At 40.0% G+C, this 258,600-nt stretch overlaps 8 protein-coding genes across 10 annotated transcripts in view; 3 read left to right on the forward strand and 5 right to left on the reverse strand.

The window, feature by feature from the left end:
- The window catches only part of LOC146991003 (diacylglycerol kinase zeta-like), an 88,520-nt gene extending 6,492 nt beyond the window's left edge, over window positions 1-82,028 (reverse strand). Inside the window, exons 1-32 of one of the 3 annotated variants that reach the window (XM_085802494.1) lie at window positions 81,912-81,964; window positions 63,934-65,231; window positions 56,421-56,529; window positions 55,309-55,404; window positions 52,681-52,758; window positions 50,711-50,773; window positions 48,969-49,025; window positions 48,749-48,817; window positions 47,667-47,738; window positions 47,458-47,574; window positions 47,268-47,339; window positions 45,971-46,069; window positions 45,788-45,870; window positions 45,648-45,708; window positions 45,276-45,389; window positions 45,050-45,187; window positions 44,761-44,839; window positions 44,615-44,670; window positions 44,161-44,223; window positions 44,002-44,075; window positions 42,573-42,684; window positions 42,354-42,440; window positions 42,133-42,245; window positions 41,269-41,369; window positions 37,394-37,473; window positions 37,171-37,200; window positions 23,580-23,646; window positions 18,617-18,657; window positions 18,394-18,527; window positions 10,063-10,152; window positions 6,169-6,225; window positions 4,800-4,852 (exon numbers count right to left, since the gene is read on the reverse strand). In XM_085802494.1, coding sequence (XP_085658620.1) covers window positions 4,800-4,852; window positions 6,169-6,225; window positions 10,063-10,152; window positions 18,394-18,527; window positions 18,617-18,657; window positions 23,580-23,646; window positions 37,171-37,200; window positions 37,394-37,473; window positions 41,269-41,369; window positions 42,133-42,245; window positions 42,354-42,440; window positions 42,573-42,684; window positions 44,002-44,075; window positions 44,161-44,223; window positions 44,615-44,670; window positions 44,761-44,839; window positions 45,050-45,187; window positions 45,276-45,389; window positions 45,648-45,708; window positions 45,788-45,870; window positions 45,971-46,069; window positions 47,268-47,339; window positions 47,458-47,574; window positions 47,667-47,738; window positions 48,749-48,817; window positions 48,969-49,025; window positions 50,711-50,773; window positions 52,681-52,758; window positions 55,309-55,404; window positions 56,421-56,529; window positions 63,934-65,030 — 3,562 coding nt within the window. In that variant the 5' untranslated portion in view covers window positions 65,031-65,231; window positions 81,912-81,964. Of the gene's footprint in view, window positions 1-4,799; window positions 4,853-6,168; window positions 6,226-10,062; window positions 10,153-18,393; window positions 18,528-18,616; window positions 18,658-23,579; window positions 23,647-37,170; window positions 37,201-37,393; window positions 37,474-41,268; window positions 41,370-42,132; window positions 42,246-42,353; window positions 42,441-42,572; window positions 42,685-44,001; window positions 44,076-44,160; window positions 44,224-44,614; window positions 44,671-44,760; window positions 44,840-45,049; window positions 45,188-45,275; window positions 45,390-45,647; window positions 45,709-45,787; window positions 45,871-45,970; window positions 46,070-47,267; window positions 47,340-47,457; window positions 47,575-47,666; window positions 47,739-48,748; window positions 48,818-48,968; window positions 49,026-50,710; window positions 50,774-52,680; window positions 52,759-55,308; window positions 55,405-56,420; window positions 56,530-63,933; window positions 65,232-81,911 lie in introns of all 3 variants that reach the window. The other 2 variants (XM_085802502.1, XM_085802511.1) reach the window with 2 other exon arrangements.
- Window positions 82,029-116,883: 34,855 nt separating this feature from the next.
- Window positions 116,884-119,796, forward strand: cryaa (crystallin, alpha A). The gene is made up of 3 exons (XM_085803607.1): window positions 116,884-117,223; window positions 117,457-117,579; window positions 119,569-119,796. The coding sequence occupies exons 1-3, from the start codon at window positions 117,026-117,028 to the stop codon at window positions 119,794-119,796; spliced, it is 549 nt and encodes a 182-aa protein (XP_085659733.1). The 5' UTR covers window positions 116,884-117,025.
- Window positions 119,797-125,724: 5,928 nt separating this feature from the next.
- hsf2bp (heat shock transcription factor 2 binding protein) lies at window positions 125,725-146,864 on the reverse strand. Its single transcript, XM_085803788.1, has 9 exons — window positions 146,787-146,864; window positions 142,266-142,428; window positions 140,545-140,648; window positions 138,445-138,594; window positions 136,813-136,957; window positions 134,344-134,461; window positions 134,138-134,241; window positions 129,266-129,480; window positions 125,725-125,751 (listed from the first exon to the last, which is right to left on the reverse strand). The coding sequence occupies exons 1-9, from the start codon at window positions 146,835-146,837 to the stop codon at window positions 125,725-125,727; spliced, it is 1,077 nt and encodes a 358-aa protein (XP_085659914.1). The 5' UTR covers window positions 146,838-146,864.
- A 1,501-nt stretch (window positions 146,865-148,365) lies between these two features.
- On the forward strand, window positions 148,366-160,807 carry ankrd10a (ankyrin repeat domain 10a). Its single transcript, XM_085803799.1, has 7 exons — window positions 148,366-148,648; window positions 150,073-150,225; window positions 151,450-151,541; window positions 158,086-158,294; window positions 158,399-158,476; window positions 159,855-159,886; window positions 160,520-160,807. Exons 1-7 carry the CDS (start codon window positions 148,376-148,378, stop codon window positions 160,805-160,807), a joined length of 1,125 nt encoding a protein of 374 aa, XP_085659925.1. The 5' UTR covers window positions 148,366-148,375.
- Window positions 160,808-166,487: 5,680 nt separating this feature from the next.
- Window positions 166,488-179,471, reverse strand: ccdc14 (coiled-coil domain containing 14). The gene is made up of 10 exons (XM_085803812.1): window positions 179,334-179,471; window positions 176,969-177,024; window positions 176,540-176,615; window positions 174,459-174,627; window positions 173,631-173,821; window positions 172,024-172,348; window positions 170,201-170,311; window positions 169,126-169,269; window positions 167,940-168,021; window positions 166,488-166,830 (listed from the first exon to the last, which is right to left on the reverse strand). Exons 1-10 carry the CDS (start codon window positions 179,355-179,357, stop codon window positions 166,488-166,490), a joined length of 1,521 nt encoding a protein of 506 aa, XP_085659938.1. The 5' UTR covers window positions 179,358-179,471.
- A 1,495-nt stretch (window positions 179,472-180,966) lies between these two features.
- ddx4 (DEAD (Asp-Glu-Ala-Asp) box polypeptide 4) lies at window positions 180,967-201,275 on the reverse strand. The gene is made up of 21 exons (XM_085802472.1): window positions 201,255-201,275; window positions 201,089-201,134; window positions 200,882-200,929; window positions 200,746-200,802; window positions 199,821-199,844; window positions 199,653-199,715; window positions 198,801-198,848; window positions 198,668-198,691; window positions 198,524-198,586; window positions 197,793-197,837; window positions 197,665-197,700; window positions 197,102-197,146; window positions 195,541-195,683; window positions 193,289-193,441; window positions 192,314-192,468; window positions 190,251-190,380; window positions 188,830-189,142; window positions 187,174-187,273; window positions 185,309-185,579; window positions 183,043-183,147; window positions 180,967-181,463 (listed from the first exon to the last, which is right to left on the reverse strand). The coding sequence occupies exons 1-21, from the start codon at window positions 201,273-201,275 to the stop codon at window positions 181,374-181,376; spliced, it is 1,980 nt and encodes a 659-aa protein (XP_085658598.1). The 3' UTR covers window positions 180,967-181,373.
- Window positions 201,276-205,704: 4,429 nt separating this feature from the next.
- LOC146991009 (ubiquitin-protein ligase E3A-like) lies at window positions 205,705-240,819 on the forward strand. Its single transcript, XM_085802522.1, has 13 exons — window positions 205,705-206,095; window positions 207,438-207,482; window positions 211,520-211,845; window positions 215,388-216,097; window positions 218,452-218,805; window positions 226,532-226,744; window positions 228,977-229,121; window positions 232,298-232,503; window positions 234,756-234,920; window positions 236,196-236,351; window positions 237,093-237,166; window positions 238,521-238,664; window positions 240,697-240,819. The coding sequence occupies exons 1-13, from the start codon at window positions 206,019-206,021 to the stop codon at window positions 240,815-240,817; spliced, it is 2,736 nt and encodes a 911-aa protein (XP_085658648.1). The 5' UTR covers window positions 205,705-206,018; the 3' UTR covers window positions 240,818-240,819.
- Window positions 240,820-251,906: 11,087 nt separating this feature from the next.
- LOC146991010 (cyclic nucleotide-gated channel alpha-3-like) lies at window positions 251,907-258,391 on the reverse strand. The gene is made up of 7 exons (XM_085802537.1): window positions 258,341-258,391; window positions 257,634-257,708; window positions 256,950-257,006; window positions 256,785-256,850; window positions 254,157-254,258; window positions 253,359-253,465; window positions 251,907-253,267 (listed from the first exon to the last, which is right to left on the reverse strand). Exons 1-7 carry the CDS (start codon window positions 258,388-258,390, stop codon window positions 251,907-251,909), a joined length of 1,818 nt encoding a protein of 605 aa, XP_085658663.1. The 5' UTR covers window position 258,391.
- Between the last annotated feature and the right edge of the window lie 209 nt (window positions 258,392-258,600).

The following is a 258,600-nucleotide window of genomic DNA, read 5'->3' on the forward strand; positions in this document are numbered from 1 at the left end:
ACAGGGCGGGACAAACGTCTGAGCTCACTGAGGTTCAACAAGACATGTGCTTCCTCTAGAAAAGTAATAATAATAGCAATAATAGCAACTGATAATATGATGACTACAAGCACAACTAATGAGAAAAACTGGATTTTATCATGGTCAAAGCATGCAGCATTCAGCAGCATTCAGCTTCCAGCTTTCAGCATTCACCCGTATTTCCTTCAGGAAATGCATTTCTCTAGTTGCATTATTATAAGAGCTAATTGACTGGATGCATTTACTGCACATATCTACAGCTTAAACAATCCACACCCATTATTAGCTGTCCAAAAAGCATAAAATGTAAACTGCAACAGGATGAAAAATGTACAAGATATCTGAAGGTTGATCAAAAATATAAAAAGCTGAAGGTTTTGTTATTTGTTTAACGTTTAAATGAATTCTCTAAGTCAAAGAATGTTGAATTTATTTAAATTCCAAGTGGGGAAGTTTTATATAAATGTATTCCATGTTCTATGGAACAAAACATATGAAAAGCTTAATATTTCTAAAGGTATAAAAGCTGAAGGTTTCGACATTTTAACCTTTTTGTTGCAAATTATATTATGAAGAAGGAGTTAGTGACTGAATGGAAGGAAAAAATGGCCGCCAAAGACAATAATAAGTACCCAGGACAGCTTTAGAGAGAAGCTTCGGTATGTAAGAACTTAGTAATCACTTTATTAGGAAAACCCAGGTGACTGAATCCTGATTCACCTCTGATATATTTGCGGAGCTTCATGTGTTGTGTTGTGAGTTGTGTCAATTAGCGGTTGTCTAAAAATACCTCTTCATAATGTCTTCATCACACTGTTCATGTCATGACACAGGCTGTGTGTATGACTGCAACAGGTTGAAGAATGTACAAGATATCTGAGGGTTGATCAAAAATATAAAAAGCTGGAGGTTTTGTTATTTGTTTAACTTTTAAATGAATTCTCTAAGTCAAAGTATGTTGAATTTATTTAAGTTCCAAGTGGGGAAGTTTTATTTAAACTTATATTGAACAAAACATATGAAAAGCTTAATATTTCTAAAGGTATAAAAGCTGAAGGTTTCGACATTTTAACCTTTTTGTTGCAAATGATATTATGAAGAAGGAGTTAGTGACTGAATGGAAGAAAAAAATGGCCGCCAAAGACAATAATAAGTACCCAGAACAGCTTTAGAGAGAAGGTTCGGTATGTAAGAACTTAGTAATCACTTTATTAAGGAAAACCCAGGTGACTGAATCCTGATTCACCTCTGTGATATTTGCGGAGCTTCATGTGTTGTGTTGTGAGTCGTGTCAATTAGCGGTTGTCTAAAAATACCTCTCGATTAAAACGCCATCTTCATAACGTCTTCATCACACTGTTCGTGTCATGACACAGGCTGTGTGTATGACTGCAGCAGGCTGAGTATGAGATGAATGTTTATTAGGCTGACCTCAATACTCGCTCTCACTCCGTCTCCCTCTAAATAGTCGAGTCCTAATCCAGTTACGTTGGGCTTAGTGTGTGTGTGTGTGTGTGTGTGTGTGTGTGTGTGTGTGTGTGTGTGTGTGTGTGCGCGCGTGTGAGAGTGAGAGTGAGAGAGTGAGAGAGAGAGAGAGAGAGAGAGGGAGAGAGGGAAGACTTCAAAAAACCTCTAAGAGCTTTTGTGGCTGCAAGACAAATCAAAAACAACACACACACGACAAAACCCAACACACACTCTCAATGTAGGAATTAAATGAATTTAGCCCAGGGAGGGAATTAAGCTAACCAGAGAAAATGAGAGGGAGTCTTAAGACATGAGAGGAGGAGGAGAGAGGAGAGGAGAGGAAAGGAAAGGAAAGGAGAGGTTTTAAAAGTCCTTTTATTAACCCTTTATGTGTTGAAAACCGGCATCATCAAAACAGGGGAAGATCAAACATGGCTAATATTCAGCAATCCTGTCAACAAAACCAAAAGTGTGTTTCTCTTATCGCAAATTTTCCACAATACAAGCTCCTCCATCCTCCCCCACAGAGCGCATGTTGCTGAAAGCCTGCAGTCTGTCCATCATCTGATAATAGGCAATGCTCCATTCTCAAGACAGTCCTTCAGTAGTGCCTCCAAAACCGGAACAACTTCAGCACTGCCAGGGTTTTTTCAGCCTGGTTCCTGGATGTCAGCCAAATGGCAAAAACTTGACCAGAAGCAGATAAAAAAAAGTTCACAAGTGGGAACTCAGTTTTCTTAGGAGAGTATTTTGAGCAAAAATATAGAAACCAATGGAGAAAGAAAACTTAAGACCAAATCCTTGGAACTACTTTAAAAAAAAACAAAGGTCAAAACAGCCAAGGACAGTCAACAAAAAGACAAAAAGGACCGGAAGGAAGTTGCCTTTCAGGGAAACGTCTTCAAAGAATTCAGCACATTGATTCCTTCGTCCTTGCCAAGAAGCAGGAGGTTCGAAACCTTGATGCAGATTCAATAGATGCCTTTTTACTGGAAGTTGAAGGGTTGTGAAAGACAGCAGCTGACCTTCTACCTCGTACAACTCCCTTTTTATCTGCTCTGTTTTGGATTGGACTGCCTTCACAACCCTTTTGATCAGCCTAATGGAAGCGTTGATCTTCTTTCAGATGTTGCTATCATCTTTATTGGGCGGTCTTTATGGGGGTGTTCAAGGTCCCTCAAATAGCCACATACCTGGAGTCTCAATAGTTTAATGTTGAATTTGAAAAATCTGGGCAGAACTCCTAAATGGTGTCAAGAAAAGTCAGAAACCTGTGGTTGTAGCTAGATGAGATGTTCCTGATCAGTTTGGACCACAGTTTAGAGTCTAGATCAGACTGGATCCTCATCAGTCCCCTCTTCAACCACAGACCCAGTTGTGGTAAGACCAGAAGAAGTCCAGGATGGCTTTTCTGAATGACTTGAGAGAGAAGAAGCTAGAAGGACCTTTCCCCTTCGACAACTGGGGTGCCAACCATTTCCATTTAAACTACCTACCGTACACTTTCTTTCAACCCATTCCCTAGGGCAGACTGGGAACTGCCTGATCCCTCTACTGTCCAACCAACAAAGCTTTCCTTTTAACCCAGCTCTTCCATGCAGATGAGGCCTTTGCATACAATAGCCGCGTTTCCACTGCAGGAGTTCCTGGTAAAAGGAGGGGGTAGGAACTTCTACAGGAACAGTTTAATTTTTACCAGGCCTGCTCTCGTCTTTTACTGAGTTATTCTTTCTTTTTTCCGGCCGTTTTTCCGTTTTAGTAACGTTGGGTTATAAAAATGCATCTTATTTTGGGGCTTTCTCTTAGCGTCACATGATCCTGCTTTGAGTCTGACCAATCAGCACAGAGTAAATCTCAAGCCCCACCACCAGGACTTCTTCAGGGCCGATCTGAGTACCGACCCCCAGGCAGGGACTCCGTTCGGCCCCGTAAAGGTTCCTGTAAACAGCCCTGGCCCCGTAAAATTACCCCCAATTTCCGGCAGTGGAAACGCGGCTAATTATAGGGAATCCTATAGCAGTCACCAACAAAAACACCAATATCGTCTGCATACAAAGAAACCAATCATATCAATCAACTGAACCCTGTGTGATCAATGTGTTTTTTTCAAACACCGGTCTTCCACACTGCGGGTGACGATGCAAACCATTTCGCCAAGAGGTCAATGACCACTTGGCGGTTGGGTTTGCACGTCTTTTATGGGTGAGTGAGTTTACCTTCAGTACCGCTAACCGCCACAAGTCGTCACTTCACCTCCGTTACACCCGGGCTTGAGGTAGGACTACCTTGAGTACTATGACCTGGACAAGTGACTACCTACACCTTGTCTAATTTGTTACCGTACAGGGATTGGCTAAACTCGACCACGCCCCCAACTTCACTATACACTGAGAACTAGAGAAAACCATCACCAAAACCAAATGCCTTAAGCACAGAGAAGGATTTGTCCTGGTCCGAAGAGACGATACAGACATTAACAAGATCAACCGATAACATCCTGAATGAGGAAAATATTGATGAACATACGGAGAGGAGATGAGAAGAGAGGAGATAAAACCGCGTCTCCATCCTTCTATCTTCCACAGACTTATAAATTAGGCCACACACACACACACACACACACCTCCCATAAGGGTCAGACAGGTTGACTGCATCAAACTGAGGAGTTCAATGGAGCAAATGACATGCGGTGCAACCGTGTGAGTGCGAGTGTGTGCGCGTGCATGTCTGGAATATAAATGATTTCTTGAATAAATCTGCTTCTTTTCAAAACAAATTATGCAAATCAATGAAAACAGTCTTATTCATTCTAAACTTCAGCGGTTATGAGCTCTGCAGTCTGTCTGCATGTGGTCACAGTGTTGCAGGCAGTTTGTACAGCACACGTACTACACGTGTTTGTTAATATCTATGTGGGTCTTTATTATTCAGTTAGTCAGGTGACAGTGTTGATGCGCGGACATCAGAGCCTTCAGAATAAGAGCGGCTGATCTAATCACCGGCAGCAGGAACTGGACTCAACGGCGACAACAAAGAGACACAAGTGAACCAGATACAAGAGAACAACACAACAAGCTGACAGAAAACAAAGCTGCCGCCCCCAGCATGCAAAGCGACGGCGAGGAGACAGGTGGAGAAAATGTGTCTGAGAGTGAAAAACACAAAAGCTGTCTTACATCTTCGTCTCAACACCCCCCTCTCTCTTTCACACACACACACACACACCTCTCAGTTTGTGTTACTATCTCCGTGAGGCCAGTTTCAGTTTTAAACTGAGGACATCAATGTCACCATCGATGTGCGCGCGTTACCTTGTTCTTTCTCTCTTTCTGCCTCACTCGTCGTCTTCTGGCTGTTTTCTCTTCTGTAGACACAACACAAAATACACAAAACACACAACCTGTTCAAATCTGGTGTTAACATCTGTCTCGTGTGATCTGATCACAGTTGGATATTGCTGTTGGAGATAAATACGTGCGTATATATATATATATAGGGTTGCAAAATTCTGGGAATTTTCAAAGTTGGAAACTTTCCATGGGAATTAACAGGAATATATGGGAATTAACAGGAATATATGGGAATTATTGGGAATAAATGGGAATAAACAGAAATATATGGGGATTAACGGGAATAAATGGGAATAAACAGGAATAAATCCGAAATTTACAAAATTGAAGGTTGGCCCGTAACAGGGAACTTGGGGGGGGGGGGGTTAATTCCCATAAATTCCCATTATTCCCATAAATTCCCATAATTCCTATGGAAAGTTTCCAATTCAGAATATTTCCAAAATTCCCCATCTTAACTTCCCATGGAAAGTTTCTGGAAAATTTCCGCACCTTTGCAACCCTAGATATGATACAGTTTGTTAAAATTACCCCCAATTTTCAGTTAATTCCCATAAATTCCCAATTATACCCATAAATTCCCAAATATACCCATAAATTCCTATAATTCCCATGGAAAGTTTCCAATTTGGAATATTTCCCAAATTCCCCAGCTTAACTTCCCATGGAAAGTTTTTGGAAATTTACCGGAAATTTACAGGAAATGTTCCACCCCTTTGCAACCCTAGATATAAATATACACACACATACACACATAAACATATATATATATATAGGCTACTGTATATAGATGTATACCAACCCTTTAAACCCTGAACAAACTGTATTTATATGTTTTATAGCTGTTTGACTTAAATGAAGATGAAGTTCTCACTGTTAACATGTGGAGATAAAACACACAGAAATACACTTATCCAAGTGGACATGTGACCTCTCACACACACACACACACACACACACACACACTCAGACTGGCCTATGTGTAGTCATTTGTCAGTGCAGCGTTTTAATGAGCAGAGAAGTGTTTTACTTTAATGAGCAGAGAACTGTGACGAGAGACCGAAACTGACAGAATCAAAAAGAACTTCACTCGTTAATGAATTAAAGTCTGAGCAGATCCACCACAGCTGAGACTCAGTGGGAACTGGACATATGAATCATCCTGGAGCTGCTCCTCATCAGCAAAACTCACTGTGTTAAGTTCATTAGCTACTTGGTTATGATATCATGTCCTGTGGTACTGATTCTACTGGTTTTAATACAGTAAAACTTCACTTCCTGGTTTTCTACACTGTAAAAATCGATATGACGTCAGGTTGTGTTTACTGACCTTAGTCTCGGTTTGAAATCAGCTGCAGTGGTGTTGGACCGATGGATACACCCGGCCCTGTAAACACAATGGCAAACGTCATTCAGTCAGAACAAATATCAAACTTAACGCTAACTCCAACAACACAAGGGAACATTTAGATTAGTGCGACTTTGCAACTCTGAAGGCCCTGACCTCAATCTATCATGAAGTTTTTATTAGTGTAGATAGTTACAGTACACATCACTGCCACCTGTATACCAAGGTGGGCGGCCTTCTCTTTCTGTAGGGCATGAAAGTTTATTCATTTATAAAGTTCTTATTGGTCTTTTTACCCCCTTTATACCCCTCAATCGTCATTGGCACCTTAATTATCGTTAAAGTTTGTACTTATTCTTAGTGACGTGGTTTTTAATGTTCTATTTTATGAATGTTTGAGTTTCCTGACACTTTATAAAAGTGCTCAACATTGGTATTTCTTGTATGTAGGACATTAAAATGTATCTTTTTCTTGGCTATATTGTTTTATAGTATTTTGGGGGCTCTTTTTTTGCCCCGTATTTGATAGGATAGGTAAGAGAGACAGGAAACAATGCCCTTCTTGGCTATATTCTAAATTAGGTCTAAACCTCAATGTATTTCCAAGTTATAACAAAGGTTTAATGAACTAATTAAGAACCTATTAGTGCTATTATTTGATTGGCTTGTTACATGAGTTCTTTAAATCTGCCTTATCACTTGTGATGCTGGCTGTCAAAGTGACAGATTTCTATTTCTTCCATCCAGTATTCCCTCTTTTTCAGCTCCATGTTGGGTCTCCTCCATGCCCAGAACAAAGACGACTGTTATAGATTTTAAAAAAAGACCAATAAAAATAGAACAATAAAAACAGAACTGGGGGAAACATTGTTTTGAATCTCATGAATTTGTAATGAGGAAATCCTCTGCAGGCTGATCACACACAGAGCTCTGGTCTACCACTACAGCAAACTGTTTTAATGCTGTAGCATCTGCCTCTGCTGGGTAATGCCCTGAATGCCCCCATCAATTGTGTTTATGTTCAAACTTGCTGTGTGAAATTTAACTCAGGAATAATACAGATGGGCTTGGATCCAGTCTGTAGCTCCATCTACTTGGTCAAAGAAGCTTCAACATACAATCTTTAAATCCAGTTTTCTATTTTTAAACCTGCACTGGTAAATGCACGAAAGAGGAAGAGGCTTCACCTTATAAAATGTCTGGAAAAAAAGAGAATGCATGTGAGCACTGTAAAAACTCAACATCTTTCCAAGAATATTTGTCTTATTTCTTGTCCAAATGTCTCATTTCTAGTCAAAACTAATCTCTTTCCATTTAAAATAAGACTCATCGCCTAAAAATTAACTTGTTTTTAGATCATTTTTACTTGTTTCAAACTAATTTTCACTTGAAATAAGTAGAAAAATCTGCCAGTGAAAGCAAGTTTTTTGTGCTTGTAATAAGGAAGAAAAACTTGTTCCACTATCGGATTTTTTCTACTTATTCCAAGTGAAAATATGCTTGAAAGGAGTAAAAAGTGTCTAAAAACAAGTTACTTTTAATATGATGTGTCTTATTTTAAGTAGAATGAGATTAGTTTTGACTAGAAATGACATTTTGACTAGAAATAAGACAAATATTCTTGGTAAGATACTTGAGTTTTTGCAGTGAGAAACAGGGTCAAACATTTCAGCAGAGTACAGCAAGGTCCGGTCTGCAAGCTGGACAAGTGAGGACTCACCTGACCCAATCCGTCTCTTGCACTTATCTCTAACTCAGTCCACACCTGACTCAACCATGCGATATGACACTCGGGGTGAGACATAATGAAATGTGAGCGCAGAGCTGCTGGACGGTAAGAGCTAATGCTCTGGATGCTGGATAGTGCAAGAGCTAATGAAAGATAAGAAGATATAAAACCCTAAAAAAAAAAAAAAAAACACTGACAGTGCAGGTTGCCTCCAACAGAAACAGCTTCTATAATTTCAGAGGATTATATTCACCCTCTCTGCTCTACTCTCTGCTGGCACTGTGGATTCCTTCATTAACTATTTAAACCTTTTGATTTAACGTTCACTGACCTCAGGCGTTTTTCTCAATAGTAACAAGCAAATATCCAAAGCCTATTTAATAATTGTTTGTTTAAAGACGGAGGGGCTGTTTAATTTTTATTTCTCCACTGGATAAATAAGGGCTGACATTTAATGTCCCGGTAACCTAATCGTTTGAACAACCCTCAGACCTCAGCCTCTCTTCATTCATTAGTGCCTTTTATAGTGGATGAAAGGAGCCCTTAATGGTCATAACTGAGGCTCCAAAGGCTCCACCTGCTGATTCTGTATTCTTGTCACTACTAATGTATTCAGCCTCTATGTCACATTGTACCAGGCTGCACCTCATTGATCCTGGTGTGTGTTGATCCTGTCTTCGTCAAAATGTCAAAAGAATTTCTAGTTGTGCCCAGGTGTGTTTGTGTCTGCACCCAGTTTCAGTAAAATACAGCCCATAGTCACGTTTTAAATAACATTGAAGACACAGTCCTTGACAAGTCTGGAGTCTCCACAAAATGCAACATTCAATTGTGAACAATGCTTAGTTTCAAAACAAACCTGGGAAGAATTCAGGGTATGATTATTAAGAACGATTAATCATAGGACTAATTTTTGGACTAAACATAGGACTACTTGTTCTCCTAATCATAGGACTTCTCATTGAACTAATCACAGGACTTCTCGTTGGACCAATCACAGGACTTCTCGTTGGATTTATGACAGGACTATAGTTTGACTAATCAGAGGACTGCTCATTGGACAAATACTAGGGCTACTCATCGGACCATTCATAGGACTACTCATTGGACCAATGATAGGACTACTCATTGGACCGATCATAGGACTACTCGTTGGACTGATCATGGGACTACGCTTTGGACAGATAATTGGACAATTCATTTGACCGATCATTGGACTACTCTTAGGACCGATCATAGCACTTCTTGTGGGATCGATCATAGGACTTCTCCTGGAACTGATCTTAGGACTACTCATCTGACGGATCAGAGGACTAAACATCAGATCAATCGTACGACTACTTGTTGAAACAATTATAAGGACTACTCGTTGGACCAATCACAGGACCTCTCGTTGGACTTATGACTATAGTTCGACTAATCAGAGGACTGCTCATTGGACTAATACCAGGGCTACTCATCGGACCATTCATAGGACTACTCATTGGACCGATCATAGGACTACTTGTTGGACCAATGATAGGACTACTCATTGGACCGATCATAGGACTACTCATTGGACCGATCATAGGACTACTCGTTGGACCAATGATAGGACTACTCGTTGGACCAATGATAGGACTACTCGTTGGACCAATGATTGGACTACTCGTTGGACTGATCATGGGACTATGCTTTGGACCAATCATTGGACAATTAATTGGACCGATCATTGGACTACTCTTAGGACCAATCATAGGACTTCTTGTGGGACCCATCATAGGACTTCTCCTGGGACTGATCTTAGGACTACTCATCTGACGGATCATTAGATCAATCGTACGACTACTTGTTGAAACAATCATGAGGACTACTCGTTGGACCAATCTTAGGACCAATCACATGGTTAGATCCTAAGACAGTGTGTAAAAGGTGAAGAGGTCCTAACACCTTCTGCATCAACCTCAAGTCATTGTGGTTGATACAACCCTCAGACACATCTTAGACTATCTCAAAACCATGCAGATCTTTGCTTACCTTTGTGCGTCATTACATGTCATAATATGTCGGTGTTGTCATACTTTTGTCTTATTCCAAAGATAAAACATAGGCTAACACATGAAGACACACCTGCAGTCCACAGTCTGACAGGCTCAGATCATACAAACCTGGTGAGTTTGCTGGTCACAGGTGTTGTGTTGTGTGTTAAGGCTTCAGCTGCAGAGCTGTCACTGTTCACTCGCTGCCTCTGGGAGATGCTGCAGCAGAACACAGAGGAAACACAAGTGAGAAAACAAACAGCAGTCAGAGCGGAGACAGCTCACAGCCAGGACTCCATGTTCCCTCCACCGAGGTCAGATAGTGACTGACAGACAGCTCTGGGGGTGAGGGGATTGAGATGTTCTGTAGAGGCTGTGAACCATGGGGGTCTGTCCGTTCACCTCATACACTTACAATGACATTCAGATTGAAAACCCTTACGACCACTGGTTAAATGTAGTGGTGTAGAACCACTGTAGCGATGCCTATCAGCCAGTACAAGTCAGAACTATCAGCCATAAGCTTTGTGTGACCTTATGTGATAAGTTTGGATTGTTGATAGATAAAGAATCAAAGAGCCGAACGCCGAGATAATGAGCTTGATGAGATAAAGGCGCTGGCAGAAAAAAGAGAGCGAAGCATTATGAAGGGTATTAATGTAGGACAGACTGAAGACAGAGCAGAGGAGGAGGGTTTGTGAAATTCTCTCTTAATCTTGAACACATGATGAAAAAAGGGTGCAGCAAGGACATCGATAAAAAGCCTCCAAAAAGAAAGAAAAAAAGACAAGCTGCAGAGGACACACTTGGATAACCTAATTGATTTATGCTACTGAATGTGAATGTTTCTCCATCACCCAGCAGCCTGTGTTCATGTTAAACTGACGAGCTAACAACTGTGGTAGTTAATTTATTGATAAATACATTTTGCTTTTATTCTTTAAACCATGACCATCTTGTGAACCAACGGCTTTCATTTCCTTATAGAGGTCAAAGGTCACAGCTGGCTGCCAAGGTAGACGCTGCAGCTTTATTTGTCATCGTGCGCTACTGTTTAAAGCAGGCATGGGCAAACTACAGCCCATAATCTGGACTGCAAACTTTAATGCACTGGGGAAAAAAAGGGTGACCAACAACACTGCTACCTCTGAAATTGGATATAATTTGAATGTAAGCCTCTTTTTACTTTAAGGCCTTTAGTTCACACAAATAATCTTCATCCATCTGATACTGTCCCGGCCCATCCGTCAAACTTAAAACTCATTGTTGCCCCAGAGACAAAAGGTTTGCCCACCCCTGGTTTAAAGTGCACCATAGCATGGTAACAACATTTTTTTTTACCTACAGTGCAGTAGTCATATGCTTGTGTTTGAGACATAATCTTGCAGTTGAAACCTCTGTGTTACTGCTTCAAAGCGTTCTATACGCACCACCAGAATAACCAAAACCATGGCGGACCGGGACGAACTTTGCATTCAAAGTGCTTCACGTTAAGGCATAAAAACATTACAAAGGGCACTAAAACAATTTAAAAAGAATACTTCAATGTATTTTGGCATTTTAATGCATTTTAATCGATGTTTCACCGTTGACAGTGTGGTTCTGCATGGGTGCAGACTGTTGTGACTCTTGGAGAATTCGTTTTTTTGTTTTTTTTCTCTCGCCAGTCCGGAGCTCCGACTTGAGGTGGCGTTCAATTGCACTTTTTCAAGTAGTAGGTCAGAAACATCAGAGTTCTGACTTGTCTTGAACACAGCAATAGTCTGTTGGCTACTCTGTTACCGTGGGTTAGCTACATGCTAGCAACAGTGTGTTAGCTAAAGTAGTAACCACAGTGTGTTAGCTAAAACTGTGTTCGCTACATGGTAGCAACAGTCTGTTAGCTATTATGTGATGATTGTGTGAACATCAGTGTGTTAACTGTAAGCTATGCTAACAGTTTGGGTAGCTACAGTGTGGTAGCCACTGCATGGTAGCAACATGTTGGCCATGTGTGTGGGTAGCAGACGTGTTAGATACAGTGTGTTATTAGCTACATATTTTCTACAGTTGCTATAGCTATATTCACTATCATTTTTATAGAGAACAAACAGGACGGTGTAGGATCATTTCATATTAATAGCCTAATAATTATAATTAATCTACTAAATGTAACATAAATACACTTTCATCATGGATTCTCTCAGAAACTTGCATTTTTCCTTTTCATTTCAAATCAAGCTTACGGACAGGGCCGTTGCGTAGGGGAGGAAGGTGATGATAATTCTAGGGGCCCAGCGCCCAGTAGTCTAATCTTTGTATGACTGAATTATTCTGCTTAATACTCATAGTAATGCTGCATTAGCATCAAAACAAAGTAGGCTAAATAAAAATTAATACGTACATAGTCTAAGAAAAAAGTGGAAAAGTCAGGGGCCCACTTCAGTAGCCTATTCTTTCAGGGGGCCCAGAATTCCTAGCAACGGCCCTGCTTACGGATTCAGAACTTTTCACCTGTGTCACATGGTATTCCTCAGCAGGATTAACTTAAGGTTAGCTGCTCCGTGCAGTGGTGGATAACAACAGACAGTGACAGCTCACCCCCATGGCACATGAATCCAAGCGCCTTGACCTTTGACCCCCACGACGCGCGAGAAAGCACTCGAGTCATTCCTTCCTTCCACACTCCTGCGACTGTGATTGTGTGACACTGGCAGGTTTTCTCTCTCAGTGATATTATTGAGTTTCAGCTGTTTGGCTGAGTGTACGCTGACTACACTGTGTGTGAGATCATCAGTGCAAACATCATTTAAAAACAAACTGTTTTGTGTGTAGGTGTGTTTTCAGTTTTCAGTGTTTGTCAGAGACACTGGGGGAGAGAGAGGCCGAGCAGAGAGAGGTAATTACAGTGGGAGGGAAAACGGTCACCTCTGGCCCTGCGTGGGCAAACCGCTGCACTGTTTGCGTGAGACGATGTGTGTGTGTGTGTGTGACTGTGTGTGTGTGTCGGTACAGTAGATTGGTGTGACTCTCGAGTGCATTTCATTTCTCTCCATCCGTCCTAAACCCAGCTCTCCCTCTCTCTGTGCCCCTGCCTCTCGGCCTCATCTCTCCTCCTCATCCTCCCACTCGCTGCACTCAGCATTGCAAATCAGCCCGCCAACACACACACACACACATATACACACGTGCGCACACAGACACACACACACAGCCAAAGGGAAGTGATATTAGGATCAGAAGGTTGAGTTGTTCTGCTGTTCTCACATTGTACCTGTTACTTTATTTATTCTATTCGCAGTGTTAATCTATGTTTACATTAGTTTACATCAGCCTCATCTAACACTGTTGTTATATTCAACATATTCATCATATTCATCACATCATTAAACCGGAGACATGAGCCTTAAAGCAAACACCCCCAGACTTTCAATACGGCTTATTTAACTCTGTATATAAAAACAAATTCTATTAATATGGGAAAATGTTAGTTAGCATCACTGTTCAGGGATCAGTAAATTATAACGTATCAGTCCAAATTCTTATTTTGGTAACACTTTACAATATAAGGGTCCCTTAATTAAGGTTAGTTAGTACTAGGGTTGCAAAATCCTGGGAATTTTCAAAGTTGGAAACTTTCAATGAGAATTAACAGGAATATATGGGAATTAATAAACGGGAATAAATCTGAAATTTACAAAATGGAAGGTTGGGGGGGGGGGGGTGTAATATTTTACTCAACAACTTTGTTGTTGAGTAAAATAATTGATTGTTCATAGAAGAATTAAAACTTGATAAGGTTATACTCACATCTGTTGAAATGTCATGTTTTTTAATTATATTATTTTGCATGGATGTCTGCTTATGACAAAACAAAATATTTATATGATACAGTTTGTTTAAATTACTCCCAATTTCAAGTTAATTCCAATAAATTCCCCAAAATTCCGATAAATTCTCATAATTCCCACAGAAAGTTTCCAATTTGGAATATTTCCAAAAATTCCCCATCTTAACTTCCCATGGAAAGTTTCTGGAAATGTTCCGCCCCTTTGCAACCCTAGATATGATACAGTTTGTTTAAATTACCCCCAATTTCCAGTTAATTCCCATAAATTCCCATAATTCCCATGGAAAGTTTCCAATTTGGAATATTTCCAAAATTCCCCAGCTTAACTTCCCATGGAAAGTTTCTGGAAATTTACTGGAAATTTTCCACCCCTTTGCAACCCTAGTTAGTACATAATTAAGCATTAATTAACTGTTTACAGACATATTAACAATCATTATTATGTAGCCTATTATTTAGGATTAGGAAACACATTAATTAATGTAGCCTATTAGTAAGCAGTTAATTAATGTTTACTACTCAAAGTTAGTTAAGTAATGATAAAAGTTGAATAATGTAATTAGTTATTATGTATGCATTACTTAGCATTAATTAACACATAAGTGCTTAATAATGTACTAACTAATGTTAATTAAGGGACACATTTATGCGCATAAGCAGCCAATCATTTTTAGAGCAGGGTCCGAGCACGCTGCTAGCCGATTGGCTCATTTCACTCATTTATTCTGGATTCAAATCCCCTCTATTTCTGAGAAACACACACATGGGGAAGTCAGACAGTGTGAAGAAGCCGCACTAACACACAGGATCAATGAGGCGAATGTAAAATAACAGCAGACTTATAGAGAGAAGAGAAGAGAGGAGAGGAGAGTCTTCCTCCTCTTCCTCTTCCTCCTCCTCCTCTTCCTCTGTGAATCAGCTTCTGAGTGTTAAAGAGCATCAACAAACAGCTGCTCTAACAGGTTCCTGTAGGTGAGGATTAATCTGTGTGAGGATGGTTAAAAGGATTTAACATGGAGGCAGAGGAAATGTGTCACACACACACACACACACATACACGCGTACACAAGCAGAGCTAATGTTATAGTAACACTTGGCTGTTTGTGAGAAGGAAAACAAACTGTGCAAAATATTATTCATGCATTTATACACCTACACACACACTAACACACACACACACGCAACAGCAGTGGATTCAGATGTGTAGCTACGGACTCAGCGGCCAATCAGGATCAGTCCCGTACTGTACATCGCTAATGGTGACGATGACCCTCAACCTCGTTATCCTGTTGTTTCTCAGTGTTTTTGTCTGTTTTCATTCTGTGATGTTGATAATAAGTCTCTGTTGTTGTGTTAAATTTAAAGTCTCAACCTCTAAACTGCTTTAAATGGCTGCTCCAGGCTCCAACACTGAGTTAATCCCCATAGACTCTCATGTTAAAGTGACCAACTTTACAGCATAGTAAATATGTTATGTTTACAGTCTAACTAAATTAAAAAAGATAATTAAAAAAAAAAAGTTTTTGAGACAACTCACAACTCGGAGCTCGAGCTCTGAATTGTAAAAAATGAATTGAACAGCATCAAACTCGGTAATTACAAGTCGGAAATCCGGATATCATCTCAGAGCTCCGAAACAGAAACATGGCGGCCTTCATCGTTAATGGTAAGAATGGAATTGTAACAAAAGTTATTTGTCGATGTTTTCATGCATCTTCATCTGCATCGCAATGCGGGGGCATGCACGATTCAGCATCGATGCAGCAATGTGCCATAATCGACACTGTTTATTTTCTGGCCTCGAATGGACAATAAAGTTGTGAAGTTTCAATTACTTCCGGGGGCATTTCCGGCAAAGATACAGGAGAGTGATAATACACACATAGCAGCCAATAAAATCTGTTGTTCAATATCTGACTGCTTGTATTGCCTCATGACTGATGGAAAATTTGCCTTGTTGTGTGCAGTAGAATTTTGATGCATCGCAATGCATCGTAGAATCGAATCGAATCGAATCGTTACCTGGTGAATCGTAATCGAATCGAATTGTGAGGGCAGTGCCAATGCACACCCTAATAAATATGCCGCGGATGGAAGATATCACAGTAAACAAAGGTCGCACACCTGACGTCAATGCATTTTCTGTCACATACGGTGACGTTCAGGAACCTAAGAGACTGTTTTCCTCAATATGGAAACCAGACTTTTTGCAAATCACGAATCTAATCTGCGTTTTGGTGTGAATGATAGGCAAAAATACATTATACTCGGTTACACGTGTACATGGCCTCTGATTTGAGTAAGTTTCTGACTATCTGGAGTCGAATGTTTGCAGTAAGGACCATTTACTATCAATAGCTATACACCTGAATCTCTCTGTGTCCAAACAAATGGTCAAAGTAGAACCAGAAGACCCTAATTGTAGAGAAATTGGTGCTTTTCTGGTTCTCCTGAGGTCCAAACGAAGCTGCCGTGTCAGAGGGAGATGGGAAATGCTGGCTAAATTTACTCTTTTCTTCCTGCCAGTATGAAGTGTGCACTCACAATCCTTTGTGTCTTCAACGGTGCACTAGCCACAGAGTATGCCTATAGCTTTGTTCTGATTTAAGGGCTGAATCCCACTCTGCTGCTGCTTGTCTGACATGAACGAGGCTCTGCAGAGAAACTTCTTTCTCGCTACTTTAACAGAGTCGGAGTGTTGACACGGAGCTGAGATGTTAAAGGGTGCGAGTGTGAGTGTGAGTGTGAGTGTGCGTGCAGCAATCGATTGAAAAGTTAAGTGACTTCTCTGTTGTGTCTGAACCGGCTACGACTTCACACTCTTCACACACACACACACTTTATCGTTTGTCTAAAGGGTGTGAAAACTGAGTCTGCTCCAGACCAGCACCTAAAACACTTCAACCAAGTCCACACATTGAGGAAAAGGATATTAAAAAAACACATACACATTGTAGTAAAAAATAAAACATCTGTCTTCAGAATGTCCATGAACATCTGTTCAAAATGTAAATCTACCATAAAAATGTAATATTTTCTGGTTTTATTCCAGATATTCTTTCATTTGTTCCAGTTTCTCGTGTGGAGAGGAGGAAAGATTGTTAAGATGAGCTGTATTTACACACCTACACACACACACTATGAATATGTAGTTCCACTTCATGCAGCTTTACCCTCTAACAGGCTCTATAGGTTCCTGTGAAGCAGAAAACTCTCATCCAATCAGAGGAAGCCCGATGATTTCACAGACATTTCTGCTATTCATGTTTAATTAACCCTCCTGTTGTCCTCCTGGGTCAAGGAAGGAAGGAAGGAAGGAAGGAAGGACGAAGGGAAGGAAGAAAAGAAATAAGGAAGGAAGGACGAAGGGAAGGAAGGAAGAAAAGAAATAAGGAAGGAAGGGCGAGGGGAAGGAAGGAAGGAAGGAAAGAAAGAAGGAAGGAAGGAAGGAAGGAAAGAAGGAAGGAAGAAAAGAAAGAAGGAAGGCAGGGCGAGGGGAAGGAAGGAAGGAGGGAAAGAAAGAAAGAAGGAAGGAAGGAAGGAAGGAAATAAGGAAGGAAGGACGAAGGGAAAGAAGGAAGAAAAGAAGGAAGGACGAAGGGAAGGAAGGAAGAAAAGAAAGAAGGAAGGAAGGACGAAGGGAAGGAAGGAAGAAAAGAAATAAGGAAGAAAGGACGAAGAGAAGGAAGGAAGGAAAGAAAGAAGGAAGGAAGGACGAAGGGAAAGAAGGAAGGAAGGAAGGAAGGAAGGAAGGAAGGACGAAGGGAAGGAAGGAAGAAAAGAAATAAGGAAGGAAGGACGAAGGGAAGAAAGGAAGAAAAGAAATAAGTAAGGAAGGACGAAGGGAAGAAAGGAAGAAAATAAATAAGGAAGGAAGGACGAAGGTGGGGAAGGAAGGAAGGAAGGAAGGACGAAGTGAAGGAAGGAAGAAAAGAAAGAAGGAAGGAAGGACGAAGGGAAGGAAAGAAGGAAGGAAAGAAAGAAAGAAGGAAGGAAGGAAGGAAGGACGAAGGGAAGGAAGGAAGGAAGGAAGGAAGGAAGGAAAGAAGGAAGGAAGGACGAAGGGAAGGAAGGAAGGAAGGAAGGAAGGAGGGAAAGAAAGAAGGAAGGAAGGAAGGAAGGAAGGAAGGACAAAGTGAAGGAAGGAAGAAAAGAAAGAGGGAAGGAAGGTCGAAGGGAAAGAAGGAAGGAAGGAAGGAAGGAAGGAAGGAAGGAAGGAAGGAAGGAAGGACGAAGTGAAGGAAGGAAGAAAAGAAGGAAGGAAGGAAGGAAGGAAGGAAGGAAGGACAAAGTGAAGGAAGGAAGAAAAGAAAGAGGGAAGGAAGGTCGAAGGGAAAGAAGGAAGGAAGGAAGGAAGGAAGGACGAAGGAAAGGAAGGAAGAAAAGAAAGAGGGAAGGAAAGACGAAGGGAAGGAAGGAAGGAAAGAAAGAGGAAAGGAAAGAAGGAAGGAAGGACAAAGTGAAGGAAGGAAGAAAAGAAAGAGGGAAGGAAGGTTGAGGGGAAAGAAGGAAGGAAGGACGAAAGGAAAGAAGGAAGGGAGGGGAAAAGGATTGTGGAAAGAAGGAAGGAAAAAAGGAAGGAAAGAAATATGGAGGGAGGGGACAGATTCGTTGAAGGGAGGAAGACTTACCGACTTCCGGGGGCGGGGTTGACCAAGTCGGGAATGGACGAGGGGGAGGTGCCTACGTTCGTCATGACAACCAGCTCCGGGTCCAGGATGAAGATCTCCTCCTGGGAGATTTCCGAGACGTAGTTGAGATGTTCCTGACAGAAGAAGCATCGAGGTTCAAGGTACAAGAATCAAGATGGCGCCGTAGGAGAAAACACTCAGAGTGGAGGTGAGTGGGACTTACCTGAGCTCTGTCTATCCTGTAGAAACGATCCGCTGTCGTAGCTGCACAGATAAACACACACAGATTTGAGTTAGCCAATGAAACGTTGCGTAGTTTTCTATTGGTTCGCCTTCAGTCTGGATCATTTCATAAAGATTCTCTTCTTGCACCTTGTGAGTTGGCATGGTGACGTAGTCCTGGAGATACAGAGGTTGTATCAAAGAGGATAACGCACTATATAGGCAGCACCTGTAGTTTGAAATGGGATGTAGCTACTTCCTGTCTCCTGAGTAGGGGCGTGGCCAGGATCACATATTGTCAAAACATGACAACACACTAGATTCAGTTTGAATTTACACCTTATGCTACGTGTTATTAGCCGACACAAGATTGTAGCTAGCTAGCTTGTTAGCTATAATCTTGCTAGATAGAAGGTAGCTAGCTAGCAAGATTATAGCTAGATAGCTAGTTAGCTATAATCTTGCTAGATAGAAGGTAGTTAGATTATAGCTAGATAGCTAGTTAGCTATAATCTTTCTAGATAGCAAGGTAGCTAGCTAGCAAGATTATTGCTCGATAGTAGCCTAATGTTGTAGTCAAGACCACCTAACCCGAGACCGAGTCAAGGCCAAGACCAAACCAATGCTAGACAATTTTCAAGACCAATACTCAGTGTATTCATATTTAGCTACATTATTCCTCAGCTAAAAAGGGAAGATAATTCTATATAAAATCTGTAGGCTACTATATTTATGGGGGCGGGACTAGATCAGCTTTTGCTTCTCCCGCTTTTCCCTTTCGGCCATGTATTGTATTATTTGATGATGAAGTGTGATGATGATGATTTAAATTGACATGCCCGAAATAAACAAATTGATTGATTGATTGATTGATTTAATTGAAACAAAGTTTGGATTGAACAGAATAAGACAAGGATGCTAAAGTCTCCCACTCCTGGCTACCAAGTTTATCAGATGGCAGAACCATTTAAATTATCTTGAAGTTACTGAATTACATTACATAAATCAAAATGAGCGTGTGACAGAGAGAAATTTCCAGTCGAGTCCAGCTCGACCAAGACCATGAAAATATGGTCTCAAGACCAGTCTTGAGCAGGGCCGTATAGGGGAGAAAGGTGATGATAATTCTAGGGGCCCAGCGCCCAGTGGGGCCCATAAAAAACCCCAGTAGTCTAATCTTTGTATGACTGAATTATTCTGCATAAGACCCTGACTAATACTCATAGTAATGCTGCATTAGCATCAAAACAAAGTAGGCTAAATAAAAAATGATAATACATACGTAGTCTAAGAAAAAAAAGTGGGAAAGTCAGGGGCCCACTTTAGTATTCTTTCAGGGGCCCCAGAATTCCTAGCAACGGCCCTGGTCTTGAGTACCACAACACTAGAGAGTTTGTTCCTGTGACAGGTTGGTGTCAAACAAACTTAAACTTTCTCGTGATCTGTGGGTTTCAAATGTGTCATTCTGATGTCAAAATGTTTGGCAGATCTGTGGCCTGTGAAATAGTGGATTCATTATTTATTTCGGTGACTGTGACATTGAAAGAATCACGATGATGTGCCATCCCATCATGTCTGCTTTTGAAATGGATACACTCAGACCTGCCGCTACCTAAACTGTCTTTGGCACTTAGAGAATGGTGGTAGATGAGGGACCAACTTATATAACTTTACTGTTGTAACTCAGATTGAAACGACCAGATATGAGATGGGATAGGTGAGAACTTGAGTCACCATGGCAACAGTGTTCATCAGATTTTAGCTAAATGAGCTGTTGAAAGAAAACATTGACAGGACGTACGATGGATACGGTTTAACCCTCCTGTTGTTCTCCTGTGTCATAAAAGGAAGGAAGGAAGGAAGGAAGGACGAAGGGAAATAAGGAAGGAAGGAAGGACAAAGGGAAAGATGGGAAAAAAGAAGGAAGGGTAAAAGGAAGGAAAGATAGAAGGAGGGAGGGAAGAGATTGGGTCAATAAGGAAGGAAGAAGTAAGGACAAAGGGAAGGAAAGAAGGAAAAAAGGATTGTGGAAAGAAGGAAGAGAAAAGGGAAGGGAAGAAGATGGAGGGAGGGAACAGATTCGTTCAAGGAAGGAAGAAGAGGGAAGGAAGGAAGGAAGGAAGGAAGGAAGCAAGGGAAAAGGGATTGTGGAAAGAAGGAAGGGAAAAGGAAGGAAAGAAAGATGGAGGGAGAAACAGATCAATTTAAGGTAGGAAGAAGAGGGAAGGAAGGAAGGAGAGGGAAGGAAGGAAGGAAGGAAGGAAGGAAGGAAGGAAGGAAGGAAGGAAGGAAGGAAGGAAGGAAGGAAGGAAGGAAGGAAGGAAGGAAGGAAGGATGGAAGGAAGGAAGGAAGGAAGGAAGGAAGGAAGGAAGGAAGGAAGGAAGGAAGGAAGGAAGGAAGGAAGGAAGGAAATATGGAGGGAGGAACAGATTAATCCAAGGAAGGAAGAAGAGGGGAGGAAGGAAGGAAGGAAGGAAGGAAGGAAGGAAGGAAGGAAGGAAGGAAGGAAGGAAGGAAGGAAGGAAGGAAGGAAGGAAGGAAGGAAGGGAAAAGGGATTGTGGAAAGAAGGAAGGGAGAAAGGAGAGAAAGAAGGAAGGATGGAGGAAGGGAACAGATTGGGTCAATTTGACTCAGAAGGAGAGCAGGAGGGTTCATATTAAACCACAGAAACAAATGGACACTGCAAATATAGAAACATGTTGTTTACATGCTGTTGTTTCATTTTGCCCTGAGCCCAACGGTCCGTTCACACACTCGCTTTCTACCTGGTGTGATGTGGCGTCATGGTAACAACAGAGCTTTTCCTGTGTGGCTGTGAATCTGAAGTCAGCCATGTTTAGAGAAGAAACACCATCTGTGCTTTAAACTAACTGAGCATTGTGCAGCAGCTGCATCTTTCCCCGATTCCACTTCTCTGCTAATTCCACCAGGACTACTGTATAATGTGTGTGCATGCATGTGTGCGTGTGTGTGTGTGTGTTTGTGTGTTTGTGTGTTTGTGTGTGACTGGAGAACTGTTTCTCTCTGTGATATTTTTGGTAAGCTGCCGTATGATATTAATATTCATGACTTTCACCGGCAAAGAGAATCTGATGAACGCTGCTTTCCTTATTCTGAAGGAAACCCCACAGCAAAACCTGTTCACCGTCGAATCCTGTGACCTTTAATTCAGCGGTCATTGTTGCTATTGGTTACAGTTACACAGCGGGTTTCGAACAAGTGTGTTTCTCAGTGTCTGGTGTTACTGAGGTTGTGTTTACACGGAGCGGTGATCTGTGTGGGTGACACACTGAACCTCATCACACCGGTAAAGTTTCAAACTCCTGTTTACTAGAAAAACTGAACAGATGTTTGTGCCGACAGTTCAAACTAATGGTATCTCTGTTTATCTAGATGTTTTAGCACAGACATGAAAACATGTAGGGGAGAGACTTTTTACATTTTTCTCAGTTCCTCTGAGACTATTTGGACTCGGCTCACCAAACCTTTATAGATTAAACATACATGTGTCAGCTAATTAGTCATGCAATTTAAAGATGGTTACATATGACAAATCAATCACAATTAGGGCTGCAAAATTCTGGTAATTTTCATAGTTGGAAACTTTCCATGGGAATTAACAGGAATATATGGGAATTAACGGGAATAAATAGGAATAAATCCGAAATTTACAAAATTGAAGGTTGGCCCTTAACAGGGAACTTGGGGTGTGGGGGGGAGTAATATTTTACTCACCATTCATGTTTTTGTTGTTTAGTAAAATAATCGATTGTTCATAGAAGAATTAAAACTTGATAAAGTTTTACTAAATAAACCTGTTGAAATGTCATGTTTTTTTTTTTATTGTATTATTTTGCATGGATGTCTGCTTATGACAAAACAAAATACTTACATTTATGTTTAGATATGATACAGTTTGTTTAAATTACCCCCAATTTCCAGTGAATTCCCATAAATTTGCATTATTCCCATAAATTCCCATAATTCCCATGGAAAGTTTCCCATTCGGAATATTTCCAAAATTCCCCAGCTTAACTTCCCATGGAAAGTTTCCGGAAAATTTCAGCCCCTTTGCAACCCTAGTTAGTACATTATTAAGCATTTGCATATGTGCTTCCACATTCAAATGGCAGTTGTTGCAACCGTGCCGCCATGACAAAACATCATGTACTAGCTAGACACAATGACACTGACACATGCTAACCGTGCCTTTTGCTAGAGATTATGATGGGAAATTTCAGAATTTTTTTAATGATATAATGATTTAGACTCTGAGCGCTCTGTAGAGCTCCGCAGGACAACCTTCAGGTAATCCATGTTGCATCATTACACAACGGACCTGTCCCGACCTCCCTGAGAGAAAACACAACTCTCAAACAAATCGTTTTAATGCGACTTGGAGTTCGCCGGGGTGGCGCTGAAAAACGTTTTTCTCTGCTACTCGTGCCAGGAATGGATCATGTCTGGCAGGACGGAGGTAAACGCCGTGTGACAGGCCTCACTGACGTTTACAGGGTCTAAACATGTGGACTCTGCAGGGCTGAGAAACTATTAGAGAGACGATGTGTGACAGGCTAAAAGATTCATGACTCAACTGAGTGCAATTGTTTAAAAAAAGACTGAGGTAGAGGGTAAATACTAGGGTCCTGGTAAAATAATATGGGAAGTTACATTGGGAGCATTAGTTAAAATTTTAACAATGTAAAGCACTTTGTGTTGCATTTTATATGTATGAAAGGTGCTATATAAATAAATAAAGTTTGAAGTTTGAAGTTTGAAATACATGTTACCCATTGCAGGTAAACGGAGGCCTCTGCTGTTTGAGGAAACTTAACACTTAATCAAAGATTCCTGCTTATTTATGTCATTATAGAGCCAGCCAATCACATAGCAGTGATGCAGCATATAAATGCAGCAGATCAATGTCAGAAAAGCAAATGAATAATGATGTGATGTACTTACAGTCAAGGAAACACCACTTTGGAGATAATCTCTGAGAAGAAAGGATCTTTGGTTTGGCTGCCTCCTCCTAAATGACAGACAGACAGAAGAGTCAGTGAAGCCCCAGTAAGGAGAAGCTACAAGAACTACCCTTTAGCTTGTTGGGCCTCCTTTTAGGATAACTGAAAGTGCATTAGGAAAACTACAAGAAATAAAAGCTAACCGTGTGGCTAACAGAAACACTTAGGGAATGGCTAAGAAAGAAGCAAAATAATGGCTAACAGAAAAGCTTAAAAATGCTAACAGAAAAGCTACCAGCATGTCTAACAGAAACACTTAGGGAATGCAGAAAAATGAAAGAATGGCTATAGAAAAGCTAAAAAATTAAAAATTAAAAATCAAACAGAAAAGCTAACAGCATGGCCAGCAAAAAGCACTTGGGGAATGGCTAACAGAAAAGTAAAAGAATGGCTAACAGAAAATTGCTTTAAAAAATGCTAACAGAAAAGCTAACAGCATGGCTAACAGAAACACTAAGGGAATGGCTAACAGAAAAGCTTAAAAAATGCTAACAGAAAAGCTAACAGCATGGCCGGCAGAAACACTTAGGGAATGGCTAACAGGAAAGTAAAAGAATGGCTAACAGAAAAGCTTTAAAAAATTGCTAACAGAAAAGCTAACAGCATGCTCTGTTAGCAATTTTTTAAGCTTTTCTGTTAGCCATTCTTTTCACGTTTCACTTGGGGAATAATGTTATTCTTTATTCATTTTTCTGTTCAGAAAAATAAAAGAATGGCTAACAGAAAAGCTAAAAAATATGAAGGCCAAACAGAATAAAAAGAAAGGCTAACAAAAACACACACCAGTCCTACATTACCATATTATTAAGCTGTAAAGTTTCAGTGTGTGTGTTTACCCCAAAGCAAATCAAGAAAAACTGCGGTACTGAAAGAACAGGGATGAAAGACATGAACTGATGTCCCGGAGCTTTCTGCATGATCTTCAGCCTGGACCTGCTGCGTGCTGGTGGTAAAGACGCCTGGACCCATTCCCTCACTGTCTATAGTAGTTTTAACTTTTTTACTTCCTCTTTCTGTACCCTGAAGGGATCATTAAAGTTTTTCTGACTCTGACTCCAAGTACGATGAGGATGATGATGATGTGGGGGTCAAATGATGTGTCGCTGTGCCAGAGTTAACGGAACAAATGATTCTCCTCTCAGCTTCCTCCATATCATAATGGTATAAAGTTGTATAAATAGATAAAAATCAGCTGTGTACTGTGTGAAAAAACCTCAGGAGCTCCACGTCTTTGACCACCGCAGTCGTCCTCGCACTCATTACTGCATGTTCTTGTGTTGTGGTTCAACCCTGATGTTTCTTTACCCAGACTCTAATTATCCCTGAACACTGCAGCTCAACTTTTTACCACATCAAACACACACACACACACACATCACATCGCTGATACTGCTGCTGTGTGCTGTGCACTGAAGCCAAAACCTTCTTGTTTGTTCACACACCACTAAATGGCCTCAGCTTTGCGAGGGTCTCTGAAGTCCTGCCCCCGGACCAACCTTCTCAGAGTGTGGTCGGTCCACAGATCAAGGACTGAGCATGGGGATGATGGAGCAGAAATCCTCCTCCTCCATCGGTTTGTTCTTTCTAATGTTTCAAACACACATGCGCCGACTATTAACAGACTTTATGTTGTTTCCTCTCTTTGAGTTATCTTTGACGTGTCCTTGTCACAGTGTGATCTACCTGTCCTGTAGAAAACCTGTATAATTGTAACTTCCGGTAAAAACTTCTCCACAGGTGAGGATGAAACTTTCTGGTCATGAAGGCTGTGGCTTGTTCAGCATTGGGGAACAGTGACGCAACATGTTATGATGCTACTTTGTGAACTTCTGAACACTCTCTGGAGGATCTGAGGACTTCATTAAGGATCTAAATATTCCCTGTAGGGTCCTTTAGAAAGGGGTTGAAGACACTTTAAAGGGTCTGGAAACTCTGAAGGGTTTGAATACTCTCTAAAGGGTATGAAGACTTTATCAAGAGTCTGAAGACTATTCCCTAAGAAGGGTCTGAATACTACAAAGGTTCTTAAGGCTTGGAATACTCTGAAGGGTATCAAGGCCTTGCCAAGAATCTGTAGACTACAATGGGTCTCAAGACTTTGTTAAGGGTCTGAAGACTCTCTAGTGGTTCTGAGTAGTCTCTGAAGTGTGTGAAGACTTCATGAAGGGTCTAAATGTGCTCTGATGGGTCTGGAGGTTTTATGAAGGGTTAGGGTTTAGGGTTAGAAGTCTGTCAGAACAGGTATAAGACTTTATGAAGGGTCTGAAGACTCTCTGAAGGGTATCAAGACCTTACCCAGAGTCAATGGGTCTCAAGACTTTGTTATGTAGGGTCTATGGAGTTTCTGAAGACTCTAGTGATTCTGAGTAGTCTCTGAAGTGTCTGAAGACTTCATGAAGGGTCGAAATGTGCTCTGATGGGTCTGGAGGTTTTATGAAGGGTTAGGGTTAGAGGTCTGAAGGGTATAAAGACTTTATGAAGGGTCTGAAGACTCTCTGAAGGTTTTGGAGATTTTATAAAAGGGTCTTAATGCTCTCTGAAGGTCTAAAGATGTTTGACGGGACTTTCCGGAAGGTATTGGGACTTCCTTGAGGGTCTGTGTGGACTTTCCGAAGGGTCAGAAGACTCTCTGGAGGTCTGAGACCCTCTGATACTCTCAAAAGGGTATGCCAGACTTTATGAGGTGCTCTGAAGACTTTACAATGGATCTGAAGACTACGTAAAAGGGTCTAAAGACTTCCTGGATGCTCCAAGTTTCAGGTCAACTCTGGAAAGGGAAAGGAGGGACTGAATGTAGAAATTCACAGTCTCATAGATGTGACAAGAAGAGAAGACGCCAGAGAAAGTGAAGTGATTCTCTTTTGATGCTCACAGTGACAGGGAGGCTGGCTGCAGTAAACACCTCTCCTGCTCTGTCTGTATTTATCTATCTGTGCTGTCGACTTCACGGCGCTCGGCAGCTCAGTCAAACGCCCCGGGCTGTTACAGCAGCTACAAACACTGAATCAAAAGCTGAACTCGTCTGACTGAATCCTTTCTTCTTCACCTTCTTTCTTCTCCTGTCTCTTCTCCATTCACTCCTGCTCGTCTCCTACACAAAAAACTTCCCACTCGGCAGCAGCCAGGAGACTCTGAGCCTTAATGCTCGTTCTTCTCCGTCCGTCTTCCTCCTCATTCTTCTTCCGCACGTGTCATTCTCCCTTCCTTCTTTCCACAATCCTTTTCCCTTGCTTCTTTCCTTCCTTCGTCCTTACTTCTTTTTCCTTCCTCTTTTGATCCAATTGACCTGGTCCGTTCCCTTCCTTCCTTTTTCCCTTCTTCCTTGAACACATCTGCTCTCTCCCCCCATCTTTCTCTCCTTCCCTTTCCCTTCCTTCTTTCCACAATCCTTTTCACCTCCCTTCCTTCCTTCCCTTCATCCTTTCTTCTTCCTTCTTTTTTGACCCAAGCTGTTCTCTCCCTCTATCTATCTTTCCTTTCTCCTTTCCTCCTATCGTTCCTTTTGTCCTTCCCTCCTTCCTTCTTTCTTTCCCTTCGTCCTTCCTGCCTTCCTTCTTTCCCTTTGTCCTTCCTTCCTTCTTTCCTTTCATTCTTTCTTCTTCCTTCTTTTTTGACCCAAGCTGTTCCCTCCCTCTATCTATCTTTCCTTCCTGCCTTCCTTCCTCCTTTCCTCCTATCGTTCCTTTTGTCCTTCCCTCCTTCCTTCTTTCTTTCCCTTCGTCCTTCCTGCCTTCCTTCTTTCCCTTTGTCCTTCCTTCCTTCTTTCCTTTCATCTATCCCTTCGTCTTTCCTTCCTTCTTTCTTTCCCTTCGTCCTTCCTGCCTTCCTTCCTTCTTTCCCTTCGTCTTTCCTTCCTTCTTAACTTCCTTCCTTCCTTCCTTTCATCCCTCCTTGACCCAGGAGGACAACAGGAGGGTTAAATATAGTTACACTTTCCCCAGCAGCTTCAGCCAACCACAACAGGTGCTAAAAACACAAAGCTTGCATCACCAACAATTAACAATTTACCTTATGTGATGGATATCATCAGAAATAATCTGAATCAGTGAGCAGATCAAACACAGAAACCGTTGTTACATCATTCCGTTGCTATGCAACACCAAGTCTGACAGCTTCGCCACGGCGTTAGTGATGTAACTGATGTTCAGAGGTAGTGTAGATCAGTTGAAGGATGTGATGATCCTTGACAACAACATTATAAAGACACACACTGAGCTTCATCTGATCCCGTTCAGTTACTCTCTCATTCACAACACTCTGCTGGATTAAAGGGATAGTTCAAAATTTTGGGAAATTGGCCCATTGCCATAATCCCTATAGTCATAGCAGTAGTTTTGTTACCTTTATTTGTCGGTGCAAGCTGTTTTTATAACGGCGGAGCAGAGCTGTGAGCTGCTCAGAGCTACGCTATGGAGGCTCATGGGATTTCTTGGTTTCCCTCATCAAACTCATCAAATACACAATCCAACAACTCCACAACGCTCTGGTGGACAAGTTGTGAGCTGCACATTCACCACGCTATGAGATAATAACACAACGTTACCAGACAGAGTTGTGTTAGAGGGAAATACAGAGACTGCTTGCTGAAAAACTGTCCCTGAAGGCAACGTGCATCAGTGGTTTTGCATGAATTTCCCTCTAAAACAACTCTGTCTGGTAACGTTGTGTTATTATCTCATAGCGTGGTGAATGTGCAGCTCACAACTTGTCCACCAGAGCGTTGTGGAGTTGTTGGATTGTGTATTTGATGTATTGAAAGCAAGAAATCCCATTAGCCTCCGTAGCATAGCTCTGAGCAGCTCGCCGCTCCGCTCTGCCATTCTAAAAATAGCTTGCACCGACAAATAAAGGTACTGCTATGACTATATGGATTATGGCAATGGGCCAATTTGCCAAAATGTTGAACTATCCCTTTAAAGATTGTTAGTTACTCTTCACCGGGTTAATTAGGAGAGGAAATATTTCTTCACAGAGGGAAACAAAAGGCAGTTGGGGCTTGAGGAGTGTAACGGCCTGTGTTTGCTCAAGTTTTGACTCTATATTCTGTCCTTTCAGAATAATAATAAAGAAATGCATCAACAGTTTGAGACAAAGTAGAGAAAACTTTACTTTAATTGGAACTTTCACTAGAGGAAAGCTGGGTCCACAAACTATACTGTCGACATCACACACTTTAACACCCAGAGACTTGACTTATCAGGCGCCTTCTTTGACTTAGTTCTGTACTCTACACCCAGGCATCAGTGTCTTCGTCCTCCTCTCCCTCTCTGTTCTGTAAATACTGTCTGAAGAAGGTTTTTCGGCCGCGTCTCTCCGGTCCCAGTGGAGTCGGTGTAGGAGTGGAGCTGACAGTTTGATCCTCGCTGCCCACACTGATTCCTCCTCACTCTGAAATCTTCAACTAAAGGCCAGCGCCGGCACCACGGCTGAACCGGTTTCTCCGTCAGCTGGGTAACACCCACAAAAACTGACCCATACGGTGACAAGAGACCAGAGAATCGCACAAACACAGACACACAACCCACACCACCGCGACCCAGTCTGATGGTTGTAGCATAGGTCCAATCGTTAAGATTTTAATGATATGGCTAATTTTAAAAGATATCGGGTATTTTATCATTTTTCTTATAAGCACTTTTTGTTATCTTGTGATAGAGGAAAATAAAACTATTTGATAAATTGTGTTTCTTCTGCAAATGGTTGTAAATCCATCTTTATCCATCTTTATGTATTAGGGCCACATTGAGAAATTAAAAAAAAAACACACACAGACTTTGAGAATGAAGTCATAAATTTCCGAGAATAAAGTCGTACATTTCCTACGAGAAAAAAGTCGTACATTTCCTACGAGGAAAAAGTCATAACATTACGAGAATAAAGTCGTAAAATTATGAGAATAAAGTCGTACATTTCCTACGAGAAAAAAAGTCATAACATTACGAGAATAAAGTTGTACATTTCCTACGAGAAAAAAAGTCATAACATACGAGAAAAAAGTCGTATATTACGAGAATGAAGTCGTACATTTCCTACAAGAAAAAAAGTCATAACATTACGAGAATAAAGTCGTAAATTACGAGAATAAAGTCGTACATTTCATACGAGAAAAAAAGTCGTAACATTACAAGAATAAAGTCGTAAATTACAAGAATAAAGTCGTACATTTCCTACGAGGAAAAAGTCATAACATTACGGCTGAACTGGTTCTCCATCAGCTGGGTAACACCCACAAAAACTGACCCATACGGTGACAGAGACCAGAGAATCGCACAAACACAGACACACAACCCACACACGGCAGTCAGAACCCAGCTGGAACACCACCGCGACCCGGTCTGATGGTTGTAGTATAGGTCCAATCGTTAAGATTTTAACGATATGGCTAATTTTAGAGATATCGGGTATTTTATCATTTTTCTTATAAGCACTTTTTGTTATCTTGTGATAGAGGAAAACAAAACTATTTGATAAATTGTGTTTCTTCTGCAAATGGTTGTAAATCCATCTTTATCCATCTTTATGTATTAGGGCCACATTGAGAAATAAAAAAAAAAAAACACACAGACTTTGAGAATGAAGTCATAAATTTCTGAGAATAAAGTCGGAAATTTCCGAGAATAAAGTCGTACATTTCCTACAAGAAAAAAGTCAAAACATTACGAGAATAAAGTCGTAAATTACGAGAATAAAGTCGTACATTTCCTACGAGGAAAAAGTCATAACATTACGAGAATAAAGTCGTAAAATTACGAGAATAAAGTCGTACATTTCCTGCAAGATAAAAGTCGTAACATTACGAGAATAAAGTCGTAAATTACGAGAATAAAGTCGTACATTTCCTACGAGAAAAAAGTCCTAACATTACGAGAATAAAGTCGTAAATTACAAGAATAAAGTCGTACATTTCCTAAGAGAAAAAAGCCATAACATTACGAGAATAAAGTCGTAAATTACGAGAATAAAGTTGTACATTTCATACGAGGAAAAAAGTCATAACATTACGAAAATAAAGTTGTAAATTACGAGAATAAAGTCGTACATTTCCTATGAGAAAAAAAGTCATAACATTACGAGAATAAAGTCGTAAATTACGAGAATAAAGTTGTACATTTCCTACGAGAAAAAAGTCGTAACATTACGAGAATAAAGTCGTAAATTACGAGAATAAAGTCGTACATTTCATACGAGAAAAAAAGTCATAACATTACGAGAATAAAGTCGTAAATTTACAACTTTATTCTCGAAGTTTGGGATTTTTTTATTGGTCAATGTGGCCCTAATACTCCATTGTAGTTTTAAATGCAGACTAAACTCTATTTATACTTTTCTCCAGTGCCAGAAATAGTGACTTTAACAAACTCAGAACTGATTTTTGTTTTTAAACACCATCCACCTGGAACTCCTCAAGGGCATTTTAGATTGTTGTTTAACTTACGTTTGTACCTACTTTAATTGATTCTTGTTTATTTGATGTCTTTTCTTTACCATTGTAAATAACCCTCGATGATCTTTGAATTTGCATAAATACACTAACGCCAAATAATATTTTCTTGAGAAACTTCAGCACCCATTAAAAAATCATGACTATGGACTGATTTTGTTGCTCTGGGTGGCTTGAAAGTGGATTTCTTAACAATTTAGATGATGCCCTATACATTTCAGATTTGGAAAAAGCAGCTAGATAACAATTCCTTTTCATCAGTAACTCATGTTTGTATAATTCAGTCCACTGTGTAATGTAGTTACCTCTGGCTGTGGGCTTCAAGTACATAAATGCATGTTTTATGCAATGCATAATAAATAATAAATATATTTTCTTAATTTCTCTAATACAGAACTGATGCCGTCTGAGCTTATCGATACACTACTACCCATTACAGTGTAAGGTGTTAATCTGCAGTGATTGGTCCATATTCAACAACTTGAAATGAGCTGTAGTTGGTAAAACAGTTACTTAGATGCATCATCTAGCATGAAACTTAATGTGTTAACTTTACAGAGCTCACAGGGACTAATTACTGTTAATCTATGAAAATCAAGTGAAAATGATGAAATAGCCTTTGTCTTGTTTTGATGGCACTGATATTATTGAACTAAGTCTGATCAATAATGAATCAGAGGAGTGCAAGAACTGGATGGTGACTTCATTTCTTTCACAATGGTTGAACAGTCAGTCTCCAAAGAAACAATAGTCTTTGAGTTTCTCTTTGTCTAGTAAGTTATAAATATTTCTGTCTCGGTGAACTTCAAACATCAGAGCTGAGTGGTCGTTGTCAGGTGTCGACTGATCCACCTGATTAACCCCGTAATTAGATAACGGGACATTAAAGCTGATCTTCTTCAGACCCATCAGCTCTGAACACAAACAGTCTCATTACAGCTTCCACAGCAGCTCACACACAGCAGCTCACACACAGCAGCTCACACACAGCAGCTCACACACAGCAGCTCACACACAGCAGCTCACACACAGCAGCTCACACACAGCACGTTACCAGCTGCAAACACACACACACTTAACCCTCCCTTCCTCCATCCTTCCTCCTTTCCTTCCTTCCTTTCTCCCTTCCTTCCCTCCATTTTTCTTTCCTTCCTTCCTTCCTTCCTTTCGTCCTTACTTCTTCTTCCTTCCACTTTTGATCTAATTGGCTCAATCTGTTGCCTACCTCCATCTTTCTTTCCTTCCTTTTCCCTTCCTTCTTTCCACAATCCTTTCGTCCTTCCTTCCTGCCTTTCTTCTTTTCCTTCATCCTTCCTTCCTTCCTTCGTGCTTCCTGCCTTCTTTCCTTCCTTCCTTCCTTCCTTCCTTCCTCCCTTCCTTCTTTCCACAATCCCTTCTTCCTTCCTTCCTGCCTTCCTTCCTTCCTTCGTGCTTCCTGCCTTCTTTCCTTCCTTTTTTCCCTTTGTCCTTCCTTCCTTCCTTCCTTCTTTCCTTCCTTCCTTCCTTCTTTCCCTTCGTCCTTCCTTCCTTCCTTCCTTCTTTCCCTTCGTCCTTCCTTCCTTCCTTCCCTTCGTCCTTCCTGCCTTCCTTCCTTTTTTCCCTTCGTCCTTCCTTCCTTCCTTCCCTTCATCCTTGCTGCCTTCCTTCCTTCCTTCCTTCCTTCCTTCCTTCCTTTTTTCCCTTTGTCCTTCCTTCATTCCTTCCTTCCTTCCCTTCGTCCTTGCTGCCTTCCTTCCTTCCTTCCTTCCTTTTTTCCTTCCTTCCTTCTTTCCCTTCGTCCTTGCTGCCTTTTTTCCCTTCGTCCTTCCTTCCTTCCTTCCTTCCTTCTTTCCTTCGTCCTTCCTTCCTTCCTTCCTTCTTTCCCTTCGTCCTTCCTGCCTTCCTTCCTTCTTTCCCTTCATCCTTCCTTCCTTCCTTCCTTCCCTTCGTCCTTCCTTCCTTCCTTCCTTTTTTCCCTTCGTCCTTCCTTCCTTCCTTCCTTCCTTCCTTCCTTCCCTTTGTCCTTGCTGCCTTCCTTCCTTTTTCCTTTCGTCCTTCCTTCCTTCCCTTCGTCCTTCCTTCCTTCCTTCCTTCCTTCCTTCCCTTCGTCCTTCCTTCCTTCCTTCCTTCCTTCATTACTTCCTTCTTTCCCTTCGTCCTCGACCCAGTTGGACAACAGGAGGGTTAAGATGCTACAAACACGCAATCAGTACAACACACACACACACACACATGCACATGAACACAACAACAACAGTCCATGCATCATGCTGTAACACCGAGACACATGAGGGAAACTAATGGGTGTGTTTGTATCTAACCCAGAGTCTAAGGTTCATGGTGAATGTGCTGGTCCCATCAGGTCTCAGGGTTTCTGTTGTGTTGTGTTGTGTTGTGTTGTGTTGTGTTGTGTTGTGTTGTGTTGTGTTGTGTTGTGTTGTGTTGTGTTGTGTTGTGTTGTGTTGTGTTGTGTTGTGTTGTGTTGTGTTGTGTTGTGTTGTGTTGTGTTGTGTTGTGTTGTGTTGTGTTGTGTTACCTCGAGTTCTTACATAAAACTTCTGGAGCAACGAGCTCATCTGACTCATCGTTCAGATGATGCTGCCAGAAATGCAGCATTGAGCTCATCCCGTATCACAGACACTACCTGGACCTTCAAAACCATGGTACCTACCTACCATCTGGACTACTTTAAAGGGATAGTTCAACATTTTGGCAAATTGGCCCATTGCCATAATCAATCAATCAATCAATCAATTTGTTTATTTCGGGCATGTCAACACATGGCCGAAAGGGAAAGCGGGAGAAGCAAAAGCTTATCTAGTCCCGCCCCCATAATCCCTATAGTCGTAGCAGTAGGTTTGTTACCTTTAATTGTCGGCGCAAGATATTTTTAGAACGGCGGAGCAGAGCCGTGAGCTGCTCAGAGCTACGCTACGGAGGCTCATGGGATTTCTTGGTTTCCCTCATCAAACTCATCAAATACACAATCCAACAACTCCACAACGCTCTGGTGGACAAGTTGTGACCTGCACATTCACCACGCTATGAGATAATAACGGGACGAAAACGTATTCGAGTTAAATACAGAGACTGCTTGCTGATGAAAAACTGTCCCTGAAGGCAACGTGCATCAGTGGTTTTGCATGAATTTCCCTCTAAAACAACTCTGTGTGGTAACGTTGTGTTATTATCTCATAGTGTGGTGAATGTGCATGTCACAACTTGTCCACCAGAGCGTTGTGGAGTTGTTGGATTGTGTATTTGATGAGTTTGATGAGGGAAACCAAAGAAATCCCATTAGCCTCCGTAGCGTAGCTCTGAGCAGCTCGCCGCTCTGCTCCGCCGGCATAAAAACAGCTTGCACCAACAAATAAAGGTAACGAACCTACTGCTATGACTATAGGGATTATGGCAATGGGCCAATTTGCCAAAATTTTGAACTATCACTTTAAGCAACACAATGTATGTTGGTGGTACTGGGGTTGAGAAGGGCAACTGCCCGCTATATCGACCAAACACAAGATCCTATGACCTCAAGGATTCAAAAGGAAGACAAATCACTTCTCCTAAGGGTGACTGGGACCACCCAAAGCCTGGACAGCATTACCTTGTCCAGGTTCTGGATCCTCTTTAGGAGTTCTTGATTACCCATGAAAGGGAGCTGCTGCAAGTAGGACCTCCTTGACCAGGCTGACCATGGCGTGTCAAAGACTTACCCTAACCCTAAAAGCAAGGCTTGGTAAGGCTCCAAGACTTCAATAAAACCCGAGACAGAGGGAAGACGGTATATTTCATGACGAAGGAACAAGAAGAAGCAGAAAAAGGTGACTATAGTGGTCTTGGCAAGATCAAGAACAAGTCCGGAATCGCAAGACAGTGTCGAGCCGATCCGGTTCTACAACCTTTTCTCTTTGCAGTAGAATAAAAACAGATCTACAGGTGCTGAGATAAACACAGTGGCATCTTATCTGCTGCAGATTATTCCCACAAATGAAGAAATGTAATTATTCGATGTGCACAAAGGAAGAAGAAACCACAGACTCCACAGATGCATTTTAATTAGAGTCGGTCTCGGTGGGTGTGCTGAATAGAGATGAAACGGTACAAGAATTTCATGTCAAGATTAGAGTGACCATTGTTATTATTAATGCATTTATTCATAAAAAATAATAACATGGATTCATTCCTCCAGACTGGAGCTGAACAAGAGGCCAAGTGGACAGGGTTCAGCTGAATATAGCCCTGTTCCGACATATGATCCATAACATTACTGGATTCATTTATCTATTAAAGTAATGACTTCTAAACATGGCTCCCCATTTAGGAGCTGCTGAACATCAAAGAAGCAGAATGGATAGAGCTGCAATGCTCATGCCATATTTAGGGTCTGACACAAAGCTCTAATGGCCTTTTCTCCTGCTCACCACCGATCCAGCTGCTGTGAGCTGCAGATTAATGACACCACCAGAGGAGAGGTCCTGCTGCAGTCACATTAAAACTTACTGTGGAGTCTGTGAACTTTCGGGCTAGGGTTTCAGAATGTTTTGTTTTCTTTAAAGTGATACGCCAACTTTTTTTTTTCGTGTCTTGCCTCACTCCCGAGTCCATGACCAGCAGATAGACACCATCCTTTCGACTGTGCGTGCAGTAACAAGGGAGATAGAGCCGTATCGCCCGTAATTAGCTTAGCTCAAACACTGGAAGTGTATGGGTAGTGTTAGCCTGCCTCCTACCTGAGCCGAAATCAGCAGTCAGAAGCTGATTTCATTTTAGCTCTAAACTCTGTAAATATATCACTTTATCAACATTTCAAACATTTTTAGGCGAGAAAGTAGCCGTTTAGATCAGCAATGTGTCAAGCTAGCTAACTCAAGCTAGCCGTTGTGACCAACGCACTTCCGGTTACTTTCACAAAATGAAACACCCGGTGCCCTTTACATACAGAAGTGCTTTTACTTTGAAACAGGAAGCTAACCTACCCTCGATGTAGCTAGCTTGAACCAAAATAAACCGTCTTTGCTTGAACCCTCCGTTTTGACCGATCTCGTCCCGTTAGCGGCATTTGACCGCTCAAGATGCCTTACCGGAGAGTTTTGTCAGCTCTGAGACCAAGATCGGTCCGTTTAGAGTTGCTGAAGAGTCTCTGATGACTTTAGGTGGAGGCAGGCTAACATTACCTATACACTTCCAGTGTTTGAGCTAAGCTAATTACAGGCGATACGGCTCTATCTCCCTTGTTACTGCACGCACAGACGAAAGGATGGTGTCTATCTGCTGGTCATGGACTAAAAAAAAATGTTGGCGTATCCCTTTTTAAAAAAAACCACACAATCCACCAACTAATCGATCACTTCCTGTTTAATGGTGTCTCTTTTGTTTACATATCTATATGAATCGGAACCATCAGCGAAGGCTTCATGGAGGGTGGAAAAAGTCAAGGGTTTCAGGAAGAATCCTTGGAAGGTAATTGGACAACTCATCAACATCAACATCTGACTTCAACCAATCAGATAGTTCCCTTCTAATGTTTTGTTTCTATTGGTTAAATCAGGCTCTTTGTGAAGAGTTAAAATACTCTGCAGCTCTCCAAAAGCGACGCTAACTTCCACCCACTACCAGTCAGTTGTAGCTCCGCCCCCAAATGTGGGAGGAGCTTACACAGTGTTTGCTATTTCTAAGGTGATTTTTTTTCTTCTTTTTCAAATTGAACTTTATTCAATAACATGCAAATGATAAATCTTATGAAGAACTTTATTTGTTATAGTTTTTTATTATTCCATCTGATTTTATATGAATGTTTTATATGTTTTTCAAGCATTTGGTGTAATTTTACTTTCGCCACTTCTCAATGCCATAGAAAAAAAGTTTATCATTGTTATCATCATCTTCTCTTATCTCTCTTTTCTCTACAATGACATTCAGGGGAGGTTTCAGTGTAGCAGAGACCTTGGTGTAAGGACAACACTGCAGCTACCGAAAGGAATAGATAATGAACAAAGGGAAGGTTGGGATTCAAATCCGCTGTAACTTTCGCTGTGTGTATGTGTGTATAGCTGTTAGTTTCCCTGGTGCCTCTGAGCCAAGCAAAAAGAACAAACATCCAGCTACCAACCTGCAGGGAGGGACGGACAGAGCAGAAGTCCTGAAGAGGAGGACGGAGCAAAGGAGAGTCCACACACACACACACACACTTCTTAATTAGCTTTGTTCAATGTTTCTAAAAAAGATTTTCTGCCTTGTCTCTTTTTCTTCCTCTTCTAGTCTTACACTGGCACAACACCATGACCTTTTCATCCCTCCCTCCCTCCCCCACTCCCCTCTTCTCCCCCACTCACCTCCTGCAGACGCTGGATCTGTTCCCTGCAGGTCTCTAAGTCGCTGTCACCGGGAACCACGATCAGACCCAGAGGAATGGCTGCAGACACAGAGGAACAGGACAAGAGTTCAGATGCTGCTGGTCCTGGTTCTTGCACATATAACAGGGGCTAACAGCTCAACATCTGGCCACAGCTGTGTCACTTTGTGTGTGTGAAGGACAGACTGTCCACATTGAGTCCAGAGCCAGATCCCAGAGCCAGGCTGAGCATCTGATCCTGACCCAGTGGCTCATCATCAGTCAGTCTGTTTCCCAGGCTGGACGCCCACGGCGCCAACACAACACAACACAACACAACGCTGCTGACTGTACATCACACAACTTACAGTGCTGGAGGAGCAGCTCCTGAACCCACACACACCTCTGATCTGCCTGATGGATTTGAACACATCTGATTTATCCAAACACCTCAAATGTATCCACCTATTAGGGACTTTGTAGGTTTTCTCACACTGTTGCTAGAATAAAAGCATTTTTTGAAAAACTGAGCCAGAAGAGATGGGAAGTATATTTCACAGTTTAAAACTCTGAATTTTCAGGTTGAAAGTCACAAATTACTGGGGAAATGTTTTGACATTATAAAGTATTACATTTGCAATAAAAAAATCGAAATATTTTGTAAAACCTCGCAAATTTGAGGAAAAACAGGAAAATCTTCTGTAAATATTTAAACACTTTTGAGTAAAAACTACAATTTTGAGGGAAAAACTTGAAGATTTTGAGGGGAAACTCACATATTTCCAGTACAAAACTGAAAAATTTGAGGAAAAAATTGAAAATTTTCATGAGAAAACTCAAACATTTGGGAAACATTTACCAAGAATGTTTTCATTCATCAAGAATGAAAGTCGGAGGTTCAAAGACGATCAGATACCGTCCTAGTTCCGACCATAAAGGGCGATTATTATAACAGCGTTATTCCCAGGAAACCGAAAGTAGGAAATGCTGGGCGAGCCGACCACTAAATGATAATAACAAAATTACTATAAAGACAAAACGATATATTCTCTTTTATAACGAAAAGCGAACTCCCTTTAACGGGGTCCCTTTAATACGTCTAATTTCATTCCTCTTCATTGAGGTAAACACTCTGGGAATTAGCTTCAGGAGCCTCACACACTAACAATCAATCAGGTTTAGGAGAAGAGACCCTCAACACACCACTTGACTGAGTCTCTGTCAAGTACCACATGATTGGCTGCTCTGCCTGGTGATGTCATGTACAGAAAATAACGACAAAATGAGAAAAACTGACATAGTATTTCCAAACACACAATATTTGAATGTCATCATGTTACATTTGATGTATCAGTGAATCAACAGTCTGGCTCTGCACATTTTTCCCCACAGCTGAATATAATTGGCTTTTAATTAATTTCCTCGCATTGTATTATTCTCAGTGGTTTCTGTATTTATTCTCATTTGCATATTTTATCATCTTTTGTCTTTCCTTTGACATCTGCAGTGAAATGCTGCACATTTTATCAGCCGATGCCTGTCTGTCTGTCTATTATTATCATCTTTCTATTCAAACTTATTGTAGTGCACTATTCCATTGCTGCTGTATAAATGAAATACATTATTATTATTATGATTATTAGACTTGCATCCATCAAATCTCCCTTTGAGAACCAGACAACACAACACAGATTCTGGTTTACTGCAGTTGAAACCAGTAAATACACCGCAAACACAGATCCAAAGTATGTAAAGGAGATTAAAAAAATAAAATAAAAAACCGTTCACTTTGAAAAACAAACTAGATGTTTAAGAGGAAATCAAAAGATAGTTCTCTCCTGTAAGACTTGAAAGTGGTAAACAACCAGAGGGGATGGAGGCATGTTTATCTTCCCTCTGTTTAAGGTGATGCTGAACTGTATGACTAACTCTGTCATATACTTTCTATTGACTTTGGCTTTGAACACTGGGGAGACGTTCGGAGACACTGTGTGTTTTCTTTTCATGCCTCCGAGGCGCGATGTTTACAGGGTTGTCCGTGAAACGTGATATCTCAGGAACTTTTTGAAACGATCGGATTGGATTATAGTGCCTTAAAGGTCAAATGTCAAGGTCGTGGTGAAAACACTATATCTACTTTGACTGAGGTATGAAATGATTAGAAATTAGAGGTCAAAGTTATTGTGATCTCACAATACATAATTCACAGATTCATACACTAACTAGAAAAAGATAGCATTTCCTGCAGAAAATGCGTGTGAATGCTGAAAGCAGAAATGCTGAATGAGCTGAAGAAATTGTTGAATCAATGCTAAATTAGTTGAAGAAACTGCTAAAGCAATGTTGAAAAGGCTAATGCCAAAGCTGAAACATATAACTTGTAGTATGAGATGAATGTCTTTTAAAGGTAAAAAGCAGTAGAAATGCTAAACAAAGGTAGAAGAAAACATTGAAATCCTGCATGTTTAAGTGACAGGAAGGACAGGAAGGAAAACTGATGAACTAGCACTAACATAGCTGAAGCAATGGCTGAGAATAGATTAAAAAGTAGAAGATTTTGTATGAAATGGCTGGAAATTACTTGAATTGTTGAAGATGGAGACACGAAAAGTTTGAAAAATTCCTGAATTTGATTTTTTTTTTTTAAAGTGAATGCCTACTGAAATACAGAACAGCAGAAGAACATTGCTTTCAGCATTCACACTAATTAATTAATAACACAATTTAACTCAAATGTCAAAGAAGGATAAACTGAAATGATGTCATTTTATATCCAAGAAGCCATTGGTCAAACCTCATTGTGACATCAGCAGAACAGTTCTTCTCATTATTCAACACTCTTAACTAAGGAAGGTGAGACTGTTATGTAAGTGTATTATCTATCTATCTATCTATGACAGCCTTTAATTCAACGTTTCCTATCTGCGTCCTAACAAACTGTTTATGAGGATCATTTATCAGTTGATTTGAATTAAGATGCACCTTCCTCATCCTCCTCATCATCGGAGACAATGACTCACACTGTGATCTCTCCGCCGCTGATGAACTAATCATCAATCGCTCGCTATCTGAGCAGCGGAATGTCACTTTGCGACGTAAACTTCTGTACTTGTGAAAAAATAAAAAATAAAAAATAAAAAAAACCACCCGTCTGTCTCGGGGAAGCGCGGAGCGACGGCGTTGAGGATGATGATGATGATGTAACCGCTGCGCCTCGGGGCGTCAGACATATTTTTACCATCTCCCCGAGTGTGACGCATCCACAAGTGGAGATGGGTGATTGATTTGCATAACGAGGAAACAAGTGAAACTTCAAGAGTGAACAAAGGAGGATGGATAGGAGATCGACTATGAAAATCATTCCAAACTTATAATAAAACACAGGATTATGAATAATTAATATGGATTAAACATGTATCTATATTTATATGTGTATTTCTATCTTTACAATTTACAATAACACATAGAAACACATAGAAAAAGGGAACAGTGCCACAGTGCCACCTTGTGCCCAAACTGAGAAATACTGAGAGAGTGTGTGTGTGTCTGTGTGTGTGTGTAGAGGATGGAAATCTTCTTGTTGACCTTCATGCCGCTGCTCATCCTCCTAATCATAGAGTATCTACTTGAGCCTGTAGATGAAGATGATGATGAGTTAATACAGATGATGCTGCTGCTGCTGCCAATCAGCTGCCTGCGCCTGTAGCCAGCAGCCAGAGGAGTGATGATGTAACTCCTCTTAGTAACAGCGTGTTGGTGGTTGTGTTGGATTCTTTCATTAAAACATTGAAACTCAAAAAAGGGCTTTTATTTTGTTAGTTCGCAATCAGAGAAGCAGCAGGTCAGAAGTGTGTGTTTATGTGTGTGTGTGCTCACATGCTTGTCGTAGTTTGTCCTTGTCGTAATGCAGAGCCTCGTAGTCCGTCATACTGATCCGGCTCACTCTGATCCGGAGTCTCTCTGGGACCGGCTGCTGACTGAGGCACAGAAAAGACCGGACCAGGACCGTGTTAGGACATGATAAGACCAGTAAGACAGGATTAGACCAGTATTAAAGGGAAAGTTCAACATTTTGGCATATTGTCCCATTGCCATAATCCCTATAGTCATAGCAGTAGGTTTGTTACCTTTAATTGTCGGTGCAAGCTGTTTTTAGAACGGCGGAGCAGAGATGTGAGCTGCTCAGAGCTACGCTACAGAGGAGGCTCATTATGGGATTTCTTGGTTTCCCTCATCAAACTCATCAAATACACAATCCAACAACTCCACAACGCTCTAGTGGACAAGTTGTGAGCTGCACATTCACCACGCTATGAGATAATAACACAACGTTACCACACAGAGTTGTTTTAGAGGGAAATTCATGCAAAACCGCTGATGCACGTTGCCTTCAGGGACAGTTTTTCATCAACAGTCTCTGTATTTCCCTCTACAACAACTCTGTGTGGTAACGTTGTGTTATTATCTCATAGCGTGGTGAATGTGCAGCTCACAACTTGTCCACCAGAGCGTTGTGGAGTTGTTGGATTGTGTATTTGATGAGTTTCATGAGGGAAACCAAGAAATCCCATTAGCCTCCATAGCGTAGCTCTGAGCAGCTCACGGCTCTGCTCCGCCGTTCTAAAAACAAATTCAAGGTAACGAACCTACTGCTATGACTATAGGGATTATTATGGCAATGGGCCAATTTGCCAAAATGTTGAACTATCCCTTTAAGAGAGGCCAGGACTTGTGACTTACTCGTTGAGGTGTGGTATCGAGGTCCGTCGTTTTGTTTTCTGGATCATGTTGGCCTGGTTTCTGAGACTGATGTGGATCACAGACGGCGCCAGTCTACACGGTTCACCATCCACCTGTCAGTGACATCATCCCATCAGACCATCAACCAACCGGCCAATCAGTGGGTGATATAACATATCGATCAACAAAACAGTGTGGTGGGATGTCGAGTCACAGTGTACCTGGACTGGTAGAGGTTTGGTGGTCGTCAGGGTAACCTCTCTGCACTGGTTCAACCTCTCACCGTGACCTCCGACCTGCAGAGTGGCCTGCACACACACAAACACACACACAAACACACTTCTGGTTATATAATATTCCATGTGTATTTTTAAGACTTCATCTGAAATTCGGTCCCTGGTTACCATGGTTACCAGGTACAAGTGAAAGCAATCGCGTACCAGAGAAGTCATAGTGAATCCGATGACCTCGATGTATCCGTCGTCGTGACGCTGCGGCTCAAAGTCGTGATGCTCGCTGGGGTTTCCCCACGGCGTGGTCCCAGCGCAGTACCTGAACACAACGTCATCGCTGTCAGTACCTGAACACAACACATCTACGGCGTCTACGGTTCCTCAGTTGCAACAGAAGCAAACTCAACTGATTTTATATATCCTCAACATGTCCTGAGTGAGGGGAAAAAAGCCCAGAAGAATCCCATTAGGGGAAAGTTTAGAAAAAGACCCAAATATAGTCGACCATTCATACGCCTATTCATTAGTTTTCTCATGTGAATAGGGTAAAATTTTTAACTTTTAGATATCTGCATGAAAATTACTGAGTTGATTACTTACATTAAGACAAACAAAAAATGTATTACAAGTTTTTTGAAAGTCTTTGTTAACATGAGCAAATTTGCATAAATTTGCATAAATTCCACCGTTTTGACGGCTCATGTATATATAAAGGTGCTGTGGTGGTACCAACATGAAAATTGGAATGAACTCCATCGGTCAACCGACAAGAAACCACTTTAAATTTCAAGATGACTGCAATTTTTCAAGATAGCCACATCCTTAGTAGAGCAGGTATCATGCTCCGCCTCCTAGCTTAAGGAGAAGGTCACTTATCCTTTGATGGTTGTTTTGATCGAACACTTATTTAAAAAAAATAAAAAAACTTTGCATTGTCTCCTTTAATGATAGATAGAGAGATATTAGTGAAAGGGGGGTGGAGAGATGGAAGGACTTGCAGCAAAGGACGTGGACTGGATTTGAATCCGTCGCTGCGGGAAGCACTCGTTTTACATGGTAGCCTCAGCGCCCTAGCTCATTAAAGCTACAGTTGGTAAATTGACGAAAGTGAAAGTAAACTCTGTGACTTGGTCCGAAATTTAAAGACAATACACAGTCCCTTTGTGAACCTCTGGAGTCAACTCATTCCAATATTTAAGCTGATACCACTACAGCACCTTTATATAGCCTATACATGGGCCGTCAAAACAGTGGACTTTATGCAAATTTATGCAGATTTGTTCATGTTAACATAGAATTTCAAAAAACTTGTAATACATTTTTTGTTTGTCTTAATGTTTGTAATCAACTCAGTAATTTTCATGGAGATATCTAGAGGTTAAAATTTTTTACCCTCTTCACATGAGAAAAATAATTAATAGGCGTATGAATGAGCTATATTTGGGTCTCTTTTTTTCCCTCACTCAGGACATGTTGAGGATACAAAATCAGTTGAGTTTGCTTCTGTTGCAATTTGTTCAACCCCTTTTTTGGCTTAAAATTACTGGACTAAACGGACCCCAGAACCTGGTTCCTCTGGGTGGGACCCAAGAGGAGGTTCCTGAGATCTTCAATCAGTGACACGAGGTCCATTTACCTGGGGATGTTGAGAAAGACCAGACACTGAAGCTTCAAGTCCTGGACCTTGGATGTTAAATCAGTCCCATCACACTGGAGACAAGAGAGACAAACAATCATTCAGAGAGAGTGACGCAGTGTTTTCATAAAAATGACAGTTTAATTGACGGCTACTCACCACCACCTTGATGTGCTTTGACAGGTCTTTGGAGCTTCCCATCAGGAAGTCTGAGAACGCTGTCTGTGTGAGGCAGACAGAGAGAAAGAGAGGTGAGCTGGAGAGCTGTAACTCTCATAAATAAGATATCTCAATGATGATTCCATTAAGCTTCTTCATTAAGTCACTAGATCTAAAGGAACAGGACAGTAGTTAGTGCTTGTCAATGATGAGTAAAACATTTTTAACTGTGTTTATAGACTACATACTAATGAGCATTCATGTGTTATAAATGATGAATTCAGTATGTGTTACCAAGAATATTTGTCTTATTTCTAGTCAAAATGTTATTTCTAGTCGGGAAAAAAATCTCATTATACCTAAAATAAGACTCATCACGTTAAAAAGTAGCTTGTTTTTAGACATTTTTTTTACTACTTTCAAGCATAATTTAATTGTAGGGGGGTGTACTCACCCCAGCATAGAACATCTTATTCCTGAAGCGACTGTTGAACTTCTCCGGGTTGGCCTCTGAAACAGACACACACACACACTGACAGTGAATAATCGCATCGTCCTCACCCATCAATAATATCCATTTCCTATCGATCTGATTGCTACCTCTTGATTCGTGGAACTCCAGAGTCACATGGGCATCGAATCCGAGACTGAAGTAATTGTTGAAAACATCTAGAGGAAGCTGAGAGAGCACACACACACACAAACACACACACAGGGAGCAGTTACATCTGTGTTAAATGTCTTATTTTGTTCTGTGCTTTGCTGACACCTGGTGGTTTGTTTGCGTTACTACAGCGTCATCACTCAATTGGTCCAAACAGGGTATATTCTTATTTTGAATGGTTAAAAATAAAGAGGATATGATGATAAAGTGTTTATGTTCACTGACCTTATCAGTCTGTTGCTCATCCACCTCAGCCCCTGCGTTGGGGTTTGGTTCAACCTGTAGATTCCACCTGTCTAGCTGGACCACAGCTCCATCCTCCACATGTGATAATATCTTTGACAGTGGTTCATCTGTGTAGCCCTGAAACAGTCCCAACACAATCCAGATTACAACCGCAGGTAACTAGCTTAAGGTGTGGACATGGGTCGTGTTGTGTTTTTGTACCCACCCCTCCCCAGTTCAGTGTCCTTGCAAGGTCATTTCCTGTCCCGAGGGGTAAGACGGCAACAGGAGGCTGAGGGTTTAACGCCTGCTCGTCAAGACAGGACAGAATCCAGCCCACCTGGGTCAACAGATACAAACAGACTTAAGACTCCCACCCTGGGGTCTTCTCCTTGACCCCAATGGAAAACATCAGGAGGTCAAGGAAGGGCAATTCATAAGGACATTGGTATGGACGATAAATCCTCCACAAGAAACCACAAAAACAAAGCGCACAGGATTGATATGTTGACGTAGAAGTAGAAAGAACTGTCCTTAGACTCAGTTGGAACCTTTTCTAAGCACTATTGAATATCTGAATGTCTGTGTTGGTCCTTACAGTGCCATCTCCTCCACAGGCCAGGATCCTCAGGTTGTGGACTTTACGATACAGCTCCAGGCTGGAAGACGTACAGGTTGTTAGTTAATGTCCAGTGTGTGTGTGTGTGTGAGGAAGTGAGATGAAGAGGAAAGACCTACCCCTCCTTTGGTCCTCCCTGGCTCAGGTCAAACACCTGTCTGGGGTTTAGATACCACATTAAGGACTGGAGGATCTTTGTTCCCTGTTAGAGACACAAACAAGTTCAAGTTCCAGTTCTGGAGCTGCTTGACTGACTGTTTTACTGACGGTTTCCCTTTGTGCCCGGTTGACCGGTTGGTTACCTGGTTTCCTCCACTCTTGGGGTTGACGAACACCAGCAGTGGTTTCATGAGCGGTGATGGAATGGGGCGGATAATGAACGGCCTCCACAGTCGACCTTCCTGTAAGAGAAGAAGAAGATCTAAGTTTATGTTGTTCATCCAGACCATCTGACCTCAGACTAGAGTCCTCTGACCTTGGACTCCCATATTCTGTCTTGCGTCTAGAGTCCTCTGACCTCAGTCTCCCATCATCTGACCTGGACTCTTATCTTCTGTCCTGAGATTAGAGTCCTCTGACCTTGGACTCCCATCATCTGACCTGTCACACCCATCGTTGGTCCTGAGACTAGAATCATCTGACCTTGGACTCTTATCTTCTGTCCTGAGACCAGAGTCCTCCAACCTGGGACTCCCTTCTGTCCTGAGACTAGAATCATCTGACCTTGGACTCTTATCTTCTGTCCTGAGACTAGAGTCCTCCAACCTGGGACTCCCATCTGTCTTGAGACTAGAATCATCTGACTTCTGACTCTTATCTTCTGTCCTGAGACTAGAGTCCTCCAACCTGGGACTCCCATCTGTCTTGAGACTAGAATCATCTGACTTCTGACTCTTATCTTTTGTCCTGAGACTAGAGTCCTCCAACCTGGGACTCCCATCTGATCTGAGATTAGAGTCCTCCAACCTGGGACTCCCATCTGTTTTGAGACTAGAGTCATCTGACCTTGGACTCCCATCTTCTGTCCTGAGACTAGAGTCCTCTCTTCTGAGACGCCCATCCTATGTCCTGACACTAAAGTCCTCCAACCCGGTACTCCCATTCTCTGACTTTAGACGCCGTTCCTTTGTAACGAGACTAAAACCCTCTGACTTGGAGTCCACACATCTGGGACCAGACCTGGAACTGGAGTCCAAATTGCTGTGGATCTTGCCCCCTAATGATCTGCATCTGTGTCTCACGATGTCCCTTCCCCTTGTGTATCTAGTCCACATGCTCCCTGTCTTCTCTTCCTACTTTGACCCAGAGTATAGTCTGATCCCTTGGCTTTGTTTGCCTGACCTGACGAAACTGAACCACAGCTTTATTTTTCATGGTGATCCGTTGTACAGATAAAACCATCCCTGCTGCCATGTGAATATAACACATTGATATCTGTGACCGTGTTAGAACAGGTGTGAGGTAAGTCGTCCTCAAATATATGAAGGTGTTAGAACGTGGTGTCACTTTTGGGAGAATATAACACATCTGTTTCGTGTATGGAACTGTAACATGTGACCACACCAGACACAGAGAGTCAGATTAAAGTGCAGCACTGACCTCTGCTCCTTTTTTACTGCTCTTCCTCTTGAACGACGTCCTCTTCTTCTTCTTACTGGACTTCATAGAAGACTGTAAGACACATCGAACACACAGAAACACTGTTTTTCTTTCTCCAAACAACTGTGGATTCATTATATGAACATAAAAACAGTGATTAAACATAAGGCCCATTAATCAGCAGCGTTACCTGATTGCGTCGGATTCGGACGATCCATGTGGGCGGGACTATGAGGGCAGCATGAGCTCCTATTGGACACGGCTCCTCAATCTGCTGCAGCATGAAGCAGGAAACCTTGTTGTGGTACTGAAGGAAAAACGAGAAACACAACTTCATAATGTAGTTCATCATCATTAGCCTGGTTGTCTTGTCCCAGAGCGTATCAGTAACAAACTTACAGCTTGTTTGCACCAGGAACAGCTGATGGCAACGATCTCTTTACTGTGGAAGGCAAACTTCTGCTGGAAGCCCTGCGTAGATAAACAAGGGAAATAAAGGGCTGGTTTGATTTCTTCTTTAAAGTGATACGCCAACATTTTTTTTTTCGTGTCTTGCCTCACTCCTGAGTCCATGACAAGCAGATAGACACCATCCTTTCGACTGTGCGTGCAGTAACAAGGGAGATAGAGCCGTATCGCCCGTAATTTGCTTAGCTCAAACACTGGAAGTGTATAGGTAGTGTTAGCCTGAGGCCGACAGCTCATTTTAGCTCTAAACTCTGTAAATATATCACTTTATCAACATTTCAAACATGTTTAGGTGAGAAAGTAGCCGTTTAGATCAGCAGTGTGTCGTTAATTTGTCTAAATACCAGCTGTTTACTATTTTGTTGGGACGAATTCGGCGCTACTCAAGCTAGCCGTTGTGACCAACGCACTTCCGGTTACTTTCACAAAATAAAACACCCGTTGCCCTTTACATACAGAAAACCATGACGATAGAATTTGTGCTTTTACTTTGAAATAGGAAGCTAACCTACCCTCCATGTAGCTAGCTTGAACCAAAATAAAGCGTCTTTGCTTGAACCCTCCGTTTTGACCGATCTGGTCCCGTTAGCGGCATTTGACCGCTCAAGATGCCTTACCGGAGAGTTTTGTCAGCTCTGAGACCAAGATCGGTCCGTTTAGAGTTGCTGAAGAGTTTCTCTGATGACTTTAGGTGGAGGCAGGCTAACACTACCCATACACTTCCAGTGTTTGAGCTAAGCTAATTAGTGACTTTAGGTGGAGGCAGGCTAACACTACCCATACACTTCCAGTGTTTGAGCTAAGCTAATTACGGGCGATACGGCTCTATCTCCCTTGTTACTGCACGCACAGTGGAAAGGATGGTGTCTATCTGCTGGTCATGGACTCTGGAGTGAGGCAAAACATGAAAAAAATGTTGTATCCCTTTAAGAGGTTTACTGTGCTTACTTCCATACATTTAGAGGATGTTTATACTGAAGGACTCTATGGTCAATATAAAAATCTCTACCCACCTTCCCACACTGTTTACATTTGCCATCTTGTCGTCTGCGATGAACCCAGTGATGACGCACGACAATGGGCTGAAAAGACACAAATACAACATATCTGTTGGTTGTTTGATTTCTGAACTCATAAAGAAGAAGAAAAAGAAGAACAAGAAGGACAGCAGCAACAAGAACAACAAAAAAAAGAAAGGACCATGGAGGATTAAGAAGAATGTCCAGAACTCACCTCTCTAATGTTCCTCGAGCCTGATTCTCTGAAAGACGGTTTACACCTGAAGTTAATCTGAGGAGAGTAAAGGACATAAGAGGTAACAACATTTGGTGACACCTGAGACCACAGCGTGCACTAGAGGAGGTTAGACAGAAACCACACCAGGAGAACCATGATCAGCAGCTTCATCTCGGTTACACCAGTGAGAAGAGATCATAGACTGTAGCAGCGACGGCGGTCTCCATCTCCAGAGGAAGAGCAGTGATTCAGTGAAGTGACAGAAAGCAACAGAGCAGGACACCAGCAGTCTTTTTAGGCTGCCACGGTTAGGCCAGAGTTTAGCCAGAGTTAAGCCGGAGTTATGCCACAGTTGGGCCACAATTAGGGATGTAGCTGTCTACAATTAGATTATAATTGGACCACAGTTATGCCGCAGTTTGGCCACATTTTGGCCACAGTTTGACCACAGTTTGTCTAAAGTTATGCCATAGTTAGGCCAGAATTAAGGATATAGCTGTCTACAATTAGATTATAATTGGACCACAGTTATGCCACAGTTTGGCCACAGTTATGCCATAGTTTGGCCACATTTTGGCCACAGTTTGACCACAGTTTGTCTAAAGTTATGCCACAGTTAGGCTAGAATTAAGGATGTACCTGTCTACAATTAGATTATAATTGTACCACAGTTTGGACGCAGTTAGGCCGCAGTTTGGCTACAGTTATGCCATAGTTAGGCCAGAATTAAGGATGTAGCTGTCTACAATTAAATTAGAATTGGACCACAGTTATGCCACAGTTTGGCCACAGTTATGCCGCAGTTTGGCCACAGTTATGCCGCAGTTTGGCCACAGTTATGCCGTAGTTAGGCCAGAATTAAGGATGTAGCTGTCTACAATTAGATTATAAAGTACCACAGTTTGGCCACAGGTTGACCACAGTTTGTCTAAAGTTATGCCATAGTTTGGCCACATTTTGGCCACAGTTTGACCACAGTTTGTCTAAAGTTATGCCACAGTTTGGCCACAGTTATGCCGCAGTTAAACCAAAGGTAACCACACCAACTACACTGATCTGTGCCTTAGACATTGCTCTGGTTCACTGTAAGCTCTATGTAGCTTCACACATCACAGACCTGATTGTTATTTTCAGCTAATACGTCTTCAGATCTGGAAGCTTCCAGCAATATCAAACACTGTACATCTGACTTTAAGACATGTGGAATATTTCCATGCAAGAGTCTTAGCCTTTAATGTTTCACTTGCTAGTTTCATCTAAACAGGAATGGGTGCATCCTGATACAAACCAAATGTTAGCTCACAGCTCAAATGTTAGTTAGTAAATTAGAGCGTCTTGATTGATTTCAGCAGGTCAGGAGGATCTGGGATCAGTATATTTGAGGTGAACATGTAAAGATCTGAACTATTTTGATCAACGAGGAAGTTAGAAGAAGAAACAGAAGATGATTGGATTGAATGAAAAGAAAAGGACCCTGTTATAATGTTGATTTTTCAGAGGGTGTCTGACCTAGATTAGATTAGATTAGAGTTGAATTCACTGGTTTAAGACAGGACCATCGCTGAAGGGTTTGTCTCTAGACGATAGCGCATTACTTCCTCCTACACCTGTTTAAATGAATGGTGGGTTTTTCATTGTGAATGATTGCAGCGATCCATCCAGACACCCCCTCTGGTCTAATATAAGGACTGTTAGATAGATGGAGAACAGAGGACAGGAAGCAGGACTGTGTATCTCACTCTAAAGGCGGGGTCATTGAGGGGCAGGGTGGTCTCCAGGAGAATGGCTCTAGAGCTGGGGAACTGGAGGACAGACAGGAGGGACATCAGCTGAGAAACAACCTTCCTCTGGTCTGAGGGTTTAGAGTAATCCTCCTCTTCACTCCTCTTTGATCTTGAACTCATCGCTGAGGACTCAAAACTTTAATCCGCCTTTATTCTTCCTCCATCATCACATCCGGAACGGTTTAACTGTCCCTTTTTAATCCGACCTACCTTTATCTCCCTCTGATCGCTGCAGATCTATACCTGAGCCTCTCTCCGTCTCCAGGGAGGTTTTTACAGAGTGAATATCAGTCCAGAGTAGGGTTGTAAAATTCCGGGAATTTTCAAAGTTGGAAACTTTCCATGGGAATTAACGGGAATATATGGGAATAAATCAGAAATTTACTAAATTGAAGGTTGGCCCTTAAAGGACAATTCCAGGCGAATTCAACTCTGGGGTGTATTTTCATATCATTTTAGGTCTAAAAGAATGAATCTGAAGATTTTCAGTTTAATCGCTCCTGTTTTGCGGTAGTTGTGTCTGTCCCTGCATCGCCACGGCAGCAATGAATGGGAGTGGATGTAAGTTCTGCTGTTTAGGCTGTTTCCAGCCCTCAAAGCCACAGACAGCGTCAGATGGAGACTCAAACATGCAGCCAGAAGTTTATTTACTTCAACAAGCCGACATGTTTGTAAAACTAGATCTAATTCAAAGTCTCCCAGAGTCTCGCGCGAGCCCGAAGTTGCAGTGCTGGTGTGTTCAGGTGCAGTGGGAAAAGCTACCGTTTGTGTCATAAACACAGGAATATCAACTCTTTACTTGCTTCAAGTAAAAAAAACTTCTCGGCGCATATTTGAGTAGCCACCTGACGCTGTCTGTGGAAAAAAATGTAGACTTGAAGCAAGTAAAGAGTTGATATTCCTGTGTTTATGACACAAGCGGTAGCTCCTACTGCACCTGAACACACCGAGCACGGCAACTGGGTCTCACGCGAGACTCCGGGAGACTTTGAATTAGATCTAGTTTTACAAACATGTCGGCTTGTTGAAGTAAATAAACTTCTGGCTGCATGTTTGAGTCTCCATCTGACGCTGTCTGTGGCTTTGAGGGATGGAAACAGCCTAAACAGCAGAACTTACATCCACTCCCATTCATTGCTGCCGTGGCGATGCAGGGACAGACACAACTACCGCAAAACAGGAGACATTAAACTGAAAATCTTCAGATTCATTCTTTTAGACCTAAAATGATATGAAAATACACCCCTGAGTTGAATTCGCCTGGAATTGTCCTTTAACAGGAAACTTAAATATAGTTGTGAAAAATATATTGTAGCATACTAAAACAACCAGATTTAATGCAAGTACACTTGAATATCTATGGAAAGCAGAAAGTGTTTTCACTACATTTCCCATGAGCCTCTGCGCGCACTGTGAAATCCTTGGACCGGCGCAAAGACGGACAAAAGCGAAAACACTTGGCAAGAATGTTTTCATTGATCAAGAATGAAAGTTGGAGGTTCGCAGATGATCAGATACTATCGTAGTAATATATATTTTAGTCAACATTCATGTTTTTGTTGTTCAGTAAAATAATTGATTGTTCATACAAGAATTAAAACTTGATAAAGTTCTACTCACAAATAAATCTGTTGAAATGTCATGTTTTTTTAATTGTATTATTTTGCATGGATGTCTGCTTATGACAAAAAAATATTACATTTATGTTTGGATATGATACAGCTTGTTTAAATTACCCCCAATTTCCAGTTAATTCCCATAAATTCCCAATAATTCCTATAAATTCCCATAAATTCCCATAATTCCCACAGAAAGTTTCCAATTTAGAATATTTCAAATATTCCCCAGCTTAACTTTCCATGGACATTTTCCGGCCCTTTGTAACCCTAGTCCAGAGGTAGAGTAGTAGATCGTGGTGACGTTACCTTCTCCAGTTGTTCTATACAGATGGTGTGAGCGACGATCTTACAGGCGGCGCATTTCCTCCTGCTGACAGACTTTTGCTGGAGACAGAAACAGAAACGATGGAGGGGGAGTTGAGTTTTACAGTTTTTCTCAGTTGCTAAAACACTAAAACCTGTTGTCTGAACTAAATTCTCAGTTGCCTGAACCCACTGATTGAATCAGTCACTCTTCTCTTTTGGCAAAACCATCAGCACTTTTCACCTGTTTAGACACAACTTAGCAACACATTTTCATTGTGATGCACCTGTGTTGCATAATGCTGAGCACAGGTGGCAAAAGTCAAACACAACTAAAGCACAGGTTGAACACAACAACTCAAAACTGATCACACTTGTGTCTAATGATGTGAGGGAACATATATATACGTAGCCTAAGCCAGTTCATTTCATGCACTTCTCATTTCTATATTTTTGTACTTTATTTTTACGTAGGCCTACTGTATACAAGTGCTAAATGCACAAGATTTCTGTTTGTTTTTGTACTGTACAAGTTTTGTACTAAAAAACCCCCCAAAAAACACAGCTTTTTGTTTTGCAAGAGGAGAAGATGAGACGACAGGGTGAAGGAAGAGAGGATGAGGGAGGGAGGGAGGGAGGGAGGAGGGTGAAAGAAAGGGAAGGAGAGAAGTGCTACAGTGTAAATGCACAGGTTTTTTGTTTTGCAACATGCATTTAGCTACAGTGAACAATAAACATTTATTTCTACAGCTTCATGTTGTGTTTTCTATTTTTCTAGGTAGTGTTTAGTGACGGCTCAGTAGTGTTTTTAATTTTGATTTGACAACATAGTTCAGTTTTGAGCACCAGATTGAACTGTTTTGAGGTGAAAGTTTGGTTTTGCAAAAAGAAGAGCCTGAGGTTTTGTGAATGTAGCTTGAAAATTGGGGTTTGTGTTCACAGTTTAGAGAAAAGGAGAGAGAGCAGCTTTAGAGAAATAATGTGTCTTAGCAATCAAGAAAAACTGTAGAGTAATTCACAGGAAGACGGAAGTGAAACAACTGGCTCTGTGATCCTCAGCAGCAGTGATGACATCTCACCACTAGGTGTCGGTATTGCACTGTGGTGAACTGACACCACAACCAGCTAGAAATCCAATCCACATGTCCCTTAGACATTATTTTCTCAGGCAAAAACACTGTTTTTTCATGCACTGATCAATTTTGAGATTTTAAGCTAGGCTATTTTTCTTCCTGAACATGTCTTCTTTCAGAAGAGTCGAAAGAAATGGTAGAAAATCCACATTAAGGTGGTTATTTTGAGTTTTTCCTCATCTGAGTCCGAAATCTCCACTTCAGCAGCACTTACAGACACCAAACCTTCCAGTTTTATTCCCGTCTATATTCTGAAGGTTTTTACAGAGGGGATTGTTGATATATCATTCAAAGCCTGATTTATACAACGTTTTATTCCTAAAAACATGGCGAAATTAGATTTTTTTTTAGGGCTCTTGTGACAGTATTTTCTCATTTACAAAGTGATAAAAAGAGATATCCAAAATCCACTCTGTAAAAACTTCTGACTCTAATATGTCAACAAAATAAAACAAGAATTTTGGAAGTGGCTTTATCCATTGTTCAGATTTTGGTTCTGAAAACGCATATTTCATTAGATATTACCTCATTTACATATTTAAACATAACATTTTACAAAACTTGTAATACAAAAAATAATGTGATAAAATTGGGAAGTTTCATGGTGATATCTGTTAGTTAAAATTTACCCCCCCTATTCACCTGTAGTGTCTCGCCTTAAGGAAGTGTGGACACTGTTAGGCCTTATATTGAATCAATGACCAGTAGGGTAAAGGTCAAGTCCTTGACCCACTGATCAGAAGACCTAATCTACATCCATCTGTTCCTGGTGGGTCCAACCAGCCTGCTTCAGCTGTTCACTGTTGTCAATCAAAAGTGTGTGAAAGTTCAACTGTTCAGTCCAGTTTGTATTAAAGGTTTTGTCTGTTGGAAACTGTTGATTGTGCGCCACTGCTGCTGAGTGCTGGTTATTTGTGTTTATTCTGACCCTTTTTTTGCCATGCGCCTATACATCAAGGTTCCTACAGCTTAAACCAACTTAAATTTAAGACTTTTTAAGACGTTTTTAATGTCACTTCAATTGAAATGTAAGACCGACTTCATAATAAACACAAATGCAAAAAAAAAAAAACCCATCACCACATCTATTACATAATAGGGTTAGCGACAATTTGACCCACTTTCCTATGTGGTCCAAGGTTAAGTGACTGCTACATGAATGATTGGGGGGAAAAAAACTGATTTGGGAGCTGGTGGCAGTGAGAAATTTATCGTTTACGGCCGCCACTAACTTCTCTATGTCAGAATGTTACCAATTATTTTGAGATTTGAGACTAATTACAACCATAAAATACCACTTACCATGTGTTAACATTTTTAAGACGTTTGAAAAATTGATTTAAGACATTTTAATGCCATTTAAGGCCTTGTTTTTAGATGAATGAATTCAATGCCTTTTAAGACTTTTTAAGGATCCGTAAGAACCCTGGACATGGACAAGGACTTGAGCTGTTTATGTGGCCTGATAAAGAGCAGGAGGAAGGAAGGAGATACTCACCAGTGCTTTGGCAATACAGTGTTGTTCTCCAACATAACAGTAATCTCCAGATGCATTGGTCTCAAACCAGATGTGGTCTCCATATACAGCTGACTCCTGCAAGAACAAGATACAGAGATATATACAGTATATGCCCTCTACCAACACAGACACGATTCTGTTGAAGAACTTAAGGCTTCCTCATTTGAAGACCTTAAAGGGATACGCCAACATTTTTTTTCGTGTCTTGCCTCACTCCCGAGTCCATGACCAGCAGATAGACACCATCCTTTCGACTGTGCGTGCAGTAACGAGGGAGATAGAGCCGTATCGCCCGTAATTAGCTTAGCTCAAACACTGGAAGTGTATAGGTAGTGTTAGCCTGCCTCCACCTAAAGTCATCAGAGAAACTCTTCAGCAACTCTAAACGGACCGATCTTGGTCTCAGAGCTGACAAAACTCTCCGGTAAGGCATCTTGAGCGGTCAAATGCCGCTAACGGGACGAGATCGGTCAAAACAGAGGGTTCAAGCAAAGACGCTTTATTTTGGTTCAAGCTAGCTACATCCAGGGTAGCTTAGCTTCCTATTTCAAAGTAAAAGTACAAATTCTATCGTCATGGTTTTCTGTATGTAAAGGGCAACGGGTGTTTTATTTTGTGAAAGTAACCGGAAGTGCGTTGGTCACAACGGCTAGCTTGAGTAGCGCCGAATTCGTCCGAACAAAATAGTAAACAGCTGGTATTTAGACAAATTAACGACACACTGCTGATCTAAACGGCTACTTTCTCACCTAAACATGTTTGAAATGTTGATAAAGTGATATATTTACAGAGTTTAGAGCTAAAATGAAATCAGCTTCTGACTGCTGATTTCAGCTCAGGTAGGAGGCAGGCTAACACTACCCATACACTTCCAGTGTTTGAGCTAAGCTAATTACGGGCGATACGGCTCTATCTCCCTTGTTACTGCACGCACAGTAGAAAGGATGGTGTCTATCTGCTGGTCATGGACTCGGGAGTGAGGCAAGACACGAAAAAAAATGTTGGCGTATCACTTTAAAGGCTTCCTCAGCTGAAAACCTCCTTTTCCTTTCCCTCAGATCCCTGTTGTGTTCCCCTGATCCCAGACTTACAGTCCAGTCCACCGTACTCCGGATCAGAGCCTCTGGGTCTGTCCTGGTCAGCGACGAGGTGCTGGGCTGGCAGGGCAGGTGGTGCAGTCCAGACTTGGCGATGGCTTTCCTGAAAACACAGACAGGTTGAATATTTAATATGAATCTAAAGCTTCCTCAGGTCAGACTGATCTTTTATCCTGATCAGAAAGTAGAACAACCATTGCAACATCTAGTGGCCATTTCCATCAATGCAACAGCATCGGTAATCAAACACACAATGTGCTATTATTATTAGGAGTCCCAAGTTCTTTTACCTTTATGACATTTGTAATTTTAAAAAGCAGTTAAAACCTTTCCACACACATTTTCTTCTTTTAAACTGTTGGGGTTTTATCTGACTTAACTTATTCAATTCTTTTTATTACCTTATAGTTTTAGTGTGAAGGGAAACCAGCAAAGCAGGAATGTCATTGTAACCTCTAAACCATTGTGTTTTACTGTGCATATGACAATAAACTTCTTGAATCAGGTTAAACATTAAACCATCAGAGCTGCTCTTCTGTCTCATTGTCAATAATGTCTGGTCTAAAACAGCTGTCATACAGGAAGTCCAGTGTTGTGTTGAAGTGTCGGGGAGGATGAGACAGAGGAACTGAACTGGAGTTACATTAAACTAGTATTACTTAAACCTGAGTTTCCATGAGTCTTTATTGAACGACTGTCATGTTAAAGACATAGATGTTTCTTTGAAGGGATGGTAACTGGGCTAGAACTCATTCATAACATCATCCTTCACTCATCATCCACCGCTTACAACTTCATTACTCCCTCACAGGGCCGTAAAGGTGATGATAATTCTAGGGGCCCAGCGCCCAGTGGGTCTTTGTATGACTGATTTATTCTGCATAAGACCCTGACTAATACTCATAGTAATGCTGCATCAGCATCAAAACAAAGTAGGCTAAATAAAAAATGATAATACATACGTAGTCTAAGAAAAAAAACTGGAAAAGTTAGGGGGGAGGGGCCCAGAATTCCTAGCAACGGCCCTGCTCCCTCGTAACCTCATCATTCACTCATTACTTCATCATTCACTTACTCATTCACTCAACATAACATCACAACAGGGAGCAAATTAGTCAATCAGATGAATGATCAAAGAAAAGCTTGTCAAGGAAGAGTCCAATAACGCAGCATCCACATAGACATGACTGTGGATGTAGGCCTAATAATGAAAAATAAGAATCAGAAGCCTCATGGTCTATTCTTAACATTGACAGACACTCTGGTTCCTCTTTCTGACAGTGTAACAGGAAGTTAAACCACCGCAAAATAAAACCATTAACCAACAGAGTGAAGAATATAACTGAATGCATCTGATAGAGAAGCAGCGTCACCTGGAGTCGGACTATCGCAGCATCTCTGATCTCCTGTCATTAACATCAGCAGATCCTCATTATCTGAGGAAACACTTAACCATCTGTGTAGACTTCCTCCTGATGATGATGATGATGCATGGTCACTTCCCGATAGAAGCTTAGAAAACGCCGGTCATTTCCCCCTTTTCTTGTTATGACATGATAATGACCTGATGATGATGAGACTGATGAGACATCACATCTATTCTCATTCTGTCAAGTCATAAATGACAAGAAGCCTTGGTAATAAATGGTGGATGTGTGGATAGACGACTATTTAGCTGAGGAGTCCATAGTAAATCCCCATAAATCACAAATAAATCAGTTGTTTTGGGTTTTTTTGGACTATTTTTGCGTGTGTTCGATAGTTGATATATCAAAATGTTACTTTATTAAACATTAGCCAAAAATGATGACAAAAACCTCACTGCTCAAAGAAAAACAAGTTGGCGCCATCCAAGTGGTAGGCTAACTGTTAGCAAAAACGGTTTGGTTGCGTTGCTAGCTTATTCATTAATTCAGCCCTGGTGGATGCTAAGTAACATCATTAAAGTCATTTCTACTGTGAGGTAAATAAAAGAGAACCATGAGTATCTCCATGTAGCTAAAAGTCTGAACGCAATCTGCTAATGTTAGCATAATTATGTGTTTTTAGCTTGTTAGCTGACTTTGTTCTCCAGGGCTAAATTAGCAAACAGGCTAAAGTTAATAGATTAAAATATTGAATTGTAAACAACCACAGAGTCCATAGTAAATCCCCATAAATCACAACTATTGTTTTGACTATTTTTGACTATATGACTATTTTTTGTGTGTGTTCGATAGTTGAAAAATATCAAAATGTTAGGCTACTTTATTAAACATTAACCAAAAACAATGACAAAAACCTCACTAATCAAAGAAGAGCAAGATGGCGCCATCCAAGTGGTAACTGTTAGCAAAAACGGTTTGGGTTGCGATTGCTAGCTTATTCATTAATTCAGCCCTGGTGGATGCTAAGTAACATCATTAAAGTCATTTCTACTGTGAAGTAAATAAAAGAGAACCATATGCGTCCTTGTCCATGTAGCTACAAGACTGAACACCTACAATCAAGACAACGCTAAATTATGCTAACATTAGCAGTTAGCATAATTTAGCCAACCTAGCCTCGTAAACCAGCCGCAATGCATTTCGGCTGGTTTACGAGGCTAAGTTCCACCTGGGTTCAGTTTATATGTAGGCTACCAGCAAAATAGCCACCGTTAACATTCATGTGCACACTCTTCTTTTAGCTAATTGTCGACCAAACTAATGCTGAAAATGTGTATAAATTTGCAGAAACACTGGCAACTGATTCAAACTATTGAGTCGAGCCAAAGGTCAATAAGGTGTTGCGTTAATTCATAATCAAAACAACAATTGTGGAATATATGACTGCCCAATTACAGCTAAAAGTACCTGTTTTTATGAGAAGGTGGACCCCAGTTACCGATTATATCGCTTAAGACTCTTATCTAAAATATCCCTTTTTTCTTTTTTTTTTGGAATATTCACCACTTTATTTTCCCATGATCCATTGCGTCACACCACCCCGGAAGTCGGTTGTTTACGTAGCAACAGCTAGCGGCTAACGTAGCAACCGGACATCCACAATAGAGGCTGACATTTTATCGGGATTCCCGCGGGAGTCAATTTATTTTGAATCACGTGATCGGGACGTGACGGGAAAAAATGTAAACGGGAGTGAACGGGACCGGGAGTCAAAGCGCGACATTCAAAGAAGCACAAGCCAGGATGGTGCGCTCAAAACGGTCCAAAAGTTTTAAGTGTGTGGACTGATGCACACTGCACACCCTCAGTGATCACTGTCCTGGCTCCGTAGAGGTGTACTGTACCTAAATCAACATACCGGTAGGGAAACGTTTTCGGCCAGTCAGACTGACTCAGAGGAGTCAGCTGATGCGGCGGCGGCGTAATCTCCACCTCGCATTAAACAGCTGATGCACACTGCACACTGCACACCCTCAGTGATCACTGTCCTGGCTCCGTAGAGGTGTGTAACCTGTGTAAATCAACATACCGGTGTTGTGGCCCTACTGGTTCCTAATTTAACTGGTTACGGTGCTGAACAGCTGCAGATGTTTTGCGCTCCCTCAGCAGATTCGTCACAAATTCACAAACATACACAACATATTACCAGCGAGTTTCAAGCCACAATTCACATCTACCGCGGCGAATATGCTGCTGTGAGTGAGCACTAACAGTTACGTACCAGCCACATGGAAAAGAAAAATAAAGTGGAGAAAAAATAATCTTCACATATTTGCGTGGGTCCGGGACTACGATCTCGCTTCAGCAAAACCAATTACACCCCTAACCACCTGTCTACCTCGGTGAGCCACTCAAGCTCACAGGTGCCAGCCGCTTCACTGGATATCAGTCAATTACGTCACTACAGGTAACGTTTTTGACTCGAGCTGATCTCAAACAACTGGTTACCATCGGATTTGCCTTTGAAATACACGGACAATGCCTCGGTGTTTATTGTTCTCTTTCCTCCAGTCTAAATCAACATATTTCAGCGCTACACTTCTCTCCGCACAACACTACACACTATGACAAAGCCTGTCGTGTTGAGAAAGTGATGAACTAGCTCGGAAATAACTGTCAAAATAACGCTCAACAATATGTAAACAAAAGCGAAACACTTGAGCCACTGCATGTGTACATGGTTGAAAAGTACGACTTGCATTTAATCACATTACTGTATTGCGAATGTTTTGTGTAGTACTTACATTTCTTTACACTTCTCTACAGATCTTATTAAACGCAAAGCGTATTTATTGGCGTGCATTAAAAGAAATGTCCATTTAAAGTCGCTGTGGTTCGAGGAAGAGAGGTGAAGTTAGCTCTCAGTCTAGCTGTTTCTGGCTGCGGTGAATATGATGCGTTCAGGGACCAGGGCAGCGTCGGACGTGAGTCGATTGTTTGAAATGTGTTTATAGAATGGTCTGATGCTTTTAGATTCGTGTGCCGACATATTTTATCATTGCCCTTTGTAAAGGTATACATTTTAATTAAAACTAGTTTGACATTCACAGAAAAAACTGACGAACTAAACAGTTTTGGGTCCATATGGCGATCTAAATGGCCGACGTCCGACGCTGCCCTGGTCCCTTGAACGCATCATAGTCACAGGCAGATCGAAACAGGTAGACTCAGGTAACATCTCTTCCGCGAACCACGGCGACTTGAAGTGAACATTTCTTTTAATGCACGCCAATAAATACGTTGTGCGTTTTATAAGATCTGTAGAGAAGTGTAAAGAAATGTAAGTACACAAAACATTCGCAATACAGTAATGTGATTAAATGCAAGTCGTACTTTTCAACCATGTACACATGCAGTGGCTCAAGTGTTTCGCTTTTGTTTACATATTGTTTAGCGTATTTCGACAGTATTTCCGAGTTAGTTCATCACTTTCTCAACACGACAGGCTTTGTCGTGGTGTGTAGTGTTGTGCGGAGAGAAGTGTAGCGCTGAATATGTTGATTAGACTGGAGGAAAGAGAACAATAAACACTGAGGCATTGTCCGTGTATTTCAAAGGCAAACCGATGGTAACCAGTTGTTTCAGATCAGCTCGAGTCAAAACGTTACCTGTAGTGACGTAATTGACTGATATCCAGTGAAGCGGCGGGCACCTGTGAGCTTGAGTGGCTCACAGAGGTAGACAGGTGGTTAGTGGTGTAATTGGTTTTGCTGAAGCGAGATCGAGTCCCGACCCACGCAAATATGTGAAGATTATTTTTTCTCCACTTTATTTTTTTTTCCATGTGGCTGGTACGTAACTGTTAGTGCTCACTCACAGCAGCATATTCGCCGCGGTAGATGTGAATTGTGGCTTGAAACTCGCTGGTAATATGTTGTGTATGTTTGTGAATTTGTGACGAATCTGCTGAGGGAGCGCAAAACATCTGCAGCTGTTCAGCACCGTAACCAGTTAAATTAGGAACCAGTAGGGCCACAACACCGGTAGGCAATTAAACGTTTTCCGCCAGTCAGAGGAGTCAGCTGATGCGGCGGCGGCGTAATCTCCACCTCGCATTAAACAGGTGATGCAGACAAGCAAAAAATAAAGAAAGAAAAAGAGAGAGAGGGAGAGAGAAAGGACGAGGAGGGCGTTCATTATCACTAATTGAAATAACAAAACAAGACGGTAGATGTGTTGACGCCACATCTACCGTCTTGTTTTGTCTGTCATTCAGCCTGCAGTGCGCTGAGGGAGAGAGAGGGGAGGGGGGATCTATGATGACTGTGTTCATAGAAAAAATCGGGAACAGGACGGGATCGGGAGTGATTTATTCGGGATTTGAACGGGACAGGATTTTTTTTTTACTTTGTCACGGGACCGGGGCGGGATTGAAAAAACACTCCCGTGTCAGCCTCTAATCCACAACTGTTGCGATTGGCTTTATGGTCGTTACAGGCTCCATTCATAAAATCTTTAACTTTCCTTGAGTTGTTTGTGCATCCAACAACAGCACATGTCGTACCGGAGGACATTCTATGAACTTGTAATAATAATAAAAACACTTCTAAGACAGACTGCTAGGCTAGCTCCATTCTGCTTGAAGTGAGACAGAAGTGCGAAACCGACTTGTCGGTGAATTGAGTGTCATGGCGACGCCCAGCGGCGTTCTACGGAAAGTGGTGAATAGAACCAGATAAAATATGTGCAATACCCTTTACAGTGCTATTTGTGTGACAAGATGTTTTGATCTGTTTTCCTTTGTGATGTTAATTGCCTGTTAATGTGCATAAAGGCAATAAAGTCAAAAAAACGACAATTGTTGGAAGGAATTTGTGTAGAATTGTCATGAGTCGTTCCAAATTTCACATAATCCCATTTTTTTCAATCCGTTTCCTCAAATCTTTTTTGGTCCGAACAATGATTTAGTCATTTACACATGACTACCTGAAACGCATCACAGACAATGACGGCTGCAGAGAAAGAAGTCTCTCAATGTTTCTCAAACTTTCCACATTTGCATACCTCTGTTCTGTCTGACCCGACAACAACACAACAGACAACACAGTGGGATCTCATCCAGAAGTTCCAGTGGTGTCACATTCTATCTATAGCACTTTAATAGACAACAGCTGACTGCTTCTGGTACTTTGAAGACTATGACCCATCTTGGTGCAGTTGGTCGGTAACACCATCATTAATTACACCATTACACTTATAGCCTATATTCCATCCTACACTGTACAATGTGTTCACTTTTTTTTTAGCCTTATCTAATTGAATTATTTCCTCTCTATTAATTAACAACAAATCATTAATTCTGTTCAATACAGAATGAAAAATCACTGCCATTGTCTCACTTTCTTACACTATTTGTTCATTTTTTGTCACTATTTTGTATAATTCTTTATTACAAAAAGGTTTTCCACCAGATAAGTATTTCAGCTCATGTAAACCTGACAGTAATATACAGGGCCGTTGTATAGGGGAGAAAGGTGATGATAATTCTAGGGGCCCAGCGCCCAGTGGGGCCCCACAAAAAAAAAAAACAGTAGTCTAATCTTTGTATGACTGAATTATTCTGCTTAGACCCTGACTAATACTCATAGTAATGCTGCATTAGCATCAAAATAAATTAGGCTAAATAAAAAATGATAATACATACGTAGTCTAAGAAAAAAAGTGGAAAAGTCAGGGGGGAGGGGCCCACTTTAGTATTCTTTCAGGGGGCCCAGAATTCCTAGCAACGGCCCTGGCCATATACACGTTTATATTATATGTCAATGATATCGCTTTCCCACGCCCACAAATGAGACAGGAAGTGACATCATATCATATCAGCACTGCTGGTAATGCATCATGTTGGATCATCTATATAATTGGAGATGACAATGGTGACAATTTTGCTTGATGGCATCGCTGCAGAAAAGGTCAGAGGTCAAAGGTCACCGAAGATACATACAGTACGACGTTAACCGGCAGGAAGAAAAACCCTGATCCAGGACCAGTCCAGATCAAATTATGCAGTAAACTCTGTTAGCAAATTAGTTTAGTCTGCAAGTACGAGCCTGTTTGTGTGTGTGTGCGTGTGTGTTACATACGACAGGAAGCTCTCCCATGTGTCCAGATAAGGATCGTAGTATATGGTTCCCTCCTCGTCCCTCCCCAGAGGTGAAGAAGTGCTTTTATGGAGCGGGGACCCAGAGGAGGACGTCCCATCTCCATCTGGGTCGTCCGCCGCCGTGGGACCAGGACTCAGACCTGCTGCCGAGCTCAGCTGAGCCAGACTGGGGCTGGTGCTGGAGGTCTGGATGGGTTTCTGTACGATCCAGTGAGCCTGACCCGAGCTGCGGCGGTGGTAGCGACCGTAGATCCCGTACCCGGCCACTCGGCTGTGGAACAACGCGTCGGACGGGAGCAGGTTGGAGGAGTTTCTCCTCAGGCAGCGAGGCGCGAGGCGGAGCAGCGGGCGTGGCTTAATGTTCTCCATGACGACGGCTTGGGTTATGTGCATCCGAGAAGGATCGATCATCCCCCGTTTGGTTCTGCTTCTGCTTCTGCTCTCCACCTCTTCTTCTTCGTCATCGTTGTCGCTCCCTTCTTCGTCTTCTGACTCGGAGAAGGAGTGCAAACCGAACTCCTCTTCGCTCCCTTCCTCCTCTCCTCCTCCTCCTTGTCCTCCCATCTGGACCACGCTGGCGAGCAGCATGGACGATCCGAGCAGATGAGGCTCGATGGACTTCACCTTAGAGGGACGGCGATGTCGCGCCGCTACGTAGGGGGCGGCGCCCGAGGCCCAGCGGCCACGGTGCGGTTTACAGTGAAACGCCCTCCTTCCTCCTCGTTTCACCGCTGCGTTCACCTCTCGCTCCGTCGTCGCCGCCCCGCCGCCGCCCGTTGCCCCGCCCGGCGCGTCTACGACCGACTGCCGCCTCGGGCCGCTGGCCACCAGTTGCCCCGCGCTGGGACGCCGCCGCTGGTCTGGAAAGGCGGTAGCCGCGGGTAGACCGACAGAGGAGCGTCTGGACTGCATCAGAGCAACGGAGGGAAGACCGGCGCTGGATCGTCTTCGGGCTTTGCTGGTCTGGACGGCGAGTCCCGGTCCCGGTCCCGGTCCAGGCGGACGCACCGTCGTCGATTGCCGCTTCTGCCGCTTGCGTCGGCGGCCGAAATGGCGCTGGAAGAAGAACTCCATCATCCTCCTCCTCCTCTTCCTCCTCTGTCACCGGGTTAAAAGGTCAAAGTTCACACATGTTTTAACGTGTTTTAATCCAAGATAACTAGGTTTTTCAATCCACCACAAAACCCAGAATCGGATGATGATGATGATGATGATGATGGTCCTTCTCCTCCTGCTGCTGGTCTCTACTAGTCCAGCTCTGGTCTTCCTTTAGAAACTCTAAAGGATGAGTAGGTGGTGTCAATCAAACCTACAACCAAATCTCTATTGACAAAGAAAAGCGTTTTCTCAAAAGTGAATAAATAACCAACTGAAATGAAATGTCATCTTTGATTCATTAACTAATCAACCAGCTCATTAACTGATGCAGTACTGCTCTCTTCATGAAACTGATATTAACTAGGGGTGGGAAAGAAAATCGATTCACATAAATATCGCGATGTCTTTTTTGACGATTTTTTAATCGATTTTTTTTTTCAAAAATCGATTTTTTTCATGCAAAAATTCATGCAAAACCGCTCATGCACGTTGCCTTCAGGGACAGTTTTTCATCAACAGTCTCTGTATTTCCCTCTAAAACAACTCTGTGTGGTAACGTTGTGTTATTATCTCATAGCGTGGTGAATGTGCAGCTCACAACTTGTCCACCAGAGCGTTGTGGAGTTGTTGGATTGTGTATTTGATGAGTTTGATGAGGGAAACCAAGAAATCCCATAATGAGCCTCTGTAGCGTAGCTCTGAGCAGCTCACGGCTCTGCTCCGCCGTTCTAAAAATAGCTTGCACCGACAATTAAAAGCAATGAACCTACTCCTAAAACTGTATGGATTATGGCAATGGGCCAATTTGCCAAAATGTTGAACTATCCCTTTAAGGACAGAAGTACAGTAGGGTTATTCAATGCAAAACCTAGGAATTTGCCTAATTAAATGCAGATGCTGGTAAGCAGAGTCAAAGTCTGAGGTGAGGACGAGTCTGGAGGTCTTTCAGAGCTGCAAGGGTTCTGGACTGCCTGTCAATCTGAATGTTTGATCTAAACTGTGTCATTACACCTTTAGTGTGTCAGTCACAATGACACAGAGCAAGGAAGGAGGTGTCTGATCAGTGAAGCTAGTGTTGTACAGTTGTCCAAAGACTGGTCTGAAGCTTTTTACCTCAAGAGTGAACGCCCAACACTTGACCTTAACCTAATGGAACAGGAAGAAGGGGAGGCAACCGCTCACAAGCACCACACTCTTAGAAATAAGGGTTCTTCTAGAAGGGCCGGGGTTCTACCTGCACACTAAAAAATGTTGGGTTATCTCCAATTTCTGAGTTATTGGTGTTGAGTAAAATTTTGGGGTTATTTTTCCAGAGGCTAGGCTATGAATTTAACCCAATTTCTGGGTTGTTCAAGTAATTGGGTTATTTTTCAGTGAGTAACCCATTTGTTGGGTTAAGGGTTGGGCAATTCTGTGTGTCTCCGCCCGCCACCACAGCTACCTGTGAATATATTGGGTCGAGCAAGCGCTTTATACACAACCCAATAGTTAAGTTAAAAATAACCCATCGTTGTAGTTAGCATAACCCAATGAATATTCAACCCAAAAGTTGGGTCAAAAAAGAATAACCCAACCTGTTGGGTTAAAATTAACCCAAAAAGGGGTTCGTCTTTATTTGAACCAGCAGTTGGGTTAAAATTGGGTTATTTTTTAACCCACCTGTTTTTAGTGTGTGAGGGTACCTTGAGGATGTTGTTATGATGCTATGTGAAGCCCTTTGAGACAAACTGTTTGTAAAAATGGGCTATACAAATAAAATTGCCTTGCCTTGCATTGCCTACCTGGAACCATTTGCTTCTGAAAAACCCTTTCCTGAATAAAAGGGTTTTTCAAGGGTTCTTGGTAACACTAAGGGTTCCAATACACTGCAAAAACTCACAATCTTACCAAGAATATTTGTCTTATTTCCAGTCAAAACAAATCTCATTATACTTAAAGTAAGACTCATCACATTAAAAGCAGCTTGTTTTTAGACACTTTTTTTTTTACCTATTTAAAGCATATTTTCACTTAAAATAATCTGATAGTGGGGCAAGTTTTTCTTTCTTATTACAAGCACAAAAAAACTTACTTTCACTGGCAGATTTTTCTACTTATTTCAAGTGAAAATTAGTTTGAAACAAGTGAAAATGATCTAAAAACAAGTACATTTTTAGGTGATGAGTCTTATTTTAACTCATTGAGTGCCGCGCTCCTTTCCAAAGTTTTAGTCAAGTGTACCGGCAAATTAGACCATATTTGACTTTTTATTTTAGAGCCATAGTGTATTCTATATTATTGCCACCAACACATACTGTGGCTCATTTGAAAGGTTTAACTTTATCCTTCAAATGGCCACAAACCGTTTGTTTCTACGTGCCTCCGTTCCTGAGAAAAGTCAAGCTAAACATGGCTGGGTTTCACCAAAATCCCTCCTTTTTTTCTAGAAAAGGAGATAGAGCATCTTTTATGAAAGGTCTGTTTGTGTCTGTCGCTCTTCTGACACTCGCATTTCTGGATCAAAGGGCTCGTATAAGATAAATATACACAACAATTGTTGTTCTATTCACAAAACCACCATCGGGGGCGGGGGGGGCGCCACTAAACAGCAATAACACAGACGCACCGTGCCGTGTCACAGCCTCTCGCCGCGGAACGTGAGGCTCTGCCGGCCACAGCGGCTCGCGAACACCGGTCCCGCCGGTGGTCGTGGTCCGTCTGTGGTACGGGTCGGTGGTGCCGGTCTGCTTTGACCCAGAGACCATCAGATTTTACCGCGGGAGGACTTTGGGGAGGACACGGTGTTGCTCCAGATGAAGACCGGGCGGGACAGTGGGCTGAGAGCTTCCTGGTTCAGCTCCGTTTGCAGAAGCTGAGTTATGATAAAAACTTCCAGATCATGAGCTGTCATGTGACTTTGATCGTCATCTATTTCAGTTCTCCTCGTCGTAGAGTCCCCAAATTTACATATAATGTGTATTAAAGTGTCTATTTTCATAATTTAAAAAAAAAGCAAAAAACGACAACAAAAAATTTCGTTTTTGGCACTCAACGCATGGGAACGAAAAACGAGAAATTACGTGGTTGGCACTCAATGAGTTAAGTGGAAAGAGATTAGTTTTGACTAGAAATGAGACATTTGGACAAGAAACAAGACAAATATTCTTGGAAAAATTTTGAGTTTTTGCAGTGTAAGAACCATTCTGATCCAGAGAACCTTTATAAAAGGTTTTACCAGGAGCCAAAAACGGTTCTCCTATGAGGACAAGCCAAAAAACCATATAGGATTCTACTTAGCACTTTTATTTCTATGAGTGTATGTGATAAGAAACATGCACAAAACGCAACATCCTCCTCCTCCTCATGACCTGTTACCGCCGACACCAGGCAGCTGCACTTCCAGGACGCTCACAAACCGGCAAAAGTTGGCTGAGTTGAGCTGAATGCCAAAACCAACAGGCTGAGGAAGTCAACACTGCACAAGGCTGTGAGGCTTTACAATGAAACTGTCTAGACATGATTTGTTCTGTCATTTTTTTTTGTATCCCCTTCTTATCTGCTTGAGGGCATCCTTCAACTTGAAATGCTTTTTTTTTGTCTTGTTTTATCTGTAAAATTCCACATTTTTTCAGTGGGTCTTTCTGGCAGCACTGCTAGCAGCAATCAATAAATCAAATGTAAATACCAGCAGACCTATAAACCTATTAAGCTATTAACCTTCAGAATAAAACCCAACAGGTCAGAATGAATGAAATTACTGAGAATCATCAGACCCGACATGTTTTCACCTTCTCCTTTACAAACACAAGAACAACAGTGAGTCATTCTGTCTCATCGATGAAGCAGTAGGTTCGTTACCTTTAATTGTCGGTGCAAGCTGTTTTTAGAACGGCGGAGCAGAGCCGTGAGCTGCTCAGAGCTACGCTACGGAGGCTCATTATGGGATTTCTTGGTTTCCCCTCATCAAACTCATCAAATACACAATCCAACAACTCCACAACGCTCTGGTGGACAAGTTGTGAGCTGCACATTCGCCACGCTATGAGATAATAACACAACGTTACCACACAGAGTTGTTTTAGAGGGAAATTCATGTAAAACCTCTGATGCACGTTGCCTTCAGGGACAGTTTTTCATCAACAGTCTCTGCATTTCCCTCTAAAACAACTTTGTCTGGTAAAGTTGTGTTATTATCTCATAGCGTGGTGAATGTGCAGGTCACAACTTGTCCACCAGAGCGTTGGGGAGTTGTTGGATTGTGTATTTTATAAGCTGGATTAGTTTGAAACCAAGAAATCCCATTAGCCTCCGTAGCCGCTCTTCTCCGCCATTCTAAAAACAGCTTGCACCGACAAATAAAGGTAATGAACCTACTGCTATGACTATAGGGGTTATGGCAATGGGCCAATTTGCCAAAATGTTGAACTATCCCTTTTAGGTCTTGATGCGGCATCAAAGCTAACATTTAATCCCCGATCGAGTTCTCAGGTGGACTTGCTTCCAGGATCTATCTGAACATGAGAATCATCTCTCCACCTGTGGCTCTGAGTCTTGAGGTATTGGGTGAAGCCGGTTCTGCTGAGTCGGCCCCGTATCACTTTTTGCTGAGAGCGGCAGAAGCCTGAACTGTCGGTAAACTGAGTCTACGTCAGAGCAGGAACACTGAAACTCTGCAGCTTCGCATTACTCAAAGATGAAACTAACAGAGCAGATGCGTCACTTTCACCCCCCAGTCCACTGATTTACATCTTGACAGTCACTTTCAATGTTGTATCGCTCAATAAGAAGCAGTTATGGCTATTAACTAGACAGAATCCAGCATCAAAACAAAGTAGGCTAAATAAAATATGATAATACATACGTAGTCTAAGAAAAAAAGTGGAAAAGTCAGGGGCCCACTTTAGTATTCTTTCAGGGGGCCCCAGAATTCCTAGCTACGGCCCTGGTCATATACACATATTATATGTCAATGATATCGCTTTCCCACGCCCACAAATGAGACAGGAAGTGTGTTAATACGTGCTTAATAATTACTAATAAGGAGCTAGTAAACTACTTAAATGCATATTAATAAGCACCTAGTTAATGGTGAATATGTGTTCCCTAATCTAAAGTGTTACATTTTCAAAAGATACATAGCTCAATCTGAAAATATATACATATACAAATAAAGTATAGTAGCCTATAAATAAAAAACTAGAGAATGCATTTCCTGAAGGAAATACGGGTGAATGCTGAAAGCTGAAGAAACTGCTGAAGCAATCTTGAAGAGATGAAACAATATAGAGTATGAAATACATACATAGTCTAAGTAAAAAAAAAAGTGGAAAAGTCAGCTAGGGGCCCACTTTAGTATTCTTTTAGGGGCCCCAGAATTCCTAGCAACGGCCCTGCTCTCACCAGGTGTCAACATGAACATGAACAAAAGCTAACATCTGCTAGCTTAACCGAAGGTGCACACGGACAGGGCCGTATAGGGGAAGAAGGTGATGATAATTCTAGGGGCCCAGCGCCCAGTGGGGCCCATAACAAACCCCAGTAGTCTAACCTTTATGACTGAATTATTCTGCATAAGACCCTGACTAATACTCATAGTAATGCTGCATTAGCATCAAAACAAAGTAGGCTAAATAAAAAATTATAATACATAGGCTACGTTTTTATTTTTTTTATTTTTGTAGTTTTCTTGAGATTTTTGGGGATTATTCTGTTATATGTATTTTAGTGATTATGTATGGTTGGTATATTTGTGTTAAATTTTTGTATGTAGTTATTTATTAGAAAATTTCATTAAAATACGTAGTCGAAAAAAAGACAAAAAAAAAAAAACTAACAAAAAAAAAACTGGACAAGTTAGGGGGTAGGGGCCCACTTTAGTATTCTTTTAGGGGCCCCAGAATTCCTAGCAACGGCCCTGCTCTCACCAGGTGTCAACATGAATATGAACATGAACAAAAGCTAACATCTGCTAGCTTAACCACAGCGTCTCTATCATCACATCTGTTATTTCCTGTTGCAGACACAGTTGAACACAGCGCCACTGACCCTCGGCTCGTCACTCACACAGCGTCATTAAAAAAACAGTGAAGACACACACATCTGCCACCTGCCTGCAGACGGTTGAATGTGTTGAGAAGCTCTGCGGTCTGCAGCCGAACGAGGCCAACGAACCCAAGTTACCAGAAACACAACGACTGAGTCAGAACCAGACCGCAGCCAGCGCTCCGGCGTGATGAGTCACGTTTCTGACATATAAAGTGTCGAAGAGGAATATCATCAATCATGTGACATCAGATGAGAACAGGATAAATGTGCGTGCAGCTTAGAGAAACCACCACAGAGTGACAGGAAGTCCCATCACACAAGCATCGGCGCTGTGAAACCTCCACTGCTCACTTTAATCCCCCGCCTAATGCCGCCGTCACAAAGGTCAGGGGTCGGCACGGTAACGGCTGGCTGGCTGGCTGTCGTATGCAGAGCCACGGTGAATTTATACACATCTGTGGGGTGTGGGGTGATCTTTATTTAGAACCAGATCACCATCTAAACTTATTTAAATGTTCTGTTCAGAGCGAACAAATGGCTGAAAATAGATCAGTAGAATCACACATGACATGTTTAAGCGATATTACCAAACATTTTGATTACTACAGATTATTTAAAAGCCCAAAAGTCGCAAAGAGAGAGAGAGAAACATCGAGGTATCTTCCGTTTTATCCAATGAAATATTATCAGGGCCGTAGCTAGGAATTCTGGGGCCCCGAAAGAATACTAAAGTGGGCCCCCGACTTTTCCACTTTTTTTCTTAGACTACGTACGTATTATCATTTTTTATTTAGCCTACTTTGTTTTGATGCTAATGCAGCATTACTATGAGTATTAGTCAGGGTCTTATGCAGAATAATTCAGTCATACAAAGATTAGACTGCTACACATACAGAAGGGAACAGCCTCTGGGCTAAAACGGGGCAGTTTACAGCATATTCACTAGAAAATGGTCATTTAATTGTTCTAAAATTTGAGTTTGGCATCTGAAAGGAGAAACTCCACAGGAGGTTTGTGATTTATTTTAACATAACATAACACAACATAATATAACATAACGTTTCTAAAATAATAAAAATAAGAATCCATGGATGGTTACCATGGAGATGGATAAAACAACATGACATGGCGGAGTAATAGGCTATGTTTAGTGATGAGTTACTGTAGGTGGGCTGTCATGCTGATTTGAGCACGTTCTAAATGTTTTGTTGACCAATCAGATCGCTTGGTCGGAACTACTTGTTGTATAATGGGAAATAAAATCCAAGAAACAAGCTGGTTGATGTCTGGCCTTTATCTTACGGTTATCTGGCTGCTGATTGGTTGGACTCTGGCTGGAGTCCTGGGGGAGCCTTTTTAGACTTCAGTTGGACTCTGGCTGGAGACTGGCTACAGTCGCAATATTTTTTTTCGTAGGATAGGTCCGGGAAAGTCCCGCCTTTCCCGCCTCTGATTGACTAGATGGGCTCCATTTTCGACTCTGATTGGCTAGAAGGACTCTCGCCTGATTGGTTGTTTGTTTTGGCTGTGAAACGGCTGTGAAACGCAGGCTGTCGGCAAAGTGTGATAAGTGCCTAGATCTACCTGGACTCTCTCTACCTATCTGGCCTGTCTAGCCTCTACCTGGTCTTTTTACTAAACTTAACCAACTCCTTTCTTCATTGCCTAAACCCAACCAGTGGCACAATTACACTTCTCACTCAAACTCAAAATGTAAACTTGGAATATAAATTTAAAAACTGAATTTTTCGGAATGTGCGTCCATGGCGTCTGATTACACTAATATTCCCAGTTGGTGTGTATTTTAGTTTACTACAGTACTGTTGTGAGATGACACAGTCAATCGGAGGAGAGCTCATCCAGCCAATCAGAGGCGGGGAAGGCGAGACTTTCCCAGACCTATCCTACGAAAAAAAATATTGCGGCTACAGTCTGGCTGGAGTTTTTTTAGACTCTGGTTGGATGCTGGCTGGATTCCGGCTTGAGTTTCAGTAAACTAGGATAAAATGTTAGTTAGTTAACTGCTGAGTTTGTGTGAACCACCACCTGATGATATCACCGCTAACACCCATATGAAAAAAAAAAACCACACGGCTCAAGAAGCATGGCGGTGCCCTGCTCCTACTGTCAGCTGTACCTATAAACACCACGGAACTGATCAGGGATCAGATCAAATCCTCTGAATCTGAGATCGTCAATACCTCCCATACTGACATCATCAGCCTCGTGCACATCTGTATGAACTCACTTTAAAACAGCTGTTCTCTAAACCCCGCCCCCGCCTTCCCTCCATCCTCTTTGTCTCTTACATCTCCATAATGACCCTGTGTTTCTCCAGCTGTTACGTAACAGCTGCCGTTTACAATGATAATCCCTAACCAGACCATAACGGGGCTGAGAGACAGACAGAGAGAGCACTGAGTGATAACACATCACCCACCTGAGTGCGTATTTGCATGTGAACACGGCTCTTTGTTTCGACAAACATCGTCATCCACAAACAGCGAAGGTGCAGACGGACAGGGCCGTATAGGGGAGAAAGGTGATGATAACTCTAGGGGCCCAGCGCCCAGTGGGGCCCACAAAAAACCCCAGTAGTCTAATCTCTGTATGACTGATTTATTCTGCATAAGACACTGACTAATACTCATAGTAATGCTGCATTAGCATCAAAACAAAGTAGGCTAAATAAAAAATGATAATACATACGTAGTCTAAGAAAAAAAGTGGAAAAGTCAGGGGCCCACTTTAGTATTCTTTCAGGGGTCCCAGAATTCCTAGCTACGGCCCTGGTCATATACACATATTATATGTCAATGATATCGCTTTCCCACGCCCACAAATGAGACAGGAAGTGTGTTAATACATGCTTAATAATTACTAATAAGGAGCTAGTAAGCAACTTAAATGCATATTAATACAGTAAGCACCTAGTTAATGGTGAATACGTGCTTAATAATTACTAATAAGGAGCTAGTAAGCTACTTAAATGCATATTAATAAGCACAGTTAATGGTGAATATGTGTTCCCTAATCAAAAGTGTTACCTACAAAATAAATTTTCAAAAGATATATAGCTCAATCTGAAAATATATACATACAAATAAAAGAAAAAAAAAGAAAAAAGAAAAAAAAAACTGGACAAGTTAGGGGGTAGGGGCCCACTTTAGTGTTCTTTAAGGGGCCCCAGAATTCCTAGCAACGGCCCTGCAGACGGAGCAGACAGTCAGGACGGAAGCTCAAGTCAAACAAAGTGGTTTTCACTGATGAATGAAGCCTCGTCGTTGTGCTGGAACTACTCCTGTCCTCTTCATTCTAACTTGTGTTGAGTTTTTTTGACAACACCAGTTAAACCCCGTCACAGAACAGACAGAACTAGAGCCGGATGCTTTAGGAGTTCAGGGGTCTGGTTGCTAGGAAATATTATTATCAAGAAAACAGCAACAGTAAGACATTGTGATACGCTAAATTATCGTAATATTTTATTCTTTGAAGCGCTGAATCGATATGATATCAATAGTTTACATGGTGACAGTGGGTTTGCATTTGCAATAGCAATTTTCGGTTTATAGTTTATTATTATGGATCCCCTTAATTAATTAACTGTTTACAGATATATTAACAATCATTATGTATTACTAAGGATTAGGAAACACATTAATTAATGTAGCCTATTAGTAAGCAGTTAATTAGCCTAATGTTTACTACTCAAAATTAGTTAATAAATTATTAAGTAATAATAAAAGTTGAATAATGTAATTAGTTATCATTATGTATGCATTACTCAGCATTAATTAACACAGTACATAATGTACTAACATTAATTAAGGGACCCTTATTGTAAAGTGGTACCAAATTAAAAAATATATATAGCTCAATCTGAAAACATATAAAGTATAGTATAAAACTGGGAGTTTGGACCTACCAATAGTAAGCCCATTGTTAAGATTGCATAAAAAGGGGCACCGTGTGGTGCAGTGGGTCTATGCAGAGGCTACAGTCCTCGCTGCAGTCGGCCCCGGTTCAAATCCCACATGTCATTCCCCTTCTCTCTGCCCCTCCACTTCCTGTCTCTCTCAATACTGTCAAAAAAGGAAAAAAAATGCAGGAATGATGTTTACTGTATTGTAGAGATGAACTGTAGGCCATTTGTTCATAAAACAATGTGTAGCCTTGCATCCAAATTCATTGCAACGTACCATATCGTCACACAATCTCAATTTCAAGAAGCAGCTTCATTTATTTTTTTAAAAAAGGTCCATTTCATCACCATCAGTGGGCTCAGTATCACTAATGACTAAACCTGTGACCTACTGATCAAAGTATTATAATGTTCACACACCCTAGCCCTTATCGGGGGTTTCAATGTCTGTTTCAAGCTGAATGCTTTAAGTTGTCCCAGAATGCACTTGGCAAAAGACGGACCACCGGCTGCATGTGATAACAGCACTTATACATACAAGCCCTGCTACTGTCCAGGACACCTCACAAGATCAACACAACGCACAGAACAGACAACACGTTGATGACTTCCTGTTCTGAGGACCTTAAAGTTTATCATGTCCTGAGGAGGAGGAGGAGGTTGTTCAATCTCAAGGGGTTTAGTCGTCTATCAGGAAATAATATCAGCATTATCTCTTGAAAGAGGCTGCGTTCATCTTCGTCAAGTCTGCTTGTCACATTGTGTTCTGTTCCTGTTTGTTGTTCAGGCCGCTACTCACTGATATCAGCAGGGTGGAAGAACTACAGCAACCACAATGAGTATAAAGTTCTACAAAACCCTCATAAAGGAACATGTTTTAAAGGGATACGGCAACTTTTTTTTTTCATGTCTTGCCTCACTCCCGAGTCAATGACCAGCAGATAGACACCATCCTTTCTACTGTGCGTGCAGTAACAAGGGAGATAGAGCCGCATCGCCCGTAATTAGCTTAGCTCAAACACTGGAAGTGTATGGGTAGTGTTAGCCTGCCTCCACCTAAAGTCATCAGAGAAACTCTTCAGCAACTCTAAACGGGCCGATCTTCGTCTCAGAGCTGACAAAACTCTCCGGTAAGGCATCTTGAGCGGTCAAATGCCGCTAACGGGACGAGATCGGTCAAAACGGAGGGTTCAAGCAAAGACGCTTTATTTTGGTTCAAGCTAGCTACATCGAGGGTAGGTTAGCTTCCTGTTTCAAAGTAAAAGCACAAATTCTATCGTCATGGTTTTCTGTATGTAAAGGGCAACGGGTGTTTTATTTTGTGAAAGTAACCGGAAGTGCGTTGGTCACAACGGCTAGCTTGAGTAGCGCCGAATTCGTCCCAACAAAATTGTAAACAGCTGGTATCTAGACAAATTAACGACACACTGCTGATCTAAACGGCTACTTTCTCACCTAAACATGTTTGAAATGTTGATAAAGTGATATATTTACAGAGTTTAGAGCTAAAACGAAATCAGCTTCTGACTGCTGATTTCAGCTCAGGTAGAAGACAGGCTAACACTACCCATACACTTCCAGTGTTTGAGCTAAGCTAATTACGGGCGATACGGCTCTATCTCCCTTGTTACTGCACGCACAGTCGAAAGGATGGTGTCTATCTGCTGGTCATGGACTCGGGAGTGAGGCAAGACACGGAAAAGAAAATGTTGGTGTATCCCTTTAAGACTGTGTAAGCTTTATTTAGGTGTACCTAGTACAATCTGAGACGGAGGAGCAGGTTCCATCCTCTGGAGACCATGAGCAGGAAGGTTTTCAAGCACAACAACAATGTGGTGTTGTGGGTGAAAACGATTGCTTTATTAAGGTAAAGGGGTCATTCTGGTGGCAACAATCACATTTTCTAGGTCATGGATCAGGTGTGGTTTTGAAGAAATGACACTGACATCTCATTGGTGGGAAACTGACAAAGAAGACCAGAGCTGTGTTGACGGAACAAGTCCCAAAGTCTGGAACTAGTGGTGCTTTTCATGGAAAGAATAAAGACTATGTGTGTGAGAGAGAATCCAGAGCTCTGTGCTGCTGGATTAAATATTTACATAGAAAATAGTAGCGTACTATGCAAATACACAGCCGTCCACAGCAATGTGGTTTTCCTCTACTGGGGAAAGACCCAACCTTCTAGATATAGAACGAGTGGGAGCCACAGGTGGACCGGTATCATTTCCATTGAACAAACTCTGAAGGTCCATTAATTTGACTTTGCCTCAGCACAGCTGGATTCTTTGCAGTGCGTCATCAGGAGGACATCTCGCATACCGAGGATTAGCATCAGTGTTTAGACCACGGAGACAGAAACTGCCCAGAGACCTGGAAGGTTATTTTTATCGTTTCAAAGTAAAGGCCATGAGCAAGCACGGCGAGGCAGAAAACAAGGAAGCAATTCAGGAAGAGTTTAAAAGTATCCCAGTGAGCAACAGTCAGAACAGACTCGAGTCATCACAGATGGTAGTGCATGGAAAGAGAGACCAGGGAGATCTGGTCTCTGTGGTCCACAAGGTTTAGACCTTTATATGAATCCAGTCTGGACTTATTTCGAATTTGGAATTTGGAATTTGCAGACATGTTGCACCAATGAATTCTGGGTAAATCAAGCCAATGGCTGTGTCCCAAATCACTCACTCATTCCCTACTCCCTACTCACTATATAGTGAATTCAATATAGTGGACTGTGGCGTGCACAGACTTTTTGAAGGGCAGGGGCGAAAAGGGAAAAAAAGGGCACATATAGCGCCGCCTCGCCACTAATGAGGGCACTTTAGCACACGTTTTGGCTCCTAAAGGGCACTTTAGCACACGTTTTGGCTCCCAGAGGACACTTTAGCACATGTTTTGGCTCCAAGAGGGCACTTTAACATGTGTTTTGGCTCCTAGAGGGCACTTTAACATGTGTTTTGGCTCCAAGAGGACACTTTAACATGTGTTTTGGCTCCTAGAGGGCACTTTAACATGTGTTTTGGCTTCCAAGAGGGCACTTTAGCACACGTTTTGGCTCCAAGAGGACACTTTAACATGTGTTTTGGCTCCTAGAGGGCACTTTAACATGTGTTTTGGCTCCTAGAGGGCACTTTAACATGTGTTTTGGCTCCTAGAGGGCACTTTAGCACACGTTTTGGCTCCTAGAGGGCACTTTAGCACACGTTTTGGCTTCCAAGAGGGCACTTTAGCACACCTTTTGGCTTCCAAGAGGGCACTTCAATGCACGTTTTGGCTCCCAGGCAGGGGACACTTTAGGGGGGGAGACTGCCCTGAAGATTAATAATCACTAAACATTCGGACACCACTACAAAATGGCCTGGTGGTCACTATATAGTGCACTATGTAGTGAGTAGGGGTGATTTCAGACACAGCCAATCAATCCAAAATAAAAATAAAAATGGCCGACCGAGGAATCTCCAAGGTTGAGTGAAAAAAGTGAAACACTAAAAAGAATCAGATTTTGGTCTCTAGAAACACTTTCCATAACAACGTTAGCAAAACTAATTGTTAGCCATGTTTGGTCGATCGGTACCATGGTAACGATCTTAGGCCCTGGTTAGCCTCAGTGCTACCCTTAGCAAAAAAGTAGTAGGCTATAGGCTACTTGAAGTTATTAATTAGAATTATTAATTTATTAACTAACTTTGAGTAGTAAACATTAATTAACTGCTTACTGATAGGCTACATTAATTAATGTGTTTCCTAATCCTAAGCAATACATAATGATTGTTAATATATCTGTAAACAGTTAATTAATTAAGGGGATCCATAATAATAAACTAAACTGGCTTTTTGTGAAACCTGCTCTATGAGAAAGCTGAAGACTACGTGATGAAACACCCGTGTGAAACTGGCCCTCGGTGGTTGAAGACCTCAGGAACCTGCCTGGTCCTCGACCACAACCTTCAACTTCTCTATAGTGTTCAGACATCAATCCACTTGCAAGCAGAAACGTCACATTGAACCAACATCAGACGGTTTGCATTAAAGGGATAGTAGCATTTTTTTTAAAGTGTGGTTGTATGATCTACAAATAGCCCCCAAGTACTTTAATTGCAGTAGAAGACTCTCTGCACTCAGGTGAACAGACCCAAAGAAACGGCCTATTTTCACGGCCTAAAAGAGGTTTTACCTGAAAAAAAATACACAGTTCCATTGTTCGCTATGATATAATTTTTTCCAGCCCTTCAAAGTGCAGGAAAAACACAGTTTTTATTTGGACCTAACCAACTGCTGATCGGCGGCGCTAACCCTGGGCGGAGGGATACGTGAGTTGAGTTGAGTTGAGTATTAAAGTACTTAGGGGCTATTTGCAGATCATACAACCCCACTTTAAAAAAATGCTACTATCCCTTTAAAATCAGACCGATGGTGTCTGGTTTCATGGGGATTAATACGTGAAAAATACATTTTTTATATCCACCCTCTGTCTAAGTGGAGCTGTGTTTTGGCTCTAGGTTACCACCCTCCTCCTCTGTTATCAGTGTAAATGGTGACATGTTTTTACCCCAAACAGCTGCTTTTATTTTCAGCCTAATGCCTGGACTTTTATACACAAGTGCTGCTCAGACCAGACGGACCAATCCCATCGCTTCTGTCTAAAGCTCTACAACACGGACAGAAACAGGATGTGAGAATCACACCAACATGAGAATAAACTGGTGTGAAAAAGGATGCCTACTACGAATGATTGACAGTGTCCAACTGTGTAAGACTGTATCTTTAAATGTGACCAACTGCATTTCTATATCTCTAACTGTGTCCAAATATGTCTTTGTGTCCAACAGTGTCTCTAATTGACCTCTGGCTAAGCCCCGCCCCCTCCACTCACTCGGACAAACAGTCAACATTGGGTGACAGTTGCTATGGCAACAGCTGTCACAGTAGGAGACATTTCACAGGAGGCAGTTGATGATTTTTGGAGTCAGAAAGATTAAATATCATCTGGAAGTCACCAAAACTTCACTTAGCTTTACTGCTATGGCTGTCGGTTGTTAGCCTGTCTATGGAGTTTTGCATTATACGTTAGCATTAAGCTAGAGGACTTTATGCTTAGTTGTGATGCTGGCTAACATCTAAACATCTCTGACAATATGTTGCCTCAAATACGTTGTTGACTTAACTTAGAACAGATGTAGACATCCTTGTTAAGTTTATCCAGGTTTAGTTGGTGTTGTGGTCTACTGCATAACTTTATCCAGAGCAGACACTTCTCTCGGTTGAGATGTGGCTTGGGAAAGGGTTAAAAAAAATCCCCCCCGTGGCCTCTCAGGATACCTAGTGTAGGAGTTGCATGTACCCCATGAACACCGTTTGACCATTTTAAACTTAAAATGTCAAGAAAAAACATATAAAAACCAATGAAAACTGACTAACTGCAATGCATTTCAATGGACGTGGAAGCAGAGAATGTCCGAGTGTATGGGCTAGCTATGCGCACTGTGATTGGCTCATCGCGTTTGGGGGCGTGGCTTAGCCATAGGTCAATTGTCTATGACTGTATCTCTAACTGTGTCCAACTACATCTCTGTATCTCTGTGTTTGACTTTGTCTGTCCCTCCCCGGCTGCGTCCCTCTATCTGCACCAGTAGTCCAGAGTCTAGAGGGTTTCCAGCTGCTGAACGTCCAGCTGTGCTCTCTGCTCGTCCCCTCGTCCTCTTTCACGTTGTTTAACCCCCACAGGTCACGGGGCTTGTGGGAAACGGTGTACGACGATCAAACTCTACTTTCTTTTTTTTTGTACTTCTACGATCCACATCTTTACATCTGAACATACGCAACACGGACTGATAAAGCCTCCGCTGTTGTTGTGTCCTCCGCTTAATTATCACTATGGTTACACATATCAGTGGTATTTTAAATGTGGTTTTCTGAATCTTCACTTTCAAAGCCACTTTGTGATGAGTTAGTGAGATCTACTGGATTCTACTGAACGCTTTAACACCCACCGGCCCGCCGAGAATCCGACGGGCCCGGATTTTAAAAAACAAGGCGCATTTTCTTAATTTCATAATAAAAAAACTCAACATCTTTACAAGAATATTTGTCTTATTTCTTGTCCAATTATCTAATTTCTAGTCAAAGCTTATCTCTTTCCACTTAAAATAAGACTCATCATCTAAAAATGTACTTGTTTTTAGATAATTTTCACTTGTTTCAAACAAATTTTCACTTGAAATAAGTAGAAAAATCTGCCAGTGAGAAAAACTTGCTCCACTATCAGATTTTTTCTACTTATTTCAAGTGAAAATCTGCTTGAAAGGAGTAAAAAGTGTCTAAAAACAAGCTACTTTTAATATGATGTGTCTTATTTTAAGTATAATGAGATTTGTTTTGACTAGAAATAAGACAAATATTCTTGGTAAGATACTTGAGTTTTTGCAGTGTAATGCTGCATTAGCATCAAAACAAAGTTCCAAATACATACAGTACGTAGTCTAAGAAAAAAAAATGGAAAAGTTAAGGGGCAGGGGTCCACTTTAGTATTCTTTAAGGGGGCCCAGAATTCCTAGCAACGGCCCTGCATAGGCTACAAAGCTGTGGGAAACGCTTCTGTAGTCCAACCTCACAGGGGTCATTGCACTACGGCTGGCCAGACCCTTGCCTTATTAGTCAGGGGAGCTTCAGCTTTCTTTCTTTCTTTCTTTACATCTGAAATGACTGAAAACTATAGGAAGAACACAGCACTGCATCAGCTGCTACAACTATACTTCATTTACCAAGTCCACAAACTGAGCTGGTGATTTTATTTCTCATTATTTTTTAACAGCAATCCTGATAAATTATTATTATTTGGCTATTATTATTGCTAAATTCTCTTATTCATCTAATAGGCTAAATATCCAAAAAATACAAATAGTAAATTTTGAGCCAACCTGGAAAAGGAGAGGGAAACTATCCATCCATGCTCCACTCCTCTCTCTCATCTATCTATCGTCTCCGAGCTATAACACTATAACACTAACCCCGGCGTAGAGAGAGCGCCGAGAGCACTGAGGGGGAGAGAGGGAAGGGGAGGGGTGAGAGACACAGCGGCACAGCGGTGGGAGGGAGGAGAGAGAAAGAGAGTGGGTGTGGCCCAAAGAGCGAGCTGCGAGCATGAGCCTGAGAGAGAGAGAGAGAGAGAGAGAGGACTAAAATAACTTGGTGTACTTCCTTGACAAGCTGAGTGCAAAAGTATCTGATAAATGTACACACACACACACACACACACACACAGAAACAGAGAGAGGAAACAGAGATCGTGACTGTGACATTGTTACATCCTTTCATACCACTGTTTATAATTCAAGAGGGAATTACAGGAAGCACAAGTGTGAATTAATGAGCGTCAGCCATTTGAATCTGCAACATAATAATTAACCATGTGTGTGATACTGAGCTCACCTTTGCATTTCATACTGTAAAATTATTTTTAAAATTAACAATAGGCTAATAGAATTTTTTTAATTATAACAAAAACTCTATATCTTTCCAAGAGTATTTGTCTTATTTCTTGTCAAAATGTCTAATTTTTACTCAATACTAACCTCTTTCTACTTAAAATAAGACTCATCACCTAAAGATTAACTTGTTTTTAGATCATTTTCACTTGTTTCAAACTCATTTTCACTTGAAATAAGTAGAAAAATCTGCCACTGAAAGCAAGTTTTTTGTGCTTGTAGCTGATAAGATAGAAAAACTTGCTCCACTGTCAGATTTTTCTTCTTATTTCAAGTGAAAATAGACTTGAAATAAGTCAAACGTGTCTAAAAAACAAGCTGCTTTTGATGTGATGAGTCTTATTTTAAGTAGAATGAGATTTGTTTTGACTAGAAATAAGGCAAATGTTCTTGGTAAGAGTTTGAGTGATGAACAAACTTGGAAGTTGGTTGACTCATTGTCCGAGCCCTTTACATTTAGCTTACTATTAGCCCTCCTAGGCTAATTAGCTAATGATTATTAGCTGAGCAATATTTTAATAAAAGACATGGGCGATTCCACCAAAAGAGTGCCATTTCTGTCCCCAGCATATTAAATGTATAAAAACATGTAATAATATAATATAAATTGCATTTAATTAATAAACAAAGCACCATACACATGAATCACTGTAGAAATTAAAGATATATAATTTTTAATTACTATAAAAAGGCTTTCAAAGCACTGAAACATAGCCTTTGTTGCATGTCCCCAGAGCCAAACGCTATAGTTTACCACAATGCATTATGAATAAAATCCTTCTAAAATCTCATTTTTTTTGCATATTAGTGTGACTTAATATTATATCTACACTTATATAACATTTTTTAAATTAAAACCTAATTATATTTTGGTTAAAATTCACATTTTAGTCCCGTCCCCAGGTTTTCACTCAGTGCTGTTACCCGGACACATTCTACACTCTAAAAGTTTTGGACCATTCCACCAGTGACATGTTCTGCTGGAAGTGACATCATTTAGGTCTTTTGAAAGTCATGGGAAGACCAACATTAAATTCTGTAATTTATTTTTCCTGAAATTGAATGATATTGTAGCTATGTCAGGGTCCGTCACTCTTAAAACTCATTCCTGTTACCTAAATTATCTCTAGACAGTGTTTGTTGATATCAAAAGTAAAATATTCAGTTAAATCCTAAGAATGTGCTCTGTGTGCTCAAGCTATTAGTATAGATGCTATTTGGCTAGATTTCACACAATTGCTGATTATATGCTAAAAACTCATTGCTGTTACCCTCATTGCTGTTACTTTTTCTTCAAAAATGCAATGATAAAAGCAGCAATAAATTAAATAAAGTAGCCTGAGATTGACCAGTACTCATTTTGAATGAGTAAATGTGTATATTAAAAAATTCTATACTGAAATGGAATGAAAAATGAAGTTTAATTTTTAAGAGTTACAATGAGCAAATGGCACTCTTTTGGCGGAATGACCCACATGCATGCTAAAAGTAGCTAGCCCTGGCTGTTAGACTCAGGTGAACAATCCTAGCTTATAGATGTAGATGCTACGTAGACCGAGCACTTCACTATGACGACAAAAGAGACCACTGTGTTTTCTAGCTGCTTGTTTTTGAATGTAAATGTTTGGCAGCTAGCATCAACAGTCCAATGTCAAAGCAATGTAAGGGTTAAATGTTTACATTTATTTTGAATAGGCTATTGTGTAGGCTACCAGCACTCCAGGATTTAGACTGTAGCCTAACAGTTTCCTCCTGCTAGTCAAGCTAACTCGTTGCTAGTTGGTAGCTAGCTCTGCAGCTAACGTGAAAAATTGTCAACAGTATCAGGGTGGCAAAATGTAGACATGAGACAATGCATGTTAGCCATCGCTGTACCCTTAGCTATATGGTGAGCTAACAAACACAAGCCAGCTGTCCTAGCTAATAAATGTAGATGTTACACTGAGACTTTGAACATTATGGTGTCCGTGTTTACACCAAGCACTTTTCACTATGACGACAAAAGAGTAGACCACCATGTTTTGCTGGCTGCTGGTGTTTTGAGTGTAAATGTTGGGCAGCTAGCTAACAGTGGATAGTTGTATAAGACTCAACAGTCCAATGAATATTGTGTACATATATCAAAATGTCAATGTTTTATATCAATGAAATAAAGAAAATGAAAGGTAAGCTATAGCTAAAAGAAATGTGAATTGTGTGAATGCTAGTTAGCTTGCAGAAAACGACACATTTTTGGAGGGTCCAAAATACCTTCCCATCCACCTGAATGAGAGTCTTTCAGCTCTGTGATAATTAATCAATGGATCAATACTGACCATGAGCCTCCTCTAAAACACACACCAGTGCAATGCAACACACACACACACACACATGCACAATAAGACAACCAGATGAACCAATTAGCCGCCGGTGCTGCACGCCGATCCCTTGCTCTCTCCGCGCGTCAACAGCCGAGCTGGAGGCAACAACTGTCACCGTTTTTGTTTCTGTTGGCATGTCAACCGCCGCCGCCCCCGTTGCCCATGTCAACCGCAGCCCGCATTGCCGTGGGAATCGTGTCTCCCCAATCACATGACGGATGGTGACCCACTGGCAAGGTTAAAGACACACAAACACACACACACAAACACACACTCACATTGAACTAATCCGCATATCCTGCCTTGACTCACCAGTACAACAGGAAATAAAACAGATTCTGTTTTCGGATGTCGGTGGATCTGAGGTAATATGTGTGTGTGTGTGTGTGTGTGTGTGTGTGTGTGGTGTTGTTGTTGTGATCACAGCTGTCTCAGTGTGACACATCTGTCCAGATATCTGTGAGATCAGGGCAGGATCGAGGCTCCACCTGCTGGCCCCAGTCGGTTACTGCCCCCTCAACAGGGCCGGCCCCTGGCATAAACACTCTATTTGTCTTATTTCTTGTCAAAATGTCTAATTTTTACTCAATACTAACCTCTTTCCACTTAAAATAAGACTCATCACCTAAAAATAATCTTATTTTTAGATCATTTTCACTTGTTTCAAACTCATTTTCACTTGAAATAAGTAGAAAAATCTGCCAGTGAAAGCAAGTTTTTTGTGCTTGTAATAAGAAAGAAAAACTTGCTCCACTATCAGATTTTTCTACTTATTTCAAGTGAAAATCTGCTTGAAAGAAGTAAAAAAAAAAAAAGTGTCTAAAAATAAGCTGCTTTTAATGTGATGAGTCTTATTTTAAGTAGAATGAGATTTGTTTTGACTAGAAATAAGACAAATGTTCTTGGTAAGAGTTTGAGTTTTTGCAGTGTAGCTAGGCTATATGTTTTTATGAACATGAGTGATGAACAAACTTGGAAGTTGGTTGACTTAACTGCCCCCTCAACAGGGCCGGCCCCTGGCATAAACCCTTTATGTGGTTGTTTAGGGCCACAGCCGTTAGGTGGGGGGCCACATGATCAGAAAGGTACCGGGGTTCATCAAGTCATTTAAACATCCTGAGGTCTGCACGTGCAGCTATGAGCTTTATATGTAATGTGAAGTCAATATTCAGCTTCTTTTATCTCACATTTGAGACATTTGGTGAAAATAGAACGGCAGAATGACAACATTTGTGCTCAAAAAGCAATCTTACAAAATTTTCATTTTAGACTTGTTTTCTACACGTATCTATTACTGTATTCATATCCTATTTCAAGCACCAAAACAGTTCATTCTCATGACTGAAGGAGTGTTTTCACGGGCGCATGACGTCTGTCCGACTACCCATTTCTCCGACCATACATTTCGTTATTTTTGCGTCCATTAGTCCGACCTCCCACTTCTCCGACTTAAGTAGCCCTAACCCTTAACCTTACCCTAAACCTAACCTTAATGGAATGGGTAGTCGGAGAAATGAGCCGTCAGACTTTTGGGCAGTCGGACTGACGTATGCTCCCCTGTTTTCACAAGGGATTGTAAATTTTTCAAAAAGACATAAAACACTTGAGTATTGTTACATCTGCAAGTATCTTAAAAAGATAAATGTAAAAGTGGAGAAAATGGCCTCAAACCTCAGAGGGCATAAACACGTCTGTATTCAGTTTTAACCAGTGATTTGGTGTTTGCGCTTAGAGTGCAGGGCCACAAACAAAAACCTTGTTTAGGGGGCCACCAACATCCTATAAGGCCGGCCCTGCCCCCTCAAACCCAAAAGGATCTCACTCCCCGTCTAGTCCGTCTTACCTTCTGAAGAGTTTGAGTCCGGTGAAGGACTTGGAGCAGCCGGTCAGCGCCTCCTTCTCCTCCTCCACGTTGTCCGGGGGGGGCGAGGTGGAGCTGGGGGGCAGGGTGGAGGAGGAGGAGCGCAGGGAGGCGTTCGAGGACGTCGATCCAGAGCTGAACTCCCCATCGTCCCCTTTGACGTCCAGTAGCCCTGCTGCAACCGGTCCCGACCCGAGTCCCGCGCTTGAACCTATTCCCAGGTCCAAATCCATGACAGATGAAGTGTTCAATCAATCCCTGAATGAGGGGGGGGCAATGTCACATTCTGCCAACTAGAATTATGGGTAGTCCTTTTAAAAAACTTTTAGGATGCCGAGTGTTTTTTCTGTGACCGAAATAGCGGATGTCCCCTGTGTGGTCCGAACATGTCCCAGAGGAGGAAGGAGGACTCGAGAAACGGTCTCTTGGAAGTATTCCAAATATTTCCAAAAGGAATTCCTGGTGTTCAGAGGGATTCCATGTAGAGAAGCGGACTGCAGGTCCGCACAGCGTCCTAAAGGATCAACAGGACTCTACTTTAAGATCCCGGACTGGACTTGTTCCAGTACTCAACTTCTCATTGGCGGTAAATCTGACCTGTAGTCGCCCTACGACCAAACACCCGATCTCTAATAGTCAGATTAACATGTGAGGGCACTACAACACAGCAATTCCAGTTCCAGTTCCAATTCCAATTCCAACTTCTAGTTTAAAGTTGTTCCATCCCAGAATAACATTAAACTAAGACATATAAAAGTTACGGATCACTGAATATGATGGTCTGGAATGGATGAAGTATGATAATAAAAGTGCTAACCTCACAATACTCACTATAGTGGAACTACAATGAGTCATTACTACTCCTCTCTACCGCTCCAGGACTTCAAACATGGCCGCCCTGCAGAGTCAATAATCCACATGCCAAAGGTCCTTTACAAGACACACAACACAACACAAGGTGTGTGTGTGTGTGTGTGTTGGAGTGTGTGTGTGGATTAGTGTCGAGTCCTGAGGGAGAGATAATCCTCCCAGCATTCCTCCCCACGACTCGGCTCAGAGCTGTCAGCAGTAGTATCACTGTTCCTCTCCCTCTATTTCCTCTCTCTCTCTCTCTTTCTTTCTGTCTGTTTGTTCTTCTGTTTAACTTCTTCCTCCTCCTCTTCCTCCTTTTCCTCCTCTTCTACTTCTTCTCGTCTGGGTTCTCTCTCGCCTCCTCTTCCTTCTTCGCTCCTCTTTCCTCTTCCTCTTCTTTGGTTTCTCGTTCGGTTTAATTACACTCCATGTGAGGCAGGCAGACGCTGACTGACACACACACGCACGCACACACGCACACACACGCACACACACTCTCCGAGCTGCTCGCTACTACACTTTGGTAAACACACACTCTGCTCTTCTACTACCCGCCCGGCTCAAACCAGGAAGTGGGTAATGACAGCAATCAGGGCCTCGGTCTTAGCTGCCCTGCCTTTATGCCTGACTGAAACTCTCCACACAGCTGTTACTATAGGAACCGCATTTCTTTATCGCATCAATAGAAACATTAACCAGCTTCTTGACCTTTGACCTGTGGACCAATGTTCCCTCTAATTTTCAAAACTCCCGAGCAGAAATTCAACTCCACTGATGAGCTGCTTGAGCGACTGCACAGTAAATTTGCCAGTGTCAAATATGCAGTGTCAAAGTATTTTAATTCTTTCAGAGTTATTCCAACAATGGACAGAGTAAAATTGAACAAGAAAACCTCCAGTGTTGGTGAAAATAACTGGAGTACACACAGCTTTTACACTGTCAGTGTCACATGTTGAGTGAGAGTTAATTTTACACCTATGAGAGTAAAATAATTTCCAGTGTAAAAAAAAATTGACTCTGAAAAGCCCCGCCCACCAACCTCCCCGGTCAAACTGAGAACGTTGACTCTGGCACCGCCATCTTCCTCACATCGCAAGACTGAGACAAGACAAGAATCATTTTGCCTAAAATGTGCTCAGCCTGTTCTCAGGTACTGGTTCGTTGTTTCCTGATGATGGCAAAGTTTGTTCTAGGTTGAAAGTTGCTGAAATCAATCTGTGTAGCTTTTTAAATGCACTTTAAACACATTTTTATGAGAAATGTCAAGATTATGCAATTTAACATGTACCAAGAGATTTTCTTGATCATTCAAACTGAAAATATAATTTTATAACAGAGACTTTGAAAATGTACATGCTGTTTTATGTTAATGCTGATATTTTAATTTGAATAAATATTGGTATTGAGGTATGGATATAATTGTGTTCTTGTTTTTCCCTCTGCAAACATTTTAAGTTTTGTGTAACACTGTTAGGAGTCAGTTCAAAATCAACACTCTTTGGAGTTCAACATGTAGTGTTAAGTAGGTTTAACACTGGAAAATTATTATTAACACTTAACTCTTCAGTGTTGAATGTGAATAACACTATTCGTGTTACTTCTTACCTAGTGTAAAACTTGATTAACACTTCTCAGTGTAGTGTAGTGTAAAATATTAACTCTTACCAGAGTAAAATTAACTCTATAAATTTAACTCTATGTTCAGTGTACATTTAACACTAGGGATGGGTACCTTTCGCATTTGAATCGATACGGTATCGATACTCGGTACCTGGGAACCGATATCGGTACCAATCGGTGCCTGTTTTCGGTACTTTTTGCGTGTGTGGTAATTAAAAAAGAAAAAAAAAGTTTATGAGACTATCGTCTTGTCTGAAAAAAATGTCCGTTTTTACTGAGGAGAAACATGGAGAGACTCCTACAGCCATCACAAAGCTCTGTGTGAAACTTTGTCAAATAAAAAAACAACTGAAACTGCTGCAAACTGTGCAAACTGCCTTTGTCCAACATGTGGACTTCACGTTTTGATGAGAGGAGAGTGGCAGACTTCATCCTCGTTTAGATGTTTAGATGCTCTCATTACGAGGACTTGAACGGCGCCGCTGTGATGAGAAGCGGGAGTCGGGACCGGACCGCTTCGGTACGGATTGTCACAACAGTCCGTTCTTCACGTTAAATGACGGACGCCTGTTTTTCAGGTAGTGATTTAAAACGACAGACTGGCGCTACCGCCTCTCCACGTCTCATTTCAGAGAGAGGGAGAGAGAGAGGGAGAGAGAGAGAAGGGGGGCGGGCGCGAGTGTGCGGGGCTCATGCAGACTGCCGCACGACGAAGGTGCGTTCAGGTACCGAAATGTGGCACCGATTGACTTTATGTGAATCGATACTCGGTACTTTGGTGGGAATTCGGTCGGTACCAAAAAAGTACCGAATTTCGGTACCCATCCCTATTTAACACTCACTGAGGTAGTGTTAAAATTAACTCTTTAAGTGTTATATTGACACTGGTGATTTTACTGTGTGTGAGCGACAGCTTAAGCGAACAAACAGTAGGTCCACATGCTGGTGCTGTGGCCTCACCTCTCCAACTCCAAATACTGTATCAATACAATTGACCTATTACTATTATGATTAATAACAGATTATTTTGACAACATTACCTAGGCTGCTCCATATCTAGGTCAGTTACAAAATACTATATTGTTTTGGCAAAATAGAGTTTGCATTTATTGCCATATGAACAATTATGTCAAAGAATAACTAACATCAAGTTGGTGTCATCAACTCTTGGCACAGAAGCATCTTGATATGAACAGTAATAATAATTCTCAAGCAAAAACTTAAATTGAAATCTCTTTCCACTTAAAATAAGACTCATCACCTAAAAAGAATCTTATTTTTAGATCATTTTCACTTGTTTCAAACTCATTTTCACTTGAAATAAGTAGAAAAATCTGCCAGTGAAAGCAAGTTTTTTGTGCTTGTAGCTAATAAGAAAGAAAAACTTGCTCCACTATCAGATTTTTCTACTTATTTCAAGTGAAAACAGACTTGAAATAAGTAAAAAGTGTCTAAAAATAAGTTGCTTTTGATGCGATGAGTCTTATTTTAAGTATAATGAGATTTGTTTTGACTAGAAATAAGACAAATATTCTTGGTAAGAGTTTGAGTTTTTGCAGTGTAGCTATGAACATGAGTGATGAACAAACTTGGAAGTTGGTTGACTCATTGTCCGAGCCCTTTACATTTACAAAAAGTTAAATGGTAGTTGCACTACAGACCACGGTTAAGGTCAGACATTTCACACTTCTAAGCCACATGAGGGAGAAATAAACAGTAAACTAGTCGGGGATATTTGAGTGTGCAACTTTTTTTGTCTTCTGGGCAAAGAGGAGGAGCAGTAAAACACCTGAGAGGGAACAGTGCTGTGGACACTCTCTGTAAAAAAAACCTGAGATTCAGAATCTTTGAAAACCAACGGCATCATGGGAAATCAACACGCGCCCCTCCTGTTGTTGTTTTTTAAGGCTGAGAGCTGTGTTTTTGTTTCACAAGGTTTCCCACAATGCAAAGCGTGGTCTCTTTTTCTCAGTCTCTGATTCTGTCCTCATGTCTGTCTCCATCTCTGACTATTTCTAACTCCGTCTGTGTCTCTCTGTGTCTGTAGCTGCGTTTCCATCCACCTTTTTTTACTTGCATTTTCAAAAATTGCAAATAAATACTTGAATGGAAACGCCAGAAATTTGAAAAAAGGCAGCATAAAAGTTTTTACGCTTTGGGGGGATGGATTTGTCAGCGTATCGATCAAAGGAAAATGCAACTTTTTGTGATGGAAACAGATGATGTGAATTGAGGCAGAGTTTGTGGGTGAAGCTGCTGGACTTCACCCAGCGACGCCCCGGTGTCCCAGCTCTCCTCTCTGCTGCACCGCAACACAAACACGCTCCGTAACCCGTAATGTTTTGTTCATGATGGTTAAGACTACACAATCACACGCCGTAACATCGTATATGTTATATAACGTTATCCACCGCTCCATTTATTGATGTTTCACCGGCTTCGTTGTCAACAGATGCACATGCACATGTTCTACTGTCTTTCTGTGTAAATATCTCATGTTACAACATGAAAACCTGCAGCTTATATTCAAGTGCAGCCTATATGTACAGTATTTTCTTTTAAAATGTAGCTGGTGCGGCTTATACAGGTGCGTCTATAGTCCGGAAAGTACGTAAATTGTCCATGATGTTGAGTGTCAACTGTTGGATACAGTCACGCTCTCTTATGACGTAACCTCAAGGCGCACTCCTCCTAATTGCAAAACGCTAATGAATGGAAACGGTCATAAATTCGCATTTGCTTTTTGTGCATTTTTTAAATTCGATACGACTTGGATGGAAACCCAACTTGTGTCTCTCTGTGTCTCTTTGTCACATTAGAGCATATACGTCCAACTCTAGACACACACTAACACTCACATCAGCAAACACCACTGAGAGAAAAGCACAGACTGATCCCTCTTCTTTCTATTACTATAAATGACCACAAGAGGGAGCTGTCCAATGGACATGATGCAACCACAGTGTGGAGTGGAGTGAAGTGTAGTACAGCTTTTTGTTTAATGTTACTAATGGAAGTTTACACTGTTTATGGGAGTTTATACATTTTAATACTAATGGGAGTTCATATTGTTTAATGTTACTAATGGAAGTTTACACTGTTTATGGGAGTTTATACATTTTAATACTAATGGGAGTTCATATTGTTTAATGTTACTAATGGAAGTTTAAAGAAAATGAAACAATCCGCACACCAAAAAGCATTTTATTTCCCATTTTTCACTTTTCCATGTTTCTTACGCCCTGATTTCCACTGATTATTCCTAAAGTTGGAAGTTGGAAGTTTATACATTTTAATATAACTACTTGGAGTTTACACTGTTTAGTGTTACTAATGGGAGTTTATAATGTTTAATGTTATTAATAGGAGTTTATATTGTTTAATGTTACTAATGGGAGTATCTATTGTTTAGTGTTACTAATAGGAGTTTATATTGTTTAATGTTATAAATAGAAGTTTATATTGTTTAAAGTTACTAATAGGAGTTTATATTATTAATGTTACTGATAGGAGTTCATACTGTTTAATGTTATTAATAGGAGTTTATATTGTTAATGTTACTAATAGGAGTTTATACTGTTTAATGTTACTAATGGGAGTTTATATTGTTAATGTTACTAATAGGAGTTTATACTGTTTAATGTTACTAATGGGAGTTTATATTGTTTAATGTTACTAATGGGAGTTTATATTGTTTAATGTTACTAATAGGAGTTTATATTGTTAATGTTACTAATAGGAGTTTATATTGTTAATGTTACTAATGGGAGTTTATATTGTTTAATGTTACTAATGGGAGTTTATATTGTTTAATGTTACTAATAGGAGTTTATATTGTTAATGTTACTAATAGGAGTTTATATTGTTAATGTTACTAATGGGAGTTTATATTGTTAATGTTACTAATAGGAGTTTATATTGTTAATGTTACTAATAGGAGTTTATATTGTTAATGTTACTAATAGGAGTTTATATTGTTAATGTTACTAATAGGAGTTTATATTGTTAATGTTACTAATAGGAGTTTATATTGTTAATGTTACTAATGGGAGTTTATCCTGTTTAATAGGAGTTTATACTGTTTAATGCTACTAATGGGAGTTATATTGTTTCATAATACAGATGCAAGTTGATGCTGTTTAATTCAATCCAATACACTTTAATATTACTAAAGGAAGTTTAATGTTAAAATCCCGGTTGATGCTGTTCAACGTTCCAGCTGGTGGAGCTCAGACCTGCAGAAACCTGCGGAGGAGTCACAGATAGATTCCTGCAGGAACTATACATAGACTGTTTATCAAACTCCTCTTTCATCACCGTGATGTCAGCGTTACTTAACCGTTCCCTGTCCTGAGTCCTGACTGTTACATAAGAATAAAATATATATATATATATATATCTGTTTTATATAGAAATCAGATAAAGTGAGGAGGAAAAGCAGAGAGAGCTGCTGCTGTTGTTGTTTTGGTGCAATGTGATTACTGTACGGTTTCAGTCGTATTGAAAGACAGAGTGGATCTTATAAATATGCACACACACACACACACACATGCACACACACATGCACGCACACATGCACGCACACATGCACGCACACACACACCTGCTCCTCTTCATTGTGTTACCACTCTTCCCTCTCATCCCTCATCCTCCCATCCACCCACTCAGTATATCCATGACAAATAAAATGACACACATCCTTTTAACTCCCACACACACAACCACACACAACCCCACACACACACACACACACACACACACACACACACACACACACACACACACACACACAGCTGACCTGCTTTCTCTTCATTTTGAATTCAAACATTAATCCCGAGCCCTGACCTTCATTGTTCCTCATCATTTGGAGTGTGGACATCGGCCCGAACGCATCAACCTGAATTTAATGTTTCATCTTTCTTTATGTAGCCTATACAATACAATGTGGTTATTATGGGAGTAGCTGTATGTGTGTGTGTCTGAATCTGCTCCAATCTACTATTTCATTTGGCCGCGGGGGCGTCTGTTTGGGCTCAACACCCTGCAGAGGAGGGATATTTTTATTTTTTAATAACACGACCAATCAAACGCGACGATGCCTGCCCTGAACCGGTTGTCTTGGATACACAGCCTCCGGGTTTTAGGATTTTAATGTGACTGTAACTGTAAATATGAGGCCAAACAAGTTGACACAAGAGAAATACAAGGAAATAGGAATCATAATGTGTAGTTTGCTAAAAAAAATAAAATAAAAATGTGATGGAGAAGAGCAGGTAGAAGGTTATGATGTAATACTGAAGAGACTCTTTATCACCTGTGACGAGCGAACAAACAGGAAACAGGTGTGATGGCCGAGTCGCAGCAGGTAGAGGCCACACTCTCTGCAGCCTGGAGGGCGTGTGTGTGTGTGTGTGTGTGTGTGTGTGAACTTGTGAGTGAGAGACATACTGGAAAGATCTTAATCAAAAGCGCTACATGAATTGAGCCATTTTTCATTCTAATATTGGACTATTAGTGTAGTGTAGTATAGTATAGTATAGTATTACTGCCCTATGCCGTGTGCATATTGTTTCTTTATGCGTTTTATTGTTATTTAATTTTTGTGTTGATTGAATTATGGATTTATTTGAATACTGTTAAGCACTCTGTGTACTCGTACTATGAAGGGTGCTATATAAATAAAAATGTACTTATTTACTACACTACACCATGATACATGGCACTGTACTATGCTATGCAATGTACTATACTATTTAGTTTAGTTAATTTAGATCCCCATTAGCTTTTGCCACGCAGCAGCTATTCTTCTTCCTGGGGTCTTTTCATCATAATAAATGACAAATACAAACCATTAACACACAACACATTAATACATAAAACAGAAAGAAAACACATACTCAATACAAAAACAAAACATCCAAGACAAACACTTAACATATGTTACCCGCTCCTACATTGAATCACTACACAACAAGGACCAGGACCCAATTTACAAATAGGCTACTAATGGTCAAAATTGCGAGCAAAATAATAATCTCTTAGTTTCATTTTAAAAACTAACCATGTTTCTTTGTTGTATAACATACAACTATACTGCACTGTACTCTACTATACTGTACTATACTAACTCCACTATACTATACTGTACTGTATTATACTCCACAATACTCCACTATACTCTACTATACGATAAAATACTATACTAACTCCATTATACTATACTATAGTATAGTATAGTATGGCATAGCATAGCATACCATAGTACAGCGCCACACTGTAAAAACTCAAAATCTTTCCAAGAATATTTGTCTTATTTCTTGTCAAAATGTCTCAATTTTAGTCAAAACTAAACTCTTTCCACTTAAGACTCATCACCTTTTAGACAGTTTTCACTTGTTTAAATTTTCAATTGAAATAAGTAGAAAAATCTGCCAGTGAAAGCAAGTTTTTTGTGCTTAATAAGAAAGAAAAACTCCACTGTCAGATTTTTCTACTTATTTTGAGTGAAAATATGTTGAAAGTGAAAATAGTTGTTTTAGAGGGAAATACAGAGACTGTTGATGAAAAACTGTCCCTGAAGGCAACGTGCATCAGCGGTTTTACATGTATTTCCCTCTACAACAACTCTGTGTGGTAACGTTGTGTTATTATCTCATAGCGTGGTGAATGTGCAGCTCACAACTTGTCCACCAGAGCATTGTGGAGTTGTTGGATTGTGTATTTGATGAGTTTGATGAGGTGAAACCAAGAAATCCCATAATGAGCCTCCGTAGCGTAGCTCTGAGCAGCTCGCGGCTCTGCTCCGCCGTTCTAAAAACAGCTTGCACCGACAATTAAAGGTAACAAACCTACTGCTATGACTATAGGGATTATGGCAATGGGCCAATTTGCCAAAATGTTGAACTATCCCTTTAATAGTGTTGGTCATGAGCCACTGTCTGTGTTAAACAGTAATATGAACAGTATTATAGATAACAGGGACCTGGTTGCTATTGGAAAAAGTGAACTACACTTCCCACCTCCCTTTATTTGTCTTTACCATCTGTGTTAGCCGTCTGTAAACATGTTTATTTGTGTATCGTATGTAAAATAGATACGGAGATTAGATTTTTCTCAATGAAGATATTATTGATTCCCTCAATTCCTGATCAGTTTTATCTGATATCCTGGACCTGGACCAGTGGGCGGAATAGAATGATGCCATAGTGAAATCTTATTCTGCAATCTCCATCCATCTGTGTTGACAGATTTCAGGTTGTAGGGATCCCTTCAAACTTCATGACACATGTGTTACCTCATCTGACACACACACACACACACACAGATCTCATCCAGCCGATTCTTACATAACTCCTCTGGTGAGTCGAGAGAACTGACAGCTGTGCCAGCTATAACCCCACCCCCCAACCACATCCACAAACACATCCACACACACACAATCTTATGTGATTTACTGATCAAATTATATTGAGATTATGGCTCGTGCTGTGACGGCTTCACCACCGTGTCTCTCACACATGATGGAAAACATCCCTCCTCTGAATCAGACTCAGTGATGACACCAAAGAGAGAATCCATACACATTATATAATGTGACATTTAGCGCTGGGACGCGGCTATCTGTCAGGATTCAGGTCAATATGAGAGATCCTGTTGTCTGGTCTGTTGGACAACCCTCTACTCCTCTACCGGTTTTAAAATGTGTGACACAAACAAATATGGATTTATTCTCAATTAGCTGATTCTGTTCAGTTACGTTTCACTGACAGGAAGGAAGCAGGATTAGTAGGCTAGGCTATAGGCTAGGCGGTCTAGCCATCTGTTGCTCACTTTAACAAGAATGGGTCACCAAGGTAACCATCTCCGTCCGGCCACTTCAGAGGACCAGATCATGAAGCAACTGTGAAATCGCCTCAGGTTGACTTTTATCCAGCCTAGATCTCAGTCCACTAACATCCACCCTAGATATTAGTCCACTAGCCTCCAGCATGGACCCTAGTCCACTAGCCTCCAGTTTGGACCCTTGTCCACTAGCCTCCAGTTTGGACCCTTGTCTCTTGCCTGGTGCCATGTGAAGCCCTTTGAGACAAACTGTTTGTAAAAACGGGCTATACAAATAAAATTGCCTTGCCATTGCCTTGCCTAGAAAAACTAGCTTCTGATCTCCAGCCCCCTTGTCCACTAGCCTCCAGCCTGGACCCTAGAGAAACTAGCCTCAAGTCTGGACCCTTGTCAACTACCCTCCAGCGTGAACTCTAGTCCACTAGCCTCTAGCTTGGCCCCTAGTCTACTAGCGTCCAGCCTAGACCCTAAAAAAACTAGCTTCTGATCTCCAGCCCCCTTGTCCATTAGCCTCAAGCCTGGACCGTAGTCTACAAGCATCAAGCCTGGACCCTAGTGTTAGCATCCAGTCAGGACACTTGTCCACTAGCCTCCAGCTTGGCCCCTAGTCTACTAGCGTCCAGCCTAGACCCTAGAAAAACTAGCTTCTGGTCTCCAGCCCCCTAGACCACTAGCCTCCAGCCAGGACCCAAGTCTACTATCCTCCAGACTGGACCCTTGTCAACTAGCTTTCGGCCTGGACCCTTGTCCACTAGCCTCAAGCCTGGACCCTAGTGTTAGCATCCAGTCTGGACACTTGTCCACTAGCCTCCAGCCTTGACCCTAGTCTACTAGCGTCCAGTCTAGACCCTAGAAAAACTAGCTTCTGATCTCCAGCCCCCTTGTCTACTAGCCTCCAGCGTGGACTCTAGTCTACAAGCATCAAGCCTGGACCCTAGTGTTAGCATCCAGTCAGGACACTTGTCCACTAGCCTCCAGCCTGGACCCAAGAAAAACTATCCTCAAGCCTGGTCCCTAGACTAGCTACTAGCCTCCAGCCAGGATCCAAGTCTACTATCCTCCAGACTGGACCCTTGTCAACTGGCCTCCAGCCTTTATCCTAGTCTAATCACCTCCAGCCTGGACCCTAGTCTACTATCCTCCAGACTGGACCCTAGTCTACTAGCCTTCAACCTGGACCCTCTACAAGCATCAAGCCTGGACCCTAGTGTTAGAACCCAGTCAGGACACTTGTCCAGTGGCCTCTAGCTTGGCCCCTAGTCTACTAGCATAAAGCCTAGACCCTAGAAAAACTAGCTTCTGGTCTCCAGCCCCCTTGTCCACTAGCCTCAAGCCTGGACCCTAGTGTTAGCATCCAACCTGGACCCTAGACTACCAGCCTCAAGCCTGGACCCTAGTCTACTAGCATCAAGCCTGGACCCAAGAAAAACTATCCTCAAGCCTGGCCCCTAGACTAGCTCCTAGCCTCCAGCCTTGACCCTTGTCTACTTTCTCCAGCCTGAACCCTAGTCCACTAACTTCCAGTCTGGACCAGGCAGATCCTGGACATACAGAGAAAATCATGGATGCTGAAAACATGAATCCTCTTTGCTGCTTAGAGACCCAGAATCTCCTCCCTGTCCCCGTCCCTGTCCCTGTCCCCGTCCCCGTCCCCGTCCCTGTCCCTGTCCCTGTCCCTACTTCCCTCCCTTTGCATACTTGTTCATCCACTTCACCACATCATCTGTTGTAGCACACCGGCCCTAGAGCTCTACTCGGTTTATTATGTCCCGGGGCCCATCTGTCTCTGCTGCAGAGTCATAAACAGATCAGTAGTGACTCCCCCTCCTACACAAGGGCTGTCACTTTTAATAAATACCAGATTTTCACTGGAACATGTGACAAAGTGTTTTGTTCAAATTGTAATAATAATAACAACATCATTTGAATGAGCTTTCCTGGTCTGAATGGAGTCACTATATAAACTTGACTGACATGTCTATTACATTATTAACAGGAAACCATATAACCTTCTATTCTGACAGACCAGAGCACATAAGTGAGTTTAGTTGAGTTAACTCGATTAAATTTTAATCAATTCACACAATTTCCGACCAACCATTTTGAAAAGCTGAATAGAATAGAAAAGAATAGCTGAAGGGCAAACGGAGCTAAAGAGAAGAAGGATGGAGGATGAAGAGGTCAGAGGTCATGGACCACATCCATGAACAGATTTTATCATTCAAGGACCTTTGCGGTCAGTAAATCAGACTTCACTGTGGTTGTATTTCATTTGGTTACTGATACAGAGGTGAGTCAGTGAAAGGGGGGCGCGGTCTGATGGGCAACGGACCTGAAACACCGAGCCAGAGCTCAGAGACACAATGCTGTCAAGCTCGGTGTTCAGTTACTCTCTAAATAATTCAGTCCGTTCGTCATCATCAGCATTACCGTCAGTGTGTTTACCTGTCTGAAGGGTCGGGGAGGGGGGGGTGGGTGCAATCAGATTAGAGACTCAGACACCCTGACAGTTCCTAGGGCAACAGACAAGCTAATACTCCAATCACATAGAGATCAAATATAGATCAACTGTGTGAGAGGCTGCTGGGACTATGAGATCACCTTTAGCTAATGAAGGGGAAAACCACACAGGGAAACTTCCTGCATAATGAAGACTCGACGTCACTGGCCGTGGCCTGGCCATAGTCCAACGTAGTGTGACTGTACAATAAGACAAGAGAACCAGATTAATTGGCGAAAGGACACTTGCATTTTCCAGTAGAATTAAAAACTAGATCTAGATATTAGAACTCTACAGAAGCACTTTCCTGGACTGCACTGCAACATTGGGGCTATAGCTCTGTTATCGCAAAGTGACTGACTGACTGACTGACTGGCTGGCTGACTGACTGACAATATGACAACAGAATTCTACACAATCAAACCCCCTTGTCCACCAGCCGCGAGCCTGGACCCTAGACTACTAGCCTCCAACCTGGACCCTAGACTACTAGCCTCCAACCTGGACCCTAGACTACTAGCCTCCAACCTGGACCCTAGACTACTAGCCTCCAACCTGGACCCTAGACTACTAGCCTCCAACCTGGACCCTAGTCTACTAGCCTCCAACCTGGACCCTAGTCTACTAGCCTCCAACCTGGACCCTAGTCTACTAGCATCAAGCCTGGACCCCAGTCTACTAGCATCAAGCCTGGACCCTAGTCTACTAGCATCAAGCCTGGACCCTAGTCTACTAGCATCAAGCCTGGACCCTAGTCTACTAGCATCAAGCCTGGACCCTAGTCTACTAGCATCAAGCCTGGACCCTAGTCTACTAGCATCAAGCCTGGACCCTAGACTACTAGCATCAAGACTGGACCCTAGTCTACTAGCATCAAGCCTGGACCCTAGTCTACTAGCCTCCAACCTGGACCCTAGACTACTAGCATCAAGCCTGGACCCTAGTCTACTAGCATCAAGCCTGGACCCTAGTCTACTAGCCTCCAACCTGGACCCTCGTCTACTAGCCTCCAACCTGGACCCTAGTCTACTAGCCTCCAACCTGGACCCTAGTCTACTAGCCTCCAACCTGGACCCTAGACTACTAGCTTCCAACCTGGACCCTAGACTACTAGCCTCCAACCTGGACCCTAGACTACTAGCTTCCAACCTGGACCCTAGACTACTAGCCTCCAACCTGGACCCTAGACTACTAGCCTCCAACCTGGACCCTAGTCTACTAGCCTCCAACCTGGACCCTAGACTACTAGCCTCCAACCTGGACCCTAGTCTACTAGCCTCCAACCTGGACCCTAGTCCACTAGCCTCCAACCTGGACCCTAGTCTACTAGCCTCCAACCTGGACCCTAGACTACTAGCTTCCAACCTGGACCCTAGACTACTAGCCTCCAACCTGGACCCTAGACTACTAGCCTCCAACCTGGACCCTAGTCTACTAGCCTCCAACCTGGACCCTAGTCTACTAGCCTCCAACCTGGACCCTAGTCTACTAGCCTCCAACCTGGACCCTAGTCTACTAGCCTCCAGCCTGGACCCTAGTCCACTAGCCTCCAGCCTGGACCCTAGTCTACTAGCATCAAGCCTGGACCCTAGTCCACTACCCTCCAACCTGGACCCTAGTCTACTAGCCTCCAACCTGGACCCTAGTCTACTAGCCTCCAACCTGGACCCTAGTCTACTAGCCTCCAACCTGGACCCTAGTCTACTAGCCTCCAACCTGGACCCTAGTCTACTAGCCTCCAACCTGGACCCTAGTCTACTAGCCTCCAACCTGGACCCTAGTCTACTAGCCTCCAACCTGGACCCTAGTCTACTAGCCTCCAACCTGGACCCTAGTCTACTAGCCTCAAGCCTGGACCCTAGACTACTAGCCTCCAACCTGGACCCTAGTCTACTAGCCTCCAACCTGGACCCTAGTCTACTAGCCTCCAACCTGGACCCTAGTCTACTAGCCTCCAACCTGGACCCTAGTCTACTAGCCTCCAACCTGGACCCTAGTCTACTAGCCTCAAGCCTGGACCCAACAACAACAACTGGACCCACAACAGAATTTTACACAATCAAACCAAAGGGGGTATAAGACTTTAAGACTTTAAGACCTGGCTGGAATAAGAGTGGATAGATAGATAGATAGATAGATAGATAGATAGATAGATAGATAGATAGATAGATAGATAGATAGATAGATAGATAGATAGATAGATAGATAGATAGATAGATAGATAGATAGATAGATAGATAGATAGGTACCACTGTGGACAGGAAGTAAACAAACTAAACCATTCCAGATAGAGGCTGAAAGAAACATCTAATGGTTGGAGTACTTAGTCTTTTCCCTGGTAGTCTGGGTTTACAACTAAACACAGTTGATGTGGCGGCACAGTGCTGATTCTGGAGTCAAACTTCTTTCTGCCTGTGTGGGTTGTCTGTGGAATACTCCGCCTTCCTCCCAACAGCCCACACATCTACACACCAGGTTAATTGGCACTCGCAGTAATGATGAATCACTTCTCTTATTGCAACCCAGACCTCCAATCTCTCTATCCGCCTTCAAGCTATCTTTATGATATGATAAATGTGGTGTTAAAGCAAGGCAAGCTAACAAGTAACATTAGAAAACAGCTGGTGAATGTTTGAAATCCATCTAGAGTTATCCTTAAATGAACTTTGGTTGGATAAAGCAGATGGTGCAGTGGTCTCCATGGTTTTTTTTTGCGTTTTGATCCACCAGTGCTCCATAACATGAGGAACAGGTGACTTCTGAACTGGGCTGAAGGTGAAACTGGCGTGTTAATAGGAATTTCTATTATATGATCTGTAAGCAGTCCTGTTTCAAAACCAACAAAGACGTCACAAGCCACATCAATGAGACAAAACAGACTATTGTTGTCTGACCTCAAACATCTGAGCTACAACAGTTCCCTACAGTTGTATGTTGATCTATAGCAGGGTTTATACAGGAATCTTGAAGTTAATTCTAAAACCTTTTTAAGACTTTTTCAAGACCTTCTCAATATTTTCTAACACCTCACCGCCACTTCAAGCTGTAACCATTTACATCAATGACACTTAAGTTAACAGTTTTAGTTTGTGAGCAAGACTATGATACAACAGTATTCAAAATAGGCTGGGATAATAAATAAAGGCAAAGTTTATCAAAAGAAAAAAAACATTGCTCCACTCTCAAAAAACAAAAACAACAATCTAATTTAATAAAATGAATAAATTCACACACTTTTACAATGTTTTTTAGGACTCAAACTCTTGGACAGCTAATTCAGAAAAAATAGCTTCAAAATGTAATACTTTATAAAGTCGTGAAAAGACTTTTTAATACTTTTTAAGGGTCTTAATTTTCCCAAAACTGATTTATCACCTTTTAATACTTTTCAAGACCCCACAGATACCCTGTATACGTAGTCTTGTTAGAACCAGAGGACAGTGGCAGGGTTTAGCCTAGCTTAGCAAAAACAACACGTCTTAGCTTGGAAGTTCAGTTTTGACCTTCGGAAACAGGAAACTTAACGACACAGTCCCCATGGAAACCTTCTAGAAAGAGGTCAAAGGTCACGGTGACAGACTGAGAGACGTATAAGGGGGTCAGCTGAAGTGATGTCATGTGTGTTGCTATGATCTACCACACAATCAGAGTCAAGCATTTAAAAGCTAACACCTCACTTCATAGTCTAGTCTGGGGAAAAACCCAGGAGGCGTTGTGTAAACAGTGTGTTCCTGATACACACCCAGAGCTGTTGGCCTCTTGCCTTATTAAAGCGTCTGTCAAATATTTGTCATTATGTTGTTAAATATAGGCTAACAATCAGGATTAATGTGTTAAACAAGTTTATGTAGCCGCCACACTACAGTTGTTCTGTTAAATAGCTAAACCAGAGGAGGGAGACTGAGCTTAGAGCAGTGGTTCTCAACTGGTGGCTCGGGACCCAAAAGTGGGTCGGGGACAGCTGGTCAAAAAAGTAAATAATATTTAATGCACATCTGATGTTGGACATGTCTTTTATTTTGAAAAATAACTTATTTTGAAAGGCACACGAGACACGTGAACACATGCAGTTGTAATGCTCCTCCTCACTTTCTGATTATTTGCTCCATTTGCTCTGAATGCAAAGATATCAGTTTCTTATTAATGTGGCCTGAATGCAGTGAATCTGGTTTTGTTTTGTGGGTCTTTATTTTGTGCAATTTGATATTTATTCACTTTAGTGAACATGCTCTGAATGCAGAGATGCATTAGAAGTCAAATATATCGTTTTGTTGGTCTCCATTTTGTGCAGTTTGATATTTTTTTATTCACTTCCGTACAGGCAGTTGTCAATAAAGAGCTAAATGAGTTTTTAAAGGCTTTTAAAAAAAATTCTTGGTTTGAATTCTATAAAAGTGGGTCGTGACTTAATGACCATGTGAGACTAGTTGAGAACCTCTGGCTTAGAGGACGTCAGACCGGTGTTATGGGCAAAATACCCACATTAAAAGACAGAGCGTGACCAGATCGTGACCATCTGTGTACATGTAAATTTCATGATGTTGATAGAGGACACATGTAATCTCCATGTCTCCATGTCTGTTTGCTGCTCGTACCATTAAATGATTATTGCTTGTACCTGTATCAGTGATCTGGAAGATATGGGAGGACCATAAACAGAAACAAACTAAAATGAAATATATGCATTAGATGAGTCACATCAATATTTTACAATACTGTTTGTTTGTTATTTTGAAGATCACTATGTAGTCTGCAGTAAAAGCCATAATCATTTCCAGATTTTATAATTAGAATCATGCAGTCTCTCACTTTATAGGCTATGTGGAAACACTGGTCTGAAGTCAGCGTGTGGTTCACACATACTCACTGCACATTGTGATTTCATAAATATCTCTCTGTGTGGGAGGAGTGGGTCTGTGGTTTCTTCTACATCTGCTGCAAGAGCTCAGACAACAGACAGAGATAGATAAAAGGTGACTGATCATCCTCCTCGTATTGAACCAGCTATGTGTAGGATAGGACGGCACAGTGTCGTTCAGATGATGGGATGGTAGAGCTAGGATAGTAGAGTTATGGTAGAGTTTTGATGGTACCAGGGCCGTTGTATAGGGGAGAAAGGTGATGATAACTCTAGGGGCCCAGCGCCCAGTGGGGCCCATAAAAAACCCCAGTAGTCTAATCTTTGTATGACTGAATTATTCTGCGTTAGACCCTGGCTAATACTCATAGTACACTGTAAAAACTCAACATCTTTCCAAGAATATTTGTCTTCTTTCTTGTCCAAATGTCTCATTTCTAGTCAAAACTAATCTCTTTCCACTTAAAATAAGACTCATTACCTAAAAATTAACTTGTTTTTAGATCATTTTCACTTGTTTCTAACAAATTTTCTCTTGAAATAAGTACAAAAATCTGCCAGTGAAAGCATGTTATTGTGCTTGTAATAAGGAAGAAAAACTTGTTCCACTATCAGATTTTTTCTACTTATTTCAAGTGAAAATATGCTTGAAAGAAGTAAAAAAGTGTCTAAAAACAAGCTGCTTTTAATATGATGAGTCTTTTTTTAAGTATAATGAGATTTGTTTTGACTAGAAATGACATTTTGACTAGAAATAAGACAAATATTCTTGGTAAGATACTTGAGTTTTTGCAGTGTAATGCTGCATTAGCATCTAAACAAAGTAGGCTAAATAATAATAAATGATAATACATACGTAGTCTAAGAAAAAAACAAAACTGGAAAAGTTAGGGGGAGGGGCCCACTTTAGTATTCTTTAAGGGGGCCCAGAATTCCTAGCAACGGCCCTGGATGGATGAGTTAGGATGATAAAGCTAGGATAATAGGGAGTTAGTAGGATATGATGGGATGTTGGGGCTAGGATTGTAGAGTAAAATGGTAGAATTAGACTGGTAGACTAACCCTGAAGAGTTCAATTGGTAGATTAGGACAGTAGCCTATGGTTATGTTTGCAGAATTTTGATGGAAAATTTTGGACAGTAGTTAGATATTAGCTACTGTCCTTTAACCAGATTTAACACCTGCTCCCAGGAATGACACTTGTCTCTACTTACTGTTTCACAGCACTTTTACCTGATACTTATCACACACACACACACACACACACACACATGCTACTAAGGTAACCTAATCTTAAATAGTCAGTTCAGGAAAAACAGGTTAGCAGGAAGTGGACGACATTCCACTTTTTTTTTGTGTATTTGGAGTGTGTCGTCGTACCTGTAGGACACCTGCTTCCTGAGATTCAGCTGGAGAAACTCCGCCTCCATCTGGGACACTGACAGCTGACACCCCCCCTCCTGCACCTCCAGTTTTACTTCTCCCTAAAAAAAGAAAAAGAAAGAAAAGAAGAATGATTTATTTTATTTTTTTAGGTGATGATAATTCTAGGGGCCCAGCGCCCAGTGGGCCCCACAAAAAAAACCCAGTAGTCTAATCTTTGTATGACTGAATTATTCTGCATTAGACCCTGACTAATACTCATAGTAATGCTGCATTAGCATCAAAACAAAGTAGGCTAAATAAAAAATGATAATACATACGTAGTCTAAGAAAAAAAAACTGGAAAAGTTAGGGGGAGGGGCCCACTTTAGTATTCTTTAAGGGGGCCCAGAATTCCTAGCAACGGCCCTGCTAAGGAGGCGAAAGGCCTGTCAGTCGAGCTACAGTACTAGCTGAGTCATTTGACCACGTTGTTTGACCACGTTGCAGTCAGTTTATAGCCTTCTTTCGCTTTTTACTTCAGCTGATTGTATTTAGGCTTCAAACATCATAAAGAGGTGTTCATTAGTGAAGATGATCCTTACAAAACCGGTCACTATCAATCAAGTAATGCTGCATTAGCATCAAAACAAAGTAGGCTAAATAAAAAATGATAATACATACGTAGTCTAAGAAAAAAAAAAACTGGAAAAGTTAGGGGGAGGGGCCCACTTTAGTATTCTTTCAGGGGGCCCAGAATTCCTAGCAACAGCCCTGCTTGCACCACATGACATGAGTTCATTTTTTTCCTAAACAGTTGTTAAAGGGACAACAAGGAGTTTTGTAAAAGCGAAGTGTTTCCACACTACATTTATGAGCCTCCGCACCGTGAAATTCTTTGACCGGTGCAAGACAGACTCATGTTTTCATTCATCAAGAATTAAAGTCAGAGGTTGGAAGACGATCACATACCGTCGTAGTTCCCACCATAAACGGAGATTCATACGGCGGCGTTATTCTCATGACTCGCCACGAAACCGAAAGTAAAGAAACGCTGGTCGGCTCGCCCAGCATTTCCACCACCACTAATAATAACAAAATAACCATAGAGACAAAACCATAGATTTATCTAAAATGGAGCCATTAACAAGTGGTAACGTAGATTCATCCACATTAACGTGAGACTTTTAAATAACCAAATAGAAACTCCTCGTTGTCCCTTTAATGTTACATATTGATGATCAATGTCAATCAAGCCAAAAAAAAAAAACAGTAGTCTAATCTTTGTATGACTAATACTCATAGTAATGCTGCATTAGCATCAAAACAAATTAGGCTAAATAAAAAATGATAATACATAGTAGGCTAGTCTAAGAAAAAAAAAACTGGAAAAGTTAGGGGCCCACTTTAGTATTCTTTAAGGGGGCCCAGAATTTCTAGCAACGGCCCTGGTTGCACCACATAACATGAGTTTTTTTTTTCCTTAACAGTTGTTAACTATCATTTATTTATATAACAGAGTTGAAAGGTTGAGCTTGAGGATGTCAACCTCAAAATAAAAACGATAAAATATAGGCTATGTATGTAAACTGGAAAAGTTAGGGGGGGAGGGGCCCACTTTAGTATTCCTTAAGGGGGCCCCAGAATTCCTAGCTACGGCCCTGGTTTGTACAGTAACACACCACCACGTACTGTACCTGCCTGTGTAGTAGCTTCACCTGTAGTCTGAGCTGGCTACTGTGTGTGTGTTAGCTATTAAAGGACAGGTATTGTGACACTTCCACACACACACACATAGCCTACCTACCTACCTACCAAACCAAACAAACACACAAACCCACCTGACAGGTGTTTGTCCTCGCGTTTCCGTCCACGGGGAACACGTCCTCCTCTTCCTCCACGTCCTCCAGCCCGGGCTGCTCCACGGAAACCTGGTCTCTCATCATCCTGACTATGTCCTCTGTCTGTCTCTATCTGCACCGCTGCTGCTGCTGCTCTGCTCTTTGACGCCGATACAGTCTGTCTGATTCAACCTAGAGCTGTGTGAAAGAGAGTAACAACAGCATTGGTCCAATGGAAAAGCGCCTCCTGGTGGACGAATGTGGGAATTAATGCAAAAGCGCCCAAGAACTGACATCTCTTCTCTGCATTGTTGAGTGAGAATGAGCAAGTGTGGTGTAGACTAGATGGGATGTACCCAAAAAGTGAAAGTAAGGAGCATTTATGGGTACAAGTCGGGAACCGGCCTATATACTTTACACATTTCAAGGGTGCTGAATCCAAAAAAAACTGGTACCCAAGCGAAATTGTGAGTTTTTGACCTTCTAATTTGCATATCAAAATGGCCACCAAATTGCCTATCTTGCTCAGTCGTTGGACCATTTTCCCCAAGTTTTTTTGTAAGTAGGCAATCAAAGATGAGGAAATTAAGTTTCTAGGTCTCTGGTCTAGGGTCAGAGCAAGGATATAGTGTAGGCTCACTGCTTTTGTTATGTATACATGTCATATGTATACATATGTCATATCAACAGGGAACATTTCAGAGTAACATTTATTGAATATTTATATCCACTTTAAAAATGACACATAAATGCTTAATTCCACCTTAGAAGTTATACATTTGCATGTATATGCATAAAAAAAGCAGTGAGCCTACACTATATCCTTGCTCTGACCGTTGGCTATCGATCTAGAAACTTAATTTCCTCATCTTGATTGCCTACTTACAAAAAAAACTAGGGGGAAATGGTCCAATGACTGAGCAAGATGGGCTTTGGTGGCCATTTTGATATGCAAATTAGAAGGTCGAAAACTCAAAATTTCTCTTGGGTACCGTTTTTTTTGGACTCAGCACCTTTGAAATATGTAAGATAGGCCGGTTCCCAACTTGTACCCATAAATGCTCCTTACCTCTTATAGAAGGCCTTTTTTCTGAAATCTGTCTAGACTCGTATTTATTTTCAATAATTTAAGGACATTTCTAGATCACCCACGTTAATAGTGTGGTATATTATAATATAAAATACAATACTAATTGTAGGCTACATACATACTAATATAAAATACAAATGTGTCTTTGTTGAGTTTTAAGAAAGCATTGAAATGTAAAATAATGAAAAATGATAAAATGTAGTAATGATTACTTTCATCTTATTATTTTGGACTGTTGACATTCTAGGTCATTTAATTTCATAGAGTGTAAAGGAGGCAGATATAAACCTTGGGCTTCAGCCGATTCCCTTTTCGGTCACTGTATGATATTTCTTTTTTGTGTGTGTGTGTATGGTTGCAATTGTGTATAATATGTTTTGGCTAAACTGCTCACACAAAATGGTTGATTTTGATGTTGGTGTTGTATGACCGAAATAAACAAATTTCAATTCAATTCAATTCAATTCAATATTGATATGTGCGTCTATCTCTCTTATAACATCTACCTCCTTCGACTTGTTTACTTCTAAGCAAAACATGTCCATAAAGCATAAAGAGTAGCTACTAATTCACACTTTCCTTCAGTTCCCAACAAAGGGCACCACACATACAGAGAAGAACATAATAAATACATGATGTTAAAGCTAAAAGTTCAGGTGGATAATAATACCCTACAATAGCATCATTGAGGATCCTTTACAGATAAACATTAACACATAGGCCAGTAAAACACACAAAAAAACAGTTTTCTACATGAATGTTTCAATCTACATTTTGTAATAAACTAATTATAAGTATAATTTGATATGACCAAGACACCTAAAAACAAAAACACGGCCGTTTTCATCAATTTACCAGCAAGTGGGCAACACATTCAATACATTGGAGTGAATGGGTTTTCTGGGCGCTTTTGCAATACCCGTATCCTGCCACTAGGGGCGCATAATGCTTACCACGGGAGTCAATGGAGGTGTCCTTACTCTCTTTTATTCCAGTGCTCTAGTTCAACCCCCCCTGTCTGTCCTGTCCTGTCTGTCCTGTCCTCAGACCGGATCACTCACCTCTTCGCTGTCATGAGAAGTTGTCAGCTGATGCGAGATATCAGCTTCTCTTTCTCTCCTTCTCTCTGTCTCGTCTATAGAACAAGCACTACGAATGGAATTACAAGTTTATTATAGGCTACATGTAATCTCCTCTCTGATTGGACGAGCCGTAGCCCTGGGTGGCCCGCCCCCTCCGGTGGAGCGTCACACTACAGTCACTGTCCTTCTGTTTATCCTCACAGATCAATACTCCATCATCATGATGCTCATGATCATATTTATGAAACTGGATTGACATTGATCATCAATTATGTAACATTACACTGCAAAAACTCAAAATCTTACCAAGAATATTTGTCTTATTTCTAGTCAAAATGTCGTTTCCAGTCAAAACACATCTCATTCTACCTAAAATAAGTATATTTATACATATACATACATAGTTATACATAAAAAGTAGCTTGTTTTTAGACACTTTAACTTATTTCAAGTCTATTTTCACTTGAAATAAGCAGAAAAATCTGATAGTGGAGCAAGTTTTTCTTCCTTATTAGGCTACAAGGACAATGAGTCTTATTTAAAGTGAAAAGAGATTAGTTTTGACTAGAAATGAGACAAATATTCTTGGAAAGATTTTGAGTTTTTGCAGTGTGTTACGTTTAAATTACATCTAAGAAAATAATACATTTCAACACCACTTCATCCAGATGCAGGGCCGTAGCTAGGAATTCTGGGCCCCCTTGAAGAATACTAAAGTGGGCCCCTCAACCTAACTTGTCCAGTTTTTTTTTTTCTTAGACTACGTATGTATTATAATTTTTTATTTAGCCTACTTTGTTTTGATGCTAATGCAGCATTACACTGCAAAAACTCAAGTATCTTACCAAGAATATTTGTCTTATTTCTAGTCAAAATGTCATTTCTAGTCAAAACAAATCTCATTCTACTTAAAATAAGACTCATCATATTAAAAGCAGCTTGTTTTTAGACACTTTTTACTTCTTTCAAGCAGATTTTCACTTGAAATAAGAAGAAAAAATCTACGTATGTATTATTTTTTCTTTTTATTTTAGCCTACTTTTTTTGACGCTAATGCAGCAGAGTATTAGTCAGGGTCTTATGCAGAATAAATCAGTCATACAAAGATTATTCCACATTTACAAGAACTAATATCTTAAACAATCAGAATGAAGAGACTGTAGCCTATATAAATACCCATAAAACACTTTATTGATTTCACATTTTCAAGATAAAAGTTTAAAATGTATCTTTTAAGTCTAATGAAGTCAAATTCTGAGGTTAAAAACAAAATACTGTCCACTCTTGTGTGTGATCATGTGTCTTTGATACTGCAGTCTTGGTTATGATTATTGAGGATGAGTCACAGTTTTATTAAAAGAGTCCCATCAAAAAGAGAAAGCAGCAGCATCTCCTGTGGGCCGCCGCCTACACCACCCACACTGCAGAGGAAGACGGGGAAACTCAATTAAATTAAATGACACAAAAACCACATCAAGAGACAGAACTGGCAACACAACTGAACAACACTCAGGGATGTAAATGATCCAAAAGGGAAATAAACAACGTTGTTTTCTCAGTTACTAGTTAAACTGGTGATATAAACAGTAATCCACTTTGTTAATCAGTGACTCAGGGATGCAACACCTCAGTACTCATTTATTATTTCCCAAAAGGTCAGAAACAACAGGAAATGGTTCGGTTGGGAGAGTAAGGGTGATATAATCAGGGCCGTTGCTAGAAATTCTGGGCCCCCTTAAAGAATACTAAAGTGGGCCCCTCCCCCCTGACTTTTCCAGTTTTTTTTCTTAGACTACGTATGTATTATCATTTTTTATTTAGCCTACTTTATTTTGATGCTAATGCAGCATTACACTGCAAAAACTCAAGTATCTTACCAAGAATATTTGTCTTATTTCTAGTCAAAATGTCATTTCTAGTCAAAACAAATCTCATTATACTTAAAATAAGACACATCATATTAAAAGCAGCTTGTTTTTAGACACTTTTTACTTCTTTCAAGCAGATTTTCACTTGGAATAAGTAGAAAAATCTGATAGTGGAGCAAGTTTTTCTTCCTTATTACAAGCACAAAAAACTTACTTTCACTGGCAGATTTTTCTACTTATTTCAAGTGAAAATTTGTTTGAAACAAGTGAAAATGATCTAAAAACAAGTTAATTTTTAGGTGATGAGTCTTATTTTAAGTGGAAAGAGATTAGTTTTGACTAGAAATGAGACATTTGGGCAAGAAATAAGACAAATATTCTTGGAAAGATGTTGAGTTTTACAGTGTACTATGAGTATTAGTCACGCAGAATAAATCAGTCATACAAACATTAGACTACTGGGGTTTTTTATGGGCCCCACTGGGCGCTGGGCCCCTTTCTCCCCTAGAGTTGGGATGAGAGAGTAAGGTTGATTAGCATTAGCATGGTATTGGTATGGTACAGTCAGGATAGAAGCATTAAGGACAGTAGGGTTAGGTTGTAGATATAGTTAGGACAGTGCTGATATAAAAACAGAGACTGCTGTTAAACTAGTTTAGTTAGTTCAGATAGCAGTGTTGAGTTAAGTACTGGAAGGACAAGGAAAGACATCTAAACCCTTCGTTGAAACCTGATCTCCTCTTATTTAAGGTGGTGCCAGCTTATCGCATTATCAGTCTATAAATAATGTGGTTTTCTTCAGAAGTGTAGAAAAAAAAAAAGCTTCTATTCTTTGTAATATCATGACATTCCTAAAATCACTGGATTATTGGAAGAAATTACATGAAATTCCCTGCTGAATATGACTTATTGTTTTTAATGGCGCCTTTTTCTCCTTTGTAAATCAAACTCAGACATCTAAACCAATTAACCCTAATAAAAGTTCACCTAATAGGCATCAATGCTTAAAGGGATAGTTCAACATTTTGGCAAATTGGCCCATTGCCATAATCCCTATAGTCATAGCAGTAGGTTCGTTACCTTTAATTGTCGGTGCAAGATATTTTTAGAACGGCTCAGAGCTACGCTACAGAGGCTAATGGGATTTCTTGGTTTCCCTCATCAAACTCATCAAATACACAATCCAACAACTCCACAACGCTCTGATGGACAAGTTGTGACCAGCACATTCACCACGCTATGAGATAATAGCAGAACGATTATGGCAATGGGCCGATTTGCCAAAATGTTGAACTATCCCTTTAATAAAAGACATTCAATTTGAACAGAATGGTAATGAGTTATCAGGGTGACAATGGTAACCTATCTCTTCAGAAATGAGTAACTGCAGATTCAGTAAACAGGACCGGGCTAGCTTGTTAGCATTATATTAGCTATGATATCTGTTTGTGAGCAGGGCCATTGCTAGGAATTCTGGGGCCCCCGAAAGAATACTAAAGTGGGCCCCTGACTTTTCCACTTATTTTCTTAGACTACGTACGTATTATCATTTTTTATTTAGCCTACTTTGTTTTAATGCTAATGCAGCATTACTATGAGTATTAGTCAGGGTCTTATGCAGAATAATTCAGTCATACAAAGATTAGACTACGGGGGATTTTTGTGGGGCCCACTGGGCGCTGGGCCCCCAGAGTTATCATCACCTTTCTCCCTTATACAACGGCCCTGTTTGTAAGTAAAAGAATGACTTAAGGCTGATGCTGAACCTTTGAAAGTTTCCTCAAGACTTGTTTAGAAATAGCCAATAATACTAAGGTTGTGTAGCAACAGCAAAACCCAATGTCAATCAGAGTTCAGCACAGTTGGTGTCAAAGGTTTTGTATGTATGTATAAAGCTGTAATTCCCCATCTGTCCACTAGATGTCGTCCAACATCCCTTCCTAGTCCTTAATCAAGACTCTTGGACTTGAGGCCCAAGGGTCATTCCAGCCCAAGAACTCGATCGTCGACGTGGTCCTCCCAAGACCACCTGATCCCGACCCAGCCTACTACTACTACTACACTCTCACTCCTTTCCATGTTTATTTTTCCATTCCCTCCCCTGCTTCTTCTCCATCTGTCCACTAGATGTCCTTGGACCTTCCTGTCCGACCGCCACACCCACCTCCGTTCCCACTGTTCCCCAGTCTGCTCACAGGACAACAAGCTGTCTTGGCGTCTTCCCCTTGTGCTCTTCTAGATTATATAGAAATGTAATAATGTTCATGATATCTATACGGTGATACATCAATAACAAGACATTAGCCCACTCTCATTCCTCCAAAGAATAAAACTGGGCCCGTCCACCCTGCCTGTTGCCAGGTTGTCAGCCAAAACAGCTTTTCAAAGACAGAACACACAACCATTGTCTGTCCCATTGATAAAAACCCAGAATGCTGACTCTGCTGAACTGCAGCCAGTCTAACGGCATCTACGTCTGGTCTGCAGCAGCTAGCCACCCCATATACCCCCAACAGCCACCCCAAACTGCCCCTAAAACAGCCCGGCCCCTGCTACCCAGCCCAGTTGCTCTTGGCCTGTGCGTGCGTGGAGCAGCTAAGCCCCTGTGCTAGCTGAGCAAAGCCATGTGGGATTAGACTAATGCAGGAGGATGGAAGCCACTGGTGGTGAAACAACAGGCATGGGAAGTGACCCTTATCTTTATTAGAATTTACTCTTGTTCACATGACTGCACGTCAGCTCTCTTTACTCTCAGCATTCGTTGTTGTCTTTGCTCCAAATGATGTGCCGTCTTGTTTGTTAAGATTTCAAATAAATTCACATGGGCATTAACATATGGGACGACGACGCAAGACGGCAAAAAGGTATCGAGTCGAGACCCTAAAAAGCACCGGCGGGGTCGTTAGGAGACCTGAACCTCCTGGAATCAGTTGGGAAGAACTTGATAGGCACCTTACCCCATGGGGCCGATCTCATGATGTATAGACCAGAGCGGCATTTATATGCAAATGAGAATGACTGATGCATCCTGGGTAATTTAGGGGCAGCGCCCGGCATCCCTCCATTGAAAAGTTCAGCCTAACTGTCTTCTTGACAAACTAAGTAACAAAAAGTTGTCTATTAACAGGCTATTTACAGACAACACTGAGCCAAAACCTCCCGGTGATTCCACCAAATACGTGTAGATGTCTGGGTCGGACATTTCTGGCCACTGTGTGGAGTCATTGATCACTGTGGGAGGCTAAAGGAGCATACCGCTAGATTCATTCATTGTAGTTTTTCAAGATGAAGCGTGAACGGTGGGTTTCAAAGAGGGTGTCAAAATAATTATGAGACATAGTGCTACAAAAGAAACACAAAATAAAACATTCAAATTGATTGTTAGTTAGTCTACGCTCCATCAAAACACAAAAAGCCACTGAGTGCAATTTAAAAATGCCGGGTGCTGCCCCTAAATTACCCAGGATGCATCAGTCATTCTCATTTGCATAAAAATGCCGCTCTGGTCTATTGCCCCATGGGGCCTACTCATGATGTATTGCCAGAATCTCGTGGGCCTATTTGCAAAAGATGTAAGAGTCGGTGTGGTGCCAGCTTGTTTAGGTAAAGGCAGAGCTTTGACCTTGACATGATAAGGAAATTCTTGAGAACAAGGACTTGGAGATGGTGGAGATGTAGGAGCTTCCTGCATCTGAAGGCCAAGTAGACTAGACGGTTTCGTTTCAAAGGACCCTTCAAATGCAAATCCTTGATTTCCTGCACAACAATGGTCCCACATATCCCAAGATTCATCGCACAGGTATTGAAAATAACAGTGACAATGACAGGAAGACACTGTTCCAATGGAATTATTGGGTTTCAGCTCAGAGCAGCACAAGTGTTAGAGCCGAGTACCTGAACCGAGGTCAAACCAAATCCAGGTGAGGAGCCTCTGTTTACAAGATGTTTGGTTCTCTGCCGTTTCCCCTATAGCGTCTCTTGGCTCAAAACCAACCTTGCACGATCGAACAAATCCGCAATCATTTGTTTATGACAGATAAAACTCCACAAATATGCACCTTGTAAAACGTATATGATATATCATGTTATCCACCGCGCCATGGATTGCCTTCACACCGGCTTTGTTGTAAACAAATGCACATCAGGGGGGAGGGAGGAAGGCTGGAGAAAAAGTGACCGGCGGACTTGCAAAGTTCCCCTTTAAATTAGATCTCTAACTTTTATTGTAACCATGACTTCTATTTAAAACTGATCTGCAGACCTACATATATATCAGTGCAATGTATGAATGAATGAATGAATGAATGAATATTTTATTTTTGTGTCATGCCACCACTGTGGCCCATCCCATACGAGATTACAAGACACAATAACAAATACAAAAACCAAAAACTAGACAGTCCTTCCTGTTGGTGTTACCCGCCACACAGTTGTGACATAAATAAACAAATTCAGATTACTTTCAGTACTCAACTATACATCGCTCTTCGTCTCGTTGCCCAGGCCTTTTCAAGAAATAAAGAAAATGCAAAAATATTCAAATGAAAAAGAAGTTTTAGCTTCTCAGCATCGTCTAACCACACAAATTCGTTATTTGGATCTACTTTACTAAACAATTTGTGTCTTATAGAGTCATAGAAAGGACAGTAGAACACTAAATGAATTTCATTCTCCACCTCTTGGATGTCACATAAATTACAAATCCTATCGTCTTCTGCTGTGCCGACATATCTGCCTGCATGTAAATAAACCTCAGTGTTAACCTTCAGAAGTTACTTAAGACTTTACATTACATTAGGGCCTTGTTAAATGTGGCACCCAGACCTTAGATTCTCCCGTTGTGTGTCAGTTGTTGTTGCTCTGTGCAGCATTGTGTGTAAATCTGCTCTGCTGTGCCCCACCACACATGTAGGCAGCAGAAATACAGCAATACAACACAACAGCATTGTGCCAGTGAGTGGATGTGTGTGTCTGTTGACGAGCCACCACTCAGGTAAAATGCCTCTGTGTCTTTAGTCGGCTTCCTGACCTCATTGTTTCTGTCCTGCCCTCCTTCACCAGGGTTTGTTTTGGCAGCCATGGGTGTCTGGTGTGTGGGTGGCACTGGGTCGCAGCAGGGTAACTGGACCTAGTAGTTGCCCCCCCATCCTCAACCCCCTGATTCTGCTGACAAGGCCCAACCCACTATGAGATAATGCCATTCCAGAGGGATCGTGGCTAAAGCCTCTCTTTCTGGCTCTCAGGTATATAAAGAGGAGGCAGCTGGAGAGCAGAGGACAAAGCTCTCTCTCCAACCGTTCTTCATCATCATTCCTCACTTCCCTCCCTTTCTTTCACCTGCTGGATTTCTAAGCAGGTACATCTGCCAGCCAAGCCAAGCCAAGCCAAGCCAAGTCAAGTCTCCAGTCGCTATGGATATTGCCATCCAGCACCCCTGGTTCAGACGCGCCATGGGCTCTGTCTACCCTGCCCGACTTTTTGACCAGTTCTTTGGAGAGGGCATGTTCGACTACGACCTGTTCCCCTACACTGCCTCCACCATCAGCCCCTACTATAGACAGTCACTGTTCCGCAACTTCCTGGACTTCTCCAACTCTGGCATCTCTGAGGTAACGACTAAACACCAGACTCTTCCTCTGTAATCAGTGCTGTAAAGTAAAGTAGCAAAGATGTAGAGTCGATTGATGAAATTCAATGACAATCTCGATTCTACTCTACTTCTAAACAAACTTTTATAGTTAACAGTTAAATCAAACGTCCATCGTTCAATATCTTTAGAGCTTCGAAAGGTTCGTACTTCGACAGTGTGATGATCCTATTTGTGCTTGTGTGTGTCCTTCAGGTGAGGTCCGACAGGGATAAGTTCACAATCTACCTGGACGTCAAGCACTTTTCACCCGACGAGCTCTGTGTGAAGGTCTGTGACGACTATGTGGAGATCCAGGGCAAACATGGAGAGAGACAGGTAACAATAAACACACTTTGCTTCCAAACAAAGCAAAGTTAGGTCAAGTATGGTCAACGAAAGGTTCGCATAACCTGTTGACTCGTTATGAAGATCTATCCCTTACCTCACCGCATTGCTGAGATTGGTTGGTGAAGACTCAAACATTGTAGATAGACTCAGGGCCGTTGTATAGGGGAGAAAGGTGATGATAATTCTAGGGGCCCAGCGCCCAGTAGGGACCGCAAAGAACCCCAGTAGTCTAATCTTTGTATGACTGATTTATTCTGGATAAGACCCTGAATAATACTCATAGTAATGCTGCATTAGCATCAAAACAAAGTAGGCTAAATAAAAAAACGATAATACATACATAGTCTAAGAAAAAAAGTAGAAAAGTCAGGGGCCCACTTTAGTATTGTTTCAGGGGCCCCAGAATTCCTAGCAACGGCCCTGGATAGACTGTAGATTTCACTATATTTGAACATCTGCAACAGCTTCTCAATACTTAATACAGTAAGGGCATTCTTTCTATCTATCTATCTATCTATCTATCTATCTATCTATCTATCTATCTATCTATCTATCTATCTATCTATCTATCTATCTATCTATCTATCTATCTATCTACTTCAGTTTAGCTTGTTAGCACTTCCTGTTCCCTGGTTCTGAAGTCTCTAGGGTTTTTGGTGACGACTAAATAAGGTCTGAAGCTGAGGCACATTTTCAAATTTTATTCTACAACATAAAACACAAAAGTAGATACCCCAGTCACGATTTCTTTATCCTTTTAAATCTTAAAAAGGTTGCTAACAAGTGTCTAAATAAGGCTACAGCGGTTGTCCGTTGACCAGTCCATCTTTGCTTTTGCAAACTGCTAAGGAGAACGAGCTACAGTACTAGCTGAGTCATTTGACCACGTTGTTTGACCACATTGCAGTCAGTTTATAGCCTTCTTTCGCTTTTTACTTCAGCTGATTGTATTTAGGCTTCAAACATCATAAAGAGGTGTTCATTAGTGAAGATGATCCTTACAAAACCGGTCACTATCATAAACCGCTGTTTACTTTCTGTCATAATCCAAAAGACAATGGAAAAATTCATTGTCTTTCAGAGGAGGGAACCAGGCGGTTGCTTATAAATACATCATCATCCCTGCTGGTGATGTTTTATTTTGAAGTTCAGAAGCTACAACAAAACCAGGAAGTGTTGTATTCTGGCGAGAATCTGTCCCTTTAATTGATATTGATTGATGATATTGATTGATATCGACGGTCTGGACTGTTCCCAGGGCCGTTGTATAGGGAAAGGTGAGGATAATTCTAGGGGCCCAGCGCCCAGTGGGGCCCATAAAAAACCCCAGTAGTCTAATCTTTGTATGACTGATTTATTCTGCATAAGACCCTGACTAATACTCATAGTACACTGTAAAAACTCTACATCTTTCCAAGAATATTTGTCTTATTTCTTGTCCAAATGTCTCATTTCTTGTCAAAACTAATCTCTTTCCACTTAAAATAAGACTCATCACCTAAAAATTTACTTTTTTTTAGATCATTTTCACTTGTTTCAAACAAATTTTCACTTGAAATAAGTAGTTTTTTGTGCTTGTAATAAGGAAGAAACACTTGTTCCACTATCAGATTTTTTCTACTTATTTCAAGTGAAAATATGCTTGAAAGGAGTAAAAAAGTGTCTAAAAACAAGCTACTTTTAATATGATGTGTCTTATTTTAAGTAGAATGAGATTTGTTTTGACTAGAAATGACATTTTGACTGGAAATAAGACAAATATTCTTGGTAAGATACTTGAGTTTTTGCAGTGTAATGCTGCATTAGCGTCACAATAAAGTAGGCTAAATAATACATGATAATACACACGTAGTCTAAGAAAAAAAACAAAAAAATGGAAAAGTTAGGGGGGAGGGGCCCACTTTAGTATTCTTTAAGGGGGCCCAGAATTCCTAGCAACGGCCCTGACTGTACGTTTTCATCCTGCTGTCTTTTCAGGACGACCACGGTTACGTTTCCCGTGAGTTTCATCGCCGCTACCGCCTCCCCTCCAGTGTCGACCAATCAGCGATCACCTGCGGCCTGACACCCGACGGCCTGTTGACCCTGACCGGGCCAAAGGTCGGCGGTGGCGGCGGCGGCGGCGGCGGGAGCGAGTCCACCCGTGGCGAGCGCAACATCCCCGTCACCCGCGATGACAAACCCAACGCTGCTGCATCCTCCTAAAGAGAAACCACCAAGCTTCAACTGGGATGGATGACCTCGGATTCTTCTGCTCTTCTGGTCCTAAGCTTCACTTCCTCCTCTGTAGATCTTCTCCTTCGTAGCTCTCTTCTGTTTTATTATTATTATTATTATTATTATTATTATTAGCGCCATTGTTTTTTGAGTTTAACAAAACCACCACGCGGGGGTGGTGAAGTGGGGCAGCGGCGGCCAAGTTAACTGAAGGAGAGAAGTCATGCGATGAGGACGAAGACTGAGAGCTACACACTTCACTCTGCTGATGATGATGGTTGGTGTATTTAAAGGGCCAGTCCTCAAGTGTAATAATGTTTAAACATGTCCCAGGTTTCCATCGGTGAAGTTCTCTGACCCTCTGCTCTGTCTTCAGTATCCTGTTCTGTAGTCTATAGACCTGTATCCATGGATACAGGCTCATTCCTGACAAGTCCACACTAAAGTAACTTAATAATAAAGCTGTACACTTAACAAGAAGCACCTCCTGTGTGGGTTTGTGTGTGTATTACCTGGTCATTCTTGCTAAAGTCAATGCATAATGGCATAATGCCTTCCTTACACTGCAAAAACCAAACCATCAAAATCTTACCAAGAATATTTGTCTTATTTCTAGTCAAAATGTCACTTCTAAGTCAAAACAAATTAAATTATACTCAAAATAAGACTCGTCACATAAAAAGTAGCTTGTTTTTAGACACTTTTTACTTCTTTCAAGCACATTTTCACTTGAAATAAGTCAAAAAAAAAGTTTTTCTTTCTTATTACGAGACTAGAAATGACATTTTGACTAGAAATAAGACAAATATTCTTGGTAAGATATTTGAGTTTTTACAGTGTAATGCTGCATTAGCATCAAAACAAAGTAGGCTAAATAAAAAATGATAATACACACGTAGTCTAAGAAAAAAAGTGGAAAAGTCAGGGGCCCACTTTAGTATTCTTTCAGGGGGCCCAGAATTCCTAGCAACGGCCCTGCTTATTTCAAGTGAAAATTTGTTTGAAACAAGTGAAAATTATCTAAAAACAAGTTATTTTAAGTGGAACGAGATTAGTTTTGGCTTGAAATTATACATTTTGACAAGAAATAAGACAATATTCTACGGTGGCCCTGAGGTGCAAATCACAACAGTGGTGAAGTGGGGCAGCGGCGGCCGAGTTAACTGAAGGAGAGAAGTCATGCGATGAGGACGAAGACTGAGAGCTACACACTTCACTCTGCTGATGATGATGGTTGGTGTATTTAAAGGGCCAGTCCTCAAGTGTAATAATGTTTAAACATGTCCCAGGTTTCCATCGGTGAAGTTCTCTGACCCTCTGCTCTGTCTTCAGTATCCTGTTCTGTAGTCTATAGACCTGTATCCATGGATACAGGCTCATTCCTGACAAGTCCACACTAAAGTAACTTAATAATAAAGCTGTACACTTAACAAGAAGCACCTCCTGTGTGGGTTTGTGTGTGTATTACCTGGTCATTCCTGCTAAAGTCAATGTATATAATGGCATAATGCCTTCCTTACACTGCAAAAACTCGTCAAAATGTCACTTCTAGTCAAAACAAATTAAATTATACTCAAAATAAGACTCGTCACATTAAAAAGTAGCTTGTTTTTAGACACTTTTTACTTCTTTCAAGCATATTTTCACTTGAAATAAGTCAAAAAAAAGTTTTTCTTTCTTATTACGAGACTAGAAATGACATTTTGACTAGAAATAAGACAAATATTCTTGGTAAGATACTTGAGTTTTTGCAGTGTAATGCTTCATTAGCATCAAAACAAAGTAGGCTAAATAAAAAATGATAATACACACGTAGTCTAAGAAAAAAAGTGGAAAAGTCAGGGGCCCACTTTAGTATTCTTTCAGGGGGCCCAGAATTCCTAGCAACGGCCCTGCTTATTTCAAGTGAAAATTTGTTTGAAACAAGTGAAAATTATCTAAAAACAAGTTATTTTAAGTGGAAAGAGATTAGTTTTGGCTTGAAATTATACATTTTGACAAGAAATAAGACAAATATTCTACAGTGGCCCTGAGGTGCAAATCACAACGGCAAATTCTAAGATTTTGAGTTTTTGCAGTGTAATTATAAAGCAGGTCTAGGTTGTAATGTAATACAGTGAAAGTAAAGGGATTGTATTCAGAAAACTGAGCCTTAAAACCAGCCGACCAAGACTTCCTGAACTTTGTGATGTCACAACAACACCCTATAGGCCACACCCCCCAGGCTCATCGCTTCAAAATAAAACACCAGAGGAGTGAACATTAGGATACTGACAGCTGTCTAATCTATCTAAGTCTTAGAAGATGGGACATTAGATTTAATTTTATATCAACTGCAGCACTAGAAATTCTTATGCATCTAATTTTAAGACTAAAACTCAAGTACCAAGGTCATTTGTGATTAGAAAGTCAGAAGGCGGAACTTCTAAAACCTATGGACGAGGACCAGGTTCAGAGGTTCAACTCAGATATTTCCTCAAAAAAAAATATGCCCATTTACCAACCCAATGAAATCAATCGGCTGACAATGGTAAGAATGACATGTAGAAGCCCTTAAAAACTTTCTTAAATGAGAATTCCGGTCATTTTTGACCCCTAAATCGTTGTCCTGATGGTCACCCAGTGTTGGTTGGAGCAAAAAACGCGACTAATATTGCTGCAGGCAAACCAGAGTTACCATGGCTACCAGGCGCTAGGGATAGCAACAACGCTAAAGTATGAGGGCAATTTTTTCAACCACAACAAACACTCAGAAAACAATCAAATATCTCTGGTACATGACTGGAATCCTTATGACACACCACTGAACTCATAAACTGTACGGTTATAGTGAGTATAAACAGTATAAACTTTGCCGCCTTAACCACTGCGCCACGCACCGCACCCGCTTAGTAATGTCTTTCTGGGATGTTTCAGAGTTGGGCTATCTGACAGGGGTGGATTGGCCATAGGGAGTACCGGGAGTTTTCCCGGTGGGCCGGTCACTAATGGGCCGATAGGCGGCCGTTTTTAATTTATCTATTTATTTAATTTAACTTTTTTTTTCGCCACGCCTCGCCTCTCCCGGCCAGGGGAGAGAGACATGCATCGGCTCGGCCCACAGTGCTCATCTGCAGACTCAGCAGAGAGGTGACGATTGGCCCAGTGGCTTGTCTACCTGGCCCAATGGCCCTATGAGAGGCTACAGAGGCCCAGGAGTCCCACCCACGCATGTTCTAGACCCCCCCTCGTCCAATCACTTTTAATGATGAGGAGTCATGATGAGAGCGAGAGCGAGAGAGAGAAAAAAACAACACACCAGCGCACGAAAACGGAAAAGAAAAGTAAAAAAAAAACGCAAAGGCAGCGCAGAAAAATGGAGGAAAGTAACAGAAAAAGAAAAGCTCTAGCAGCACAGACTGCTGAAAGTACAACAATTACGCAGATCAGGGGCCGCCTGGCCTGGCCGGGGCTAGAAGCACCGATGCTGCAGCTTCAGCAGCAGGTCCTTCACGTGAGTCTGAAGAGAGTGAAGCTCCCATTACCAGTGCCCTTATGGTGCAGGAGGCTGAAAAAATAAGTGTTGAGGAAGACTCTCCACCATGTGAAGGAGGTAGTGATACCGTGTTAAGCAGGTATGTGCTTTCCAGAATGGTGTGGATAAACATTCATTAAAATACTGTGGTCCAGAACGGTTGCTATGAACTTTACTTGACATAATAAATAGCTATAGCTAATAACTCTGATGGTGTGGTGGGTTACAGCTAAATCTAGTTATCTAAAGTATTGGAAAACAATAACTATATTCATATACTATCCTGATTAATTGATTAGTTGCTTTTATTAAAGTGCCCTCACTCAAATTTGGTCATGAAGGACATTGAGCTAACAACTTAACAAATGCTTTCCATGTTTTTTTCAGTCAGTGTTTATGGTTTATTGTCCTTTCAACAGTTTAACATTATACAGTTAAAATTAATAAAACACTAATTAACTACTGTTACAGTAAAACATCATTCTGCATACATATTACTCATGATGCAGTACACTAATTACAAGTATTTCTGGTCATGCTTCATTGTCTATACATTATGTTGAGCTGTACTGTCTTTCTAAGATAAAATTAGTGTTTGTCCATTTTTCAGATAATTGTACTATTGTTTTCCATACTTTAGCCAACTAGCCAAAGTTCTGATTGCATGCAGACTCATTATGTGCATGTTATCTTGTCCAAACTTAACTTATTCCACACTATTCCTCTACTTTGTTGTATATTGTATATCGTTTAGTAGTGGTGTTATTAAGAGCTTGTGTGTTTGTATGCACATCAACGGTGCTAGTTGGCAAAATATCCGCGCGCAGATAGTGGGCCGGTCTGGACCAAAAAGTCCAGGGCCAAATTTTTGTCTCAGTCCACCCCTGCTATCTGAGGTGAGTGGCTACATGCAAAAACACAAAGTTTCTACTGTTTCTACTCTACACTAGATGAGTTCAGTGGTGTCTCTAAGGATTCCAGTCATGTACCAGAGATATTTGATTGTTTTTTGAGTGTTTGTTGTGGTTGAAAGAAATGCCCCCATGGGTTAGCGTTGTCGCTATCCCTAGCGCCTGGTAGCCATGGTGATACTCCGGTTTGCCTGCATCAATTTTAGTCGCTTTTTTGCTCCCCCCCAACACTGGGTGACCATCAGGACAACGATTTAGGGGTCAAAAAATGACCGGAATTCTCCTTTAAGCCTTACCTTCAACTTTGTCACTGCTTTCCAACCACTGAAGTTTATTTCAATTCAAAGTTTAACCTCAAATAACATTTGTGTTTCTTTGCTTTATACTACAGGAACTTATTATCATTTAACTGCACTAAAGGGAAAACAGAGAGCGTTATTATACCTGTATCTTAATACAAAAGCATAATACCTTATATGACTGATATGATACAAGCAGCAACATCAAGCCTCAGTCCTAGATCACAACTTTAATCTCAGAATTCTGATATTCAAGGCAGAAAAATGATCCTCTTCTCTATTATCTAGTGTCCTATTGTTGGAGCTGAGAAGTTATTATTTTTGACTTCACGCCTGCATGGTTACAGTCCATCTCTCTGTTGCTCTCTGCCAGGCTGTAAACTGTTTGTTTTCCCTCACAGTGGGAGTTAAAGTGTCTGTAAATAACATAGAGTATAGATATAGATATAGAGTTTATTCTGAGCTCTAAACTCGCTTTGTTCGTGTTGTGTTGTGAGTTGTTGAGAGCAGATTTGATCCGTTTGAATGGAATGTAAAACATGGATAGATACTGTTTCTATGGCAACAGGAGACTGAGTGAGAGTGAACGGTCGTCATCTTTAATCTGTCTTGTACAAAAACTGTGTCATCATATTATTCACATTATGTAACAGAGCAAACAGGAAACAGTAACAATAACTGATGCAAGAACAGTTCACTGCAAAAACTCAAACTCTTACTAAGAATATTTGTCTTATTTCTTGTCAAAATGTCTCATTTCTAGTCAAAACTAATCTCTTTCCACTTAAAATAAGACTCATCACCTAAAAATTTACTTGTTTTTAGATCATTTTCACTTGTTTCAAACAAATTTTCACTTGAAATAAGTAGAAAAATCTGTCACTATCAGATTTTTCTACTTATTTCAAGTGAAAATATGTTTGAAATAAGTAAAAACTGTCAAAAACAAGCTGCTTTTTAATGTGATGTTTCTTATTTTAGGTACAATGAGATTTGTTTTGACTAGAAATGAGACATTTTGACTAGAAATAAGACAAATATTCTTGGTAAGATTTTGAGTTTTTGCAGTGTTCTAACAGATTGTTTTACTTTGAAATGTTGCTATAGTTACGGTATATCTATTATCTGAACAATTATAACATATTATATTATATTACATAGTAGAGGTAGGACTGAAGATACTGCATCCATGTCAAACAGAGTTCTGTTCACTGTGACCCTGGAAACACAAACACACACACACACACGGTAATCTGATCATGTATGTTCCCACTTTACATTGTAATATTTAAAACATATCTCCATGGTAACGCTTGAACAGTCCGCTGCGTGTGTGTGGGTTGGATAAGATAAGTGGTGGTGGATGAATGAACGATAATATAAAGGAGGTTTCATCTCTGGTAACAGCTGATCTGTGTTTCCTTGCTCAAGTCCAAGAAATACCACCACACTATCTCCACGGTAACCACCAAATACCACCACACTATCTCCATGGTAACCATCCCATAGTCCAAAACCAACCATATCTCTCTCTGCTTAGTATTCATTCATCCCTTTCCCTCCTCTAGTGATAATGCTACTATACATGGAATGAAAGCAGCTGATTGGCTGTAACGGGGTGTTCCCACCAAACGCGATGACGCTTCATCGCGCGTCGAGATTACATGTAAAGTCAATGCAAACACGCGATTAGTCGCGTCATCGCGCCGGGCGATGCGATGGACGCGATAGCGCGGCGCGATGGACGCGTTGGCCGCGAAAAATCGCCTCCATCGCGTCGCCCGGCGCGATGACGCTTCATCGCTCGAGTTGAAATAATTGAACTTTTGCGGCGAATTCGCGTGAAGACGCGCCGCGACAGCCTATCAGGTTTGAGATCGTCACCGACGTGCTGACGTACGGACGTACTGGTGTTCCCTTGGCAGCTTAGTCAGAGCGAGTCTATTGACAATATTAGAAGTTTTCTGGTTTAGTTTAGTTTATTATTCAGATCCCCATTAGCTGCTGCAAAGCCACAGCTCTTCACTGTTGCTTTTCCGGTGCTGTTACAAACGTTTCTGATTTGGAGATTCGGACCTGAAAGCCCGTTATCACTGCTGTTTTCAACCAGCGGGCGCTGCGAGCCGGCCGCCCCGTCCCAAAGCACTCAACAGGCGGTCAGTCACACAGTAGTTCACGGAGCCGTCTCCTCCTCCTCCTGCAGCCAGACCCACACCGCTGTTCCTCTCCCATCTACAGGGACAGGAACAGTGCAGCGACGGTGGTTATCTCTGCCAGAGAATGAAATAGTGGGAGAAATGTTGTTGTTTGGGCGGGCTCGTCGCGCGACGCGATGCCGCGACGAGGCGTTTTTTGCATATTGAACCAGCGTCAAAACTGGAGCGTCTAGCGCGACGCGATTTCATTTGACGCGCGATTCAATCGCGTCCATCGCGTTTGGTGGGAACACCCCGTAATGGAGGTAGGGTTACAAAGGGGTGGAAAATTTCCAGTAAATTTCCAGAAACTTTCCATGGGAAGCTGGGGAATTTTGGATATATTTCAAATTGGAAACTTTCCATGGGAATTATGGGAATTATTGGGAATTAACTGGAAATTGGGGGTAATTTAAACAAACTGTATCATATCTAGGGTTGCAAAGGGGCGGAAAATGTCCGGGAAATTTCCGGTAAATCTCCAGAAACTTTCCATGGGAAGTTAGGCTGGGGAATTTGGGAAATATTACAAATTGGAAACTTTCCATGGGAATTATGGGAATTATTGGGAATTTATAGGAATTAACTGGAATTTTGGGGTAATTTAAACAAACTGTATCATATCTAGGATTGCAAAGGGGTGGACATTTTCTAGTAAATTTCCAGAAACTTTCCATGGGAATTTAAGATGGGGAATTTTGGAAATATTCCAAATTGGAAACTTTCCATGGGAATTATGGGAATTATTGGGAATTTATGGGAATTAACTGGAATTTTGGGGGTAATTTAAACAAACTGTATGATATCTAGGGTTGCAAAGGGGCGGAAAATTTCCAGTAAATTTCCAGAAACCTTCCATGGGAAGTTCAGCTGGGGAATTTTGGAAATATTCCAAATTGGAAACTTTCCATGGGAATAATGGGAATTTATGGGAATTAACAGGAAATTGGGGGTAATTTAAACAAACTGTATCATATCCAAACATGAATGTAAATATTTTGTTTTGTCATAAGTAGACATCCATGCAAAATACAGTAATACAATTATAAAAACATGACATTTCAACTGATTTATTTGTGAGTAGAACTTTATCAAGTTTTAATTCTTGTATGAACAATCAATTCTTTTACTGAACAACAAAAGCATGAATGTTGAGTAAAATATTACTCCCCCTCCCCGCCCCCCCAAGTTCCCTGTTAAGTACCAACCTTTAATTTTATAAATTTTGGATTTATTCCCGTTAATTCCCATATGTTCCTGTTAATTCCCATATATTCCCGTTAATTCCCATATGTTCCTGTTAATTCCCATATATTCCCATTAATTCCCATATATTCCCATTAATTCCCATAGAAAGTGTCCAACTTCGAAAAAAAACTCCCAGAATTTTGCAACCCTAAATGGAGGCAAGGCTCAGTGTATTGGAAGAACTCCTCTGCTTTGAAATGGGAAGTGGTGAACGACTACCAGAGATGGGACCAAGTCACACATGTGCAAGTCTCAAGTCATTTTTCTTTGGGCAAGTCAAGTCAAGTCCAAGTCCAAGTCAAGTCAACTTATTATTGCAATTTCACCCGCAGAATCTAATCTAAATAAAGTCAAGTCAAGTCAAGACAATATATTAGAATAGAAGTCCGAGTCAAGTCGCAAGTCTTTTATTTTTTGTCAAGTCAAGTCAGGTCGCATCAAAATAGCGACTCGAGTCGACTCAAGTCCAAGTCACAGTAGTTGCGTTTCCATCCACCTTTTCTTATGCGCATTTTGTGAAAATGCGCATAAATACTTGAATGGAAACACCAGAAATTCGAATAAAGGCAGTAAATGCGCATAAAAGTTTATACGCTTGGAGGGGGTGGATTTGTCAGCGTATCGATTAAAGGAAATGAGAGTTTTTGTGATGGAAACAGATTATGCGAATTGAGGCAGAGTTTGTGGGTGAAGCTGCTGGACTTCACCCAGCGACGCCCCGGTCTCCCAGCTCTCCTCTCTGCACCGCAACACAAACGCGCTCCGTAACCCATAATGTTTTGTTTATGACGGTTAAGACTACACAAACACACGCCGTAACATCGTTATGTAACGTTATCCACCCTCCATTTATTGATTTTTCACCGGCTTCGTATGTAAACATGGGCGAGAGGAGCATAACCAAAACAGACTGTCACAGTTCCCTACTGTCTTTCTGTGTAAATATCTCATGTTACAACATGAAAACCTGCAGCTTATATTCAAGTGCGGCCTATATGTACAGTATTTTCTTTTAAAATGTAGCTGGTGCGGCTTATACAGGTGCGTCTATAGTCCGGAAAGTACGTAAATTGTCCATGATGTTGAGTGTCAGCTGTTGGATACATTCACGCTCTCTTATGACGTAATCTCACGGCGCACTCCTCCTAATCGCAAAACAAGAATGAATGGAAACGGGCATAAATTCGCTTTGCTTTTTGCGCATTTTTACAAAATCCGCTTTTAAATTCGATACGACTTGGATGGAAACCCAGCTAGTGACTCGAGTCCCCATCTCTGGCGACTAGAAACAGTCCAGTGTGGTACCTGTTGGAGCAGCTGCAGGTCCTCCAGGGTCTGCTGGGCCGTCAGCCTCAGGCTCGGTTCGGGGCTCGAGCCCAGGCGGCCGACGCGGGCCTGGAGGTCCGGGTCGAGCAGGGACGAGCCCAGCAGCTCCAGAACCTCCTCGTCCAGCAGCAGCGACTGGAGCAGACGCAGAGAGTGAAGACAAACCTCCCAGTTCCCATCTGACGGACAAGAGAGGAGAGAATTATTATCTATTTATTATTATCTTTTTAGTTTAGTTTAGTTTATTTATTTATTTATTTCATTCATTTATCAAGCATAAAAACAAAAAATAAAATAAACAATGACAATACTGTAACTCTTGAATGAAAGGGGGCAGAAAGAAGCGAACTTATATTGTCTACCCCTTGTTACAAAGATTTCATTCACAAATTAGATAGTACCTACATCCAAGCAAAGAAAAAAGAAAAAATGGAAGTAGAAGAAGAAAAACATCAACAATCTGTCTATAAAATGTCATCGCTGCAGATGATGATGATGATGATGATGATGATGAGAGAATGAAAGAAAGATCTAGAACAGAAAGGAAAAAAGATAGAGGGAAGAAATAAAAATCTAGAAGTAAGCTCTACAATAAATACCTGGAGAGAAAAAAATAAGTTGAAAGAATGATCTAGAAAAGGAAAGAAACTCACAGGAATATCTATAAGGGAAGATCTAGAAAAGAAATATCTTAAAAGGAAAGATATAAAAAAAGAAAGAAAGAAGAAAGACATACAATAGGGAAGAAATATTTACCAGAAAGAAAGATCTAAGACAGAAAGATCTGCAATAAAGACCAAGAAAAGAAAGACAAAGGAGAAAGAACAATCTAGAGAAAGAAAGTACAATCTAAAGACAGTAGGGAAGATCTACAAGGAAAGATCTGGAAAAAAAGAAAAATAAATAAAGAAAACAAAACAAAATATTTGAGGAAAGAAAGATCTAGAAAAATAAATAACAATCCATAGACACAGAGGAAGATGTATAACGAAACATCTAGAGAAGAAAAGAAAAGAAAGATCTAGAAAAAGAACAACCGAAAGACAGAGGCCGAATCTATGAGGAAAGATTGAGAAAAAACAAGAATATAGAGAAGAAAGAAAAAAAAGAGAAGAAAGATCTAGAAAAGAAAGAAAGATAAAGAAAAAACATGGTAACGCTTTATATTAAGGTCCTTGTAATAAGCATTAGTTAATAGGTAATAAGGCTCTTATAAGTGATTACAAGATGCTTATTAACATTATTATGCATTTATAAGACTATATATGTATTAATAGACTCATTATAATATAGTTAATAGCAGACTATAATTGATTTATAATAACTTATAATAAACTTAGTTAACTGTTTGTTGATGCTTATGAACATTAATAAGATCCTTATGAGTATCTTATAATTGTTCATAATAACATTACAAACACATATATTGACTCAACTAGCCCAATCATTATGTCTTTGTTATGCCTTTATTAATCCTAAGGTATGTGTAATAAGCGTTAGTTAATAGGTAATAAGGCTCTTATAAGTGCTTACAAGTATTAATAGTCTCATTATTATATAGTTAATAGCAGACTATAAGAGATTTATAATAACTTATAAGAAACTTGTTAACTGTTTGTTGATGCTTAAGAACATTAATAAAATCTTCATGAGTATCTTATAATTGTTCATAATAACATTACAAACACATTGAGTGTAGCCCAACCATGATGTCTTTGTCATGCCTTTATTAATCTTTTTTGTTTGATTTATTAACATTAATATACACTTTATTGCTCATCTATTATAAATTAACTATGCACTTGTTAACAGTTAACTATGCTTTTTGCAGGTACTGGATCTAAAGCGAGAACAATATCTTATTAATGCTGATAAATCTTTTATTGTGCATTATTATGCCCTTATTATCAGTTAACTATGCACTTGTTTACAGTTAACTATGCTTTTTGCAGGTACTGGATCTAAAGCGAGAACAATGCCTTATTAAGTCTAATAAATCTTTTGTAATGCATTCATTAATGGTTAACAATTATTTTCACAACTTCCACATCTGTAATGAACAATACATGTGGTCAAGGTTGATGAAATGTAAAGAAAAGATTGCATAGTAATACAAATGTTTCAACAGTGAAGCCCAACATTGTTTTATTCATTGCTGTCAAGTAAAGAGACATTTTACTGAAAATATATAAAAATCTAAATCACCTAAAACAGGTAGAAAGCACCTTTAAAACATTTAGGCATATTATACAAATAATTTAACTCAAAAAAGTGCAATTTTGCAAAGTGCAACATGATTTTTATACTTAAAATGTATAAAAATAACCTAAAACAGGTCTTTGAAAAAAAAGTACACTTTTATTTTTTTAATTTTTTAATTCCATTGAACATTTAACGCAGCTGCTCTTTTGCACTCTTGTTTGCATCAAAAGCAATTCCCTCTTCCTCTTCTTCTTGCCATCATCTGAGGTTGAGGAGCTTGAGGAGTCTGAGGAGGGGTCGGGAGAGAATGAGGATAGAGGAAATTTACATCTGAGTTTTCATAATGACATTTTTTTTAATGTAAAAACATAAAAAATAAAAGTCTCGATACATCCTGCAATAACACTTTACAGTTTAATTTTCAAGCATTTTAAATAGAGTCTTAATGTAGCACATTTCATTAAACTCAAACTCAAACTCAAATGACTGTGCTGAATGTACACAGCAGTAAGTACAGTAGGCTATCATGTACAGAAAAGTGTCAAGAACATATCAGACGGTGCACAACGAAAGAGAGAAGTTATATATTTCGACAATGTACACTGTATGTATATAAACCTAGCTGGAGACAAAATAAACTACATTTTAATATAAAAACGTTCTCACTGATACACAGAGAAGCGCTTCCGTAGGGCAGCAACAGTCAGGAGGCAGCTAGGTCTACACCATAATACATCCATGGTCTACACTAGCTTCGGCTAACGTTAGCTATGCATGTTTGAGTTTGTACTAACTAGTTAGCAGCAGTTAAACTTACCAGAAGAGTCATCCTCCGTCTCACAACGCTTCCTCTTGTCAGCTGCTTCTTTTCGAGGCCCAGAATGGGTTTGAATTCTACTCGGGGGCAAAAATGTTGGGCAACTACCTCCATTTTACACATGGGCATGTGTTAAGCTATCAGCTGCTAGCTTAAACCGGAACTTCCGGTTTTGCTGTTTGCCTTCAAAATAAAAGCGAAAGGGTAAAATGTTTCAAGTGAGAAGAAACTCTACAAGTCTGCTCTTCTCCTCCGACGCACCTTTCTGAAAACCAAAATCAAATGCATAATAAAAGATTTATCAGCCTTAATAAGACATTGTTCTCGCTTTAGATCCAGTACCTGCAAAAAGCACAGTTTACTGTAAACAAGTAAACTTATAATAGATGAGCAATAAAGTATAATGTTAATAAATCAAACAAAAAAAAGATTAATAAAGGCATGACAAAGACATCATGGTTGGGTTAGATTGATACTCATGAAGATTTTATTAATGTTCTTAAGCATCAACAGTTAACAAGTTTCTTATAAGTTATTATAAATCTCTTATAGTCTGCTATTAACTATATTATAATGAGACTATTAATACTTGTTAGCACTTATAAGAGCCTTATTACCTATTAACTAACGCTTATTACACAGACCTTAAGATTCATAAAGACATAATGATTGGGCTAGTTGAGTCAATATATGTGTTTGTAATGTTATTATGAACAATTATAAGATACTCATAAGGATTTTATTAATGTTCATAAGCATCAACAAACAGTTAACTAAGTTTATTATAAGTTATTATAAATCTCTTATAGTCTGCTATTAACTATATTATAATGACTCTATTAATACATATATAGTTTTATAAATGCATAATAATGTTAATAAGCATCTTGTAATCACTTATAAGGGCCTTATTACCTATTAACTAATGCTTATTACAAGGACCTTAATATAAAGCGTTACCAAAAACATCTAGAGAAGAAATAAAAAGAAAGATCTAGAAAAAGAACAACTGAAAGACAGAGGGGGAATCTATGAGGAAAGATTGAGAAAAAAACAAGAATATAGAGAAGAAAAAAGAGGAAAGATCTAGAAAAGAAAGAAAGATAGAGAAAAAACATCTAGAGAAGAAAAAAGAAAGATCTAGAAAAAGAAAGAACAATCTAAAGACACAGAGGAAGATCTATAACAAAATATCTAGAAAAGAAAGATCTACCATAAGGACTTGGAAAAGAAAGATCTAGAAAAAGAACAACTGAAAGACAGAGGGGGAATCTATGAGGAAAGATTGAGAAAAAACAAGAATATAGAGAAGAAAAAAGAGGAAAGATCTAGAAAAGAAAGAAAGAAAGAAAGATAAAGAAAAAACATCTAGAGAAGAAAAAAAAGAAAGATCTAGAAAAAGAACAACCGAAAGACAGAGGGGGAATCTATGAGGAAAGATTTAGAAAAAACAAGAATATAGAGAAGAAAAAAGAGGAAAGAAAGAAAAAAAGAAAGAAAGAAAGAAAGAAAGAAAGAAAGAAAGAAAGAAAGAAAGAAAGAAAGATAAAGAAAAAACATCTAGGAAAGGAGAGGAAAAAAAGAAAGATGTAGAAACAACTGAAAGACAGAGGGGGAATCTATGAGGAAAATTTAGAAAAAACAAGAATATAGAGAAGAAAGAAAAGAGGAAAGATCTAGAGAGAAAGAAAGAAAGAAAGAAAGAAAGAAAGAAAGAAAGAAAGAAAGAAAGAAAGAAAGAAAGAAAGAAAGAGAAGAAAGATCTAGAGAAGAAAAAAAGAAAGAAGTAGAAGAAAAGAAGAGCAGTGTGTCCAGACCGTTGAGCAGCGTCCAGATCAGAGTCAGAGCTGCTGGGTTTTCACTGATGTACTTGAGGCCTTTAACATTGATGCTGACGTTGTAGAGAGCCATCAGCATCAACCTGCAACACACACACACACACACACACACACACAGCCATCTATACTCAGGGTTTGTAAACACATGAATATTATGGGATGTTTGTGAGAGCAGCTGCACCTACACCTTGAGCCGGGGCAGGACGCCCGGCTTCATCAGCTCCAGCAGCTTCATCAGAGTGTCCAATAGGACGTGAGCCGAGACGGACAGGAAGTCCCGCCCACACGTCACCGCGGCGATGTCTGATTGGACGGAGACAAAGAGGAGGTGGTTGGTTGGTTTACTTTAGGTGAGCCAGGTTTGTTTCAGCTGCCGATGCCGGTGTCGGTACCAAATGTGTCCGGGCACCGCGACTGGCGATCGCATCGTGATTGGTCGTGAGGATTTATAAAAGTTGTAGGTAGACGAAAGTGAAGTGAGCTATTTATATTTTCTAATGATAACATGATTAAACATTTACACAACTAACAGTGACGAAAATGATTAAAATAATGCAATTAGTGCGGGCGTTCACCAACGTTAGTTTAGCGCTGCCATGGAGATCTGAGCCAAATCTGGCGAGAGTGTGTCGTAGAGACAGAGACAGAGACAGGTCTGGAACTAAGTGGTGTCAAACTTTTGAGAAGAGATGTGTCTTGTGACAGATGAGTCCAATATTTACTATGGGCAGGGCCATTGCTAGGAATTCTGGGCCCCCTTAAAGAATACTAAAGTGGGCCCCTCCCCCTAACTTTTCCAGTTTTTTTTTTTCTTAAACTACGTATGTATTATCATTTTTTATTTAGCCTACTTTGTTTTGATGCTAATGCAGCATTACACTGCAAAAACTCAAGTATCTTACCAAGAATATTTGTCTTATTTCTAGTCAAAATGTCATTTCTAGTCAAAACAAATCTCATTCTACTTAAAATAAGACTCATCATATTAAAAGTAGCTTGTTTTTAGACACTTTTTTACTCCTTTCAAACATATTTTCACTTGAAATAAGTAGAAAAATCTGATAGTGGAGCAAGTTTTTCTTCCTTATTACAAGCACAAAAAACATGTTTTCACTGGCAGATTTTTCTACTTATTTCAAGTGAAAATTTGTTTGAAACAAGTGAAAATGATCTAAAAACAAGTTAATTTTTAGGTGATGAGTCTTATTTTAAGTGGAAAGAGATTAGTTTTGACTAGAAATGAGACATTTGGACAAGAAATAAGACAAATATTCTTGGAAAGATGTTGAGTTTTTACAGTGTACTATGAGTATTACGCAGAATAAATCAGTCATACAAAGATTAGACTACTGGGGTTTTTTATGGGCCCCACTGGGCGCTGGGCCCCTAGAGTTATCATCACCTTTCTCCCCTATACAACGGCCCTGACTACGGGGCCAAGTGACTAACTTCACTAACATCCGCGGTAGCATCCAAGTAACGCATTACGCCACCACAACCAATCACGATGTGCCACGTCATTGCCAGTCGCCGCCCCGGACACATCAGGGGCCGCATTCACAAAGAATCTTAAGGTTAAAAGTTGCTCCTAAGGGCCGAATTTAGGAGCAACTCCTAAAAAAAGTGGGCGTGTCAGTCTTAAATTTAGGACTCCTAGTTTTTTAAAATAAGAGTAATTCACAAAGTATTTTAGGCCTAAAAGTAGCTCCTAAGTCTGGGAGAGCTTAGAAGTCCTGGTGAGGACTCCTAACTCAGTAAGACCTGTTCACAAAGAATCGCAAATGGCTGCAGCCAGGCAAATGTTTTGGCAATGGAGGACTAGGGGGAGCTGGAGCACCTGCCCCTTTACCCATTGATGCCCAAAGTGCCTTTTTGTCTGTGTTTTTTTTTTTTTTTTTTACAGCAACAATATTTACAACATTTTCGCTATAAAACGGGAGTAGTGACGGTGACGGACTGTCTACAGGGTTCCTACACATTTGAAAATCCCAAATTCCATACTTTTTCCAGACCCTAATTTCCAGACTTCTCGGTAAAAAAAATCTAATAATTTGTGATATTTAAGTAAATAGACGTGCATAATATAAAAAAAGCATGCAAATTCTCATTTCTTGTCATTATTCTGAATGAGTATGCCATTATGCAACCAAATGATTTCCAGGAGATTGTAGCTAGGTACAATAGCGCATACAAAATAATTAACCCAAATCACTTCAGATGAGACCAAACCAAGATAAGATAAATAAAATAAATATATTTCCATACAATAGTTTCCATTTTCCATACTTTTGCAGACCTGGAAATGTATAAAATAAAATTCCATTCTTTTCCATACTTTCCATACTTGCGTAGGAACCCTGTGTCTAATATAGGCGTTGCAACGGCCGGCACTCAACAACCAATCACCGTGTTGAGCGCCTTGAATTCGTGCACGAGAATTGACGTAATCCATAGCAACGGGGCGTCACCAGGGCATCACTCTTGCTCTTAGTGATTTATCCTTAGTAAGAGTCGGTCTCAGCTGCTTTGTGAATAGCTTTTAAGAAAAAACTCCTACGTAAACTTTTAGTGTGAGTTAGGATCACTCCTAGCGGTAAGATAAAAGGCTTTGTGAATACGGCCCCTGGTACCGACACCGGCAGCTGAGGACTCACTGGTGATGGTGCCGGCCAGGGCCAGAACAAACTGGTGCTCATGGGAGTTGTAGTCCTCGGTCTGAGTCTTCACATCCACATCCAGAGACCTGACGAAGCTCTCCAGAGTCTGAGCTGCTACGGTGAGGAAGGCCTGCAGCTTCCCCTACACACACACACACAGAGACACACACACACACACACACACACACACACACACACACACACACACACACACACACACACACACACACACACACACACACACACACACACACACACACACACACACACACACACACAGCTCCATGAGTGAGAGAGTGAATGTTTAGACACTAGGGTACTAGACACAACAACAAATTACTGATTTGCCATTGTGTTTTCTCTTTTTGTTGTTGTGTTTTCTGATTTGCCGTTGTATTTTGCTGTTGTTTTCTCTTTTTGTGTTGTGTTTTCTGTTGTGTTTTCTCTTTTTGTTGTTGTGTTTTCTCTTTTGTTGTTGTGTTTTCTCTTTTTGTTGTTGTGTTTTCTCTTTTGCTGTTGTGTTTTCTCTTTTTGTGTTGTGTTTTCTGTTGTGTTTTCTCTTTTGTTGTTGTGTTTTCTCTTTTTGTGTTGTGTTTTCTGTTGTGTTTTCTCTTTTGTTGTTGTGTTTTCTCTTTTGTTGTTGTGTTTTCTCTTTTTGTTGTTGTGTTTTCTCTTTTGCTGTTGTGTTTTCTCTTTTTGTGTTGTGTTTTCTGTTGTGTTTTCTCTTTTGTTGTTGTGTTTTCTCTTTTTGTGTTGTGTTTTCTGTTGTGTTTTCTCTTTTGTTGTTGTGTTTTCTCTTTTTGTGTTGTGTTTTCTGTTGTGTTTTCTCTTTTGTTGTTGTGTTTTCTCTTTTTGTTGTTGTGTTTTCTCTTTTGCTGTTGTGTTTTCTCTTTTTGTGTTGTGTTTTCTGTTGTGTTTTCTCTTTTGTTGTTGTGTTTTCTCTTTTTGTTGTTGTGTTTTCTCTTTTGCTGTTGTGTTTTCTCTTTTTGTGTTGTGTTTTCTGTTGTGTTTTCTCTTTTGTTGTTGTGTTTTCTCTTTTGTTGTTGTGTTTTCTCTTTTTGTTGTTGTGTTTTCTCTTTTTGTTGTTGTGTTTTCTCTTTTGCTGTTGTGTTTTCTCTTTTTGTGTTGTGTTTTCTGTTGTGTTTTCTCTTTTGTTGTTGTGTTTTCTCTTTTGCTGTTGTGTTTTCTCTTTTGCTGTTGTGTTTTCTGTTGTGTTTTCTCTTTTGTTGTTGTGTTTTCTCTTTTGCTGTTGTGTTTTCTCTTTTGCTGTTGTGTTTTCTGTTGTGTTTTCTCTTTTGTTGTTGTGTTTTCTCTTTTGCTGTTGTGTTTTCTCTTTTTGTGTTGTGTTTTCTGTTGTGTTTTCTCTTTTGTTGTTGTGTTTTCTCTTTTGCTGTTGTATTTTGCTGTTGTTTTCTCTTTTTGTGTTGTGTTTTCTGTTTTGTTTTTGTGTTTTCTCTTTTTGCCGTTGTGTTTTCTCTTTTTGTTGTTGTGTTTTCTCTTTTGCTGCTGTGTTTTCTGATTTGCTGTTGTGATTTGCACCTCAGGGCCACCGTACTGGGGTTAAGTGCAACACACACACACACACACACACACACACACACACACACACACACACACACACAGACTCACATCGGCCAGCCAGTGTGTGACGGTCTCCTCGGTAACGGAGCAGCTCCACAGCAGACCGCAGGCCGCTGATCCCAGACCAGAGCAGAAGTCGGCTTGTTGCTGCAGCTCGGCTCCGCTCTGCCACAGCTGCTCACGCAACAGCAGCTTCTCCTACACACACACACACACACACACACACACACACACACACACACACACAAATAATATGACGGGAATAAACGGGAATAAATCTGAAATTTACAAAATTGAAGGTTGACCCTTAACAAATAAGGTCTGCTTATGACAAAACAAAATATTTACATGATGCAGTTTGTTTAAATTACCCCCAATTTTCAGTTAATTCCCATAAATTCCCAATAATACCCATAAATTCCCATAATTCCCATGCAAAGTTTCCAATTTGGAATATTTCCAAAATTCCCAATCTTAACTTCCCATGGAAAGTTTGTGGAAATTTACTGGAATTTTTCCGCCCCTTTTGCAACTCTAGATATGATACAGTTTGTTTAAATTACCCCCAATTCTCAGTTAATTCCCATAAATTCCCAAAAAAATCCCATAAATTCCCATGGAAAGTTTCCAATTTGGAATATTTCCCAAATTCCCCAGCTTAACTTTCCATGGAAAGTTTCTGGAAATGTACTGCCCCTTTGCAACCCTAGATATGATACAGTTTGTTTAAATTACCCCCAATTTTCAGTTAATTCCCATAAATTCCCAATAATACCCATAAATTCCCATAATTCCCATGCAAAGTTTCCAATTTTGAATATTTCCAAAATTCCCCAGTTTAACTTCCCATGGAAAGTTTCTGGAAATTTACTGGAAATTGTCCGCCCCTTTGCAACTCTAGATATGATACAGTTTGTTTACTGTAAATTACCCCAAATTTCCAGTTAATTCCCATAAATTCCCATTGAAAGTTTCCAATTTGGAATATTTCCAAAATTCCCCATCTTAACTTCCCATGGAAAGTTTCTGGAAACTTCCAGGAAATTTTCCGCCCCTTTGCAACCTTAGATATGATACAGTTTGTTTAAATTACCCCCAATTCTCAGTTAATTCCCATAAATTCCCAAAAAAATCCCATAAATTCCCATGGAAAGTTTCCAATTTGGAATATTTCCCAAATTCCCCAGCTTAACTTTCCATGGAAAGTTTCTGGAAATGTACTGCCCCTTTGCAACCCTAGATATGATACAGTTTGTTTAAATTACCCCCAATTTTCAGTTAATTCCCATAAATTCCCAATAATACCCATAAATTCCCATAATTCCCATGCAAAGTTTCCAATTTTGAATATTTCCAAAATTCCCCAGTTTAACTTCCCATGGAAAGTTTCTGGAAATTTACTGGAAATTGTCCGCCCCTTTGCAACCCTAGATATGATACAGTTTGTTTACTGTAAATTACCCCAAATTTCCAGTTAATTCCCATAAATTCCCATTGAAAGTTTCCAATTTGGAATATTTCCAAAATTCCCCATCTTAACTTCCCATGGAAAGTTTCTGGAAACTTCCAGGAAATTTTCCGCCCCTTTGCAACCTTAGATATGATACAGTTTGTTTAAATTACCCCCAATTCTCAGTTAATTCCCATAAATTCCCAAAAAAATCCCATAAATTCCCATGGAAAGTTTCCAATTTGGAATATTTCAAAAAAATTCCCCAGATTAACTTCCCATGGAAAGTTTCTGGAAATTTACTGGACATTTTCCACCCCTTTGCAACCCTAGAATATGATACAGTTTGTTTAAATTACCCCCAATTCTCAGTTAATTCTCATAAATTCCCAATAATTCGCAATAATTCCCATAAATTCCCATAATTCCCATTGAAAGTTTCCAATTTGGAATATTTCCAAAATTCCCCAGTTTAACTTCCCATGGAAAGTTTCTGGAAAGTTTCAAACCCCTTTGCAACCCTAGATATGATACAGTTTGTTTAAATTACCCCCAATTTCCAATTAATTCACATAAATTCCCATGGAAAATTTCCAATTTGTAATATCTCCAAAATTCTCCAGCTTAACTTCCCATGGAAAGTTTCTGGAAATTTACTGGAAATTTTCCACCCCTAGTAATGTAAGATGGTGAAGCACCTCTCTCTCTCTCTGACAGTCGGTCTGAGCTGCGTCCAGTCGGGACTGGAGGTGAACACACTCCTGCCTCAGCTGCTCCTGTTCCTGTATCAGCTGCTCCTTCACTGCACACACACACACACACACACACACACACACACACACACACACACACACCATATTGATTTCTCGTCTTTCTTTCAACATCCATACGTACAAAACTAATCTGAATCCCCTCAGCATTATGCAAAAAAAGGCTATAAGAATCGTACATAATATGGGATACACACATCACACCAACAAACTGTTTTTTAAAATCGAACACACTGAAACTACTGGACATAGTTGAACTGGAAACGACTCAGATAGCTCACAAAGCAAGAAATAATCTGCTCCCTGGAAACCTACAGAAATTGTTTAAGGAAAGAGAAGGGAGATATGAATAGACGAAGCCAAATAGGCCAAAATTCTTTAACTGTGAAGGGCGGTACTTGTTGGAACAGTCTACCAACCCCAATTAGAGACAGCCCCACGTTTAATGCATTCAAAAAACAGCTCAAAACATGGCTACTGTCCCACCAAACTTGCACCCACGTCTGAAATACTGACTAATTAGCACTTATATACAGTACCACTGTAGCTCTTATCTCCTTTTATAGCATATCCATTTTCGTAAATTATTGTGTAGCTACCTCTTTTAAATCTAGGCAGATATCATTATCTGGCCTTTCATTTCTTATTGTTATAATGGCTGCTAACTTTGTACACTACCTCTGTTACCACGATGGTTATCACTATTATTATTTATATATTTTCTCTTTTCTTTTTTTCTTTTCTTTTTCTGCAGGTGGCAATGCGCCGCCTAGCATTGTCCCCTGCACCGTTATCATTATTATTATTATTATTATTATTTTTATTTTTTATTTTTTCTTTATTATTATTATTGTATCTTGTTCATTATTTATTCATTTATTGTTTTTTCCCTGCAAGTGGCAATGCGTCACCTAGCATTATCACCTGCATTATTATCTATCTATTTTTATTTTATTTCTTTTTTTTTTTCTTCTTCTCTCTCTCTCTGCAGGTGGCAATGCGTCGCCTAGCATTGTCACCTGCTGAGTAATTTGCAACACTGTAATTGTAACTGCTGCTAAACACCCTACGGAGGTTATTGTCTATCGTCTTAAATGTTTATCGTTTTTAAATGTCTGATTGTAAATTTATTTAATTATGTGTCATGGGACTACGGATGGAAATTAGCTCCCAGCTAAATCCGACATATTTACTGCAATTAAATGTTGTGTTTTCTTGTATGTTCATGAATATGTGAGGTCCCATTTCAAATAAACCTTTAAATAAAAATAAATAAAAATATAGACATGCACTAAACTTCCAGCAACCTAAGGCACGGACAGCGCTGAAGAGTATGTGTGTTTCAGTTCAGGGAGTAAAACTATGGAATGGATTACCAGATGAGATCAAAATAAGTAAGAATATTTATCATTTCAAAAAAATGTTAATAAAATCTAAACTTGAAGGATGTGGAAAAATCTTGGATGCATAGGGGCAGGGAAAGGGTCTTTGAAGGTTTATGCATTTCTGAGTATGAGTAGTATGTCATTCATACGAAATAAAAACAATCAATCAATCAAACTGAAAGTGAAAGTGAAAGTGAAACTTAAAGACGAGCTAACGGCGGCTAACAGCTAACAGCTAACAGCTAACAGCTAACGGTGGCTAACCGGTCTTAGCGGTCCGAGCCTGGTGCAGCGTCTCCATCAGGTCCAGGTTCAGGACGCGGGGCAGGAAGTCCCTCAGCTGCATCACCTCCGTGGTCAGCTTCTCCAGGTCGCGCTTCCTCACCCTGACGAAGGCTTCCTGGGCCACATCTGGACAGCTGTGGACCTGGAGGGGAACAGATGAGGACACATTAACATCTGGACAGCTGTGGACCTGGAGGGAACAGATGAGGACACATTAACATCTGGACAGCTGTGGACCTGGAGGGAGGAGATGAGGACACATTAACATCTGGACAGCTGTGGACCTGGAGGGGAACAGATGAGGACACATTAACATCTGGACAGCTGTGGACCTGGAGGGAGGAGATGAGGACACATTAACATCTGGACAGCTGTGGACCTGGAGGGGAACAGATGAGGACACATTAAAGGACAATTCCGGGCGAATTCAACTCTGGGGTGTATTTTCATATCATTTTAGGTCTAAAAGAATGAATCTGAAGATTTTCAGTTTAATGTCTCCTGTTTTGTGGTAGTTGTGTCTGTCCCCGCATCGCCACGGCAGCAATGAATGGGAGTGGATGTAAGTTCTGCTGTTTAGGCTGTTTCCATCCCTCAAAGCCACAGACAGCGTCAGATGGAGACTCAAACATGCAGCCAGAAGTTTATTTACTTCAACAAGCCGACATGTTTGTAAAACTAGATCTAATTCAAAGTCTCCCGGAGTCTCGCGAGACCCAGTTGCCGTGCTCGGTGTGTTCAGGTGCAGTGGGAAAAGCTACCGTTTGTGTCATAAACACAGGAATATCAACTCTTTACTTGCTTCAAGTAAAAAAAACTTCTCGGTGCATGTTTGAGTCGCCACCTGACGCTGTCTGTGGAAAAAAATGTACACTTGAAGCAAGTAAAGAGTTGATATTCCTGTGTTTATGACACAAACGGTAGCTTTTCCCACTGCACCTGAACACACCAACACTGCAACTTGGGTCTCGCGCGAGACTCCAGGAGACTTTGAATTAAATCTAGTTTTACAAACATGTCGGCTTGTTGAAGTAAATAAACTTCTGGCTGCATGTTTGAGTCTCCATCTGACGCTGTCTGTGGCTTTGAGGGCTGGAAACAGCCTAAACAGCGGAACTTACATCCACTCCCATTCATTGCTGCCGTGGCGATGCGCGGACAGACACAACTACCACAAAACAGGAGACATTAAACTGAAAATCTTCAGATTCCTTCTTTTAGACCTAAAATGATATGAAAATACACCCCTGAGTTGAATTCGCCTGGAATTGTCCTTTAACATCTGGACAGCTGTGGACCTGAGGGGACAGATGAGGACACTTTGTACACGTGTAAACGTTTACACAGAATGAAACTGTAAACGTTTAGTAAAAAATCCCTAAACGATACACGCAATTTTTTTTTTTTAACATAGCGTAGGCTACATTTTGGGGGGGCTGGGTGAAAAATAGTCCCTCAAACTGTCTTAAAGCAGAAGTAAGTGATATTTTTGTGTTAATCTAAGTCTTAAATAGTTGTATCTTCCGACAGCAATCACTTCTATAGAGTGTTTGGTCTGAAACACGGGTCTGTCAGTCACTCTGCTCTGCTCTGAGCCCAGGAGAAAACTTTCCTTGTATCCTACAACCTTTATCCAATGAGGAGAGAGAACGGCATAAAGGGGCAGTCCTCTCTGTGTGTGCAGCCAAGGGATGCGCCTGAATGTGGTGACGTAGGGACGAGGAAGTTATGGTGCGTTCAAGGCAACTCGTAACTCGTGTTTTTCCGACCTGTGAAGTGGTACCAGTTCGATCTGGTACGAGTTCACGGGTCAGAAGTTACGAGTGGCCGTTATAGTGACTTTCACCGGTAAAACAGGTCGGAGAAACACGAGTGGGTTGCCTGGAACGCTACAAAGTCGTAAGTTGTGACTTGAAGCTGTAATTTACGGTTTCAAAAGCCTACCTGGAACGCAGCATTAGCCAAAACCACCAGATCGCTTACTTCTGCTTTAATTTAGAGAAAACTATGATTTAATAAATGATGCTGTGACGCGCTTCCCTCCTTCAGACAAAATGTGTGAGTGCGGGTTTTTTTTCCCTTTTTTTTCTTGTCTCGAGTAAACTGTAAACACCCATCCGAAATAAACGCCGGGTCAAACATTGCTTTTCTGGTTGCCAAAAAATATTCTATGCAAATATAGCCTCTCTAAACGAAAACAAATAACCTTAAACGGATTGAAAGGGGGGGTCTAGAGACATTGATAGTCCCTCTATATCAATTTATTTTGCGAAAATCTGTAATGGAAACACAGCTAGTGGCAGTGTCAGTGCTTCCACCGGCTGCGCAAATCAGACTAAACAAAAATAAGGCTACAGCAACCTATAGCGGTCCTGAAGCGTGTACACGTTCACATCCCTAGTGGACACACAGTCACCTGCTTCTTCTAAGCAGCAGTTACAGTTTTTCTCGATTGCTAAGACACATTATTTCTCTAAAGCTGCTCTCTCTCCTTTTCTCTAAACTGTGAACACAAACCCCAATTTTCAAGCTACATTCACAAAACCTCAGACTCTTCTTGCAAAACCAAACTTTCACCTCAAAACAGTTCAATCTGGTGCTCAAAACTGAACTATGTTGTCAAATCAAAATTAAAAACACTACTGAGCCAGTCACTAAACACTACATAGACAAATAGAAAACACAAAGCTCAGCACATGAAGCTGAAGAGATAAATATTTATCCTTCACTGTAGCTAAATGCTAAATTCTCCTCTTGCAAAACAACAAACCTGTGCATTTATCACTTGTACATAGTAAAAAAAAAGTACAAAAAACAGAAATCCTGTGCATTTTACACGTAGCACTTGTACAGTACAAAGACAAACAGAAATCTTGTGCATTTAGCACTTGTATACAGTAAACCTACGTAAAAATAAAGTACAAAAATATAGAAATGAGATGTGCACAACTCAGCCACAGCATCATTTCTCACTGAACTGGCTTATGTATAGCCTATATGTTCCCTCACATCATGAGACAGCTCCTCTTCTTCCATTACTAGTGGGTGACATCTAGTGTTTAAGTTGTGTTACTGCACCTTTAATAGTTAGAGTGTGACCCACTGTTCTCTAAAGCTGCATTTTATTTATTACCCCAGTTTGAAACACACAAAAAAACCATAAAAACAGTCTTTTTATTTGTCATCAGACTCCATCTTCCTCCCTTTAGTAGTTTTATTCTACAAGCTTCAGTCTTAGTCTAGTTTCTTTCAGTTTGTCTTTTTTCTTTGTCTTTTGTCTTTGTTTTTATATGTATATGACTACATAGAGAGATAAAGATTAGTAATCCGATGTTAGAATACATCTATATGTATATAAATATAAATATAAGAATATATTAGAATTAATCCAGTTAAATAACTCATAAATTAACTTACTGTATAGATTATAATGACTAGATAACTTGATAGATAATTTATGAATAAGGGGTGGGAGTAAATAAGTTTGACTTCTTCCCACTCCTTTTCGGATATGAAACAAACAAAACAAAAAAATCAAATTACTTTTATTTTCAATTTTTTTTTTTTATTATATTTTTTTTTTTGTTCATATGTAGTTTTTGCAAAGTTTTTATATGTTATGTCTGTCCATTTCTGTATTGTGTTTTATTTCTTTTAACATGTCCGAAATAAACTTAAACTAACTAACTAACTAAATTAGTCCTTTCAGATTAATATTCACTGTATCCGTCTACATTGATACATACAAACCATCATTTCTAAGACACGCCTTTATTTTGAAAGGTTTATGCAAAAATCCTGCTTTGATGCTAATGCACAGGAAATTAAAGAGATAGTTAAACATTTTGGCAAATTCTCCTATCACCATAATCCCTATTCATAGAAGTAGGTTCATTACCTTTAATTATGGGTGCTACTAGGGCTTTACAGACACATCTGTCTACATTAATATATGATCAATTCAGTGATCAACAAGTCTACAGCATTGATTTATTGTAATTTAATATGAATGGAAGTGATTGTGTTACATCAGCATTGATATTATCTCATATGACTGACACTTTGAATCATCCTCTATCCCTCACACACATAACTGGTTTAACTATTTCCCTATTGCTGTTCATTTAGGCTATTCATATACCTGGACAGTAATATTTTGAATACGCCTTTATTTATTTATTTTCTTCAAAAAAGGTTGATGGATTATGGGGTTATTATGATATGTATTGACCTTAATAAGCAGTTTGGCATTTAAAAAAAAACCCAGAAAGATCTGGAATAAGATATAATAACAAAATGTTTTAGGAAATAATAAAGATCTAGAAAAGAAATAACAATCTAAAGACAGAGGGGAAGATCTATGAGGAAAGATTTAGAGAAAAAAGCAACAAAAAAAGAGGAAAGGAGGATCTAGAAAAGAGAAAAGATAAAGAAAGAAACATCTAAACAAGAAAAAAGAAGAAACTGAGTATTGTCATCCAGCTGTTTCCTCGCTCTTACCTTAGCTACCTGACTCAGGGCCAGATGTTTCCCTCCTAATGAAGCCGACATCTTTTATCCAGTGTCCTTGTGTTGCTGAAGATGCTGCTGCTCTTCCTGTGGGGTTGTTAGCATCACAAAACCTTAGCATTAGCATTAGCAGCGTTAGCCTTGGTATGTTTGAAGCCTTGTTAAGCCTGTTGTGAATGAAAGTGTGCAATTGTATTATATTACACATACCCAATTATAAAAAATAAAATAAAAAAGTTTTATTTTTCCAACTAAACTTACTTACTGTGTATAGAGTCAAAGTTTCCCTCCGGCCTCCAGGGGGCAAGACGGGTGATGTAGTTCCCGGCCGGTGTTTATACTCTAGATGCCGCCTTCTGCTTCTCAGCGTACGTCAACATGGCCGCCATCTTGGGTCGGGGTTTCTGGTTTCTGACCATAGAAATAATATAACGTCTGACCAGCAGTCAGACCCGGTCGGACCCTTGTAGAACAAATTTCAGTGGATTTATTATGCATGTGGGTGTGTGTCTGAGTATGTAAGTGTATGTTTAATACATTAAAAAAAAAAAATTATGAAAAATTTTCAAAAAAATTTTTTTTGTCGTTGTATCATAAATACATGTCTGACACGGCTTGAAAATCGGTTGAATATTCGGTGAGTTATGGCTATTTTAATGGTTGATAGACGTCTGCCTCTGTTGACTAAAGCAGGATGTTTTTTTATTTTTATTTTTTTAAATATATATATACTGTATATATATATATATATATATATATATATATATATATATATATATATATATATATATATATATATATATATATATATATATATTTATTTATTTATTTATTAGAAATACAAATCTTACAAGCAGCAAATTTCAATATAAAATACATTTTGAAACTGAGCTTAACATGTCAGCATTTCAATAAAGGTTTAACATAGTAACAGATGGAACAGGAAAGCCATGAAATAATAATAAAAAAAATAATAATAAAAGAAAAGAAAAATAAAAGAAATATATAAAAATTATAATTTGAGGTAAAAATTCAAATAAATATTTATTTGATTCAATGAAGGTAAATGAAAATGAAAATTTACAAACTAAAGCAGGAAGTAGACACAGCTTCCCTTTTTTTTATTTTTTTTTATTTTGTTTTTTTAACAACTTTATTTTTGCTTTACAAAATACATAGACAATGCATAAAACCATATGAGCATCATATTAATAACACTTGGATAACAAATAGACGTGACAATAAAATAAAAACATACATAAATAGAAATAAATAATAGTAAAAAAAAAAATAAAATAAAGTAAAATAAAAAGGAGAAGAAAAAAAGTAAGACACACCAGGGGATATGAGCAATGGAAATTAAATTGAATCAAAGATATTAAAGTGGGAGCACAGATTTATAGTTTACGGCTTCCCCCGTACCAAGATGGCGGCCGCGTCGACGCATTTCACTCCTGGGAACGCGGCTCCAGTCCGGGTTTTGTATCCCTCCGCCGGGGCAGAGACTAGAGAGGCTTATCTCCTCTTCCTTTGTGTTAACTTTGAACCGTTTTTTTTTTTGTTTTTTTTTAGTCTGTTCTATGGGACCGGGATCAATGGAGAAGAAACCGGTGTCAGTGAGCCACCTCCACGGTCTGCTGGTGTCCGTGGGACAGGGACAGGAGCAGCCGGACTTCTCCCGCGACGAGGTGTTCATCCGCCGGTTCCCCATCCACCGAGCCTGCCGGGATGGAGATGTCGGGGCTCTGGTGTCTCTTCTGTCGGAGCAGCAGCGACCGGACCGAGCCCCTCTCACCGCGGAGGATTCCTGCTACGGCTGGACGCCCTTACACTGGGCTGCACACACCGGCCAGGTAGGGAATATTTAATTTAGGGATTACTTCTTCCACTACAAGGCGGATTATAAGAGATTTAGCCTACCTATGGCGACAGGTAATCTTCCTAAAGGCTTCCTAAACTCTGTGATGTTTGCTATTGTGGTGATGCGTAAGTTATCCACAGTGATTCATAAATAATGTCTTTATTATTATTAAACTGCAGTCGACTTGAATCAGGGTTAAAGTTGTCATTTATTAATTGACAATAACAGAAGCAGCTGAGCGACCTGTTTGAATCGTTTACTGGTTTGTCTGTTACTATCTCTTATCTTATTTTATCTTATTCAGAAGCCTGATAGAGGATGGAATAAAGAGTCAGAGTATGTCTTTATTATTAAACTGCAGTCAACTTGAATCACGGTTAAAGTTGTCATTTATCTGAGCGACCTGTTTGAATCGTTCACTGGTCCAATACAGTAACAGTTTGTCTGTTACTGTACAATAAAGTTTTTTTTTTGGGCGAAAAAAAAAAACAAAGTGCGGGGTTGCGGCGTTTCCATTGGCTCGAGGGGAGCCAATGGGAATTCAGGCGCCAAACAGCTCCAGGAAAGCCGGAAGTGCTGTCTGAGGTCGTGATTTCAAAACATGTTTACACAAATCCCTAATTAATAACAAACGGAAACGATTTTTTTTATTTATTACACAGAACAAACCAACTCTTATCTTTTGAAAATGTCCTTCAATGTCCTTCTATTACTTTCTAATAACTTATTTTTTACACATAGTTTGGTTTCCATGGCATTATACTGATTTAATATTATTATTAACATTAATTACACATTATCCCTGGTTGTTTAACTGTATTTGTTAATACTTAATCTTATTTCCATTAAATACTGACTATGTTCATTATGTTTAATGTTACTTACACAAAAAATGTATTTGTAAGTACACTAACTAACATCATGAGTAGCTTTTTTTGGTGTAACTTATTATTTTACATGAGCTGTAACTTACAGCTCATGTAAAATAGTAAGTTACACTCTGAATATAAAAATTGTTCAACTGAAATGAATAAAAATACATTATTTAAATTCCATATATGAACATGTATCATAGTCAACTCAGCTTAAAGGGATAGTAGCATTTTTTTTAAAAGTGGGGTTGTATGATCTACAAATAGCCCCTAAGTACTTTAATTGCAGTAGAAGACTCTCTGCACTCCTCCCGTTAGCAACGCCAGCCCATAATAGCCCTGCCCAGAGATTTACAACATACAGTGTTGTGAACAGACCCAAAGAAACGGCCTATTTTCACGGCCTAAAAGAGGTTTTACCTGAAAAAAAATACACAGTTCCATTGTTCGCTATAATATAATTTTTTTTAAAAATGCTACTATCCCTTTAACCTCTCAATAATTTCACTACTAACGTTGTTGTGTTGTATCGTTGTGTTTCCAGCTGGAGTGCGTGGTGCGCCTGGTGCAGATGGGTTGCGAGGTGAACTCGGTGACCAGCCGCTTCAACCAGACGCCGACGCACACGGCGGCGTTCGGAGGACACCCCCAGTGCCTGGTGTGGCTGACTCAGGCCGGGGCCGACGTCAACAGGCAGGTCAGTCCTCCATCACTCTGGCAGCAGCTGCATATAAACTGAATCTCCTTGTTGTTTACATTCTACTTCCTGGTAGAAAACCAGCTGTAATTTGAATGAGATCAATAGTAACGAACGAGAGTTTAGCTATATATCATATTTTTCACGCCCTATCACCGTTTAGACAAATCTGAAATGATTGAAGAAACATTACTAGGGTTAGGGACGATATGCTTTTCTCCCGATTCGATTCTTCTACGATTTTTTGGATGGTGATTCGATTTAAATTGCGATTCTACGATATTGCCGATTCTCTCGATTTTCAGTCTGCATTTTTAACATTTATCTGCACACAAATACTGTAGGAGCCTATAAATTAACATACTCCATTATAAAGTGAACTTAAACCCTTTTCAAAACCTGTACTCTCTGGATGTAAAAAAGGCGAACAAAGGCACATTGCACAATATTTGAAAAAATGTCAAAAAAAATATATATATATGTCAAAAAAAAAATCGACTTTTGAAAAAAAAAATCGCTTTAAAAATCGTCCAAAAAGATATCGCGATATATATGTGAATCGATTTTTTCTCCCACCCCTAAACATTACTATTTCTGTGTGTGTGTTTTGTGTTGCTATGTGTTGTATTTATTCAGTTTGGGGGAATCACAGTGTCTAGAAAGCATCAGTGGCTCAGCTGACAGGGACAGCTAACGGTAGCTAAGCTAACGGTAGCTAAGCTAACGGTGGTAGCTAAGCTAACGGCGGTAGCTAAGCTAACACCAGGACGTCAGCTGTTAAAACCCTCCCGTTGTGGGACACGACATGAAACTACTCCAGTTAGCTCAGTCATGTTGGAACTCAGATATCCGCTGGAGAAAATATTTTTTCATGGAGCGTTTATTGAGTCACTGAGTTATTAAAGTTAAACAGGTAGCTAACCGTTAGCCCGGCTAATCTATGATAACCATGACTGATTACAAAAATGTGCACACGTAAATAGTAATGTTTGTCCAATCATTGGTTTTATAAACTTTACAAACATCAGATTAGTCTAAACGGTGATATAGTGACATGAAAAATTAGATAAATATAGTGAAACTCTCGTCAGTCACTATTGTTCTCATGCTGGTTTTCTACCAGGAAGTAGTTGTAAACAACAAGGAGATTCGTCCAATAGGAACATAGAAACCTTGCAGTGCCGTTTCCCATTCATTCATCCCCCTCTATGTGTTTTTTTTTAGGACTTTGTAGGCGAGGCTCCCATCCACAAGGCAGCTCGCTCAGGCAGCCTGGAGTGTGTCCAGGTGCTGTTGATAGCCGGAGCTAAACCACAGTGAGTCTCCTGCATCGTATCTATTACTGTCTTTTTTTCTTTTGTCTTCATTAGATCTCAGAGTGTTTTGCTAATGTCACATCAGCTGTTTGGGAGGAAACGGTCACACTGGATGAGCTGGGTGGATGGATAGGCGGTCGTTTGTGATTTTGAACTTCCCAAAATTAACATTTTGTGGTAACGCAACTTGCATTTTACACATTTATGTGGCTTTTTTCCGCTGATAATTTAAAGGGAATGTTCACCCAAAATTCAAATTTCAAATTATTTGTCCATATAATGGTTGTGAATGGGGCTCACTTTTCTTGGTCCAAAAAGACACACCAAAAAAACATCCAAATACCTCCATACTGCTTCGTCTGTAATGTCCCTCTTGTATTGAAGCCCCGACATGAGAAATTGTTCCGCCGGTCAGTGCAAATCACACAGGAAGAGCAGTGAACTGAGACACTGGGAGCTTCCGCTACAAAACAAGCTTAAAATATAGACGTATTTAATTTTTTTCGGAACAATTTCTCATGTCGGGGCTTCAATACAAGAGGGACATTACAGACGAGCAGCATGGAGGTATTTGGATGTTTTTTTGGTGTGGCTTTTTGGACAAAGAAAAGTGAGCACCATTCACAACCATTACAGTATATGGACAAATAATTTGAAATTTGAACTTTGGGTGAACTATCCCTTTAAGATTAAGATGTAAAATGACAAATTTTTGTAAATTGCTTGAAATATATAATTGAAAACCACCGGAAACCACAACACTGGAATTCAAATGGGGTCGCCTGAAATGTCTAGTCATTGAGAAAAGAAAAATTACTGATAAAACTAATTATTATTCTTTTTAAAATTATGATTAAAAACACCACACGCAATCTTAAACAACTGTATTCTATACTTTCACTTTCTAGAATATGAATCGAGTTCAAAGAAAAGGTTGGGAACCACTGGGTATACAGTGTGTTGAAGACTTCTGTAGTTCGAGAATCGATTGAAACATCTGGGATAATGTTTAACTCGTTTCTTAAACTGAATCTCCTGGAAGTGTTGAAATATTCCAGATGTTTTATTGTCCGTTTTCTCCCAGACCAGCTGATTTAAGGTGGATCATATCTTTCAGAATGACATAATGTTAATGTTATGAATGTTTAGTGTGTGAGTGAGTGTTGCTTTTGATCCAGTAGCTTTTCTGCAACAACTGTTCTCATACCTGTTATTTAGTCACTGACATTATATTAATGTTGATGTTATATGACGGCAGAGAAGCTCATGTGCTTCTGTTTACATGAAGCCACTGACACAAAGACCTGAATGCTTTATTTATTTATTTTTTTAGATCTAAGACTCCGAGTGTACAATTATAATATTTAAATAATATTTTTTCAATATTAAAAATACAATAAAAACATACAAAATGCGTACAATAAATTTGAATATCATGCAAAAGTCCATTTAAGTAGTTCAAGTCGAACAGCCCAACCAAGTATTGAGCATAAAGCATATAGATGGACATACAGATGGACATACAGATGGACATTTCTAACATTTCCATATTAAAAATGCCTTTTGTAAATTGGTCTTTTGTAATATTCTAATTTTTTGAGATACTGAATTTGAGTTCTTCATTAAATGTAAGCCATAATCATTACAATTAAAAGAAATTAAATAAATAAAGACATGAAATGTTTCATTCTGTGCGAGTGGATCTATATAATGTATTAGTTTCACTTTTTGAATTGAATTACTGACATAAATAAATTTTTCAATGATATTCAAATTTTCTGAGATGCACCTGTATTAGCTATTATGAAATCTTTTAAGACTGATTAGTATTTATTATTAACACTGAATGTTTCTTCTAGTTAGAAACATTGATGTTGAGTCACTTTGCTCTAAAATACTGTGTAGTTACATTTAATGAGATAACGAATGAAATTGAAATAAATTCTGAATCAAATTGAAATTGAAAAAACGAATCAACTTGAATTAGATTTTGATATGAAAAATTATAATTTAGATTATAAAAATATATATTTGACTAAATCTTAATACAAATTAATTAGGGTTGCAAAGGGGCTTTCCATGGGAATAATGGGAATTAACTGGAAATTGGGGGTAATTTAAACAAACTGTATCATATCTAAACATAAATGTAAATATTTAGTTTTGTCATAAGCAGACATCCATGCAAAATAATACAATTAAAAAACATTTCAACTGATTTATTTGTGAGTAGCTAACTAAATTTCGGATTTATTCCCATTTTTTCCCATATATTCCCGTTAATTCCCATGGAAACTTTCCAACTTTGAAAATTCCCAGAATTTTGCAACCCTAAAATTAATTAAATTTAAATAAACAGTTCAATGTCAGTGTCGGTGAATGCAGCACATGAGCTCTTGAGCCTCAGGGACTCAGACTGAGCCACCGTGAGGAGAGTGTGTGTTAAAGGGATAGTATCATTTTTTAAAAGTGTGGTTGTATGATCTACAAATAGCCCCTAAGTACTTTAATTGCAGTAGAAGACTCTCTACACTCCTCCCGTTAGCAACGCCAGCCCATAATAGCCCTGCCCAGAGATTTACAACATACAGTGTTGTGAACAGACCCAAAGAAACGGCCTATTTTCACGGCCTAAAAGAGGTTTTACCTGAAAAAAAATACACAGTTCCATTGTTCACTATAATATAATTTTTTCCAGCCCTTCAAAGTGCAGGAAAAACACAGTTTTTATTTGGACCTAACCAACTGCTGATCGGCGGGCGCTAACCCTGGGCGGAGGGATACGTGAGGTGGTTCGGTCCAAATAAAAACTGTGTTTTTCCTGCACTTTGAAGGGCTGGAAAAAATTATATCATAGCGAACAATGGAACTGTGTATTTTTTTTCAGGTAAAACCTCTTTTAGGCCGTGAAAATAGGCCGTTTCTTTGGGTCTGTTCACAACACTGTATGTTGTAAATCTCTGGGCAGGGCTATTATGGGCTGGCGTTGCTAACGGGAGGAGTGCAGAGAGTCTCTACTGCAATTAAAGTACTTAGGGGCTATTTGTAGATCATACAACCCCACTTTTAAAAAAAATGCTACTATCCCTTTAATGTGATGGTATGCTGTGCTGTGTTGTGTGAAGACAGGATATATTATAACCTTTAAGCTTCACCCATGTGGACCTGTGCTGCCCGGCAGAGACAAACACGTTGTGCTCGTTCTGATGTTTTACAGCGTGACAGTTTGAACATGATTTTCTCGAGTAGTCCCGTATGGGCACTGCTGCAGAATCAGCCAGCGTCTTTCAGTTGAGCCCAATGAGTGTTCACTATCGCTTCCTACAGTTTCTGCAGCTGGCAAACTGGCGAGGTATTTCCTGCAGTGATTGGTTTCCAATGCTAAGAAATAAAAGCACTGATTATGATTATGATGATGAAGATGATGATGATAGCCATGTGTGTAGACCTGCATGCTTAGCTGACTGACTAACTGTGTGCTAACAGAGTAGAAACCTCAGGAGCTCAGGATCAGCTGGAGGGTGAAATGAAATGAAATGATTCTTCTAACAGTTTGACCACAATCATCTCACTAAAGGGCACTTACTGCTTTTTTTTCTGAGCCGACGTAACATTTGTTAATAGGGAACTCAGAGGAAACCAGTAAACGTGTCACGTGCAGGGCCGTAAAGGGGAGAAAGGTGATGGGGGCCCAGCGCCCAGTGGGGCCCATAAAAAACCCCAGTAGTCTAATCTTTGTATGACTGATTTATTCTGCGTAAGACCCTGACTAATACTCATAGTACACTGTAAAAACTCAACATCTTTCCAAGAATATTTGTCTTATTTCTTGTCCAAATGTCTCATTTCTAGTCAAAACTAATCTCTTTCCACTTAAAATAAGACTCATTACCTAAACATTTACTTGTTTTTAGATAATTTTCACTTGTTTCAAACAAATTTTCACTTGAAATAAGTAGAAAAATCTGCCAGTGAAAGTAAGTTTTTTTGTGCTTGTAATAAGGAAGAAAAACTTGCTCCACTATCAGATTTTTTCTACTTATTCCAAGTGAAAATCTGCTTGAAAGAAGTAAAAAGTGTCTAAAAACAAGCTACTTTTAATATGATGAGTCTTATTTTAAGTAGAATGAGATTTGTTTTGACTAGAAATAACATTTTGACTAGAAATAAGACAAATATTCTTGGTAAGATACTTGAGTTTTTGCAGTGTAATGCTGCATTAGCGTCAAAACAAAGTAGACTAAATAAAAAAATGATAATACATAAATAGTCTAAGAAAAAAAAAGTGGAAAAGTCAGGGGGGTTAGGGGGCCCACTATAGTATTCTTTCAGGGGGCCCAGAATTCCTAGCAACGGCCCTGCATCCAATAGCAATATAATGACCCTTAGAAACCAGTAGAGCAAAGATGGAGGCATCTTTTACATGCTAACCTATTTGTTTCATTTCATTTGTCTGGTGTTGAGGAAGATAAAAACATACTGTAAATGCGATTATTAGTGAGAAGACATTTCATTTTGTAGAAAAGACTCAGAGTGAGGATTTCATAACTAACTGATATGATCGTTATTGTTTTATAATGTAGAGGACATACACCATCTGTTGTAGCTGTGATTGTAACAGTTTTACCACTTTACGACCAAAGGATTTACTAATGGTTTATGATTAGGTTATTAACACTTACAAGTTAGTAACAACAGCACAGTGTCCATAAACTGATCCATGTTCACTATTTTGCAAGATCAAGTCAATGCTCACTCATTAATCTTATTGATAACTAGTAACCAATTATGTGTTTTTTTATTGTCTTTATTTTAAAGGGATACACCAACATTTTATTTTCCATGTCTTGCCTCACTCCCGAGTCCATGACAAGCAGATAGACACCATCCTTTCGACTGTGCGTGCAGTAACAAGGGAGATAGAGCCGTATCGCCTGTAATTAGCTTAGCTCAAACACTGGAAGTGTATGGGTAGTGTTAGCCTGATTTCATTTTAGCTCTAAACTCTGTAAATATATCACTTTATCCACATTTCAAACATGTTTAGGTGAGAAAGTAGCCGTTTAGATCAGCAGTGTGTCGTTAATTTGTCTAAATACCAGCTGTTTACAATTTTGTTCGGACGAATTCGGCGCTACTCAAGCTAGCCGTTGTGACCGACGCACTTCCGGTTACTTTCACAAAATAAAACACCCGTTGCCCTTTACATACAGAAAACCATGACGATAGAATTTGTGCTTTTACTTTGAAATAGGAAGCTAACCTACCCTCGATGTAGCTAGCTTGAACCAAAATAAACCGTCTTTGCTTGAACCCTCCGTTTTGACCGATCTGGTCCCGTTAGCGGCATTTGACCGCTCAAGATGCCTTACCGGAGAGTTTTGTCAGCTCTGAGACCAAGATCGACCCGTTTAGAGTTGCTGAAGAGTTTCTCTGATGACTTTAGGTGGAGGCAGGCTAACACTACCCAGACACTTCCAGTGTTTGAGCTAAGCTAGGCTAACACTACCCATACACTTCCAGTGTTTGAGCTAAGCTAGGCTAACACTACCCATACACTTCCACTGTTTGAGCTAAGCTAATTACAGGTGATACGGCTCTATCTCCATGGTTACTGCACGCACAGTGGAAAGGATGGTGTCTATCTGCTGGTCATGGACTCAGGAGTGAGGCAAGACACGGAAAAAAAAATGTTGGTATCCCTTTAATAACAACACCTATGATTATAATGAACACAGCTGGACACACTATCACATTTAGTTTTATTTATCTCATATATTCTAACTTCTTATAGATTAGCGAATGTGCTAAGTAATAAACTAGTTATAAACCATTCATAAATCCTTCATCAGGGTCGTCCTATTGTGAAGTGGTGCCATAAATATTTATTCCATCGTCTTGTATTGATAAGTGACAGATGTGTTTAGCAGCAGTAGGATCATTGATGACAGTGAGTGTGTTGCAGAGGGAACTGGTCACTTTCCTTGGGAATTATGGGAATTATTGGGAATTTATGGGTAATTTAAACAAACTGTATCATATCCAAATATAAATGCAAATATTTTGTTTTGTCATAAGCAGACATCCATGCAAAATAATACAATTAAAAAACATTTCAACTGATTTATTTGTGAGTAGAACTTTATCAAGTTTTAATTCTTGTATGAACAATCAATTATTTTACTGAACAACAAAAACATGAATGTTGAGTAAAATATTACACCCCCCCCCCCCCCCCCAAATTATATATTCAAGTGTACTTGCATTAAATCTGGTTGTTTTAGCCAAGATTATGCTACAAAATATTTCCCCCAGCTATATTTAAGTTCCCTGTTTTGTATTTTGTAGTTTGTAATTTTGTAAATTTCAGATTTATTCCTGTTTATTCCCATATATTCCTGTTAATTCCCATATACTATTCCCATAAATTCCCATGGAAAGTTTCCAACTTTGAAAATTCCCGGAATTTTGCAACCCTAGTTAGGAGTGATGGAGGACAGGACAGGAAGTCCTTCCTCTCACTTTGTCCCTCTTCTCCCTCTAGTTTACGTAACGCCAGCGGGCAGACGGCGGCGGACCTGGCCCGCGCGCACGGCTTCCTCGACTGCTCGCACTTCATCTCCGACGCCCAGACGCAGCTGAGCGGTCTCCATGGCAACAACGGGGACGCCGCCGCCGCTGTCTGCGGTCAGAGGAAGAGGCTGCTGGCGGCGGCCGAGCCCGGACACGTGAAGAGAGCCAAGAGACAAGACAGTAAGAGATCGAGACGCCAGAAACCACAACATCTGATCTGGTTTGATTTGATTTGATCTGATCTGACCTGCACATCTGTTGACTTGTGGTTCTGTCTCCTCCAGATGTGCTGCTGCAGATGTTCAGCGCAGGAGAGGAGGTGGAGAGCATGAACATCGAGTCGGCACAGGAGCTGAGCTCAGGTCAGACCTTCACTTCCTTTAGTAACCCACTGAAAATGCATAAATATTTCAGTATACCCAGTACAACAAAACTATCTTTTTCAGAAATTTTATCACTTGTTAAATTATTGTTTGACTTTTTACAATTTTTTTAAAAGAAATGTTACCCCTGTTTGTATTATTGTTTGTCCCCCTTTTTTGGAGAAATTTTATCACATTTTTCTAGAATTCTTGAGAAATTTGACCAGTTTCACTTTCTACACATTTTTTTGAATATATACTATTTTTACTTTTACCACCCTTTTTTTTTTTTTTAATTTTACCACATTTTTCTATAATTTTTTTGGAGAAATTTTACCAGTTTCTTCTCAATTTTTTTTAACTATTGACTACAGGGTTTCCGCTACATGTAATTGATCGTGGCGCACCGCCACGGCAAAATAAAAGCCGCCACACCTTCAGAATGATGATTTTTTTTAATTTAAATTTTTTAATGTTAAAACAATGTTAAGCAGGGTTTCCACAACCAGTTACCATTAGGTAGCTACTTTGCAGCCCTTTCCACTACACAGTTACAACTTTCGACTCATGCTTTTCAATCACAGAGTTCTTTATTTCCTCCTCATTAAAAACGAAACTTATCAACCAGCGCATCCAGTGTTATACCGTTAATTAACGACTCTGTGGCCGGGGGACAAGCGCTTCCACCTCAGCTCTGTGTGTGTTCATCTGTCGCGCTCTGTTTCGATTATTAAATAGGCTACAAACGTACACACATTGGCCTCACGTGTTTGTCATTCGCGGTGTTTTATTTTGAAAATTGACCGGATTCTCTCGTGTTTCTTTGTGTGACTTCCTGCCAAGATTGACACGGTGGCTCGCGGCTCGTGCACAAAATAGACCGAACGCCGAAATGATCGCTGCATGCCGCGGAGGATTGGACGCCGAAATGCCCCCGCATCTCCGCGCAGCCCCCCCCCCCCCGGTCGGACAATCTGGTCCCGCGCGTGTGCACCCCGCCCCCGCCCCCCCGTTGATCAGACCACCCTCGCCGCCACTCTTTAAAAAAAATCCTGGAGGAAACACTGGACTATATACTATTTTTTACTTTTACCACTTGTTTTTATTATGGTTTGACTTAGTTTTTTTTTCTTCGAAATTTTACCACATTTTTTTTTAAATGTTATCACTTTTTTCTAAAAAAAAATTCAACTTTTTTGTTTATTTTTTTGAAATCTTACCACTTTTTTCTAGAAATGTTTCAACTTTTTTGGAGAAATAGAAAAAGTGGTAAAATTTCAAGAAAAATTGGACCTCACGTTGAGAACCACTGGTGTAAAAATGACAGAAATGATATAAGGACGTGGTTATTTACTGGTAACTGTTGTTTTAAACACAGATGATGACACCAAAGCCTTCACCAACGGTCACCATCATCATCAAAGTGGTACAATTTCTCCAAAAACATTCAATCATTTCTAGGAAGAAGTGGTAAAATTCTCAAAAAAAAGTTAAAAATTTTCTAGAAAAAAGGTAGTAAAATTTCTAAAAAATGACAAATAAAAAAAAATCTAGAAATAGTGGTAAATTTTCTAAAAAAAAATAATAAAAAAGAATTCTCCAACAAAAAGTTTAACAATTGAAGAAAAAAGTGGTAAAATCTCTCAAAAAACGTTCAAATATTTCTAGGAATAAGTGGTAAAATTCTAAAAAAAAAAAAAAAAAATTCTAGGAAGAAATGGTAAAACTCTCAAAAAAAAGTTAAACATTTTCTAGAAAAAAGGTAGTAAAATTTCTTTAAAAAAAAAAAATCTAGAAATAGTGGTAAATTTTCTAAAAAAGAATTCTCAAAAAAAAAAAAGTTTAACAATTCAAGAAAAAAGTGGTAAAATCTCTCAAAAACCGTTTATTTCTAGAAGAAGTGGTAAAATTCTCAAAAAAAATTGAGAACCACTGGTGTAAATGACAGAAATGATATAAGGACGTGGTTATTTACTGGTAACTGTTGTTTTAAAAGCAGATGATGACACCAAAGCCTTCACCAACGGTCACCACCATCATCATCATCATCATCCCCACCTGCACTTTACCGACCAGGATGCCCCCGTCCCGCCCAAACCACCCCTCCTCCCCTCGGCCAATCAGCACGCAGCATCCCCGCCGCCGCTGCAGCGCCGCTCGGCCGACATGTGCGGCTCGCTGCACCTGAGCGGGAGCCCCAGCAGCTGCGTGTCCCAGCGGCCGGCCTGGTGGGGGCTGCTGGGGGGGGGGGCGGAGCAGCTCGGGGACTTCCAGCAGTACGGACACTACCACGGCTTCGGGGACACGGCCGAGGAGCTGGAGAGCCATTAGCATTAGCGTTAGCGTTAGCGTTAGCGTTAGCATCAACCCTCGAAAACCTGCCATCCATGTTACGTTTACGGTTTGGCCTCATATTCATAATTAAAACACCACATATATAAAGGACGAATCTCCTTGTTGTTTACAACTACTTCCTGGTAGAAAACCAGCATGAGAACAATAGTGACGGACGAGAGTTTCACTGTATAAATCTACTTTTTCATGTCACTATATCACCGTTTAGACTAATCTGATGTTTGTAAAGTCTATAAAACCAATGATTGGACAAACATTACTATTTACGTGTGCACATTTTTGTAATTAGTCATGGTTATCATAGATTAGCCGGGCTAACGGTTAGCTACCTGTTTAACTTTAATAACTCAGTGACTCAATAAACGCTCCATGAAAAAATATTTTCTCCAGCGGATATCTGAGTTCCAACATGACTGAGCTAACTGGAGTAGTTTCATGTCGTGTCCCACAACGGGAGGGTTTTAACAGCTGACGTCCTGCTGTTAGCTTAGCTACTGTTAGCTTAGCTACCGCTGTTAGCTTAGCTACCGTTAGCTGTCCCTGTCAGCTGAGCCACTGATGCTTTCTAGACACCGTGATTCCCCCAAACTGAATAAATACAACACACAGCAACACAAAACACACACACAGAAATAGTAATGTTTCTTCAATCATCTCAGATTTGTCTAAACGGTGATAGGGCGTGAAAAATATGAAATATAGCTAAACTCTCGTTCGTTACTATTGATCTCATTCAAATTACAGCTGGTTTTCTACCTGGAAGTAGAATGTAAACAACAATGCGATTCGGTCTATAGCTTTGTTTGAGCTTTTAATAACTGCATTTCATGGTCTTCACCAGTAGGTGGCGCTAACGGCTAACAGCTAACGGTTAGCATCACCCGGAGAGAGAAATCTGACCCCAGACAAGTCAAACTCTAAAGAATGTATCATATATACACACACACACACATACTGGTACTGTATACTGTATTGTAACACATTACAATGTAATACTGACACCCAACTGACAGGTTTAACCAAAACAAACCTTTAAAGGGATAGTAGCATTTTTTTTAAAGTGGGGTTGTATGACCTACAAATAGCCTCTAAGTACTTTAATTGCAGTAGAAGACTCTCTGCACTGCAATTAAAGTACTTAGGGGTTATTTGTAGATCATACAACCCCACTTAAAAAAAAAAAAATGCTACTATCCCTTTAATCAAACTGATGATGTCAGAGGTGGGCGGGGTTTACTCGACTGTTTAAATGGACCGACTGTTTCAGCGTGTTAGTTCACACCCGGCCTTATAACGCGTCTCCCACTTCCGGTGTCGTATGCAAAACAACCAGATGTGTGTTAAACTTAACTTAACTCAAACGCACCATTATGCAAAACGCAGCAGGGTCTTCTCCACACAACCGTACTGAAGTGGATTATCATTAAACACACACACACACACACACACACACACACTCATCATTTCCTTTCATGTATTCCTGCATTTCAAACCTTGATTTATTAGTTCACTGCTGCTCGTTTGCACTATTAAAAAGGGATAGTTGACCCAAAATTGAAATTTCATCATACTCATTATCTATCTCCTACTCCCCCTCATGTCGACTAAAAGGGCTGGGAGAAGTTTCAGAGTCCTCCGTGGCTTCTCTGAGTTACAGGGGGTCTCGGCGTAGCAGTGCATGTCCATATGACGGTTGCAAATGGATACCAACTGTCTTCGTAGCAAAAAGACACACCAAAAAACATCCAAATACCTCCATGCTGCTCGTATGTAATGTCCCTCTTGTATTGAAGCCCCGACATGAGAAATTGTCCCGAAAAAAATTAAATAAGTCTATATTTCAAGCTTGTTTGTAGCGGAAGCTTCTCTTCCCAGTTCGTCCAAATGTGATGAACCAGGAAGAGGAGCTTCAAGAAGCTTCTGCTACAAACAAGCTTGAAATATGTGACCCGTTCCATCAAAATGAGTCGGAAGTCACGTTCTATTTTTAGATAATCAGCTGATAACATGGAAAACCCGTAGAAAATCAAAAAATTTTTTTTACCCTAATTTCAAAGCAATGACATTCAAAAACAATCTCCCAAAGTTTCACAGTCCAGATAATTGAGAAAAGGCAGCTAGGTAAATGATGATTAAAGTTGACCTGCAACTTAAACCCTCTGAAAATGAGTGTTGCATCGGTGCAAAACATGAAATATCTCCTGAACCGTTCATGATAGAGACGAGCTGTAAACTGCATCTGAATCGCCGGATTCTCCGCTTTCCGACGGTCATTGAATGGTGCCTCTATGACGAGAAGGGACGGGTACAGAAACAGATGCTAAACCGAGTAGCATCGACGCTAACCCGAACGTAGCATCGATGCTAACCCGAACGTACACGCTTGCACATGTTTTACAAAATGTCAACAAAACATGACAACTTCTGAACCGTTCATGATAGATTGTGAGATTCTCTGCTTTCCGAGGGTCATTGAATGGTGTCTCTATGACAACAAGGGACCGTATGGGGTGCGTGTAATCACGTGGTACAGGAACAGATGCTAGAGTCACTGGCAAAAACTTTAACTGCTATTTTCTCAGGTTTTAGAACGGAATAAGAGAGTAGGAGATCGTAATTCAAATGGCCACATCTAGAAAACCATCAAATGTATGACTCTGACTAGGGTATCATTTTAAAGCTTATTTTCTAATATTTCCATTGATACCAAAATCTCAACTTTGAAATTTGGGTCACTGTGACTCATTTTGATGGATCGGGTCACATAAAGACTTATTTAATTTCTTTTGGGACAATTTCGCATGTCGGGGCTTCAATACAAGACGGACATTACATACGAGCAGCATGGAGGTATCTGGATGTTTTTTGGTGTGTCTTTTTGTTACGAAGAAGACAGTTGGTATCCATTTGCAACCGTCATATGGACATGCAGGTCCACACAGGGAGTAGATAATGAGTGCAATTTCAATTTTGGGTGAACTATCCCTTTTAAGGGCTGGGTTTTGTGTGTGTGTGTGTAGAGTAGCTACAGTGTGTATTCCTAGAGGCCGTCCTGGTCCCGACCCTCCTGCACTGAGACCGAGTCTCCATCCACCAAAGGGAACGTGTTGTTATCTTGTTATTTATGTGTTAGAGCAGATGAATGTGTTTTACTGTCGACTCGGTTGAGCTCTCTGAACACTATGTGCCAAAAAAAAGAAAAGAAAACTGGCTCGCTGTCTCTTGAACGCTCTTTGATACTTTTCCTATTAAAACCCGTTTGTACTGTTTCATAAAAATCTGCCTCCTTTCTTTTTTTGGGGGGGGGGTGACCATTAATAACAGAACTACGACAGAGTATTAGGGTCACATTGAGAAAAAAACTAACACAAATTTATAGAGAATAAAGTCGTAAATTTGCGAAAATAAAGTCGTACATTTCCTACGAGAAAGAAGTCATAACGTTACGAGAATAAAGTCGTAAATTTACAAGAATAAAGCCGTAAATTTACGAGAATAAAGTCGTACATTTACGAAAATAAAGTCGTACATTTCCTACAAGAAAAAAGTCGTAAATTTACAAGAATAAAGTCGTACATTTCCTACGAGAAAAAAGTCGTAACATTACAAGAATAAAGTCGTAAATTTACAAGAATAAAGCCGTAAATTTACGAGAATAAAGTCGTACATTTACGAAAATAAAGTCGTACATTTCCTACAAGAAAAAAGTCATAAAATTATGAGAATAAAGCCGTAAATTTACGAGAATAAAGTCGTACATTTCCTACGAGAATAAAGTCGTAAATTTACAAGAATAAAGTCGTACATTTCTTACGAGAAAAAAGTCATAACATTATGAGAATAAAGTCGTAAATTTACGAAAATAAAGTCGTACATTTCCTACGAGAAAAAAGTCATAACATTACGAGAATAAAGTCGTAAATTTGCAAGAATAAAGTCGTACATTTCCTACGAGAAAAAAGTCATAACATTACGAGAATAAAGTCATAGATTTACAAGAATAAAATCGTAAATTTACGAGAATAAAGTCGTACATTTCCTACGAGAAAAAAGTCATAACGTTACGAGAATAAAGTCGTAAATTTACGAGAATAAAGTCGTACATTTCCTACTAGAAAAGAGTCGTAACATTACGAGAATAAAGTTGGAAATTTACGAAAATAAAGTTGTACATTTCCTACGAGAAAAAAGTCATAACATTACGAGAATAAAGTCGTAAATTTACAAGAATAAAGTCGTACATTTCCTACGAGAAAAAAGTCATAACATTACGAGAATAAAGTCGTAAATTTACAAGAATAAAGTCGTAAATTTCCTACGAGAAAAAAGTCATAACATTACGAGAATAAAGTCGTAAATTTACGAAAATAAAGTCGTACATTTTCTACGAGAAAAAAGTCATGACGTTACGAGAATAAAGTTGTAAATTTACAAAAATAAAGTCGTACATTTCCTACGAGAAAAAAGTCATAACATTATGAGAATGAAGTCATAGATTTACAAGAATAAAGTCGTAAATTTACGAAAATAAAGTCGTACATTTCCTACAAGAAAAAAGTCACAACATTACGAGAATAAAGTCGTAAATTTACGACTTTATTCTCGAAGTTTGTAATTTTTTTATTTCTCAATGTGGCCCTAATACTCCGTCGTACAGAACAGGGTGATTCTCTGATTAAAAAAATAAAATATATTTTTATTTTGCATTTTAAAGTCATAAATTGATCAAGGTGTCATTAGGTTATACAACAAAAAAACAATGGAAATCTTTTTTTAATTTTTCATTGAATTTGAAACAAATAAAAATTGTAATTAACCTATTTTTTTTAACATAATAATTTTCCTGGCTACTTAAACTTTTTTTACTTTTACCTTTTTTAGGTAAATAAGTTTTTACTCACAAATATATCAATAATTTATGAAATAATTTTATCATGACCTCCAGTTTTGTCAAACCCCAGAATTAAATATCAATTCCCCCGTGTTAAAAATAATGGTTCAGTCCGACCTCCTCAGCATCACTGAAATCACTGTTACCACCTTTTCTTCCATATATTTTATTGTTTTTATTTTAAGTTTGGTATCGTCAAGCTCAACCTTTCAACTCTGTTATATACGTAAATAAATGATAGTTAACAACTGTTTAGGAAAAAAAAATAGAGTAAATAGTTGTGCATTATATAAAAACATCATGCAATTAATCATTTGTTTTCATTATTCTGTATGTTATTATGTAACCAAATCATTTCCAGGAGATTGTAGCTATAGGTACAATAGCGCATACAAAAATAATTAACCCAGATAACTTCAGATAAGACCAAACCCAGAGAAGTATTAAGATAAAATATATATAGATTTTAATATATTTCCATACAATAGTTTCCATTTTCCATACTTTTCCAGACCTGGAAATGTATAAAATCAAATTCCGTACTTTTCCATACTTTCCAAACTTGCGTAGGAACCCTGTGTTATGGACTGATGGCTACTTTTAACCAAAATCTTGCACCCAACTATCTCCATGACAACCAAGGAAAACAGTTAAAAAAGCTTTATTTCATATTTCTTAAATATCACTTTACATTATAAACAAATAAAAACACTATAAGCAGAGTTAAAACCTGGACCTGGACCTGGACCTGGATCATCTCCTCATCTATCTCCTGAGGTCCAGCTGGATGGTCTTCTGCAGGTTGGCGATGCTGGCGTCCAGCGCGGCCAGACCGTCCCTGAACGCCGCCTCGTCCCGGGTGTCGAAGGTGGAGCAGGACCTCAGGGTCCAGTCGGAGAAGGCCACCGAGTCCACGTCGCACCGGGACAGGTTCGAGTCCCGGTGAGGCTCGGCCTTGGTGGGACCGAGGGACATCAGGTACTGGGCGATGCGTTCAGGCGCTGCGATGCGTTCAGGTGCTGCTGCTGGTTTCTGGTCTGTTTCTGTTTCTGGTCCTGAACCGTTGGTGAGGGTAGGAGAACCAGAGGAATCCTGACTCTGGAGAATCCTGGAAACAGACGGAGAGATGAGATGAGATGAGATGAGATGAGATGAGATGAGATGAGGGGGGCGGGGCCTAACGATGACATCACAACTAGTGTTGTAGTCAAGACCACCTAACCCGAGACCAAGTCCAAGACCGAGACCAAACAGAAGAATTATAGTCTATTTGTCATATTGAAAAATAAATGTATTTCAAACTGTTGGTAAAGCCACCCAGCCTGCAGAAGTACTTAACCCTTTCTACATGGTGCTTTCAAAAGCAGCAATTTTTTTTTTTTTTCAACCTTTATTTTACCAGGAAAGTCCCTTGAGATTAAATCTCTTTTGCGAGGGAAACCTGGGTGCACTGGTACAGCAGAAGCAGGTTACATAACAATATAAACACTTACATATAATACAAACATATCATCATTCAAAGCAGGTGCACTTTTCTATTACTGTAATGCAATGATGCTGTTACAACCAATGTATGAAGAACAACACTTGAAAGGTGATTCTCTGATGAAAAAACAAAACAAAAATAATACTGTAGCCTACATGATTGTCATTTTTCCCAAAATGATTCAAGTCTCTCTGTCTCTCTCCACCCCTCTCTCTCTCTCTCTCACACCTCACACACATGACTTTTGATTGAAACGGTCAATATTCGGAAGGAGGGAAATCGGGCCAAAATCAGACAGCTTATCTTTATGTGTGTGTAGCTACAGCTTAAATTAACTGGGAAGAAAAGACGCTCCGCCGAGTGTAACATAAAGTTACATTCGCCGGCGGCTGCCTGGGGCGACGTCAAACTTTTACCGTCACCTGGAACGAAAACATAGGCTAGATAAATGTGGGCTGAATAAGAAAATTGAATGATTGATGAGTTTGACGGCATCTCTGCTGCAGCCGGTGCCTTATTCCTTTCTCCCTCTTTTTCTCCTCTCTGACAGCGTAAACACTTTCAAAATAAAATACCGTATTGTTACATTTGTTACATTCGGCTGGTCTTGACAAAAAATCCCGAGACCAGCTCGACCGAGACCGAGACAAGACCGAGTAAAAATGCAGTCGAGACCGAGACGAGACCGAGTACTACAACACTAATCACAACCATCACTTAGCAACACCGACCTTCTCAAGTCCTCCATCTCCGAGGCTAACTCGCTCTTCTCCCGCTCGCTCTCCGCCAGCCTTCGTTTGGTGTCTTCCAGCTCTGCACAAACACACACACACAGACATTAAAGGGATACACCAACATTTTTTTTCATGTCTTGCCTCACTCCCGAGTCCATGACCAGCAGATAGACACCATCCTTTCGACTGTGCGTGCAGTAACAAGGGAGATAGAGCCGTATCGCCGTAATTAGCTTAGCTCAAACACTGGAAGTGTATGGGTAGTGTTAGCCTGCCTCCTACCCGAGCCGAAATCAGCAGTCAGAAGCTGATTTCATTGCATTTGACCGCTCAAGATGCCTTACCGGAGAGTTTTGTCAGCTCTGAGACCAAGATCGGTCCGTTTAGAGTTGCTGAAGAGTTTCTCTGATGACTTTAGGTGGAGGCAGGCTAACACTACCCATACACTTCCAGTGTTTGAGCTAAGCTAATTAGTGACTTTAGGTGGAGGCAGGCTAACACTACCTATACACGTCCAGTGTTTGAGCTAAGCTAATTTTCATTTCATTTATTAGTTTATTTCATAAGGACAGTGCACCACTAATCAACAGAGTTAAAAGAAAAACTGTAAGTGGGCCAGAGTTAGAGCCAACAAGGCTAGTTTTCCTCCGTTGTCCCTGGCCAGATGTTAAAGGCAACCTAAAAGCCAAAAAAAAGGGCAACAATTAAGTACTTTCAAGACACAACTTACATAACAATCTAGTAATCTATCTAGTAGTAAAAGCTCATAATAATAACAAGTAAAACAGGTAAGAAGTCTGACATACAACATGACAAAAGCTCATGGCTGCAGACATAACATGCAGACAAGGAGAAGAAGAGCGAGAGAAAGCAAGAGAGGAAAGTACAGCTAGAAACACATGCAAGTAGCACACAGAGCTAAAACATTAGCACAAACAATATCAGACATTACAAGGCAGGACATGAAACGGCATTAGGCAAGAGAACCAAAGCTAACAAACAAGCAAACAAACAGGAACAAAACAAAAACGGGCGATACGGCTCTATCTCCCTTGTTACTGCACGCACAGTCTAAAGGATGGTGTCTATCTGCTGGTCATGGACTCGCGAGTGAGGCAAGACACGAAAAAAAAAAATTGTTGGCATATCCCTTTAAACACCGGTGAGGGTCTGGGGTCTGGACCTGTGCTGGTGGCCGTGTTCTGGGCCTCTCTGGCCCTCAGCTGGTCCTGCGTGTCCCTCAGCGCTCGCCGTAGCTCCCTCAGGTCGTCCTGGACTTCCTGCAGACCGGACTGGGCCGCGCTCAGCTCCTGTCGCAGGGTCGTAACTATGGAGACGGGTTGCAAAATTCCAGGAATTTTCAAAGTTGGAAACTTTCCATGGGAATTAAATTGTAGCATAATCTAGCATTAGCATGGATGTCTGCTTATGACAAAACAAAATATTTACATGATTCAGTTTGTTTAAATTACCCCCAATTTCCAGTTAATTCCCATAAATTCCCATGGAAAGTTTCCAATTTGGAATATTTCCAAAATTCCCCAGTTTAAAGGGATAGTTCAACATTTTGGCAAATTGTCCCATTGCCATAATCCCTATAGTCATAGCAGTAGGTTTGTTACCTTTAATTGTCGGTGCAAGCTGTTTTTAGAACGGCGGAGCAGAGCCGTGAGCTGCTCAGAGCTACGCTACGGAGGCTCATTATGGGATTTCTTTGTTGGTTTCCCTCATCAAACTCATCAAATACACAATCCAACAACTCCAAAACGCTCTGGTGGACAAGTTGTGAGCTGCACATTCACCACGCTATGAGATAATAACACAACGTTACCACACAGAGTTGTTTTAGAGGGAAATTCATGCAAAACCGCTGATGCGCGTTGCGTTCAGGGACAGTTTTTCATCAACAGTCTCTGTATTTCCCTCTAAAACAACTCTGTCTGGTAACGTTGTGTTATTATCTCATAGCGTGGTGAATGTGCAGCTCACAACTTGTCCACCAGAGCGTTGTGGAGTTGTTGGATTGTGTATTTGATGAGTTTGATGAGGGAAACCAAGAAATCCCATAATGAGCCTCCGTAGCGTAGCTCTGAGCAGCTCACGGCTCTGCTCCGCCGTTCTAAAAACAGCTTGCACCGACAATTAAAGGTAACGAACCTACTTCTAAGACTATAGGGGTTATGGCAATGGGCCAATTTGCCAAAAATGTTGAACTATCCCTTTAACTTCCCATAGAAAGTTTCACACACACACTTTACCTTCTGTGTTAGCGAGTGTCCCCGTGTCCTGCTGTCTCTCTGTCTCATTCTGGTCCTGGTCCTGGTTCAGCATCTCCTCCAGGTGACTGAGCAGCCTCTCTGCTACACTACCTACACACACACACACACACACACACACACACACACACACACACACACACACACATTACACACACATTACACAAATGACTAAACAAGCTCTGGTTTAGTCGCATCTGGATTATTTTATTGTCCAGTTGTTTGGTCCAATCCCTCACTAGCCAACATCAGAAAACTGAAACTTATACAAAATAAAGCAGCACGTGTTGCACTTATATCTTAGAAATGATATAACAACTAAAATGCCAAACTGTACATTTAGTATAGAAAATGATCTTTTAGTTCAAACATAGATAATTATTCAACTCAACATGCTGCTGGAGGTGATTTTATTTTACCCAGGACACTTTATAGAGCTATGAAGGAGTGGAATGCCCTTTAGAATGATGTTATACAACAAAGAAACATGGTTAGTTTTAAAATGAAACTAAGAGATTATTATTTTGATCACAATTTTGACCATTATTATATCAATAAATTGGGTCCTGGTCCTTGTTGTGTAGTGATTCAATGTAGGAGGGTAACATATGTTAAGTGTTTGTCTTGGATGTTTTGTTTTGTATGTGTATGTATTTTTTGTTTTATGTATTAATGTGTTGTGTGTAGGGATGGGAATCGAAAACCGGTTCCTCTTCGGAACCGGTTCCAACTTGGATCAATTCTTGGAATCGTGTGCGTGTCTGCTTTAACGATCCCCTTATCGATTCCGTTTGGTTCAGAAACTCGCGCATTAATTGATTAATGACGTTACGTAACGTTCCGTTAAAATCAATCTTCATTATAAATGAGGGTGCTTAGTGTTTATATCCACATGTCACCGTTTGTTCTCCCTAAATAAAGTTAGTGGCGTGTCTGTGTGGAGCGGAGCTGCTGACAGATGCAGCTGACAGTGACGTTTCTTCATCACTAACCTGTGAGCCAGAGCCACCCTCCGGTCCTCCCTCCCTCACGTGGTGAGGACAGGTCAACGTCTCCTGAACAGGCTACATGTCTATTCTTTGTGTTTTTCTCTCTTCATTCTAACCACTTCCTTTCAGGTTTTGCTCGGAGCCAGGTGAAACGGTAGCTGCGCCCTGTGTCTTTTCTCTCTCTTTCGCTCGCTCACTCCGCATAAAAACGAACGTTATGAAAACAATAACTAGTGAGAAGATACAGATGCATAAAAACTATGTAATGGAAACATTGTTAAATTCCTCCTGTGAGCACAGCTGGCCCACAGCCACAGTGGTCTATAGTGTTAACCTGTCCAGGCAGGTCGGTCCTGTCAACTTTTTTAATGTCAGAGCCATTAATGCAGTGTTTTCAACCTTGGGGTTGGGGCCCCATGTGGGGTCGCCTGGAATTCAAATGGGATCGCCTTAAATGTCTAGTAATTGATTAAAAAAGAAAAATTAAATACACTAATTATTTTTCACAATCTTAAACAACTATATTCTTTATACATTCACTTTCTTGAATATAAATCAAGATCAAATAAAATGCAGCATATACAAATATCTGAGCTTGCTCATCTTGATTGAGGGTCACCAGAAATTTGTGATGTCAAAAGGTTGGGAACCACTGCATTAATGCAAACAAACCCATTTCTCTTTTATTCCCTCACCCAATGAGAATCGATAAGAGAATCGGAATCGCTAAATTCTTATCAATACCCATCCCTAGTTGTGTGTTAATGGTTTGTGTTTGTCATTTATTACGACAGCTGGACCGGTTACCTCGGTTACCTCGTCCTGCTATCAGGGTCTTCAGTTCCCTCAGCAGATTCTGGACCGAGTCCTGAGGGACGTCGTCGTGAGCCGGTCCAGAATCCAGATGTGTCTTTGTCTTTGTCTTTGTCTTTGTCGTCCTCGCGGAGCAGTGAGTGTGATCGGTGTCGTCTCTCACGGCAACAGGCTCCGCCCCCTCCTCCTCTGTGTCGCGGCGTGTTGTGGGCGGAGCTTCAGGTCCAGACAGGAAGTCGGGCCGGTGGTCTGAGCGGGAACAGGACTGGACCACGGAGAGGAGGACCGAGGTCTGGGACTGGGCTGGAGGGACACCGGTGGAGACCTGCTGCAAGGTTAGAATAGGTATGGATTTGTAATTATAGTTTAGTTTTATTTAGTTTTGACTTCTTTTTCTCTAATTCAGTTCGTTTTAATGAGTTTTTACAGCGGGTTTGCTAGTTTTAGTTAGTTTTAATGAGTTTTTACAGCGGGTTTGCTAGTTTTAGTTAGTTTTAATGAGTTTTTAGAGCAGGTTTGCTAGTTTTAGTTAGTTTTAATGAGTTTTTAGAGCAGGTTTGCTAGTTTTAGTTAGTTTTAATGAGTTTTTAGAGCGGGTTTGCTAGTTTTAGTTAGTTTTAATGAGTTTTTACAGCGGGTTTGCTAGTTTTAGTTAGTTTTAATGAGTTTTTACAGCGGGTTTGCTAGTTTTAGTTAGTTTTAATGAGTTTTTAGAGCAGGTTTGCTAGTTTTAGTTAGTTTTAATGAGTTTTTACAGCGGGTTTGCTAGTTTTAGTTAGTTTTAATGAGTTTTTACAGCGGGTTTGCTAGTTTTAGTTAGTTTTAAGGAGTTTTTAGAGCAGGTTTGCTAGTTTTAGTTAGTTTTAATGAGTTTTTAGAGCGGGTTTGCTAGTTTTAGTTAGTTTTAAGAGTGGGTTTGCTAGTTTTAATGAGTTTATAGAGCGGGTTTGCTAGTTTTAGTTAGTTTTAATGAGTTTTTAGAGCGGGTTTGCTAGTTTTAGTTAGTTTTAATGAGTTTTTACAGCGGGTTTGCTAGTTTTAGTTAGTTTTAATGAGTTTTTAGAGCGGGTTTGCTAGTTTTAGTTAGTTTTAATGAGTTCTTAGAGCGGGTTTGCTAGTTTTAGTTAGTTTTAATGAGTTTTTAGAGCGGGTTTGCTAGTTTTAGTTAGTTTTAATGAGTTTTTAGAGCGGGTTTGCTAGTTTTAGTTAGTTTTAATGAGTTTTTAGAGCGGGTTTGCTAGTTTTAGTTAGTTTTAAGTAGTTTTTAGAGCGGGTTTGCTAGTTTTAGTTAGTTTTAATTAAAAGAAATGCTCATCTGGTGGCTCGACCTGGTCAGTGGGTGCTCGTGCACCGGAGCAGCCACGGAATCGGTGCCTATGGCCTGAATCGATTTCATATCAATCCGAAATTGACAAAGACGAAAACTAAGGGAGTTTTATCTATAATTTCGGTACGTTTTAGTTAGTTTTGTAAACAACACACAACACAGTTTCAGTTAGTTCTCGTTTTTTCATTTGATTATAGTTTTTATTTATTTCAGTTAACGAAAATGTTTTTTCAATTCTAGTTTTCGTCATTTCGTTCGTTTTCGTTAACGATAATTAAATAACCTTGACCTGCTGAAGCCTCTGTGGGGGGGTCTGGACCCGGGACTGGACCTGGGACTGGACCCGGGACTGGACCGGTTTCTGAGGCGGATGCAGCTTCACCCCGGAGTGAGCCGGAGACCCAGGTCCTGGTCCTGGTCTGGGAGTGGTGGTGCTTCCCGGTCCCTGCTGACCCGACTGAGGAATCTTCTGGCCTGGAGCAAAGAGGAGAACTGTTACTGACCCAGAACCAGGAGTCCCCAGGAACCAGGTTGTCACGACCCTATGTGTATTAGTGTTATGCTGTGTGTGGTGCCTGTGTCTCTCTCTCTCCCTCCCTCATCCCCAACCAAGGCCTGATGTGTGAACTAGTGTCAATTTCAGTTAAATTCATTTATTAAGGGCTGCACAACAAGTCGGCAGAATTTGCTTTCGGCACAGCATAGTGCCAGCACATAGTACTGTGTGGCAACAGACATCAGTTATACATTTAACATACATGATGTCTTTGCAACCTTTTGTTAAACCTTGTATTAAAGTAGCCCGTAGGAATGAGAAGCCCTTTACTTTGACCCTTTTTCTCCTGTTTTGCATCTGAGTTAGGTTAAATACCTGTATTTTGGTTTTCTTTGTTTTGAGTGAGACAGATTAGGGAGAACTGAGATTTTGTTTGTTGTTTTGGGCAGAGTTCTCATCTCTGAGCAAATAAAGGCTACTGTGTAGATTGAAAACCCTGCTCTTGGCCACTTTCCTTGGGGATGGGAGGAGCGAGGGGGCTCAGGTCATGTTGCGCATCCAGTTCCCCTAGGCTGGGACGTAACCAGGTCCAGACTGAGACACGGCTGCACCCACCTGTCTTCTTCTGTGGCTTCTTGAGGGTCTTCTTCCCCACTGAGCTGGACGGTCCTGGTCCTGGTCTAGATCTAGATCCTCCCCCCGTCCCCTCTGTCCCCTCCTCAGCCTGCAGGAAGCCCCCCAGCAGGGCGGCACAGCGGTCCAGACCCCGATGGAGCGTGGTGACCTGAGAGGACAGAGGACACATCGACGTCACCGACACTTCCTGTCCTGTGACCTCTGACCTCTGACCTGCTGAGCTCATGCTTTTTATTATTATTTTTTCTTCAGAACTTTATGAAAAATTGTGCAAAACAATACAATTCAACACGACAACAAATATTATCGCCAGGGGGTTAACGTTACATGCATAAAGGTATTTTTTTACAGATTGCATTATAAAAAGATGTTGTAGAGAGACACAGGTTCAAGGTCTTGACAGCTTTTGTGTTATTAGATTTTTCAGTGGTTTTAATATAGCTAGGCTACTGCTTGACTTCGTTTTTAAATGGAAGAAAAAAAGGATTTTGATTTGTGTATCTACATTTATGAATGTGCCATTTTGATAAAAGGATAAGAAGATTAATGATGTAGTCATGGGCGTCGCACCCGTGGGGGATGGGGGTGTTTCGACACCCACACTTTTATAGCAAAACATAATGGATTAGAATTAGAAGTGTATCTAAAAAAAACTGGATTTTTACACCTATTTTGAATTTTACTCGAACACAAATACAAATAGAAATACTTTCCCCCCCCTCAACAAATACAAATACCGGATGCTTTGCACACCCCTAATTGCTAGTATTAGTGCATACTACTAAAATATTGATTGAGAATTGCATATAAGACCCAAATGACACGTTAAATAATACTGACAGCAATATACAGCACTTAAACGCAATTTTTACTTGCTTGGCTGGTAAATTATCTGCCTGGCTGGTAAAAAAAAATTCACTTACCAGCCTGAAAAAGTCAGTTTTGGACCCTGATTGGAAGCTTACTCTGTTGGCGATCTAAGGTGGGCTCAGTTCAATTATATCTTTTCGAGAGAGTTTTCAATCCAGCCATGAAGTGCAGAGTTTTTTTCAGGAACGTCGTAGCATAGGTAAATCCACCGTGATAACTACGTGATAGTGATTAAAAATTGCATTTTGTGATTCAAATTGAAATTCAATTTCCGTTCTTTGGAACACCCCCACATTTAAAACCACTGCTCCACCCCTGGATGTAGTACTGTCTAACTTTGGTAAATGGAAAGACAGTGAAGCCAAACAGTAGCTCAGGGTTCCTACACATTTTAAATTTCCAAATTCCATACTTTTTCCAGACCCAAATTTCATTTTCATGTCATTTCTAGTCAAAACAAATCTCATTCTACTTAAAATCAGACTCATCACATTAAAAGTAGCTTGTTTTTAGACACTTTTTACTTCTTTCAAGCAGATTTTCACTTGAAATAAGTAGAAAAATCTGATAGTGGAGCAAGTTTTTCTTTCTTATTACAAACACAAAAAACTTGCTTTCACTGGCAGATTTTTCTACTTATTTCAAGTGAAAATTAGTTTGAAACAAGTGAAAATGATCTAAAAACAAGTTAATTTTTAGGTGATGAGTCTTATTTTAAGTGGAAAGAGATTAGTTTGGACTAGAAATTTTGACAAGAAATAAGGCAAATATTCTTGGAAAGATGATGAGTTTTTGCAGTGTCTCAGTAAAAAAAAATCAAATAATTTGTGACATTTGAGCCAATAGATGTGTTTCATGTTATAAATCATGCAATTAATCACTTGTTTTCATTATTCTGAATTTGTATGCCATTATGTAACCAAATAATTTCCAGGAGATTGTAGCTAGGTAGCCTACAATAGCGCATATATATTTCCATACAATAGTTTCCATTTTCCATACTTTTCAAGACCTGGAAATGTATAAAATCAAATTCCATATTATTCCATACTTTCCATACTTGCGTAGGAACCCTGGTAGCTACATTTTCAAAACAAAGGGGAAAATCTGGCTCAATAGAAAGAGAAATCAAATGACAGACGTCTACCCAGAAACTGGTAGAAAAAGGGCTGCTGAGCTCCTGCTGGTACCTGGTCTTCTGAGTCGGTGGAGTACAGGGAGTAGGCCGGTTCAGGTCTGGCTGCTGGTCCAGGATGTGGACTCACTCTGACGGGGGGAGACAGAGGGAGTCAGGTGAGGACAGATGTTCAGGACAGATGTTCAGCTCTGACCATTAGAGACAGTTGCATGTCACAAACAACGCATGATTTCTGTTTCTTTGTACTTTAACAACAGTTTGTAAATGAGATGTGAGCTTTTTTTCATGTTTTGTGTTGCTGTTGTTGTCGACTGTGTGAATGATGATGATCTGTGTTGAATGTTCTGTGTTAAAGTCTGAAACAGAAATAGATGTTTTGACCCCAGGAAGAATAGCTGCTGTAATGGGGATCTAATAAACAAACAAACAAACAAACAATGTTCAGGACAGATGTTCAGGACAGATGTTCAGGTCTACTCACTGTTTCCTGCTCAGCTGCAGCCGGCCACTTCCTGTCAGTCGCCCTGAGGTCACCACCTGTTAGTTACAACCACACATCTGGTCAGTCTGAAACATCTGGTCTGGGTCTCTTAGGTTTCAAACATCTGGTTAGTAGTCAGCCTCACATCTGGTCAGTCTTCACTGTAGACTGACCAGATGTGAGGCTGACCCAGACCAGATGTTTCAGACTGTAGACTCTACGGTCTGAAACATCTGGTCTGGGTCAAACATCAATCAATCAATTTGTTTATTTGGGGCATGTCAATTTAAATCATCATCATCACACTTCATCTTAGTTCAGATAAAACAACACACATGGCCGAAAGGGAAAGAGGGAGAAGTTAAAGCTGATCTAGTCCCACCCCCGTTACCCACAGAATAACAATATTTATCATAATCTTTTCTTTTTTACATTTTGATATAACATTCTTTTACTTATGACATTTTGACATAACATGTTACAGCAGTAGGTAGTAAACAGATCATATCATAATCTTTTCTTTTCTTTTTGCTTTTTTACATTTTGATTTAACATACAAATCATCAAAACATCTGGTCCGTCGTCGGACTTAAAGGCCCATGCTGTGCACTTTTCTCTGGGTTTATTTACCTGCTCATATCCCTAACAAGATGTATCATTGGTTTTGAGTACCTGTGATCTGCTTAATATCGTCTATATTGCCCCTTTCTGTTGCCTCTTTCTGGAGTTCTAACAGGCACAGGTCATTTGGCCAATCAGAAGAGAGAATGAGAACCTCTCCTCTGATTGGCTGACTGTTTTAGAGTGGCATGTGGTCGGGCCAATCACAGGCAAGTAACTGAAACCTAAGCTGCATTCATAGAAATTGAAAAATAACAACTGGTCACGGTGGGCGGAGTTCCCTTGTGTGTGACATCACAGAAAGGAGGAAGTGCTATCTGCTCGTCTTAAAGGGACAGTTCCTACAAATGGGCGGTGTGTGTTTCTCCGTTTATGACCAGTTTGATGCATGGGGCAGTATATACGTCTATCTATATACATCTATATCATCTATATACGTCTATATCATCTATATACGTGGCCCAGAGACCTCCCCAAGCATGAAAAAATAACCAAAATCACATTTTTCATGCCATGGGGCCTTTAAACAACTAGTGAAGGTAAAACACCCGGTAAGTGAAACACCTGGTCAGTCTACAGTCTTAAACATCTGGTTAGTCTTAAGTTTCAAACATCTGTCTGTCAGTCTTTGGACTTAAACAACTAGTGAAGGTAAGACAGCTGGTCAGTGAGACAGAAAGTTTTCTCCTGGGCTCAGAGCAGAGCAGAGTGACTGACAGACCAAACACTCTATAGAAGTGATTGCTGTCGGAAGATACAACTATTTAAGACTTAGATTAACACTAACATTCACCTCACTTCTGCTTTAAGTTATTATTTCTTAAAGATGTCCGTTATAGTCTACTTGCCAAAAATGAGTACCCGGAAATGTTGAGTACCCCAAAGTTTTATGTTAGAAATAGATAGTATGGGTCCCCAGTATTCAGAAACTGTCGGATGCTAACTTATATATATTGGGCAATTAGCATAATTGACATAATTAGCATAAATTAGCATAGTTTCCTATATGGGCAATATTTCCGCAAAATTGACTTGGCTGATCTGGGCAATATTAGTGTGGTTTTAGGGGTTATTGATGATGCTGAATCCATTTCTGACATTTTCAAAATTCAAAATGGCTGTCTAAACCGGAAGGGACCAGATTGAAATCCATCAAAATCGGCCGACTGGCGGTTAAAATCTGGTCACTACCGGTTTAGACAGCCATTTTGAATTTTGAAAATGTCAGAAATGGATTCAGCATCATCAATAACCCCTAAAACCACTCCAATATTGCCCAGATCAGCCAAGTCAATTTTGTTGAAATATTGCCCATATAGGCAAAATATGCTAATTTATGCTAATTATGTCTGTTATGCTAATTGCCCAATATATATAAGTTAGCATCCGACAGTTTCTGAATACTGGGGACCCATACTATCTATTTCTAACATAAAACTTTGGGGTACTCAACATTTCCGGGTTCACAATGGGGCCCAATGGGCTGGCAAGTAGACTATTAGGTTTGATCGAAATGTAAAAACATAACAGCTCAGAATGAGAGTTTATTTTTTACAAGGCATCATTTTCAGCCAAAATAAAAGAGTCTATTCTGTATAGCAATACTACTTTGACTGTGATCCACCTAATATGTTTATAGATTATTGGTTTAACAGGTGGCACAGATGGGAAGGAAAGTACAAACAGCTAACCGAGCTAATGCTATGCTAACTTAGATGGTTAGAGACGTTGCTGTCGGTCTCACCTTGTGTTTAGCTGTCGGTCTCATGGTTGTCGGTCAGCGGCTCCTCTGCGGCGGCCACACCGAGAACAGACGCTGTTCTCCGGCTTCAGCTCCGACTCAGAGCCGTTGTGGTTTTCTCCATCAGCGGCTTGTTTTCGTCTACTTCCGGGTTTAGACAGAAGTTTGAAACGAGGAACAGGCGGACAACCAATCAGATGTCCGCTGCCGTGTGACGTAGGGGGAGTGGGCGGGGCTACAGACGCTGTAAGGTTTTTTTTTTTTTTTTAATTGACAGCTTTATTTAAAAGAAGTTGACAGGTACAAATAGTAAACAGGGAACAGTATACAATGAAAATACAGATAACATGTGCCTGATGTTCATTATACAACAATATTATACATATTACAAAGGTCTATTAAATGGTTTTAAAAGCCTTTTCATTTGCTGATTAGTTTAAAATAATAAAGTTCCATTTCTTTTTGAAAAACATCAAAGCAAGGGGTTTTCTTAGATAATTTACTTTTATGAATATGAAATCTTGCAAAAAAATAACAACAGATTTACTAAAAAGTAACGTTTTCCTTAAATAAAATCAATTGTAAAAGAGTCAATAATACATTTGCTAAGGTCTGCACATAGTTTTTTTCGTGTGAGAGCAAAGCCAGAACAAATGAACAACTGTTTCTGGATGCAAATTACAGAAAGAACAGTTAATATTAATGTCCTTTTTAAATTTATTTTTGCATATAATGATTAGCTGGATAATATTTATGTATGATTTTGTAAGAAACCTCCTTAACCTTATTTGTGATTATGTTTTTTTCCAATCAATATGATCTGTGAAACGATTCCAATAAACAGTAATATTAGGGGTAGCAATAATATCTTTTTGGAATAAGGCACAAACTTTTTAATTATTATTCTTTTGGGTCAGTGAGAAACATATTTTTCCTTCTGGAGAGTCAGTTGAATATGGGACAGATACACGTCTAGATAATACCCTTATTTAATTGTGATTTGTTTGGTGATACATGTAATATTGGAGCACCTGAATGAGATGTTTATTTTTAAAAAGTCCTTAAAACCTATCAAAACGAAACAAGCCTTATGTGTTTATGAAAAATTGACTACTTTAATTCCTGACTAACTCTGACTGTATTTTTTATTTTTATTTTTTTCATTTGTGGTTATTTTTGTATTATCTTGGCCACATGTTGAAAGAAATCTTTTGAATTTTGTGTATTTTGGCTACATATTGACGGATATATTTTGAATTGTGTCTATGTTATGCCGGATTTTGTTAATAAAAATTGAGATTGAAGAAAAAAAAAATATTGGAGCACCTGTATATTATATGTCTATGTGCTGGTTTATGTACAATTGTTTGAATGCACAACCTTTTTCAATAAAGTTCATTGAAAGGAACAGAAAAAAAACGTTTTACCAACCACATTCCTGCTATTGTGCACTTTTTTTTGGAGATTTGTAATGATAAATTATTAACTGTGCGTTATTTTTAATAAAAAACATTGTTTTACATAAATGTATTTAACAGATTATATTTTGGATTTTTATAAATAACTCAACATTACATCAGTATGAACTTTAATGATCAGCTTCATTCACCTTGAACATGAAGGACAACACACACACTTTGCTTTGAACATATTTATTCTTCTGGTAGGAAACAAAATATATATTCAAATATGAGTCTTTACCATGGTACATGTCTTAAAAGAATAAAAAATAATAATAATAATGATGATAATAATAAAATAGAATAGAAAAAAAGAAGAAAAACTGGTCAGTGCAGATTAAGTTGACAGATCTCACTAAAGATCTCATTTACTCTTATTTCTTTTCTCTTTTTTTTTTGAACATCTCACTTGACATTTGACTCAGTCCAGCCGGGACGACTTAATCTTCTACCGCGGTTTTCACTGAAACTAAACCGCTGTGATTAAACAACAACAAGATGAACGCCTGCAAAGAAAACTATTATTATTATGATCAGGTCAGTGCTGTGTAGTGCTGCTGCTCATCGTCTTCATCCTCCTCTCTTACTCCCATTCCTCGTCGTCGGCTGCAGCCGAGGCCGCCGCCGCCGCCGCGTTCCTCCCCCCGTCCTGAAACGAGACGCCCTGTGCACCCTGAGGAAGAAAAACAGGGTTCATACAGGAATCTTTAAGTTCATTTTAATACCTTTTTACAGGTTTCCTACACATTTGAAATGTCCAAATTCCAGACTTTTTTCCAGACCCTAATTTCCGGACTTCTCGGTTAAAAAAAAAAATCAAATTATTTGTGATATTTGAGTAAATAGATGTGCATAATATTTTAAAAAGCATGCAATTTATCATTTGTTCTGAATGTGTAGATGCCATTATGTGACCAAATCATGTCCTGGAGATTGTAGCTAGATACAAAATAATTAACCCAAATAACTTCAGATGAGACCAAACCCAGATAAGTATTAAGAAAAACATATTTCCATGTAATATTTTCCATTTTCCATACATTTCCAGACCTGGAAATGTATAAAATCAAATTCCATACTTTTCCATACTTTCCATACTTGCGTAGGAACCGTATTTTTAAGACTTTTTCAAGACCTTCTCAATATTTTTTAACACCTCACCGCCACTTCAAGCTGTAACCATTTACATCAGTGACACTTTTAACTTAACAAGTTTCAATTTGTGATAAAGACTATTACAGACCACTATGATACAACAGAATTCAAAAAAGGCTAGGATAATAAATAAAGGCAAAGTTTATCAGTTTTTATGAACCGGTTCATCTTTGTTTTTTAATAAAATGAATAAATTCACACACTTTTACAATGTTTTTTTAAGACTCAAACTCTTGGACAGCTAATGGGCTCTATGCAAAGCTTCACTACTTCCTGGATTTAAGGCAGGTCCCTTCATTTCCTGTCTTACATTATTGGACAAACTGATGAATCCAGGTGTGTCTGAGTCGTCACAATGGTCAGACTCACCTGGATTAATCAGTTTGTCCAATAATGTAAGACAGGAAATGAAGGACCTGCCTTAAATTCAGGAAGTGCTGGAGCTGTGCATTCAAACACATTAGACAAAGCACACTCCAAATGTATCAAATGGCCTATTTCACCTAAAGTTAAAGAAACACTCTTTAAAGTTAGAAACAAAATTTATCCAGTGGCAGAATTTCTTAAGAAAAGATTTGGTTATGAGGTGGATAAATGTGCGTTCTGTAATGAAGAAGATGAAATCCTAGAGCATACCGGTGTGTTTTTTTCTTTGTCCCACTTCACATCTTTTTTGGTGTGACATATAAAATTGGATTGCTTTAAAAATTTAAGCTGTACTGCCTCTTAAATTATATGATATTCTGTTTTATTTAGATCATCTATAACCGTGGTTGTTTCCGACACTATTAATGTTATTATACTCTTGGGTAAATATCATATCCATTGTGCAAAATGGAGGAACTCTAAACCTGCCTTTTCCTGTTTCATTAATGAGTTGAAGTTATTCTTTTAATCCCTTAAAAAGACTTAACTTCTATTCTAAACTATATTTAAATTTAACTCATCTTTTGCTGCTCTGTTTTTATGTTGAACGTGTATGACTGGGAAATTGTACTTTATTTATTTGCCTTGTTTATTTATTACTTACCTTTTTGTTTCATGATTCCCCTACTGTTAGAAAAATAAAAAATAAAAATAGAGAGGACATGTGTTACCTTCCTCGAGTCCGTGGAGGCGAAGGTCCTGGACAGGTTGATTCCTGCTCCTCCTGAGCCGCTGAACGCAGACTCTTCCAGCCACGAAGGCACCGTCTGCTGCGCCTGTCGATCAAAACAACACGGTGAGACGATGAGACAAAGTCAAAAGTCAAAGTCAAAATCAGTTATTAGTCTCCCGAGGGATAGATTTCTCTTGGACAGAGAGAGCAGTGCTGCTTCACAACAAGACAAAAGAAGAGCTGCAGGAAAATACTAAAAACATACAGTAAAAATCATCATTCATACACATCATCACACAAGCTGCTCATTCATAAGTTTAATGGACAGAGGGATGAACGAGTTGTTGAGCACAGGGGGACTCGGCATCTTCTACCTGAATTTAAGAGCATTTATAAAACAGAAAGGTGAAATCCGGCGATCTGATTGGTTGTTAACCGTGGTATATTGAGCATATACCACGGCTACTATTCTAAAGCCTTATCACAGCGTAGGCTATCACTCCGCCTCAGGCACGTATGACTGGAATGAATGGAAGTTGTTATGTATTCAAAAAGACAGTTGATGTTTTTACAGGGTTTATACAGGAATCTTGAAGTTAATTCTAACACCTATTTAAGACTTTTTCAAGACCTTCTCAATATTTTTAACACCTCACCGACACTTCCAGCTGTAACCATTTACATCACAACAGTGACACTTTTAACCTAACAGATTTAGTTTGTGATAAAGACTATAGATCACTATGATACAACAGAATTCAAAATAGGCTGGGATAATAAATCAAAGGCAAAGTTTATCAAAAAATAAAAATAAAAAATTGCTCCACTCTCAAAAAACAAAAACAACAATCTTCTTTTCTTTCTTATGTACCGGTTCATCTTTGTTTTTTGATAAAATGAAAATAAATTCACACACACTTTCACAATGTTTTTTACAACTCAAACTCTTGGACAGCTGATTCAGAAAAAAATACCCTCAAAATGTAAGACTTTATAAAGTCGTGAAAATACTTTTTAAAGGGATAGTTCACCCTAGAATGATATTTCGCTCATTATCTACTCACCCTCATGTTGACTAAGGGCTGGAAGAAGTTTCAGAGTCCTCCGTCCCTTCTCTGAGTTACAGGGGGTCTCGGCGTAGCAGTGCATGTCCATATAACGGTTGTAAAGGGACACCAGAGCTCTTCGTAAAAAAACACACACAAAAAAACATCCAAATACCTCCATGCTGCTCGTATGTAATGTCCGTCTTGTGCTGAAGCCCCAAATTGCGTAATTGTCCCGAAAAAAATTAAATAAGTCTATATTTTAAGCTTGTTTGTAGCAGAAGCTTCTCGAAGCTCCTCTTCCTGGTCCGTCCAAATCTCGCGTGATTCGCAGTAACCGCACTGACGCCGGCGCAAATCACGCGAGATTTGGACGGACCAGGAAGAGGAGCTTCGAGAAGCTTCCGCTACAAACAAGCTTAAAATATAGACTTATTTAATTTTTTTCGGGACAATTACGCAATTTGGGGCTTCAGCACAAGACGGACATTACATACGAGCAGCATGGAGGTATTTGGATGTTTTTTTGTGTGTGTTTTTTCACGAAGAGCTCTGGTGTCCCTTTGCAACCGTTATATGGACATGCACTGCTACGCCGAGACCCCCTGTAACTCAGAGAAGGGACGGAGGACTCTGAAACTTCTTCCAGCCCTTAGTCCACATGAGGGGGAGGAGATAATGAGCGAAATATCATTCTAGGGTGAACTATCCCTTTAAGACTTTTTAAGGGTCTTAATTTTCCCAAAATTGATTTATCACCTTTTAATACTTTTCAAGACCCCACGGATACCCTGTTTTACGATGTTAAAAAATGTAGTAAAGTAGTGTAATTGACATGTTGAAGGTGAACTTTGACCTCCAGAGGGTTAACAATGGTAGAGGGGACTGAGACCAGATACAGAGCTACTTGGAGCTAACGTCTGGAGAGGTGGGACTAGTTTTCCACAGTGAGGCTGTTTTATTGGATAATATGTATTTCTGGTTAAATAAAACTACGTGAAATTCATATTGCCTTTATTGGTAACCGTTTTATAAAAGCAATATATCCCTCCAGGCCGTGGTCTATGCTCATTCTACCACTCTAAGGGGGAACAACGCCTCTTAGAGTGGTAGAATGAGCAGAGACCACGGACTGGAGTGATATGTTGCTTAAATATTCAGGGAGAAGTGCGTGCATAGATCAGCTAGAATAGAGTCAGCTGCTGCTCCTCGTCTCACCTTGGACAGGATGGTGACCAGGGCTCGAGCCAGCTGTCCGTCCGCGTCCTGGTCGTAGAAAGACACGGCCCGTCCCGTGTTGCCGCAGCGACCGGTCCTCCCGATGCGGTGCACGTACTCGTCGATGTTGTTGGGGAGGTCGAAGTTCACCACGTGCTGCACGTCGGGGATGTCGAGGCCGCGGGCGGCGACGGACGTGGCCACCAGGACGGGACACTTCCCCGAGCGGAAGTCGGCCAGGGCCTGTTCCCGCTCCCGCTGCTCCCGGTCCCTGAAACACAACACAACACCTCAACACCCATAGATATATACAAGAAGACTAGATGACTCATCGGCGGCCATCTTGGTAAGGTCAACTCTCTCCCTCAGAGCATTAAAGGACAATTCCAGGCGAATTCAACTCAGGGGTGTATTTTCATATCATTTTAGGTCTAAAAGAATGAATCTGAAGATTTTCAGTTTAATCGCTCCTGTTTTGCGGTAGTTGTGTCTGTCCCCGCATCACCACGGCAACGATGAATGGGAGTGGATGTAAGTTCTGCTGTTTAGGCTGTTTCCATCCCTCAAAGCCACAGACAGCATCAGATGGAGATACAAACATGCAGCCAGAAGTTTATTTACTTCAACAAGTCGACATGTTTGTAAAACTAGATCTAATTCAAAGTCTCCCAGAGTCTCGCGTGAGCCCGAAGTTGCAGTGCTGGTGTGTTCAGGTGCAGTAGGAGCTACCGCTTGTGTCATAAACACAGGAATATCAACTCTTAACTTGCTTCAAGTGTACATTTTTTTCCACAGACAGCGTCAGGTGGCGACTCAAAGATGCGCCGATAAGTTTTTTTTTTTACTTGAAGCAAGTAAAGAGTTGATATTCCTGTGTTTATGACACAACGGTAGCTTTTCCCACTGCACCTGAACACACCAGCACTGCAACTTCGGGCTCGCGCGAGACTCCGGGAGACTTTGAATTAGATCTAGTTTTACAAACATGTCGACTTGTTGAAGTAAATAAACTTCTGGGTGCATGTTTGAGTCTCCATCTGACGCTGTCTGTGGCTTTGAGGGATGGAAACAGCCTAAACAGCAGAACTTACATCCACTCCCATTCATCGCTGCCGTGGCGACGCGAGGACAGACACAACTACCGCAAAACAGGAGACATTAAACTGAAAATCTTCAGATTCATTCTTTTAGACCTAAAATGATATGAAAATACACCCCCGAGTTGAATTCGCCTGGAATTGTCCTTTAAGCCTCTGCTGCATGTTCTGCTATAACGACCACAACTTGATCAGTTTTTGTCCGATTTCAAAACGGTTTGATTTTTTATGAACGTCGACTCTATGCAGTTATGATGCAGCTACTTAGAATCACGGATCATTTTAATCATGTACTTTTTTTTGTAAAAGTAACATTAAAGTGACATTATGCAGATAGTTTAAGTAATAGCTACATACTGATTTATTTTTCACAGAGTTATGAATCGTTGTTTTAGTGCAGATGACTGAATCACCATCTACTGCACTGTAACTGCAGCCAGAGTCAGAGACAGTTGCCCGTTCCAATATGGCCGACTGTGAGCTACGCCTGCCTTTAGTCCGATCCCCCCCCCCTTGGATTTGACTACACGCAGGCGTAGCTCACAGTCGGCCATATTTGAACGGGCAACTGTCTCTGACTCTGGCTGCAGTTACAGTAGATGGTGATCCAGTCATCTGCACTAAAAAAACGATTCATATCTCTGTGAAAAATAAATCAGTAAATTAAATATAAAAATATATATCTATACAGTTGTGAAAAACCATCCCTGAAGGCACCACCACACCTCGCCAGCTGCTCAGGGTCCCTGAAGGCACCACTTCACTTACCCGTGGATGCTGGTGGTTGGGATCTTGGTCTGGCTCAGGAAGGTGGCGATGAAGTCGGCCTGTCTCTTGGTCTCCACGAACACCATGGTGCGCTCCGAGCCTGCAACAAGACCAGGACCGGGACCAGGGAGCGGTTTAGATGTTATGATGGGATGTGTATTAAACACAACTGGAACAAACTACCAGCAGAACTGAGATCAGCCCCAACTGTCAGCACTTTTGAATCCAGGTGAAAAACATTTCTCTTTTCATGTGCTTATAGCTGAGAACTTAAAACTTTTAGGCGGGTGCATATATAAAAAAAAACACCTAACCCTAAAAAAATTCTACCAAAAGGTTTCTCAGCTGTTTTTTATAGTATTAGATGTCCTTAATAACATACTAAAAGTTTACCAAAGTTTGACCACTAGAAAGGTGTTATTTTCAAGATGGCGTCCAAGATGGATAGGAAGCCTGAGGAGACACCACAGGTGAATAGGGTAAAATTTTTAACTAACAAATATCACCATGAAACTTCCCAAGTTTATCACTTACATTAAGACAAATATTTTTTGTATTACAAGTTTTGTCAAATTGTATGTTTAAATATGTAAATGAGGCAATATCTCATTAAATATGCGCTAATTTGCATATCTGAAATCTGAACAATGGATAAAAGCCACTTTCAAAATTCTTGTTTTATTTTGTTGACATACTAGAGTCAGAAGTTTTTACAGAGGGGATTTTGGATATCTCTCTTTATCACTCTGTAAATGAGAAAATACTAGCAGCCCTAAAAATTCAATTATCGTCGTGTTTTTAGGAGTAAAATGTTGTATAAGAGCCCGAAATCTCCACTTCAGCAGCACTTACAGACACCAAACCTTCCAGTTTGATCCCTTTCTATATTCTGAAGGTTTTTACAGAGGGGATTGTTGATATATCATTCATAGCCTGATTTATACAACATTTTACTCCTAAAAACACGACCAACTTGAATTTTTAGGGCTGGTGACAGTATTTTCTCATTTACAGAGTGATAAAGAGAGATATCCAAAATCCCCTCTGTAAAAACTTCTGACTCTAGTATGTCAACAAAATAAAACAAGAATTTTGAAAGTGGCTTTTATCCATTGTTCAGATTTCGGATATGCAAATTAGCGCATATTTAATGAGATATTGCCTCATTTACATATTTAAACATACAATTTGACAAAACTTGTAATACAAAAAATATTTGTCTTAATGTAAGTGATAAACTTGGGAAGTTTCATGGTGATATCTGTTAGTTAAAAATGTTACCCTATTCACCTGTGGTGTCTCCTCAGGCTTCCTATCCATCTTGGACGCCATCTTGAAAATAACACCTTTCTAGTGGTCAAACTTTGGTAAACTTTTAGTATGTTATTAAGGACATCTAATACTATAAAAAACAACTGAGAAACCTTTTGTTAGAATTTTTTTGGGGTCAAGTCATATTTGCACCTGACTAATTTATCTATTTTCTTTTACTTTTATTTGCTCTTGCTTTTAACTCTGTTTTTTGTGTTTGTTTTTATTCTGCTTCTCTCTCTTTTTTTTTTAAATGTTTTGTCTTTATGTTAAGCACATTGAGTTGCCTTGGTAATGAAATGTGCTGCTATATAACTAAAGGTGCGTTGCCTAAACCGTACTGACCTGTGGCCTTCAGCAGGTCGACCAGCTGCTCTCGTTTAGAGAACTTGGTCACTTCGATGAAGGTCTGCTCCACGTCGGAGCAGGCCCCTCCCACCACGCCCACGGCCAGGAACAGGTAGTCCGTCTTCAGGAAGTCTGCTGCCATCCTCTGGATGTCCTCGGGGTAGGTGGCGCTGAACATCAGCGTGTTGCGGTTCTCCTTGGTCGGCATCCCGGGGGATCCCACCAGGCGCCGCATGTCGGGCTCGAAGCCCATGTCCAGCATCCGGTCGGCCTCGTCCAGCACCAGGTAGCGCAGCTTCTCCAGCCCCACCTGCAGCACAACGCCGGGTATTAACCCTGACTCAGGGTTCCTACAGGTTCCTTCAGGTTAAATTCAAGTCTTTTTAAGACCTTTTTAAGACCATTTATATAAAAATGTAATACCTATTTCACTGCCCTACTGGCAAAGAAAAGTGAAATCCTCAAATTTCAGAGCGTTTACTGTAAATTAACTGTATCATCCCACTATTTTTCTGCTCTTTGTGCTCTACTAGGGATGTAACAATATCAAAATCTCACAATATTACAATAACACCTCAATAACAAGCCCATGATATTTATTGCAGTATCATAAGGCATCATGATATCAAAATCTCACTGTATGATAATACCATATAAGCTCCACCGTACAAGACTTATTCCACTATCCACAAGTCAACAAGAAGAACATTGATTGTGGTTGACAAATGAAACTTTTGACGAAAAATGCAATAAGGAGAAGTTTAATACAGCACAACTTTTAAGACCCAGAAATCAAAATTCAAGACTTTTTCAAGTCTTTTTAAGGTATTATTTCCAATGTCATAAATTCAATGCTTTTAAGACTTTTTAAGACCCCGCGGGAACCCTGCTACTGAGGACTGTGTGTGGACGTCTCTCAGCTCAGGGTATATACAGGAATCTTGAAGTTAATTTCAATACCTTTTTAAGACTTTTTCAAGACCTTCTCAACATTTTTTAATACCTCACTGCCGTGTGTGACACTTCTAACTGAACAGTTTTAATTTTTGTGATAAAGACTATAGACAACAGAATTCAAAATAGGCTAGGATAATAATTCCAAGGCAAAGTTAATCGAAAAAAACATTGCTCAACCCTCAAAAAACTAAAACAATCTTCTTTTCTTTTTCATGAACCGGTTCATCTTTGTTTTTTAAAACAAATAAATTCACACACTTCCGCAATGTTTTTTACAACTCCAACTCTTGGACAGCTAATTCAGAAAAAATACCTTCAATATTTAAGACTTTATAAAGTCGTGAAAAGACTTTTTAATACTTTTTAAGGGTCTTGATTTTCCCCAAATTGATTTATCACCTTCAAATACTTTTCAAGACCCCGCGGATACCCTGTCAGCTGGACGCTCTGAGGGGACTCACCTTTCCTCGTCCGATCACGTCCAGCAGGCGTCCTGGAGTCCCACACAGGATGTTGCAGCCTCTGCAGATGTCTCTGATCTGGTGTCCGCTGGCCACGCCGCCGTAGACGACCACGGGACGCACACACGTCCTAGAGAGAGAGAGAGAGAAACACACACGTTAGCTGCTGCTATCGGAGCGTCCAACAGCTCAACATCTTACCAAACTTTAATATAAACATAAATCAAACTTGTACTTTCATTTATAAAATTGTTTATATGCCTGTATCATTCTCCCAGGCCTTGTAACAGGGTTCCTACACATTTTACATTTCCAAATTCCATACTTTTTCCAGACCCTAATTTCCGGACTTCCACTGCAAAAAACTCGAAATCTTACCAAGAATATTTGTCTTATTTCTAGTCAAAATGTCATTTCTAGTCAAAACTAATCTCATTATACTTAAAATAAGACTCATTACATTAAAAGCAGCTTGTTTTTAGACACTTTTTACTTCTTTCAAGCAGATTTTCACTTGGAATAAGTAGAAAAATCTGACAGTGGAGCAAGTTTTTCTTTCTTATTACAAGCACAAAAATAATCTTGCTTTCACTGGCAGATTTTTCTACTTATTTCAAGTGAAAATGTGTTTGAAACAAGTGTAAATTATCTAAAAACAAGTTCATTTTTAGGTGATGAGTCTTATTTTAAGTGGAAAGAGATTAGTTTTGACTAGAAATTAGACATTTTGACAAGAAATAAGACAAATATTCTTGGAAAGATGTTGAGTTTTTGCAGTGTCTCAGTAAAAAAATTCAAATAATTTGTGACATTTGAGCCAATAGATGTGTTTCATGCTAATAAATTATGCAATTAATTTGTTTTCATTATTCTGAATTAGTATGCCACTATGTAACCAAATAATTTCCAGGAGATTGTAGCTAGGTAGCCTACAATAGCGCATAGAAAATGTGAATAAGACTGAATAAGTATTAAGATAAATATATTTCCATACAATAGTTTCCATTTTCCATACTTTTGAAGACCTGGAAATGTATAAAATCAAATTCCATATTATTCCATACTTGCGTAGGAACCCTGTTGTAAAGATTTTTTTCTGACCAATACAGTGATGTTCATAAATATAATAATACTAGACATGCCAAAGTTTAAATTTACACCTTCCTATGTTTCGTACCAAGCTTTGTCAATTTTCTGTTGGATATATATATAAAGAGGCCCAGCTTTGGAACAGCCATATTCAAATAGCATTTCAGTCCACCTCTTTCTTTAAAATTCACCTGCACATCTGGTTTACTGTTTTTATGCCGATTTTCTTTCTTGTTAAATTGTGCAAATAAATTAAATCTAAATCTTTAAAAAAAGATAAATAAATATAAAAATCAATGCTTCCTCCTCCTCCAGTGTAACCAGGGTTCCTACAGCTTAAACCAACTTAAATTTAAGACTTTTTAAGACTTTTTTAAAGCCACTTGAAATGAAATTTAAGACCGACTTCATAATAAACACAAATGCAAAAAAAACAACAACAAAAAAACCCATCACTACATCAATTATATAGGGTTATAGGGACAATTTTACCCACTTTCCTATGTGATCCAAGGTTAAGTGACTGCTACATGAATGATTGGGGGGAAAAACTGATTTGGGAGCTGGTGGCGGTGAGAAATTTAGCGTTTACGGCCGCCACTAACTTCTCTGTGTCTGAATGTTACCAATTATTTTGAGATTTGAGACCAATTACAATCATAAAATACCACTTACCATGTGTTAACATTTTTAAGACGTTTGAAAAATTGGTTTAAGACATTTTAATGCCATTTAAGGCCTTGTTTTTAGATTAATGAATTCACTTTATGCACAGCTACACTACTTCCTGAAATAAGCCAGCTTGTTTAATTCCTGTGTTACATTATTGGACCAATTGATTAATCCAGGTGTGTGAGTAGTCAATTTAACGAGCTGGCTTATTTCAGGAAGTGGTGAAGCTGTGCAAAGAGCCCATTCAATGCCTTTTCAGACTTTTTAAGGACCCGTAAGAACCCTAAAGAGTGTGAACTGACCCGAAGGCGAACTTGCGGGCCTCCAGGTAGATCTGGTTGATGAGCTCGCGGGTCGGGGCCACGATGATGGCCTCGGGCTCCTGCAGCTCGCTGAACTGGCTGGCCGCCACGCCGTCCGCCATCAGCTTCTGCAGGATGGGCAGCAGGAACGCCGCCTGCAGGAAAAACACGGTTAAACTCCACAAACACACACACAAAAACACACTAGGGTTTATACAGGAACCTTGAAGTTAATTTTAATACCTTTTCAAGACTTTTTCAAGACCTTCTCAATATTTTTTAATAGCCTACCTGCACCGCCACTTCAAGCTGTAACCATTTACATCAGTGACACTTTTAGTTTGTGATAAAGACTCTAGACCACTATGATATAACAGAATTCAAAATAGGCTGGGATAAGAAATAAAAGGCAAAGTTTATATAAAAAACAAAACAAAAAAACATTGCTCCACTCTCAAAAAACCAAAAACAACAATCTTCTTTTCTTTTTTTATGTACCGGTTCATCTTTGGTTTTTAATAAAATGAATAAATTCACACACTTTCACAATGTTTTTTAGGACTCAAACTCTTTCAGAAGCTAATTCAGAAAAAATACCTTGAAATTTTAAGCCAAGGCAAGGCAAATTTTATTTGTATAGCCCGCTTTTACAAACAGTTTGTCTCAAAGGGCTTTACATCCCATCATAACAACATCCTCTGTCCCTAGACCCTCACATCCACTGAGGAAAAACTCAATGGAAAACCCTTTTAACAGGGAAAACCAGGAGAAAGCTCAGGGTGAGCAACAGAGGAGGGATCATCACCCAGGACGGACATTTTAAGACTTTATCAAGCTGTGAAAAGACTTTTTAATACTTTTTAAGGGTCTTAATCTTCCCAAAATTGATTTATAACATTGTAATACTTTTCAAGACCCTGCACACATTCACACCCTCACCTGGAGGTCAGGGGTCAGGGGTCAGAGGTCACTCACCGTCTTGCCCGAGCCGGTCTGGGCGCAGGCCATCAGGTCTCTGCCGGCAGAGATGATGGGGATGCCGTGCTTCTGCACCGGCGTGGGCTTCACGTAGCCGGACTTGCTCACGTTCTTACGCAGCGACTCGCACAGCGCCGCCTCCTCGAAGGTCTGAAACACACACACAGTTACTTATTAATTATTTTTAGGGCTGGGACGATACGCTTTTCTCCCGATTCGAGTTAAATTGCGATTCTACAATATTGCCGATTCTCTTGATTTTTAACATTTATCTGCACACAAACACTGTAGGAGCCTATAAATGAACATACTCCATTATAAAGTGAACTTAAACCCTTTACAAAACCTGGACTCTCTGGATGTAAAAAAAGGCGAACAAATGCACATTGCACAATATTTTAAAAAAAAAATGTTTTAAAAAATAAAAATCGATTTAAAAATCGTCAAAAAAGACATCGCGATACTATTGTGAATCGATTTTTTCCTCCCATCCACTCCTACACATTAATGGACATACCATGTAAATATGCCGGATTATAGCAAAATGCTAATTTCCACCCGTAATCCCATTAACATACTGTAAAAACAGTTCAACAGCAGTACACATTAACTATAACAATGAAAAACATATTGACTTTAAAGTTCAATTTAATCATTTTTTTTATCTAGGGAAAAAAAGTTAAACTCTGAAATGTGTTTTTTTCTTCCTTTTTTCCTATTTTTTCTTTTTAAAATCACCTAGTTAAACTGAAATGTGTTTTTTTTTCTTCCTTTTTTCCTATTATTTCTTTTTTAAAATCACCTAGTTAAACTGAAATGTGTTTTTTTCTTCCTTTTTTCCTATTTTTTCTTTTTAAAATCACCTAGTTAAACTGAAATGTGTTTTTTTCCCCTTTTTTCCTATTATTTCTTTTTAAAATCACCTAGTTAAACTGAAATGTGTTTTTTTCCCCTTTTTTCCTATTATTTCTTTTTAAAATCACCTAGTTAAACTGAAATGTGTTTTTTTTCTTCCTTTTTTTCCTATTATTTCTTTTTAAAATCACCTAGTTAAACTGAAATGTGTTTTTTTTTTTCCTTTTTTCCTATTATTTCTTTTTAAAATCACCTAGTTAAACTGAAGTGTTTTTTTCTTCCTTTTTTCCTATTATTTCTTTTTTTAAATCACCTAGTTAAACTGAAATGTGGTTTTTTTCTTCCTTTTTTCCTATTATTTCTTTTTTTAAATCACCTAGTTAAACTGAAATGTGTTTTTTTTCTTCCTTTTTTCCTATTTTTTCTTTTTAAAATCACCTAGTTAAACTGAAATGTGTTTTTTTTCTCCTTTTTTCCTATTATTTCTTTTTAAAATCACCTAGTTAAACTGAAATGTGTTTTTTTTCCTTTTTAAAATCACCTAGTTAAACTGAAATGTGTTTTTTTCTTCCTTTTTTTCCTATTATTTCTTTTTTTAAATCACCTAGTTAAACTGAAATGTGTTTTTTTTCTTCCTTTTTTCCTATTATTTCTTTTTTAAAATCACCTAGTTAAACTGAAATGTGTTTTTTTCTTCCTTTTTTGCTATTTTTTCTTTTTAAAATTACCTAGTTAAACTGAAATGTGTTTTTTTTTCCTTTTTTCCTATTATTTCTTTTTAAAATCACCTAGTTAAACTGAAATGTGTTTTTTTCCTTTTTAAAATCACCTAGTTAAACTGAAATGTGTTTTTTTTCTTCCTTTTTTGCTATTTTTTCTTTTTAAAATCACCTAGTTAAACTGAAATGTGTTTTTTTCTTCCTTTTTTTCCTATTATTTCTTTTTAAAATCACCTAGTTAAACTGAAATGTGTTTTTTTTCTTCCTTTTTTCCTATTATTTCTTTTTAAAATCACCTAGTTAAACTGAAATGTGTTTTTTTCTTCCTTTTTTTCCTATTATTTCTTTTTAAAATCACCTAGTTAAACTGAAATGTGTTTTTTTTCTTCCTTTTTTCCTATTATTTCGTTTTAAAATCACCTAGTTAAACTGAAATGTGTTTTTTTTCTTCCTTTTTTCCTATTATTTCTTTTTAAAATCACCTAGTTAAACTGAAATGTTTTCCATTTTTTCCTCTTTTTTCCTGTTAATTCTCCCCCAAAAAAAGCTCATCTGGAAATGTAAAATATAAACGATCAATATCACTTTTTGTTCGTGTTATTGATCGGATGCATGCAGCTTCTTCACGCGTCGTCACGGCAACCAACCGGCTTTAATACGTCTATGTCCGCTCACCATGACGGCCTGCGGCGGGTTGGAGCCGCTGACGTCCACCAGGATGTCGTCGTACTTGTTGAAGTTGATGCCCGACTCGTAGTGGGCGAAGATCGAGTCCTCGTCGTCGGGCAGGGCGGGGGGGATGTAGGTGACCCTCGGCCCTGTGGAGGGGGGGGGGGGGTCAGAGGTCAAAGGTCAAAGGTCAGACTGGTCAGCTGCTGCATCTACTTCCTGTTGGACTTTTTTTTTTTTTTTTGGTGCAATACAATTCAATACAGCAACAGAACATGGCCGGGGGGTTTCAATACAAACAATACAATGCAGAGACGAGCTTTCATACAAAAACATTGTAAAGTTACATAAATTCAAAGTTTTTATAGCTTTTCAGGGTTCCTACACATTTAAAATGTCCAAATTCCATACTTTTTCCAGACCCTAATTTCCGGACTTCCACTGCAAAAAACTCAAAATCTTACCAAGAATATTTGTCTTATTTCTAGTCAAAATGTCATTTCTAGTCAAAACAAATCTCATTCTACTTAAAATAAGACTCATTACATTAAAAAGCAGTTTGTTTTTAGACACTTTTTACTTCTTTCAAGCAGATTTTTCGGTTGAAATAAGTAAAAAAAATCTGACAGTGTAGCAAGTTTTTCTTTCTATTACAAGCACAAAAAACTTGCTTTCACTGGCAGATTTTTCTACTTATTTCAAGTGAAAATTAGTTTGAAACAAGTGAAAATGATCTAAAAACAAGATAATTTTTAGGTGATGAGTCTTATTTTAAGTGGAAAGAGATTAGTTTTGACTAGAAATTAGACATTTTGACAAGAAATAAGACAAATATTCTTGGAAAGATTTTGAGTTTTTGCAGTGTCTCAGTAAAAAGAAAAATTAAATAATTTGTGACATTTGAGCCAATAGATGTGTATCATGTTAATAAATCATGCAATTAATGATTTGTTTTCATTATTCTTAATTTGTATGCCATTATGAAACCAAATAATTTCCAGGAGATTGTAGCTAGGTAGCCTACAATAGCGCATACAAAATGTGAATAAGACTGAATAAGTATCAAGATGAATATATTTCCAGACAATAGTTTCCATTTTCTATACTTTTAAAGACCTGGAAATGTATAAAATCAAATTCCATAATATTCCATACTTGCGTAGGAACCCTGGTTGATGGATTTTTTAATAGACTTAATGTATTGTTTGGCTTCATTTTCAAAAATAAGAAGAAGTGGTTTTTGATTAGTGTTAACGACTTTTATTTTATGAATGTGCCATTTGGCTAAAACTGTATAATAAGATTGATGATATAGGCCTAGTATTGTTTTTCTTTAGAAGATGGATTGTCAGTGAAGCCAAACAATATACAGTATGTTTAATTTAAAGCTGCAGGGAAAAAAAGAGGTTCAATCGAAAAACAAAATCAGGTTACAAACATCTTCCCATAATTTAGTTGAGAAAGGGCCAGACCAAAATAAATGAAAAACATCTTCAGGGTGCAGAAACAGAAACAGAAAGAGCAGTTTTTCCTGTTGGACTTTAGCTACACAGGGTTGTTGACTTACTCTCGTCTTCGGCCCCGTCCTTATTCTCTCCATCCTTATCATCTCCTGTTTAAAAACACACATTAATTTCATTAAGTCACATGTTTCACATACAAACTGGATTATATATAGTTAAAGGGATAGTCGCATTTTTGTTTTTTAAAGTGGGGTTGTATGATCTCCAAATAGCCCCTAAGTACTTTAATTGCAGTAGAAGACTCTCTGCACTCCTCCCGTTAGCAACGCCAGCCCATAATAGCCCTGCCCAGAGATTTACAACATACATTGTTGTGAACAGACCCAAAGAAACGGCCTATTTTCACGGCCTAAAAGAGGTTTTACCTGAAAAAAAAAAAAGGTAAAACCTCTTTTAGGCCGTGAAAATAGGCCGTTTCTTTGGGTCTGTTCACAACAATGTATGTTGTAAATCTCTGGGCAGGGCTATTATGGGCTGGCGTTGCTAACGGGAGGAGTGCAGAGAGTCTTCTACTGCAATTAAAGTACTTAGGGGCTATTTGGAGATCATACAACCACACTTTTTTCATGCTACTATCCCTTTAAAGATAGAACAGCAGCAGCTTTACCTTTAGAAAACACCTGCTCATCTTTTCCTCTGTAACCTGCAATATAACACAACAACACTCAGAATCCACCACCATCATATAATAATAAACCACTTCTAAATGATTAAACATGTTAGTTTGTGTGTTACCTCCTCCTCCTCCTCCGAAGCCTCCTCTTCCTCCCTCGTCTCCACCTTTAACACATCATCATCATTTAGTCACCAATCACACTGGACACACTAATCAAAACTAATCTCTTTCCACTTAAAATAAGACTCATCACCTAAAAATGTACTTCTTTTTTTTTTAGATCATTTTCACTTGTTTCAAACACATTTTCACTTGTTATAAGTAGAAAAATCTGCCAATGAAAACATGTTTTTTGAGCTTGTAATAAGGAAGAAAAACTTGCTCCACTGTCAGATTTTTTCTACTTATTTCAAGTGAAAATCTGCTTGAAAGGAGTAAAAAGTGTCTAAAAACAAGCTGCTTTTAATGTGATGTCTTATTTTTAAGTATAATGAGATTTGTTCTGACTAGAAATGACGTTTTCACTAGAAATAAGACAAATATTCTTGAGTTTTTGCAGTGTAATGCTGCATTAGCATCAAAACATTATGAATCAATCACTGCTGCTGCAGGATTAAAATTGATATTTCCATCTATATATTAATCTGAACTCTTCCTAAATTAAAACATTAGTGTGTGTCTGTTTAAAAATGAATATCAACTTGTTTTCTTTGCATTATTATTTGAGGTCTGAAAACAGCAACACTGCATCTTTATTTGTTATTTTGACCCAAGTTGTAATTTTTGGGAGAAATTGTTATCAGTAGTTTATCAAATTAAACACAAACGATCATTTTACTCAAACACACACCTTGTCTGAAGCCTCCACCTCCTCCCCTGCTGCCTCGTCCTCCTCCTCTTCCTCCTCTGAAGCCTGGCAAACACAACACTCATCAATATCAACACAACTCAAACCCGTCTTTTATTTAAATATGAACATGTGTGCAACATTTACCATTTTCACTAACTCCATCGTCTCCTGGGAAGAAAAGAAAGACAGAAAAACAGCAGTTTTAGTCAGTGAAACGTCTTTGACTGGACTGAAATGTGAAAAAGTGTGAAATAAAATATCACAGATCGTTAGTTACCATCGCCGCGATCGCCACGATCCCCTCCACCGAATCCTCTGCCGCGCCCTGATTGGACAAACAGTCAGTAACCGTGACTTCATAACAGTTATCTTTACATTTAATGGAGGTTTATAGGTGTAGAAAGTAGTTTGAAACTTTAAAAGTCTCTGTACAAAAGTAGTTTTCCCTCCTCATGTGAAACCAATCGAGTATTTAAAGGGATAGATCAACATTTTGGCAAATTGGCCCATTGCCATAATCCCTATAGTCATAGCAGTAGGTTTGTTACCTTTAATTGTCGGTGCAAGCTGTTTTTTAAGAACGGCGGAGCAGAGCCGTGAGCTGCTCAGAGCTACGCTACGGAGGCTCATTATGGGATTTCTTGGTTTCAAACTCATCAAATACACAATCCAACAACTCCACAACGCTCTGGTGGACAAGTTGTGAGCTGCACATTCACCACGCTATGAGATAATAACACAACGTTACCACACAGAGTTGTTTTAGAGGGAAATTCATGCTAAACCGCTGATGCACGTTGCCTTCAGGGACAGTTTTTCATCATCAGTCTCTGTATTTCCCTCTAAAACAACTCTGTGTGGTAACGTTGTGTTATTATCTCATAGCGTGGTGAATGTGCAGCTCACAACTTGTCCACCAGAGCGTTGTGTGTGAGTTGTTGGATTGTGTATTTGATGAGTTTGAAACCAAGAAATCCCATTAGCCTCCGTAGCGTAGCTCTTACTTGCACCGTGCAAGGTGCAAACAGCTTGCACCGACAATTAAAGGTAACAAACCTACTGCTATGACTATAGGGATTATGGCAATGGGCCAATTTGCCAAAATGTTTAACTATCCCTTTAAACTCACCTCTTCCGCGGCCTCTGAATCCACCTCGGTCTCCTCCTGAGTTGTTCCAGCTGCTGGAAGAATCTGGGAAGAAGAGACGGACAAGAACAAGACAAAACGGCTCAGCAGCTGCACACAACTAACTACAGCGATGATGATGTTACTCGTCGTCGCCCTGCCAGGACTCACCACCGCCCTCGTCGTCGTCGCCGCCTGCAGACAAGAGGAGAAACGTTAAGATTCACACAGTCAGAGGAACAGGGTTCCTACACATTTTAAATTTCCAAATTCCATACTTTTTCCAGACCCTAATTTCCGGACTTCCACTGCAAAAAACTCAAAACCTTACCAAGAATATTTGTCTTATTTCTAGTCAAAATGTCATTTCTAGTCAAAGCAAATCTCATTATACTTAAAATAAGACTCATCATATTAAAAGTAGCTTGTTTTACTTCTTTCAAGCAGATTTTCACTTGAAATAAGTAGAAAAATCTGATAGTGGAGCAAGTTTTTTCTTTCTTATTACAAGCACAAAAAACTTGCTTTCACTGGCAGATTTTTCTACTTATTTCAAGTGAAAATTTGTTTGAAACAAGTTTGAAACAAGTGAAAATGATCTAAAAACAAGTTCATTTTTAGGTGATGAGTCTTATTTTAAGTGGAAAGAGATTAGTTTTGACTAGAAATTAGACATTTTGACAAGAAATAAGACAAATATTCTTGGAAAGATTTTGAGTTTTTGCAGTGTCTCAGAAAAAAAATTCAAATAATTTGTGACATTTGAGCCAATAGATGTGTTTCATGTTAATAAATCATGCAATTAATGATTTGTTTTCATTATTCTGAATTAGTATGCCATTATGTGACCAAATAATTTCCAGGAGATTGTAGCTAGGTAGCCTACAATAGCGCATACAAAATGTGAATAAGACTGAATAAGTATTAAGATAAATATATTTCCATACAATAGTTTCCATTTTCCATACTTTTGAAGACCTGGAAATGTATAAAATCAAATTCCATATTATTCCATACTTTCCATACTTGCGTAGGAACCCTGGAGGAAGTTAAAATGTTACAACAGAAGCTAAAAGGTGAGTAGATGATGAATTACCTGCGGAGAAGGAGCTCGAAAACCCTCCTCGCCTGCCTCGACCTCCTCTACCACGACCTGCAGAGAAGCAGAAACACATTAATTATCAATCGTTTTTAAAGGGGTGAGATAAACTGCTCATTTTCTGTAAACTTACCCCTTCCAAATTCACCACTATCACCGTTCCTGAAGTCTTTTCCTGAGCCTAGATAAGAAAAAATGTAATTACAATATAATTTTCCAATCATTTAAACAGCAAAAGATGTAACTAAATAAGAAAAATACATTTATTTAACGTGTTAGAGATGGATTAACAGTTTTTTGACACATTTGAAGTTGCATTAACAATGTATGATGAACTTACTATCATTCGCAGAATAACTGGCTGATGTAGAACTGGCAGGAGTTGACTTTAAAAAACAAAAAAACATGTTAATTAAAAGTTCACTGTCTCAACAATAGAAACTTGCATCAAATTAATTAACAAACGAGCAGTTTAGTTGGGAGTTTTGTCAGTGAACTAAACTTACCTCCTCATTCCACTCGTCCATTTTATTAGTGTATCTGAAAATTACAGAGAAACAGGCGTCGACAATTAGCATTTAATTCCTGCTACTTCACCGTAAAAGAGTCGTAAAATTGCAGTGCTTTAGGAATGCAATTCTTATTCAGTCCTGGTTGATTCATTTTCAGTTAGTTTATGATAAATAAAGATTAAACAATAGTTTATAGTGGCAGGTGGTTCCAAGCTGTGGCCAAAAATGGACATTTTGGAAAGTTCGCCTGAATATTTTGAAGTAAAATCTCAATAATTTCGTCCTGCTTCAATTAATCAGAATCAATCACTGCAGAGACAATGTTCACATGTTGTACAATGATTTTATAGAGAGTTTGAGCTTCATCAGCATTATTCTAAAGGGCACTCATCAAAAATATGATTTTTTTTAGGCGAATATTAATTATTTTCTGTGTGTCATCTTCATTTACTCTTCACCAGTAACAGATATACTGAAATTTACACATCTTAGCAATTCCTCAATTTTTCCTTTTTACTACGACACCAAAAGTATTCAAATAGACCTTGTGGTTGCAGAGATATACTCATTTCATTATGGATATGCAATTTTCGAGAAAAGGCCGTCGTTGTGACCTTGCAGTCGTCGACCGCGTGGTCAAAATGTCGGCCATTAGCCATTAGCCTCGTGGCGTCGTTAGCTTCGTTGTGGCTAATAACTCTCCCCGTTTTCAGCGGGAAATGCAACTCGGAGTTTTGGGTAACTAAAGTGAACATTACACCTGCAGCCGGGGAACTCAGTTTTATGTAGATATTGGGTGTAATTAATTGATAAACTAGCAGAAATACCGTTAATTCGTCGAGCTAATAGCACGAAGCTAACACCTGGGCCACAAGCGCTAACGTTAGCCTAGCTGGGTGGCTAATCCCGGCACACTTTCAACGAGCAGAGCCGCTTTTCTTTCTTTTTTAACTCGACTATATAAACTACGATAAAAAAGATCATCTTCATAGTTTTATATTTTAATTATTACTCATTATATAGCTCAGAATCAGGATAATTACCGAGTTTTTTCAAAGTGCCGGTCATGGCCAAAGCTAAGTTAGTAGCCACCGACCAAAATTAGCTATTTCTGCATTTACGGAAAAAAGTGCAATTAAATATGTATTTGATATCTGTTCGGTTGCATTAATTAAAAATAAAAACTTATTTATATAAACCTTACTTACTGAAAAGCGTCCAAAGCAGCGGTGTGTGAAAGTCTTCGTTGCGACTTCGCTTGTGAGCGTCGAGATGTCTGCTCTTCGAGAGGTCGTGTCGTGTGCAAAGAGCGACGTCGAGCAGCGTGGGTTGCCAGTTCCGCCGCTTTCCCGCCGAAACGGCAACTACTTTGAAAACACGATTATGATATCAGATATTGTGTTTTTTACATGATTTATCATTGTTAATGGTACATATTCCATATTTCCTTCATTTCCTATTCGTAATTGTCAACCATCATGACACTGACTAATTAAACACGTTCAAAAATAAAAATCTATGTTTTCGTGTATCTTTTTTTTACGCAACACACCTGAAAAGTTTTTTTTTCTTCAGTTTTTTTTCTTTATTTAAATTCAAACAGTACATTGAATCCCAGAAAAACAGAAAATAAAAAAATAAACATAGAAAATAATATCATAAATACATAAACACATAGGTCAAAAAGAAGAAGGGGAAAAAAACAATTTATTTAAACACAGAACATTATGAACAATGACATACTCAGTTATAAGCGGCTACCTCACATTTTAAAGAAAAGTCACGTCTCCTTTGATACTTAAAACCAGAAAATAGTTAGTGTATGTAGGTTTATAAACCGTCTTTGACTTTATTTCACACATTGTCAAACAGCCCTCAGTCAGAGATGTGCACTGCAGCTCCCTCTGCTGCACAAAGCATGGACCCACAACACCATCACTGCTTCAGTAATGCAGTTTTCCCCACAGCTGTCATATGTGACAAGTGCAGCCAGTTATTATAATAACACAAACAATACAAATAATTAACAAGAGCCAGGGGCAGTTTTCAAATAAAGATATTAAATAATGAGCACAAATGCAAAGTTTTAGCATCTTTCTTGTCGTTAGAGTCAGATATACTTTGGATGTTGTTCAGTTTCCTTTTCAAAAGCTATGAATGGAGGTTTTGAGTGACTGATTTGGTTTTATGAATATGGTATTTCCCTAAAATGATCAGCAAATTAATTACATATATACCTCTTTCTGTTTTTTGTTTTGTTTTGTTATGGAAACCAAACAGTAAATCTTTCCAACACAGAGAAAAATCCGAGTCAATCTTGGCTTCAATGCACCAGGACATTTCTGTCTAATCATACTGCATTTAAAGCATCTCTGTGTGTTTTATTATTTATATCATTATTATCATTAAGCCTTTATTTTGAACATGTAAAGTAGTATAAAAGAAACTTAACATGCTCAAAAGAAAAACTTGTCCTTGCATATATGTATAAAAATATAGAACTCTATTGGAAACCAGCAGTTCTAAGTATTTAGGGGTCTGCTGCATAAAGCATCATTATCTTAACAAGCATACTTCCTCAGTAGTAGTTCATGTCGGTGTAGAGTTATACTATATTATCTGTCATACTGCTGTAGGAATGAATGAGTATACTGTATATATTTGTATATCTGTATATTCAATCAACTGAATTGATCAAGTTGTGTGTACAGGCTAATGAATGATGTGAGTGTAAATGTAATTTTAATATTGTGTAAATGGGATTTCTATAGATGATACCGTACGATATATAAGGTATATACTATATACATTTAGCCTTTTTTTTTAATTCAAAACTTTGTTTCACAATACAAAAACAGTTTTTCATGGTAAAATGCAATTAATAAAGCACATTTATATTATACGCCAGGGGGAATTTATAAGTTTACAAAAAATGTTTCAAGTTTTCACACATATTGATAGTCTTAATCGCTTTCTGGTTGTTTGAAAATTTGATGGAGGTTATGTATTGCTTGAGCTCACCGTTAAAAGCAGTAAAGGAACTTACATTTGTGAATATGAAATTTTGCCATTAAATTAATAAGGTTGATAATAAAAGCTATGTTGGCTTTTTCCTTGTTTTTTTTTCAGGTCAGGGAGCCCAAACAGAACATTCCTCCAAAACAAAATAAAATCACCATCAACATTGATAGCAACAGAATTACAAATATCACTCCATAGTTTTTGCACAATAGGGCCGAGCCAAAACAAATGGGTCACAGTTTCAGCATGTACAGAACAGAAAGTACAATTCACATCAATGTCTTTTTTTAAAAGTCTTTTTACTTACTTTTTCTAATAAAGTGAGAGAAATTTCATTTAAGATTATTCATAAATGTTAATAAATGAATATCTATTAGTTAATAGGGGTAGGATTAAATAAAAACACACTTTTTTCTTTCTTTTTTTCAAATTCTTTATTGAAAAAGTACAAAAATAAACAATACTGGCATTTTTCATAGTGTCAAGGGAATGCCAGATGAACATCATTCAACATTAGTGCAAGTTAACTCAACAATAGGAACATACACAGACATTAGTGCTTCAATAGAATACATTTAGAGCAGTTGAAATAAAATTAAAATTAAAATAAACATCTCAAAATAAATAATCAAAAATAAATTAAATATAAAATAGAACATATAAGTACAGACTTATGGAGGGAGGGATGGATAAGACCAGGGCCGTTGTATAGGGGAGAAAGGTGATGATAACTCTAGGGGCCCAGCGCCCAGTGGGGCCCATAAAAAACCCCAGTAGTCTAATCTTTGTATGACTGATTTATTCTGCATAAGACCCTGACTAATACTCATAGTACACTGTAAAAACTCAACATCTTTCCAAGAATATTTGTCTTATTTCTTGTCCAAATGTCTCATTTCTAGTCAAAACTAATCTCTTTCCACTTAAAATAAGACTCATCACCTAAAAATTTACTTTTCTTTTCTTTTTTAAGATCATTTCCACTTGTTTCCACAAATTTTCACTTGAAATAAGTAGAAAAATCTGCCAGTGAAAGCAAGTTTTTTGTGCTTGTAATAACTAAGGAAGAAAAACGTGTTCCACTATCAGATTTTTTCTACTTATTTCAAGTGAAAATATGCTTGAAAGGAGTAAAAAATGTCTAAAAACAAGCTGCTTTTAATAAGATGAGTCTTATTTTAAGTATAATGAGATTTGTTTTGACTAGAAATGACATTTTGACTAGAAATAAGACAAATATTCTTGGTAAGATACTTGAGTTTTTGCAGTTTAATGCTGCATTAGCATCAAAACAAAGTAGGCTAAATAATAAATATGGATTTGATGGATAACCAGACTCCCGTCCCTTCCAGCATCCCGATCCACTCCGCCGGGTTTTGCCGCTGGAGCGCGTTGCATTGTGGGACGCGAGGCCGATGATGGTGAAGTCCAAGATGGCTGCGGAGATGAGGCAGGGTGAAGAGCCCGCAGTGGGAAGAAGGCCGTGAATGAAGTCTTGAATAGAAACAAAAACAAACCCCTTCTCTCTCTTCTCTTCTCTTCTCTTCCGTCGCTGCCGCCGCTAACTCCGAACACGTCTGTCCGTCGAAGCGGTCCTTTCCTCGGCCTCTCCTCCCCCCTCCCTCCTCCTTCCCCCCCGGTAGTTACAGTTACAGTCACCACCAACCAACCAGCCAACCAGCCAACCAAGCAGCCGCAGGGATAACAACAACAACCGCTGAGGAGAAAAAGTCTCGTATGAATCCCGACGAGAAGGAGGACTGTGAGTGTGCGCCACCACAGGCCGAGAGCTGCCCCGCGGGAGGAGCCGATAGGTGGGCAAAGCTGCCAGGAGAGAGCCGGGGATGCTGCGAAGCCCCGCTGGAAAGACCCAGCTAGCCGCTAGCTGCTAACTGCTAACCGCTAGCTGCTAGCCGCTAACTGCTAGGTGCTAGCTGCGTGGATGCTACTCTGTTGTTTCTATCGCTACGTTTAGGCAAAGTGCATCACAAGCATTAGGTTTTTATAACCTGAAAGCAGCTCTTTACTTTTAAAATTATCGCTTTTGCTATTGCTGTGCATGAATAATAGTTTTTCTTTTAAAAAATAAAATAAAAATAAAAAAAACGAGCCGGCGGGCTAATAATGCTCTTTGCTATGTGTTAGCTTCAGGATGAGCAGGTACCTGACGTTTCTGCTGCTTCACCAGCATCTCGCGTTTTAACAGAGTTTGGCTTATAAATGGTCATTTATGAAATCACACATTATGGGGTGGTTCTCTGAATTACGTGCACTTTGCGTCCTTTTTGGTTTATATCAAATATTAAACATTTTGGGGGGCATTTTAAAGCCATTAATTGATGGATTCATTCATGTGTCTGTGGATTATTAAACACCAAAACCAATAGAAATCTTTTACAAAGGTAGGTGACAGCCTAATTTGTATGTCCTCACTGACCAGAATCACTTTTTCATTGGATTAAAAAGAAATAAAAATTGCAATTAACCAAATTATTTTGCTAATATAATAATATTCCTGACTACTTTAACCAAAACAATACAAAAATCTGGAAAAGAATGTATGAAATTGCAATATTTTATCATGTCCCCCAATATTTTTGGCTACTTTTAGCCAGGGCCGCTGCTAAGAATTCTGGGGCCCCTGACTTTTCCACTTTTTTTTCTTAGACTACGTATGTATTATCATTTTTTATTTAGCCTACTTTATTTTGATGCTAATGCAGCATTACTATGAGTATTAGTCAGGGTTTTATGTAGAATAATTCAGTCATACAAAGATTTTTGTGGGCCCTACTGGCCGCTGGGCCCCTAACGGCCGCTGCTTTTAGCCAAAATCTTTGACCCTGTAACGAAAAATCACTGTAGGGGGATTGAGTCATTGAAAGTTTTTCTCAAATATCAACTCAAAGTGCAACGGAATTCAGAGCATCAGCCCTATAAAGATACCAGCTTCCCTGTAGTTTCAGCTAAAAGACACACGACAGTTTGTTTTAAGATAGATTATGTCTTTTTTCTTAAATCCTCAGTGGTCTTGATCTTCGTACGTACGTGAACCCCCCCGAGTCCCCGACACGCAGCCCGTGGTGTGTTAGCTGTAATTAACACGTCAGTGCAGCAACGTCGTGACCTCTGCTGTGTGTTTGTTTCTTTCACCAGAGAATACGAGGAGCCTGAAATAGAAAACCCAGAAGCAAGCCGAATGTGAGTTCCACTAAATTTATCCTCTTGACATAGATGTGTGTTTAAGACTGACGGCACAAATCCCCTCACTGTTTTCTTCCAATTACATGATGATGATGGGTGTAATCGTGCAAAGTGACATGTTAATATGTTTCTCCAGACTCATGCAGCTGTTTTTGAATTAAGACGAGTGGGAAAAGTAGAGCTAGACTTTCATAATGAAACTGTAAGAGGTTTGGATTATCAATATCAGCCTCATAAATCTGTCTTGTTTATTTATGAGTGACGGTGCAATTACTGTAATTAGCTGTTCCCCATTGGTTAATAAAGTTCTTGTCAAACAGTAACAACATATTTTTTTGAATGCACCACTGTGGTATCTTGGTTTTTCCGTATGCGTACTTCCTGTTAAAGGGATAGTTCAACATTTTGGCCAATTTGCCCATTGCCATAATCCCTATAGTCATAGCAGCAGTAGGTTCGTTACCTTTAATTTGTCGGTGCAAGCTGTTTTTCGATCGGCGGGGCAGAGATACGAGCTGCTCAGAGCTGCGCTACGGAGGCTAATGGGATTTCTATAACACAAGAGTGTTTTGAAGTTGTTGGATTGTGTATTTGATGAGTTTGATGGGGGAAACCTGGAAATACCATTAGCCTCCGTAGCGTTAGCTCTGAGCAGCTCGTATCTCTGCCCCGCTGATCGAAAATCAGCTTGCACTGACAACAAAAGGTAATGAATCTACTGCTATGACTATAGGGATTATGGAAATGGGCGAATTTGCCAAAATGTTGAACTATCCCTTTAACCATATTAGGATAGACCTTGTTGTCCCTATGACTACATATTACAGAGTTGTTAACCCAATTCTAATGGATGTAGTAGTAAACTGTTGATGCGCTGTGTGTGTGTGTGTGTTTTTAATTCTTAAACATGATTGTTCAGTCGTAACTAGGGTTGCAAAATTCCAGGAATTTTCAAAGTTGGAAACTTTCCATGGGAATTAACAGGAATAAACGGGAAAAAAAATACGAAATTTACCAAATTGAAGGTTAGTCCTTAACAGGGAACTTAAATATAGTTGGGTAAAATATATTGTAGCATAATACTGGCTAAAACAACCAGATTTAATCCAATATAGTAAGTAATATTTTACTCACCATTCATCATGTTTTGCCCCTTTGCAACCCTAGTCGTAACCATGGAAACAGGCTTGTGTTTGATGGATAAAGCTCTAACCTTCATCCGGCGGTCCTGCTCCATCTTTCTTTCTTTCTTTTTTGTGTCATTGTCGTCGTGTGAGCTGCTGGACTGATTTGAATTTCCCTCCTAGAGATGAAATAAAGTATTCAGGGTTCTTATGGATCCTTAAAAAGTCTTAAAAAGCATTGAATTCATTCATCTAAAAACAACACGGCCTTAATTGGCATTAAAATGTCTTTAATCAAATTTTCAAAAGTCTTAAAAATGTTAACACTTGGTAAGTGGTATTTTATGGTTGTAATTAGTCTCAAATCTCAAAATAATTGGTAACAATCAGACATAGAGAAGTTAGTGGCGGCCATTGAGGCTAAATCAGTCAGTGTTTTTTTTTTTTTGGACTTTTTATACATTTATTTTGAAAGGACAGCTGGAAAGAGACATTTATTTTGAAAGGACAGCTGGAAAGAGACACAATCCAATGTTCATGTAGCAGTCACTTTACCTTGGATCACATAGGATGTGGTTGATTGATGTGGTGTTTTTTTCTTCTTTTTTCTGCATTTGTGTTTATTGTGAAGTCTGTCTTAAATTTCATTTCAAGTGGCTTTAAAAACAGGGTGTCCGCGGGGTCTTGAAAAGTATTAAAAGGTTATAAATCAATTTTGGGAAAAGTAAGACCCTTAAAAAGTATTAAAAAGTCTTTTCACGACTTGATAAAGTCTTACATATGGAAGCTATTTTTTCTGAATTAGCTGTCCAAGAGTTTGAGTTGTAAAAAACATTGTAAAAGTGTGTGAATTTATTCATTTTATTAAAAAACAAAGATGAACCGGTTCATAAAAAAGAAAAGAAGATTGTTGTTTTTGTTTTTTGAGAGTGAAGCAATGCTTTTTTTGATAAACTTTGCCTTTGATCTATTATCCTATAGCCTGTTTTGAATTCTAGCCTTTATCACAAACTAAAACTGTTCAGTTAAAAGTGTCACTGATGTAAATGGTTACAGCTTGAAGTGGCGGTGAGGTGTTGAAAAATATTGAGAAGGTCTTGAAAAAGTCTTAAAAAGGTTTTAGAATTAACTTCAAGGTTCCTGTATAAACCCTGAAAAAAGTCTTAAAAAGTCTTAAATTTAACTTGGCTTTAGCTAGGGGTGGGCGATACGGTGATATTAGATGGTGAAGGATTAGAGCGTGTAGACGATCTGCCAAAGTGCAGAGATCGTAGGGTCGTCTGGGGCTCATTCTATAAACTGCAGTTCTATGCTGCAAAGACCAAACAAAGGACATTTGCTAAAAGAGAAAACAACAGTTACTTTAGTTTGTATTTTTATTTGACCCTTTTCAATCAGCTATTTAGTGTTTTGATACTTAAAATCCTGTTAAAATGACTGTGTTGAATAAAACAAACAGTAATGTCTTCATTCATATTTTACTTTCATGTTTATTGAAAGCTACCTTTTATGTTGCAAGAGTGCACTTTATCAGAGTGTTGTTGTTTACCTTTTACTATGTTTACGTTGTTTGCACATGTTGGCAAAACTGCAACTATTTAGATTAAAATCTGTTCAGAAAAAGCCTATAAACCTCTCTGCCCCCTAGCAGCAGCAGATCTCTTTGCTCCGTAGGTGGGTCTAGAAACGAGCCATAGGAACTTTTTGAGTCTTGAACACCGATTGTGTTGACCAATCACAGCGCTCTATCTGTTTAGAGAGTCGTTGGGCGGCTTAACGCCATGACGACATACATTTTAATTGGCTCGTCAGGCTGACGTCATCCTGCTCTTTGCTCTGATTGGTCGTAGCGCTACCCTATTGGTGCAGAGGCAGTTTGACAGACAGCCTTCATCCCGCCCCCTGGATTGAGCCGAGGTCTACCGCTCGTTACCAGACTAGACATGTTAAAGGGATAGTTCGGCCTAGAATGATATTTCGCTCATTATCTACTCACCCTCATGTTGACTAAGGGCTGGAAGAAGTTTCAGAGTCCTCCGTCCCTTCTCTGAGTTACAGGGGGTCTTGGCGTAGCAGTGCATGTCCATATAACGGTTGTAAAGGGACACCAGAGCTCTTCGTAAAAAAACACACACAAAAAAACATCCAAATACCTCCATGCTGCTCGTATGTAATGTCCGTCTTGTGCTGAAGCCCCAAATTGCGTAATTGTCCCGAAAAAAATTAAATAAGTCTATATTTTAAGCTTGTTTGTAGCGGAAGCTTCTCGAAGCTCCTCTTCCTGGTCCGTCCAAATCTCGCGTGATTTGCGCCGGCGTCAGTGCGGTTACTGCGAATCACGCGAGATTTGGACGGACCAGGAAGAGGAGCTTTGAGAAGCTTCCGCTACAAACAAGCTTAAAATATAGACTTATTTAATTTTTTTCGGGACAATTACGCAATTTGGGGCTTCAGCACAAGACGGACATTACATACGAGCATCATGGAGGTATTTGGATGTTTTTTTGTGTGTGTTTTTTTACGAAGAGCTCTGGTGTCCCTTTACAACCGTTATATGGACATGCACTGCTACGCCAAGACCCCCTGTAACTCAGAGAAGGGACGGAGGACTCTGAAACTTCTTCCAGCCCTTAGTCCACATGAGGGTGAGTAGATGATGAGCGAAATATCATTCTAGGGTGAACTATCCCTTTAATGATGTAGTCTGGATGGTCAGGCTAGTTCAGAAAGGTTCCTTGGCCTAAATTGTCTGTTTTTCTTTTTTCGATTTAAGATCGTGATGAAATCGAAATCGTGACTTTGCCATATCGCCCAGCCCTAGTTTTAGCTGTAGAAACCCTGGTGTTCTCTCTCCTCTCCTCTAACCTGTGGTCCCTTCATCCCTTCATCCCTTCATCCCTCCATCTGCAGGAAGCGAGCAGCTGCCAAACATCTGATAGAGCGCTACTACCACCAGTTAACCGAGGGCTGTGGGAATGAGTCGTGCTCCAACCCGCGGTGCGCCTCGTCGGTCGGCTTCCACCGCATGGACAACAACGCGGCGGCGGTCAAGGCCCTGGAGCTCTACAAGGTCAACGCCAAGCTGTGCGACCCGCACCCCTCCAAGAAGGGCACGGCCTCGGCCTACCTGGAGAGCAGCGCCCACGCCAACGCCGCCGCCGCCGCCGCCGCCGCCTGCCCCGGCAACAGGAAGATGAACCACAAAGACGTCCACTCGGTACGGGACAACTTTAAAGGTGAGGACGAGACGATACAGGCAGAAGCATAACGCTTTTATTCATGTGTCTTACAGAGCAATTTATTATAGGAAAAAAACAAACATAAAAGCGAAACTAAACCATAAAAAGACCATAACCAACAGCAGGGTATCCGCGGGGTCTTGAAAAGTATTAAAAGGTGATAAATCAATTTTGGGAAAATTAAGACCCTTAAAAAGTATTAAAAAGTCTTTTCACGACTTTATAAAGTCTTAAATTTTGAAGGTATTTTTTCTGAATTAGCTGTCCAAGAGTTTGAGTCCTAAAAAACATTGTAAAAGTGTGTGAATTTATTCATTTTATTAAAGAACAAAGATGAACCGCTACATGAAAAAGAAAAGAAGATTGTTGTTTTTGTTTTTTTGAGAGTGGAGCAATGTTTTTTTTGATAAACTTTGCCTTTGATTTATTATCCCAACCTATTTTTGAATTCTGTTGTATCATAGTGGTCTATAGTCTTTATCACAAACTAAAACTGTTCAGTTAAAAGTGTCACTGATGTAAATGGTTACAGCTTGAAGTGGCGGTGATAAATATTGAGAAGGTCCTGAAAAAGTCTTAAAAAGGTGTTAGAATTAACTTCAAGATTCCTGTATAAACTCTGAACAAAGTAATTAGATATAGTAGTAGTAGAGTAGAAAAGCAGTTATTTAGTAACAGAGAAAAAATAAAAGAGAAAAAAAACAGAAACATTAACATTTGTAACCTTCAAAAATTGCCCTTCATACCATTTTTCTTTTGAAAACAGAAAATGAACTACACATTCATAAATCCATGATAGCGTCATTCCATAGTTTAACCCTCCTGTTGTCCTTCTGGGTCAAGGAAGGAAGGAAGGAAAGATGGAGGAAGGGAACAGATTGGGTCAAGGAAGGAAGAAGACCGAAGGGAGGAAGGAAGTGAAAAGGATGGTGGGAAGAAGGAAAGAAAGGAGGATGGAAAAAGGGAACAGATTGGGTCAAGAAAGGAAGGGAAATGATGGTGAAAAGAAGGGAGAAAGGAGGGAAAGAAGGATGGAGGAAGAAAGAAAGGAGTGGAGAAAGGAGAGATGGAAAAAGGGAACAGTTTGGGTCAAGGAAGGAAGGGAAAGGAGGAAGGGAGGAAGAAAGAAAGAAAGGAAAGGAGGGAGGAAGGAGGGATGGAAAAGGGAACATATTGGGTCAAGGAAGGAAGAAGAAAGGATGGATGGAGGGAAAGAAGGGAGGAAAGAAAGAAAGGGAACAGATTGGGTCAAGGAAGGAAGGGAGATGATGGTGGAAAGAAGGGAGAAAGGAGGGAAAGAAAGATGGAGGAAGGGAGGAACAAAGAAAAGAAAGGAGGAGAGATGGAGAGACAGAAGGAAGGGATGAAAGAAGGACCAGTGGAAACCTGTTAGTCTCTTTTCCAGCTTCTTGTAAAACACATTCACAAACATCTGAGTGAGTCGACCTGAAGAGACTTCCTGTGGACTTTAAAGGGATAGTTCAACATTTTGGCAAAGGTTCGTTACCTTTAATTGTCGGTGCAAGCTGTTTTTAGAACGGCGGAGCAGAGCCGTGAGCTGCTCAGAGCTACGCTACGGAGGCTCATTATGGGATTTCTTGGTTTCCCTCATCATCAAACTCATCAACTACACAATCCAACAACTCCACAACGCTCTGGTGGAGAAGTTGTGAGCTGCACATTCACCACGCTATGAGATAATAACACAACGTTACCACACAGAGTTGTTTTAGAGGGAAATACAGAGACTGTTGATGAAAAACTGTCCCTGAAGGCAACGCGCATCAGCGGTTTTGCATGAATTTCCCTAAAAATAGCTTGCACCGACAATTAAAGGTAACAAACCTACTGCTATGACTATAGGGATTATGGTGATGGGCCAATTTTTCCAAAATGTTGAACTATTAACCTTTAACTTTATGAACTCTCCCTCTGTGTGTGTGTAGATGTGAACTATCCCTTTAACTCTGTGAACTCTCTCCCTGTCTATGTAGATGTGAACTATCCCTTTAACTCTGTGAACTCTCTGTGTGTCTATGTAGATGTGAACTATCCCTTTAACTCTGTGAACTCTCTCCCTGTCTATGTAGATGTGAACTATCCCTTTAACTCTGTGAACTCTCTCCCTGTGTATGTAGATGTGAACTATCCCTTTAACTCTGTGAACTCCCTGTGTGTCTATGTAGATGTGAACTATCCCTTTAACTCTGTGAACTCTCTCTGTGTGTGTCTATGTAGATGTGAACTATCCCTTTAACTCTGTGAACTCTCTCTGTGTGTCTATGTAGATGTGAACTATCCCTTTAACTCTGTGAACTCCCTGTGTGTCTATGTAGATGTGAACTATCCCTTTAGTAAATTTACGGAAACTTTACAGTAAATTTACGGAAAATTTACAGTAAATTTACGGAAACTTTCCAGAAACTTTCCATGGGAAGTTGTTTTTTTATTGTTGTGTGGTGCTGGGACAAACAAATTGCCCTCCTTGGGGGATTAATAAAGTTAATTCAATTCAATTCAGTTCAATTAAAACTGGGGAATTTTAGAAATATTCCAAATTGGAAACTTTCCATGGGAATTATGGGAATTATTTGGAATTTATGGGAATTAACTGGGAATTAACTGGAAATTGGGGGTAATTTAAACAAACTGTATCATATCCAAACATAAATGCAAATATTTTGTTTTGTCATAAGAAGATATCCATGCAAAATAATACAATTATTAATACAACCTCAACATTAAATAGTTAGTTAATTAGTTATGGCAATGGGCCAATTTTTCAAAAATGTTGAACTATTAACCTTTAACTTTGTGAACTCTCCCTCTGTGTGTGTCTATGTAGATGTGAACTATCCCTTTAACTCTGTGAACTCTCTCCCTGTGTGTCTGTCTAGATGTGAACTATCCCTTTAACCTGAACTCTCTCCCTGTGTGTCTATGTAGATGTGAACTATCCCTTTAACTCTGTGAACTCTCTCCCTGTCTATGTAGATGTGAACTATCCCTTTAGTAAATTTACGGAAACTTTACAGTAAATTTACGGAAACTTTCCAGAAACTTTCCATGGGAAGTTGTTTTTTTATTGTTGTGTGGTGCCGGGACAAACAAATTGCCCTCCTTGGGGGATTAATAAAGTTAATTCAATTCAATTCAGTTCAATTAAAACTGGGGAATTTTAGAAATATTCCAAATTGGAAACTTTCCATGGGAATTATGGGAATTATTTGGAATGTATGGGAATTATTGGGAATTAACTGGGAATTAACTGGAAATTGGGGGTAATTTAAACAAACTGTATCATATCCAAACATAAATGCAAATATTTTGTTTTGTCATAAGAAGATATCCATGCAAAATAATACAATTATTAATACAACCTCAACATTAAATAGTTAGTTAATTAGTTATGGCAATGGGCCAATTTTTCAAAAATGTTGAACTATTAACCTTTAACTTTGTGAACTCTCTCTCTCTGTGTGTCTATGTAGATGTGAACTATCCCTTTAACTCTGTGAACTCTCTCCCTGTCTATGTAGATGTGAGCTACCTGACGGAGGAGAAGGTGTACGAGATCCTGGACATGTGCGGGGAGAAGGAGGACTACTCCCCCCTGATCCGGGTCATCGGCCGGGTCTTCTCCAGCGCCGACGGCCTGGTGCAGAGCTTCCGCCGCTCCAAGCCGCACACCAAGGAGGAGCTGAAGTCGCTGCAGGGCAAGGACGAGGACAAGGACGAGGACGAGAAGGAGGCGGCGACGGCTGCCACGGCGATGGAGCACGACGACTCACCCGCTTCCTCCTCGTCGGCGTCGAGGCTCGTCGGCGAGGCGGGTGAGTCGTCCTCGTCCTCGTCGGGGGATAACGAGGTCCATAAACTGGCGGCGGACGAGGTGTCGGTGGACGTGGAGGCGGTGCGGCGGGTCTACGAGCGGCTGCTGTCCAACGAGAAGGTCGAGGCCGCCTTCCTCAACGCGCTCGTCTACCTGTCGCCCAACGTGGAGTGCGACCTGACGTACCACAACGTGTACTCGCGCGACCCCAACTACCTGAACCTGTTCGTCATCGTCATGGAGAACAGCAACCTGCACAGCCCCGAGTACCTGGAGATCGCGCTGCCGCAGTTCTGCAAGGCCATGAGCAAGCTGCCGCTGGCCGCGCTCGCCAAGCTGGCGCGGCTCTGGTCGCGCTACGGCGCCGAGCAGCTGCGCCGCATGGTCGAGACCTTCCAGCAGCTCATCACCTACAAGGTAACAGACAGGGCTGCGACCAGGGCTGCAGCGGGGCGGGACATTTACAGGAAATTTAAGCAGGAAATTTCCGGAAAATTGACAGTAAATTTCCGGAAAATTGACAGTAAATTTCCGGAAACTTTCCAGTAAATTTACAGTAAATTTCCGGAAAATTTACAGTAAATTTTCCAGTAAATTTCCGGAAAATTTACCGAAACTTTACAGTAAATTTTCCAGTAAATTTCCGGAAAATTTTCCAGTAAATTTCCTGAAACTTTACAGTAAATTTCCCAGTAAATTTCCGGAAACTTTCCAGTAAGTTTACGGAAATTTCCCAGAAGAATAAAGGGAGGAAGGAAGTGAAAAGGATGGTGGGAAGAAGGAAAGAAAGAAGGATGGAAAAGGGGAACAGATTGGGTCAAGGAAGGATGGAGGGAAAGAAGGGAGTGAGGAAAGAAAGAAAGGGAACAGGTTGGGTCAAGGAAGGAAGAAGAAGGAAGGATGGAGGGAAAGAAGGGAGGAAAGAAAGGTTAGGGAACAGATTGGGTGAAGGAAGGAAGGGAAAGACGGACGATCACATACCGTCGTAGTTCCCACCATAAACGGAGATTCATACGGCGGCGTTATTCTCATGACTCGCCACGAAACCGAAAGTAAAGAAACGCTGGTCGGCTCGCCCAGCATTTCCACCACCACTAATAATAACAAAATAACTAGGGGTGGGAGAAAAAATCGATTCACATAAATATCACAATATCTTTTTTAACGATTTTTAAATCGATTTTTTTCTCAAAAATTGATTTTTTTCTCAAAAATTGATTTTTTTTTTTTTTTTAAATATTGTGCAATGTGCATTTGTTCGCCTTTTTTACATAGACAGAGTCCAGGTTTTGAAAAGGGTTTAAGTTCACTTTATAATGGAGTATGTAAATTTATAGGCTCCTACAGTATTTGTGTGCAGATAAATGTTAAAAATGCTAAAGACTAAAAATCATAGAGAGAATCTGCAATATCGTAGAATCGCAATTGAAATCGAATCGCCATCCAAAAAATCGTAGAAGAATCGAATCGGGAGAAAAAAAGCGCATCGTCCCAGCCCTAAAAATAACGATAGAGACAAAACTATATATTTATAGAAAATGGAGCCATTAACAAGTGGTAACGTAGATTCATCCACATTAACGTGAGACTTTTTTATAACTGAATAGAAACTACTCGTTGTCCCTTTAAAGGGATAGTTCAACATTTTGGCAAATTGGCCCATTGCCATAATCCCTATAGTCATAGCAGTAGGTTTGTTACCTTTATTTGTCGGTGTAAGATATTTTTAGAACGGCGGAGCAGAGCCGTGAGCTGCTCAGAGCTACGCTACGGAGGCTCATTATGGGATTTCTTGGTTTCCCTCATCAAACTCATCAAATACACAATCCAACAACTCCACAACGCTCTGGTGGACAAGTTGTGAGCTGCACATTCACCACGCTATGAGATAATAACACAACGTTACCACACAGAGTTGTTTTAGAGGGAAATACAGAGACTGTTGATGAAAAACTGTCCCTAAAGGCAACGTGCATCAGTGGTTTTGCATGAATTTCCCTCTAAAACAACTCTGTGTGGTAACGTTGTGTTATTATCTCATAGTGTGGTGAATGTGCAGCTCACAACTTGTCCACCAGAGCGTTGTGGAGTTGTTGGATTGTGTATTTGATGAGTTTGATGATGAGGGAAACCAAGAAATCCCATAATGAGCCTCCGTAGCGTAGCTCTGAGCAGCTCACGGCTCTGCTCCGCCGTTCTAAAAATAGCTTGCACCAACAATTAAAGGTAACGAACCTACTGCTATGACTATAGGGATTATGGCAATGGGCCAATTTGCCAAAATGTTGAACTATCCCTTTAATATAAACGTATTTCATAGAGGCTACTGCAATAATACACAAAAATATGCATTAAAACCTCAACAAATAAATAAAAATGTCTAAATTCTAACTGTTTAACACGAGGGCATGACGCCATGTTTTGATGTTGTCGTGACGTCAAGTCGGAAAGTCGGGGCTCTGATATGATACCCGAGTTCCCGACCTGTAATTTCCGAGTTCGAATTAATTTTTTACAACTCGGAGCTCGTTTTTTTCCGACTTCCGAGTTGTCTTGAACGCAGCATTAAACTTGTAGCTATCACCTTTAAAAAAATAAAATAAAAAAATTCTAAAAATAAAAAAAATCGATTTTTGAAGAAAAAAAAATCGATTTTTGAAAAAATAAAATAAAAAAATCTATATTTGAAAAAAGAAATTGGTTTAAAAATCGTCAAAAACTGTTGCGATACTTATGTGAATGTATTTTTTCTCACATTACTACTAACAAAGGTGATCAGCAACGAGTTCAACAGCCGCAACCTGGTGAACGACGACGACGCGGTGGTGGCGTCCACCCGCTGCCTGAAGGTGGTGTACTACGCCAACGTGCTGGGCGGCGAGCTGGACACGGAGCACAACGAGGACGAGGACGACGAGCCGATCCCCGAGTCCAGCGAGCTGACGCTGCAGGAGCTGCTGGGCGAGGAGCGGCGCAACAAGAAGGGCCCGCGCGTCGACCCGCTGGAGACCGAGCTCGGCGTCCGCACCAACGACTGCCGGCGGCCGCTCGTCCCCTTCGAGGAGTTCGTCAACGAGCCGCTGAACGAGGTGCTGGAGATGGACAAGGACTACACCTTCTTTAAGGTGAGGCGGCCCAGGTGAATAGGGGGGGAAAATATATATTAAATAACAGATTTCACCATGAAACTTACCAACTTTATCACTCACATTAAGACAAATATTTTTTTGAATTACAAGTTTTGTCAAATCTTATGTTTAAATATGTAAATGAGGCGATATCTGATGAAATATCCACTAATTTACATACATTTCCAGACCCGGCGGACTCTGGCTATGTTTTTAAGATGATAAAAACCTATTTTTGTCATATTTTTGATATGTGGAAGAAAATTCAGCTCAGAGTCAAAAATCACGCCCAGATTTTTTACTGACTGTGTTGGTTTAATATCCTGTAGTAGGACAAGGACTACACCTTCTTTAAGGTGAGGCGGCCCAGGTGAATAGTAGGGCTGGGGGGGGGGGAGATATTATTAAATAACAGATTTCACCATGAAACTAATCCAACTTTATCACTCACATTAAGACAAATAGGGAGGGAAAAAATATTAAATAACAAGATATCACCATGAAACTTTCCAAGTTTAGCACTGACATTAAGACAAATATTTTTTGAATTACAAGTTTTGTCAAATATTATGTTTAAATATGTAAATGAGACAATATCTGATGAAATATGCACTAATTTACATACATTTTAGGGCTGGGCCAAAAAATCGATTTTTACATTAATCGCGATTTTTTTTCTGGCGATTTTTAAAAATCGATTTTCATATGAGAATTGATTTTTTTTTCGATTTTTTTTTTCACAGATTGTTTGTTCACAGATATCTATGTGAACAAACGAACACAACGGACAAACTGATGTGATGTGTGTATTGTTTTTTGGTAACTATGACTTATGATGTGTTTGGTTCAACCTGCTCTTGTTTAAGGAAAGAAAATCACAATAATTGAAATATAAAATCGCAATACTTGGTAAAATCGAATCGCAATACTTGTTTAATCAGAATCGCAATTTAAATCGAATCGGGACCCAGAAATCGTTAGAGAATCGAATCGGCACAAAAGCATATCGGCCCAGCTCTAGTGAATAGGGAAAAAATATTAAATAACAGATTTCACCATGAAACTAATCCAACTTTATCACTCACATTATATTAAGACAAATGGGGGGGGGGGAAATATTAAATAACAAGATATCACCCAAGGACTACACCTTCTTTAAGGTGAGGCGCCCCAGGTGAATAGGGGGGGGGGAAATATATATTAAATAACAGATTTCACCATGAAACTTACCAACTTTATCACTCACATTAAGACAAATATTTTTTTAATTACAAGTTTTGTCAAATCTTATGTTTAAATATGTAAATGAGGCAATATCTGATGAAATATGCACTAATTTATAGGGCTGGGGGAAAAAATATTATTAAATAACAAGATATCACCATGAAACTAATCCAAGTTTATCACTGACATCCTGGGTCAAGGAAGGAAGGAAGGAAGGAAGGAAGGAAGGAAGGACGAAGGGAACGAAGAAAGGAAGGAATGAATGGGAAAGGGAAAGATTAGAGGAAAGAAGGAAGGGAAAAGGGAAGGAAAGATAGAAGGAGGGGGGGGGCAGATTGGGTCAATTGGGTCAAAAAGGAAGGAAAAAGGATGGTGGAAAGAAGGAAGGGAAAAAGGAAAGAAAGATGGAGGCAGGGAACAGATTCGTTCAAGGAAGGAAGAAGGGAGGGAGGAAGGAAGGGAAAAGGGAAGGAAAGAAAGATGGGGGTATAGGGAACGGATCAAAAGAGGAACGAAGGGAAGGAAGGAAGATAAGAAGGAATAGGGAGGGGAAAAATATTAAATAACAAGATATCACCCAAGGACTACACCTTCTTTAAGGTGAGGCGGCCCAGGTGAATAGTAGGGCTGGGGGGGGGGGGGGATAAGGACTACACCTTCTTTAAGGTGAGGCGGCCCAGGTGAATAGTAGGGCTGGGGGGGGGGGGGGGAAGGACTACACCTTCTTTAAGGTGAGGCGGCCCAGGTGAATAGTAGGGCTGGGGGGGGGGGACAAGGACTACACCTTCTTTAAGGTGAGGCGGCCCAGGTGAATAGTAGGGCTGGGGGGGGGGGGGACAAGGACTACACCTTCTTTAAGGTGAGGCGGCCCAGGTGAATAGTAGGGCTGGGGGGGGGGATATTCAGGGTATCCGCGTGGTCGTGAAAAGTATTTGAAGGTGATAAATCAATTTTGGGAAAAGTAAGACCCTTAAAAAGTCTTAAAAAGTCTTTTCATGACTTTATAAAGTCTTAAATATTGAAGATTTCTTCTGAATTAGCTGTCCAAGAGTTTGAGTTGTAAAAAACATTGCGGAAGTGTGTGAATTTATTAGTTTTATTAAAAAACAAAGATGAACCGGTTCATGAAAAAGAAAAGAAGATTGTTGTTTTTGTTGTTTTGAGAGTTGAGCAATGTTTTTTTGATAAACGTTGTCTTTTATTTATTATCCCAGCCTTTTTTTTAAATTCTGTAGCATCACAGTGGTCTATAGTCTTTATCACAAAAACTAAAACTGTTAAGTTAAAAGTGTCACTGATGTTATTGGTTACAGCTTGAAGTGGTGGTGAGGTGTTGAAAAATGTTGAGAAGGTCTTGAAAAAGTCTTAAAAAGGTGTTAAAATTAACTTCAAGATTCCTGTATAAACCCTGTATTAAATGACAGATATCACCATGAAACTTCCCAAGTTTATCACTCACATTAAGACAAATATTTTTTGAATTACAAGTTTTGTCAAATCTTATGTTTAAATATGTAAATGAGGCGATATCTGATGAAATATGCGCTAATTTACATACATTTCCAGACCCGGCGGACTCTGGCTATGTTTTTAAGATGATAAAAACCTATTTTTGTCATATTTTTGATATGTGGAAGAAAATTCAGCTCAGAGTCAAAAATCACGCCCAGATTTTTTACTGACTGTGTTGGTTTAATATCCTGTAGTAGGACAAGGACTACACCTTCTTTAAGGTGAGACGCCCCAGGTGAATAGTAGGGCTGGGGGGGGGGGGGGGGGACAAGGACTACACCTTCTTTAAGGTGAGGCGGCCCAGGTGAATAGTAGGGCTGGGGGGGGGGGGGGGGGGGGGGGGGGGGACAAGGACTACACCTTCTTTAAGGTGAGGCGGCCCAGGTGAATCACTCACATTAATAAGACAAATAGAGGGGGAAAAATATTAAATAACAAGATATCACCATGAAACTAATCCAAGTTTAGCACTGACAATAAGACAGATATTTTTTGAATTACAAGTTTTGTCAAATCTTATGTTTAAATATGTAAATGAGGCAATATCTGATGAAATATGCACTAATTTACATACATTTCCAGACCCGGCGGACTCTGGCTATGTTTTTAAGATGATAAAAACCTATTTTTGTCATATTTTTGATATGTGGAAGAAAATTCAGCTCAGAGTCAAAAATCACGCCCAGATTTTTTACTGACTGTGTTGGTTTAATATCCTGTAGTAGGACAAGGACTACACCTTCTTTAAGGTGAGACGGCCCAGGTGAATAGTAGGGCTGGGGGGGGGGGGGGGATATTATTAAATAACAAGATATCACCATGAAACTAATCCAACTTTATCACTCACATTAAGACAAATAGGGGGGGAAAAAATATTAAATAACAAGATTTCACCATGAAACTTTCCAAGTTTAGCACTGACATTAAGACAGATATTTTTTTAATTACAAGTTTTGTCAAATATTATGTTTAAATATGTAAATGAGACAATATCTGATGAAATATGTGCTAATTTACATACATTTTAGGGCTGGGCCAAAAAATCGATTTTTATATTAATTGCGATTTTTTTCTAGCGATTTTTAAAAACCGATTTTCATATGAGAATTGATTTTTTATTTTTTTATTCATTTTTTTAATTCATTTTTTTAATTCATTTTTTTTATTCATTTTTTTTGGGGGGGGATGACCAATCTATTTTGTACGATCATGTATTCTGTGCCATTACACTCGACAAAGTCAAACCGGCCTGTTGTGTTGGTTTGTTCACAGATATCTATGTGAACAAACGAACACAACGGACAAACTGATGTGATGTGTGTATTGTTTTTTGGTAACTATGACTTATGATGTGTTTGGTTCAACCTGCTCTTGTTTAAGGAAAGAAAATCACAATAATTGAAATATAAAATCGCAATACTTTGGTAAAATCGAATCGCAATACTTGTTTAATCAGAATCGCAATTTAAATCGAATCGGGACCCAGAAATCGTTAGAGAATCGAATCGGCACAAAAGCGTATCGGCCCAGCTCTAGTGAATAGGGAAAAAATATTAAATAACAGATTTCACCATGAAACTAATCCAACTTTATCACTCACATTATATTAAGACAAATAGAGGGGGGGAAATATTAAATAACAAGATATCACCCAAGGACTACACCTTCTTTAAGGTGAGACGCCCCAGGTGAATAGGGGGGAAAATATATATTAAATAACAGATTTCACCATGAAACTTACCAACTTTATCACTCACATTAAGACAAATATTTTTTTGAATTACAAGTTTTGTCAAATCTTATGTTTAAATATGTAAATGAGGCAATATCTGATGAAATATGCACTAATTTATAGGGCTGGGGGAAAAATATTATTAAATAACAAGATATCACCATGAAACTAATCCAAGTTTATTACTGACATCCTGGGTCAAGGAAGGAAGGAAGGACGAAGGGAACGAAGAAAGGAAGGAATGAATGGGAAAGGGAAAGATTAGAGGAAAGAAGGAAGGGAAAAGGGAAGGAAAAATAGAAGGAGGGGGGGAACAGATTGGGTCAATTGGGTCAAAAAGGAAGGAAAAAGGATGGTGGAAAGAAGGAAGGGAAAAAGGAAAGAAAGATGGAGGCAGGGAACAGATTCGTTCAAGGAAGGAAGAAGGGAGGGAGGAAGGAAGGGAAAAGGGAAGGAAAGAAAGATGGGGGTATTATTAATTAAATTAATTATTAAAGGGATAGTTCACCCTAGAATGATATTTCGCTCATTATCTACTCACCCTCATGTTGACTAAGGGCTGGAAGAAGTTTTAGAGTCCTCCGTCCCTTCTCTGAGTTACAGGGGGTCTCAGCGTAGCAGTGCATGTCCATATAACGGTTGTAAAGGGACACCGGAGCTCTTCGTAAAAAAACACACACAAAAAAACATCCAAATACCTCCATGATGCTCGTATGTAATGTCCGTCTTGTGCTGAAGCCCCAAATTGCGTAATTGTCCCGAAAAAAATTAAATAAGTCCACATTCCAAGCATGTTTGTAGCGGAAGCTTCTCGAAGCTCCTCTTCCTGGTCCGTCCAAACCTCGCGTGATTTGCGCCGGCGTCAGTGCGGTTACTGCGAATCACGCGAGATTTGGACGGACCAGATACTATACGGACTACTAATACTATGAGAAACCTTTTGTTAGAATTTTTTTAGTTTTTTTTTCATATATGCACCCGCCTAGTAGCCTACCGGTATTTCTTCTACTCTGTGGGACGGTAGATCTCCCCTAACGGAGTGGGTCCGAACCGTCCCTGTGCTGGTGCTAACCTGCCGAAGCTAATGTTAGCTAACACAGTTTTTATTTGGACCTAACCACCTCACGTATCCCTCCGCCCAGGGTTAGCGCCCGCCGATCAGCAGTTGGTTCGGTCCAAATAAAAACTGTGTTTTTCCTGAACTTTGAAGGGCTGGAAAAAATTATATTATAGTGAACAATGGAACTGTGTATTATTTTCCAGGTAAAACCTCTTTTAGGCCGTGAAAATAGGCCGTTTCTTTGGGTCTGTTCACAACACTGTGTGTTGTAAATCTCTGGGCAGGGCTATTATGGGCTGGCGTTGCTAACGGGAGGAGTGCAGAGAGTCTTCTACTGCAATAGGGTTGTTCGGTATACCGGTACTAGAGTGGTACCGGGGTACTGACGCATTTAAAACGGTACCATACTGCGCTTAGATGGGACTGGTACTTTCATTTTGCGCCGCCGGCAGCGGTGACGTCGCCACGTTAAGTCGCCGCATTGTAATTTGAGCCGAGGCGAGCGAGTGAGCGAGTCACAAACGAAGCAAGGTGCTTTTTTTTATTACCGTTACAGCGCCACCTGTCCATGTGCCTGTGTTTATGTGTGACTGTGTGTTAGGGCTTTGACATTTGTCCAAAAAATCATATTCGAACTTCGTTTGTTTATTAATATTAATATTCGAATATATTCGAATATTATGGATAATATATTTTTTAATATTTTGACCCCCCCCCCCCGCCCGAAGCGACCGGATTGTCCGACGGGGGGGGGGCGGTACAAGTTTCGCTTTCACTGTCATGCATGCTGCATGCGCGCTTCTCTCTCTCTCTCTGTGTGTGTGTGTGTGTGTGTGTGTGTGCGCGCGCGCACGCCAATAAGAAACAGCGCTATGCGGAGATAAATGAACGGATGACATGCTGCGGTGGTGTATTTGCGACAATTAAAAAAAAAAACTGCCCGCCACTCCTAAATGCATGTAGAGGAAAGGAAACACATATTTCAACTTCTCCCTCCGTGGTTTGTAGAGTATCTATGGTCGCATTCGCAGCCTTTTGCTCCACCATTGTTTATCAGTGAAGAAGTGTGAACGGTGTGAACAGGCGTCAGGCGTTAACGACGTGATAACGTCATACTGTAAGTACAGGAGCCCCAGGTGATCAATGCTAATGAGCTGGCGTTTCACAACTTCAACAGGCTGAAAAAAGCCTTTAATCTGGATTGAAAACTACGTTTTCAGGCAAACACATTTACCAAAAATAATGCTTATTACAGGTTCCAATATTTAGAGCTGCCCTAATATTCGTTCGAATATGGTTATTTTTTTAATATTCGAATTATATTCGAATTTCGAAGTTCGTTGTCAAAGCCCTACTGTGTGTGTGTGTGTGTGTGTGTGTGTGCGTGCCGCGCGCGAGAGAGACGGCCGCCACAGACTCGTTAATTAATGCAAACAGCTGGTTGATAAGTCCGTTTTTACCCGGATCACCACTGGCATGCTCTCTGTCTCTGTCTCTCTCTCTCTCTCTCTCTCTCTCTCTCTCCCTCTCTCTCTCCCTCTCTCTGTGAGTGAGTGAACAGCGCTACGCGGAGATGAATTAACGGAGCGATATTGCGTTGATGGGGGGGTGGGGGGGGCTTGGTCTTGATTCTGTGGCGCTGCATATGGGAAACAATAGGTGTGTGTTTGTGTAAAATGAACGTTTGTGTTTCATTCTATAAACTACTGAGAACAATTTCTCCCAAAAATTACAACTGGTCAAAATAACAAAAAAAGATGCAGTGTTTTCAGACCTCAAATAACGCAGTTGATAATCATTTTTAAACAGACCACTAATGATTTAATTTAGGAAGAGTTCAGTAGGCTACTGATGCATATGTTATAGTTCTAAGATTTTCTATTAAAATAAAGTCAATAATGACATTTTTTGTGTTCTCTATTTATTTGGAAAAGTACCGAAAAGTATCGAAAAGTATCGAAAAACATTTTGGTACCGATACCGGTACCAAAATGTTGGTATCGTGACAACACTATACTGCAATTAAAGTACTTAGGGGCTATTTGGAGATCATACAACCCCACTTAAAAAAAAAATGCTACTATCCCTTTAAGGAAGAAAAATAGCCAAAAATCTTAAAACTTGATCCGTGCCTGATAAAATGATAAAACATGTTTTTGTTTTTCTCTGGGGTGTCTCGTCTCTCCTTCTTTCAGGTGGAAACGGAGAACAAGTTCTCGTTCATGACGTGCCCCTTCGTCCTGAACGCCGTCACCAAGAACCTGGGTCTGTACTACGACAACCGCATCCGCATGTACAGCGAGCGGCGCATCACGGTGCTGTACAGCCTGGTGCAGGGCCAGCAGCTCAACCCCTACCTGAGGCTCAAGGTGCGGCGGGACCACATCATCGACGACGCCCTGGTCCGGGTCAGTGTAGCAGCTTCACACGACTCCATCTTCCTTCTTTCTTTCCTTCCTCCATCCTTCCTTCTTTCCTTCCCTTCTCCCTTCCTTCCTCCTTCCTTCCTTCTCTCCTTCCTTCCTCCTTCCTTCCTTCTTTCCACATCATCGACGACGCTCTGGTCCGGGTCAGTGTGTAGCAGCTTCACCTCCCTCCATCCTTCCCCTTTCCCTTCGTTCCTCCATCCTTCCTTCCTTCTTTCCCTTTTCCTTTCCTTCCTTTCTCCCTTCCTTCCTCCATCCTTCCTTCATCCTTCCTTTCTCCCTTTCTCCCTTCCTTCCTTCTTTCCTTCCCTTTTCCCTTCCTTCTTTCTTTCCCTTTTCCCTTCCTTCTCCCTTCCTTCCTTCTTTCCTTCCTCCATCCTTCCTTCTTTCCTTCCTTTCTCCCTTCCTTCTTTCCTTCCTCCATCCTTCCTTCTTTCCCTTTTCCCTTCCTTCCTCCATCCTTCCTTCTCTCCTTCCTTTCTCCCTTCCTTCCTTCTTTCCTTTCTCCCTTCCTTCTTTCCACAATCCCTTTCCCTTCCTTGTTTCCTTCCCTTTTCCCTTCCTTCCTTCTTTCCTTCCTTCCTTCCTTCCTTCCTTCCTTCCTTCCTTCCTCCCTTCCTTCCTTCCTTCCTTCCTCCATCCTTCTTTTCTCCCTTCCTTCCTCCATCCTTCCTTCTTTCCTTCCCTTTTCCCTTCCTTCCTCCATCCTTCCTTCTTTCCTTCCTTTCTCCCTTCCTTCTTTCCACATCATCGACGACGCCCTGGTCCGGGTCAGTGTAGCTTCACCTTCCTTCTTTCCTTCTTTCTTTCCTTCCTTTCTCCTTCCTTCTTTCCTTCCTTTCTCCCTTCCTTCCTCCTTCCTTCCTTCTCTCCTTCCTTCCTTCTCCCTTCTTTCTTTCCACATCATCGACGACGCCCTGGTCCGGGTCAGTGTAGCTTCACCTTCCTTCTTTCCTTCCTTTCTCCTTTCCTTCTTTCCACAATCCCTTTCCCTTCCTTCCTTCCGTCTTCTTCCTTCTTCTTCCTTCCTTGAACGAATCTGTTCCCTCCCTCTATCTTTCTTTCCTTCCTTTTTCCCTTCCTTCCTTCCTTCCTTCTTTCTTTCTTTCTTTCTTTCTTTCTTTCTTTCCTTCCTTCTTCCTTCTTCTTCCTTCCTTGAACGAATCTGTTCCCTCCCTCCATCTTTCTTTCCTTCCTTTTCCCTTCCTTCTTTCCCTTCTTCTTCCTTCCTTGAACGAATCTGTTCCCTCCCTCCATCTTTCTTTCCTTTCTTTCTCCCTTCCTTCTTTCCTTCCTTCCTTCCCTTCGTCCTTACTTCTTCTTCCTTCCTCTTTTGATCCAGTTGACCTGGTCTGTTCCCTCCCTCCATCTTTCCTTCCTTCCTTTTCCCTTCTTCTTCCTTCCTTGAACGAATCTCTTCCCTCCCTCCATCTTTCTTTCCTTCCTTCTTTCCACAATCCTTTTTTCCTTCCTTCCCTTCGTCCTTACTTCTTCCTTCCTTTATGACCCAATTTCTTCCCTCCCTCCTATCTTTCCTTCCTTCTTTCCACAATCCTTTTTTCCTTCCTTCCTTCCTTCCTTCCTTCCCTTCGTCCTTACGTCAATCTCTTCCCTCCCTCCATCTTTCTTTCCTTCCTTTTCCCTTCCTTCTTTCCATAATCCTTTTTCCCTCCCCCCTCCCCCCTTCCCTTCCTTCCTTCCTTCAACGAATCTGTTCCCTCCCTCCATCTTTCTTTCCTTCTTTCTTTCCACAATCCTTTTTTCCTTCTTTCCTTCCTTCCTTTCGTCCTTATTTCTTCCTTCCTTTATGACCCAATTGACCCAATCTCTTCCCTCCCTCCTTCTATCTTTCCTTCCGTTTTACCTTCCTTCTTTCTTCCCATCTTTCCCTTTGTCCTTCCTTCCTTCTTTCCCTTCATCCTTCCATCCTTCCTTCCTTCCTTCCTTCCTTCCTTTTTCCTTGACCCAGAAGGGCAAAAGGAGGGTTAAAGGGATAGTTCAACATTTTGTCCAATTTGCCCATTGCCATAATCCCTACAGTCAAAGCAGTAGGTTTGTTACCTTTAATTGTCGGTGCAAGCTATTTTTCGATCAGCGGAGCAGAGATACGAGCTGCTCAGCTAACGCTACAGAGGCTAATGTTGAACTATCCCTTTAATCCTCCTTTATACTGTGCGTTTTTTTATACATCTGATAACACATCTGCATCCACAGCTGGAGATGATCGCGATGGAGAATCCTGCAGACTTGAAGAAGCAGCTGTACGTGGAGTTCGAAGGAGAGCAAGGTGTCGACGAAGGCGGCGTTTCCAAAGAGTTCTTTCAGCTGGTGGTCGAGGAAATCTTCAACCCCGACATCGGTAAGAAGACGCACAACAACCACATATTATATATATTACACCAGAAATGCACAAATATTTGAACATTACTTTTTTATACATTTAAATTAGGGCCGATGGCGTGAATTTTTGGAAATATTATAGAGAAATTTATGGAAAAAAAGTGGTCCAATTTCTCCAAAAACCCTATTTAAACATTTCTAGGAAGAAGTGGTAAAATTTCTCGTAAAAAATGTTCAAAATAAAAATGAAAAAGTACAAATTTTCTAGAAAAAAGCGGTAAAATTTCTAAAACAAAAAAGTTTTTTAAAAAAATCTAGAAAAAGTGGTAAAATTAAAAAAAAAAAAGAACTTCTAGAAAAAAGTGGTAAAACGTCTCGTAAAAAATGTTCAAAATAAAAATAAAAAAGTAAAAATCTTCTAGAAAAAAGTGGTAAAATTTCTAAAACAAAAACGTTTTTAAAAATCTAGAAAAAGTGGTAAAATTAAAAAAATAAAAATAAAAACTTCTAGAAAAAAGTGGTAAAATGTCTCGTAAAAAAAATGTTCAAAATAAGAAAGTAAAAATTTTCTGGAAAAAAGTGGTCCAATTTCTCCAAAAACATTTAAACATTTCTAGGAAGAAGTGGTAAAATTTCTCGTAAAAAATGTTCAAAATAAAAAAGTAAAAATTTTCTAGAAAAAAGTGGTAAAATTTCTAAAACAAAAAAGTTTTTAAAAAAAATCTAGAAAAAGTGGGTAAAATTAAAAAAAAAACTTCTAGAAAAAAGTGGTAAAATGTCTCGTAAAAAAATGTTCAAAATAAGAAAGTAAAAATTTTCTAGAAAAAAGCGGTAAAATTTCTAAAACAAAAAAGTTTTTTAAAAAATCTAGAAAAAGTGGGTAAAATTAAAAAAAAAACTTCTAGAAAAAAGTGGTAAAATGTCTCGTAAAAAAATGTTCAAAATAAGAAAGTAAAAATTTTCTAGAAAAAAGCGGTAAAATTTCTAAAACAAAAAAGTAAAAAAAAAATCTAAAAAAAGTGGTTAAAATAAAAAACTTCCAGAAAAAATTGTGAGATGTTCACGGCAACTCTGCAACAACTGATTGTTTTATTCCCGTCATTGTGTTAATGTTTGACTTTGTCCGCTGCTTTATTGATCTGCCTGTGAAGCCGAACAGGAAGTGGCTCTTTAATTACAATGGAAAACTGAGGCGATAATGTTCGACCCTTGAACTTTTCATTTCAGGTAGATAAGTGAGGACAAGAATCTTTTTTTTTTTCATCCTTGTTGAAATTTTGTTGAGTTTTTTGAGGCTTTTATTCTGAAATGTTCACTCCAGACGATGACAGGAAGTGTTAACCACACTGACGGTTCCTTCCTCAGATCAGATTAGAGAAGGTTTAACCGGTTCACACCCACTCACATGACATTTAGACTTTAGCTGCTGCTGCTGCTAAAATGTCACACAGTCACACTGTGTGTTACCGCAGCAACACCCTCTGTAATAACTTTATTGACAGCACAGAACTCACCGTTTTGATACGTTGTTCAAGTCCACTTGGTTGGAAACGAACAGTCCTGATTAGGGTTGCAAAATTCTGTGAATTTCTTTAAATTACCCCCAATTTCCAGTTCATTCCCCAAAATTTCCATTATTCCCATAAATTCCCATGGAAAGTTTCCAATTTGGAATATTTCCAAACTTCCCTCACGTTAACTCCTTATGGAAAGTTTCTGGAAATTTACTGGAAATTTTCCACCCCTTTGCAACCCTGGGATACGTATGATACAGTTTGTTTAAGTTACCCCCAATTTCCAGTTAATTCCCAATAATTCCCATGGAAAGTTTCCAATTTGGAATGTTTCCAAACTTCCCCAGCTTAACTTCCCATGTAAAGTTTCTGGAAATTTACTGGAAATTTTCCACCCCTTTGCAACCCTAGATACGTATGATACAGTTTGTTTTAGTTACCCCCAATTTCCAATTCATTCCCATAAATTCCCAATAATTCCCATGGAAAGTTTCCAATTTGGAATATTTCCAAACTTCCCATGTAAAGTTTCTGGAAATTTACCAGAAATTTTCCACCCCTTTGCAACCCTAGATACATATGATACAGTTTGTTTAAGTTACCCCCAATTTCCAGTTAATTCCCAATAATTCCCATGGAAAGTTTCCAATTTGGAATGTTTCCAAACTTCCCCAGCTTAACTTCCCATGTAAAGTTTCTGGAAATTTACTGGAAATTTTCCACCCCTTTGCAACCCTAGATACGTATGATACAGTTTGTTTTAGTTACCCCCAATTTCCAATTCATTCCCATAAATTCCCAATAATTCCCATGGAAAGTTTCCAATTTGGAATATTTCCAAACTTCCCATGTAAAGTTTCTGGAAATTTACCAGAAATTTTCCACCCCTTTGCAACCCTAGATACATATGATACAGTTTGTTTAAATTACCCCCAATTTCCAGTTAATTCCCAATAATTCCCATGGAAAGTTTCCAATTTGGAATATTTCCCAAATCCCCCATCTTAACTTCCCATGGAAAGTTTCTGGAAATTTACTGGAAATTTTCCACCCCTTTGCAACCCTAGATACGTATGATACAGTTTGTTTAAGTTACCCCCAGTTTCCAGTTAATTCCCATAAATTCCAAATAATTCCCATGGAAAGTTTCCAATTTGTGAATATGTCCAAACTTCCCCATCTTAACTTCCCATGGGAAGTTTCTGGAAATTTACCAGAAATTTACTGGAAATTTTCCACCCTTTTGCAACCCTGGATACGTATGATACAGTTTGTTTAAGTTACCCCCAATTTCCAGTTAATTCCCATACATTCCCAATAATTCCCATGGAAAGTTTCCAATTTGGAATATTTCCAAACTTCCCCCACGTTAACTCCTTATGGAAAGTTTCTGGAAATTTACAGGAAATTTTCCACCCCTTTGCAACCCTTGATACGTATGATACAGTTTGTTTAAGTTACCCCCAATTTCCAGTTAATTCCCATAAATTCCCAATCATTCAGTTAAGTTAAGTTAAGATTCCTTTATTTGTCCCACAGTTTCCCATGGAAAATTTCTGGAAATTTACCAGAAATGTTCCACCCCTTTGCAGTATGATTCAGTTTGTTTAAGTTACCCCCAATTTCCAGTCCTAGTTCCTGATCAGATGTTGTGAAATGACCGGCTTCGCTCCGCCCTCAGGAATGTTCACGTACGACGAACGCACCAAACTGTTCTGGTTCAACCCGTCGTCCTTCGAGAACGAGGGCCAGTACACGCTGATCGGCATCGTGCTGGGACTCGCCATCTACAACAACTGCATCCTGGACGTGCACTTCCCCATGGTCGTCTACAGGAAGCTGATGGGCAAGAAGGGAACGTTCAGGGACCTGGCCGACGCCAACCCGGTAAGAAGGACAGGGTTTATTTGTTTATTTGTTTATTTGGATCCCCATTAGCTGTTACTGCTGCAACAGCTCCTCTTCCTGGGCTCCGTGTTAAAAACCTGCAATTCAAGTAACAATATTCTACATGAATACAGTTTCAACACTAATTTCAGAATTACACATGCTCACACACTCACACCCACATATACAAGCACACACACAACACCTGCCTATAAAACAAGTTACCAAAAACACTGAGGTCAAATTTCATAAAAAGAAAATCCAAACCAGCAAAACCAGGTGACAGAGTTTTCAGGCCTTTACCCAAGAAAAAACCTTTTTAGCTGTTTTTTAAAACATTCTTTACTTGTTGCTTGAGTTATAATTAAGGGCAACTTATTCCACTCAGAAATGGCTCTGAACATGACTGTTTTTTTCATAGCATTAGTTCTTGGTCTAGGAATCATAACATGAAGCTTTCTCACCTGTCTTGTTTCATGACCATGTCTGTTTTGAACAAATGTTATTCTTGAGTAAAGGGAAGTCGGCTGTTTTAAGACACAAATATTTCTAAATAAAGTTAGAAGACTTTGTCTTAATCTGTCCTCCACTTTCAGCCAGGCTAGGTCAGCATGCATTTTGTCTACGCTTTTCCTCATTGAGCACCGAAGGACAAGACGTGCAGCTCTGTTTTGCACCAACTGCAGCTTACAGAGTTCTTTACTAGCTGCACTTGACCAGACAGGTGAACAATAAACCAGATGAGAAAGTACCAAAGCTTGAATAACCTGCAATGTGGTGCTTGGAGTAAGAAAGGAGGAGCATCTTCTTATCATAGATATATTTCTTCCCATTTTCCCTGCAATTTTATCTATATGTTTCTGCCATGATAATTTACTGTCAAGGTTAACCCCTAGAAGCTTAACCTCATCAACTTGCTCAATACAGCTGCCATTTATGGAGATGTCATTTGGGCATCGTTTGGATTTTAACGATTCTCGATTCCGATTCTCTGAGGTGCAGGTCAACAGGTCACAACTTATTTCACAGGATATTTTTTTATTTGACAAACTCTTCACATAGGCCATTTTTGCATGCATGCCTGCTTGGACTTCAAACATACATCTTACACAGCTTGTAAGACCTCCAAAAGGCCTCCAAAAATAGATTTTGCCAACTATGGTATTCAATTAAAACTGAAACTTGAAACTTGGCAAGCAGTCTAACATACAAAGAGCTGCAGAACAGGTGAATGTACATGCAACAAAATAAAACAAACACTGGAGCAGTCATGATGACAAATCAAAAACAGTTTTTGTTTAAGAAGATAATCATGTCTAGTCTGCCTTCTCAGGCTGAGGAGGTCAATTTACTTCAAACGAGTGCGAGCAGAGTAAAACAAACAAACTAGTGCGGACATATAGGAACCGAAAAAAAGGATCGAAATTCAAACAGCTTCTTAACGATTCCAGAACCAGACGTTAGGAACCGGTTCCTATTTAGAACCGTTTTTCGGTGCCCAATCAGGGCCGGCCCCTAAACCCTCTCTGTGGTTGTTTAGGGCCACAGCCGTTAGGTGGGGGGCCACATGATCAGAAAGGTACCGGGGTTCATCAAGTCATTTAAACATCCTGAGGTCTGCACGTGCAGCTATGAGCTTTATATGTAATGTGAAGTCAATATTCAGCTTCTTTTATCTCACATCTGAGACATTTGGTGAAAATAGAACGGCAGAATGACAACATTTGTGCTCAAAAAGCAATCTGACAAAATGTCATTTTAGACTTGTTTTCTACACGTATCTATTACTGTATTCATATCCTATTTCAAGCACCAAAACAGTTCATTCTCATGACTGAAGGAGTGTTTTCACAAGGGATTGGACATTTTTCAAAAAGCAAAATTATTTCTTTCTCCAGTGTTCTAGGACAAACTGACCTCAGTGTGCTTACAGCGGAGGTTCTAATATTTAGACATAAAACACTGGAGTATTGTTACATCTGCAAGTATCTTAAAAAGATACATTTAAGAAAATATGTAAAAGTGGAGAAAATGGCCTCAAACCTCAGAGGGATAAACACGTCTGTATTCAGTTTTAACCAGTGATTTGGTGTTTGTCTTAGAGTGCAGGGCCACAAACAAAAACCTTGTTTAGGGGGCCACCAAAGTCCTAGGGCCGGCCCTGAAGAAGAACCACCTCGGCAGCTCATCTAGGTCTTGATTCTCTTTATCGTCGGTTAGCGTCGGTGCTGAGGTTTTCTTGTACCCGACAGGTTCTGTACCAGAGTCTGAAGGAGCTGCTGGAGTACGAGGGCAGCGTGGAGGAAGACATGATGATCACCTTCCAGATCTCCCAGACCGACCTGTTCGGGAACCCGCTCATGTACGACCTGAGGGAAAACGGGGACAAGATCCCCGTCACCAACGACAACAGAAAGGTGAGTCCGTCCGTCCGCCCGCTCTGTCCTTAGCGACTCTCAGGAACTTCAAAACATTTTCTCGGGATATCCCGTGATTCGGGAGTCAATTTATTTTGAATCACGTGATCGGGACGTGACGGGAAAAAATGTAAACGGTAGTGAACGGGACCGGGAGTCAAAGCGCGACATTCAAAGAAACACAAGCCAGGCAGTGCTACGGATGGTGCGCTCAAAACGGTCCAGAAGTTTTAAGTGTGTGGACTGATGCAGCTACACTTCACACCCTCAGTGATCACTGTCCTGGCTCCGTAGCGGTGTACCTAAATCAACATACCGGTAGGCATGGGTGCAGATCCCGGGGGGGACGGGGGGGACATGTCCCCCCCAATTTCTGAAAAACATGAATTGCCCCCCCCCCCCAATTCAAAATTGAACACATGTATTTTCAGACATCACATTCTTCACATTTTAGATTCACATCTAAAAAGAAATGGTGGAACAAATAATGTTTGACAAATATATTTCTGACTCCACATTCCATCTCTGGTCTCCTCCACTATATAAGAATGTCTCTTGACATCAGCAGGCTTTAAAAAAACGACCCCCTCAATCTTAGGGCTTCATACTTTGATATTCATCCATATCAATTAATCATGCAGAAAGTTCCATACACTGGGAGAAAAGGAAGATGGTGAGAAGAATTGGGGATCTGGGAGGGTCGGTGGGAGGCAAAAGATAAGAACGTGAGTAGATATTACATGTCCGAGACCCTTTAAATTATAATTCACTAATATAACAGCAGTGATACGGCTGTTGGCTGTTTAGGACAAATAAAGGTAAGCACAATAAATGATTCTCTGTGGAGTACTTTTTGAATGATATGCCGAGCCACTGCGGAGTTGTGATTTATGGCGGCATTGTATGAATTGCATATGGGCAAAAAAAAAAAAAAATCACTTTTGTGTCCCCCCCAATCCTGGCATCGGATCTGCACCCCTGCCGGTAGGGAAACGTTTTCGGCAGGTCTGTCAACACAAACGTTTACATGACGACTGTGTTCATAGAAAAAAACAGGAACAGGACGGGTTCGGGAGTAATTTATTCGGGATTTGAACGGGACAGGATTTTTTTTTGACTTTGTCACGGGACCGGGACGGGACGGGAATTTTTTTGCGGGAGCGGGACGGGACGGGATTGAAAAAACACTCCCGTGTCAGCCTCTACTTCAAAACACATACTTCAACATCTGTGTGTGTGTGTGTGTGTGTTGTGTTGTGTTGTGTTGTGTTGCAGGAGTTCGTGGCTCAGTATGCAGAGTACATGCTGAACAAGAGCGTGGAGAAGCAGTTCAAGGCGTTCCGGAGGGGCTTCCACATGGTCACCAACGAGTCGCCGCTCAAGTACCTGTTCAGACCCGAGGAGATCGAGCTGCTCATCTGTGGGAGCAGGGTGAGGAATCGGATCGATGATCTGATCTTATCGGTTTTATATTGATGTCATTTCAACGGGATTTAAAGGGATAGTATCATTTTTTTTAAAGTGTGGTTGTATGATCTCCAAATATCCCCTAAGTACTTTAATTGCAGTAGAAGACTCTCTGCACTCCTCCCGTTAGCAACGCCAGCCCATAATAGCCCTGCCCAGAGATTTACAACATACAGTGTTGTGAACAGACCCAAAGAAACGGCCTATTTTCACGGCCTAAAAGAGGTTTTACCTGAAAAAAAATACACAGTTCCATTGTTCACTATAATATAATTTTTTCCAGCCCTTCAAAGTTCAGGAAAAACACAGTTTTTATTTGGACCTAACCAACTGCTGATCGGCGGGCGCTAACCCTGGGCGGAGGGATACGTGAGTTGGTTAGGTCCAAATAAAAACTGTGTTTTTCCTGCACTTTGAAGGGCTGGAAAAAATTATATTATAGTGAACAATGGAACTGTGTATTTTTTTTTCAGGTAAAACCTCTTTTAGGCCGTGAAAATAGGCCGTTTCTTTGGGTCTGTTCACAACACTGTATGTTGTAAATCTCTGGGCAGGGCTATTATGGGCTGGCGTTGCTAACGGGAGGAGTGTAGAGAGTCTTCTACTGCAATTAAAGTACTTAGGGGCTATTTGTAGATCATACAACCACACTTTAAAAAAAATGATACTATCCCTTTAACGTTTTTTTCTCGCCACGCGCCGCAGAACCTGGACTTCCTCGCGCTGGAGGAAACGACGGAATACGACGGAGGATACAACAGAGACTCCAGAATCATCAAGTAAGTAAAGGACTGGTAGGGCTGTTCAAAGTTGGAAGCTTTCCATGGGAATTAACGGGAATATATGGGAATAAACGGGGAAAAAATACGAAATTTACCAAATTGAAGGTTGGCCCTTAACATGGAACTTAAATATAGTTGGGGAAAATATATTGTAGCATAATCTTGGCTAAAACAACCAGATTTAATCCAATATAGTAAGTAATATTTTACTCACCATTCATGTTTTTGTTGTTTAGTAAAATAATTGATTGTTCATACAAGAATTAAAGCAGATATCAGTGGAATGTTTTTGTTAATATAAGTCCTAAATAGTCCTATTTTCCGTCAGCAATCACTTACATGAAGTATTTCAGCCTAAACACGAGTCTCTCCGTCACTCTGCTCTGCTGTAACCCGAGGAGAAAATGTTCCTTGTGGGATACAAGTGTTATCCAATGAGGGGAGAGAACGGCATGAAGGGCTGTGTGTGCAGCCAAGGGATGCGCGTGAATGTGGTGACGTAGCACGAGGACCAATTGATGCCTGACAAGGGCGGGGGCTGCTAACTCATGGTGCGTTCAAGGAAACTCGTACTTTGTGTTTTTCCTTCCTGTGAAGTCATACCAGTTCGATCTGGTACGAGTTCACGGGTCGGAAGTTACGAGTGGCCGTTATAGGGAACTTTCACAGACAACAGGACGGTAAAAACACGAGCTACGGGTTACCTGGAACGCTACCAAGTCGTAGTTGTGACTTGAAGCTGTAACTTACGGTTTCAAAAGCCTGCCTTGAACACAGCATTAGCCGAAACGGCCGTGCCACTGATATCTGCTTTAAACAAATAAATCAGTTGAAATATCATGTTTTTTTGTTTTATTTTGCATGGATGTCTGCTTATGACAAAACAAAATATTAACATTTATGTTTGGATATGATACAGTTTGTTTAAATCACCCCCAATTTCAAGTTTATTCCCATAAATTCCTAATAATTCCCATAAATTCCCATTCCCGTACTGTGGTGAGCTTTATGAAATGATGTGGGCCTACTTGAATGTGTGATGTGTGAAGTACAGTTACTGTCGTAGGCTATTTTATATATATATATTTTCTTTTATCCTTGAAATGTTTTTTACTGTGTCATTGTGTTCTGTTTTGTGAGACATGTCTATGGTGAAACCAAAGAGGAATTTCCACTTAAAGTTTTTGAAATTGAAATAATTCCCATGGAAAGTTTCCAATTTGGATTATTTCAAAAAAATTCCCCAGCTTAACTTCCCATGGAAAGGTTCTGGAAATTTACTGGAAAGTTTCCGCCCCTTTGCAACCCTACCGCTGACTCTCCCGACCGTCTTGTCTTGTCTTTGCCGCAGGGAATTCTGGGAGACGTTGCACTCGTTCGGCGAGGAGCAGAAGCGCCTCTTCCTGCAGTTCACCACCGGCACCGACCGAGCGCCGGTGGGCGGGCTGGGAAAGCTGAAGATGATCATCGCCAAGAACGGCCCCGACACGGACAGGTGTGTGAGACCGACCGACCAACGGAGCCGTGAAACCACTGGCTGGTTTAGAAACCGCAATACTACCGTACTGCCTACTACATACTGCGTTAGTATGTGCTGTATACTGCATACTGAATGTGGGATTCAGTCTGCTACTTCAGCAGACCGACACCTTTCACACCACAGTATGAGTTTCCCAGAATTCATTTCGCGGCAACCGGTAGCGGTAGCTGTAAAACAGGTGAAAAGCTGTTTTATTTCCCGCTTTAAAGGGATAGTAGCATTTTTTTTAAAGTGGGGTTGTATGATCTCCAAATAGCCCCGAAGTACTTTAATTGCAGTAGAAGACTCTCTGCACTCCTCCCGTTAGCAACGCCAGCCCATAATAGCCCTGCCCAGAGATTTACAACATACAGTGTTGTGAACAGACCCAAAGAAACGGCTGGAAAAAATTATATTATAGTGAACAATGGAACTGTGTATTTTTTTTCTAGGTAAAACCTCTTTTAGGCCGTGAAAATAGGCCGTTTCTTTGGGTCTGTTCACAACACTGTATGTTGTAAATCTCTGGGCAGGGCTATTATGGGCTGGCGTTGCTAACGGGAGGAGTGCAGAGAGTCTTCTACTGCAACTAAAGTACTTAGGGGCTATTTGTAGATCATACAACCCCACTTTAAAAAAAATGATACTATCCCTTTAACGCTGTTATTATTCAACTTTAATAAGTTTTAATATTTTTTCATGCGATAAAGTAACTGTTTAGATCCCAAATATACGGCCAGTTTATCCAAATGACGGCTGTTTAGAAGTTTGCTCCGATGTTTTTCGGAGGCAGGAGCTGCTCTGGAGAGCTGCTCGGCCGGCCAACATCCGTCGTCATCCCGGGGGGAGAAAACCATCGCTAATTAACTTACCCGCAGGTTTTTAGAGGTTTACCCCCGGCTGGCCAGATAAATGTTGGTCTCATTGATAAAAAATCTAACAATTGGTGGCCGTAGCATTAGTTAGTTTGAATGAAAAGTGAAGCTTCCTGTGTGTATTGGACAGAAGAGCAGCGCTGCCTCGGAGGAATTTCTCGCATACTGCAGATTTTGCTTTTGTTTGCATACTGCATATTAGTAGGGAGGTTAAGCCCAAAAAATAGGCCTTTGACTTCAAGTCACTCCAAGGTCCCCTTTGGCATGGAAGTACCTTAGGGTCATACAAATAAATCTATCCAAAGACACAAGTGAGATCACACTTTGTATCCGACTACTGAAAACATTTTACATTGTGCTCCTAAGGTAAACTAACAAATGTTAGTGTAGAGCGCCCTTAATAAGCAATGTTCAGCTTTTATATACAGTACATATAGGGAAGTTTAGGTTCATAGCTCCCACATAAAGCATATGATTAGGACTGACTTATTTCACCAGCGCAGTATAGCTGGCTAAGATCCTCTCTTAGAGTAATGTTGAGAAACTGGTAAGCTTCATTATTTTGGTAGATTTTTACTTTTGTGAATGCTTGTTAATGCTCATCTTATCAATCAATCTCATGATGTTACAGTATCTTTATTTCTTATTTTAAATTAGCCATAATGGAATGTCTTGACTGGACTTTAGGCTTCCTATGTCAGTCCACCCTACAGATTGAAAACATTAGATCCCTGTTCATCATTCAAACTGAGAAACAATCCTGAAATATTGCAATCATGTCACAAATCAGCTGTAGATCACATCCAGGAGCTGAAGTCATTGTAGTTCATAGTGGACATTCTAAATGGAATGTGCTTTTAACATGTGTTTTCTCATTTTAAAAAAGGCATTTTAAAAACGTGTTTATTTCGGATACAAAGTGTGATCTCACTTGTGTCTTTGGATAGATTTATTTGTATGACCCTAAGGTACTTCCATGCCAAAGCGGACCTTTGCATCATGACTTGATGTCAAATGTCGCTTAACCTCCCTACTATATCAGCCATTGTGTATATGTGTGTGTGATGAACTGACTGTGTGTGTATGTGTGTATGTGTGTCTGTGTGTGTGTGTGTTTTCTCCTCCCTTTGCAGGTTACCGACATCTCACACCTGCTTTAACGTGCTGCTGCTGCCCGAGTACGGCAGCAAGGAGAAGCTGAGGGAGAGACTGCTGAAAGCCATCACCTACGCCAAAGGGTTTGGCATGCTCTGAGCCCCTCCCACACCCCCCCCTACACCCCCTTTACACCCCCCTTACCCCCCAGCACAGGGACTCGTTCTGAGAATGCCCATCTGAAAAAGAAAGAAAAACGAAAAAAAAACAACAACAACCCCCCTGCCCCCTCCCACCTGTATCAGACACATAAAGGCGACGACGACGACGAAGAGCGAGTCGATGAAGAGAGAGCTTCTACTGTGCCTGCATCAGCCCACGTCAGTCAGTCAGTGTAAGCACAGAGACCTCCAGATCAAAGCCCCCCCCCCCCCACCGACCCCCCCTTCCTTTCCTTTTCCTTTTCCTTCTTTTCTATGTACAGAGAGGATAATTCTTCCCCTTTTTCCTTTTCCCTTATTATTTATTTCAAGGCTAAGTGGGTGATTTTCATGGCTGCCTGCTCCCCCACCCCGCCCCCCCCGGAGAGATCGGGCGGGAGGTCGATATTACATTAAACTATGTAAATTTAGGACGCATTAATGAGTCAATATAAAGCCCGTTTATTGAACAAAAGACCTGTTAGAGTAGCCCCCCCCCCCCCCTCCGAGCTCCTGTTCACAGAGCAGAAACCTATTATAGTCCAGTCATTTTATGAGAAAAGGTTGAACAAATTGCAACAGAAGCAAACTCAACTGGTTTTATATATCCTCAACATGTCCTGAGTGAGGGGAAAAAATCCCAGAAGAATCCCATCAGGGGGAAGTTTAGAAAAAGACCCAAATATAGTCGACCATTTATACGCCTATTCATTATTTTTCTCACGTGAATAGGATAGGGTAAAATTTTTAACCTTTAGATATCTCCATGAAAATTACTGAGTTGATTACTTACATTAAGACAAACAAAAAATGTATTACAAGTTTTTTGAAATTCTTTGTTAACATGAGCAAATTTGCATAAATTTGCATTCATTCCACCGTTTTGCCGGCACATTTATATATAATATATATATAAAGGTGATGTGGTGGTACCAGCATGAAAATTGGAATGAGTTGACTCCACTTTGTTGTTGGTTGACCTCTGGAGTCAACTCATTCCAATTTTCATGCTGGTACCACCACAGCACCTTTATATATATATATATTATATATAAATGTGCCGTCAAAACGGTGGAATTTATGCAAATTTATGCAAATTTTCTCATGTTAACAAAGAATTTCAAAAAACTTGTAATACATTTTTTGTTTGTCTTAATGTAAGTAATCAACTCAGTAATTTTCATGGAGATATCTAAAGGTTCAAAATTTTACCCTATTCACATGAGAAAACCAATGAATAGGCGTATGAATGGTCGACTATATTTGGGTCTTTTTCTAAACTTTCCCCTGATGGGATTCTTCTGGGCTTTTTTTTCCCTCATTCAGGACATGTTGAGGATACAAAACCAGTTGAGTTTGCTTCTTGATTCTGTTGCAGCTTGTTGCTACTAGTCTTTTAGCGTAGACCTGAATAACCAATACTGTAAACCCACTGACCATTCCACTCACACCATCTCTTACTGTCTCGCCTCGATCCACCTGGACCTGAACGGCATCTTTCGGTTTATAGTTCTGGACCTTTTTTTTTGTTCCTTTCGGGGAGGGGGTGGGCGGGGTGGGGGGGACACTTGCAGGTTAGACTCGAACCTTTGTCAGAGCTGTGTAAGTGCACTTAGACATTTTCAAGAATGTTTGTTTTTTGGCCCACAGGTCGCCATGATTGTCTGAAGCATTTATTTCCATGTCTTCCTGTGTTTGATTCTAAATAAACAGTATTTATATAAGAGTGCCAGTGGAGCTCTGATAGAATACGCTGCATGTTCACTTCGGTGGCGGTCTCGTACGTTCAGCTGATAGGTGAGGTGAGACCCCCCCCGCCCCCCCAAGTTTGCACTTTGTGTTGTTCGTTCCTGGGTTTTGTTTGAATAGTCCAATAATAGTCTACTTGCCCCCATTGTGAACCCGGAAATGTTGAGTACCCCAAAGTTTTATGTTAGAAATAGATAGTATGGGTCCCTAGTATTCAGAAACTGCTGGATGCTAACTTATATATATTGGGCAATTAGCATAACTGACATAATTAGCATAAATTAGCATAATTGCCTATATGGGCAATATTTCAACAAAATTGACTTGGCTGATCTGGGCAATATTGGAGTGGTTTTAGGGGTTATTGATGATGCTGAATCCATTTCTGACATTTTCAAAATTCAAAATGGCTGTCTAAACCGGAAGTGACCAGATTTTAACCGCCAGTGGGCCGATTTTGATGGATTTCAAAATCTGGTCACTTCCGGTTTAGACAGCCATTTTGAATTTTGAAAATGTCAGAAATGGATTCAGCATCATCAATAACCCCTAAAACCACACTAATATTGCCCAGATCAGCCAAGCAGTTGTTGAAATATTGCCCATAGCAATTATGCTAAAGTTTGCTAATTATGTCAATTATGCTAATTGTTCACTATATATAAGTTAGCATCCGGCAGTTTCTGAATGCTGGGGACCTATACTATATATTACTTTAAATACATGAGTTATATGTCCAACCAGCATCCTCTAAAACTTAAGATTTGGCTTAAAATCCATCAAAATCGGCCCACTGGCGGTTAAAATCTGGTCACTTCCGGTTTAGACAGCCATTTTGAATTTTGAAAATGTCAGAAATGGATTCAGCATCATCAATAACCCCTAAAACCACTCCAATATTGCCCAGATCAGCCAAGTCAATTTTGTTAAAATATTGCCCATATAAGCAAATATGCTAATTTATGCTAATTATGTCAATTATGCTAATTGTTCACTATATATAAGTTAGCATCCGGCAGTTTCTGAGTACTGGGGACCCATACTATATATTTCTAACATAAAACTTTGGGGTACTCAACATTTCCGGGTACTCATTGTTGGCAAGTAGACTATAACCACATGCACACATTAATTCACACACAGGGAGTTTAATTAAACACCTTTTAAATTGACCTTTGGTCCCCTGTAGGTCTTCAGTCCACTGGACCTGAGTCTCTGGCTGTGGTTACACCTGATCACTTTAAAGGGATAGTTCAACATTTTTTGGCAAATTGGCCCCATTACCCTCAAAATCCCCTCAAAGCAGCAGGTAGGTTCGTTACCTTTTAATTGTCGGTGCAAGCTAGTTTTTAGAACGGTGGAGCAGAGCCACGAGCTGCTCAGAGCTACGCTATACGGAGGCTCATTATGGGATTTCTCGGTTGGTTTCCCTCATCAAACTCATCAAATACACAATCGGAACATTACGAGACAGAGTTGTTTTCGAGGTAAATTCATGCGTGTTGCCTTCAGGGACAGTTTTTCATCAAGTAAAAACAAATGTTTCACAAACCAGAACCTGTGTTTTAAAAATTTTACTTTGAACATTAAAGGGATAGTTCAACATTTTGGCAAATTGGCCTATTGCCATAATCCCTATAGTTTTAGGAGTAATTTGGGGCAATTTTTCATCAAAAACTGTCCCTGAAGGCAACGCGCATCAGCTGGTTTTGCATGAATTTCCCTCTAAAACAACTCTGTCTGGTAACGTTGTGTTATTATCTCATAGCGTGGTGAATGTGCAGGTCACAACTTCTCCACCAGAGCGTTGTGTGTGAGTTGTTGGATTGTGTATTTGATGAGTTTGATGAGGGAAACCAAGAAATCCCATTAGCCTCTGTGTAGCGTAGCTCTGAGCAGCTCGCGGCTCTGCTCCGCCGTTCTAAAAACAGCTTACACCGACAAATAAAGGGAACGAACCTACTGCTTTAACTATAGGGATTATGGCAATGGGGTTAATTTGTCACAATTGGTTCCCATCAAAGCTCTAAGGGAAACAACGGCAACATTATTTTACTTTATTTTCCATGTTGGTGTCAGTCAAACGTAGCTCAAAGACTGGAGGCAAAAACAAAACAAAAGAGTCCAACTGAACTGTGAAGAACAAGAAAAGAAGTTGTCGTCACATTCACATTGAATTGTTTAAAAAGTTTTAATGTTTCAGACGCCTCCAGTCTTTGTCCTGAACCCGTCCTGTAACGCACTGTACGGACACATCACTGTGATCGGAGTTAGATGAGGAAGCATCGGGTGTAACCATCGTCTACAGAGCAGACGTGTTAGCAGCACATACTTTTAGTTTTAAACCACTTATCTGAGAGCAGGGCCGTTGTATAGGGGAGAAAGGTGAGGGGGCCCAGCGCCCAGTGGGGCCCATAAAAAACCCCAGTAGTCTAATCTTTGTACGACTGATATATTCTGCATAAGACCCTGACTGAAAACTCAACATCTTTCCAAGAATATTTGTCTCATTTCTTGTCCAAATGTCTAATTTCTAGTCAAAACTAATCTCTTTCCACTTAAAATAAGACTCATCACCTAAAAATTAACTTTTTTTTTTTTTTAGATAATTTTCACTTGTTTCAAACAAATTTTCACTTGAAATAAGTAGAAAAATCTGCCAGTGAAAGTAAGTTTTTTGTGCTTGTAATAAGGAAGAAAAACTTGCTCCACTATCAGATTTTTTTCTACTTATTTCAAGTGAAAATCTGCTTGAAAGAAGTAAAAAGTGTCTAAAAACAAGCTACTTTTAATATGATGAGTCTTATTTTAAGTAGAATGAGATTTGTTTTGACTAGAAATGACATTTTGACTAGAAATAAGACAAATATTCTTGGTAAGATACTTGAGTTTTTGCAGTGTAATGCTGCATTAGCGTCAAAACAAAGTAGGCTAAATAATACATGATAATACATACGTAGTCTAAGAAAAAAAAAAGTTAGGGGGAGGGGCCCACTTTAGTATTCTTTAAGGGGGCCCAGAATTCCTAGCAACGGCCCTGCCTGTCTGAGAGTGACACGACGCCTGACGTTGTAACAAGGACTGTGACAATCCAACAAGGAGCTCTTCTGAAGACGTCGATGATGTTTCTCTGTGCAATCAATCGATCCTTCGTCATTCAGCTCCTTCGGTTCGATCCATCGGTTCAAGTAAAAATGTGAGAATCGGCCGATTAGCGAAGCATCTGCTCTACTCTGCCTTCTGTCCTCACCCACCTCAGATCTAGATGAGATGAAGCAGTGTTGTAGACCCTGATGGATGTTCACTGTGATGGAAGCACAAAGACCTTAACGACAAAATGTCAAATGTCTAAAATCTAAAACCTAAGTCCTGGTTCTGTAACGTTGACTTGTAGTTTTACTTCCAGATAAATGGCTCAGATCATTTGTGGATTAAAAAAAAAAATCCACAGTTAGGGTTGCAAAATTCTGGGAATTTTCAAAGTTGGAAGCTTTCCATGGGAATTTATGGGAATAAACAGGAATAAATCTGAAATTTACAAAATTATTTAAGGTTGGCACTTAACAGGGAACTTAAATATAGTTGGGGGAAATATATTGTAGCATAATATTGGCTAAAACAACCAGATTTAATGCAAGTACACTTGAATATATCATTTTTTTGTAATATTTTACTCAACATTCATCATGTTTTTGTTGTTCAGTAAAATAATTGATTGTTCATACAAGAATTAAAAGTTGATAAAGTTCTACTACTAACTAATAAATCAGTTGAAATGTTTTTTAATTGTATTATTTTGCATGGATGTCTGCTTATGACAAAACTAAATATTTACATTTATGTTTGGATATGATACAGTTTGTTTAAATTACCCCAATTTCCAGTTAATTCCCATAAGTTCCCATAATTCCCAAGGAAAACTTCCAATTTGGAATATTTCTAAAATTCCCCCAGTTTAACTTCCCATGGAAAGTTTCTGGAAATATTCCGGAAATTTACTGGAAATTTTCCCAGCCTTTTGCAACCCTATCCACAGTGAACAGCTTTTCAGTGTCAAGGTCTGCTTATATTATTAGCTTCTCAGCTTTCAGCCGCAGCTCGTGGTAACTCATCGTCAGGAAGTGAAGCCGGTCCAGGGGTCACCACATCCCATAGTCTGGTCCTCCTGGGTCCATAGAAACCATGGAAACCATAGACCAGGGGTCAGAGGTCACTGAGAAGGAGCCAGTTGCTAATTCTAAACCCAAAATTCAAGACAACTGACGGCTTCATCCAGTGATGAAAACCAAGAGATGTGTGCTGAAAGCTGCTGAAAACACTTAAAGGGATAGTTCAACATTTTGGCAAATTGGCCCATTGCCATAATCCCTATAGTCATAGCAGTAGGTTCGTTACCTTTAATTGTCGGTGCAAGCTATTTTTAGAACGGCGGAGCAGAGCGGTGAGCTGCTCAGAGCTACGCTACGGAGGCTCATTATGGGATTTCTTGGTTTCCCTCATCAAATACACAATCCAACAACTCCACAACGCTCTGGTGGACAAGTTGTGAGCTGCACATTCACCACGCTATGAGATAATAACACAACGTTACCACACAGAGTTGTTTTAGAGGGAAATTCATGTAAAACCGCTGATGCGCGTTGCCTTCAGGGACAGTTTTTCATCATCAGTCTCTGTATTTCCCTCTAAAACAACTCTGTGTGGTAACGTTGTGTTATTATCTCATAGCGTGGTGAATGTGCAGCTCACAACTTGTCCACCAGAGCGTTGTGGAGTTGTTGGATTGTGTATTTGATGAGTTTGATGAGGGAAACCAAGAAATTCCTTTAGCCTCCATAGCGTAGCTCTGAGCAGCCTGCTGCTTCGCTCCGCCGTTCTAAAAAACAGCTTGCACCGACAATTAAAGGTAACAAACCTACTGCTATGACTATAGGGATTATGACAATGGGTCAATTTGCCCAAAAAATGTTGAACTATCCCTTTAAGTTAGGATGTCTTGTCAAAGCCTATTATTATTAATTAAAGACCAAAGCCAGGACTCTAACTAACAGACAGGTTAGAGTCCTGGTTGACAGCCTCAGTGTAAGGAAGGGGGGGGAGTGATACAACAAAGAGTCGTCGTGGTGACCACAGTTGGTCATATAGGCTGAATCTGTGACCACAGTTGGTCATATAGGCTGAATCTTTGACCACAGTTGGTCATAGGGTGAATCTGTGACCACAGTTGGTCATAGGGTGAATCTGTGACCACAGTTGGTCATATAGGGGGAATCTGTGACCACAGTTGGTCATATAGGCTGAATCTTTGACCACAGTTGGTCATAGGGTGAATCTGTGACCACAGTTGGTCATAGGGTGAATCTGTGACCACAGTCGGTCTTATAGGGGGAATCTGTGACCACAGTTGGTCATATAGGGTGAATCTGTGACCACAGTTGGTCGTAGGCTGAATCTGTGACCACAGTTGGTCATAGGCTGAATCTGTGACCACAGTTGGTCATAGGGTGAATCTGTGACCACAGTTGGTCATATAGGGGGAATCTGTGACCACAGTTGGTCATAGGCTGAATCTGTGACCACAGTTGGTCATAGGGTGAATCTGTGACCACAGTTGGTCATAGGGTGAATCTGTGACCACAGTTGGTCATATAGGGGGAATCTGTGACCACAGTTGGTCATAGGCTGAATCTGTGACCACAGTTGGTCATAGGGTGAATCTGTGACCACAGTTGGTCATATAGGGGGAATCTGTGACCACGGTTGGTCATAGGGTGAATCTGTGACCTATGACCAGGAAATAACTGGTCATGTGATACTCTGACTCTGTGAGCCTAACGGTGCCCGGGACATGCCACTAAAAACCACGGTGCTCAGACCACCACAGTTCACCACTGAGCCAGTCTTCTTCGATCCATTATTTTCTCATCTTCATGATGTCGGACCGGACCTAGGCTGAATGATGATGGAGGACAAGAACGAACCTGAACCTTCCTCTGGTTGTTTTTCGCCTTCACCACCGGGGTGGGTCACTCTGGTTACAGTACGAGTGCCTGAAATACTGCAGTACTTATGTTGTTGAAGTAAAATCTCAGTCATGTTGAAGGTTTTGAACAAAAAAAAAAGGAAAAAGGAGGAGGAGGGGTGGTGGTGGATTGTGTCCAAATGTCATTGAGCCCAGATCAGGTCTCAGCTGTTTTGACATTACTTTGTACCTCCATTTTGTAATGTTGAAGATGCTGCTGCTCACCCGGGGCTCGAGTCTGTGGCCCGGTGAAGGTTAAAAGATGAAAAGGTCAACTTGAACTTGATCTTTTTGGAAAGGGAAGCAGTTTTCATTAAAATGGTTTTGAGTCAACGGATACGTTCAAGATACAAACTGATGAAAGGCTACAAGTATTCAGTGTTGTGAAAACATGCTCAATAAAGATGACTGCTTTTTTTCCAATTCCTGTTGCCGTATAAACCCTGATTCCAATTCACAGGTGCTTTTTCACTGATTCCAGTCCCACCAAATACCCACATCAATAACATTAGCTTAGTAGCGTAAGTCTAAGAATTCAAGGTTAGCTACATGGTAACATAATAATTCAGTGCTGACATAGGGCATTTTAGCTTATTATTAGCATGCATATATTTAAATAAGCCAATTAGAAATAAGCAGCCGAGGTTGACCAATTGTTTCTTTTGGTCATTAGCCAAACCAAATTACAGCCTTTTATAATGTTACTGATTACCAGGGCCGTTGCTAGGAATTCTGGGCCCCTTTAAAGAATACTAAAGTGGGCCCCTCCCCCCTAACTTTTCCAGTTTTTTTTCTGTATTATCATTTTTTATTTAGCCTACTTTGTTTTGATGCTAATGCAGCATTACTATGAGTATTATACTATATATTCTATATAGTAATCAATCACTACAGTTTATTTCCTAAACTGACTAGAATTAGAGTTTAGAGCTTAAATCTTAGATGAACCAACCTGAAAATAAAAGAATATCCACCACATCCTCAAATGAATGTACAATAAGACTGATGTACATAGTAAAAGTATTTTTTTATTATGAACATTTGAAAACAAGCATTTTTATACATCTGCAGAAAGTCGACCCTGCAAAAAGTTGTTGAAAATAGATCAAGGTGCATCACTTACATTTTTTTAAATGATGACATAAACATGACAAATGAATTGACCTTCAAATATATTCTTGTTAAACTGAATTTCATGGCGGTGATAGAACCAGGATTTTACCCAATTGCTGTTTTATTGCTCATTTAAATAATTTGATTATTGGTGTGAAGATAACACACCTTTCAGTTCTGACATTTTTTGATACCTTTTGTTACTCAGTGCTAACGTTTTATTTTTCTACAAAAAACATTTTACAGTGTAACAAAATTGTGACAAAATCTCTGTTCAAAGGACAAGTAAGAATCAGACTAATAGTGTGTTTTTCCATTGCAATACCACACAGCTTCTTATTAATATTCAGTATCGATGTGCCTATAATCTATGCATACCCGTATTTATATGCAGAAATAAGATGTCATTTTGGTTTGTAGGGGAGAGTGGGGTAAGATGAGCCAGTGGGTAAGTTGACCCACCCCTTGTTTCTCGGAAACTATAGGATAAAGTTAGCATGTGACCAAATATTAGGGAGGCAGGCATCATTTCATGGAGTCTGTGAAGATTAGAAGCACGTGAGTAAAGTGGTTTAACATTTATGACCAAAAAAATTGAATTTTGTCGATCATAAGTTTCATGAGAATTGTGTTTAGACCAAAAGAGATGATTGCAAATGTGTTTTATACATGGGTTGTGGTATCTATGAGCTACAACATGAGGTAGTAAACCTAGCATGAAACTGCACCATTTTAGCTGTGAGAGCAATAAACCCAAGCTAAGGTAGCTGTGGGGGAAGTTGAGCCACCTATCCTATACACTTAATGAATGTATTTTGGCTGTAAATGTCCAAATGATTCTGTATGTTTGTGATTACAGTAAGTATGTTCCTATAAACAGGAAAAGTTGTTTATAGTGTAGCCTACCAAACTTTACTTTCAAAGAAAAATATCTGGGATTCTTCCCAAGATGCAACGTAATTGCAAAACTCCCCAAATCTCAGTGAGTTGGTGGCTCAGCAGGAAGTCCCTGCAGTTTGTGTTCACCTGTAACCTGGACAGAAGAAATATTAAGTAAAGGGGGAGGTAGGAGATGGATGGAAGGAAAGAAGGGGGGGTTGATCAATTTACCCCACTCCTATGGTCAACTTGAGTTATGAGTCACAAGACCACTTTTTTTTTGAACATGCTATATTTTAAAAACAGTTATATTTACACTCATTCTGTTAATTTGTAGAGATGCAAAACATCCTGAAATATATGCAGATGTGTTAGTTAGCAACAAAACTATAATTGTCTTGATGCAGTGATCCTGAATACAAAAAGTGGCTCAACTTACCCCACTCTCCCCTAACTGTATTTATATGCAGAAATAAGATGTCATTTTGGTGCGTACAGAGTAATGGAAGAGTCTCTAAGCTTGGCGGTACCAAGCCACCAACTAGTCTCACTCTGGGCTCCACATTGTCCCATGGTCATTAAGTCACGACCCACTTTTATAGAATTCAAACCAAGAATTTTTTTTTTTTTTTAAAGCCTTTAAAAACTCATTTTGCTCTTTATTGGTTGGTTTCAGGACCATGACAACTGCATGTACGGAAGTGAATAAAAAAATATCAAACTGCACAAAATGGAGACCAACAAAACGATATATTTGACTTCTAATGCATCTCTGCATTCAGAGCATGTTCACTAAAGAGAATAAATATCAAATTGCACAAAATAAAGACCCACAAAACAAAACAAAACAAGGTATTTTCAGTGCATTCATAAGAAAGTGAGGAGGAGCATTACAACTGCATGTGTTCACGTGTCTTGTGTGCCTTTCAAAATAAGTTATTTTTCAAAATAAAAGACATGTCCAACATCAGATGTGCATTAAATATTATTTACTTTTTTGACCAGCTGTCTGCGATCCACTTTTGGGTCCCGACCCACCAGTTGAGAACCACTGCTCTATTGAAGAGTTCATTTGCAAAAGCAGATAAGTGCCATTTTGAAAAAAAAGAGCTGAGGCTTTGTAATTATTCTTTGCATAGTGTTGTTTTCAATAAAACTTTATTTTTTGAGATATGTCTGTTTTGTTACATCTCACAGTCAGTCACTCAACTTTGGTTTGACTGATATCACCTTATGGAAATAAAAAATAAAAAATGGAGTTATCTGCTTTTGCAAATGAACTCTTCTACTCTTCATCTGTCCTGAGGGTTCGGACCTGGTTTGAGATGTTGGTGAGCCGCTGCTTGAGTTTACGCTGGGACGATTCGTACTGACTCGTCAGCTTGCGGAATTTGGCCGCCATGACGTCGTAACTGGCTTCCATCTGGTTGACCTTGTTCTCCAAGTCGGCGGCGTCGGTGGCGTTGAGCAGCGCCTCGTCGATCAGATTATCCTTCATCAGGATGGCGCGGCCTTTGTCCTCGAGCGCGTACTTAGCTTCTGGATATTCGGTCAGCGCCTCCATCAGGTCGTCTTTGGACAGGGCGAACAGATCGGAGTAGCCGACGCTCCGGATGTTGGCCGTTCGCCGGTTTCCCGCCTTGCTGCCTTTGATTCCCAGGATGCTGATTTCTCCAAAGTAAGCCCCGCTACCGAGCACCACGAACTGGGTCACCCCATCGTCCGCTACCACCGCGAGATGGCCTTCTTTGATGATGTACATCTCCCGACCGATGTCCCCCTTCTTGCAGATGTAGTCCCCGGGGCTGAAGACTTGAGGCTGAAGCTTGAGGACCAACTCCACGAGCAAACCCGCTTCGCAATCCTGAAAGATTCGCACTTTGCTCAGAGTCTCCATGTGCACGTTGATGGCTATCTCCGCTTTCAGTTTGTCCGGCAGATTCTTCAGCACCAGCTTCTCGTCGCAGGTTTTATTCTCCGTCCACAGGTAGTCGAACCACTTCACCACCCTCACCTCCAGGTCTTTGGTGACCTTACGGAACTCCATGTACTGCTTGATGGAGTCGATCTTAGCCTGAAACTCTACCCGGGCGGCACCCATATTGGAAATCATTGCACCGACGTTGCCGACAATCGTGGCAAAGATCAGAACACCCGTGAGGAAGTCGGCCACCACGAAGAAATATTGGATGTCTCGGACTGGAGGGGGAGTCTCACCGATGGTCGTCAGGGTGAGAGTCGACCAGTAGAAGCTGTAGACGTACTGTCGGGAAAGGGTCCCAAAGTCGGGGTTTTTCTTAAAATCCGGATACACCCAGGTGTCGGTGCCCAAGCCGAGTATCTTGGAGAAGAAGAAGTAAAGACAAGCGTTCCAGTGGATGATGATGATGATGTAAAGCACGAGGTTACCGATTCGGAATATGTTGGGGAAGTTGGTCCTCGTCTCGGTCCGATCGAAGAACTCGAAGAGTCGGGCCAGCTTGAAGAGGCGGTTGAACCTGAACTCCGGGTGGTCGACTCCAATTTGTAAGAATACGATATCGGTGGGAAGCATCGATATGACGTCCATTTTGAATTGACGTGTCTTCATATACCTTTCTTTCAGGACGTTTTGATCCCGGACAAGCAGTCCTTGCTCCAGGAAACCTGTGTACACAGTACAACATACAGTAATTAGCCTCATATTCAACATATTCTGTGATTGCAAACTTCACACAATCAAGTTCCATCCACTGACCTGTCCTGGCTCTCACAAATGTGTCAAGATAGTAGAGGGCATCGGAGAGATAGTCCAGTACCAACCACGTTGTTGTGTTTTGGAACTGTAGCTGTAGAAAACAAGCCCTGAGAGGAAGCAAAAAAGATTAAATCAGACTCTGAAAATCAAATGGGATGAAGATGTCCAGGGCCGGCCTTATAGGATGTTGGTGGCCCCCTAAACAAGGTTTTTGTTTGTGGCCCTGCACTCTAAGCACAAACACCAAATCACTGGTTAAAACTGAATACAGACGTGTTTATGCCCTCTGAGGTTTGAGGCCATTTTCTCCACTTTTACATATTTTCTTACATTTATCTTTTTAAGATACTTGCAGATGTAACAATACTCAATAAGTGTTTTATGTCTTTTTGAAAAATGTCCCAATCCCTTGTGAAAACACTCCTTCAGTCATGAGAATGAACTGTTTTGGTGCTTGAAATAGGATATGAATACAGTAATAGATACGTGTAGAAAACAAGTCTAAAATTAAATTTTGTAAGATTGTTTTTTGAGCACAAATGTTGTCATTCTGCCGTTCTATTTTCACCAAATGTCTCAAATGTGAGATAAAAGAAGCTGAATATTGACTTCACATTACATATAAAGCTCATAGCTGCACGTGCAGACCTCAGGATGTTTAAATGACTTGATGAACCCCGGTACCTTTCTGATCATGTGGCCCCCCCACCTAACGGCTGTGGCCCTAAACAACCACATAGAGGGTTGATGCCAGGGGGCGGGCCTGAAGACGGGGAACAAAGTGATATAAAACCAGACCTGGCCACCAGCAACATCAGGTTGTAGAACACTGGGATGGAAACTGTGCACAGCCAGTAGTAGTACAGGTCGGTGGCGGGGTCCATAATCCACACCTCCTTCCTGAATTAGAAGGTAAAGGGTTAAAAAAAAAAGCATCTTTATGCTACGCAAACACACATCAGTACTGTAGAATTTTAACCCTCTATGGTACCATGTTGCCACCACTTTTTGTCCTGTCACATCTCCACAATTCATCCCATAATGCTGTAATACTTTAAAAAAGAGAGGAGACCTTAGAGAACCAATAACAATGCTTTAATTTATCACATGACTTTCAAGAAGCCACTGAAACCCTTTTTTGCAGACTTTTTCAAAGGAAACAGGTTTGCCATGTTGCTCCACTAAAACGGTCTGAAAACATACAGGAACTTCCTGGCCCTTTTTCATCTGGAAAAAAATATATTTACACTAATAGATTAGTAAAGTTTAATTTTTAATAGTTCCATGCAATTTATTTACTTATTAAATAATGGAAACTTGTTAAAATGCACCTGTTGCCCCAAAGCAACAACGTACCATTATAGAAAATTGCAGCGTTGCCTTGAGGCGACAGTGGACCATTATGGAATCAATATTGCATTATGAGACTATGGTAGTGTGTGTTTAGGTGTAAATATAATGTTCAAAAACATATCATTCATCATCATTTAGTTTTTTATCCTTAATAAATGTGATTTTGGATGCAGTAAAGTAAACATCAGGCTATTATGATGATGATGAGGAAGATGAGGATGAGGCCAGTGAAGGTGAAAGTCTACAGAGACTGGTCGGTGTTTCTAATACAGTAGATGATGAACCGTAATGGTACAATGTTGCTACAGGCAAAAAATCCCCAAAACTTCCAAAAGTAAATAATTTTTTTAAATTTCTTTAGATTATGTTTATTTAGTCTATTCTGAGACATAAAAACACTCCAAACATTTTTTCCCCCACTGGCATCATAGTGCAGCGTACCATAGAGGGTTAACCTGTGTCCTCATTCCAAGTATTGTTATGTTAAATATATTTAATTTAAATTCACTATATAGTAGGCCTATTTGTGCATCAATCTGGTAATCCATTCATTCATGTATTCATCAATGAATTCCTTCATTTTCCCTTCAAGCAGGTTCACATGATGGCTCTTTGTATTTAGCATTTTACACCGCAGCGTTTTGACCAGCAGAGGTCGCCATCCAGCTCTGATCTGAAAAGCCTTTTTCTACTCAACTGTATTTAGTCAGGTGCAAATATGACTTAACCCTAACAAAAGGTTTCTCAGTTGTTTTTTATAATATTAGATGTCCTTAATAACATACTAAAAGTTTACCAAGGGTTGTTTACGACGGGTTGTTCAGATTTCGGATATGCAAATTAGCGCATATTTAATGAGAAATTGCCTAATTTACATATTTAAACATACAATTTGACAAAACTTGTAATATAAAAAATATTTGTCTTAATGTAAGTGATAAACTTGGGAAGTTTCATGGTGATATCTGTTAGTTAAAAATTTTACCCTATTCACCCGTGGTGTCTCCTCAGGCTTCCTATCCATCTTGGACGCCATCTTGAAAATAACACCTTTCTAGTGGCCAAATTTTGGTAAACTTTTAGTATGTTATTAAGGACATCTAATACTATAAAAAACAGCTGAGAAACCTTTTGTTAGAATTTTTTTAGGGTTAGGTGTTTTTTTTTCATATATGCACCCGCATAATTGGAAGCTTCAATGGTTAAAGATTCACTTCATGTATAGTCAGGGCCGTTGTAAAGGTGATGATAACTCTAGGGGCCCAGCGCCCAGTGGGGCCCCACAAAAACCCCAGTAGTCTAATCTTTGTACGACTGAATTATTCTGCATAAGACCCTGACTAATACTCATAGTACACTGTAAAAACTCAACATCTTTCCAAGAATATTTGTCTTATTTCTTGTCCAAATGTCTCATTTCAAGTCAAAACTAATCTCTTTCCACTGAAAATAAGACTCATCACCTTAAAAATGAACTTGTTTTTAGATCATTTTCACTTGTTTCAAACTAATTTTTACTTGAAATAAGTAGCCATTAACAAGTGGTAATGTAGATTCATCCACATTAATATAAGACTTTTTTTTATTGTCGCAGAATTTTTCGTTCTGCCGATGGAGAAACTCCTCGTTGTCCCTTTAATGTTACTTGATGATCAATGTCAATCAAGCCCCAAAAAAAAACCAGTAGTCTAATCTTTGTATGACTGATTTATTCTGCTTAGACCCTGACTAATACTCATAGTAATGCTGCATTAGCATCAAAACAAAATAGGCTAAATAAAAAATGATAATACGTATGTAGTCTAAAAAAAAAAGTGGAAAAGTCAAGGGGGCAGGGGCCCACTTTAGTATTCTTTCAGGGGCCCAGAATTCCTAGCAACGGCCCTGTGTATAGTTGCATATCACTAATATATATGTTGGAGTCATTGTCTTCTCAAATTTAGATATGATCGGATATTTTTTACTTTTAACCTACAGTTCTACATTGAGTTTAAACATGTATCAGGTTGGATAATGAAGAATTGTTTATAATTTATGAATAAAGCATTAAAAAAAAGGAGAGAGTGTACTCACGGTTCCTCCTTTTTTTCGTCCTTTTTCTTATCGTCCTTCTTATCATCTTTCTTCTCGTCTTTCTTGCTGTAAATGTCCACAGAGGCAGGATTAGATGATCTCAGCATTTAGTTTTGGGGCCTTTTATCAATACAACAAATTAACACCATCATTTATCAATTTTACCCGTCTTTGTTGTTGCTGTTGTTCATGTTTTGTGCAGCCAGACGACTCCGACGGTCACTGCAAGACAAACAGAGTTAGATTATTAAACATCCTTTATTCAAAACATTAGCTCTATTGAAAGATATGTTTGGCATTTGATGCTTGTACTTGGTTGATTTAGACGTTTTGATATGTGGCATGCTCCTTAACTTCTAATTAAACAAGACCTTTAGTACTAGAGAATGCGTTTCCTGAAGGAAAAACCGATGAATGCTGAAAGCTGGAAGCTGAATGAGCTGAAGAAATTGCTGAACCAATGCTTTTATTAGTGCATTCTGACATTTTTTTTTTTTAATATTATGGTTATTATGTCCTATTTCAATTAATCTTAATATTGTATTTGTTCCCACTTTACCTGCCCAGGGACTAACAGGCGGTAATTAGCAATTGTTGCTATAACCTGGCTCAAAGCATCTCTTCTTGTTTTACAAGATTAATGTTTTTTTGTGCATTGTCCCTGTTTTAGATAAATAAATTCATTCATTCATTCATTCAATCTTGAAGAGATGAAACAAACTGCTTGGTCATAAAATGTGTGAAAGACTCTAAAGTGTTTTGATTGAAAGGCCTGATGGACACAATGGAGCTTCTTGAAAACCTTCAAGAAACCTGAATAAGAGAATAAATCCAGCTTTATCCACCCACCTGCTCCCATCCTCGGTCCTCTGGCTGCAGGACCGGGACTCTGCAGGTGCAACGGTGCTCTTCTTGTGGAAAAGCCTCGAGAAACAGATCACAAGGAGGTTTATCAAAAGTTTGATTCAACTCCAAGCATTGGGTTTGTGTTCTTAAAGGGATAGTAGCATTTTTTTTTTTTTAAGTGGGGTTGTATGATCTACAAATAGCCCCTAAGTAGGTACTTTAATTGCAGTAGAAGACTCTCTGCACTCCTCCCGTTAGCAACGCCAGCCCATAATAGCCCTGCCCAGAGATTTACAACATACAGTGTTATGAACAGACCCAAAGAAACGGCCTATTTTCACGGCCTAAAAGAGGTTTTACCTGAAAAAAAATTGGTTAGGTCCAAATAAAAACTGTGTTTTTCCTGAACTTTGAAGGGCTGGAAAAAATTATATTATAGTGAACAATGGAACTGTGTGTTTTTTTCCAGGTAAAACCTCTTTTAGGCCGTGAAAATAGGCCGTTTCTTTGGGTCCATTCACAACACTGTATGTTGTAAATCTCTGGGCAGGGCTATTATGGGCTGGCGTTGCTAACGGGAGGAGTGCAGAGAGTCTTCTACTGCAATTAAAGTACTTAGGGGCTATTTGTAGATCATACAACCCCACTTTAAAAAAAAAAAAAATGCTACTATCCCTTTAAGGTGTCCTAGAGTGATCGGTGAGGCTCACCTGGACATCAGGCCGGTCCCCGCCGAAGGGGCACCATCTTGGGTGTCCATCAGCCTGCATGGAGACATAGAAGATGAAGGTTAGAGATGCTCAGATTCACATTCACATGAACACCATCGTCTACTCATTATTCATGTTCAGACCTGGCTCTCCCTCGGTGCCTCGACCTCCTGTGTCTCAACCAGCTGTAAGAGCAGTGAGTCAATGAGTCGTTATGATTCAGTGCCTCCTGTGTGCAGCTGAGACCCAGTGCAGATGCT

Source organism: Trachurus japonicus, chromosome 2 (genome assembly GCF_045865225.1).
Source record: "Trachurus japonicus isolate A0001 chromosome 2, Traja_1.0".
NCBI lineage: Eukaryota > Metazoa > Chordata > Actinopteri > Carangiformes > Carangidae > Trachurus > Trachurus japonicus.

Coding starts and splice junctions, on each gene's coding strand:
- cryaa (XM_085803607.1), top strand. CDS start 117,026: ATGGATATTGCCATCCAGCACCCCTGGTTCAGACGCGCCATGGGCTCT. Junction 117,224..117,456: donor CCAACTCTGGCATCTCTGAG/GTAACGACTAAA, acceptor TGTGTCCTTCAG/GTGAGGTCCGACAGGGATAA. Junction 117,580..119,568: donor GCAAACATGGAGAGAGACAG/GTAACAATAAAC, acceptor CTGTCTTTTCAG/GACGACCACGGTTACGTTTC.
- hsf2bp (XM_085803788.1), bottom strand. CDS start 146,837: ATGTCGGCTTCATTAGGAGGGAAACATCTGGCCCTGAGTCAGGTAGCT. Junction 142,429..146,786: donor CCCTGAGTCAGGTAGCTAAG/GTAAGAGCGAGG, acceptor GTTCCCCTCCAG/GTCCACAGCTGTCCAGATGT. Junction 136,958..138,444: donor TCACACACTGGCTGGCCGAT/GTGAGTCTGTGT, acceptor GTGTGTGTGTAG/GGGAAGCTGCAGGCCTTCCT.
- ankrd10a (XM_085803799.1), top strand. CDS start 148,376: ATGGGACCGGGATCAATGGAGAAGAAACCGGTGTCAGTGAGCCACCTC. Junction 151,542..158,085: donor ATAGCCGGAGCTAAACCACA/GTGAGTCTCCTG, acceptor TTCTCCCTCTAG/TTTACGTAACGCCAGCGGGC. Junction 158,477..159,854: donor GGCACAGGAGCTGAGCTCAG/GTCAGACCTTCA, acceptor TTTTAAACACAG/ATGATGACACCAAAGCCTTC.
- ccdc14 (XM_085803812.1), bottom strand. CDS start 179,357: ATGAGACCGACAGCTAAACACAAG. Junction 170,312..172,023: donor GACCCTGATAGCAGGACGAG/GTAACCGAGGTA, acceptor GTGTGTGTGTAG/GTAGTGTAGCAGAGAGGCTG. Junction 169,270..170,200: donor GACACTCGCTAACACAGAAG/GTAAAGTGTGTG, acceptor CCGTCTCCATAG/TTACGACCCTGCGACAGGAG.
- ddx4 (XM_085802472.1), bottom strand. CDS start 201,275: ATGGACGAGTGGAATGAGGAG. Junction 200,930..201,088: donor CAGTTATTCTGCGAATGATA/GTAAGTTCATCA, acceptor TTTCTTATCTAG/GCTCAGGAAAAGACTTCAGG. Junction 198,587..198,667: donor CGATGGAGTTAGTGAAAATG/GTAAATGTTGCA, acceptor TGTGTTTGCCAG/GCTTCAGAGGAGGAAGAGGA.
- LOC146991009 (XM_085802522.1), top strand. CDS start 206,019: ATGAATCCCGACGAGAAGGAGGACTGTGAGTGTGCGCCACCACAGGCC. Junction 216,098..218,451: donor AGCAGCTCATCACCTACAAG/GTAACAGACAGG, acceptor CTACTAACAAAG/GTGATCAGCAACGAGTTCAA. Junction 236,352..237,092: donor TGCTCATCTGTGGGAGCAGG/GTGAGGAATCGG, acceptor CACGCGCCGCAG/AACCTGGACTTCCTCGCGCT.
- LOC146991010 (XM_085802537.1), bottom strand. CDS start 258,390: ATGGACACCCAAGATGGTGCCCCTTCGGCGGGGACCGGCCTGATGTCC. Junction 257,709..258,340: donor GGGACCGGCCTGATGTCCAG/GTGAGCCTCACC, acceptor CTGTTTCTCGAG/GCTTTTCCACAAGAAGAGCA. Junction 253,466..254,156: donor CTGATGTTGCTGGTGGCCAG/GTCTGGTTTTAT, acceptor GCTTCCTCTCAG/GGCTTGTTTTCTACAGCTAC.